This window comes from Hemitrygon akajei, chromosome 27 (genome assembly GCF_048418815.1).
Source record: "Hemitrygon akajei chromosome 27, sHemAka1.3, whole genome shotgun sequence".
Lineage (NCBI taxonomy): Eukaryota > Metazoa > Chordata > Chondrichthyes > Myliobatiformes > Dasyatidae > Hemitrygon > Hemitrygon akajei.
The window spans coordinates 47,441,563-47,695,854 of NC_133150.1; the positions used below are offsets into that span (position 1 = coordinate 47,441,563).

Sequence of the window (254,292 nt, forward strand, 5' to 3'; positions counted from 1 at the left end):
TGTTTTTTTCTTGCAAATGCTGCTTATATGATACGGTGGGCCAGTGTTGCTGCTGCAAGTGTGTTTATCTTTGCACCTGTGCATACAGTCTATGTACTTGTACATATGACAATAAAATTGGCTTTGACCTTAACCTTTTCTAAAGAAAAGCAATGTTCACCTCTCACAAAATAATGCAAAATAGATTTAAACAACTTTAGATATAAAATATCTGTAATGTATTATTTTAATAGAACTATATTTTTATTTCATAATTCTATCATGGCTGATTTATTAACCCTCTCAACTGCATCCTCCTTAACTTAGAAGGTCCCGAGTCCCACAGAAAATGGACCGTGGAGGGACAAGAAAATATAATCTGACTCTTCCAGTTCTTCTTCCATATCTCACTGCAAATGCATATCATAGACAGACAGACAGACATACTTTATTGATCCCGAGGGAAATTGGGTTTCGTTACAGTTGCACCAACCAAGAATAGTGTAGAAATATAGCAATATAAAACCATAAATAATTAAATTATAATAAGTAAATTATTCCAAGTGGAATAAGTCCAGGACCAGCTTATTGGCTCAGGGTGTCTGACACTCCGAGAGAGGAGTTGTTGAGTTTGATGGCCACAGGCAGGAATGACTTCCTATGACGCTCAGTGTTGCATCTCGGTGGAATGAGTCTCTGGCTGAATGTACTCCTGTGCCTAACCAGTACATTATGGAGTGGATGGGAGACATTGTCCAAGATGGCATGCAACTTGGACAGCATCCTCTTTTCAGACACCACCGTTGGAGAGTCCAGTTCCACATCCACAACATCACTGGCCTTACAAATGAGTTTGTTGATTCTGTTGGTGTCTGCTACCCTCAGCCTGCTGCCCCAGCACTGCCACCACAACAGGTCCTGAAGCACACTCCCTGCTTTTATACAATGGCCAAGGGACACACGCCACAGTCTAAAATAGGGTGCCACAGTAATGTAGTGGTTAGTGTGCACTATTGCAGCCTGGGGCATTCTGGAGTTCGTCATTGGGTATATTTAAAGCGGCTGGTTGATACGTTCTTGATTAGTAAGGAGGTCAAAGGTTATGGAGAGAAGACAAGAGAATGGGGTTGAAAGGGATAATAAGTCGGCAGAGCAGACCTGATGGGCTGAATGGCCTAATTCTGCTCATAAGTCTTATGGTCTTAATTCAATCATCAATAAAAGGCATATAGTATTTTATTAGATTATGAAATGCTGGACTTGGCTTCTTTATACTATGTGCAGTGCTTAAATCTGAAAATATAAGCAATTAACAAGGAAGAGCTGTTAGAACTAGAGCAGACCTTTAGCCCCGGGGGTTGTGGGAGAGCCTTGGGCTGTGATCCTAAAGTCATCACTGCCCTCTGGTGGATTTACTACAAAACTGCACATAGTTTAAAGAGCAAAATGGTCAGAATCAGTTTTATTATCACTGACACATGTTGTGAAATTTGTTTTACAGCAGCAGTACTGACAAAAAACAAAACAATTATGAGTTGCAACAAGAATAGAAATAATAAATAAATAGTGCAAAACTCTGATGGAAGAGGCGAGAAAGTTGTTCCTAAAATATTGAGTGTGTGCTTTCAAGCTCCTGAACCTCCTCTCTGATGGCAGGAAAGAGGAAAGGGAATGTCCTGGGTGGAAAATGTGCTACTGCCCCCTTCTTGGAGCATCACCTGTTGAATGTGTCCTCGATGGAGTGGAGTCTAGTGCTTATGATGGAGATGGCTGAGTTTACAACCCTCTGCAGCCTTTTCTGATTTTGTGCATTGGAGCCTCCATACCAGACAGTAACGCTCTCCACCATACATCTGGAGAAATCTTCTAGAGTCTTTGGTGACATACCGAATCTCCTCAAACTCCTAATGAAATACAGTTTAGTTGTTGGCATGCCCTCTAAGTAATTTCATCAAGATGTTGGCTCCAGGACAGATCCTCTGAGATGACACCCAGGAACATGAAATGTTCACGCAACACACTCAAGATGCTGGAGGAACTCAGCAGGCCAGACAGCATCAATGGAAGAGAGTACAGTCAACATTTCAGGCCGAGATCCTTCATCAGGACTGGTGAAGGGTCTCGACCCGAAATGTTGACTCTACTCTTTTCCATAGATGCTGCCTGGCCTGCTGAGTTCCTCCAGCATCTTGTGTGTGTTGCTTGGATTTCCAGCATCTGCAGACTCTCTCTTGTTTGTGACATGAACTGCTGACCCGTCAATGAAGACTAGTATGTGTTCTCCCAATTTCCTCTTCCTGTAAGATGGTGGCATGTTCAGTCACAGTGTCCTCTCCAGGTCGAAGTTCAGAAAAAAGTTCAAAGTAAATTTATTATTAAAGTACATCATGTCATCATATACAACTTTGAGATTTACTTGCTTGTCGGCATATGCAATAAACCCACAGAATAATAACCATAACAGAATTAATGAAAGACCGCCCAACTTGAGCGTTCAACCAGAGGGCAAAAGACAACAAAATGTGAAAGTACAAAGCGAAAGAAATAATAATAATAAATAAATAAGCAATAAATACCGAGAACATGAGATGAAGAGTCCTTGAAACTGAGTCCATAGTTTGTGGGAACGGCTCAGTGATGGGATATGTGAAGTTGAGTGAGATTATCCCCTTTGTTTCAAGACTCTGATGGCTGAGGGGTGGTAATTGCTCCTGAACCTGGTAGTCTGAGTCCTGAGGCTCCTGCACCTTCTTGCTGATCGCAGCAGCGAGAAGAGAGCATGTCCTGGGTGGTGGGGTAACAAAGATTCATCATTTACGTCTTTTTTATGATCATAAAACACTGCTGGATAGTAAGAACATCGAGTACTGCAGGTCTACCCCACAAGCGAGTTGCTGGATAGTGATGGAGCTGGAACTGCTGTGCACTGTGTTGCAGGCTGCTTCAGCCACCCACGGAAGAAGGTGCGGTCAACAATTTGGATCTTATTGTGACCACAAGACCCTGTTGAGTATTGGTAATGTGGAATACTGTGACCCTAATTCACTAGTTCATTGGTGAGACTGATGCCAGGCGAGCTGCATAACCTTGGTTGTTTCTTAGACCAAGCCCTCAAGCCTTGGGGTCACCGTGTACAGCCACCGGTGAAGGAGACGCTGGAGGTAGCTGTATGCCCTGATTCCGTGCTGGGTTGGGTTGTCCCCTCCCATTGTTGCTGCTCTCCAGTATTCGCTCGGTGAAAGACAAGCTGGATTGCATACATCTGTGGCTACACTTACGTGAGATGAGGAACTGCTGCAGGCTTGTTCTTACAGAAATATGGCTCCAGGACAACATCTATGTACCATAGATCTACAGGCCATGATATTCTGGAACTGCTCTCTCTCTCTCTCTCTCTCTCTCTCTCTCTCTCGCTATATATATATAACTGTATGCTTTCTATTAAAGTATTTATATGTGCTATATGTGCTGCGTGCTGTTGGTTCTGCATCTTGCACCTTGGTGCCAGAGTAATGCTGTTTCATTTGGCTATATTCATGTATGTGGTTGAATGATGATTAATCTAGAACTTGAAGTCCCCAGTCAATTCCTTGATCTTACTGACGTAGAGCTCAGGGTTGGTGTGTGACATCACTCAATCAGGTGATCTATCTCACCCCGTACGCCTCCTCGTCACCATCTGAGCTTCTGCTGACAACAGCTGTATCCTCGGCAAATTTATAGGTGGCATTTGTGTCAAGAGTGGAGAGCAGAGCAGTGGTCTGAGGCATGCCAGTGTTGATTGTCAGCGAGGAAAGATGTCATTTCCGATCTCTACTTACCATGATCTCCCGATGAGGATGTCGAAGATCTCGTTGCAGAAGGAGGTACAGAGGCCCATGTTTTGGGGCGTTGATTAATACTGACACGGGAATATTGCAATTCCGACTAAAATCTCAGTGTTCAGCACATCGCAGCCCTGTGTGGGGTAACTCGCTCGGACAACAGTAACATGCGGGAGTGATTCTAATGGTTGTTAATGAGGCAAGTGCCGCAGGCTGACAGAGTAAACGCTAGGGGTTCCGCGAAATGAAATAGCTGTCAAACTAATTGGACGCAGAACAATTTTCTTCATTGCTTCTCCTTTATCATGCTTTCCATCCATTGTGTGCATTCTCTTTATTCTGCGTTTACTGGTAGGAGTCAAATCTTCAAAAGTATAGAAGTATTACAGGCATCATTTGTGTTGTAAGATGTTGGCGGTGGCTGCAGTGAACTGTTTCTGATTTTAGCAGCAGACCTGGCAATCAATCAACGCTGGAGAGATCAGAGCACACCATAGCTCTAACCGCAACACACCAGCAACGCCTGCTGTAACTTCAAAATTAAATTATTTTTCCAGTTCTTTCACTCTTCAGGGTTCCTGAGAAGGCGTATGGTGTGCTGGCCTTCATTAATCGGAGCAGAATTGAGATCAAGAGTCACGAGGTAATGTTGCAGCTCTATAAAACACAAGAGACTCTGCAGATGCTGGAAATGTACAAAGAATGCTGGAGAAACCTAGCAGGTCGGGCAGCCTCTGTGGAGTGGAATAAACAGTCGACAGTTTGACTATGAGATATAGGAGCAGAATTAGACCATTTGGCCCATCGAGTCGGTGCCACCATTTCATCATGGCTGATCTATTTTTTCCTCTCAGCTTCAATCTCCTGCCTTCTCCCTGTATCCCTTCTTACCCTGAGTAATCAAGAAGCTATCACCCTCTGCCTTAGATATACCCAGTGACTTGGCCTCCACAGCCACATGTGGCAATGAGTTCCACAGATTCACCACTCTCTGTCTAAAGAACTTCTCCTCATCTCCATTTTAAATGGAAGCATCTCTACTCTGAGGCTGTGTCCTCTGGTCCCAGACTCCCCCACCGCAGGAAATATCCTCTCCACATCCACTCTGTCAAAGCCTTTCAATATTTGACGGGTTTCAATGTGGTCACCCCTCATTCTTCTGAATTCTAGTGAATACAGGCTCGGAGCCATCAGACTTACTTCATATGACAAGCCTTTTAATCTTGGAATCATTTTCGTGAACCTCCTTTGAACTCTCTCCAATGTCAGCACATCCTTTCTTAGATAGGGGGCCCAAAACTGCTCCCAATATTGTGAGTAAGGTCTCACCAGTGCCTTATAAAGCCTCAATGTTATATCCTTGTCCTCTTGAAATGAATGCTGACATCGCAGTTGCCTTCCTCACCACCAACTCCACCTTTAAATTAACCCTTAGGGAATCCTACATGAGGACTCCCAAGTTTTGGGACAAGATCCTTCGTCAGGACTGGAAACGAAACGTTGACTGTTTATTCCTCTTCATAGATGCAGCCTGAAGGACAGGCAGAGATGGAAGACCTTCATTGTTGTCCTAAACACCAGCGGCGGAATGGGCAGTAAGTTATTCTGGAGAAAATTTACCAGGATGTCGCCTGAATTGGAGAGCATGTCTCACGAGGAGAGGTTGAGCAAGCTGGGGCTTTTCTCTTTGGAACGAAGGAGAATGAGAGGTGACTTGATAGAAGTGTACAAGATGATAAAAGGTATAGATCGAATGGACAGCCAGAGACTTTCCCAGGGCAGTATACGAGAGGGCATGATTTTAAGATTATTGAAGGAAAGTACAGGGGCAGGGGGAATGTCAGAGGTAAGGCGTTTTACACGGAGAGTGGTGAGTGTGTGGAATACACCGTCAGGGTGGTGGTAAAGGCAGATACAAGAGACTCTTAGATAGACACATGGATGATAGAAAACAGAGTCCTTCATGTATCAGGATATTGGGTATAAAAGTTGAGAGGTCACTGTGCTGTCGTACAGGACATTGACGAGGTTGCCTTGAGGCGTTGGGTTGAGTTTCGGTCGCCTTGCTATTGGAAAGATTGATTGACTGATTGATTTAGTGAGACAGCGCGAGTAGGCCCTTCCAGCCCTTCGAGTGACACCGTCCCAGTAACCCATGAAAACCCGATTAACCCTAACCTAATCATGGGACAATTTACAATGACCAATTCACCATCAGAAAGGAGGTACATGAGCCTCAGGGCTCACCCTACCAGATTCAGGAACAGTTATTACCCCTCTTGAACCAAAGGGGATAAATTTTTCTCAACTTCATTTGTCCCTTCATTGAAATCTTCCCACAATCAATATTTATTGCTTATTTATTATTATTTTTTTTTCTTTTTGTATTTGCACATGTAACCCCCCGGGTCGCCTCAGGCTCGCTCAGCTCGTTCTCGTCTAGGGAGAGCAGCCTTCGGCCCTGCCAAACTGGGTAATCAGCTGGTGTGGATGCTGTGTGATGTCCCCGCCTCGCCCAAAAACAGACAGTACACCATATGCGATTAAATGAGTACAATTTATAGAGATTACAATAACTAAGTGATTAATAACGATACAGTATATATGGAGGAAAAGAAAATAAAGAAAAGGCGCCAAACTTATCAAAGTCCAAACCACTTCGTGCACAACAGTTGGAGCTCAATTCCTGGAGTCTTCTGGCCACCATTCGATCCCCTCCGAACTCCTCGACTCGCAGCTCAGGACCACCCGAAGTGGTCAACCAAGCACATCTATCTTCGTCTCCTCTTCTCGGGGTACCTCCTAGCCTCGGACCCCCACTTGGGGTCCATTCCTTGCCCAGTTTACAGCATCGCGTCCTCTCTCTCTCAGCCCCTCGCGCCGATCTCCCCAAAAGCCCACCAACAATAGCTCACAGACTCAGAAGAAAGAACAACATTAATCCCAATTGGTTTACAAAGAAATACAATTCTCGTTATCAGTAAATTTTAACCCAAACAAGCTTCTCTCGCAACAAACAAGCATTCCTACTTTTAACAAAACAAAGAAGCCATTTTGATTACATACACAGTAACAAAGAAAAAGAAGAAACCCCCTTTAAACTCTCCCCCACCAAATAAAAGTCATGTCCTCATGACTATTAAATAACTCGTCACCTTTCCTGCCAACGCACCCTAACCCAAGCACAAACAGTGACATCTCCTCCCCACACAGTAAACCTCACGCCCTGTTCCTCAGGCGCTACATAGGCCAACTATCTGGGAGTTCCCTAACCCTTCTGAGACCTCCGTACCCCCTCACCAAAACCCGTCAGGCTCGGACACAACTGGGGATACCTCGGGCCCGCTACCAACTCCTCTCTCAACCTCTCACTCATGCCCCCCACTGCACACAGCTAACCCTCCCCACTACACCTGACTCGGTGGGAGAAGGGCCAAAGGTCTCTTCCTCAATCGAGGGAAAGTCAGCAAAAGGCAGCATGTACCACACATCCAGCACATTATCCATCGAATCTGTATTCTTCCTCATTTCTACGATTGGTAGCTGCTGTTTGATCTTCTCCAAATGGAAACATGTGGCCTGCACTGTTCCTGCAGTCTCTTCAGCCTCCTGCAATTGAGATATCAACTTCTTCTCTGGCCCCTGCAACTCCCGCCACAGGCTCAGCAGTTCTGACTCACGCATCCTGGCCATCTCAATCTGGGACGCAGTTACTCCAACAGCTTCTTCCACCCCGACCTGAAAAGCAGCAGTTAAAGATTGGTCAGCCTCCAGTTCAGTAGTCACTGCACTTCTCTCCAGCTTTTTCTTCCTCATGACTTCTTCCAGATCAACTTTCTCCAGTCTCTCCGTCTTCATTTCAAACTTGATTCCGTAGAGACAGTCACTCACGAGCTGCGACCTTCGCCAGCCCTGGCACGTGTCCAGAAAACACTTTAACTCTGTAGTTCTCAGCTGCTCCTGCAACGACCTCACTTCATATCCTCCCGAGGCAAATCCAAATACCAGGAGATCATCCACATACACCAAAACTCCAAACTCTTCCACATCCCCCATGGTCTTCCACATGCCCCGCGGGAGGGTTGCAAGGGCTCCGGATATGCCCTGTGGCATCTTTTCGGACCAGAAAACACCTAGGGAACTTATAACGGCCGTCTTCTCCTTGTTGGCCTCACTCATTGGGATCTGGCAACATCCACTCCTCAGATCCAGCACCTTAAACCACTTCGCACCACTCAGACAGGCCATCACCTCTTCGGCCCTCGGAGCCGTATTCTGGTCACTGACAGTGCGCCTCTTCAGCGCAATATAATCCACACACACGCTGCCTACGTCTTCCATGGCTTCAGGGGCCAGTCGCCGCAACCTCTCTCTCACCGAGGTGTCTTCAGCAGTCAACTCCCCTCCCTTGTGGTATTTCACAGCGTCCACTAAGAGGGTCTCACCCTCAGATACTTCCCTCAGGCCGTACCACCACCGGCTCTTGTTTGAATTCGGTATCGGCCCAATGCTGCGACACACGTCCGCACAAGCAGCTCGAAACTCTGGGTGCATCGACAATGTCTCCAAACAACACTCACCCCCCTCCTCCGGGCAGGCCCCCAAGCACACCAGCAGGGTATTGGTTCTCTCCAGAACCGAAACGCTGCCCGTCTCAACAGTGTCCAGACACATCAGCATCAATGATTCACGAACCTCAGTCACCTCCACATTTGCCTCTAAGAACTCCATTTTCACTGACCAACAACCATTGTCTGGATAATCACCGGCACTGGTACCCCAAATCTCCAGTGCCGTCAATGTCGTCAAGGGTAAATGCTTCCAATAACGGTTATAAAACAAACTGTACAGCAACTTAACCGGCGCCCCGGTGTCGAGGATGGCTTTAACTTGGCTTCCATCCATCCGTAACAACACCTGAGTGCGTGGTCCCTCTAAGCCTTCAGGAATAGCGTCTGTTCCTTTCGGGAGTTCCTTGGTACATTGCTGGGAACGTGCTCCCCCAGAGACCCCAAGCCGCTCCCCCACTGGGCCTCCTCTAAGTTTCCCGACACCTCTCGGATCAACTGAACAACTGAGGGAGGGGCTGATCCCCTTGACAGATCCTCCTGGCACCGCAAGCAATTTATCTGCTCCCCTAGCCAAAAGGGATACCCTAAAAACTTTCCACCAATCTCCTGCCACGGATATGATAAGCCCCCCAGCTGCGACATTTGACTTCCAGTCGAACCACACGCATTTTCCCACACTTTCACATAACTGACAGCTGTCACCCCGAGGTAATTGTACCCGACAGTTCTAACAACGCCACCAGCCGGCCTACTCAAACTTCCAACCAATTCCTGTCGCTTTCCCTCAGCCAAGCACTGCCACTCACCCAACAACTGAGAGGTCTGCTCCGCCCACGTCTCCGCCCCTTTAGGGCTGGACATTATTCCAACAACCGGGCAGAGCCTACCACTGCTGAAACATCCCAACCTGTCACTCCTCACTCTCCAAACAGTACGGACAACCCATGGTCCCACCACCATTTCGTCAGCGCTAGTCTGAACTCAAACAACGACCTCCGGGCTACCAACAGCAGCCACCCCACCCAACACACACGCAGTGATAACCAGCAATCGCACACCCACAAAGGCACACTAGCTCTTCGCCGCAGACATAATTTAAAGAAGGCGATCACACAGCTTCCGCAGAAATCAATCCCGGACGAGCTCCCACAATGTAATCCCCTGGGTCGCCTCAGGCTCGCTCAGCTCGTTCTCGTCTAGGGGAAGCAGCCTTCGGCCCCGCTAAACTGGGTAATCAGCTGGTGTGGATGTTGTGTGATGTCCTCGCCTCACCCAAAAACAGACAGTACACCATATGCAATTAAATGAGTACAATTTATAGAGATTACTAAAACTAAGTGATTAATAACGATACAGTATAGATGAAGGAAAAGAAAAGAAAAGGCGCCAAACTTATCAAAGTCCAAACCACTTCGTGCACAACCGTTGGAGCTCAATTACTGAAGTCTTCTGGCCACCATTCGATCCCCTCTGAACTCCTCGACTCGCAGCTTAGGACCATCCGAAGTGGTCAACCAAGCACATCTAGCTTCATCTCCTCTCCTCGGGGTTCCTCCTGGCCTTGGACCCCCGCTTGGGGTCCATTCCTCGCCCAGCTTACAGCATCGTGTCCTCTCTCTCTCACCCCCTCGCGCCGATCTCCCCAAAAGCCCGCCAACAATAGCTTACAGACTCAGAAGAAAGAACAACATTAATCCCAATTGGTTTACAAAGGAATGCAATTGTCTTTATCAGTAAATTTTAACCCAAACAAGCTTCCAGCACTCTCTCGCAACAAAGAAGCATTCCTACTTTTAACAAAACAAAGAAGCCATTTTGATTACATACACAGTAACAAAGAAAAAGAAGAAACCCCCTTTACACACAGTTTGTTGTCTTCTGCACTTTGGTTGAATGTGTAAGTTGGTGTGATCTTCCCCTGATTCTGTTATGATTATTATTCTATGGATTTATTGAGTATGCCCACAAGAAGTTGACTCTCAGGGTGGTATATGGTGACATATATATACTTTGATAATAAATTTACTTTGAACTTTGAACCTATCTGGTACTTCTTTAACTGTGGGAGGAAACCATGGCATCTGGAGAAATCCAACGCATTCCACGGGAGGACATACAAGACTCCTTACACAACGGTGCCGTAATCGAACTCCAAGCTCTCAAATATCCCGAGCTGGAATAGTGTCGCGTGGACTGCTATGCTGCTATTATTAAACTAGAAGGAGTACCGGAAAGATTTAAAAGGATGTTGCCAGGAATCAAAGGAACAAATTACTAGGGGAAGATGGATGTAATGTGTCTTTACTCCTTGGATCATAGGAGACTAAGGGGTGATCTTATAGAGATGTATAATATCATGAGGGACATGGATAGAGTGAGTGCACACAGTGTGTTTCCCAGGGTTAGGGGAGCCAGAACTAACAGCATGGATTCAAACTGAGAGAGGAAAGAATTGAGAGGAAATTAAGGTGCAGCTCTTACAGAAAAAGTATTATCTGCAGTAGGTGACATGAGGAAGTGGTTGAGACAGTATCTGCAGTAGAGGAAATGAGGAAGTGGTTGAGGCAGCCATAATAACCTTTAAAAGTCAATTGGATAGGTACATGGATTGGAAAAGTTCAGGTGATTATAGGCCAAACACCGGCATATGGGTTGAGCTTTGTCGCCATGGTAACATAGCGGTTAGCACGACACTATATCAACTCAGAGTTTGGATTTCAATTCCAATGCCATCTGTAAGAAGGTTCTACGTTCTTCCCATGAGCGTGTGGGGTTACTCCGGGTGCTTGGCTTTCCTTCCACAATCCAAAGGCGTACCGGTTAGTAAGTTAATTAGTCACTATAAATTGCCTATGAGTAGGCTCAGGTTAAATCGGTGGGTTGCTGGGCGACGTGGCTCACTGGGCCGAAATGTCCTATTCCGTGCTGTATCTCTAAGTGAATAAGCCGTGGTGGCATGGACGAGGGTCACCGGAGGGCCTGTTTCTATGCCGTTTGGTCCATGACTCCATCGCCCTTTGCTCCCCTTAGCACAAGTTATCTAATTTTTTATATATATTTCTCATGGAAATTTTTAGCTGTTTTACTGCTGCCACAAAACAAGTTTCATGGCATATGTCAGTGATAACAAACCTGGTTCTCATCATTACCTTTCGATTATTTCCTTCTGTGTGGAGCGGAGTGCGATACTGTGCATTCAACATCCCATCCATTGAAAGCACCCAAGTTATTTCTGGGCTTTCAAAGATTTGACTCCCACAGTAAAATCAGAATAAAGAGAACACAGACAATAGAGGGAATACATTATATTGGAGAAAGCGCTGAAGAAAGTTGCTCAACCATAAATCGTTTCCAAGTGATTAAGTACTGTTCCCTCTAAGCCACGTGGGTGTGTGGCCAAGCAGTAACTGAAATGCTCCTGCGTACATAGACTTTGTTGCTGTTTCATATATTGTTAGTATAATTTTGAAATTATGCTAAATAATTTTGAAATCTATGATAATATAATTGTAGTTATATTATCTTTGTAATTAATTATGTGTTAATGAATATAATCCATAAATTTTCTAAACAATAAATGTACCACAACCTTTACTTTGAAACATTTTAGAGCTTCAACATGTTTACATTGTCAGTGTTTCAAATTACAACACTGTTACAAATTGTAACAATAAACACAGAATGGAAGTTGGCAGCTCATTGTTAATAAATGGCCGGCCCACTGAATGCCGACACAGTCAAATGAGAAAATGTTTATGAAACGTGGAAGATTTTCTTTGTTGACTGTATTTCATTATACCCTTCAATTAATAAAGATGACCTGCTTCTTCTTCACACACAGACACAGACACACACACACACACTCACACACACACTCACACACACTCGCACACACACTCACACAAAATGCTGGAGGAACTCAGCAGGTCAGGCAGCATCTATGGAGAGGAATAAACACAAGAGATTCTGCAGATGCTGGAAATCCAGAGCAACGCACACACACACACACACAAACACTCACACACACACACTCACACACACAAACACACTCACCCACACATACACACACAAACACTCAAACACAAACACACACACACACTCACACTCACACTCACGGGGTTTTTCTACCGTCGATGCTGTCCTCACCCGCATCGCCCCCGTTTCCCAAACATCTGCCCTCACACCATCTTCTCACCACCTTAACAGGGATAGAGTTCCTCTATCCTTACCTGCCATGCCACACACCTCCACCTCCATCACCAAATTCTCTGCAATTTCTGCCATTTCCAACAGGATCCTACCACCAAACACATCTTTACCTCCTGCCCATCCCTCCTCCCTCTGCTTTCCACAGGGATTGCTCTCTCCGTGATTCCCTTGGCTATTCATCTCTCCCTCCTGGCAAGAGGCCTGCTACACCTGCTCATTCACCTCCTCCCTCAGCTCCATTCAGGGGGCCAAGCAGTCGTTCCAGGTGAGGCAACACTTCACCTGCGAATCTGTTTGGGTCGTCTACTGCATCGGGTGCTCCTGACGTGGCCTCCTCTATATTGATGAGACCTGACATAGATGCAGGGACTGTTTTCTCGAGCACTTTCGCTCCATCTGTAAAAGGCAGGACACCCCAGTGGCCAACCATTTCATTTCGAATCCCCAAACCCTTTCTGTTGTGTCGGCCGTGGACTCCTGTCCGGCCACGATAAGACCACTCTCAGGTAGGGGGAAGAACACCTCATGGTCCATCTGGGTAGAGTCCAACCTGATGGTGTGAACATTGATTTCTCTAGCTTCCAGTAATTTTTCCACCTTCCCCTTCCTTCTTCTTCCATTCCTCATTCTGACCCCTCTCTCAACTCTCCTCTTCTCCTCACTTGCTCCCGGTGCCCTCCTCCTTGCCTTTCTCCTATGGTCTACACTCCTCTCCTATCAGATTCCTTCTTCTCCAGACCATTTACCTTTTCTACCAATCACCACCCAGCTTTTTATTTCCTCCCTCCCCCTCTGCACCCAACCTGTCTTCACCTATCACCTTCCAGCTCTCCTCCTTCCCCTCCCTCCCCCTCACCTTTTTATTCTAGCTTCCTTCCCCTTTCTTTCCCGTCCTGATGAAGGGATTCAGCTGGAAATGTGGACTCTTTAATTCCTTTTCACATTCGCCGCCGGAACTGCTGAATTCCTCCAGCATTTTGGTGTGTTGCTCTCTTTCAGGAGCCTGATGGCTGTCGGGTAATAACTGTTCCGGAACCTGGTGGTGTGGAACCTAAGGCTCCTGTTCGATGGTAGTAGCGGTGAGAGATCACGTCCTGGATGGGTGGGGGGGGGGGGGGCGGTGGGTGAGTGATCTGTCAAGGACTGTGTGGGGCTGCCTGTGCATCAGCCTCCTCATGTTGACCGAAGTCACACACAGGCATTCTCCAATGCAGGAATCCATCCAAACATCCCGGTAATGTGTACCTCGGATCACTCTCCTCAACCCCCTGAGGATCCACCAACAGACAACCCCTTGGTAGAACATCGTACTCAACTCCAGTGCTCACATTACTACGCTGATGTTTTTCAGTCCTGAAGAAGAGTTTTGGCCCAAAATGTCATCTGAACATTTCCCTCCATAGATGCTGCCCGGCCCACTGAGTTCCTCTTCCATTTTGTGAGTGTTGTGGATTTCCAGCATCTGTGAGATCTCTGGTGTGTGTGATTCCTTTCTTTTCACTGTTTAATTTTTAACTAATGGTAATTTCATGTCTACATGATGCTGCTTTAAAGAACATAGAAGAGTACAGCACAGTGCAGGCACTTCGGCCCACAGTGTTATGCCAGCCTCTTAACCTACTCCAAGGGAAATTTAACCATTCCCTCCATTTTTCTACTGTCCATGTGCCTCTGTAATGCCCTGGGAAAGGGTTCACTGCTAATGTAATGGTTTCTCTGAAAGCTGCAGTGTTTGGGTTATGACTTGAGATAAAGGGGGTTTTGGAATGTGCGCTGGGCAGTGAGGGGAGATGTTTTTCTTTCTTATGTGCCCGAGAGAAGGGATTTCGTGGGGTTTGGTTCGGAGAAGATGGAGAGAGAAGATGCCAGAACAGGGAAGATATACACTGCAGGACTGAACGGACTTGGAATGGGTCAGGAGTCGACGACGCCTGGGCGGAAATCAATGGAAAATGAACAAACGGGAAAACTCTGTTCGTATTAGACAGTTTCATGAAAATGGACCCTTTTTCTTTTTGTTTTCTTTACTAACCCTATAGTCAAATTAAGAATTATCAAGCTCAATCGTTTAATTGCGTATTGTGTACTGTCTGTTATTTCGGGGTACTGATTTGTAACAGGGGACACATCACGCAGCATCCACACAAACAAGATTTCTCAAGTTTGGCCGGGCAGAGGGGTTATCACCCCCTAGATTAACGCCGCTGGCCAAACCTGAGGTTTACACCTACAGAAGAGTCTCTTCATTGTCCCTAAGGTATCTGTCTCCACCACCACTCCTGGCAGGGTGTTCTACACACCCACCACTCTTAATTCTGATATCCCCTATACTTTCCACCAATCACCTTAAAATTCTGTCCTGTTGCTTTAGCAATTGCTGCTCTGGGGAAAAAAAGTCTCTAGCTGTCCCACTCAATCAATGCCTCTTATCATCTGAGAAACCTTTATCAAGTTACCTCTCATTCTCCCTCGCTCACTCAACCTATCCTCATAAGACATGCTCTCTAATTCAGGGCAGCATCCTGGCAAGTCTCCTCTGCACCTTCCACACCCTTCCTATAAGGAGGTGCCCCGAACCGAACAGAATACTCCAGGTAAAACCTGTGTTCTGTCTGTTGTTTGTACAGATGTGCCTGTAATGCTGCTGCAAGCAAGTTTTCATTGTACCTCTACCTTGTCACACTTGACAATAAAAACAACCATGCTGTTTGTTGAATCAGACCAGAGGAAAGGAACTGAGTAGGGTGAGGGGGCAGAAAAGGAAGGAGCACTCAACAGGACGGGCAGCAGCCGAAAGGAGGGAATTGGCAGCTCTAATGGGAATCATCATCACCATCATTATCATGTATGACTTGGGTGATCATGGTCTCACCATGATTGTTCTTGGCAAATCTTTCTACAGAAGTGGTTTGCCATTGCCTTCTTCTGGACAGTGTCTTTACAAGACGGGTGATCCCAGTCATTATCAATACTCTTCAGAGATTGTCTGCCTGGTGTCAGTGGTCACATAACCAGGACTTGTGATCTGCACCAGCTGCTCATACGACCATCCACCACCTGCTCCCATGGCTTCACATGACCCTGATCTGGGGGCTAAGCAGGTGCTACACCTTACCCAAGAGTGACCTGCAGGTTAACGGATGGAAGGACTGCCCTACACCTCCCCTGGTAGAAAAGTATCTCCATCCACCTGCAAGAGGACCACAACCTTGCCATTGGGTTGGGAGGCTTGCATGCCTCGAGACCCGGAGGGCTACGCTGGCTGGAGTCAGGGATTTATGTGTTGGCTCTTGGTAGGGTCAAACTGGTCAAAGGGTAGAGGATAGACTAAGAGTTGGTCCACCGGTCCGCCAGGGTCTGGGGTTCAGCTCAGGGCTAACAACCCAGACTGGTAAAATAGAATTGTTGTGAAGAATCCTTCTATGTCTGAGTGTGACGGTATTCCTCAGTCTCCACCTGGAACTTGCATGGCTGACAGTAGTGAGAACCAAGAGGAAGCTACTGACATGATGAAGGAAGCCCTGAACACTACCAGAGAAGGAGGACCTTCATTGCTGCCCTAAATGCCAGTGGCATAATGGGCAGTAAGAAAGTATCTCCACCCAGCCACCCAATGAGGACGACTGCTACTAAAATCTACAGTCACAGCATGGGTACTTCAGTAAGCAGTGTTGTTTTTAAGATGATTTAAAAGGATCAATCCAGAAGACTGCATTACTAACTGCAGACCACCAACACAGCGAGTGCAATTTCCTTTTAGAAAGCTTGGCTACTGGACTGAGCTGCAGCTAAGACTGAATCACAGGTCGCTGAGGCCCCAAAACCCTAACCACACAAACAATTGTACTTTTCATGTCTTTATTGAGCACCTTGTTTAATCAATCGCAGTCCAGGCTGGAAAAAGTGTGTGAGCCCTTGTATTGAATAACTGGTAGAACCTCCTTTAGCAGTAATAATCTCCACCAAACATTTCCTGTCGCTGCTGATCAGACTTGCACAATGATGAGGAGGAATTTTGGATCATTCCTTCATACAAAACTGTTTCAGTTCATCAATATTTCTGGGATACTTTACATGAACAGTCCTTTTCAGGTCATGCCACGGCATCTCAATTAGGCTACGATCTGGACTCTGACTTACCCATTCCAAACCACGAATTTTCTTCTTTTTAAACCATTCTGCTGTTGATTTGCTCTTGTCTTTTGGATCATTGCCTTGTTACATCATCCTATTTCTATTACGCTTCAGGTGATGGATCACTGCTCTGACATTCTCCCGTAAAATGTCATTGTTTCCTCAACGACTGCAAGCTGTCCAGGCCCCGAGGCAGCAAAGCAGCCCCAAACCATGATGCCCCTTCCACCATGCTTCACAGTTGGGATGAGGTTTTGGTGCTGGTGTTGCAGTGCCCTTTTACCTCCAAACATTGCAATGTGCATTTCTGCCAAGAAGTTCAACTTTTGTCCCATCTGTCCACAGAACGTTGTCCCAGAAGCATTGTGGAACATCCAGGTGGTCTTTTGCAAAAGAGACGTGCAGCAATGTTTTTTTCTGGAGAGCCGTGGTTTCCTCTGTGGTGTCTTTCCATGAACACCATTCTTGAGCAGTGTTTTTCTCATAGTAGACACATGACAGAGACTTTAGCAAGTTCTAGAGTATTCTGCAGGTGTTTTGCTTTTACCCTTGCGTTCTTTTTCACCTCCTTGAGCATTGCACGTTGTGCTCTTTGTGCGAATTTTGCAGGACGCCCACTGCCAGGGAGAGTAGCAACAGTACTGAGTTTCCTCCATTTGTAGACAATTTCTCTTACTGTGGACTGATGAACATCTAGGTCTTTAGAAACACTTCTGTAGCCTTTTCCAGCTTCATGGATCCCTATAATTCTTCTTCTAAGATCTCCTGAAAGTTGTTTGGCTCGAGGCATGGTGCACATAAACAGATCTTTCTTGAGAAGAGCAGGCTCTGTCAGTAACCTGACTTTGTGTGTCTTTTTTATGGGGCAGGGCACCTCTACAACCCACACCTCCAATCTCATCTCAATGATTGAATCACTTGACTCCAAATAGCTTTTGTAGGAGACATTACCCAGAGGTTCAAGTACTTTTTTGAACCTAGTCTGTGATTGTTTCAATGGTTTACTCAGTATTGACAATAAACAGCGACTCCTTTGCTTGCATCTTCAGAAGCAGCTCTAGTTCCATCTTTAATATCTCTATTTTTCCCTTTCAGGGTTCTTTTGACGACCCTGACCTGGAGTTGCACGCTGACTTCGGTTCTTTGTGGGAATGGGACCCGCTCTCGGGGTTTCACGACTGGCCGTTGTTCGGCACGCCAAGGACTCAGCCCCAGAGTTTGGCTCATCTTTGGAGGCCTCAGATCTTGGGGCTCTGGAGACGGGTTAGGAGAAACCCTTTTTTCTCCAAACATACCTTTGCTCATTGCACCCAAAAAGTTTTATTTCAACTTCATCAGTCCACGGGACTTGTTTCTAAAATACATCAGGCTTGTTTAGATGTTACTTTGAACTTTTTGAATAGAGCTTTTCGGCCGTAATGAGCAAAGGTATGTTGGAGAAAAAAGGATGCAGAATTTCATGAAAAGAACACCTCTCCAACTCTTAAGCACAGGGGTGGATCGATTATGCTTTGGGCTTGTGTTGCAGCCAGTGGCACAGGGAACATTTCACTGGTAGAGGGAAGAATGAATTCAATTAAATACCAGCAAATTCTGGAAGCAAACATCACACCGTCTGTAAAAAAGCTGACGATGAAAAGAGGATGGCTTCTACAACAGGATAATGATCCTAAACACACTTCAAAATCCACAATGGACTACCTCAAGAGGCACATGCTGAAGGATTTGCCATAGCCCTCACAGTCCCCCGACCTAAACATCATCGAAAATCTGTGGATAGACCTCAAAAGAGCAGTGCATGCAAGATGGCCCAGGAACCTCACAGAACTAGAAGCCTCTTACAAGGAAGAATGGGTGAAAATCCCCCAAACAAGAATTGAAAGACCCTTAGCTGGCTACAGAAAGCATTTACAAGCTGTGATACTTGCCAAAGGGGGATGTTACTAAGTACTGACCATGCAGGGTGCCCAAACTTTTGCTTTGGGCCCTTTTCTTTTTTTGTTATTTTGAAACTGTAAAAGATGGAAATAAAAAAAATAATCTTACTTAAAATATTAAAGAAATGTGTCATCTTTAATTTTATGCCTTTTGGAAATCAGATAATCTTTTACTCGTTTAGCTATTCACAGTAACAGAAATTTTGACCAAGGGTGCCCAAACTTTTGCATGCCACTGTATATTGTATACATTTCTCTGACATTAAATGTACCTTTGAAACCTTTGAAGAAGTACAATTGTTAGTGTGTTATTAATTTAGGCAGATTGTGTTTGTCTATTATTGTGACTTCAATGAAGATCAGTCCACATTTTATGAGTAATTAATGCAGAAAACCAAAACCAAGTAATTGCAGAGCGTTCAGAAACTTTTCCTTGCAACTGGTATACATACTGTCTACACACACACGCACACACTCACACGCACACACACACACGCACACACGTGCGCAAACACATCTATATGATACCCTCTGCTTGTTGGGTTCAAGCATGGATGTTGCATCCTAGCTGTCTATGTGATACACAAGCAAGTACAGTTTGGCATCAGTGGCATTTCGGGAGTTGTCAGTCAGAGTTGAACTTAATGTAGGACTGCCTTAGGGACTAAAGCTCTGGGATTTCCCTCGCGGTTTACTCTGAAGCCTTCCCCATGAATGGGTACAGCCGCAAGGCAGAGGAGGTTTGAGATCAGAATTTTCTTTCTCCTAGATGAGCTGCCAACCACGGGTGATGAGCCCCATCTGCCCGAAGTAACTGATTTTAAGGAGCTAGAAACCCACTTTTGCCCCTTTTCCTGTCAGTAGAAACAGTTCCACCGGGCTTAGTAGCTAAGCCACATGTGAAGTCCAGGAGCTGGACTTGGTTATCAGAGGCCATTTGAGATGCACGTCATTGGGAGCATTGAATAGGTAGTGGGAGCTTATCCCCAGTACCAATGTCACCTCTAATTTTTTATACAGCTACACAGACCGACCATTGCTCTGAGCAGGAAATTTTTACACAGCCTGAAAACTGTGTGGCACTTCAAAACTTTTTGTGTGATAAAATTTCAACTGCATGGTAACAATAGCTACGTGCACGTGGGCGTTTCAGTTACTGCACAGGCGCGCACTGGGAGCAGCTTAGAGGGACAGTGCCCACTACCTCCCCAGGCTATGACAACCTTAAGGCACCGTACTTAAGGCACACAGGGAACCGTACTCTCTCCGGTCCTGTTCACCCTGTACACATCTGACTTCCAATATAACTCGGAGTCCTGCCATGTGCAGAAGTTCGCTGATGACACGGCCATAGTGGGGTGTGTCAGGAATGGACAGGAGGAGGAGTATAGGAAACTGATACAGGACTTTGTGATATGGTGCAACTCAAACTACCTGCGTCTCAATGTCACCAAGACCAAGGAGATGGAGTACAGTTGGACGAGAAGCTAGACTGGACTGCCAACACAGATGCCTTGTGCAGGAAGGCACAGAGTCGACTGTACTTCCTTAGAAGGTTGGCGTCATTCAATGTCTGCAGTGAGATGCTGATGATGTTCTATAGGTCAGTTGTTGAGAGCGCCCTCTTCTTTGTGGTGGCGTGTTGGGGAGGAAGCATTAAGAAGAAGGACGCCTCACGTCTTAATAAGCTGATAAGGAAGGCGGGCTCTGTCGTGGGCAAAGTACTGGAGAGTTTATCATCGGTAGCTGAGCGAAGGGCGCTGAGTAGGCTACGGTCAATTATGGAAAACCCTGAACATCCTCTACATAGCACCATCCAGAGACAGAGAAGCAGTTTCAGCGACAGGTTACTGTCGATGCAATGCTCCTCAGACAGGATGAAGAGGTCAATACTCCCCAATGCCATTAGGCTTTACAATTCAACTGCCAGGACTTAAGAACTTTTTTTAAAGCTATTATTAATGCTTTTTGAGTTAGTGATTTAGATGCATATCATATTATTACTGAGTTAAGTATTGTATGTAATGAGTTTTTGCTACAACAAGTGTATGGGACATTGGAAAAAAATGTTGAATTTCCCCATGGGGATGAATAAAGTATCTATCTATCTATCTATCTATCTATCTATCTATATACTGTTGGCTGACAACACAACTATCATTGGCACAGTTTCAGATGTTGATGAGGAGGCGTGAAGGAGAGAGAGAAATCAGCTAGTGAGTGGTGTCACAACAACAACCTTGCACATCATCAGTAAGATCAAAGAATTGACTGTGGACTTCAGAAAGGCTAAGACAAGGGAACACGCACCAGTCCTCATCGAGGGATCAGAAGTGGAAAGTGTGAGCCATTTCAAGTTACTGGGCATTAAAATCTCTGAGGTTCTATCCTGGGCCCAACATATTGATGCAATTACAAAGGTGGCATGACAGTGGCTATATTTCATTAGGAGCTTGAGGAGATGTCACTAAAGACACGTAAATTTCTACAGATGTGCAGTGGAGAGCATTCTAACTGGCTGCATCGCCATTTGATATGGGGGGGGGGGTGGTTTCTACTGCAGAGGATCGAAATGAGCTGCAGAGAGTTGTAAACTTAGTCAGCTCCATCATGGGCAATAGCCTCCACAGTGTCCAGGCTATCTTCAAGGATTGATGCCTCAAAAAGGCGGTATCCATCATTAAGGATCCCCATCACCCAGGCCATGCCCGCTTCTCTTTGCTTCCATCAGGAAGGAGGTACAGGAGCCTGAAGACACAAACTCGACAATTCAGGAACGGCTTCTTCCCCTCTGCCATCAGATTACTAAATGGACATTGAAACCATGAACACTACCTCACTACTTTTTTCTCTCTCTTTTTGCACAACTTATTTAATTCAACTTTTAAAAATATATATACTTATTACCACAGTTTACAGTTTTTTGACATTATGTATTGCAATGTACTGCTGCATATTATCAAATTCCATGACATACGCCAGTGATTCTGATTCCGTATGGAATTGTAATTTATCATATATTTTATGCACTGTGTTTTATTTACAGCCACAAAAACAGAATGCTACACAACATACGCCAGAGATAGTAAACCCGATTCTGATTTTTCACAGTCCTTTTGAATCCCAAATCTCCACCAACGGACAATCCTTGGAAGTCTAGTTTGGGAGACCGAGCAGCAGCCCGTCAGCACTGCGCAGGCTTTTGGTAACTGTGAGAATCACTCTTGGTAAATGATCGGATAAATCCTGTGTTTAAAACATCGGCAAAATCCTTACCAGCTCTGATTCACGCTTAAACGAAATATTGACAGTGAGGCTCTATCTCTCACCAGAGACTCATTTATTTACTGAGCTGTCCTGGTAAAGAGAGGCAGTGCAGAACTTGCTGAGTCAGCCGGAGTTAGTGAAGGGGGATGAATTGTGTGGAGTTCCGCTGTGGGACACACTGCCTCATCTTGTTAATTGCACCATTTATCAGCCTGACCGAGTTCACAGAGCATTGTCTGGTTCTGATTGCTTTCACTACATGATCAAGTGCGTGACATTCCCCTGTCAACAACTCTCCCACTGTGCTGGTGGAGATGGAGACTGGGTAGTGTCACTTCAACAAACCCCTGTGGACTCACTGTCAACCACTCTACAACTTATGTTGTTGGCATTATTTATTTACTTAGATTTTTATTATTCTTTAATATCCTTTATTTTTTAAATATTTTTAAAAATATTCTTTTTTTGCACTTGTGCCATTTGTCCTCTTTTGCACAGTAGTTATCAGTCTTTGTGCGTAGTTATCCATTCATCGTATTGTATTTCTTGTTCTACTGTGAATGCCCACAAAAAATGGAGAGAATGAAGAAAAAAAATCAGACGTGCAAGTGGTCCTGGGAGTCCTCACGCGGGATTCCCTGGAGGTTAGTTTGGAAGGTGGGTGGGTGGTGAAGAAGGCAAATACAATGTCAGCATTCATTTCAAGTGGATGAGAATATAAAAGCAGGGGTGTAATGTTCGGGTTTTATAAGGCACTGGAGAGGCCTCACTTGGTGTCACAACCACAGACTCAGCTGCACAGCAGAAATGGCAAATGTACTCGTGAATATGCACACTCCAGCTAATTATTATTTCATCACGGCGGTATTTAATTTCCTTTGTTTCGTTACAGTGCTTGTCAGAACTTGAGCAAAGCACAGCAACATTTCGCTGCCCGCTCGCATTTGGCCTTGACTGAGAAAGTGGACTACCGAGCCGATTGATGCTGAAGACTGGTTTTATAAACGAGAGAAAATCTGAAAATGCTGGAAATCCGAGCAACACACACAAAATGCTAGAGGAACTCAGCAGGCCAGGCAGTACCTATGGAAAAAAGTACAGTCGACGTTTCAGTCCTTCCAAAGGGTCTTGGCCCGAAACATCAACTGTACTTTTTTTCCATAGATGCTGCCTGGCCTGCTGAGTTCCTCCAGCATTTTCTGTGTATTCGTTTTATGGTTCGATATTCCTTTCAGCCGCAGTGTTGGCATCTAGTCTTCTGTTTGAGAGTTTTAGTTAACGGCCCTGTTTGGCTGAGCGTTTATTGTTTTCTTTTCCCTTAGAATATTGTTTGCATTAAAGTCTGCGAACTGTTGACCCACTTCAGTGTCTCTCTCTCTCTCTGCAGTTGGGCCATATCTGAACGAACTGACACTTAGAGTATTATGAGCAGTTTTGAGGGTCCAAAAGAGGTTTACAAAAACGATTCCAGGATTGAAAGGATTATCACATGGGGAGTGTTTGATGGATCTGGGCCTGTACTCACTGGAGTTCAGAGAAATGAGGGGGAGATCGCATTGAAATCTATCAAATGTTTAAAGGACTTGATAAAGTGGACGTGGAGAGGACGCTACCCTCACCCTCGTCTCTTCCATTTTGCACACGTCTGTCATCACCCCTCCACCAGGGATCGGCTTCCTCTTGTCCTCACCACCACCCTGGTAGCCTCTGCATCCAGCACATAATTCTCCGTACCTTCCGCTGTAACTGTTCTCACAACCAATGGACTCACTTTCAATGACTCTTCATCTCATGTCCTCGATATTTATTGCTTAGTTATTTATTATTATTATTTCTTCTTTTTGTATTTACACAGCTTGTTATCTTCTGCCCTCTGGTTGAGTGCCCGGGTTGTGTTATGGTTATTATTTGATAGATTCATTGAGCATGCCCACAAGAAAATGAATCTCAGGGTTGTATAAGGGTATCATGTACAGAATGTACTTTGATAATAAAATTTACTTTGAAATTTGATGTTTGAACTTTCAGTGTGTGAGCTTTCCCCAGGTGCTCCGGTTTCCTCCCTCATTCCAAAGAGTTATGGGTTAGGGTTAGTAAGTTGTGGGTGACACTTGCTGCCCCCATCACAATCCTCGCTCATTTGATTTGATGCAAATGGCACAGTTCACTGTACGTTTCAACGTTACATGTGACAAATAAAGTAAATCTTTCTTCCCTTCTTTCTACTTGCAAAGCTTCATGCTCGCTGTTTGCATCTTTCGATTGTTAAGGACTGAGGTGACAATTCTAGGGCCCAGTCCTGCGCTGGTCCTCCATTTCAGGAAGCACTCTTGCATGTTCCTAATTGCTGACTGCTCCAGCCTGACTTTGATCTGTCCTAATTGATGGCAGTTGACGAAGAAGTGTCATGTCAATGCGGTAATATATTCTCTCACGCGAACCTACCTCGTTAGGATGAGCTGGTGCAGTCAGACATCTGGGTGGTGGGAAACGTAGATGCTGGAAATCCAGAGCAACGTACAGACATAAAATGCTGAAGGAACTCAGCAGGGTGTACAGCGTACTCGCTGGAGTTCAGACGAATGTGGGGAATCTCATTGAAACCTATCCAATACTGAATATGGTGCAGGGAAATATATAGTCATGCACTTTGGTAGAAGGAATAAAGGTGTGGACTATTTTCTGAATGGGGAGAAAATTCAACAATTAGAGGAGCAAAGGGACTTAGGAAACCCCGTGCAGGATTCCCAAAAGTTTACCTTGCAGGTTGAGTTGGTGCTGAGGAAGGCAAATGCGATGTTAGCTTTCACTTTGAGAGGACTAGAACATAAAAGCAAGGATGTGATGCTGAAGATTTATAAGGCACTGGTCAGACCACACTTGGAGTATTGCGAGCAGTTTTGGGCCCTTTATCTAAGAGAGGATGTGTTGCCAATGGAGAGGGTTAGAGGATGTTTTGGGCATGAAAGGTTAATGTATGAGGAGTGTTTAATACCTTGTGCATCTACTCACTGAAGTTTAGAAGAATGAGGGCAATCTCATTAAAATCTATGGAATATTGAAAGACCTACATGGAGTGGATGTGGAGAGGATGTTTCCTGTGGTGGGTGACTCTAAGACCGGTAAGCAGAGCAACAGAATAGGACTTCCCTTTAGAACCAAAAGGAGAAGGAGTTTCTTTGTCAAGGGGTTGGTGAATCTGTGGAATTCATTGCCACACCGTTCCATCTGTGCATCTGTGTTAGGTGGGAGCTGTTGTGTTAATGGTTAGAAACTTAGTGGAGAGTTGGACTTTTGTAAACAAGATAATTAATTTAACAGTCAACTGTTACAGCGCTTATCAAAATTATTCAAACCCAACCCCCCCCCCCCGGAAGTTTTCATGTTTTATTGTTTTACAACATTGAATCACAGTGGATTTAATTTGGCTTTTTTGACACTGATCAACAGAAAAAGACTCTTTCTTGTCAAAGTGAACACAGACCCCCTACAAGGTGATCTAAATCAATTACAAATATAAAACACAAAATAATTGATTGCATAAGTATTCACCCCCCCCCCCCTTTCAAGTCAGTATTGAGAAGATGCACCGTTGGCAGCAGTTACAGCCTTGAGTCTATGTGGGTAAGTCTCTATCAGCTTTGCACATCTGGACACTGCAATTCTGCCCCATTCTTCTTTACAAAACTGCTCAAGCTCTGTCAGATTGCACGGGGATCATGAGTGAACAGCTCTTTTCAGCCCAGCCACAAATTGATTGGATTGAAGTCTGGACTCTGCCTTGGCCACTCCAGGACATAAACTTTAATGTTTTTAAGCTATTCCTGTATAGTTTGGCTTTATGCTTGGGGTCATTGTCTTGCTGGAAAACAAATCTTCTCCCAAGTCGCAGTTCTCTTGCAGACTGCATCAGGTTTTCCTCCAGGATTTCCCTGTACATTGCTGTATTCATTTTACCCTGAACCTTCACAAGCCTTCCAGGGCCTGTTGCAGCAAAGCATCTCTGCAGCATGAAGCAGGCACCACCATGCTTCATGGTAGGGATTGTGCATTTTTGATGATGTGCAGTGTTCGGCTTGCGCCAAACATAGCGTTTAACCTGATGGCTAAAGAGCTCAATTTTGGTTTAATCGGACTTTCTCCTGATCCACGAAGGTCATTCAGGGATCCAAGGACCTTTGGAAGTTCAAAACCAATGAAGTAACTGTGAGGACATACACCTCTGGCAAACCTTCAATGGAGTCATCGTTAGCTTCAGTCATACTAATTTTTCCAGTGATGGCTGCATTGCTCTTGAAGTGGAGATTCTGTAGATGCTGGAAGTCCAGAGTAACACACACAAAATGCTGGAGAGAATCAGCAGGTTTGGTAACATCGATGGAGAAGAATAAACAGACGATGTTTCAGGCCGAGACCCTTCGTCAGGACTTGAACAGAAAGGAAAAGAAAAATTTCAGTCCGTCATATCGACTGTTTATTCCTCTCCATTGGTGCTGCCTGATCTCCTGAGTTCCTCCAGCACTTTGTGTGTGTTCCTCTTGCTTTGTTCTCTGGTTTCCAAACTTGTACTCATCCTTTTGTTTGTCAACCCTGGCTAAACAAAGCCAAATCTCCATTTTCCCTCACCCTCACTCTCAGAGTTCTGGCAACGGATCTCCCACCAGAAGCATTCACCATCTTTCTCTCTCCATAGATGCTGCCTGGCCTGCTAAGTGCTTCCTGCATTTTGTTTTTGTTTCAGATTTCCAGAGTCTGCAAGTTAGTTTTGAAGTTCATTGACTTTCTGTGTTGGTCACTAAAACTCAGCAAAGTTGTCTTTCATTTTGCCTTGCCCTTCCAGAAGTCATAGACAAAGATTTACGAGCATGTTGTCAGGATGCGAGGGCTTGAGTTACAGGAAGAGGCTGGACAAACTATCACCTTATTCTTTAACACAAGAAAGTCTGCTGATGCTGGAAATCCAAAGCAACACACACAAAATGCTGGAGGAATTAAACCCCACCAGAATAGTCCAAAAGTCGCTAGCAATTGAGAAGTGAGTGTGCTTGGCTATGCCCGTACCTCAGGTTTTACCAGCTTCTGAGAAAAAATAAATGAATATTAATAATAATTAAGCAATAGATATCGAGAACATGAGATAAAAAGTCCTTGAAGATTAGTCTATAAGTTGTGGGAACAGTTCAGTGATGGAGAGAAGTTGAGTGAAGTTATCCCCTTTGGTTCAAGAGCCTGATGGTTGAGGGATAATAACTGTTTCTGAACCGGTGATGTGGGTCCTGACGCTCCTGTACCTTCTTCCTGATGGCAGCAGCGAGAAGAGAGCATGGCCTGGGTGGTGGGGGTCCCTGAAGATGGATGCTGCTTTCCAGTGACAAAGTTCCATGTAGATGTGTTCAATGGAGGGGAGGGCTTTACCTGTGATGGACTGGGCTGTATCCACTACTTTTTGTAGGATTTTCCATTCAAGGGCATTGGCATTTCCAAACCAGGCTGTGATGCAGCCAGTCAATACACTCTCCACTGCACATCTATAGAAGTTTGACAGAGTTTTAGGTGACATTCTGATTTTACATAAACTTTTTAAGAAGTAGAGGTGCTGCCACGCTTTCTTCGTAGTGGCACTTATGTGCTGAACCCAGGACAGATCGTCTGAAATGATAACACAAAGGAACTTAAAGTTGCTGACTCTTTCCACTTCTCATCCCCCGATGAGGACTGGCTCATGGACCCCTGGTTTCCTCCTCCTGAGGTCAATGATCATCTCCTTGGTCTTGCTGACTTTGAGTGAGAGGTTATCGTGGTGGCACCACTCAGCCAGGTTTTCAATCTACCTCCCATCTGCTGATCCATCACCACCTCTGATCCGCCCAGTGACAGTGGTGTCGTCAGCAAACCTGAATGTGGCATTGGAGCTGGGCTCAGCCACACAGTCATAGGTGCAAAGTGAGTAGAGCAGGGGACTAAGCACACAGCCCTGCAGTGCACGCATGCGGAGGGAGATTGTGGAGAACTGACCGGGTACAGCACAGTAACAGACCTTTTCGGCCCAACGAGCCTGCGCTGCCCAGTTACGTCCCAGTGACCAATTGACCTACCTACTCCTAATAGTGTAATGCTAGCCGCTACGTTACTGTGCTGCCCCCGCAGCACGGTGAGGAGATCAGCTTTATTTATTACATGTACATCATAGCTTACAATGAAGTGCATCAATTCCATCAAATCAAATCGGCGAGTTTTGTGTTGGGTCGCAATGCTTCCGGCCCTAACATAGCACACGCACAACTCACCAACCCTGACCCGTACGCCTCTGGAATGTGGGAGGAAAGTGGAGCACCCGGAGGAAACGTGCTAAGTCACGGGGAATACATGCAGACTCCTTTCAGACAGCGGTAGGAACTGAACCCCGATCGCTGGTGCTGTAATAGCGCTACCCTAGTCACCATCAATAACTCTCGGAGACGTGAGGCGAGATATAGGCGGGGGGGGGGTGTGTCCAGACAGGTATATGTAGTTCACCACATTCACCCCCCTGGTGCTGTAATAGCGCTACCCTAGCCACCATTCTACCAAGCCACCCTGAACCTTGCAGTGATCTAGTCGGAGAGCACTTGAAATATCCCGCGTGGATCTGGACTCCTCAGCCCAGGAAGGAAGTACTTGTGACAGAGCTGGAGGAACTGTGGTGTAGGTTCACCAAAATGGTTACTGCCGTGGCAGGCTGTCACAAGATGGGTGATTAAGCAGATTGTGCGTATCCTTCCTTGGTTTAGACTGTGTGTGAGGTCAGCTCATTGAAGCACGCAAACATCAAATGGAGTTGACAGTGTGGATGCAAGAAGGATATTTTCCCTGTCTGAGACATTGCTGCCATTAGGTAGGAGGTACAGGAGCCTGAAGACTCACACTCAGTGATTCAGGGACAACTTCTTCCCCTCTGCCACCCGATTTCCGAATGGACTATAAACCCATGAACACTAACTCAGTATTTAGATCTCTATCTGCACGACTTATTTTTCATATTTCTTCAAAGATTCAAAGTACATTTATTATCAAAGTACGTTCACAGCATACAATTCTGAGATTTGTCTTCTCCACGGACAGAAACAAAGAGAACCCATTCAAAGAAAAACATTAAACACAAAATACCAAAAAACCGTAAGACTGAAAAAAAAGTCCACATCCAACCTGGGCAACATTCCCCCTTTCTGCAGCGGAGGGATCCCAGGAGCAATAAGAAGGCAATCTCTCCTCCTCATAGCAGAGCAATCTCACCAGCGATAAAAAGGCAGGTAGCTGGCACTTCAATCTCCCTCGTCACTTGAATCGGTGAATGATGGAAGCTTTAATCGGCAAATTGGAGTCAAACATCGGCTCACAGCCTTCTCGCCACAAGTTTCCCGCACGCTACCTCTTCCTCCTGGAGTCCTCTCGGAGACTGCTGAGCGCTGAGGTACTCGAACAATCTCCAAACTGCAAATCACTGGCTCTGACCGTTCCAGAATTGCATTCAAGATGGAAAGCAAATGTAAAAGACATAAAAGAAGTGAAATAGATGGTTTCATGACCTATCCAGAAGACGGCGACTGAAGGAGCGTTGTGCTTAGGCGCCATCTTGACCGGAAGATGTGTTGTGTTCTGTTGTTCTGCTGAGCATTTTCGGCATACTATGTTGGCCCTGGAATATATGGCAACACTCGCGGGCTGGCCCAGCACGGCCTCGGGTGTGTTGGTTGTTAACGCAAACGACACGCTTGATTGTGTGCTTCGACATACATATGACAGATCTAAATCTAGACACTGGGGTTGACTGAAACCAAAGCCCTCTCTACAGATCCCATAAAGAAGTAAATTATTTGTGGGTTCCCATGGCGACACATTTGATTAGAGGAAGTGTGTGGAGGAGAAGTTGTTCAGTGTGAGAGCAAGTTTATTGAGCTATGGTTTTCTGGTGCAGGATGCAAAGCTGGGCCTCTATTCAGGGAAGGTCAGTCAGGTCACCCTGCTGTGGTATGGAGGTGAAGCGGTTCAGACAATCATGCAACAGTAGGTTGGAGAGTCTCTGATCTAACTTCTGCTGAAGTGTAAAAACGGTGATCTTTACCACTCTGCTGTGGTTTCTGGCTGTCACATTACACAACGCACTGGTGAGGCAGTTTTGGGCCTGATATCTAAGGAAGGATGTGCTGACATTGGAGAGGGTTCAAAGGAGGAAAACGAAAATTACTCCGGGATTGAAAGGCTTGTCATATGCCGTGTATTTGATGGCTCTGGGCCTCTACTTACTGGAATTCAGAAAAATGAGGAGTGACCTCATTGAAACCTACTGAAAATTGAAAGGTCTTGATAGAGTGGACGTGGAGAGGATGTTTCCTATGGTGAGGGAGTTCATGACCAGAGGACACAGCCTCAGAATAGAGGGATGTCAATTTAGAACGGAGATGAGTCTTTTTTTTTTAGCCAGAGAGTGGTGAACCTGTGGAATTCATTGTCACAGGCGGCTGTGGAGGCCAAGTCATTGGGTATACTTAAGGCAGAGGTTGATAGATTCTGGATTAGTCAGGACATAAAGGGACATGGGGAGAAGGCCAGGAGATTGGGGTTGGGAAGGAAACAGATCAGCCATGATGAAATGGCATAGCAGGCACAATGGGCCAAATGGCTTAACTCTGCACCTATATCTTATCATCTTATGGTCTTTATGTACATACAATCATTCTATGTACACAAGTTATCTTATGCATTGATATTTATTGTGTTTTTTATCTTATCGTGCTTTTTTGTGCTATATTGGATCCAGAGTAAAAATTATTTTGTTCTCCTTTACACCAGTGTATTGGGAATGACATTAAACAATCTTGAATCTTAAATCTCCGAAGTAAACGTGAGGGAATGAGAGTCTGCAGTATAACCATGATGCCAGAGTTCCCAGACGGCATTGATAAGCCATCGTGATTCAAATTCAGATTTGTTTATCGCAGGTACAGTACTGCACAAACATCTCAGGCACATGTAATATAGCTAGGGTGGCTCGGACTTTTACACAGTACCGTAGAACTTTTATGTCTTGCACTGTACTGCCGCCGCACATTTTCATGACTTGTGAGTGATGATAAACCTGATTCTGATATGGGTCTCTATCGTGGACTGAGAGTGGGAAGGGGGCAGGGAGAGGGGAGGGAGTGGGAAGCACCAGAGAGACATTCTGTAATGATCAGTAAACTAATTGGAGTCTCAGAGATGTGTGTGTCTGTGCCTGCGCCAACCCCTGCCCCTGCACACCTTCACTGCCCCCTGTCCCTCACCCCTCCCACGGCACTCCACCCTTACCTTTCCAAACATCCTTAGCTCCCTCCAGATTTATAAATTGGCTCTCTGCTTCACATTGACAAATACAGTACTATGCAAAGATCTTAGGCACCCTAGCTATATACGTGGTCATCCAAGCCTCTGGTCCTGCAGTCTTCAGGCATTGACCTCAGGACTTTGGATTGATGGTTCCCCGGATCAGCTGATAACAGGACCCCGAACTCCAGGCTGGAACTCTGAATGATGATTTTTGGTACAACCTGAATTTGTTATTTAGTCACTTCAGCGCTAACTCTATTTCTCAATTACTGTGCGTTCTCCCGTTGAAGAGTGCATTGTCATCCCATGCTGCTGACTCACTCTTCACTTGAAAAATGCTCTCCAACCTCTTGACACACAGACCAGACAGTGGGTGGGTCGAGAGTAGTGAGAGACTGAAATATATTTAACAATATCTCTAACACTGCCTCCATGGGATCCTCCAAATTCACTGGAAAAATAGCAAGCCTACATCTGTGTGCTCCCCAGTGGTGACACCAGAAGAGACAGGAACAGAACCAGGCCTTTGAGCCCATTGAGACTGCTCGACTGTTCAATCATGGTTTTAATTAATTCATTTATTGAGAAACAGTGTGGAATAGGCCCTTCGTGCCCTTTGAACCTCACTGCAAGGCAACCCCCCGAGTTAACACTAGCCTAATCCCAGGATTATGAGAGACATAGATAGAGTAGACAGGGAGTATCTTTTTCCCAGGGTTGAAATGTCTAATACCAGAGGGCATGCATTGAAGGTGGGAGGGGGTGGGTTCAAAGGGGATGTGAGGGGTAAATTTTTTACTCAGAGAGTGGTGGATGTCTGGAATGTGCTGCCTGGTATAATGGTAGAGGCAAATACATTAGAGATTTTAAGAGCTGTTTAGACTGGTTCTTTCAGGTTGTCATAGCCGGGAACAAGCTCCCACTGCCTATTAAATGCTCCCAATGCCGTGCAACTCAAATAGCCTCTGACAACCAAGTCCATCTTGTGGCCTTCACGTGTGGCTTAGCTACTAAGCCTGCCAGAGCCATTTCTACTGACAGGAGAAGGGGCAAAGGCAGGTGACTGGTGCCTTAAAACCAGTCACTTCGGGCTTCACAGCCGTGGTTGGCAGCTCTTCTAGGAGAAGGAAAACTCTGATCTCAAACCTTCGCTGCCTTGCGGCTACACCCACTCATGGGGAAAGCTTCAGAGTAAACCCCCTCCTACTGCAATAACTTCAACCAAACGTTTCCAGTAACTGTTGATCAGTCTTGCACATCGGCTTGGAGGAATTTTAGGCCATTCCTCCTTACTAAACTGCTTCAACTCTGGGATGTTGGTGGGCTTCCTTGCATGAACAGCTTGCTTCAGGTCCTTCTATAGGATTAAGGTCAGGACTTTGACTCAGCCATTCCAAGACACTAATCCTCTTCTTTTTAAACCATTCTGTTGTTGATCTTCTCTTGTGTTTCAGATCATTGTCTTGTTGCATTATCCAACTTCTATTAAGCTTCAGGTGATGGACTGCTACCCTGACATTCTCCTGGAAAATGTATTGACACAATTTTGAATTCATTGTTCCCTCAACAATTGCAAGCTGTCCAGGCCCCGAGGCACCAAGTAGCCCAAACCATGATGCTCCTTCCACCATGCTTCACAGTTGGGATGGTGTTTTGGTGTTGGTGTGCAGTGCCCTTTTTCCTCCAAACATAATGGTGTGCATTTCTGTCAACTTTTGTCTCATTTGTCCACAGAACATTGTCCCAGAAGCACTGTTGAACATCCAGGTGGTCTTTTGCAAACTTGAGACGTGCCGCAATGTTTATTTTTTTGGAGAGCAGTGGTTTCCTCTGTGGGGTCCTTCCATGAACACCATTCTTGTTTGGTGTTTTTCTTTTAGTGGACACATGAACAGAGACTTTAGCAAGTTCTAGAGATTTCTGCAGGTCTTTTGCTGTCACCCTTGGGTTCGTTCTCACCTCCTTCAGCATTGCTTGTTGTGCTCTTGGTGTGACCTTTGCAGGACGCCCACTCCTCTGGAGAGCAGCAACAGTACTGTATTTCCTCCTTTTGTAGACTTTTTTTTAACTGAAGAACCCTCAGGTCTTTAAAAATGCTCTTGTAGCCTTTTCCAGCTTCATGCATCTCTACAAATTTTCTTCTAAGGTCCTGTGAAAGTTGTTTTGACTGAGCGAAGGTGCACAGAGAAAAGATTTTTCTTGAGAAGAGCAGGCTCTGTCAGTAACCTGACTTTGTGTGTCTTTTTTACGAGGCAGGGCACCTTTACAACCCACACCTCCAATCTCATCTCATTGACTGGAACACTTGACTCCAAATAGCTTTTGTAGAAGGTATTACCCCAGAGATTCACATACTTTTTCCAACAAATACATGTATTATTGGATCATTTTTTCCAATAAATAAATGAACAAGTATAATGATTTTTTTCTGTTATTTATTTAATTGGATTCTCTTTATCTAGCTTTAGGGCTTACATGAAGATCTGATCACATTTTAGATCATGCATAGAAATAGAGAAAATTCTACAAGGTTCACAAACTTCCCAGCACCACTGTAGCTCAAACTCTCTAATCCGGGCAACATCCTGGGGAACCTCCTCTGCACTCTCTCCTGAACTTCAGCATCCTTCCTTTAATTGGCTGACCAGAACTGAGTACAATACTCCAGGTAACACACCCAAGTTCTGGAGGAGCCCAGCAGATCAGGCAACGTCTATGGAAGTAAATAAATAGTTGATGTTTCAGGCCGAGATCCTTCTTCAGGACTGGAAGGGAAGGGGGAAGATGCCAGGATAAAAAGGAGGGAGGAGGGGAAGGAGGATAGCTAGGAGGTGATAGGTGAAGCCAGATGGGTGGAAAAGGGCTGAAGAAGAAAGAATCTGATAGGAGAGGAGAGGTGATAGGCAGGTGAGAAGGTATGAGAGATCAGAGTGGGGAATAGAAAACTCCTGGTGTATCCAACAAATGTCTCAACATTTCCCCTCATCCCCCACCCAGTCCCATTTGCCCCCCCCCATTCCCCACTTCACCCAGTTCTACCTATCACCAACCAGCTACTAACTCATCCTCCCCTCACCTTTTTATACCAGCAAACTCACCTCTACATTTTGGGTTCTGGAAAAAGGGTTTTGACCCCAAAACATCCACCATCCTTTGCCCTTGTAGATGCCAATCAATGTTCCTCTTAATCTTTTTACAGCTGCATGGACCAATCTCTGCTCTGAGCAGGAATCTTTACATGGCCTGAAAGCAGTGCCCCACTTTAAATATTTTGTTTTTCTCTGTAATAAGCACACTATGAATATTTAGAACAAAAATTGAAAAATCACATACTTTTTATTTTATTTATCGAAATAAGGGCTATAATAAAATGCATCAACAAAGAAAATTATGTTTTGTGAACTTTTTCGAGCGGTGTCCAATTCCAGCTGTGTGGTAACAAAGGCTATGTGCATGGGAGCATTGCTGTTACTGTGCGGCGGTGCACCAGTGAGTTTAGAGGGAACGGTGCTCCAGATTCCAGCATCGGAAGCCTTTCATGTCTCCAGAGTTGATGTCTTGCTCCATATCATGTTTTGGAATCAAGTGGTGTGACTGTGCACACAGGGCCGACTCTGCGAGGTTGCCAAGATGCAATTTTAAGATTTGACATGGAAGGTCACCCTGGAGCAGATGACGGTACGAGTCAGGGTTCCCTGGGGTTGATGTTGGCAACATTGCCCACAGATTGCCCCTCCCTTCCCCTCACGGGAGAAGCGCATCAATCATCCTGACACTGCTGACAGAGGAGCACATGGAGTCAGCTGCTGGGATTCAGGATGGAGGTAACATTTCAGCATCGCTTCCCTGGCAGGGAGACCAGGCCCGGGCCAGCCACAGTTCAGCAACTTTTGCAGCATTGCTTTAAACATTTTAACCTACTCCAAGATTCTAACCCTTCCCTCCTGCATAGCCCTCCATTTTTCTACCATCCATCTGCCTATCTAAGAGTTTCTTAAATGTCCCTGTTCTATCTGCCTCTGTCACCACCCTTGACAGGGCCTTCCACGTACCCACCACTCTCTGTGGAAAGAAAACCTACTGCAGACGTCCCCCCTGTACTCTCCTCCAGTCACCTCAATGCAACACACACAAAATGCTGGAGGAACTCAGCAGGTCAGGCAGCATCCATGGAAGTGAATAAACAGTCAATGTTTCTGGCCGAGACCCTTCTTCAGGACTGGAAAGGAAGGGGGAAGATGCCAGAATAAAAAGGTAGGGGGGAGGGGGAGGAGGAAAGCTGAAAGGTGTTAGGTGAAGTCCGGTGTTTGGGAAAGGACTGGAGGGGAAGGAATCTGATAGGAGAGGAGAAAGGAAGGAGGAGAGGCACTGGGGAGGTGATAGGCGGGTAAGAAGAGGTAACAGGTCAGAGTGGAGAATAGAAAAAGAGGGGAGGGGGAGGGAATTTTTTTAACTGGAAGGAGAAATCAACATTCATGCCATCAGGTTGGAGGCTACCCAGATGGAGTGTAAGGCATTGCTCCTCCGCCCTGAGGATGGCCTTATTGTGGCACAAGAGGAGGCCATGGATTGAACAGGAATGGGAATGGGAATAGGAATTGAAACGTTTGCCCATCAAGGAGTTCTGCTTAGGCGGATGGAGCGGAGGTGCTCGATGAAGCAGTCCCCCAATTTACGACTGGTCTCACCGATGTCAGAGGGGGCCTCCTCGGGGGCACTGGATACAGCCGATAATCCCTGCAGATTCACAGGTGAAGGGTTGCCTCACCTGGGAGCACTGTTCGGAATAGAGGTGAATGGGCAGGTGTAGAATTTTGGCCACTTGCAGGAGGGAGATTAGTGGGGAGGGACGAATGGACTAAGGAGTGATCCCTGCAGAGAGTGGGAGGTGGGGGGGGGGGGGGTAATGATCTGTTTGGTGGTAGGGTCCCTTTGGAGGTGGCAGAAGTTGCACATAGATTTGTTAATAGTATGCCCTCTCATATTGGCCATTTCCATCCTGGGAAAGGGCACTGTCCGTCCACTCTGCCTATGCTTCTCATCTTAGACATGTCTGTCAAGTCACCTCTCACCCTCCTTCACTCCGAAGAGAAAAGCCCTATCTTGCTCAGCCTCTGCTCACAGAACATGCTCTCTGACAACGGTGTGTGTGGGGAACGTGACCCCTGGGACTCCACATTCTGCAGGCAAAGTTCAAAATCAATTTATTTTCAAAAATACTACCCTGAGATTCAGTTTCTCACGGGCATTCATGGTAGATACAAAAAATCCAACAGGGACTTTTGCCTTTGGCTCAGCAGGCCTGGGCAAGAGCATGTGTGGATGATGCAAGAATCTGGCAAGTTCTGTTTTGGCTCATTCTTCATCTGTCAGGGCTACAAGAATGGGTCATGGACTGTGTTTTGTTCTGTGTGTGGGATGTGGAAGTTCTGGGAAACCGCCAGCCTCCCGGATAAACACATCTGCACCAGGTTCACCGAGCTACAGCTCCCGAGAGAATGCCTTAAGGAACTGGAGCTGCAACCCTATGTTCTTTGGCTCAGAAGGGAAACCGAGGAGATGCTAGACAGGAGCAACGGGGAAATAGTCGACCCTAGGTTATAGGAGGCAGGTGAATGGGTAACTGTCATGAGAGGGAAGGGACGTAGGCGGCTGGCACAGAGTATCCTTGTGTCCATTTCTCTTACTAACAAGTACAACGTTCTGGATACTGTTGTGGAGAAGGGGGGACCTACCAGGGGGAGCCACAGCGACCGGGTCTCTGGCACTGAGTCTGGTGCTCTGGCTCAGAGGGAAGGGCACAGAGGAGGAATGCAGTGGTGATAGGAGATTCTATAGTTAGAGGAGTAGATAAGGAGAATCTGTGGACATGATAGAGAGAACCAGATGGCATGCTGCCTCCCAGGTGCCAGGGTCAAGGACGTATTGGGTCGTGTCTATGACACTCTATAGGGAGAGGGTGAACAGCCAGACATCTTGGTACATATTGGCACCAATGACATGGGTTGGAAAAGGGAGTAGGTCCTAAAGAGAAAAGTTGGAGTACTAGGTAGAAAGCTGAAAAGCGGGACCTCCAGGGTAGTAATCTTTGGATTGCTGCCTGTGCCACGTGCCAGTGAGGGTAAGAATAGGATGATTTGGCAGATGAATGTGTGGCTGAGGAACTAGTTTTAGATTTCTGGATCATTGTGATCTCTTCTGGGGAAGGTATGACCTGTACAAAAGGGACGTGCTACACTTGAACCCGAGAGGGACCAATATCATTGCTGTCAGTGGGATGAGTTGCAATGTAAATGGAGGACAAAATTTAAAACAGTGAAGATACATGACTGACAGTGTTATATTTGAATGCGCGCAGAATACAAAATCAGGTAGATGATCTTGTAGCACAGTTGGAGTTCGGCAGGCATGACGTTGTGGGCATCACAAAGATATGGCTGAAAGATGATTGTAGTTGGGAGCTTAACATCCCAGGGTACACAGTCTATCAAAAGGACTGGCAGGTAGGAGGAGAGGCTCTGCTGGTAAAAAATGAAAACAAAACTTTAGAAAGAGGTGACATAGGATCGGGACCCTTGTGTGTAGAGTTAAGAAACTGCAAGGGTAAGAAGGCCCTGCTGGGAGTTAGTTACAGTAGCCAGGATGTGGGCTACAAATTACAGCAGGAGGTAGAAAACGCATGTCAAAAAGGCAACGTCACGTTAGTCATGGGGGACTTCAATATGCAGATAGATTGGGAAAATCGAGTTGATCTGGATCGCATGAGAGAGAGTCTGTGGAATGCCTGTGAGGTGGCTTTATGGAACAGCTTGTGGCTGAGCCCACTAGGGGATCAGCAATTCTCTTTGGGTGTCGTGTAATGAAACAGATATGATTAGGGAGCTTAAGGTAAAGGTACCCTTAAGACAGTAATCATATATGATAGAATTCACTCTGCTATTTGAGAGAGAGAAGCTGAAGTCAGATGTATTGGTACTATAATGGAGTAAAGGGAATCGGAGAAGCTTGAAAGAGTAACTGGCCAAATTTGATTGGAAGTGGACACCAGCAGGCATGACAGCAGAGCTACAATGGCTGGAGTTTCTGGGAACAATTTGGAAGGCACAGGATAGGTACATTTCAATGAAGAGGAAGTATTCTAAAGGCTCGATGAGGCAACTGTGGCTGACAAGAGAAGTCAAAGCCAACATTAAAGCAAAAGAGAGGGCATATAGTAGAGAAAAATTCGTGGGTAGTTGGAGATTGGTGGAAGGTCAGGTAGTGCCACGGAAGCAGTGAGGCTGTAGAATAACCTGGACAGATTAGGAGAATGGGCAGATGGAATATAGTGTCAGGAAGTGTATGGTCACGCACTTTGGTCAAAAGAATAAAAGCACAGACTGTTTTCTAAATGGGGAGAAAATTCAAAAATTGGAGGTGCAAAGGGAGTCCTTGTGCGGAAATTCCCCGAAGGTTAACTTGCAGGTTGAGTCAGTGATGAGGAAGGCAAGTGCATTCATTTTGAGAGGACTAGAATATAACAGCAAGGTTGTAATGTTGAGGCTTTATAATGAACTGGCGAGGACTCACTTGGAGTATTGTGAGCAGTTTTGGGCCCCTCATTTAAGAAGGGCTGTGACGGCATTGGAGATCATTCATGAGAATGATTCTGGGAATGAAAGGGTTATCATATGCAGACTGATTGAAGGGTCTGGGCCTGTACTCACTGGAACTTAGAAGAATGAGGGGCAATCTGATTGAAACCTATCACATGTTGAAAGGCCTAGATAGTGTGGGTGCGGCCAGGATGATTCCTTTGCTGGGGAGTCTAGGACCAGAGGTCACAGCCTCAAAATCGAGGGATGTCCATTCAGAACAGAGATGAGGAGGAATTTCTTTAGCCAGAGGGTGAATCTGGAGTTCATTGCCATACGGGGCAGTGGAGGACAGGTCACTGAGTACATTTAAGGCGGAGGCAGGTTCTTGATTAGTCAGGGTGTGAAAGGTTATCGGGATAAGGAAGGAGAACAGGGTTGAGAGGGAAATGGATCGATCAGCTGTGATGAATTGGTGGAGCAGACTTGATGGGCTGAATTTCCAAAATCTGCTCCTAAGTCTCATGGTGTTAGAGTCAATTAAAAATAGCCCGCCAAGACAGACACCTAATGTGTTAGAGAGGACAAATTGAGAAAATAGAAAAAAATAATAATGATAAATAAATAAGCAATAAATATTGAGAACATGAGTTGTAGAGTCCTGAGAGTGAGACCCTAGGTTGTGGAATCAGTTCAGTGCTGGCTGAGTGAAATTAACCTCTCAGATTCTGGAGTCTGATGATTAAGGGGGTTGCTGGAATATGGAACAGATTACCACAAACAGCTGGAGGAACTCAACGGCTCAGTGATTGGAACCATGTCTGACTCAGTCAATTTCCCGCTCAGGATGTGAGGATCTTTCAAACATCTCCCCTCCGAGTGAACATTGCAGCTCTCTGGGACACAGAGCCTCACAGTCTGACTCAATGGAACCAGACATCCCCTCATTCCGAGTTTGTGGCCCCAACGAGAGAAAGGGGCAAGAAACAGGACTGTAGCCCCATCACGGAACGCAGTAGGGATTCTGGCCCCTGGGGTACAACCCGACCAGAATCCACCGTGAATAAAACCCGGCATTGTGGGTAGATTTACAGAGGGACTGATGACTCTGTACACTCAGCCAGATAGTGGTAGGGTTTGAGGCAGGGTGGTGGTGTGTTGGCAGAGTAAAGCTGGGGGAGCACAGTCCCAGGAATGGGGGCTGGTGCTCTGAATAATGCAGAGAAACTTCCTCACTCAAGGAAAGAGAGGGAGGGAGAGAGAAAGTGAAATGGAGGGACCAGGAAAGAGATAGGAGAGAGGGGAGGAGGGGGCAAAAAAGGGGGAAGAGGGGGAGAAGGGAAAGATAGGGAGAGATGCGGAAGAGAGTGGGAAGAGGGGGAAGATTGGGAAAGGGAGGCAGAGGGGAAGGAAAGGATAGAGGGTGGGAGACGGAAGGAGGAGGAGGGAGGGGAGGGAGGGAGAAGGAGAGAGGGGAGAGAGGGAAAAGATGGGGAGAGATAGAGGGAGAAGCAGAGGGAGGTAGGGGAGGGAGGGGGAGGGATGGTGGGAGACCGAGGAGGGGGGAGGAAATGGATGGGGAGGGAGAGAGAGGGTTGGGGAGTAGAGAGAGGGATAAGGAGGGAGAGGCAGAGGGAGGAAGGGAAGGAGAGAGACTGAGAGGGAGAGGGAGGGAGAGAAAAGGCGATAAAGAGAGGTAGAGAGAGAAGGAGAGAAGGAGGAATGATTAAAGGCAAAAGGTTTTTGGTGAAAGCTGACAGCAGAAAACAGTGAAACACTCAGCTGGTCAGGCAGTATCCACGGGACAGGAATGCAAAGTTTCAGGCGGAGGAGGCTTGGTTTCAGACTTCCAGCGGGGTTTTCTTTATCTTTAGGCACTCAATGACGCCGTCTCTTTCTTTGTTCCGACCCTTCAGCACGGTCTTTGTGACTGCTACACCAAACGTAATGACCGAATGGCGGGGTGTTGGGCAGTGAATGGTGTGTTGTTCCAAACACTCAGAGCAAAGTTTGCGTTAACTTCTGAAAAGCTGCAGCTCTGGCATGGTCCGACCAGAGGGGTTGCTGACTTTGGAGGCTGACCGAAGGCTTCCTATTCCCCGTCAGCTTGGCAAGGGACCCCTGGGGCACGTGGGAACTCACAGCTTCGGTTTCCTAGCTCTTCGGTAGACTGGACCCAGAGCCTGTAAACGTTGCCAATTTAACTCTCCCGCCAGCTCATACCCCGGCCACCCAACCCAGCCTGCAGCTTTGCCCTTCTCTCGAAAAACACAATGATAATGTGAGATACCAATGAGATTGTGGATGCTGGGAATCTGGAGCGGCATGCAGAAAGCGCTGGTGTACTCAGCGGGTCAGCCAGCATCTGTGGGGTGAAGTAAAAAGCTGATCTTTTGAGAACAGAGATGATGAATTTCTTTACCGAGAGTGGTGAATCTGTGGAATTTGTTCCCACAGGTGGCTGTGGAGGCCAAGTCGCTGGGTATATTTAAGGCAGAGCTTGATAGATTCTTGATTAGTCAGGGCATGAGGGGACACGGGGAGAAGGCAGGATATAGGGCCCGAGAGGGAAATGGATCAGCCACGATGAAATGGCGGAGCAGACTCGATGGGCCAAATGGCCCAATTTAGCGCTTATATCTTATGGTCATATGGAAATAGATACTGCCAAACTTGCTGAATTCTTTCAGCATTGTGTGTTTGTCTCTCTCTCTGTGTATTTGTATGTGGAGTCAGTGGCTTGTGTTTTTTCTGTGCGTTTGTATGTATGCGTCGGGTCTGTATATGTGTGTTTTGTGTGTGTGTGTGTGTGGGGGGGGTCTGTGTATGTGTTTTGTGTGTGTGTGTGAAGTGTGAGTGTGTGGGGTCTGTGTATGTGTGTTTTGTGTGTGGGTGTGTGTGTGTGTAAAGTGTGAATATGTAGGTTCTGTATATGTGCATTGTGTGTGTGTGGGGGGGTTTGTGTATGTGTGTGTGTGAAGTGAGAGTGTGTGGGGTCTGTGTATGTGTATTGTGTGTGTGTGTGAAGTGAGAGTGTGTGGGGTCTGTGTATGTGTATTGTGTGTGTGTGTGAAGTGAGAGTGTGTGGGGTCTGTGTATGTGTGTGTGTGAAGTGTGAATGTGTGGGGTCTGTATATGTGCATTGTGTGTGTGTGTGGGGGGGGGTCTGTGTATGTGTTTTGTGTGTGTGTGTGAAGTGTGAGTGTGTGGGGTCTGTGTATGTGTGTTGTGTGTGTGGGGGGGTCTGTGTATGTGTATTTTGTGTGTGGGTGTGTGTGTGTGTGTAAAGTGTGAATGTGTGGGTTCTGTATATGTGCATTGTGTGTGCGTGTGGGGGGTCTGTGTATGTGTGTGTGTGTGAAGTGTGAGTGTGTGGGGTCTGTGTATGTGTGTTGTGTGTGTGTGCGCGCGCGTGTGTGTGAAGTGTGAATATGTGGGTTCTGTATATGTGCATTGTGTGTGTGGGGGGGTTGTGTATGTGTGTGTGTGAAGTGAGAGTGTGTGGGGTCTGTGTATGTGTATTGTGTGTGTGTGTGAAGTGAGAGTGTGTGGGGTCTGTGTATGTGTATTGTGTGTGTGTGTGTGTGTGAAGTGAGAGTGTGTGGGGTCTGTGTATGTGTGTGTGTGTGTGTGTGAAGTGAGAGTGTGTGGGGTCTGTGAATGTGTGGGGTCTGTATATGTGCATTGTGTGTGGGGGGGGGTTGTGTATGTGTGTGTGTGAAGTGAGTGTGGGGGGTGTCTGTGTATGTGCGTGTGTGAAGTGTGAATGTGTGGGGTCTGTCTGTGTATGTGTGTTTTGTGTGTGTAAAGTGTGAATGTGTGGGTTCTGTATATGTGCATTGTGTGTGTCATTGTGGTTCCTTACGGTTGTTCTAGCCGGGGGAGGGGTGGTAATGGGGATAAGCTCCCACTACCATTAAACGCTCTCAATGATGTGCGTCTCCATAGCCTCTCACAACCAAGTCCAGCTCCCGGCCTTCACCTGTGGCTTAGCTACCGAGCCCGGCGGAACCGTTTCTACTGACAGGAGAACGAGCAAAGACGGATTTCTGGCACCTTAACACCAGTCGCTTCGGGCAGGTGGGGCTGGTCAGCCGTGGTTGGCAGCTCATCTGGGAAAAGGAAAACTCTGATCTGAACTTGGGGAAGGCTTCGGGAGTAAACCCCGAGTGAAAAGTCTGGAACTGGAGTCCCTGAGACAGTTCTACATTGAATTCAACGTTGATGGCAACATTGTGCAAAACTAGGTCGGTCTCTGCCGTTCCTTTGCACTACATGGGCAACAGCTTGTTCTCCATATTGTGCTGCCCTGGCTTGCGTATCTAGACAGCTAGGACGACCCCGACTAAGGGAGCCCTCATTCAGTGTGTGTGTGAGGTCTGTGTAGTAGGCGTGCGCCTGTGTATGTGTGGGGTCTGTGTATGTTTATCGTGCGTGTGTTACAATGAAAATCAGCGCTCTTTGCGACAAAAAATCCTGCCCGCGACCTCGCCTTTAAGCGTCCCTTCGCCCTTTAAGCGAAGACTCTGGTTCGGCAGTGAGGCTTTGACGTCAGCACGTCAATTTCCACTGAAACTCCCGTGGAAGAGAAGTGCAGTGAAACTGACCAAATGGGATCTTTACCGACACACTGACTGGAACAAAAAAAGGCCGTGGTAGTTGAGGAATCGCACCGAGCTGGAGCTTTCGGGCTTGGATTGGATTCTCTTCTTGCTCCGGGACCGCTTGTGTAACTTTGTCCGCACGGTGATCGACACTGTATCGAGTGCGAAGTGTACAAAGTATCGGGCGCCGATTGTAACAATGTTACCGAACGTTGCGACAGGCCGGGAGCCGCAGCAAGACAACCAGATCCCTGAGCCGCTCCCCTGTCCCCCTCCAACCCCGAGAACCGGCGCCCAGACCAAGAGAAACGCCATCACCGACGACTACAAGGTCACAGCGCAGGTTCTGGGACTTGGCATCAATGGCAAAGTTTTGGAATGTTACAACAAGAAAACCGGCGAGAAATTTGCCCTGAAGGTGAGTTCCACAGTGCCGCCAGTAACTCCACCGAGTTGAATCGTAAAGTAACTGATTTGAATAGTCAAGACGTGAACAGTTGATTGTGTTCGTTTAAGTGTTTAATTACTTGGTATAGCATTGCATTGTGTTGGCAGAGATCTGTTTAATTTATCAGGTTGGAATATCCGAGAGAACCAACGGGTGAAATGTTTATCTCATTCCCACCCCATTGTGCAGGGAGAGAATAATTTAATTATCACCTTGTAGTAACCGAGGGGTGAAATGACCCGCATCACCCTCTCCCACCGTGGGCCCGAGACACGGGACACCGGAAGGTGAATCGTCTCCCACATATCCGCATGTTTGTTCACGTTTGTTGTACTCCAGTGCCCCCGGAAATCGGCATCCCCCCCCCCCACCACCCCCTCAGTTCCTAGGGAAAGAATGACTTGCGGGTAACGCGGCTGGCCTCGCCCCCGCCGTGATGTCCCAGCAAGAGTTGTAGTCGGTGTCAATGTCGCGGACGGACCATCCTTCTGTTGTTGATCGTCACACGAGCTTACCTGGTGCACTAAGTTTCGGAGACAGGTGTGTGTTTTCACTGTAACTAACCGATGGGCTGCAGAACAAAGTCGGTGGGCAATCGTCTACAATGGACCAGTTTACTTGAAGCTATCTTACAAATGTAGTTGCTTTAAAAAAAATCATTCTTTTGTACAATCAGTGGCCGCTTTATCAGATACCTCCTGAACTTAATAAAGTGGCTACTGAGTGTATGTTCATGGTCTTCTGCTGCTGTAGCCCATCCACTTTAAGGCTCTACGTGTTGAGTGTTCAAAGATGCTCTTCTACGCACCACTGTTGTAATGTGTGGTTTTTTGAGTTACCCTCACCTTGAGGCCGTCTAGCCATTCTCCTCTGACCTCCCCCATTAGCAAGGCATTTTTGCCCACAGACTGCTGCTCATTGGATAGATATTGCTTTTTGCTCCATTCTCTGTAGACGCTAGAGATTATTGTGTGTGAAAATCCCAGGAGATCAGCAGTTTCTGAAATACTCAAACCACCCCGTCTGGCACCAACAATCATTCCACGGTCAAAGTCTCTTCGATCACATTTCTTCCCCCATTCTGATGTTTGGTCTGAGCAACAACTGAACCTCTTGACCATGTTTGCGTGCTTTTATGCTCTGAGTGGCTGCCACATGATTGGCTAATTAGATATTTGCATTAACGAGCAGGTGCACCTAAGTGTATAGAGACTGTTGGTTCTCTCAGAGATTATGGTGATCAAATTCTTTTTCCTGGTTTTAAATTTGTGCAATGTCTCTGCATGTAATCACACTTGATACTTTTGTACCGTTTTGACTTGAGCTTTCCATGACCGAGTCGCTGGGAAATTAGATCAGTAATTTCCTTTGATTATCCTGGGAGCCCGGCATGCGTTCAAAGATCAAAGTAAATTTGTCAGAGCATGTATATGTTACCAGTGGATTCCAGTTAATTAGGACACAAAAGGACCAGTACATTTTGGCCCAATTAAGCGGCTGCCCCAATTAGCTCAAGTTTCATAGAAATAGTTTAAAAGGTATTTTAAAAAAAGACAGCTTACTGTTTAACTGAGGAACAAATTCTGTATTTAAGTGAAATATAGAACAAATTAGAACACTACCAATACTACTACAGTACTATAAAACTGTACATTAATTCCTCATAATTATCAAAGGAGGTATTCACTGTTGTGCTGTTGTGTTCTTTTGACTGTAAATGAACAAAATCAGCTCAGACACCTCGTGCAGGTCATGGACTGCCTTCATAAAATGCATCTTCCAAATCTTCATTTTCCTTGTAACATTCAAGATAATTGTTGATACCTTCAAATTCTTCGTACTTCCTAACCTGAGTTCATGAAATTGTTTCGTTTTCACTTGCTGCTGTTTCTGGCATCTTCTAGCCTGAGTGCTTGAAACTGCAGGGAGCAAAACAGGTCGGAATTGTCTTGCTGCTTATTTCTTGCCAACTATCAGTGACAAAAATCACTGCTATTTGAGCATAAACATACACAACTGATGCTATTTAAAAGCTGTTCGCTCTGAAGATGGTGTAGTATCTAATGGCTGCACAAGTGCATGTGACTGATGCCTGTTAGAAACTGTTTGGCAGCAGTCTCCAGTCCCAGTTAAGCAGCATAGTGTCTCAAATAAGCAAATGGAATTTCGGCTACTTTCCTGCTTTAAGTGTTGTCCTAAATAAGCAGCTTATCCGATTAACCGATGGCCCAATTCACTGGAATCCATTGTACGACCTTAAGATTCATATTCTTGTGGGCACTCTCAGTGAGCACAACGAAGTACAATGAGGAGCTGCACTCGACAGAGATGAGCAAAAAATAACGTGCAAAAGACAACAAACTGTGCAAATACAAATATAAATAAATAAGCAACAAATAGAGTCAGTTCAGACTCCAGGGGTATCTTGCGGGATTGCTCCAAGGAGCTTTGTGCTGTTTGGGTCGTGATGGTTTTTGGACTGGTCTGGTACCTCCTCTGGGGACCAGGGATCATCGCTAGGACACCACGCATTGAGTTTATCCCTGAGGCACGCACTCTGCGTTGAGGAAGTGGATTCAGCAATTTTACGCCTCAGGTTCTCTTTTGGAAGCCGGATCTCTGTGCCCCCCAAAATACTATGAGTGCAGAGACATTAATTAATACAGTTCAGTGGTGGATTTCCCGATTACAGGAAGGTCCAGTGACTGTGGAATGGCGAGAGTGGGGCTGAAGCCACAGTTCTGACTGGTGACCTTATTACACGGCAGGACTGTGTGGGTGAAACTTGTTTTAATGTCGTACGTCTTTGCTTGTTGTTTGTAGGAGTCATGGTATATTGGCCGTATCAAAATTAAAGTTCAAGAATGAGCTGTTACGTTGGTGTTTGAATGTGGTCAATTTTATCAGAGAACCAGTCCGACTTGTACTAGTCATTTCTGACTGAGTCTGTGCTTCAGCGGGCTGAGAATTTCCAGCGATCCCTGATCTGAAACATTCCCCTCTTTATGGAATGGTCTCCGTGATAATGACACGTATCTTCTACCTCCAGGTTCAAACTTAATTGTCATTCAAAAGTTCAAGTTAAAAGTTATTATCAGAGTACATATAAGTATGTCACCACATACAACCCTGAGATTCATTTTCCTGTGGGCAGACTCAGCAAATCTATAGAATAGTAAGTGTAAACAGGGTCAATGAAAGAACAAGTAGAGCCTAGAAGATAACAAACTGTACAAATGCAAAGATAAGTAAATAGCAATAAATAATGTTAACATGAAATAACAAGGAGTCCTTAAAGCGAGATTGTTGATTGTGGGAACATCTCAATAGATGAGTGTAATTATCCCCTTTTGTTCGAGAACCAGACATATGTGTACAGCTGAATGAAACAGTGTTCCTTCGGGGCCAAGCTGCAAAACGCAGTACAGTCAGCCCTCCTATTCCACGGGGGATTGGTTCCAGGACCCCCCCGTGGATACCAAAATTTGCGGATGCTCAAGTCTCTCATTTAACCCGTCTGAGTGCGGTGGTCTTCAGGACCCAGCGGAACCCCGGACTTTATTTAACATGTCTTTGTGGTGGACATTAGGACCTGGCGGTGCAGTGCTTCTGTTCACGAAAATAATCACGATCACGATTGAAAATAAGGTGGAAGTAATAAAGCGATAGGAAAGAGGTGAAATGCCATTGGTCATTGGAAAAGCGTTAGGCTACAGTCGGTCAACGATCGGAACAATTTTAATGGAGCATGTGAAAGACCCTGCCCCGTTGAAAGCTACAATTATTACTAAGCAACGCAGTGGTTTAATTATTGAAATACGTAAGTTTCTTAAGTGTCTTATATGCATAGAAAGGTAAAATATGTATTATATACTAAGAAAACATTTGACTAACTGATGCTAAATAATACCGGATGTACCTGTTCCGACCTCAAATCCGACTTAAAGACTGACTCAGGAACGGAACTCGTTCATAACCCGGGGACTGCCTGTATTTCTAAGTACAATGTAAATGCTATGTAAATAGTTGTTATACTGTATTGTTTAAGGAATAATGACAAGAAAAAATAGTCTGTACATGCTCAGACAACGAGTGCTGGAGAGAGAACTTCCCGATCCGTGGTTGGTTGAATCCACACATACGGAATCTGCGGATAAGGAGGGCCGACAGTACATACTGTCACACATAACACACAGCACATGTAGTTACAGTAACGCATGCAGCCACAAAAAATATTATTAGCACAAGTCCCTGAGTGGCATGGCTTGAAGACTGATGGGGCATGAAATATTCAAATATAACTAAGTCGTTCTTGAAAGGTTCTGATGGATTTGGGATGTCCTTGTCAGCAGCCCTGTCAATTATGTTTCTGCACGGTGCGGTTCTCTGTTGCCTGGATGTTCCAGACACAGGACCATGAAACTGCTACCACTCCTGAGCAGATTCAGATCCACTCATTTACCACAAGCACGTACAAAGAAATGTATTGTGCACCAAAGTCAGCCATGATGGAATGGCAGAGCAGACTCGATGGGCTGAATGGCCTAATGTCATGGGCGCCACAGTAGTGTAGCAGTTAGTGCGATGCTTTTACATCTGCGGTTGGGTGGGATTGCAACTAGATGTCATGGGTTAAGGGTGAAAGGTGATACGTTTAAAGGGAGCATGAAGGGAAACTTCTTCACTCAGAGGGTTGCGAGAGTGCGGAACGAGCTGCCAGAGCAAGCTCAAGATCAACACTTAAGAGAAGTTTCGATAGGTACATGGATGGTAGGGATTTGGAAGGCTATGGTTCTCGATGTAGGTAGTCTAAATGGCTTGGCACGGACTTGATCATCTGAAGGGCCTGTTTCTGTGCTATACTTTTCTATGACTCTATCTCAGCCCGTTAGAGTTCAATTTGGGTGCTGTCTGTGAGGAATTTGTACCTTCTCCCCATGACCGCATGGGTTTCCTCCGGGTGCTCCGGTTTCCTCCCACAGTCCAAAGATGTACCGATTGGTAGGTTAATTGGGCATTGTAAATTGTTGTGTGGTTAGGCTAATGTTAAATAGATGGTTTGCTGGCTTGTTGGGCTGGTAGGACCTGTTCCGCTGAGGAACATAACAACACAGTGTAACAGCTGCAGAGAAGGTGCAGTGCAGGCTGACAACAAAGTGCAAGATCATAACGAGCTAGATTGAGGTCAAGAGTCCCAATTTATCATACTAAAAAATTGATTTAGTCGTCCCACTTTGCTGCAGTGAAGGAACAGAAAATGTTCCCATTTCGGGAGGCTGTGTGGGTTGGAGGGGAAACATCAGCTGGTGGTGTCTGAAGTTGTCTCTGGGGATTGCAGAGTGTTTCAGCAGAGTTTGAGTAACTCCAGTTTGTGCTGTAGACGGACCACACTGCCGACAGACGGAATGAGCGATGAGCCGAGGGACGTTTCTGTTTGATCAGCGGTGAGGACTGGTCTGGTTCCTTATGCTGGGGCAAGCGTGTCACCTGAAAGGGCAAGGAACCATGGACAGAAGTTTTTTGTGTTGGTTACAACAGGCTTTTCCTCTGTTAATAATATCTTTGAAGCTGGTCGGTCGTACATCCTGGCAAAGTGCTGAACACTGAATGTAGACCTTCCATCCACGATGTTGTGCTGACCTCTCAACCTCCTCCAAGGTTAGTCTAACCCTTCCCCTCCCACATAACCCTCCATTTTTCTATCATCCATGAGCCTGTCTAAGAGTCTCCTCAATGTCCCTCACATATCAGCCCTTTTCACCATCCCTGGCAGGGCATTCCACCGCACTGTTTAAAAAAATTAAAAAATTGTCTGACATTCAACCCCTACTGCCCCCCCCCACCCCCCCAATATTTTCTTTCATCTTAAAAGTATGCTCCCCGGTATTAGCCGTTTCTGCCTTAGGGTGAGAAGACCTGGCTGTCAACTTGATCTGTGCCTCTTAAGCACCCTCTATCAAGTAATAATAACCTGATTTTGGGGTATCGCACGGGCCAGGCAGATGCTGCACCTGTCCTCCCCAAAGTCAGGCATGATAGAATGGCAGAGCAGGCAAGATGGGCTGAATGGCCACATTCTGCTCCTTCAGTACTGTGCAAAAGCCTTAGTCACCCGAGCTATGTGTATGTGCGTAATACTTCTGCACAGTACTGTACGTTTCACAGTCTTACGTCCTTGACCATATTCGCTACCCTCCCCCCATTCCCCAGAGGGCCCTGGGTAGGTCCTTCGAAGAGTGTGAAAGGATTGGTGGGGTGATCGGAGATAGGTGTGTAGTTTGTGAGGGTGTCAGCTGTCGGGTGGAGGTCAAACAGTCCGAAGATGTGGTGGTGCCTGGTGAAATAAAATAGGGATGTGTTAACTTCCCACGGATCTGGCTGAGAGAGACAGGGGAAAAAATGTTAGGAATCTGAAATGAAATAAGAGAATGCTCCGTATTTCAACCCAATGTTCAGAGTTCAGTCGTCTTATGGCCTGAGGGAAGAAGTTGTTTCCCATCCAAACAGTTCTTCTACATCTCTCCCTAAGCAATCTGGTTTGTGTATGCGAATTATAACCAGCTTATTACGACTCACAATGCTAAAATAGTCTAATTCAATTGACGATGTGTTCTAATAGCCAAAAATTCCTACTTTCTTGACTTTATTGATGTTGTTTTATTCAGCCTATCTGGGCACAGAAACAAGTTTGCCTGCACACTGCAGTTACAATTCCAAGATTTCACATTTGTGCTGTTACCTTGGATGCTTTTTGTCATCAACACTTTTTCCAAGCACTGGTTCCAAGGTTCCTCTCTCTGCACGTGCTTGCACTCGGGCAAGAGAGCGAGAAGGGGCTTCCATTGAGAGCTGCCTTTGTTTCTGCCTTTGAAATTTTCCCCGAGCCTGGGTGAATGGTTTGCAGTTGTCGTGCCCCCAGCCTTTCTGCCGTCTGTTCTTGCCTTTTGTTCTCTTATTTGCCTTTCATCCTTGGCTTTGCTGCTTACCTGGTTTGATGGTGCATTGCACTTGCTGTTTGTAGAACAGTACAGGCCAATCAGCCCTCAATGTTGTGCTGAACCAAAAAATTAGTAATTATCTCCTGAGGCTCTGAGCTGGGCCCAACATGTCAATGCAGTTACCAAGAAGGCATGACACTGGCTATGCTTCATTAGGAGTTGGAGGAGAATTGGTATGTCACCAAATTTCTACAGATGTGCTGTGGAGAGCATTCTACTGGTTACATCACGACGTAGTATGGATGGGCCATTGCACAGGGTTAGAAAAGAGCTGAAGAAATTTGTGAAATCAAGTCAGTTCTATCATGGGCACTGGCCTCCCCAGCGCTCGGGACACCGTCGAGGAGTGATGCCTCAAAAGAGCAGCATCCATCATTAAGGACCCCCATCACCCAGGACATACCCTCTTCTCATTGCTAACATCAGGTAGGAGGTACAGGTGCCTGAAGACACACACTCAGCGATTCAGGAACAGCTTCTTCCCCTCTGTCATCCAATTTCTGAATGAACATTGAAGCCATGTACACCATCTCACTATTTTCCCCCTCTCTTTTTGCACTAATTTAATTTATTTTTTTAATTGTAATTTATAGTTTTATTATTATGCATTGAAATGACTGCTGCTGCAAAACAACAAATTTCATGACATTTGCCAGTGATATTAAACCTGATTTTGATTCCAGTGGCCAACTAAACTACACAATTGCCATTTCCCTCACGTTCGTGTGCTTATCTAAACATCTCCTGAAAGACTCGTGTCTCTGCCTCTACCATCCCGGGCACCCACCACTGTCTGTATTTTTTATTAAAAAAAGCACTTGCTCCTCACATCTCCTTCGAACTCACTATAAATGCATGTCCTCTGGTATTAGACATTTCAACCCTGAGAAAAAGATGCCGTCTGGCTGTTCTCATTGTCCTATTAACCTCCAACAGATCTCCCCTCGGTTTCTGCCGCTCTAGGAGAAATCTTGCATAAAACTGGACTGTTGGTCGTTGGGGCTGAATTAGGCCACTCAGCCCATCGACTCTGCTCCACCATTCGATCAGGGCTGATTTATTTTTCATCTCAATCTCATTCTGCCGCCTTCTCCCCATAACCTTTGACACTCTGAATAATCAAGAACCTATCAGACACTACTTTAATGACTCCACCTCCACAGCCGCCTTTGGTCCTAGACTCCCCTACTATAGAAAACTTCCTCCGCACATCCACTCTATCTCGGTCTTTCAATGTTTGGTGGTTTCAATGAGTTTCCCCCCACCCCTAGTTTTCTAAACTTCAGTGAGTACAGGCCCAGGGACATTAAACACTCTTCATATATTAACCCTTTTGTTCTTGTGAACTTCCTTTAGGCTCTCTCCAATGCTAGCACATCCTTCCTTTGATGTACTACTGTGTGAAAGTCTTAGGCAATAGATATACACACCGCGCTGCCTCTGCAAAACAAAATGAGATTTTATGACATATGTGAGTGATGATAAACTTGATTCTGATAATGGATCCCAATTGTCGAATGAGAGGGGGAAGGGGACAGGGAGAGAGCAATCATGGTTGGTAAAAGGGAGAGGGAAGCACCAGAGAGACGTTCTGTAATGATCAATAAACCAATTATTTGGAATCAAATTACTTTGTCTGGTGTCTCAGGGCTGGGTGTGTCTGCACCTGTGCCACACCCTATCCCTGACATTACTCTGTCACCTGTGCCACACCTCTCCCACGGTACTCCACCCTCACCAGTCCCAACATCCAATGCTCCCGCCAAATTTATGAACTCACTCTCCGCTCCTTGTTGACAAATACAGTACTGTGCAAAAGTCTTAGGCACCCTAGCTGTATATGTGCTTTGGGCTTTGTGCTCTCCCCAAGGCCAGCACATCCATCCCCTTTGGATATGGGGCCCGAAACCGCTCACGATCCTCCGAAGTGCAGTCTGATGTCTTGTATAATAGCTGAAAATGAATAGTGTCTGGACGTATTGACTGTGCTAGTGGCGAAGTGGTTCCGAATTATAATTGATAAAAGGTCAGTTTTCAGTCACAGGGATATTTGTTGTGACTGAGAAATTTGCGAGTAAGTAGGTAATTACTGTTCTAGAGAAGAATTTGATAATAAATGGATGTCTAGTGTACTTGAAAATTACTGATGAAGTGGTTTGGATGATTCATGATAATTACTGAGTTGATTTCAGCATTGTATAAATAGAACCTTGCAGTGCAATGCAGGTCATTCGGTCCATGATGCTGTGCTGGGCTTTTCACCAGTCTAAGATGGAGTGTCAGAGGCAGAGGGGAGATCTGACTCGGGTTGAAATGTCAAATTCCAGCTGGAATTAGTTTGTCATTGTCATACTGAATGGTAGAGCAGTTTGTCAGTGTCAGGTGCCTCACTGCTATTTTGTTAGCATAGAGCAGTGCAGTTCAGGCCTCCTGGCCCATGATGTTGTACCGACCTTTTAACCAACTCTAATTTCAATCTAACCCTTCCTCCCTGCAATTGCTCTCCAGTTTTCTTTCATGCATCCACCTCTCTAACAGTGTCTCTAATGTATCTGCCTCTAACACCAGTCCTGATGAATGTACAAGCCCCTTACTGTCGATCTATGCCTCTTGCTTTCTTGTACACCTCTATCTCATCATCTGTCATCCTCCTTCACTCCAGAGAGAGAGAGAAACCCCAGCTTGCTCAGCATCCCAGTAGATCTCCTCCGCGCCCTCTCTAAAGCTTCCACGTCCTTCCTGTAATGAGGTGACCAGAACCGGGCACAGTATTCCAAGTGTGGCCTGACCTGGAGTTTTCTAGAGCTGCAGCATTGCCTCATGAACCCAATCCTCTGATTAACGAAGGCCAGCTCACCCCGCGGGCCCAACCGTTCATACAGATCCGAGCATTACCCGGTACATTGTGCTGGAATAATGGAAAGCAATAACAGTGCAGAATCGAGTGTACAGCTACTAAAAGAGTGCAAGATAATGAAGGAGATTGTGAGGCTAAGTGTCCATCTTATTGTGAAGGAGGGTCTGTACAAGACTCTGATAATAGTGAGGTAGAAGCTGTCCTTGACCCTGGTGGTACGTGCTTTCAACCTGATGAGAGAGGATCTCTGCCGCATTGTTGTGGTTCCTGGCCATCTCAGAAACAAGTGTGAAGAAATGAGAGCCTGCATTGTAACTACAGGTGCCAGAATTGCCCGCATAGATCAGCTGATACATCACTGGCATTTCTGTATCATCTGAATTTGTTAATTAAATCACTTCTGTGTAAACCCTGCCTCTCAGTGACTCTGCAATCTCCTGCTGATGTATTGGCCCCTCACTAAGTGTGATCTCTACCTGCCTCAACCCCTTTTTCTGCCTGTTCCTCATACTCCTTAGCTCTGATCGTTCGAGCATTTATCCATGGTAATGAAGGACCGTGTGGGTGACACGGCAGTGTAGCAGTTAGCGAAATGCTTCACAATGCCAGTAACCTGGGTTGAATTCCGGTTGCTTTCTGTATGGAGTTTGTATGTTGTCCCCATGGCTCTGGGTGTTCCAGTTCCATCCCACATTATGGGTCGGTAGGCAATAGTGACTATCCAAGCAACAGAGGGATGTTGATCATGTGCAAGCAGAAGAGATTTAGTTTAATTTGGCATCACACTTAGCACAGGCATTATGGGCCAAAGGGCCTGTTCGTCTGTTCTACTGTTGATCTTCTATGTGCATCATTGTCAGTATGTGCTGTGTCGTATGACATCATTATGTGTTGCGTCGTATGACATCATTATGTGTTGCGTCGTATGACATCATTATGTGCTGTGTCATATGACATCATTATGTGCTGCGTCGTATGACATCATTATGTGCTGTGTTGTATGACATCATTATGTGCTGCGTCGTATGACATCATTATGTGCTGTGTTGTATGACATCATCAACATGTGCTGCGTCGAATGACGTAAGCTATCATGGTCTTTGATTCTTCTTGGCAAATGTTTCTACAGAAGTGGTTTGCCATTGCCTTCTTCTGGGCAGTGTCTTTACAAGATGGGTGACTCCAGCCATTATAAATCCTCTTCAGAGATTGTCTGCCTGGTGTCAGTGGTCGCATAACCAGGACTTGTGATCTGCACCAACTGCTCATACGACCATCCACCACCTGCTCCCATGGCTTCACATGACCCTGATTGGGGCTAAGCAGGTGCTACACCTTGCCCAAGGGTGACCTGCAGGTTAGCAGAGGGAAGGAGCACCTTACACCTCCTTTGGTAGAGACATATATCCACTCTGCCACCCAATCTATATTTGTCCTGGAATTAAAATGTTCAAGTGCCGGACTCCAGGAGATATGATCACAAATTTATAAAAAAAATTCTTGTGCAAGTATTTTAGCATCAGTGTGACATCAGACAGGAGGTACTGAAGTTCCACACCACACACATTTCAGAACAGCTACTTCCCTGGAAAAATCAAAGAAAGCTGATGCTTGAAATTTGAAACAAAACAGGGCCCTTCCTACCCCAGACGCTCGCTCCCCTTCCCTAGCTCATTGGACAGGAGATACAAAAGTCTTGAAAACATGTGCCACCAGGTTCAAGGACAGCTTCTACCCCACTGTTGCGTGGTCCCCACTACAACAAGATGGACACTTGACCTCACCTGCCTCATTTTGATCTTGCACGTCATTGTCTACCTGTACTGCACTTTCTCTGTAACACCTTACTCTGCATTCTGGCATTTCTTTTCCCCGCACTACCTCAGTGCACTGATGCGATCAAGTGATCTGTATGGATTACCTTTGTCACCTGTACGCCAAAACACGGTAGTGTGCAGTGGAATCCCATGGTTTGTGTCAACAACCACCGCAGTCCAAGAGTGTGCTGGGGGTAGCCATCCTTCTGGTGTCAGTGGAGTATACCCACAGTTTTTCTAACCCTAACCCTAACTCGTACATCTTTGGACTGTGGGAAGAAACCAGAACACCCAGAGGAAGCCCACGTTGTCACGGGGAGAATGTACAAACTCCTTACAGGCAGTGGCGGGAATTGCTGTCGTTGTAGAGCGTTGCACTAACTGCTACATTACTGCGCTGCCCTGATCGAAGGGTGGAGCAGTCTCGATGGGCTGAGTGGCCTAATTTGGCTCCAACATCTTACGGTCTAGTTTTATGCAAGTGCAAGGACTCAGCAAGTCAGGCAACATCTATGGAGGGGAATAACCACCCCGGATGAAGAGGATATCACTGATGGGGTGAGGCCTGGGTTACCATGGTGATTAGCTTGGGGCCAGAGAGAGGAAGGAAACAGAAAAGCTGTAAAATGTGGGGAACGCCCAGAATTCCCAGCGGTCCTCTTGAAGAAGCGAAAAAACTGAGCCAATTTTAAAGACGGGCGACTAGCAGAGGCGCTGGCCAGAGAGAAAGGACATCTGAAGTTGTTGAATTCTTTTACTTCTCTTTTGAGGCCTGTTGTGGGAGCAATGTTACCAGGTGGTTGGGTTATTGTGATCCCCAGGTGGAGGTGTGACTAACTCACACAAAATCCTGTAGGATCTCCGAACTGATGAAGGGTCGTAGGCCGAAACTTATTCTTCTCCATAGATGTCACCTGGCACTTCCAGTTCAAGGTGACTCTACCAAAGGCGTGTGACAGCTTACTGGCTGATCAAAATGTTACTTGTGACATCTTTTCTGAAGGAAATTGCGGTGGGCTGTCACCGCAGACGGTGGGCTGGTTCGGCAGGGTGAGCTGAGCTGGAGTATCGTGAAGCACGGCGTGTTCGAGCTGGGTTTGCAGATGGAGATGGTATCGCTGTCGGAGACGGAGTGAGCGGTTTGGAGAGGAAGAGTTTCAACGCCCGTCCGCCTGACCCAAGCATGAGGTTGGTTTGCTCAAGCGCCGAGCCGATGTGGTGAGATTGAGAACGGCTTCGGGCTGAGCGGACCGGGCGTGTTGCTGCGCCGAGGTCCAGGTCCTCGTGTGAGGAGCAATTCAAACGCTGGTCAAGATGCACTGGAAAGCCTGAGGGCCGGGGACCGGAGGCGAGTGTGGGGCTGATTCTCCTCGCTCTCCCACAGTGCTAATTCATCTCTTGGCCCTGAACTGCTCTGGCCGCTGTGCTACCGAGACAAAGGCTTGGTCCGAATCCGGCTGCTCCGGGGAGCAGGACTAAGGACTCGATCTTCTTCGAATGCTGTCACGTGCTCCTACTGTTTGCAGTTTGTGCGCTTCCCCCCCCCCCCCCCCCTCCACTTTCTCTGTGCAGTCAGTTTTGATTTTTGTTTTTATAAATTGGGTTATTGGGGTTCCTTGCTTTCTGGCAGCCTGTAAGCAGGCAAATTTCAAGGTGATAATAAATGTGCTTTGGATCTTTGAATCTAGCCCCGCTGCATTCCTCCAGTGTTTTGCGTGCATTCCTCTGGATTCCCAGCATCTGCAGAATCTCTTGTGTTTCTGAGGGGTGACTAGAAAGCTCTACTAAATCCTCTTCCACGGTGACATCACCAGAGGGCAAAGGTGCCCTCATTACGTGAAGAATGTCTGATGCCGTGTTTCTGTAATCTATGGCAGAGCTTCTTCCCAGCGGCCGGCCCCCGATGAGATAAGCAGCTGGGAAAACAGTACCACTTCCAGGCAAGTGCACGGGGCTGGCTTTTAAGGGAATGTTTGGCATGGTGTGATGGGTCACAGTGTGTTCTGTAAACAGTGGGATGAGGTCACTTCTGTTTCTGAGATGTCAAATCATAGGAAAAACTATTCTGTTTGGTTTTAGATGTCAAGCCTAATGTTTAACTATCATATTGACTTTCTTTTAATATGTGAATTACTGAGAATGCATTTAGAATGATCTGAGGCTATATTACATCAAATCATTCCATCTGTATGGATCATGGACCTTTTGTCTGTGTTTGAAGCTCTGATCTGGTTACTCATTTTGGAAGTATGCTCACTCGGTGATGAACAATATGTGACCAGACCAGTTTTTTTAGAGAGAGCTATGAATTCATTTGGAAAAAAAAAGTTCAAAGTTCTAAGTAAATTTTATTACCAGAGTACATCTATGTCACTACATACAACCCTGAGACTCAATTTTCTGTGGGCATACTTGGCAAATCTATAGAATAGTAACTATAATAGGATCAATGAAAGATTGATCACAGTGCAAATACAAATTATAAATAAATAGTAAAAAATAATGAGAACATGAGATAATGAGATAAAGAGTCCTTAAAGTCATATCATTGGTTGTGGGACTATCTCAATAGATGGAAATAGTTATCCCCTGATGGTTGAGGGGTAGTAACTGCTCCTGAACCTGGTGGTGTGAGTCCTGAGGCTCCTGTACCTTCTACATGATGGGAGAAGCTAGGAAACGTAGTTTAATTCTGGTGAAGTTGCATTGGCCTATATTTTCACCTGATATCTGCTGTTTTCGGTGAGATAATCTCATGACTCTGACTTTTTAACAGCTTCTGTTGGTGAAATTAGGCTGCATGCAAGTGATTTGATCGGAGTGTTACAGCAAGAATGTGACTATTTAAACATTTAGCACTTGTGTTTAAATTAAGAAAGATTTCCAGCTGAGACAGTTTGTATTATGTGCCAATAGGAGCTTATTTAAAAGGCATTCTTTCTGAAGGTGTCTATTCTGGTTCTAACACTGCTCAATAAAAATCCAAAAGTTTGGAATTCCAGAGGAAAGTGTGCTTCTAGCGATTGTAAACCTGGTTAATCCCAAACAGGAGATTGTAAACCTGGTTAATCCCAAACAGGAGATTGTAAACCTGGTTAATCCCAAACAGGAGATTCTGCAGATGCTGGAAATTCAGAGCAACACACACAAAGTGCTGGAGGTGCACAGCATCTAATTTAAAAAAACTTTTTTGCTACCCGTTAGGCCGCTGGCGTTAAGGTCGGCAATGAAGGTCTTTCATCTCTGGTGGCATTCGGAGCTTCTTTCATTGTGCCGGTAGTTTCTTCCCGGTTTTCACTACCGTCAGCCACGCAGCTCCTGGACGGAGACTAGGGAACACTGTCGTGCATTATAGGAGGATTCTTCATTGCTGTTTCCATAACAGTTTTGTTTGACCAGTTAGGGTCGCTAGCCCTGAGCTGAACCCCCGAAAAGCTGGAGGACCTGTGGACCACTTTTAGTCTGGCCTGTACCTCTGACCTGTTTGGCATGGCTGACCCTACTGAGAGCCAAAGCATAAAGCCCAGACTCCAGCCAGCACAGCTCTCTGTGTCACTGAGCCAGGCAAGTCTCCAGCGAGGCTGGGGTTGTTATTTTAGTAACTCAGAAACCTAAAACGATATGAGGAAAAACAAAGGAGTTCAGAATGAGAGCCTAACTTGTTTTTACTTTGTGATGCACATACTTATGACACAGTAGTGTGATGACATGTGCCATTCACGTACTTTGTACATATATCTATAAGGAATAAACAACAAACAATGCTGCGGATTCCAAAGGATGAAACAATATTTTTACAATATTACTGATATTAAATACGCAATACTCCCCCCAGCTTAACTATAATCTCCAACTCAATACAGAATGCATCTCAACTTGTATACATATGCTATATATACAATATACTATGTATACAACTACAATATAGACATTTGCAGCATAGTAAATTTAAATGGTCCCGTTCAGGCCTTCAGATTTAATCACCGTGAAGGATTCCTTGCTCTTGTGGAATAATGACGTTCCTGACAAGGGAGGCCACCCTGCTCGGCAGCTGGGACTTGTGGCTGAAAAAACAACCTCCCCTTCTGGGGCCTCCTTTGTGAAGGTTGTAGGAATTGACTCTGGAAGTGGTTCTGACAACTCAGGACACCTTTCTTCTCCCTTTCTTAGCTTTGCTCTCTGGATCTACTTCGATCATTGCTTCTCTCACGATCCCTATCACTGTCTCGGTCTTGGACCCCATCCCGCTCACACTCACGTTCCTACTTTTTCTTTCTCATATTCCTTCTCCCTTTCAGGTATTTCTCCTTCTCACTCACGTTCTTTCTGTTTGTCTCTTCTTTACATTTCAATTCCAAGCCTTTCCTTGCCTTCCTTTTTCTGCTCGTTGTGAATATCTCTGAATTTGCTGATTTCTTGATAAATTAGGTCTCATTTATCTTCTTCCATTTCCATAGCACCTGTGTTGTCCTCCCCTTTCTTTTCTTCCTTCTTTCTCGCTTGATCTTGGGAAGGTGGGTTTAGTTCACTGGAGTATTCTCTTATTGATCCTTCTATTGCTCCCTTTACCACCTGACCTCTCCTCTTGGTTTCCTCATCCACAACATCATCAGACAAATCTTCTGTTTACATATCTCCATTAATTCCTTCTCTTTGGCCTTCCAACGGGGCTTTGGTCTTTGCATCTACTTTTACAAGCAGCTTTTTCTCCCCACTTGAACTTCATGCAATAACCATAATGTACGCAGAATGGATTCTGGTTGTTTATACCCATAAAAGCTGAATGCTTGCAACTTTCCTGAAGTTGCTTGACCTCTTTTTCAGCTTGAAACTGAGCCATATTTTGCAAGTAATTGCCTGATTAACATTTGAAATTTTCTCAGAAATGTTGCCTACAAAAACTGTTGTTGGCAAACCACTGCATTCGTCACTTACAAGCATCTTCTGAGCAGCATGGTCCTTCCTTGGTCCAATGTGCCTTCCAACCAGAGACACAGAGGTTGGCAGCGACTTCTGCTTGGCTTCTGTAGGGCAACAGTTCACGGTGCACACCATGGAGACACCTGTGGCGTCGTCCTGCACCGTTTTATTTATATATATATATATATATATATATACACACACACACACACACACACACACACAGTCTCTCCTCTCTCTCTCTCTCTCTCTCTCTCTCTCTCTCTCCCCTCTCTCTCCTCTCTCCTCTCTCCTCTCTCCTCTCTCCTCTCTCCTCTCTCCTCTCTCCTCTCTCCTCTCTCCTCTCTCCTCTCTCCTCTCTCCTCTCTCCTCTCTCCTCTCTCCTCTCTCCTCTCTCCTCTCTCCTCTCTCCTCTCTCCCCGCCCTCCCCTCTCCTCCTCCTCCTCCTCTTTCACCCCATACAAGCCCAATGTGGCTTGTTGGTTTTTGTATTTCACAGTTACAAATATCACAGGAGTTTATCTTTTTTTTTCCCCAGAATAAGTTCTTCATTGGAAGTGCTAGGTGGAAGATGTAAAGTGTTGAAGAACAAGGAAAGAGGGGAGTGGGAGAATGGGAAGGAGGGGGGGCACCAGACACAGGCAGTGGGCAGGTGAGAACAGAAATGGTGAGAGAGGAATGGAACAGAGAAAAAGGGGAGAGCCCAGACGCTATTTGGTGGTGGTCAGTTGTATGTGCTCGTCTGGAGGAGGGGTTGTGGGTGGTGAAATGGAAACTGATCCGAATGCTGAAATGGAGAACTCATTTCTTTCGGGCTGATTAGACAAACTTGGTTATTTATTTCTGGAGTGGCAGAGACGGAGGGGAGATCTGTGAGGTGGTTTAGGTAAGCTGGACAGCCAGAGTCTTTTTCCTTGGGAGAAAGGGTCAAATTCCAGAGGGAGTAAGTTTAACCTTGTCATACGGAGTGGTAGAGCAGCTTGTGAGGGTCAGGTGCCTTCCTGTGACTTTGCAGCACAGTGCGGACCCTTCAGCCCACGGAGTTGTGCCAACCTTTTAACCTGTTCTATGGTGAGTTTAACCCTTCCCTCCCACATAGTCCCCCATGTGCCTATCTAAGAGCCTCTTAAATGCTCCTAATGAATCTACCTCTACCGTAGGTGTAAGGTGCTCCATACAACCACCACTCTGAGTTTTAAAGAAAAACTACCTCTGATATCCCCCCCCCCACACACACTTCCTGACAATCACCTTAAAATCATGGCCCCTTAAGAGCCATTTCTGCCCTATCTATGCCTCTTATCATCTCATCTTGTACACCTCTGTTGATTGTCTCTCATCCTCCTCCACCCCAAAGAGGAAAGCTTTGCTCCTTTGAACTGTGTTCACAATGACTTTGTTCTTCCAGCAATTCCTTCCGTCTAGTTTATTGGGAGCTTTGTGATGAGAAGAGACTTCATCAGCCCTGTTGAGGCTCAGAGTGGGGAATGAAGCCAAGTTGCCATGGTGTGTTGAGAATTGGGATGGGCCGGATGGCAGGGACTCAGCATGGTTGTGAATTCATTCACTGGTAGAATAAACTCTGGGCTGAATTTCTTCCTCCTCTTCTCCTTATTCCGAAAATAATTGAGATTGACAACCAAATTTGAGGGAATGATGCTGTTAAACACCAGGCTTTAGCCAGTGGACCACAGCCTGACATGTTCTAGTTGTCCAAATGGTCCGAAGTACAAAAGTTCAAAGTAAATTTATTACCAAAGTACATGTGTCACCATATGCAAACCAGAGATTCATTTTCTAGTGGGCATACTTAGTAAATACAAGAGCCATAATAGATTCAATGAAGACCACACCCAACAGGATGGACAAGCAACCACTGTACAGAAGACATGAAACCGTGGAATATGAAAGGAAAAAAAAAAGAATTGATTATAAATATATATGCAATTAATACCAATAACATTATAAAGTCTTTTTGAAAGTGTATCCATGGGTTGTGGGAACAGTTCAGTGATGGGGCAAGTGAAGTTATCCCCTCTGGTTCAAAAGCCTGATGATTGAGGGGTGATAACTGTTATTGAACCTGGTGGTGTGAGTCCTGGGGCTCCTGTACCACCTTCCTGATGGCAACAGCAAGAAGAGAGCCTGGGTGGAACCGATCAGAGTGGAGAGCCAATGGATAGCATCTGTTGTAGGCCTGTTGTCATGATGGATGAATTGAAATGGTCCAAGTCTCCCGAGGCAGGAGTTCATTACACAACGGATACATATTCTTCTGGACAATATTTGGTGAGGCATGTCTTTACACCCTTCATACGTATAACCATATTACATCATTGAAACAACAAAGAATGCTTAATCAAAACAGTATATTTAAAATATTGCTGATAGTAAATACACAACAGTGGTCCCCGTGGAGGTAGAATATCAATAGGAAGGATAAACAGTTGACGTTTTGGGCCAAGACTCTTCAAGAGAACTAGAAAGGAAGGGGCACAAAGTCATGCCTTATTCTTGGATAAGTACATGGACAGGAGGGGTGTGGTCCAGGTGCAGGTTGATGGGACTAGGCTTCCCCTTATTCTGAAGCTCTACCTCCTAATTCCTCTAGGGGAAACATTCTCTCAGCACCAACCTTGTTGTTCTCCCGGTGACCCATTCAGTGAGAGAGGTACAGATTGAGTAAATGTATGGATGGACCATCTAGCCTCACTTGTGTGACTGGAAGCAGTTTGGTTGTATACACAGTTCGTGGCAGGGCACTGAGGAGTGCTTTAGAACCAGAGATCTGGGAATCGTACGACATGGGCAATCATGATCTTCCACCTATCTTTAATGTGTGCTTGTGGGGAAGTCCCCCTTCACGCTGTTGTTCTTTCTCTTTTTCCCTATCCATGACCATGATTGTTCTTGGCTAATTTTTACTGCAGGAGTGGTTTGCCATTGCCTTCTTCTGGGCAGTGTCTTTGCAAGATGGGCAACTCTAGCCATTATTAATGACTGGCCCGTTTCAGTGCTGTACTCTCCTAAGAATATCACATTGTTCTTCTAAACCCCAGTGAGCACAGGTCCATGGTGTTAAATCTTTTCTCATGAGCCACCCCCCTATGAATGCACCTGGTGAAGCTTCTCTCAACCATCTCCAATGAATGAGCATCGTTGGATAAGGAGACTGCACTACCCCCGATGTGGCCTCACTCATGCATTGCCCAGTTAATGAAGTCTACCTTGCCTGTCTACTCCAGTGTCGTCGTGGCATGGAAGTAGCCCATTGAGTCCATGCTGGGCAGAGTCGATCCCTATGCCTACTTACGTACACACATGCTGACTTTGTGCTTGGTGTCTAAATCAGCATTCTGTGGTCTGTCTACATCTAAACAACATCCTGTTGATCTATTCTACATAACAGCGTGGGTAACTTGGTGTTTTCCCATGTTATGTACTCCATCTGACAAACTGTTACCCATTTCCTTAACCTATATAGTTTAAAATAAACTTATTATCAAAGCACGTCTATAGTATGCCACCAAGGTCTACCCTGAGATTTCTTTTTGCAGACATTCACAGTTGAACAAAGAAATACAATAGAAACAATGAAAACTACACACAAGACTGACAAACTACCAATGTGCCAAAGAAGACCAACTGCAGATGTTAAAAAGAAACAAAGTATGATAAATAAGTGTGTAAATAATACCGTGAACATCAAAATCTCCTGCACGCTCCTCACATTTTCCACTTCCACCTCTTTGTCACGCCAATGCATTCACACCACAGGTTGCTGAATCTTTGCTAACATTTAAGTTGAGGTATTGTTACAGTTGGGTTATGGTCAAGGTCAGAAAGCAAGGTGTCTCTGCTTTCTGAGGGGAGTGAGGCACTTCCTTCCCCCCCCCCCCCACCCACATTCTAAACAATTCTTATAGGAGCACTGTCGACTGTTTCCGACTAGCTGCATCACTGTCTGCTACGAGAATTACAAGGCAGTTTTCCCTATGCTCTTACTGCTTTTGATATCAATAGCATCAGTTGAACCAGGGCCCTAGAAGGGTGTGATGATGTGCCTCATTGATTGCTGTCTGGAAGCACAAACATCCATTGTTTAATCAACCCCTGCCTCAGTAAGAACCTGGACCCACTATAATTCACCGATCACCACAGTAGTAACCATTACCATCCAGCTCGTGCCCTCTTCTCATTGCTGCCATTAGGCAGGAGGTACAAGAGTCTGAAGACCCACACAACAAGGTTCAACAGCGCTCGCCATCGTGTTTCTGAACTGATGGGAAAAAACTAACACAATTTTTTTCTGCTCCTTCTTGCAGTGGTGTGGTTGATATTTTTATTTATTATTCCATATTGAACATAGGGCAGAGCAGCAAAGTGCAGGCGGTTTGGCCCATGATGTGCCAACTTGTATAAACCTACTCCATGATCAATCTGACCCTTCCATTCCACATCATCCTCACTATCATTGCATGCCATGATCATATGACGTAGGCGATCATGATCTTCCCTTCACCATGATTCTTCTTGACCAATCTTTCTACAGAAATGGTGCCTTCTTCGGGGCAGTGTCTTTACAAGATGGGTGACCCCCAACCATTATCAATACTCTTCAGAAATTGTCTGCCTGGTGTCAGTGGTCGCATAACCAGGACTTGTGATCTGCACCGGCTGCTCATACGACCATCCACCACCTGCTCCCATGGCTTCACATGATTGGGGAACTAAGCAAGTGCTACACCTTGCCCAAGGGTGACCTGCAGGCTAGCGGAGGGAAGGTGCACCTGACACCTCCTTTGGTAGAGACCTATCTTCACCCCTGCCACCCTTCCATTCTACATAGCTCTCCATTTTTCTGTCGTGCGTGTCCTTATCGAGGGGTCTCTTAAATGTCCCTAATTTATTTACCCCTACCACTACCCCTGTAGCACATTCCACACACCCACCACTGTCTGTGTAATACATAGCCCAATGAATACTAATCTTAAAGTATTGGAGCATTATGAGCAGTTTTCGGGCCCCTTATCGAAGAAGGGATGAGCTGAAATTGGAGAGGGTCCAGAGGAGGTTCACTGGAATGATCCTGGGAACGAAAGGGTTAATGTACGAGTAGCATGTAATGGTTCTGGGCCTGTACTCACTGGTGTGTAGAAGAATGGGGGTGGGGTGGATCTCATTGAAGCCTATTGGATATTGAAAGGGCTGGATAGAGTGGATGTGGAGAGGATGTTTCCTGTAGTGGGGGCAGGTTAGGACCAGATGGTGCAACCCACAATGCAAGGACTTCCCCTTCGAACAGGGATGAGGAGGAATTTCTTTACCCCGAGGGTGTTGTATCTTAAGAATTCATTGCCACAGGTGGCTGTGGAGGCCAAGTCTTTGGGTATATTTAAAGCAGTGGTTGGTAGGTTCTTGATTAGTTAGGGTGAAGTAAGGGGGGATCTTATTGAAACGTATAAAATTCTAAAGGGATTGGACAGGCTAGATGCAGGAAGATTGTTTCCAATGTTGAGGAAATCTAGAACGAGGGGTCACAGTTTAAGGATAAAGGGGAAGCCTTTTAGGAGCGAGATGAGGAAAAACTTCTTCACCCAGAGAGTGGTGAATCTGTGGAATTTTCTGCCACAGGAAACAGTTGAGGCCGGTTCATTGCCTATATTTAAGAGGAAGTTAGATATGGCCCTTGTGGCTAAAGGGATCAGGGGGTATGGAGAGAAAGCAGGTGCAGGGTTCTGAGTTGGATGATCAGCCATGATCATACTGAATGGCGGTGCAGGCTCAAAGGGCCGAATGGCCTACTCCTGCACCTATTTTCTATGTTTCTATGAAGGCAGGAGAATGGGGTTGAGAGGGATAATTAATCAGCCATGATGGAATGGTGGAGCTGACTCTGCTCTTGCATCTTATGGTCTCTTGCATTCTAAATGGATGTCCTTTGGTATTTACCATTGCCACACTTGGAGGTGGGTGAAGACTAGCTATCTAGGACTCAAAGTTGTGTGTAATTTATGATTATTTATTCCACATTAACTGTTGGCCACGTCCGTAATGTACACTGCTGCCGCTGCAAGATGCTAGTTTCCCTGGTGCTTAAACCCTGGGCGTGTATGCCCCAGGCAGGACCCTTAAACATGGACGGGCGGAGATGTGGGGTACGGCATTTGGTTCTGGTTGACACGTTACAGGAAGGTTTGTGGAGGCTTTGGGGAGGGTGCAGAGGAGGTTCATCAGGATGCTGCCTGGGTTAGAGAGGGTAAGCTATGAGGAGAGATTGGCTTGTTTCCTCTGGAGTAGCAGAAACTGAGAGGGAGACCTGATAAAAGCTGAAATTTGAACTCCCTGGCCCACTGACACGGCTGACGGACATTTGCCTTGGTGATGGTCTGGAGGATAGACCATCGTCTGCTGGGTGCTGTTGGATGTCATCACTGAGGGATGTTATTCTGTCCCTGGGAGCTTACTGTGCACGAGTTGGCTATCACAGTAACTTCACTTACAAGGTGTTTGGTGTTTTGGGTGATGTTGTGAAAAGGAAAGGTTTGTTACAGGGCATCAAAGCTTATGGACAGAAGGAAGGAGAATGGTGTTGAGGGGGGATAATAAATCAGCCATGATGGAATGGCAGAGCACACTTGATGGGCTGAATGGTCTAATTCTGTCCCAATGTCTTCTGGTTTTATGTACAGAAATACCGGCCTACTGGCCTCTTGATTCAGATTATTTATTATATGTCCACCGAGACGTGCAGTAAAGTCAGCATTGTTGTGTTAGCAACCGATAGGATCTGCTGGGGGCAGTCTGCAAGTGTCGGCACACATTCCAGCATTAACGTAGGATGTTCATCCCATTCAGCAGATCAACACAAGCAACAGTAAAGCAAGCTCCTTCTCCCCACCCAGCTGCCACACGTTCGTTCTCTCGTTTGTCCATTCTCATTCGCTCTCTCGTTTCTTGTCTGTTCTCTTGTTCTCTCCCCCCCCCCCCCCATTTTTTCTCTTGTTCTGTCTCATTCTCTTGTTCTCTCACTCACTCCTCCAATCCCTGGTAGGTTGCCTCTGGGCCTCCAGTTTCCAGAAGACGTCAGGCTTCTGATTTCCCCAGTAGATCTGCAGACCCAAGTCTATGAAGTGTTTCAAGAGGCTTGTCATGAGGCATATCAAGACCCTACTACCCCCCTCACTGGACCCCCCGCAGTTTGCGTACCGTCCCAACCGCTCAACAGACGACGCCATCGCCACCACCCTCCACCTGGCCCTAACCTACCTGGACAAAAAAGACACATACGTTCGGATGCTGTTCATAGACTTCAGTTCAGCATTCAACACAATCGTCCCTCAGAAACTGATTGGAAAGCTGAGCCTACTGGGCCTAAACACCTCCCTCTGCAACTGGATCCTAGACTTCCTGACTGGGAGACCTCAGTCAGTCCAGATCGGGACCAGCATCTCCAACACCATCACACTGAGCACAGGGGCTCCCCAGGGTTGCGTGCTCAGTCCACTGCTGTTCACTCTGCTGACCCAAGACTGTGCTGCAACACACAGCTTGAACCATATCATCAAGTTCGCCGATGTCACGACCGTGGTGGGTCTCATCAGCAAGAACGACAAATCAGCATACAGAGAGGAGGTGCAGCGGCTAACGGACTGGTGCAGAGCCAATAAACTGTCTCTTAATGTGAACAAACAAGAGATGGTTGTTGACTTCAGGAGGGCACGGAGCGACCACTCCCTGCTGAACATCGGCTCCTTGGTAGAGATCGTTAAGAGCACCAAATTTCTTGGTGTTCACCTGGCAGAGAATCTCACCTGGTCCCTCAACACCAGCTCCATAGCAAAGAAAGCCCAGCAGCGTCTCTACTTTCTGCGAAGGCTGAGGAAAGTCCATCTCTCACACCCCCCCCCACCCATCCTCATCACATTCTACAGGGGTTGTATTGAGAGCATCCTGAGCAGCTGCATCACTGCCTGGTTCGGAAATTACACCATCTCGGATCGCAAAACCCTGCAGCGGATAGTGAGGTCAGCTGAGAAGATCATCGGGGTCTCTCTTCCCACCAATACGGACATTTACACTAAACGCTGCATCCGCAAAGCAAACAGCATTATGAAAGACCCCACATACTCCTCATACAAACTCTTCTCCCTCCCGCCGTCTGGGAAAAGGCACCGAAGCATTCGGGCTCTCACGACCAGACTATGTAATAGTTTCTTCCCCCAAGCTATCAGACTCCCCAATACCCAGAGCCTGGACTGACACCTTACTGCCCTATTGTCTTGTTTATTATTTATTGTAATGCCTGCACTGTTTTGTGCACTTTATGCAGTCCTGGGTAGGTCTGTAGTCTAGTGTAGTTTTTTTTTCTGTGTTTTTTATGTAGTTCAGTCTAGTTTTTGTACTGTGTCATGTTACACCATGGTCCTGAAAAACGTTGTCTCATTTTTACTATGTACTGTTCCAGCAGTTATGGTCGAAATGACAATAAAAGTGACTTGGCTTGTAATGTGCCTGTGACCTCTGCCTGGCTGCTGGAGTTGAGATCTGAGCCCCTGGCTGTCCTCTCTGTCTGGCAACGTCACGGAACGGAGCTAGGCTGCACTGTAACTTTCTCTGGTCCAAAAGCCAACTGCAACAGGAAGTGATATTGTTTACAATCACATGAACTCATCACTGTACCGATTCCAAGAATACTGTGGAAATTTTGCCTCTGCTTTCAAAGAAAAAGTTGCCTTTTTTCACATCATTTGTTATCTGTGCATCTCTGCCTCTGTCGCTGCAGCCCACGTTGCTATCATCAGAGTCATTTTCTTTGAAATTGCTTTGCACTGTAGAATAGGATTGATGCTCTGACCACCCTCTCCAGGTGTTGCTGTACAATGCAGAAACCTCTTTCTTTCTGTAAACAAGCCACGGTCCACCAGTCAGCAATGGATCCTCAACTGGGCATTTATCAGTGTAACCTGCGAGTCCGAGTCCTCTGGAGGCTGAGAAAATGGACTGTTTTGGGGTTAGAGGACAGTGTAAGTGTGAGGGTGCTGTTGTTTTGTTGTTTGTTGAGTTCTGCATACAGTGAAATGCGTTGTTTGTGATAATATCTAACATACCAAGGATGTGCTGGTGGGAAACCACAAGTGTCATTACATAATCCAACGGCAACATAGCATGCCCACCTACGTTGGTGCCGGAATGGGTAGTGATACTTGTGCTCTCCCCCCAGCACATCCTTGGTGTGTTAGATGTTATCGCGAATGACACATTCACTGTACGCTGTTTCAGTCTTTGCTTATGTATAACTACTTATTTCAGCCCATCACCCCTACTGGGGCAATGGCAACTTGTCAAGAGTCCCCTGTCCTGGGCCAGTCTTTGACGTTGCCCACCTACGTCATCTTGGCAAAGATCCTCTCTCTCCCCGGGATGAGGTCTTTGGAGCTTCTGTTGGCATCTCTGTAGCACTGGGGGTTTACGGGACGGGCTTATGAGCCCGACCCTTCTCCTTCCGCAGCTGCCCGTGGCAGAGTTTTGGTTATGTATAGACGTGTTGTATTTCTTTAGTTTCCTGTAACTGCCTTCAAGAAGATGAACCTGAAGGTTGATAACACACATGATCTTTTGATCATAAATTTGACTTTGATCTGGGAATCTGTTGTGTGTAAAATTGTTGGTCACTTCAATGAATTGCACACAAAGTGCTGGAGGATTTGGCAGGCCAGGCAGCATCAATGGGAAAAACAGTACAGTCGACGTTTCTGGCCGAGACCCTTCAGCAGGACCTGCATCTTTGCAGCATCTGCAGATTCTCTCTTGCTGGTCATTATCAATGGTCTGCCTTGAAGTTCAAGTGGAATTGATTATCAGATGTTCAAGTTCATGAATTGCACAGATGCAATGGAAAACTTACTTGTAGCAGCAATTTCAAGCTTAATTTCCATTCAGCCTGTTTACACACGTATACAGCTCAATGAAATATTGTTCCTCGGAGCCAAGGTGCACACTACAGAGAGTGCATGTGGTTGAAAAAGCACGTGGTCACAAAGTAATATTAGCACAAGTCCCTGAGTGTGGCCTGAAGATTGATGGTGCATGGGGTATTGTCCTGGAGCCACGTTTCTGCAAGAACAAGCACGCAGCAGTTGCTCATCTTGCTCTGGGTCAGCTGCAGGTGAAAGCAGTCCAGCTTGTTTTCCAGGGAGCGAACACTGGAGAGCAGCACCGACAGGGGAGCCGGCCTGCAGGGACCAGCCCCCGACCCGGCACAGATTCCAGCGTGCTCTGTTCTCTTCCCCCTCTGCCTCCGATGCCTCCTCTCCTGGGCGGCTGTAACGGGTGATGCCACGGCATGAGGCTCTTGTGGACGCTACAGGCAAGGCCTCGTAGCTGCCCCTACCACCCCCCTCCTCCCCGTTGATCACAGGCCACATCACTTCAGAGAAACACCCTTCACAGGAAAAGCATAAATTAAACACAATTGGAAAATAAAAATTAAATCTCATTTTTGTGCCAAGTATGATGGTGTTGCTGAATTGTGGTGATCAGTGCTGTACTGGACGGTTCAAGAACTGGACTGTTGAAGGAAGGTTGCTGGTCCTGAGTCTGGTGATGTAGGTCTTGAGGCCTCTGTGAGAGGACGGCATGTCCCAGATAGACTGGAATTGGTTAATTATTGTCACATGTACAGAAATGTTACTTTCTTGAGACAGCACTTCCTGTAGGCACTGGCAGCAGTGGGAGGAATGTGCTGGTGATGTCGAGGTCACGCAGAGGGAGGAAGGGCCGATCTGTGCCCTCGCCGGTGACTCACTCTGAAGCGGCAGAGAGTGATTGGCAGTGATTTCCCTTGTGTCTCCACTGTGAGGTGGATCACCTGTGGGGGGCCCCTGGCCCGTGCGTCTGCCTGAGCAAAGCCTTTAGAACAGTGACGAGGAAAAATATCTTCAGCCAGAGAGTGGTGCATCTGCGATGGCTGTGGAGGCCAAGTCATTGGGTATATTTAAAGCGCAGGTTGATGGGTTCTTGATTAATAAGGACGCCAACAGGTTAGAGGGAGAAGGAAGGGAAATATGGTTGAGAGGGAAAATAAGTCAGCCACGGTGAAGCATATTCAATGAGCCTAATTCTGCTCCTGTGCCTTGTGGTCTTTGTTGGTTTAGAGTTAGCAGAAGTCCTCGTCACCATGACGAAAGCAGAATCTGTGTTCAAGCGGTCAAACCGTCTCCCAAGTGGGTCACCTCACAATGCTGAGCAGGTTTAACGGGTTTTTGCAGAATGGTTGATGAGTGAGTGAGCAGTGGACTTGGCGTCTCTGCCTCTGTCTCCATTCAGAGTTTTTGGCTGGGTTACCCACCCTGTGATACTGCATCTTATCTGGAGGCTGTTGGATTGCTGAATAATGTCAGGCAGCAGTACAATGTTAACCCTTGCTTCTCCTTTCTGCAACGTCCAGCAGAGGCTGGCCCGGAGTTGTCTGTGAGCACACACCACTCCTATTCCTGTGATTTAGCGGGTCAGAATACACCGGGTTGGCACGGCTCCAGACTGCAGGGCAGGAAATAAACTCAGCCCTCGTGGGATTAGTCAGCTGAGATCACATGATTTGAGAAACAGATTTAAACAGATTCTCTCCAGATAGAGGTTGCCAGTGGAGGAAGAGCCAAATGTTCCAAGTTGACGTTGATCTGATTTCTTTGGTGGTTACATGGCCCATTTCCTCCCCTCCCCCTCTCGAAAACTGTGCCAGCTTATAGCGGCTGGGAGGTGACAGTGAGAAGCATTGTAGGCTGGATTGCGATCCTCGGGATCTCTGCCAAGCAGGTGAGCTGTGGCAATGGTAAGGTAATACGCTCCCACCGTTACCCAGTGCTCTGAGGCAGAAGAGGAAAAAGATGAGAGAATGCAGAGTTAAGTTTAACAGTTACAAAGATAGTACAAACAAGGTGCAAGACCATAGCAAGGTAGATTGTAAAATCAAAAGTCCAACTTATTGTACGAAGGAACTAATCAATAAGCTTATAACGGTGGGTCAGGAGCTGTCTGTGAGCATGGTGGTACGTGATTTCGGGCTTTTGTACTTTCTGCCCGCTGACCCGAGAAGACCTTTTGGCAAGTTGTTCCTTCCTGCTGTTCAGAGCTGCTGTAAGGAATAGCTACTGCATCGTAATTGTCCAGTCATGGTCCCGTGGTACTGACTCGGAATCAGAAATGCTTATCACACGGGCTTTCAAACGTACGGTGAGTTGTGTTGTTTGTGTTAAGAGAGGGGTGTGCTGGGTCCGCGCGCATTCCAGCGCCAGTGTAGTGCTGAGGAAGGGTCTCGGCCCGAAACTCTTTCCCAGCGATGCTGCCAGACCTGCTGACTTCCTCCAGCATTTCGTGTGTGTCGCTTTGGATTTCCAGCATCTCTCGTATTAATGCTTTACCAACATAGCACGCCCACCATACTTGGCAGAGCACAATAACACAGGAATTACCAAGTGACAAGGCAACAACAGCAAACCAAGCCCCTTCCCCCCCTCGGTTCTCCCTCCCATCCCCCACCCCAGGACACACCATCTTCGGCCGTCAGCCTCCACAGGCATTGGGCCTTCAACTTCCCCAGCGATCTACTGGGAATTTTCCAAGGATTTTGCCTTCAACCAGTGTGCTTGAAGCTGGCTCCTTAGCAGATCCTCGCTCCCCTTGCCACGGATGGCAGCCAAATGCTTAATTCCACAGCAGATGGTTTACAAGGAAAGAGTTTATTTGGGGCTGTGAACTGGGCTTGGAGTCATTGAGTGAGTGTGTGTGTGTGTGAGAGAGGGAGAGAGAGAAGGAGGGAGGGAAAGCAGGCCATTTGGCCCATCAAGTCTGTCCTGTACATCACCTATGCTAATCCCATTTTATTCAAACCACCTTCTCCAACTCCCCACCAGCTGGTACCCCTCAGCTACGTATTCAGGGAAGGTTACAGCAAGCGACAAACTACCAACCTACACGTCTTTGGGACAGAGAAGGACACTGGGACACCTGAGTTTGCGGGGAGGCAGCAGCAGACGTGCAGTCACAGGGAGAATGTGTCCTAGTCAATTATCTGTTATGAGGGATCCCCACCATCCAGGCCACACTCTCTTCTCACTGCTGTCATCAAGAAAGAGGGGCAGGAGCCTGAGGCCCCACACCTCCAGGTTCAGGAACAGTTATTTACCTTCAACCATTAGGCTCCCGGACCAGTGTGGATAACTTCACTCACTTCAACTCTGAACTACAATCTGTAGACTTGCTTTCAAGGACTCTACAACTCATGTTCTCAGCATTATTTATTTATTTATATTTTGTCTTTTCCGCGTTGGCAGTTTGTCAGTCTTTGTGTTTAGGTTTTCATTGATTGGAGAGCATGTCTTATGAGAATAGGTTGAGTGAACTTGGCCTTTTCTCCTTGGAGCGAAGAAGGATGAGAGCTGACCTGATTGACGCATCTAAGATGACGAGAGGCATTGATCGTGTGGATAGCCAGAGGCTTTTTCCCAGGGCTGGTGACTAACATGAGGGGGCACAGTTTTGAGGTGCTTGGAAGTAGGTACAAGGGGGATGTCAGAGGTAAGTTTTTCACACAGAGTCGTGGGTGCATGGAATACACTGCCAGCGAAGGTTTTAAGAGCCTCTTAGGTAGGTACATGGAGGGCTATGCATTAGGGAAATTCTAGGCAGTTTCTAAGTAGGTTACATGGTTGGCACAGTATTGTGGCTTGTAGGGCCTGTAATGTGCTGTAGATTTCTATGCTCTATTGTATTCTATTATATATTCTATTGTATGTCTTTGTTCTACTGTGAATGCCTGAAAGAAAATGACCCTCAGGGCAATACATGATAAATTATGCATACTTAGATAACACTTTGAATGGGCAAATTCCACATAGACATTCACTGAAGGTCCGGAATGAATCTGATTCTCTGGTGTGGTGAGGTATCTGGTCTACTGATGTGCACCCTTAAGTCAAGTCAAGTCAAATTTTATTGTCATTTCAACCATAACTGCTGGTACAGTGCATAGTAAAAATGAGACAACGTTTTTCAGGACCATGGTTTACAAGACACAGTAAAAAAAACTAGACTAAACTACGTAATTAAAAAAAACACAGAGAAAGCTACACTGCATAAAGACTACAGACCTACACTGGACTGCATAAAGTGCACAAAGACAGTGCAGGCATTACAATAAATAATAAACAGGACAATAGGGCAAGGTGTCAGTCCAGGCTTCAGGTATTGAGGAGTCTGATAGCTTGGGGGAAGAAACTGTTACATAGTCTGGTCGTGAGAGCCCGAATGCTTCGGAGCCTTTTCCCAGATGGCAGGAGGGAGAAGAGGTTGTATGGAGGGGTGCATGGGGTCCTTCATAATGCTGTTTGCTTTGAGGATGTAGCGTGTAGTGTAAATGTCCGTGATGGCGGGAAGAGAGACCCCAATGATCTTCTCAGCTTTATAGAGTCATAGACCACAGAAGCAGGCTCTTCTGCCCATCTAGTCCATGCTGAACTATTAATCTCATCAACCTGCACCCAGACCATAGTCCCCATGCCCCGCCCATCCTTATCCAAATTTCTCTGAACTGTTGAAATCGACCCCACATCCACCAAACCTCTTAACCCTTGTACAACCGCAATGGAGCAGGGATTTGTTCTAAAGCTCTGACCTGCTCCGGGCTTCGTGTCTATGGAGCCACTTTGGTCTGAATGCTATTTGCTTACTTTTACTGTTTGCACAATTTGTCTTTGTTTCTCTCTGCACAGGGTGTGTTTGATGGTTTTTTAAAATGGGATCGTTTGTGTTCCTTTGTTTTGTGGCTGCCTGTAAGCAGATGAATCTCAAAGTTGTATAATGTACACATACAGTACTTTGATAATAAACGTACTTTGAACTTTGCTGTGATTTTTGAACCATGGCTAAGAGAATCTAGGGTAAACTCCTCCTCACGACGTCCTCCGTTGCGTATGTGTGTGTTTAAATAACGCTGGGATCCACTTGTTGATCTGATCTTGTTCAAACTGGTGTTGGACACTTCAACTCTGCAATACATCTGGGCTGAACCAACGCTCCCACCCGTGTAATCATTTGCAGTATAGATAGGATGGGACATCCTTAATCAGAAGAAGGGCAAGCTCCCAAAGGTTATCACTCTCTACGACTACGTTAACGGACGGGTACTTTTTCCTGAAACTGTATACTTAGGGAGCCGTGAGGATCCCCCTCCTAACCTTGCATATCCACACTTGGCAAGTTCAGGCCAATATCAAGTTCAAGTTTATTGTCATCTGCGTCTACGTGTATACAAACAAACTGAACAACATTCCTCTGGAGCATGGTGTGCCCACCAAACGAGCATCACACACCGCACACAAAACCACAAGTACGTTATTAAAATACTATTCGTAGTGCGCAGCACAGGTAAACAGCTCGTTGTCCTAGTGACGAGACCCCGGTGATGGCAGGGTATTCATTAGTCTCACAACCTGAGGGAAGAAGCTGTTACCCAGTCTGGCAGTCCTAGTCCTGATGCTCCTGTACCTCCTTCCAGATGGAAGTGGGTCAAAGAGATTGTGTCATGGGTGGTAGGGATCGTCTACAATGTTTCAGGCCCTTTGTCTACAAAACGCTCGGTAAATGTCACAAATGGGGTGGGGGGAGGGAGACCCTGGTGATCCTCTTGGTGGTTTTAAATATTCTCCGTTCTACTGGGATCTGGGGCTGAGGCTCTGGTATCTATTAACTGCCTGTGGACAACTCTAACGTGGATCAGGAGTGCAGCAAGAGAAGTGGAGCATCTGTGGACGGGATGAGGACGTGAGGAAAGTGCAGACCTCAATAACCTGCCTCCAGCAAGGGCAATGCAGTAATCAAGGGGTGTGGTGTTACCATCAATGGCCCAATGGATAACCTGTACAGGGCTTTGCCAAGAGGGCGTTTGCAGAAGAATGAGGAGGGATGGAGGATGAGAGGAGACTTGATAGAGGTGTATGAGATTATGGAATGCATAGATAAGTCAGCCATGATGGAATGGCAGAGCAGACTCAATGAGTCCAATGGCTTAATTCTGCTCCTATGTCCAATGGCCTTAAGGTCAACTGTGGGGACTTGCAGAGGTTGAAAGGGTTGAATGGTCTTACTCTTTGATGTTGTCTTGCCAGTTCAGACAAGGTTCTGGTAATTCTCCTGTATCTAACTGTTCCACTACAAAGAATCAGCTTCATCATCACTGGCTTATCTGACCCGAAGTGAGATGCTTTGTGGTAGTAGGACAGTGCAATAAACTACAAAGTAAATAGTGCAGAAAAAACCAAGGTAGTGTTTGGGGTTGACCATGCATCTGTGATATTAACTATACACAAGCCAGGGCTGTTCGATAGGGAGAGCAAGCTGTTGCCCCTGCAGCAGGCTCCCCTCTCCACACTGCTGACGAATCCAAAGGAACGGCAGAGACCGATACAGTTTGGTACCAGCAGCATTTCAGGGCTTGGGAGTCACTGTTGAACTCAATGTGGGACTACCTTAGGGACTCCATCTCTGGATTTGTCCTCAAGGTTTACTCCCGAAGCCTCCCCCGTGCTTGCATATAGCCGCGAGGCAGTGGAGTTTTCCTAATTCTGCCAACCATGGCTGATGAGGCCCGTCTGCCCGAAGTGACTGGTTTTAAGAGATGCCCCTTTGCCTGTCAGTAGAAATGGCTCCACTGGGCTTAGTAGCTAAGCCACGTGTGAAGGCCAGGAGCTGGCTGGATTTGGTTGTCAGAGGCTATTTGTGACGCATGCCATTGGGAGCATTTAATATACCCACTACACCCCTCCCCCCTCTTCCCCACCACTGGCTATGACAACCTTAAGGAACCAGATAGTATTCCTGGATTCAAGAACCATTCAGAAATCTGATGTCGAAGAGGAAGAAGTTGTTCCTGAATCGCTGAGTGGGGAACCTTCAGGCTTTGAAATGCATCACAGCATGGGAAATATATTTTTAAGATAAAAGCACTAATTTGGGGTGGAGATTGAAATACTGTGGGTGGGAGAGGAAAGAGGAAATGAGTGTTATGTTTTTAGTAATCCCGGAATATCTTGGTTTCAGTATTAACAGATGTCGGGGTGTTGGTGAGACTCCTATCATCAAAGGACCAATGTAAACACAAAGCTGTTGTTTTGGGTTCCAGCGATGTCGATGAGATTCTCTTGTTCTCTTCCTCTGTGGGTGAGATCGAAAGCAAATTGGAAACAATTCCTCCCTTTGTTAATGTGGTGGTTGCCAGCTGTGGAAGGATTTAAGGTGGCGTCTTGACATTTGTTCTGATAAGGCAGTGCAAGTAGTGTTTGTCAAAAACTGCAACTGGAAGTGTCAGTCTGTCCGTTGTGGCGTTCTTCAGCATCCCTGTGCGAAACAAAAATCAGAATCAGTTTCAACGACACCAGCATATGTTGTGAATTGTGTTCTGTGGGAGCAGTACATAATTAAAAACAAAACAATAAAACAGAAATGTATGTGTGATGTGTGTAAAATGAATCTGTCACCACATACAATGCTGATTCATTTTCTTAAAGGGTGTTTTCAATAACTCTGTAGAATAATAACCATAACAGAATCAATGAAAGACTGCATTTGGGTGTTCAACCAGTGAGAAAAAGCCGACAAACTGTGCAAATACAAAAAGAAGGAGATAATAATATTAAACAAATAAGCAATAAATATCTAGAGCTTGAGATGAAGAGTCCTTGAAAGTGAGTCCACTGGTTCTGGGAACATCTCAATGATGGAGCCAGGTGAAGTTGAGTGAAGTTATCTCCTTTGTTTTAAGAGGCCAAAGAGCCTTTTTCTGTGCCTGGACAGGTGTATAATGAACAGTGTTTTACCTATACCTGTTACAAATTACACTGGACAACAAATTTTTGCGAAAGTATTGCCTCCTCGGAATTATTTTTTTTATGAGAGACCGCTTGAAGCTGAACACAAATTTAACTTCAGACTAATTGTATCACATAGGAATTTGGAGAAACGAGAGATCAACTATTATTGAATATAATGTGTTTAATTACATAATTGTGCTAAAGCTTTGCAATAGTTCAACTAAGCTAAAAATGTTTTGTTGATGATTTTCGTTTGTACTCAGTGTCTGAGGTTTCTTGCTTAAGTGCCCAACGATAATCAGCCAGTGTTGATGGATTCCAGTTGCCCTGATACTGTTGCTCCAAGACCACAATATCCAAGTGAAACCTTTCACCGTGCTCGTCACTGACAGCACCAGGGTTTGCAGGGAAGAAGTCTAAATGGGAATGCAGAAGATGAATCTTCGTGACACGTTGCACTCCATGCCTCTGTATGTTTGAAGAATGTTGCCAACCAGTTGCATGTAGTTTGATGCTTTGTAATTGCCAAGAAAGTTTTCAGCAACATCCTTCAATGACATCCATGTGATTTTCTCTGGTCCCAGTAAAAGTTCTTTGAAATGCCTGTCGTTGATGACCTGTTTGATTAGTGGACCAACAAAAATGCCTTCCTTAATCTTGGTGTCATTTATTCTGACTTGAATTATGAAGTGAAATAACAAATATAGGCGATTCAAGTCAGAATGGTGTGTGATAGGGAAATTTCAAGGTGATTTTCATGATCAGCAGCCCAAAATCCATGGGTATGCCTAAAAGTATTCAGGCAGCAAAATCTTTGTTCCCCCGTGTTGCCAAAGGTTATAATTCATCCTGGGGTAGTCAGTAAACACCTTAATACTGCACTGGAGGACTCAACCGGTGACTGGGGATTCCATGGAAAATGGAACTTTTCCCCACTACTCACTGCTCTTGAAATGAATACTTTTCTAGCCATGTGGAATTATAAATATTTTCCCCCACAAACTTCTGGGAGTGGGTGGGGTGGCGGGGGCGGTGGACCGCTAGTTTAGAAGCAGGGTTCCCTCTTAATTTTTTTTTAACAGCTGCGCAGACCAACCATTGCTCTGAGCAGGAGATTTTTACAGAGCCTGAAAACTGTGCGACACTTCAATAAAACATATAAAAGAAAATTCGAGCTGCGTGCGCAGGGGCATTTCAGTCACTGCACATCTGCACACCCATACAGCTTGGAGGGAACAGTGGTTAGAACTTCCTTTCATATCTGCATTGATAAAAATACATATTTGTCTCTGTAATTGGAATCAGACTCCTACAGCACAGAAACACGCCTTTGGACCTAACTGGTTCATGCCAACTAAGATGCCCATTCAAGCTAATCCCATTTTCCAGCCCTTGGTACATAACTTTCTAAACCTTCCATATCTACAGTCCCCTTGACTTCTAAGAGTTGTTACTGTACCTGCCTCAGCCTCTTCCTCTGTGAAAGCTCATTCCATGTGTGTAAGAATATTGCCCCTGAAGTTCCTATTAAGTTGTTCCCTTCTCTCTCCTTAACCTTCAACCTTAGCTCTTATTCCCCAACTCTAGGAAAAAGGCTGTGCTCCTCACAGTTTTGTGCCCGTCTTTGTGGCACGGTATAGAAGAGCACTTCAATTCTTGCTACTGTCTGTAAGGAGTTTGTACGTTCTCCCCGTGACTGTGTTCATCTCCTTCCACATTCCAAAAGACGTGGGTTAGGGTTACTAAGTTGTAGGCATGCTATGTTGGTGCTGGAAAAGTGATGACACTTGTGGAAATCCCCCCCCCCCCCCCCCCCCCCCCACCACTCCACTCCTCCAGCACATCCATGAACCGTGTTGGTTGTTGACTGTGCATTTTGGTGTTTGTTACGTGCCCTACCGTATGACATTGTGTTGGAGGCACTTCCTGGCCAGGATTGGACTCAACAGTCACCTCTGGTCATGCAAGGATATCAGTGGTCCCCATTGCTTGCGATAGATGTGCATGCACATTGTATGACGTGGCCAAGACGGGTGACCCCCAGCCATTATCAATACTCTTCAGAGATTGTCTGCCTGGAGTCAATGGTCGCATAACCAGGACTTGTGATCTGCACCGGCTGCTCATACGACCATCCACCACCTGCTCCCGTGGCTTCACATGACGCTGATCGGGGGATAAGCAGTTGCTACACCTTGCCCCAGGGTGACCTGCAGGCTAGCGGAGAGAGGGAGTGCCTCACACCTCCTTAGTTAGAGACTTATCTCCAACTTGCCACCCAGCATTTCGATGTACACGTGACAGATAAAGATAATCTTTAGTCTCTCATCTCTTTAAGATTAAAGGAGACTCCTATGCTGTAAGGTATAAATACTTAGCTTGTCTACCCTCTCCCCTCTCTCCCTATAACTCAATCCCTCACGTCCTGGCGGCATCTTTGTAAGTCTCTCCTGCCCGCTTCCCAGTTGCTGCTTACTCTGATGGCGATCTGTTGGAGATTCACGGATGGATGCGACTGGCCGTGCCAAATGCATTTATTGTACGTCCTCGTAGCAGTGGAGCTGGGTTACTGGTGTGAGACCCTGCCTTCCAGGGTTCGCTTGGTGGACCACAGGCTGAATTGTGTCCATCTGTGGGTACACTAGCTTGAGATGAGGAACTGCTGCGTGCTTGTACTTACAGAAACGTGACTCCAGATCATCATCCCATGCACCATCAATCTACAGGCCGTGACAGATGACTCCGGCTGTATATTGTTTTTGTGACTATGCTTTTCTGCTATCGGAACTGTATCGGCTGTGTGTGGCTGTCTAGCTTGAACTAGTTACGAGGTAACTGTGACTAAACCGAGACCAGATTTGTTTAACAAACAAAGAGAAAATCTGCAGATGCTGGAAATCAAAACAACACACGCGAAATGCTGGAGGAACTCAGCAGGTCAGGCAGCGTCCGTGGGAAAAGAGTAAACACCTGGCGTTTTGGGCCGAGGCCCTTCATTGGGACCTTGACCCAAAACGTCGACCGTTTACTCTTGTCCATAGGTGCTGAGTTTTATGTGTGTTGCCCAGATTTGTTTAAATGTGGCCACATCTGTGGCGAGAAAAACGTTCAACAGGCCAGGTTGAAGACCCTCAGAACAGAAGCGACAGAAGAAACTCACCAGTTCTACCTCTTCCATTATCGATACTTTAGCCCTTATTTTTCACCTCAGATTGGACTGCTGTACTCTATACCCTTCTATTTTGTTCCAGTCACTCTATTTGTTGTATGTACTGTTACCATGGACACTGTTTACTTTGTCATCTTTATGTGAGCAAGGAATTTTATTGTACTGTTGAGTGTTTAAGACCATGTGTCATAGTCAGAGAACACTACAGTAGAAAAGCATGACCCTTTGGCCCATCTAGTCCATGCCAGCTATTAATCTGTCTCGTCCCATCGACCTGCACGCGGACCAGGGCCCTCCATACCCTTCCCCTCCATGCATCTATCCAAAATTTCTCTTAATCTTTGAAATCGAACCTGCATCAACACTTCCACTGGCAGCTCGTTCCACACCCTCACCACCCTCTGAGTGAAGGACTGCTGTGTGCCCTCGTTGTTCCCTGTAAGCATTTCACCTTTCACCCTTAACTTATGACCTCTAGTTTTAGCCTCCCCCAACCTCCGTGGGAAAAGCCTGCTTGCAGTTATCCATCTATACCTTTCATAATTTTGTATACTTTTATCAAGTCTCTCCTCTGCTTCAGGGAATAAAGTCCTAACCCATTCAACCTCAGAGTGTAGGGGAGGGGTGATTTGATAGAGGTATACAAAATTATGAAACTTGTTTGGTTCCATACTCCATCTTCCTCTCCTATCAGATCCCACCATCATTTTGTCACCTCCACCCATCACCTCCCAGCTTCTGTCACCATTCCCACTCTCCCCTCCTCCATCTGCCTATCACCCTTCCTCACTGTGATCCACCCATCACCTCCCAGCTTCTGTCACCATTCCCACTCTCCCCTCCTCCATCTGCCTATCACCCTTCCTCACTGATCCACCCATCCCATCAGAATCAGGTTTATTAACACCGGCATGTGATGTGAAATTTGTTAACCTAGCAGCAGCAGTTCAATGCAATATATAATCTAGCAGAGAGAAAATAAAATTAAAAAAAGGTAAATAAATAATGTATATTGAATAGATTTAAAAAGTGCAAAAACAGAAATACTGTATATTTTTTTTTAAAAGTGAGGTAGTGTCCAAAGATTCAATGTCCATTTAGGAATCGGATGGCAGAGGGGAAGAAGCTGTTCCTGAATCGCTGAGTGTGTGGCTTCGGGCTTCTATACCTCCCACTTGATGGTGACAGTGAGAAAAGGGCATGCCCTGGGTGCTGGAGGTCCTTAACTATGGACTCTGCCTTTTTGAGAACCACTCCCTGAAGGTGCCCTGGATACTTTGTAGGCTGGTGCTCAAGATGGAGCTGACTAGATTTACAACCCTCTGCAGCTTCTTTCGGTCCTGTGCAGTAGCCCTCCCTCCCCCACCCCAATACCAGACAGTGATGCAGCCTGTCAGAATGCTCTCCACAGTACATCTATAGAAGTTTTTGAGTGTATTTGTTTACATGCCAAATCGCCCAGCTTCCGTCACCATTCCCCTCCTCCATCTGCATATCAACCCTCCTCACCTGGATCCAGCCATCACCTCCCAGCCTCTGTCACTTCCCATTCTCCCTTCCTCTGTCTACCCATCACCCTCCCTCACCTGGATCCACCCGTCATTCCATGCTAGGTATCTCTCTAACCTGGTTTGCTGAGTGGTCCCATCCCTCAGCCTTGAGGGGGTTTGCTGGATCATTGAGAGTATAAAGTCAGACTAAGGACCAGGATGGCAGATTGCTTTTTCCTGGCGGACCCTTGCAAGGCCCAAAGGAGCTTTCTGACAATCCCTTCACTTTGTTGTGTTTATTTTACATTTAATTGAGGTTAAAGTGCCCAGCTGCTGTACTGGATTTGAACCTGTGTCTCTGGATTATTTCTCCAGGAGTTTGGATCACCGTCGCAGTGATATAACCGCTGTGCTATTTAAAAAAACACTTTTGAGGCGACTGATCCAAACTGGCCTACCTTCTTCCTGAGCTTATGATCTTGCTTGAGTTCTGATAAATAAAATAAACCATGGTTACTGCAATATCTGTATCGATTTGTAGTTTAGAAATTCTTTCTCTTAAAAGAAAGAACATGGCTGGTTGATGATGGTAATACCATGTGCTGGATTGGTGTGTAAAATTGTTATTTCTCCTGTAGTTTAACTTCTCTGTGCTTGCTTATACTTTTATGCAATCATCACTTGTAACTGTTCAGTGCATTTTCCAGCAATTATGCTTCTATATTTGTTTGAAAGCTTAAGTTTTCTGTAGAAGGTGTTACACCATGGCCTCCAATTGTGCTAAGATGAGGTCTTCCTCAGGGTGGAGGGGCAACACCTCGTATTTCATCTGGGTAGCCTCCAAACCGATGGCACGAGTATTGGTTTCTCCTTCTCACCTGCCTGTCCAGTTTGACTCCTATAACAGAGCCAGCCTTCCTCATATAAAGACCTGAGCTGAGGACAAACTTCTTTAGCCACGGGGTGGTGAATTGGCGGAAGGCATTGGCACAGATGGCCGTGGAGGCCAGGTGATTCGGTGTATCTGAAGCGGAGGTTGGTTGATAGGTTCTTGATTAGTAAGGATGTCAAAGGTTATGGGGGGGGGGGAGGCAGGAGAATGGAGTTGAGAGAAGATAAACCTTCTCCTGAGTCTGATTGCCCTGGCTTCCTCTGTGGCATTTACAGTACATCCCCTTGTGAGTCCCACTGCTGTTTGACACACGCTGTTTGAGTGCTTAGTCAGAGTGGAAAGTTTTTTTAAATTTCTCTGGTAATAGTTATGGGTTTAATGACTCAGCCAATTTTGCTTTGAGTGATTGAAATGAAGGCAAGAGATGGACAAATGTAAGTCGAGCTGCCAGAGGAAGTGGTTGAGGCAGCTACAACACCAAAACGACGGTTGGACAGGTGTGTGGATGGGAGAGTTCAGAGCAGGATGGGCCAAACATGAGCAAATGGGGATGGAACTTAAAAGAAAATTAGATTTATTTTTCACATGGACATTGAAGCAAACAGTGAAATGTATTGTTTGGGTTAATAACCAGGCTTGGGGCGGCCTGCAAATGTCGCCGCACATATTGGCGTCAACATACTGCCCGTTACACCGCTGGCATTTAGGGTAGCAATGAACGTCCTCCATCTCTGGCGGTGTTCAGGGCTTCCTTCATTGTGTTGGTAGCTTCCTCTCGGTTTTCACTACTGTCAGTCACGCAAGTCCCAGGTGGAGACTCTGGAATACCGTCACACTCAGATGTAGAAGGATTCTTCATTGCTGTTTCCATAACAGTTTTGTTTTTGACCATTCAGGGTTGTTATCCCTGAACTGAACCTATGAACCTGGAGGGCTGGTGGGCCGCTCTTAGTCTGACCCCTAACCCTTTGACCTATTTGCCATGGGTGACCTAACCCACTGGTCCCCAACTACCAGGCCGCAAAGCACGTGCTACTGGGCCAAGAAGAAACAATATGATTTGGCGATATGAAACGCTATGAGTCAGCTGCTCCTTTCCTCATTCCCTGTCACGCCCACTGTTGAACTTGAACGCACGCGAGGTCATCAGTTGCCTAAACGCAGTGATACCCTCGCGCCAGGGATCACTGGTTGGCCTGGGGTAACCGGCTGCCTCGCGCGGATGGCGAGAAGTGCCGTTGCTACTGGCCTGGAGCGTGGACAGATGGGCGCCGCCTCTAAACCTGTTTAGCACACTGAATGTTCGTGGGGAACCCGGTGCTAAAATATTCGCAGACGACCTAATTCGGGCTCAGGGTTTCACAAGTAGCAGAGCAGCTACCTTGCTGCGATCTACTGAAAGTCATCCCCCGAGCCAAACTTTTGTTGGCCGCTCTCTCCGGACTGCGACCCCCGCGGCCCCCGTACGGGGACTTCCGGCCCTTACCTTGTCCTCTCACTGGTGTGTTGCAATGATTTTATATGTTCATACGAGGAAAATATGTGCTGTGTGTTTAATATCGAAACAGTACTTAAAATGTTATTATGCTATTGACTTATAAGTGAGTTATAATTGATTTATCGCTATATTCATGCGAGGAAAAGATGTGCTGTGTGTTTAATAATTTGTTAGATTAAACCCTTTTAGAAACGAAATTGAGTGTATTAGCCACTTATAAGTGACTCATAGTTGACTTACCACCAAGATTCCGGTCGTGATTAACATACCCACCACCCCCCCACCCCCCAGTCGGCCGGTCCGCAAGAATATTGTCAAAATTAAGCCGGTCCACGGTGCAAAAATGTTGGTGACCCCTGACCAAACCAAGAGCCAAACCATAAAGCCCTGACCCCAGCCAACACAGCTCTCCGGGTCATTGAGGTACAGAAGCCTCCAAACCACAAGAAGGTTGTGGGTCTCTTGGAGGAGTACCAACATGGCATGTCCACAACTTAATAACCCTAACCGATGTGGAATGTGGGAGGAATCCGGAGCACCGGGTAGGATCCCATTCGGCCATGGGGAGAATGAACAACCTCTTTATGGTGGGAATTGAACCCTGCTCCTCTGTGAACCTCTCTCCTACCATGCTGGCCTAGATAGTGCAAGGGTAAACAATAACATGGCATACCACAACTCAGTGAGTCAGGCATCATTTGTTGGAGGGAAATGGACAGTGGACACCCTTTTTGGGGTCAATGCCCTTCATCTGGACTATTTTGTTTCCTAGATGCTGCCTGATCGGCTGAGTTCCTCCATCTCCCTAGTGTACTTCTCCAGATTTCCAGCATCTGCCAGATCTTGTGTTCGCCACTCTGCAGGCAGATGGGGCTAGCTGAGATAAGGCATCTTGGTCGGCATGGGCCAGCTGGGCCGAACGGCCTGTTTTGGAGCTGTATGGGACTCTATATGAAAGGGCTTTGCCTCTTTTAGTGAGGGTGCAAAGTCCCCACAAGTGCTGAAGTTGAGAATGTGGAGAGTCCAAAGGCCAAAGCTGAAGGCTGATGTCCAGAGCTCAGCGTGTCTGTAGGATGTGGCCCGAAGGTTGGGCCTGAGAGTTCAGACCAGGGTCTGGAGATGGGAGGGAGGATTGAAGTCTGAGAGTCCAAGGCCAAGGACTGAGAGTCTAAGGTGGCCTGTCCTGGGAGTGGGTGAGAGTTGGCGGGTGGGAAACGGGCTTGTTTTGTTCTGTTCTTGTTGCGGCTGCTTGAGTTGTTCTGCTGAATGTTGTAAGCACGCTGTGTTGGTACCGAAGTGTGAGGCCACACTTGTGGGCTGCCCCCAGCACATCCTTGGATATGTTGGTTGTTAACACAAACAATGCATTTCTTTGTGTGTTTCAATGTACAGTTGGCCCTCCTTAATCGCGGGCGATTGGTTCTGGGACCCCCCCCCTCCCCCCGTGGATACCAAAAAACATGGATGCTCTAGTCCTTTATTTAGCCTGACCAGTGCGATGGTCTTTAGGACCCAGCGGAACCCCAGACTTTATTTAACCTGTCTCAGTGTGGTGGTCTTTCGGACCCGGCGCAGCTCTGAATCCGCAGTGTTTCTGTTCACGAAAATAATCACGATCACGATTGAAAATAAAGTGGAAGTAATAAAGCGATTGGAAAGAGGTGAAACGCCATCGGTCATTGGAAAAGCGTTAGGCTACAGTCGGTCAACGATCGGAACAATTTTAATGGAGAATGTGAAAGACCCTGCCCCGATGAAAGCTACAGTTATTACTAAGCAACGCAGTGGTTTAATTATTGAAATGCATACGTTTTTTAAGTGTCTTATATGCATAGAAAGGTAAAATGTATACTATATACTAAGACAAACATTTGACTAACTGATGCTAAATAATACTGGATGTACCTGTTCTGACCTCAAATCCGACTTAAAGACAGACTCAGGAATGGAACTCATTCATAATCCGGGGACTGTCTATACTTTTTAAATCATCCCTAGATTACTGATAGTACCTAATACAATGTAAATGTGTGTAAATAGTTGTTATACTGTATTGTTTCAGGAATAACGATTTTTTAAAAATAGGCTATACATGCTCAAACAATGAGTGCTGGGGAGAAAACTTCTGGGTTTTCCCGATCCGCGCATGCAGAACCCGCGGATAAGGAGGGCCGACTGTATATGTAATAGAAAATCTGACTCTGAATTACTAGTGTCTAGTGGATACTGTCTTACAGACAGTCCATTGCAAACATTACTTTGCAGCCTTTTGGAACATCTGTGCATTAGTAGTCTTATTTTTAATGGAAGATTGTTATCCCGCTGACATAATGAGCACTGTTATAAAATAGCAAGGGACAGAGAAAGGTTTAGGCCATTCAGCCTGTCTTTTGAGTTTGTTCCACCATTCAGTCATGGCTGAATTATTATCCTTCCCATTTTACTGACTTCTCCCCCTACCCTTACTAATTAAGAACCTATCAACCACCACTTTAAATATACCCAACGACTTAGCCTCCACAACAATGAATTGCACATTCACCACCATAAGGCTAAAGAAATTAATCCGAAGATCATGGACTGTTCAGAAATCTGCTGGCAGTGGGGAAGAAAGTGTTCCGGTTGAGTGCTGCTGTACCTTCTCCCTGATGGTAGCAATGAGAGGAGGGTATGTCCCGGTTGGTGAGGGCCCATGGTGATGGATGCTGCCGCCTTGAAGCACCGCTCACTGAGGATGTCCTTGATGCTCAGAGGAGTTTTGCCCGTGATGGAGCTGGCTGAGTTTACAACCCTCTGCAGCCTCTTGTGACCCTGTGTATTGGAGCCTCCAGACTAAATGGTGATGCTACCAGTCAGAACGCGCTCCACGGTACAGCTAGAGAAATTTGCTACAGTGTCTTTGGTGACATTACCAAATCTCCTTAAACTCCTAGAGCTGCTGATGTGTCACCTTCGTGATTGCATCAGTACATTGGGCCCAGAATAGAACCTCCTTGATGTTGACACCCAGGGATGTAAAACTGCTCGCCTTTTCTGCCATTGACCACTCAGTGAGGATTGAAGTGGCTTGCAACCTTTCCCCTACTTGAATCAATTCCTTGGTCTCACTGATACTGAGGACGGGATTGTCGTTGTGACGTCTCTCGACCAGCTAATCTGTCTCACTCCTGTACCCTTCCTTGGGTATCCTTCTTAGCAAGGGGACTGTTCTTTTATTTCTACACATTCTCCGGGTTGCTTATGGCTCCTGAAAACCAAAGTAACTTAACTTTCTGTAACTTGGAGTTGCTGTTGGCTGAAATCACAGAAGTTGTATTAGGTACAGATTAGTATAGATCTTGATTAATTATGATTTTAAGTTAGATAGATAAATCTATACATTCACAACATTTCCACATTTCCGATGCTCCTCAAACCCCTTGCTGACCAGTTCCGGGGGCCAGCTGTCCTAGTATCTCCTTGTGGAACTCGGTATCGAAGTTTGCTTGGTGACAGCTGTGTGATACACCTTCAGGCACTTGGCAACCCAAAAGTGCCATGTCAGTAGTCCATGACGACAGATGAGCACTTGGTCAACAGGACGTGCAGGTCAGGCAGTACCAGCAAGGAGAGAGAGTTAGATACTGGCTGTACTGTCGTTGGAAAGGGAGAAGTTTTAAAGGGCAGAGGATATGTGGAGGAGGAGGGAGGGGAGAAATGTTTGTAAGTCAAATCGTGTGCCACAGGTTAGTCAAAGGCCCAACAATAACATGGGGATTGCCACTCCTGATGCAGAGTCATGGCCCAAAACTTTTACCCTGTTCCTTTCCATAGATGCCGTCTGACCTGTTGAGTTCCTCCAGCATTTTGTGTGTGCAGACAAGGAGAAGTGCAGGGGCTTTAAGTCAAGAAAGCCAATAATCACTCAGGTTTTCTAAAGATGGAGAACATTCTAACTGACTGCATCACCATCTGGTATGGGGAGTGGGGGTTGCTACTGTACAGGATCGAAATAAGCTGCAGAGAGTTGTAAACTTAGTCAGATCCCTCATGGGCATTAGCTTCCATAGTATCCAGGACACCTTCAGGGAGCAATGCATCAAAAAGGTGGCATCCAACATTAAGGCCCCCTATCACCCAGGTTATGCCTTGTTCTCATTGCTACCATCAGGGAGGAGGTACAGGAGTCTGAAGGCACACACTCAGTGATTCAGGATCAGCTTCTTCCCCTCTGCCATCAGATTTCTGAATGGACATTGAACCCATGAACACTGCCTCACTGCTTTTTCTTTTTATTTTTGCACTACTTATTTAATTTCACTATTTAATATATACATAATTACTGAAATTCACGTTTTGTGTTTCTCTTATGTACTGCTGCCACAAAGATAACAAATTTCACCACCTATGCCGGTGATACTAAACCTGATTACGATTCCATTCATCAAGGTCTTGGCTCAAAACGTTGACTGTTTATTCCCCTCTGTAGACCTACTGAGTTCCTCCAGCATTTTGTGTGTGATTTCCAGCACTGGCAGTGTATCTTGAGTTTTACAATCTCAAGATTGTTTAATGTCATTTCCAATACTCAAGTGTGAAGGAGAACAAAATAATTGTTCCTCTGGTTCCGATGCAGCACACGAAAAAAAACACAATAACAACTAAAAGCAAAATAACGTAAGATAGCCTGTATAGATTGATTGTACGTCCATAGTGATGCTAGATACAGGAGTGCTTATACACAAGGTGACTGACAGAAAGATAAAGCGGTGGTGGTTGGGGGCTGTAGCCGATGAGTTAGTGCCTTACTGCTTGGGAAACTGTTTTTGAGCTCTGGTGGTCCTGGTGTGGATGCTTCGTAGCCTCCTCCCTGATGAGAGTGAGACAAACAGGGTGGGTGGGACCCTTTATGAAGTTACTAGCCCTTTCTGTATATATGTTCTCGACAGACAGGCAAACATACTTTATTGATCCCGAGGGAAATTGGGTTTCATTATAGTCGCACCGACCAAGAATAGTGTCGAAATATAGCAATATAAAACCATAAATAATTAAATAATAATAAGTAAATTATTCCAAGTGGAAATAAGTCCAGGACCAGCCTATTGGCTCAGGGTGTCTGACACTCCGAGGGAGGAGTTGTAAAGTTTGATGGCCGCAGGCAGGAATGACTTCCTATGACGCTCAGTGTTGCATCTCAGTGGAATGAGTCTATGGCTGAATGTACTCCTGTGCCTAACCAGTACATTATGGAGTGGATGGGAGACATTGTCCAACATGGTATGCAACTTGGTCGGTAGGTTGGTGCCAGTGATGTATCGGGCAGTTTTGGCTACCAGTTGTAGAGCTTTTCTGTCTGCTGTGGTGCAGTTAGTTATGACGCTCTCTACTGCACATCTGTAGGATGACGTGAGTATGGATGTTAAAGTCCAGCCCTCTTCAGCCTCCTCAAAGCAGAGGCGTTGGTGAGCTTTCCTGACAGCGTAGGATGTGTTCTGGGACAGTGAGAGGTTGTACGAGACGTACACTCCCAGGAGTTTGAAATTGCTCGCAGTTTGCACTGCTGTGGTGCTGATGTAAAGAGGGTGTGAGTGGTGCGAGTTCTTCTGAAGTTGATAACCATCTCCTTTGTCTTGTTGACATCAAGGAACAGCTTATTTTCCTGGCACCAGGCCTCGAGATCCCCCACTATCTCTCTGTAGGCCGTCTCACCGTTGTCGTTGATGAGCCCCATCTCTATGGTGCCATTGGAGACATTGACAGTGTGATTACCCATATGTTTTGGCCGAGCAGCTGGGTGTCCAGCACAGTCCTGGGGGGCACCCATGTTGTGGATGATGGGGAGGGAGGAGTGCTTGTGCATTCTGACCATCTTGAGGTCTGTTGGTTAGGAAGTCCAACACCTGTTATAGTTTGGTTTGGTTGTACTTTGACCTGAAATCTGTTCATATTTTATTACCTTCAGCCCTTAGGAGTAGGATATTATCAGCTTCCTTATCAGACTCCAGTACTGGCGGCCCTTTCGTGTTCCCGCTTATCACCCTCAAACAATAATCTCCAACTTTCACCCTCCGCCTCCTCCCCCCAGACTATCCATCTGCCTGATCCAGATGGCCACCACTCCTCACAACTTGTGTTCTCTGTGTTACTTATTTATTTATTGCGCTTGTTTGTATTTGCACAGCTGGTCATCCTTTGCACGTTGGTTGGTTGTCAGCCTTTGTGTGTAGTTTTTCATTGACTCTATTGTATTTCTTTGCCCTACTCTGAATGCCTGCAAGAAAATGATTCTCGGAGTTGTATATGATGACATATCCATACTTTGATAAATTGACTTTGAACTTAATCAAAGTCAACTTTGAACTTGGAAGGAGACATAACGTAAAGATTTTTACTCCTCATGTAGATGAAAGGTGTAAGTAATAAAGTCAATTTTCCTTGGTCCACCCATCACCTAGCAGACCCTGTCTCAGCCATCCTCTCCGCTCCTCTTTATACCGGCCATCTTCTTTCTTCCGGCCATCTTCTTTCTTCCCTCTTGAGTCCTAATAGAAGGTCTCGACCTGAAACCTCCGTAGTTCTTTCCCGCTCCCACAGCTGCTGCACGACGCACTGAGTTCCTCCAGCAGATTGTGGGTTCATTGAGAGCTGTCCACATAATTGAGTCGTGCCCCGTGGCTTAGTCTCCAGGGATCTCTGATCTCATGAACTTGTGGAACGGGCATGGCTTGGAGATGATCACTGCAGATCTGTCGGGCATGTCGTTAGAGTGAGTGAGAGAGATGTCACAGTCTACGGGGTCAGACGGAACTGGGGAGGGGGGCAGGGATTAGTCAGCAGCAAGATGGTGGATCTAACTGGGACAATTCCTCTGCAGTTTACACCAATAAATCATATCTCATGGTGCAGGGTGTCATTGAACAGAGTTTGATGTTGTATATAAGGGTTGGTGTTGTAGAGACACGCAGGATGGGGCCAGGCCCTTCTGCCCATCATGTTCATGCAGACCCTTTTGCCCATTTACTCTCATTCCACATTAGGACTGTATACTACTGTACCTTCCCAGTTTAACCCCACACTCCAATGATGTACGGTTAGTAGATTGATTGGTCACATGGGTGTAATTGGGTGGTGTGGGGCCGGAGGGGCCTGTTACCAAGCTATGAGTAAATAAAATACAGAAATTTAAAAAAAAAAAAAATCAAAACACTAAAAAAAACCGCACAAAATGCTGGAGGAACTCAGCAGGTCAGGCAGCATCAATGGAGAGGAATAAACAGTCAACGTTTTGGGCTGAGATCCTTCTTCAGAACGGGAAAGGAATGGAGAAAAGTCTAGAATAAAAAGGTAGGGGAGGGGAGGGTGGATAGCTGGAAAGTGATGGGGAGAGGTAAAAGGCTGGAGAAGAAGGAATCTGGTAGGGGAGGAGAGTGGACCACATGAGAAAGGGAAGGAGGAGGTGATCCAGTGGAAGGTGATAGGCAGGAGAGAAGAGGTAAGAGGCTACAGTGAGGAATAGAAGAGGGGAGGGGGAGGGAATATTTTCATCAGAAGGAGAAATCAATATTCATGCCATCAGGTTGGCAGCTACCCAAGTGGAATATAAGGTGTCACACCTCCTCCCTGAGCATGGTGTCATCTGTGTGGCCAGGCATAGCTGAAACACCATCCGTAAATTTGCTGACAATACAAACATTGTTGGTAGAATCTCAGGTGCTGATGAAAGGGCATACAGGAGTGAGATATGCCAACTAGTGGAGTGGTGTTGCAGCAACAACCTGGCACTCAACGTCATTAAGACGGAAGAGCTGAATGTGGACTTCAGGATGGGTAAGATGAAGGAACACATACCAGTCCTCATAGAGGGATCAGAAGTGAAGAGAGTGAGCAGTTTCAAGTTCCTGGGTGTCAAGATCTCTGAGAACCTAACCTGGTCCCAACATATTGATGTAGTTATAAAGAAGGCAAAGCAGCGACTATACTTCATTAGGAGTTTGAAGAGATTTGGTATGTCAATAAATACACTCAAAAACTTCTATAGATGTTCTGTGGAAAGCATTCTGACAGGCTACATCACTGTCTGGTATGGGGGGGTGGGGGGGGGGGCTACTGCACAGGACTGAAAGAAGCTGCAGAGGGATCATAAATTTAGTCAGCTCCATCTTGGGTACTAGCCTACAAAGTACCCAGGACATCTTCAGGGAGTGGTGTCTCAGAAAGGCAGCATCCATTATTAAGGACCTCCAGCACCCAAGGTATGTCCTTTACTCACTGTTACCATCAGGTAGGAGGTACAGAAGCCTGAAGGCACACACTTGGTGATTCAGGAACAGCATCTTCCCCTCTGCCATCCGATTCCTAAATGGACATTGATCCCATGAACACTACCTCACTTTTTTAATAATATTGTTTCTGACTGATAACTGTTTTGTTTTGCAACTCCAGGAACTAACTGAAAGAAAAGAGCAGGAGCCAGGATGCATGCCTACTTATTTTTTTTCCTGAGGCACATGCATGTGGCATGGTGGTGTAATAACGTGTGCCATTCACGTACTTTTTACAAATAACCTGTAATAAATAATGTAAACAAAGAATGCTTAATCAAATAATATATTTACAATATTAAATATTATATGCACTACAATAATGTCGCAACATTCTGAGAGAAATGGAAATGGAGGGAATGTATATCCAGGGAAGGTGTGTCTAGGTTGTCAGAGATATCCCTTTTCTCTTCCCTCCCCACTCTTTGCAACCAAACTAAATTGTTTCTTACTTCCCCATAAACACAAGAGACCATAAGACAAGGGAGCAGATGTAGGCCATCCGGCCCATCGAATCTCCTCCACCATTCCATTGTGGCTGATTTATTCCCTCCCCCAACCCCATTCTCCTGACTTCTCCCCATAACCTTTGACACCCTGACTGATCAAGAACCTATCAACCTCCACTTTAAATCTACTCAATGACTTGGCCTCTCCACAGCCAATTGTGGCAATTAATTCTACAGATTCAGCACCCTCTGACTAAATCAGAACACAATGGGAACACTCATCTCAGTTCTAAAGGAACATCCTCAAGCGAGAACTGTTTCTCTCTGTAGAGATGTTCTAACCTGCCTTATTTTTACTGGATTTTCTGTAGTTTTTCAGTGTCTGGAGTTAATTGATTAGCATTTTGTCTTTATCTTTGCACTCTCAGCTCCAGTTTGCCCTGACCGAGACTCAACAAAATTCATTAGTTCAGAATTGGGTTTGCTATCGCTGACATGCATCGTGAAATTTGTTGTTTTGTAACAGCAGTACAGTGTAGAACAGGAAAGAAATCTATAAGTTACAATAAGAAATTTAAAAAAATGAATATTGCTAAAAAGAAGAGCGAAATGTAGAGCAACAAACACAAAATGCCAGAGGAACTCGGCAGGTCAGACAGCATCTATGGAAAGGAATAAGCAGATGACGTTTCGGGCTGGAGAACTTTCTTCAGAACTGGAGAGAAAGGGGGCAGATGTGAGCATAAAAAGTGGGGGAGAGGGGGAGGAAGACAAACTAGGAGGTGGTAGGTGAAGCCGTGTGGGTTGGGGAGGGGTGAGGTGAAGTGAGAAGCTGGGAGGTGATGATCAGAAAAGGAAAAGGGCGTGAGGAGCTGAAATCTGATGGGAGAGGAGGCTGGCCCATGGGAGAAAGGGAAGGAGGAGAGGCATTGGGGGAGGTGATAGACAGGTGAGAAGGGATGAGAGGACAGAGTGGGGGGGGGGTTGAAGGTAGTGAGGTAATTTTCATGGACTGTTCAGAAATCTGATGGCGGAGGGGAAGAAGCTCTGATGGAATGATCCCACTATCACTTCCAAGGCTAATTGCTTGGTTCCCTGTTACCATGGAAACCAATGAAACTTTTAACTCACACTTCTCCCTTTGATTTCCCTTTTTTTTTTAGAAAACATGATCCTTTTCACCACTGGACTCAGCTATTCAGCTGCGGAAGCTAAGTCACTGGGTATATTTAAGGCAGAGGATGATAGATTCTTGATTGGTCAGCGCATGAAGTGAAATGGGGAGGAGGCAGGAGATTGGGGCTGGAAGGGAAATGGGTCAGCCATGTTGAATTGGCCTAATTCTGCTCCTATACCTTATGGTCTTATGTTCAAAGTAAATTTATTATTGAAGTATGTATATGTCAACATATACCACCCTGAGATTCATTTTCTTGCAGGTATTCACAGCAGAACTAAGAGATACAATAGAATCAATGAAAAGCTACACACAGATTGATAAGTAACCAACGTCAAAGGAGACAAATTTTCCAAATATAACAATAAATAAGTAATACCAATAACATAAACAGTAGAGCTTTAGCAAAGGCACAGAGAAGATTTACTAGGACGCTGCCTGGATTAGAGAGCCTACCTTACGAGGATAGGTTGAGTGTGCCAGGACTTTTCCATTTTGGAGAGGAGGACTAGAGGTGTACAAGATGATAAGAGGCATTGACTGAGTGGACAGCCAGAGACTTTTTCCCAGGTGGAAACGGTTATTATGAGAGGGGCATAATTTTAGGGTGATTGATGGAAATTATGGGGGGGGGTCTGAGGTAGGCTTTTTTTCACAGAGACTGGCGGGTGCGTAGACCACACTGCCAGGGGTGGTGGTAGAGGCAGGGTAAATTAGAGGCATTGAAGAGAATCTCAGATAGGCACATGGATGATAGAAAAATAGAGAGGAATGTGGGAGGGAAGGGTTAGATTGATCTTGGAGTAGGTTAAAGAGTTGGCACAACATTGTGGGCTGAAGGGCCTGTACTATATTCTAACTGTTGAGGTAGAGGGCTTTCGATAAGTCTTAATGAATGGGGGAAATACAAGGGGCTGAATGGCTTGCCTTTTGTACTCATATACTGTATGACAATAACATACACTGACCAATCACCTGACAGCGCGAACATCGGTTTCTCTCACTTCTGGTAACCACTCCCCTCTGTTTCAGGACCCCCACACCCAGCTTTTCATTTTCCTCACTCTGGTGGCCCTCTCACCCATTTCTCATCCCCTTTCCGTCATGGTTTTGTAATAAAAAAATTACTATAAATTATAATAAAAATATTTAAAAATAAAGAGTACAAAATGAGAGCCAAATGGCGAGGTAGCGTGCATAACTTCTTGGACTGTTCATAAATCTGATGGTGGAGGGGAAGAAGCTGTTCCTAAAAATGTTGAGTGTGTGCCTTCAGCCTCCTGTGCCACCTCCTTGATGGTAGTAATGAGGTGAGGGCATGTCCTGGATGGTGAGGGACCTTAAGGATGGATACTGCCTCTCGAGACTTTGAGGAATTTTAGACTTCTGGGCTTTAGTTACTTCAAAGAACTGCTTGATTTCCAATGGGTTATTTCTGGGATGCCTTAAATCAGTGCGGTGGCTGAGGGCCAGCTGGGGCCAGCTGAAGGAAGAGCTCACAGTAATAACACACCACCAGTTTGGAGATGGAAGTTGAGCTGCGATCCATATTCTAAGCTCGGTGTTTCCCAGAATATAAATGAAAGCTGGAAATATTTCTTGTACAGCTTCCTATGCTGTGTATTTGATACGGCCACTGAATGCAAGTACATACCGGCTGGATCAGGAAACATCACAGCCATCAGTGAGCACGTTTACATGTGGCACTGCCACAAGGAAGCAGCATTGATCATCAGGGGCCCCCACCGTCCAGGCCATGCTCTCTTCTTGTTATTACCAGTACAGAGGTGCAGGAGCCTGAGGTCCCACAGCAACAGATTCAGGAGCAGGCATTGGGCTCCTGAACCAGTGTGGATAACTTCACTCATCTCAGCACTAAACAACTGATTCCATAATCTGTACATGCACCTTCAAGAACTCTCCAATCTGTAATTATTATTATTATTATTATTCTTATTTGTCTTTTCCACGTTGGTTATGTTGGGCTTTGTTCACAGATGCATAGAGTTACACTGCATGAAAAGGCCCTTTAGCCCAACTCCTCCATGCTGACCAAGATGTCCAAATTTGTTAATCCATTTGCCTACATTTGGGTCATATCCCACTAAACTGCAAAATGAATTCTGTTGTATTTCTCTATTTACTGGTAGACACCTGCAAGAAAATGAATCTCAGGCTTATATATGGTGACATACGTGTACTTTGATAATAAATTTATTAAATGAATACTGTTGTATGCATTGGCCAACACTTTGATGCTGTCTTCATCTGTAGCACGTATTGGGATGGTTGCCAGAGGGGACTGCCCAATCAGAAACCTTTCTGTAACCATAGGAACAGGACTAGTCCGTTCAGCCTTTCAAGCCTGCTCTGCCATTTCATTGTGGCTGATCCACTTCCCCCTTAACCCCATTCTCCTGCCTTTTCCCTATAAGCCTTTGACGCCCTGACTAATCAAGAACCTATCAGCCTCTGCCTTAAACGCACTCAGTGACCTGGCCTCCACAACTGCCTGTGGCAATGAATTCCACAGATTTACCACCCTCTGCATAAAGCAATTCCTCCTCATCTCCGTTCTAAATGGACGTTCCTCCATTTTGAGGTGGTGCGCTCCGGCCCTAGACTCCCCCAGTAAAGGCAACTCTCCATATCCACCTCTATCAAGGCCCTTTAACATTTGATAGGTTTCAATGAGATCCCACCCCTCCCACCCCATTCTTCTAAATTCCAATGAGTAAAGGCCCAGAGCCTTTCATCGCTGCTCATATGATAAGCCTTTCAAGCCCAGAATCAGTGAGAGGAGCAAGACAATGCCCATATTCATCTGGGGAGAGTAGTGTGGGGGAGGGATCTCTCTGTGATGACAGGTTTTATGTTCTGCAGCCACCAGAGGTGTGTGTTCTGTGTGATCCTAGTATCCTCCCGGTAGCCCACTGACAATGGGAGGAACTTGTCCCTTTGAGGTAGCATGTGTGGCTGCCACTGTAATGCTATAAAAGTGCAGGAGACGCGGGTTCAATTTGTCAATCTCAGTGGGGATGATTGGACTGAAGTTGTAAATTTGCTGCAGGAAGTGGGCACCTCTGCATTGCAGGTAAAGTCTGGACAGGCATGGACAACAGATTCCCTCCAGGAGTGAACCGAAATGGATTTAGTAACGCTCCGGTTGGCCCATGATTACTGTCGGTGAGATTTGGTTTAATTGCACGTTGCTCAGCAGTTTGGATGTAAGTTCCCTGGTTCCTGTGGTGGGATTGGAACGTGCATCTCTGGATTGGTGATATGGGGCTCTGGGCACTAATCCAGCTCCTCAGCCACTGCGCTACCATCCCCTGCTCAGTCCTTCTCCACGGCTCTCTCCCAATACCCGTTCAGTTGTTCATTGTGTTTACCCAATTTCTTCTGTGTCTGAGCCGGAGACGAGCAGAAATACACCCTAAGGATGTACAAAGGTGAATGTCTGCTCTGCTGTAATGCATGAAATACAATCGTGAGCAGCATAACCCCAGAAATGCACAGTGACGACTTCATATGTTTGTACATCTCTACCAGATCACAGCGCTAAGCAGTATTGCACCCATATTCTACTGTCTCAGTACTTTTATATTTGTGTGCTATAGCACTTACTTTTTATTCGCAGTTGTTTTGTAAGTAACACTATTCTTTGCATTTCTGGTTAGATGCTAACTGCATTTCATTTGGCTTTGTATCTGTGCTCTGCACAATGACAATAAAGTTGAATCTAGTCTAGTCTAATATGTCTCTAAGGTGCTCCTTCCCTCCGCTAGCCTGTAGGTCACCCTTGGGCAAGGTGTAGCACCTGCTTATCTCCCCGATCAGGGTCACGTGAAGCCATGGGAGCAGGTGGTGGATGGTCGTATGAGCAGCCGGTGCAGATCACAAGTCCTGGTTATGCGACCACTGACACCAGGCAGACAATCTCTGAAGAGTATTGATAATGGCCAGGGTCACCCATCTTGTAAAGACACTGCCCAGAAGAAGGCAATGGCAAATCACTTCTGTGGAAAAATTTGCCAAGAACAATCATGGTCATGAGACAGTGATCACCCACGTCATACAATACGGCAAATAATGACATCATACAACATGGCACATAATGATGACGTCATACAACATGGCACATAATGATGACGTCATATGACATGGCACATAATGATATTACATATGAAAACTTCCAAGGGGAAATCACAACAGATTTAATTTGGCTTTTTTGACAGTGAGCAACAGAAAAAGCCTCTTTTGTGTCAAAGTGAAAACAAAATTGGTCTAAATTTATTATAATTATTAAACACACAATATTTGATTGCATAATTACTCACCCCCTTCAAGTCAGTATTTAGTAGATGCATCTTTGGCAGCAATTACAGCCTTGAGTCTGTGTGGATAGGTCTCTATCAGCTTTGCACATCTGGACATTGCAATATTTTTCCCCGTTCTTCTGTACAAAACTGTTGAAGCTCTGTCAGATTGCATGGGAATCCTGCATGAACAGTCCTTTTCAAGCCTGGCCACAAATTCCCAATTGGATTGAGGTCTGGACTCTGACCTGGCCACTCCAGGACATTAACTTTGTTGTTTTTTAAGCTATTCCTTTGTAGCTTTGGCTTTATGATTGGGTTTATTGTCTTGCTGGAAAATAAATCTCCTAAGTCGCAGTTCTCTTGCAGACTGCATCAGGTTTTCCTCCAGGATTTCCCTGTATTTTGCTGCATTTATTTTACCTACTACCTTCACAAGCCTTCCAGGACGTGCTGCAGTGAAACATCCCCACAGCGTGATGCAGCCTCCACCATGCTTCACGGTAGGGATGGTGTGCAGTGTTTGGCTTACTTCAAACATAGCATTTAATCTGATGGTCAAAAATCACAATTTTGGATTCATCAGACTATAGAACCTTCTTCCAGCTGAACTCAGAGTCTCCCACATGCCTTCTGGAAAATGCTAGCCTAGCTTTCATGTGTTTTTTTTTCAAACAATGGCTTTCTCCTGCCACTCTCTCATTAAAGTAGAGACTGGTGAAGCACCCGGGCAGCAGTTGTGTACGCGGTCTCTCCCGTCTCAGCCATTGAAGTTTGTAACTCCTCCAGAGGTGTCATGGGTGTCTTGGTGGCCTCCCTCACTAGTTCCGTTCTCACACGGTCACTCAGTTTTAGAGGACGGCCTGCTCTAGGCAGATTTACAGCTGTGCCGTATTTTTTTCCATTTCTTGACTTGATTGACTTAACTGTACTCCAAGGGATATTCAGTGACTTGGAAATTTTCTTGTATCCATCTCCTGACTTGTGCTTTTCAATATGCTTTTTGTGGAGTTGCTTGGAGTGTTCTTTTGTCTTCACGGTCTAGTGTTTGCCAGGATACTGACTCACCAGCAGTTGGACCTTCCAGATACAGGTGGATTTTTTACTACAATCAATTGAAACACCGTGACTGCACACGGTGATCTGTGACTGCTAAAACCAACTGGCTCCACCAGTGATGATTTGGTGTGTCATATTAATGGGAATAAATACTTATGAAATCAATTATTTTGTGTTTTATATTTGTAATTAGATCATTTTGTAGAAATCTATTTTGTCTTTGATACGAAAGAGTCTTTCTCTGTTGATCAGTGTCAAAAAAGCCCAATTAAATCCACTGTGATTCAATGTTGTAAAACAATAAAACATGAAAACTTCCTATATATAAAACCATGTGTGTGTTTGTGTATAAAATTTCTTATTGTAGTTTATTACACTTTTTTATGCCTTGCGCTGTATTGCTACCACAAAACAACAAATTTTACAACCTATGTCAGTGATAATAAATCTGATTCTGATCAGGTTTTCTGTTGCAGTTCCCAACTAAAGCCTTTGAGTCTTTTTCCCCTTGATGTATCCATTCTTGTTTGTTTACTTATCAAATTTACATTAGAACATCAAGTGAAATGCATCATTTGCATTAACGCACAACACGACTCCAGATGTTGTGGGGGCAGCCCAGCATAGGGTGTCGGCAATGCTCAACATAACGGCCCAAACAACAGCAAAGCAAGCCCCTTTCTCACCCTCCCACCCATACAAAGAGGCCACTTTCCGGGCTTCCGTAGGCTTTCAGAGATCAGGCCTCCTACCTCCAGTCTGTGGCCTGTTCTTGCAGACCTGACGCTGGTTATGCCAGCACGTTCATTAGCAGTTCACGTCTCAGGGTGTAACAGTTTCCTGCCGGAATGGCTTGTGTCTTTGTTTGCCTCTGGACCTTTCTTCATCCATCACCATCACTGTGTTCAGTGTACCTGAACGAAAGCTGCTTTAGACAAAAAGCCGTGTAGAGGGGTGAAGGAGCTGACTGAGCAAAGGGTGCAGAACCAATCAAGCATTCAGAGAGCAGGTTTTTTTTGGAGGCGAGGCAAAGGCCTTGCCAAACTGGCTGCAGTGTTTAATATTGGGGATCTTTAAACAGCAGCGTTCTACATAAGAAGTATGAAGCGTGAGGAGCGGTTCCTCTTGTGGAATAAAATGGCAGCACCTTCAGGGATTATGCAATTGATGACTTAGGGGCTCCCAACTTTTTTTATGCCATGGACCAATACCATTAAGCAAATGGTTCGCAGACCCCAGGTCGGGAAGGATGATACAATCTAACTGAAAGGTCTGGTGGGTCAGATGTGACAAAGGGTGGATGGAATCTTGAGTGACAACAGATACTAAACTATGGAGCAACATTCAATCTGCTGGAAAAGCTTAGTCCTGACTGTACTCAGCTCTGAGTCATTCCTGCCCACCTCCTGTGCCAGCTGCAAAACCACCCGTCTGCCTGTACTGGCTCTGAATCACCCTGTCACTGCCTGTACCAGCTCTGAATCACCCCCGTCACTGCCTGTACCAGCTCCGAATCACCCCGTCACTGCCTGTACCAGCTCTGAATCACCCCCGTCACTGCCTGTACCAGCTCTGAATCACCCCCGTCACTGCCTGTACCAGCTCCAAAACCTCCTCTCTGGCTGTACCACCTCTGAATCACCCCGTCACTGCCTGTGCCACCTCTGAATCACCCCGTCACTGCCTGTACCAGCTCCAAAACCTCCTCTCTGGCTGTACTGGCTCTGAATCACCCCCGTCACTGCCTGTACCAGCTCTGAATCACCCCGTCACTGCCTGTACCAGCTCCAAAACCTCCTCTCTGGCTGTACTGGCTCTGAATCACCCCCGTCACTGCCTGTACCAGCTCTGAATCACCCTGTCACTGCCTGTACCAGCTCCAAAACCTCCTCTCTGGCTGTACCAGCTCTGAATCACCCCGTCACTGCCTGTACCAGCTCTGAATCACCCTGTCACTGCCTGTACCAGCTCTGAATCACCCCCGTCACTGCCTGTACCAGCTCCAAAACCTCCTCTGGCTGTACCAGCTCTGAATCACCCTGTCACTGCCTGTACCAGCTCTGAATCACCCTGTCACTGCCTGTACCAGCTCCAAAACCTCCTCTCTGGCTGTACTGGCTCTGAATCACCCCCGTCACTGCCTGTACCAGCTCTGAATCACCCTGTCACTGCCTGTACCAGCTCCAAAACCTCCTCTCTGGCTGTACCAGCTCTGAATCACCCTGTCACTGCCTGTACCAGCTCTGAATCACCCTGTCACTGCCTGTACCAGCTCCAAAACCTCCTCTCTGGCTGTACTGGCTCTGAATCACCCCCGTCACTGCCTGTACCAGCTCTGAATCACCCTGTCACTGCCTGTACCAGCTCCAAAACCTCCTCTCTGGCTGTACCAGCTCTGAATCACCCTGTCACTGCCTGTACCAGCTCTGAATCACCCTGTCACTGCCTGTACCAGCTCCAAAACCTCCTCTCTGGCTGTACTGGCTCTGAATCAGCCCCGTCACTGCCTGTACCAGCTCTGAATCACCCCGTCACTGCCTGTACCAGCTCCAAAACCTCCTCTCTGGCTGTACTGGCTCTGAATCACCCCCGTCACTGCCTGTACCAGCTCTGAATCACCCTGTCACTGCCTGTACCAGCTCCAAAACCTCCTCTCTGGCTGTACTGGCTCTGGGTCACCCCTGTGCGTGTCTTTACCAACCTTGATTCCTCTCTGCTTGTAGTAGCCGTTGGTTGGGTCCAGAGAATCTTTGTGAAATGCCCTCAAGGGAAGTTGCAACAAACAGTTCAGAACAGAATCCCGTGGCAGCGATGTGTAAATGTCCAACAATCTCTGTCCAACATATACACAGTCACTAAGCTGCCACACAGCTTGTGGTGGGGTAGAGCTCCTTTGCTTTGTGGGAGTTTGCACAGTGGTGTGAAAGATTCTCTCCCTCCCTCTCCCCCTTCCCCCCCTCCCCCTTCCCCCCCTTTCCCCCTCCCCTTCCCTCTCCCCACACAACGCTCCACCAGCAACACACCAGTTATTGATGCTTGAACCTCTGGTGTTGTACTTGAACCTTCAAGACTGGATGGTTTGGAGGTCAGGTAGCCGCACACTAGGTGATGGGTCACTTCTGGGTATTTTTGCAAACCTTGTTTCCGATTTATGATATCTTGTTTTAAAATAGGTGAATTTATATTTCAGTTAGTGGAAGGGAAGTTCCAGAAAGCTTCTGAGCTAGTTTTACTGTGGCCTACACAAGTTCAATCTGAGTTCCAAGTTAGCTGACTAGTTAACCCAAAATCATAAACACAGCCTTCTTTTAAACCTGTTTGTCTGCATTTTTGTGCATTTTATTTTTAACCAGAATTAGAAAGTGTAAACTGGAATTGTCCCACAGGATGATTTTTTATTTTTGTATGTTATGATTTCACTGGTGGGACTCAGCAGGTCAGGCATCACCATGGAAACGAGCAAATAGTTAATGGCTGCAGCTGAGACCCTTCCTCAGGACTGGAAAGAACAGGGAAAGATCCTTGGGATTAGTAAGGAAAGACACTTGGTTGGATACACAGGAACCGTTTAGAGGGATATGGGATTAATTTTGGCGGGCTTCTTGATTGACGTGTATGTGTTGGGCTGGTGGACCTATTTCTGTGGTGTGACTGAGACCACCTGATTCATCGTCTATTTTTGTTCACAGAACGATCCCAGTCCCCCATGGATTTCCCTGTAACTGTTTCTTCTAGTCCTCCCCCCCAGCCCCGGGTCTGGTGATTTGACCACTCATCTCTCCTGTCAAGGTGGCCAGTACACCTACCCACCCATGTTATCTGCCGGGTGAGAGGAAATAGGGAGCTTAAGACTTTGTAACAAAATTTGCAGATGATGCAGAGATAGGTGAAGGGGAGGTAGTTTTGATGAAGTAGAGAGGCTACAGAAGGACCGTGAGGTTAAGAGAACGCGCAAAGAAATGGCAGATGGAATATAGTGCCGGGAAATGTATGATCATGCACTTTGGTAGAAAAAAAATAGAAGGGTTGACTATTTTCTAAATGGAGAGACAACACAAAAATCTGAGGTGCAAAGGGATTGGGAAGTCCTTGTGTAGGATCCCCTAAAGGTTAATTTGCAGGTTGAGTCTGTGGCAAGGAAGGCAAATGTGATGTTTGCATTAATTTGAAGAGGACTAGAACATAAAAGCAAGGATGTGATGTTGAGACTTTATAAAGCACTGGTGAGGCCTCACTTGGAGTATCGTGAGCAGATTTGGGCCCCTTATCTTAGAAAGGATGTGCTGATACTGGAGAGGGTTCAAAGGAGGTTCATGAAAATGATTCCAGGATTAAGCAGCTTGTCATATGAAGAGTATTTGATGGCTGTGGGCCTAAATTCACTAGAATACAGAAGAATGAGGGGTGACCTTATTAAAACCTATTGAATTGTGAAAGGCCTTGATAGAGTGGATGTTTCCTGTGGTGGGAGTTAAAACCAGAGGACACAACTTCAGAATAGAGGGGTGTTCTTTGAGAATGGAGATGAGGAGGAATTTCTTTAGTCAGAGAGTAGTGAATATGTGGAACTCTTTGCCACAAGAAACTATGGAGGCCAAATCTTTATGTATATTTAAGGCAGAGGTTGATAGATTCTTGATCGCCATAGGCATGAAGGGGTATGGGAAGAAGGCAGGAGATTGGGGCTGGGAGGAAAAATGATGAAATGGCGGATCAGGCTTAATGGGCCAAATGGCCTAATTCTGCTCCTATATCTTATGGTCTTGTAAAACACTAAAGCGTAATTAGGCCATTCAGCCCATTATGATCAGAATCAGATTTAATATCACTGGTCTATGTTGTGAGATTTGTTTATGGGTTCAATGCCTATTCAGAAATCGGATGGCAGAGGGGAAGAAGCTGTTCCTGAATCACTGAGTGTGTGTCTTCAGGGAGAAGAGGGCACGTCCCATCTCCGAGTCTACCTCTTTCCAGCCCTTGTATTTTGCCTGCCTGCAGTGAAACTTCTCTCAGACTTCAGAACTTTTTTTTCAACCACCTTGATGTACTTGCATACAGGTAGTCCCCGAGCTATGAACGTCCGACTTACAGACAACTCGTACTTATGAACCGAGGAAGGAGAATGCCGTCTGCCATTTTAAGTCAGATCCCGACACCATCCGCCATTTTAAGTTGTTGCCGTTGACACTGTGTTGAGTGTTTAACTATGTATTTGGCTTAAAATTTTCTTAGTAAGATTCACCCTGACCTCGCCCCCCCCCCCGTTCCGGTTGGCTAGTGCCGCAGTGAGATCAGCCACCGGGCTGGAGAACGGAGGTTTCCGAGTTCAATCCAGTGACAGACGGGTTGATGTCGATCCAGTGAGTCCCGAACCATCCGTGCTAGGTTGATATCGAGCTTGCAACTCGACCTCGTAAAAAAAACACTGCCGCCTCCAGTTTAAATTCCCACGCGGAATATTGTGGATGATCAAATACCCAAACCCAGCACAGTCCCCACTTGTCCCATTCAGCCTGTCTCAGTGCGGTAGTCGTTAGGACCCAGTGGACCTCTGGAGCCGGCAGAGGTCGGGACCCGACGCCCGCAGTGCTTCTGTTCCATTGATGGGAAGCGATCGCTATTGAAAATAAAATGGAAATAATAAAGTGTTTGGAAAGAGGTGAAATGCTATCGGTCATTAGAAAAGCGTTAGGCTACAGATGGTCAACGATTGGAACAATTTTAAAGGATAACGGATAAAGTGAGAATAATGGAGAATGTGAAAGGCCCTGCCCCAATGAAAGCTACAATTATTACTAAGCAACGCAGTGGTTTAATTATTGGAATACATATGTTTCTTAAGTGTTTTATATGCATAGAAAGGTAAAATATATACTATATACTAAAACAAACGTTTGACTAACTGACGCTAAATAATACTGGATGTACTTGTTCCGACTTACGTACAAATCCGACTTAAATACGGACTCAGGAACGGAACTCGTACGTAACCCGAGGACTGCCTGTATTGGAATGACCTGTCTGGATGACACACAAAACATTTCAGTGCATTTCCATACATGTAACAATAATAAACCAACACAGATTACCGAGAGTTGACGTTTCAGGCCAGTGGCCATTCCTCATGTTGGATTGAGCTGTAGAATTGTAGTTTCTTGTAGGTTGACTTCCCTATGCTTGCTTGTATTTTTATATAATCACCTATATATGTGCCATTGTTCAGTGAATTTTCCAGTGAATATGCTATAGTTGCTTCTGTATTTTTCTAGAAACTTCTTCGTTTTCAGTAACAGGCCACTGGAACCTGGCTGTTTTATAGATTAATTGTTATCACTGTTTGGTGACTGGGTGGGGATACATTTCTACCCAAGGAGGTGTAAGGCGCTCCTTCCCTCTGCTCGCCTGCAGGTCACCCTTGGGCAAGTTGTAGCACCTGCTTAGCCCCCCGGATAGGGTCACACGAAGCCAGGGGAGATGGTCGTATGAGCAGCCAGTGCATATCACAATGGTTATGTGACCGCTGATGCCAGGCAGACAATCTCTGAAGAGTATTGGTAATGGTGGGGGTCACCCATCTTGTAAAGACACTGCCCAGAAGAAGACAAACTACTTCTGCAGAAAAAAGTTGCCTCGAACAATCGTAGTCATGGAAACACCATGATCGCCTAGGTCATTTGACACGGTACATAGTGATGGTGATGGTGTTATCACTGGAATTTGTGTTATCTCTTGCCTGAAATAGGACCACAACTACTTTTCCTTTGCCTTTCTTTGTTCTCTTAGTGTGTTTCATTTTTCACCTTTTTAACACTTAATAAAACAATAATAAGACATAAGCCTTTGGATAACTAAAGCATCAGGATTCAACAGTCAGATGACGAGCATGCTTGAACGTGCAAGAGGGTAGGGCTGGTAGAGAGGACAGAGGGAATGTCTGTGATAGGATGGAGACTAAGATCGTCCATTTGCTGTTGTTCAAGAGAGGGCCATGAACGCTTGACAGTCGTAGGAGGAGGTTAGTGAAGTGATGGAGAAGAAGATGTAGAGATGTCATGTACTTAAAGTTCAACTTTACAAAGTACATTGCCATATGTTACCCTGAGATTTGTTTTCTTGTGGGCATTCACAGTAAATACAAGGAAGCACAATAGAATCAGTGATAAATTGCACATGGACAAACAGCCAATGTGCAAAAGATTTTAAAAAAAGCAAAATAGTAATGAAGAAGTATCAAGAACATGAGTTGTAGAGTCATTGAAATGGAGTCAGTAGATCGTAGAATCCATTCAGAGTTGACATGAGTGTGGTTATGCATGGTTGTCCAAGAGTCTGATGGTTGAAGGGTAATAAGTGTTCCTGGACCCGATGGTGTGGTCTCCATGGATTGTCACCTTGTTGTGGTGGAGATGCTTGTGTGGAACTGAGATCCCGAGAGCGATGCCGTCTGGAGCTATGCTCCTGGTAGGGTCACCCATGGCGGTAAGGTCGAGGGTGAGGTCCCTGACAAAGAGCAATCCAACCAAGACCTCAACGGTGGAACAGGCGGACGAAGTTACCTCGAACTCAACGGCTGTGAAGGCGGATGAAGACTGCAACAAATCCATCAGCTCCAATCGTCATGGTTTCCATGCCGTTGGAATCAGTTGGTTGATTTGTGAAGTATCGTGTGCTGCTTGGAGTGCAACATCAAATACACGTTAAACAAATACACGCACTGGCATCTTCACTCTGTGATAGATCAAGGGAATGAAGACGATCATCCTCGATCTCGAGGGATAGCCACGACGACGACGGCGGTGTGGTTTCCAGCCTGAGTCTCACACTTTGCTCCACCATAGCTGAGATGCCAGGGTCTTGAATTCCTCTGTTCACTTTCTCTCTCTCTCTCTCTCTCTCTCACTCACTCACTCACTCACTCACTCACTCACTCACTCACTCACTCACACACTCACACACACACACACACACACACACACACACACACACACACACACACACACACACACACACACACACACACACACACACACACACACACACACACACACACACACACACACACACACACACCCCCTCTCTCTGCGTCACTGGTTGTGGCAATATTTCAGTGATGGGGCAAGGGAAGTTGAGTGAAGCTATTGATGGTTGAGGGGTAATAACTGTTCCTGCACCTGGTGGCATGTCCTGATCGGTGTGGGGGGGGGGGGGGGGTGGTGGTCCCTGACGATAGATTCGGATTCCCTGCGACCGTGTTTCATATAGACGTGCTCAACGGCTGGGAGTGCTTTAATCATGATAGACTGGATTATAATTGTAATCTAGGTTAGGGTTTCACTGCAACTTGTTGGTAAAACGATCGAGAACAATTAAGTGAACTTATTTTTAAACCTCACTGGGATAACTTGGTTTTTAACTGTGCAAATTCTTTCCCACTCCAATTACTTATCAGATGTAGAACTGTTTCACTTTCTCATGAATAAACCTCAAACTAATCACATTCATGAGCTGTTAGTAATACTGTATGTCCTTTCATTTAATGAAACCTCAAGCCATTCTATTTTGGGGAGATTTCTGAGCCTTCAGCCAGCCCTGACATACAGGTCAGAGTTTTATTAAGTGTGTGGGAATGGTTGTGATGACTTGAGGTCACTGAGATCTTAAACAGATACATTTCATCGAGCAGCTCTTGGTGTGCGTGGGTTTGAGAGCAGCAGCTGGGGTGTGAGTGACGCAGAGTGTGGTGTTGGAGATGTAAACATCTATCACCCAGCTGAAGGTGGGGTAAAGCTGGGAGATTTTATCCGGGCGTAGGGGTTTGACACATCAATGTGACAGTTCTGGAGATGCCATCAGGGTGGGTGAGACTAGAACTTGAGGTTGTAAGTTCAGGGTGAATCTGAGGGGGAGCTTCTTCACTCAGAGGGTCTGAGAGAGTGGAACAAGCTGCCATTGGAAGTGGAGAATGTTCTAACTTCAAAAATTCAAAGTAAATTTATTATTAAAGTACATAAATGTTACTATATAACATTTGAGGTCCATTTTCTTGCAGGCATACTCAATAAATCCATAATAGAATAATAGCCATAATAGAATCTATGAAAGACTGCCCCAACACAGTAGTATAGTGGTTAGCAAAATGGTTTGCAATGCCAGCAACCCAGATTCAATTCCTGACACTGTCTGAAAGACAGACAGACAGACATACTTTATTGATCCCGAGGGAAATTGGGTTTCGTTACAGTTGCACCAACCAAGAATAGTGTAGAAATATAGAAATATAAAAGCATAAATAATTAAATCATAATAAGTAAATTATTCCAAGTGGAATAAGTCCAGGACCAGCCTATTGGCTCAGGGTGTCTGACACTCCGAGGGAGGAGTTGTAAAGTTTGATGGCCACAGTCAGGAATGACTTCCTATGATGCTCAGTGTTGCATCTCGGTGGAATGAGTCTCTGGCTCATTCCAAGGAGTTTTTGCATTCTCCCTGTGACCATGTAGGTTTCCTCCCACAGTCCAAAGACCTACCAGTTGGTAGGTTAATTGGTCATTGTAAATTGCCTGCGATTAGGCTAGAAATAAATCGTGGATGGGCGGGCCTCTTCCCTGCTGTATCCCAAATAAATAAATGAATGAATGAATGAATGAATGTGGCCATAAATAAACTTGTGCAAAGGACGACAAACTGCAAATACAAAAATAAATAAATTTGATTAATAAATAAGCAATGAGGCGAAGAGTCCTTGAAAGCAAGTCCATAGGTGGTGGGACAGTTCAGTGATGGGGCAAGTGAAATTATCCCCTGTGGTTCAAGAGCCTGATGGGTGAGGGTTAGTAACAGTTCCAGAACCTGGTGGTGTGACGTCCTGAAGCTCCTGTACCATCTTCCCGATAGCAACAGCGAGAAGGGAGCATGACTTGATGTTTACGAAATGTTTTGACAAGTACTCCTATCCACTATGTCAGGAGCCGTGAGGTAATGTTGCAGCTCTAAAAAAAACTCTGGTTAGACCACACTCGGAGCATCGTATTCGGTTTGGGTCACCTCATAGGAAAGATATGGAAAGTTTTCGACAGGATGCAGAGGAGATTTGCCAGGATGCTGCCTGTATTAGAGAGCATGTCTTATAAGAATAGGTTTCGAGCACCAAGATTTTTTTTTCTCTTTGGGTGGGAAGATGAGAGGTAACTTGATAGAGGTGTGTAAGGTGATGAAGTAGAGTGGACAGCCAGTGCCTTTTTATCTACCCCAGGGTGGCAGTGCCTAATACAAGAGGACATAATTTTAAGGTGATTGGGGGAAAGTATAGAGGGGATGTCAGAGGTAGGTTTATTTCCATAGAGAATAGCGTGGAATATGCTTCTGGGGGTGGCGGTAGAGGCAGGTACATGGGGGAGCTTAAAGAGATTCTTTGATAGGCACCTGGCTGAAAGAAAACTGGGAGGGAAGGGATAGGTTGACCTTTGAGTAGGTTTCAAGGTCGGTATAACGTTGTGGGTTGAATGGCCTCAATTATACTGTACTGTTCCATGTACTTAGAGGGTTGCTGGGGAGCTTGGAGGGATAGGGTCCAGGTGCAGGTAGATGGAACGAGGCAGAAGATCAGTTTGATGTGGGCTGGATGTGCCAAAGTGCCTAGTTTCTGTACTGCGGTGCTCTGAGACCATGGGATCTAGGTTTGTCGGTCCCACCAGGCCTGCTCACTGAATGCTCCATGTTCCGATTTTAACTCCGCTGGGAAGGATTCTGAATGTTTTTTACCTTGACGTTGTTCTGGTTTGATTGCCTGCTGACGTGGTCCTCGCTGTGAGGCATCCACTGAGAATATTTGACCTGTTGCAGGTGAAACCCACCTGATTTTTTGAACTGAACCCCCGAACCCGGAGGACCGCTGGAGCCGCTCTTGGTCTGGCCTCTACCCTTTGACCTGTTTGGCTGGGTGACCCTACCAAGAGCCAAAGCATAAAGCCCCGACTCCAGCCAGCTCACAGTGACTCTCCGGGTCATTGAGGCACACAAGCCTCCAAACCCTACGGCAAGCTTGTGGCCCTCTAAGAGGAGAGGGTAGGTAGAGTGCTCAATATAGTGTTACGGTTACGGAGACAGTGAAGTGCAGGTAGACAAAAGAAGTGTAAGGGCTGCGATGACGTAGACTGAGAGTGGGGCAGTGCGGTAGCGTAGTGCTTTACGGTTCAGGGTTCAATTCCCACCGCAGTCTTAAAGAAATTTATACTTTCTCACGTGTCTGTGTGGGTTTCCTCTGGGTGCTCTGGTTTCCTCCCACATTCCATAGACGTACCGGTTAGTGATATGTTGGTGCTGGAAATGTGGTGACCCTTGCAGTTTGCCCCCAGCACATCCTCAGGCTGTATTGGTCGTCAATGCAAACGACACACTTCACAGTACATTTTGATGTTTTGCAGTACGTGTTTAGGGCAGAGTGGAAGTGTAGTGGTTAGCCCAGTGCTTTACAGTACTCGCGACCCAGGTTCAATTCCTGCCACTGCCCGTGACCGTGTGGGTTTCCTCCCACCAACCAAAGACATACCAGTTGGGTAAATTGTGCCCTGATTAGGCTAGGATTAAATTGCAGGATGGCTGGGTGCCACGCTGTATCTCAATAAATAAATATATGCCAAATAAAGCTGCTCTTTAATCTTTATTGTACAAGTGTTCGAGTGCTCCCAATGCCATGAAGACCATAAGATATAGAGGTAGAATTTAACCCATTGAGACTGCCCTAGCCCGCTACTTGTCACTGGCCTCCACGGGCCCCTGTTGATAACTTTGTTCCAATTTAAAGTTCCTCATCCTCCCTCCTCCAACTTTCCAGCCCCACCAGTACACCCGAAGTTCTCCGCTCGTCCACCTCCACCTCCTGCGGCTGGTGCCAGGTGCACAGACCTTTCACCTGGGATTGCATGCCTGTGCGTGCGTTTGCTGATTCATTTCCCATTGCTGTTCCTCTTACAAAGACACTGTTTGCCCAGCCATCTGCTCGCCGGATTACTTACACTCTGCAACGCTCAGAGCTGCTTCCTGAGGCACACAGAGAGTTGGCGTTGTGATCCAGGCCTTCATATGGCTACTAACATTATTGGTAATGCAATGTTTGTCCCTTGTGTTAATTCTTCTTTTATTTCCGTTTAATTAGATTCCTGGTACAACAGAGACTGACTAATTGCCTCATTAAGATGGGAGAGCGAGTCATTTTGTCTTTCTATTAGTGAGGCCTTGGGAATTTTCATACAAATGGTAGGGCATTGTGGAACAGCTGTGCAGATGTGCCACTTGGAAAAAATAGATTAGCGTTAATTGCCATATGTACATCGGAGCATACAGTTGAGTCAAAAACTTCCCAATAATAAGGAAATGAAAGGAAAGTCTTCGCAGGTTGAAGCTGTTGGGGGGGGCGGGGGGAGAGGGTCGGACTTGCAGGAAGATCATCAATGAGCCATTACAAATCTCTGCCCTTGAAACTTCCTCTGGCATGAGTTGAGGTGGAGGAATTCTGAACTGCAGCTATATTATAACAGAAGATTCAAGATTTAAAGTAAATTAAAGTTTCTGTCATTTTCTTGTAGGCATACTCAGCAAATCTATAGAATAATAACTATAACAGGATCAATGAAAGATCAACCAGAGTGCAGAAGACAACAAACTGTGCAAATGCAAAAATAGATAAATAGCAATAAGTAAAAAGAGCACGAGATAAAGGGTCCTTAAAGTGAGATTATTGGTTGTGTGAACATCTCAATGGATGGGCAAGTGAGTGTGTAGTTGTCCCCTTTTGTTTAAGAGCCTGACGGTAGTGGGGTAGTACCTGCTCTTGAAGGGTTGTGTCCCACCCACCGCTGGTCACAATAGATCACCGTTAACACAAGGAATGTTCCCAAATCTCACCGGAGCCTGAGATGGGTCTTTTTACCTCGACTCATTCCTAAAGAGTAAACAAAATCGCCAGTGTTTATGGTGCAGTCTCCCACCCAATTCTTCACCTGGGTCACAACCTGAGGTGGATCTACTTCAGAATGGAGCCACTTGCCAGAGGGTAGTGAATCTGTGGAATTCATTGCTACAGCTGTCTGTGGAGGCCATGTCGTTGGGTTTATTTAAAGCTGAGGTTGAGGGTTACAGGGAGAAAGCAGGAGAATGGGGTTGAGAGGGATGATAAATCAGCCGTGATGGAAGGCTAGAGCAGACTCAGTGGGCCGAATGGCCTGGTTCTGCTCGCACGTCTTATGGCCTTGCTTCGTGCTTTAGGCAGCCTTTTGGGCCAAGCGGACAGTTTAAGCGCAGCTGAAACCCCTTTGCTCGGAGGACGGGTGTGAGTGTGCGTGGCGAGGGTCTTTGATAGCGGCTGCTTTCTTGTGGCCGCGCTCCTTGCGGACGTGCTCAAAGGCGGAGAGAGCTTTGCCTGTGATGGACTGGGCTGCATCCACCACTTCAAAGTTCAAAGTAAATTCATTACCCAAGTATGTATACATCACCATGTACAACCTTGAGATTCATTTTCTGTGGGCATTCACAGTAGAACAAAGAAATACAAGCGAATTGATGAGAAACTGTTCACAAAGACTGGCAACATCTTATACGTAACAGACGGCAATCCGTGCAAATATAAAAAGTCAATAAATAAAGAGGTCCACAACCCCTTATCCGAAATCCTTGAGGCCAGTTGTATTTCAGAATTCAGAATTTTTCGAATTTCAGAAAATTGATAATTATATTGATAATTAACCTGTCTCTGGACCTACGCACATCCTCCCGTATACTTTAAATCATCTCTAGATTACTTATAATACCTAATACAATGTAAATGCTATGTAAATGGTTGTTATGTTTAGGGAATAATGACAAGAAAAAAAAGTCTGTACGTGCTCAAACAACGAGTGCTGGAGAGAGAACTTCTGGGTTTTCTCGATCCGCACTCATTTGCATATACTAGTACAGTTTGTTTATAGAGTAATATACTGATAAATGAAATAGTGGGATAATTATAGACTATAAATACACTAGTACATTTTATTTCCAACAAAAACATTCCCTAAAACGTTCACTTCTTCGTTGTCTAATCCACTCAATCAACACACAATCAAGATCTTCATTTTTTGCCCTGTGCAGTGTTTTCCTATTTTTCATTAGTTTATGGTCATCACTGTCACTATAAAACTTCAGTAACTTCTCTTCCTGTTTCTTTAAATCATATACAGTGGTAGTTCCGACACCATATTCTTCAGTAAGAGGCTGACAGACACACCTCGATCAAGCTTCTGCAATAACTCCACTTTCTGCGTTATTGATAATGATAGATGCTTCCTTCTCCTTTTCTCATTGTTACCCATAGGAGTATCTGCAGCTCTTTTTGACATTTTCACAGTGAAATTAAACACAAAGTCAACAGTGAACACAAAATATTAGCGAACAGCAAATGCACGTGTAACCAGTACGAGCACTGAGCCACAACTGACGTCTGGCGGCCTCTGCTAGTGCTGCCAAGTCACACCTGAGTGACATCAGCGCGCCAAACAAGCCTTGTTACAACTCATTTCACACTCCACGCAAAAAGCTTTGGTTTTTGGAGCTTTTCGGATTTCAGAATTTCGGATAAGGGATTGTGGGCCTGTACTGAGAACATGTGTTACAGTAGCCTTGGAAGAAAGTCCATTGGCCTGACACTCAACACAAGCAGAGTGGAGGTGAGTGGAGTTGTCCACGCTGGTTCAGGAGCCTGACGGTTGCAGGGGTAAAGCTAATGATGTCACAAGGGGTGGGTGTCCACCTTGGTTTGGGCTCGACCTCAACTCGCCTTGGTTCCAGTGCGGCAAGAGTCTATTTCTGCATCGGCTGGTCAGAGCGACATGTATCCTGAGGTCTGTCAGTGCTCGTCTCTGGATAAAATCATTTCTCCGTTCGTCACAGTACTCTCGGACTCCCACTAATAGCTGGTTGGCACAAACCCAAGGGAGCCGCATCCAGATCTTGGCTCCATCAATCCTGCTCTTGGGTTGATTCATGAGGCAATTGACTCACCAGGAGGCAAGGAAGTTAGCTCCATTAGACCCAGTTACACTGGAACACTTTCAATCGGTAATATATTGGTATTGGTTTATTATTGTCACAGGCACCAGGATACAGTGAAAATCTTGTTTATACAGTTCAAGTCATTGCACAGGGTATTGAGCTCGTTCAAGGTGAAAGCAATAATGTTTCAGGAACAGCTTCTTCCACTCTGCCATCAGATTTCCAAATAGACATTGAACCCATGAACACTACCTCACTCTTTTTTTTCCCTTTTAGCACTACTTATTTAACTTAAAAAATATATATGTATACTTTCTGTAGTTTACAGTTTCTAATATTATATTGTAGTACTGCCACATAATAAATTTCATACTGTACTGTGGTAACATTAAATCTGATTCTAACAATGCAGACTAAAGTGTTGTAACTACAGAGTAAGTGAAGTGCAGGTAGACAATAAGATGCAAGATCATGGTGAGATAGATAGTAAGGTCAAGAACCCTTATTGTTCTGGAGAGCCGTGTCATAATTAAGACCATTAAGTTGATTCAGGACAATGTGATGGATTGAACAATGAGGGAACATGCTGTCTGTTCAGTGCCTGCCCATTTGTTTGTCTCGGTGCTCTGCCAAGTCCTCCTGCCTGACAAAGAAACAGGCCCTTCGGCCCAGGTTGTCCATGCTGACCCAGTTTCCTACCGGAGCTGGTTCCATTTGCCCATGTTTGCTGTGTCTCCTTCTAAACCAGGGGTTCCCAGTCTGGTGTGCATGGACCCTTTGCTTAAGGGTATTGGCCTATGGCATAAAAAAGGCTGGGAACCTCTGTTCCAAACCTTTCCCATCCACTTACGTGTCAAAATTTATTTTAAATGTAATTCGCTATGCCAAAGGATGAAAGGTCTCATTTAACAAATTAATTCTAAACATAGAGATTCATAGAATTAGACTTGTACAACACTGAACTGGGCCCTTCCGCCCTACCCATCAATGCTGACCAGCACTTACTCTCCCCAAGCAGTAAGGCCGATCAACACCTCCACCCCTCTGTACTCCCACCAACGATACTTTGTCGTTTCCTGTCAGAGTCACCTTATGTACAGACACTCTTGTGCCTAGCATCACTTTACAATCAATCTACGTATATAAGCAATCTTGTGTATTTATATTTGCTATTTTTTTATCATGTTGTTTATTTTATCCTGCTTTTTTGTGCTACATTGGATCCAGAGTAACAATTATTTTGTTCTCCTTTGTGTACAGGAAATGACATTAACAATCTTGAATCTTGATGTCTGTCTACATTTATTCCATTTGCCCCTTCTCTCACTAAACCTTTCCTCACAATGTACCTGTCCAAATGTCTTTTAAACAAGTGCCTGTGCCTACCACTCCCTGTGGCAGCTTGATCCACGTACCATTCCCCCCTCCCCCTCCAAAGATCTACTGCCCCGTGGCCTGAGCAATGACTCTGTCCTTGCATTCTCTCCTTGTCCTCCATCAGGTCCATTGTTCCTCAGAGCAGCTACCCCTCCTGGTGTCAGCTCTCCTGCCCGATGTCCGTGTCCCTGCTCTCCCTCCGCTGCTGGGGAGCCTGATGAGGTGGAGGGAGGGACAGAGGGAGCTGGCTGGGAGTGGAGAGCTTAAGGAGCCAGGGAGCTGTGAAATTTGTTGCTTTGTGGCAACAGTGCAGATACAGAGCATTGTATAAAATTATTGTATTTTACAACTAAAAGCAAAACAATGTAAAAGAGACACAGTGAGGTAGTGTTCACGGGTTCATTGTCTGTTCTGAAATCTGATGGCCTGGGGGTGGGGGGGAGGAAGCTCTCCCTAAACCGTCGAGAGTGGATCTCCAGAACAAATTTCATGTCACGTGCTGGTGATAATAAACCTGATTCCGATTCTGTACTCCTCCTTGATGGCAATACTGAGAAGAGAGCCCCTCATCAAACGAAGGTTGTGCTAACATTCGAGGAGGTTCAGGAAAGTGATCCCAGGATTGGATGCCTTGTCATAGGAAGAGTGTTTGATGGCTCTGGGCCGTACCCACTAGAATTCAGAAGAATGAGGGGTGACCTCATTGAAATCTATCGTATGTGGGAAGGCCTCGACAGAGAGGATGTGGCGAGGATGTTTCCTATGGTGGCGGAGTCTAAGACCAGAAGGCACAGCCTCATAATAGAAGGTCGTCCTTTTATAACGGAGATGAGGAGGAACTTCTTCAGCCAGAGAGTGGTGAATCTGTAGAATTTGTTGCCAGAGGCGGCTGTGGAGGCCGAGTCATTGGGTTGATTTAAGGTAGAGCTTGCTTGGTCAGGACACGAAGGGGTACAGGGAGAAGGCAGGAGATTCGGACTGAGAGGGAAAATGGATCAGCCATGATGAAATGACTCTACGGGCCAAATCAGAATCAGGTGGAATGTCACCAGAATGTGGCATGAAATTTGTTAGCAGCAGCAGTACAATGTAATACGTGATAGTATAGGAAGAAAACATTAGTAGATCAATTACAGTAAGTATATATATGTGTATGTTAAATAGATTAAAAAAGTGCAAAAACAGAAATAATATACATGCTTCTTAAAAAAAAGTGAGGTAGTGTTCATAGGTTCAATGTCCATTTAGCAATCGTATGTTAGAGGGGGAGAAACTGTTCCTGAATCACTGAGTGTGTGCCTTCAGGCTTCTGTATCTCCTGCCTGATGGTAACACTGAGAAAAGGGCATGCCCTGGGTGCTGGAGGTCCTTAATAATGGACACACTGCCTTTCTGAGAGTCCGCTCCTTGAAGATGTCTTGGATAGTACGGGGGCTAGTACCCGAGATGGAGCAGACTAATTTTACAACTTTCTGTAGCTTATTTCGATCCTGTGCAGTAGCCCCCACCCCTCATACCAGACAGTGATGAAGCCTGTCAGAATGCTCTCCACAGTACGTCTATAGAAGTTTTCGAGCGTTGTAAGTGACAAACCAAATCTCCTCAAACTCCTTATGAAATATAGCCTTCTTTATAGCTGCATCTATATGTTGGGACCAGGTTAGATCCTCAAAGATCCTGACAACTTGAAAATGCTCACTCTCACCACTTCTAATCCCTCTATGAGGACTGGTGTGTGTTCCCTTGTCTTGCCCTTCCTGAAGTCCACAATCAGCTCTTTTGTCTTACTGACATTGAGTGTGAGGTTGTTGCTGTGACACCACTCAACTAGCTGCTATATCTGGCTCCTGTGTGCCTTCTCATCTCCATCTGAGATTCTACCAATGATGGTTATATCATCAGCAATTTTTTAGATGGCATTAGAGCTATGCCTAGCCACATAGTTGAGGGAGTAGAGCAGTGGGGGCCAAGCACACATGAGGTGCGCCAGTGTTGTTCATCAGTGAGGTAGGAAATATTATCACCAATCCGCACAGATTGTGATCTTCTGATTAGGAAGTTGAGGATCCAATTGAAGAGGGAGGTACAGAAGCCCAGGTTCTATAGCTTATCAATCAGGACTGTAGGAATGATGGTGTTAATTGCTGAGCTATTGTCAATGAACAACACCCTGTTTGTATTGTCCAAACACGAGGAAATCTGCAGATGCTGGAAATTCAAACAACACACACAAAATGCTGGTGGAACACAGCAGGCCAAGCACCTGAGTCCTGACGAAGGGTCTCAGCCCGAAACGTCGACAGTGCTTCTCCTTATAGATGCTGCCTGGCCTGCTGTGTTCCACCAGCATTTTGTGTGTGTTTTTGTATTGTCCAGGTGATCTAAGGTGATCCAGTGATATTGCACCTGCTGTTGACCTATTGTGGCAACAGCCAAATTGCAGTGGGTCTAGGCCCTTGCTGAGGCAGAAGTTGATTCTGGCCATGACCAACCTCTGTTTAATCACCGTAAATGTGAGTGCTACCAGGCTATTGTCATTATTCAAGGTCCGATGGTCGAGAGCAGGGATTGAGTGCACAGGCTAAGGTGTGTGGATGAATTTAGACCAGGGGTTCCCATCCTTTTTATAGCATGGACCAATATCATCAATTGAAGGGTCCATGGACCCCAGGTTGGGAATCCCTGATCTAGACAAAGGCTGCAGCAGCTCGTGTTGGGGTCTCTCATCTTTCTCTATGTATCACAATCAAGTTTATTATCACTGATGTGTGTGAAATTTGCGGTGTTACCACATAAAGACGTAAAAATATACTAGTAAATAGTGCAATGAGATGGAATGACTACTCTGAAATCTGATGGCAGAACAGAAGAGACTGTTCCTAAGACATTGTGTGTTTTCAGGCTCCTGTACCTCCTCCCTGCTGGTATCAATGAGAAGTATGTATAGAAAGATTGAATAGGTTGGGACTTTATTCCTTGGTATGCAGAAGATTGAGTGAATATTTGATAGAGGTATACAAAATTATGAGGGGTATAGATAATGCAAGCAGGCTTTTTCCACTGAGGTTGGGTGGGCCTACGACCAGAGGCCATGAGCAAAAGGCGAAAAGTTCCAAGGGGAACATGAGGGGAAACTTCTTCACTCAGAGAGTCATGAGAGAGTGGAATGAAGTGGTGCATGCGAACTCGATTTCAACGTTGAAATGAAGTTTGGATGGTAGAGCCACGAAGGGCTATGGCGCCAATGCCGGTTGATGGCAATAGGCTGTTTAAGTGGTTTGGGCATGGACTAGATGGGCCAAAGGGCCTGTTTCTGTGCTGTACTTTTCTATGGCCAAGTGGTCATGTCTTGGGATGGTGAGAGTCCTTCATGATGGACGTCTCCATTCCTTCAGGCATCACCTTCTGAAGATGGAGGGGAGGGTTGTGTCCGTGATGGAGGGGAGGGTTGTGTCGGTGATGGAGGGGAGGGTTGTGTCCGTGATGGAGGGGAGGGTTGTGTCCGTGATGGAGGGGAGGGTTGTGTCGGTGATGGAGGGGAGGGTTGTGTCCGTGATGGAGGGGAGGGTTGTGTCCGTGATGGAGGGGAGGGTTGTGTCCGTGATGGAGCTGGCTGAGTTTGCAACCCTCTGCAGCCTCTTTCCACCCCGTGCATTGAAGCAGTTTGTGGAAATGCGCACCCGGTTGGCCGTCCAGCGAGTGGCCAGTCCTGCGTGCTCAAGCTTGAACTGTCAAGAGGCACATGGAATGAAGGCTGATTGGCACCTCGTTGGGCTTCAGGCCATGAGCTCTGTTTTAATCTTTACCTCAACTTGCAGCAGTAGGGTTGTCTCACTCCCATCAGGGAAGAGACTATGTAGCATCCACACCAGGACCACCAGAAACAGTGACTTCCCCCAAGTTAGACTGATCAACACCTCCACCCACTGAACCATCTCAGAACCTTCTCTCACTTGCTTTTTCTTCCTTTTCACTCTTCAGCTCTCTCTTCCCCTCTGTCTGTCTCTCTGCCTGTCTCTTTCTTTCTCTCTCTCTCTCTCTGCCACAATGTGGAATGACAAACACCTCCTTAAATAGCTGCATCTTACAGGAAGGAAGAGATTACATAAGTATCAACAATATTTGCTGTTGGCTGCCTACGAGAATTTCGTTTAACAAGACTGCAGTCCATGGAAAGAGCTTGATATTGCGATGAGCTCATCATTAACAAACATTTAACTCTTCTGCGGCTGCCCGTGTTGCGACTGTGCTGGCCAGTTCCCTCGTGGCCCGGGCTGTTCGGGCAGAACAACAGCACTTTAATTCCTGAGGCAGTTTTTAAATGAAGAAACCACAAACCAATGTGAGTGGCGGGGGTGGGGGAGGTGGGTGCATATACAGTCGGCCCTCCTTATCCGCGGATCCCGTATGCGCGGATACAACCAACCGCGGATCAGGAGAACCCGGAAGTTCTCTCTCCAGCACTCGTTGTTTGAGCATGTACAGACTATTCTTTTCTTGTCATTATTCCCTAAACAATACAGTATAACAACTATTTACGTAGTATTTACATTGTATCGGGTATTATAAGTAATCTAGAAATGACTTAAAAGTACAGGAAGACCTCAGGTTATGAACGAGTTCCGTTCCTGATTCCGTCTTTAAGTCGGATTTGAAGTCGGAACAAGTACATCCGGTATTATTTAGCATCAGTCAAACGTTTTTCTTAATATATAGTACATATTTTACCTTTCTATGCATGTAGAACACTTAAGAAACGTACGTATTTCAATAATTAAACCATTGCGTTGCTTAGTAATAATTGTAGCTTTCATCGGGGCAGGGCCTTTCACATGCTCCATTAAAATTGTTCCGATCGTTGACCGACTGTAGCCTAACGCTTTTCCAATGACCGATGGCGTTTCACCTCTTTCCAATCGCTTTATTACTTCCACCTCATTTTCAATCGTGATCGTGATTATTTTTGTGAACAGAAGCACTGCGGATTCAGAGCTGCGCCGGGTCTGAAAGACCATCGCACTGAGACAGGTTAAATAAAGTCCGGGGTTCCGCTGGGTCCTAAAGACCACCGCACTGAGACAGGTTAAATAAAGTCCGGGGTTCCGCTGGGTCCTAAAGACCACCGCACTGAGACAGGTTAAATAAAGTCCGGGGTTCCGCTGGGTCCTAAAGACCATCGCACTGAGACAGTTTAAATAAGGGATTTGAGCATCCGCGATTTTTGGTATCCGCTGGGGGTCTCAGAACCAATTCCTCACGGATAAGGAGGGCCGACTGTACACACCCTCTCAGAGATGGGGGCAGGCCAATTCCCCCTTTGAAACCAGTTAATGAAATGCTGACTGGACTCTTCACAGCTTTCTCCCCACTGTAACCTTTCACCCCCTTGTTATCAAGGACCTAATAACTTCAAACATAAAAAGTCGAAGACTGTGCTTCCACTGCCCTGCGGATTCCACAAACTATGGACCCACTTCTAAGTTCAGAACAACTCAATATTTGTTTATTTATTATTATTTACTTTTGTGTTACACAATTTGTTGCCTTTTGCAGATCGTTTGTCCATCTCTGTTATGTGAGGTTTTTCATTGATACCATTGTGTTTTTCTTGGTATTTACTGTGAATGCCGGCAAGAAGATGAATCTCAGGGTAGTATATGTGTACTTTGATAATAAATATACTTTGAACTGTGTGTGTGTGTGTGTGTGTGTGAGAGAGAGAGAGAGTGCCAAAGATTCAGAGAGGAAAAAAACCTTACCTCTTCAGTTCCTTGAGTAGCTGATCGCTTATTTTTAAACTGTGACCCCTTGTTCTATATTCTCCAGCAGAAGGAAACATCCTGCCCACATCCGCCCAGTCTAAGCCCTTGGCATCTCACATGTTTCAATCAAATCCCTCTTCAGTCTTCTAAACTCCACAAGGTACAAGCCTAACCCTAACCCGGCTCTCATTCCAATACACCTTCCCTGAATTCTCCATGATGCATTTACATGTGGAAATAAGGAAGAAATTTTTGGGATGTTGGGAAGCTTCTTAGATGAATTGCTTGTGGGGCCCTTTGAGGGGAAGGTTGGGAACTTGGCTCCCTTTGTAAAGTCAGAAATAACTAGCCTGGTTGTTATCCTTGATTCAGATTTGAATTTTAAACCCCACATAAAGAAAGTGGCCAGAACTGTATTTCTACGTGTAGAAATATTGCAAAGGTACGTCCGTTCCTGTCAGGTAATGATGCAGAAAAACTAATTCTCATCCTTGAATCGAATAGACTAGATCACTGAAATGTACTTTTCACTGGCCTTCCAAAGCAATCGACTGGCAAACTCCAACTCGTTCAGGTGGCTGCTGCTGGACTTTTAACAAAAGCTGGAAAGAGGGAACATATCGCTCCCATCCTAATTACTCTGCATTGGCTTCCTGTATTGTTTAGAATTGATTTTAAAGTTCTCTTAGGTTGTTTTTAACTCTCAATGGTCTGGGACTGGACTACATCATAGAAACATTTTCATTTCATAATGCTGCTCAAACTCTCAGGCCTTCTTCCACCATCACTTAAATTTAAACTATCTCCCTTAAAAGATAATTGTCAGGTCAGCTTTTTTTAAACTACACTCTTAAACTGTGGAATTCAGTACCTAAAACTATAAGGGATGCAGACAGTTGACACTTTTAGACACCAACTCAAAACCTATTTATTTAACTTTGCTTTTAATTAACATCTTTTTGTCTTTGATTTTCATGTTTACACTTTATCTCATTGGAAAGAATGACATCATTTGTATGAAAGGTGCTCTAAATTGTTACTGTTGAATGTTTATTTTTTTTGTTAATAAAACCCAAGGAATAGGCATAACCGAGTACACTCATTTCTTGATTGCTAGGAGCTTTCCTGCTGTTCCGGTGGGGTTTAGTATTTACATGAAAACTGCTGTGTGGGCCTAATTGTTTGATGTTATTGGGATGACACCAGTTGTAGATATCACTGTCAGGATATTACCTGTTCATGTTCAAAAGTATTTCAGTTTTCTCTTTTAAATCAGCATATTTCTGGTGTTTTTCACTTACTAATTTCAGTAAGTTATGTGTGTTTGGAAACGCTATATCTAGTAAGTAAGTTGTTTTTGCTTATTTATCTTGTAAAATTACATCTGGATTGTCCTATCTAATGGATCAGTTGTAATATAATTGTAGACTCTGACTCTAAATCTGAATCGGGCTTGTATTTATGGTGTCTTTTATGAGTTTGTATTTTAAAGCAAGATTTTGATGAATGACGTTTGCCATTTGATTGTACCTGTGTGAGTAATCAGATTGAGTTAAACTGCTGCAGGATCCTGTAATGTGTTGGATTGTCTCTGGTTTCTCTTGGCATTTTCTGCATATATCATCTTGAATTCGTTGAAATTTTATTATTTTTTGATATTTGATATTTTTGATAATTTTTTTTGTGTTGCCCACCTGGTCCTGCATTGCTGCAAGAAACCCTCCTGTTTCTGTGAACTGGTCTCTGTCCTCTCTCCTGACAGGTCATGGTATGATGTAATAAATAATAACGATATTATATCCACCGGCCTAACTTGTGCCGGAGTTTGCAGATTACCATTTAGGACCCAGGAGGTTTACCATTTTCCAGGAATTTAGGAAGTTTAGTTCTGATAGGATTGTATTTGAGTTCCTGTGGGAAGCCTCCATTTCCCAGCCCTCTGTTGACAGTATCCTCGCAGGAAATACATTTAGGGTGATCAAAGTGGCTTTGCATTTGTCAGAAGCAATGCACTTCACTCTACTTTACACATGACAAATAAATCTAAATCGGCTTTGCACCATTCATTAATTTTTTTTGGTAACTTATAGGAACTTTATGCCTTGCACCGTACTGCTGTCATTTCACTAAGGACGTCACTGGTAATAAACCCAGCTCTGTTTCTAAGGAGTGTCATTCTCTCAGGCAGATTCACCTAGACAAGTCTTGGCTGCAGCTGCCTTTAAAGGCAGGAGCATCAGGATATTGGCGTGTTGGTGTGTGCCTGTAATGGAAAACCGGCAGGCGCCTTTATTTAAGGGAACATGTTTCTCAGATTACAACAATGACACAGGAGATTCTGCAGATGCTGGAAATCCAGAGCAACTCACGCAAAATGCTGGAGGAACTCAGCAGGTCAGGGAGCATCTCCGGAAAGGAATGAACTTGATGCTTTGGGCTGAGACCCTTCATCTGTCTGTCCCTCTCACAGAGGCAGAGACAACACGGACGCATTTCAAGGATGTGTGATTAGCCCTCTGATCTACTCTCTACTCCCACGATTGTGTGGCTCGGCACAGCTCAAATGCCATTTCTCTGTCTCTCTCTCTCAGAGACAGTGTCTCTGTCTTTCCCTGGGACTGAGGCTGCACCTGTCAGCTCAGGTGAGTTGGGAACCCTGCCACAATTGTGTTGTGCTGTCCCACTGGAATTCTCAAGGAATTCTGCTGAGCAGTAATCTGTTTGAAACTTTGGACTGGTGTTTGAGGACAGTTGTCACTCAGACTGCTTTTTCTTTGGTGTTTTCCATCGATAGACAATAGGTGCGGGAGTAGGCCACTCGGCCCTTCAAGCCAGCACCACCATTCACTGTGATCATGGCTGATTATTTAGTAGTATATTAATAGTATATTCTTTACTATAATGCATTGCAATGTACTGCTGCTACAAAGCAGCAAATTTTGCGACACATGCCAGTGATACAAAGCCTGATTCTGATTCTAATTCTGATCAGGACTCGGTAGCTTACCCACCGCACTGTGCGGTTACCGCTGGCGCACAGCGGCTGCGAAGAGTACCAGTGGTAATGCAGTTACTACCCCAGGCTACTCCAGCAGCACCTCCCAAGCCAGAAGACATAGGAGCAGAGTTAGGCCACTGGCCCATCCAGTATGGCCCGCCATTCCGCCAAGATTCAAGATTGTCTGTTGTTGTTGTTCTTCAATACACGAGTGTAAAGGAGAACGGAATGATTGTTAAACATGGCTGAACCTGCCAGCTGACAAGGGCTCCACCTACAGGCTTCTCGTCAGCTTACACACCAACCTGATGTGGAAGTACCTCACTGTCTCAGGGCTCGAGCTGTGGAACTTCCCTCCGCTACAGTAGTGCGAGATAACCTTCACAAGAAAGTCCAAGTAAATTTCTTATTAAAGTATATTCAGTACTGTGTGAAAGTCTTAGGCACATATATATATAGCCAGGGTACCTAAGACTTTTGCACAGTACTGTAGTAATTTTATGTATCGCACCGTACTGCTGCCACAAAAAAAATTTCAAGTCGTAGTGAGTGATGATAAACCTGATTCTGATATGGGTCTTTATTATGGATTGAGAGTGGGAAGGGGGCAGGGAGAGCAGAATAATGTTTGGGGAAAAGGGGAAGGGAGAGGGGAGGGAGCAGGAAACTCCAGAGAGGCATTCTGTAATGATCAATAAACCAGTCATTTGGAATCAAATCACCTTGTCTGGTGTATCAGGGCTGGGTGTGTCTCCACCCATGCCACCAACCCTAATGCCTCCCCCCACACCCTGGGCACTCCTTCTCTGCCACCTGTCCCATACCCAGCTCTCGCCATTCCCAAAATCTTTTGTTTCCACCATATTTGCAAACTTGCTCTCCACTCCACGTTGACAAAATACATTACTGAGCAAAAGTCTTAATATGTGCCTAAGAGTTTTGCACAGTGCTGAATATACCACCTTAAGATTTGTTTTCTTGTGGCCATTTACAAGAAAATACAGAAATAGATTAGAATTTATGAAAAAGTATAAATTATGTGGCCCAACTGCATCTTCTTGAAAGCCATCAACGGTGAAGAATAAATTCTATTGACAGCTTCTGGGTCCTGAAAAACGAGAAAATAAATAATAATATCTCTTGTCCACCTCAGTGAGTGTGAGTTCTGAATGGAATTATAACTCGGAGTGAAAATTAAAATGCTGGAGGAACTCAGCAGGTCGGGCAGTATCTGCAGAGGGAAATGGACAGTCAATGTTTTGGGTTGAGGCCTGTCATCTGGTGTGAAGCATTGAAGGACAATTGTCCACTACAGAATAGAAGGGAATCCTTTTAGGCCAGAGATGAGGAGGCATTCCTTGATCCAGAGGTTGGTGACTCTGTGGAATTCATTGTCCAAGACGGCTGTTCAAAGTGCAAGGTAAACTCATTATCAAAGTATGGATATGTCACCATATACTAGCCTGAGATCCACTTTCTTGCAGGCATTCACAGTAGGACAAAGAAATACAATGGAAATGTACAACAGCTGTGGAGGCCAAGTCATTGGGTATATTTGAAGCAGATGATGATAGGATCTTGACTAGTCTGGACGTCAAAGGTTACGGGGAGAAGGCAGGTGAATGGGGTTGAGAGGGATAATAAATCGGCCATGATGGAATGGCAGAGCAGACTCGATGGGCCAAATGAACTAATTCTGCTCCAGTGTATTATGGTCTTGTAGCCTTGTGATACAGGCAACAGTAGTCTGGGTAACGGGTTTGGAGGAGAATGGGGAGGTCTGGGGAGGTGGTACAGTGCCACGGTCAGGTTACGGGTTTGGAGGAGAATGGGGAGGTCTGGGGAGGTGGTACAGTGCCACGGTCAGGTTACGGGTTTGGAGGAGAATGGGGAGGTGGTACAGTGCCACGGTCAGGTTACGGGTTTGGTGGAGAATGGGGAGGTCTGGGGAGGTGGTACAGTGCCACGGTCAGGTTACGGGTTTGGAGGAGAATGGGGAGGTGGTACAGTGCCACGGTCAGGTTACGGGTTTGGAGGAGAATGGGGAGGTGGTACAGTGCCACGGTCAGGTTACGGGTTTGGAGGAGAATGGGGAGGTCTGGGGAGGTGGTACAGTGCCACGGTCAGGTTACGGGTTTGGAGGAGAATGGGGAGGTCTGGGGAGGTGGTACAGTGCCACGGTCAGGTTACGGGTTTGGAGGAGAATGGGGAGGTCTGGGGAGGTGGTACAGTGCCACGGTCAGGTTACGGGTTTGGAGGAGAATGGGGAGGTCTGGGGAGGTGGTACAGTGCCACGGTCAGGTTACGGGTTTGGAGGAGAATGGGGAGGTCTGGGGAGGTGGTACAGTGCCACGGTCAGGTTACGGGTTTGGAGGAGAATGGGGAGGTGGTACAGTGCCACGGTCAGGTTACGGGTTTGGTGGAGAATGGGGAGGTGGTACAGTGCCACGGTCAGGTTACGGGTTTGGTGGAGAATGGGGAGGTCTGGGGAGGTGGTACAGTGCCACGGTCAGGTTACGGGTTTGGTGGAGAATGGGGAGGTGGTACAGTGCCACGGTCAGGTAACGGGTTTGGAGGAGAATGGGGAGGTGTGGGGAGGTGGTACAGTGCCACGGTCAGGTAACGGGTTTGGTGGAGAATGGGGAGGTCTGGGGAGGTGGTACAGTGCCACGGTCAGGTTACGGGTTTGGTGGAGAATGGGGAGGTCTGGGGAGGTGGTACAGTGCCACGGTCAGGTTACGGGTTTGGTGGAGAATGGGGAGGTCTGGGGAGGTGGTACAGTGCCACGGTCAGGTTACGGGTTTGGAGGAGAATGGGGAGGTCTGGGGAGGTGGTACAGTGCCACGGTCAGGTTACGGGTTTGGAGGAGAATGGGGAGGTCTGGGGAGGTGGTACAGTGCCACGGTCAGGTTACGGGTTTGGTGGAGAATGGGGAGGTCTGGGGAGGTGGTACAGTGCCACGGTCAGGTTACGGGTTTGGTGGAGAATGGGGAGGTCTGGGGAGGTGGTACAGTGCCACGGTCAGGTTACGGGTTTGGTGGAGAATGGGGAGGTCTGGGGAGGTGGTACAGTGCCACGGTCAGGTTACGGGTTTGGTGGAGAATGTTGTAATAGAGCAGCTGTGATGGAATGGCAGAACATTCTTAATGGGCCGACTGGTCTAATTCTGCTCCTATGGGCTTATCGACCTGCTGAGTAGCTCCAGCAGTTTGTTGTTAGCTTTATATTCCAGCAGCTGCAGTCTCTGGGATTGTGATTTTCCTCAATAGCTGTAACAGCAATTGTGGGAAACACTCTTTGGGAAAGAATCCAAGTTCAGAATTAGGTTGATTTCCGCTTGCCTGCATGATGTGAACTTTGTGGTAGTACAGCAAAAACGAAATTACTATAAATTACAAAAATATTTAAATTGTTTCAGAGAGAGGATTTCCCAGATAGTATTCATAGATTTGCAGACCGTTCAGATGGCTGTCAGGAAGAAGCTATTTTTGATTTGTTGTGTGAGAGTCTTCAGCCTCCTGTACCTCCTGATGGTGGTGATGAGAAGGCATGTTCTGGATAGTGAGTGTCCTTACGACGGATGCCACTTCCTCGAGACGCCATCTCCTGAAGATGTCCTCGGTGGTGGGGAGGTTTGAGGTCATGATGCCGCTGGCCGAGTCCACAGCCCTCTACAGCCTCTCGCGATCCTGCGCCTCGGAGCCTCCACGCTGGGCTCTGGTGAACTAGTCAGAATGCCCTGCACCACACTCTGACAGAAATTTACAAGGGTCTTCGATCATGACACCAAATCTCCTCAAGCTCCAAACGACGTTGGGTCATAAGCAGGACTTCAGTGTAATTGCAACAAGGTGTTGGGCCCAGGAGAGATCCGCTGAGATATAACGTTTCAAGCTCAAGGTCTTCTGTCAGAGGTGAGAAAATGTTTTACGCTGCAGAGAGGGAATGGCCATACAGGCTTGGAAAAGTTCACAGTAATTGGGGGAAGTTTGTTAGCATGGGTTGAAGATTGGTTGTCAGCCTGAAGGCAGACTCAGAATTTATCAGGTAATCCATGCAGTCAGGGGAGAACGTACAAACTCTTTCAGACAGCAGCGGGATTTGAACCCATATTTACCTATTTCCCCCCAATCACCCCCATCCCATCTATCGTCTATCTAAGCTTTCTATCTTCTATCTCAGCTATCTATCATCTGTCTTCCATCCCATCTATCTAATCTATCACGCAGAATAAGGCCATAAGATATAGGAGCAGAATTAGGCCATTTGGCTCATCGAAGTCTGCTCCACCATTTCATCATGGCTAATCCATTTTTCTCCTCAGCCCCAATCTCCAGCCTTCTTCCCGTATCTCTTCATGCCAAGACAAATCAAGAATCTTATCAACCTCTGCCTTAAATGTACATAAACACTTGGCCTCCAGAGCAGCCTGTGACGAAGAATTCCACAGATTTACCACCCTCTGGCTAAAGAGATTCCTCCTCCTCTCCATTCTAAAAAGGTCCCCCTCTCTTCTGATTCTGTGTCCTCTGGTCTTAGACTCTGCCACCATAGGAAGCATCTTCTCCACATCCACTCTATCAAGGCCTTTCACCATTCAGTAGGTTTCAATGAGGTCACCCCTCTTTCTTCTAAATTCCAGTGATACAGGCACAGAGTCGTCAAACACTCTTCATATGATGAGCAATCAATAGGCACTTCTGGCCCTTTCTGCCTCCACGCCCAGAAAACAGGAAAGGTTTAGTGAGGAATTGGATTGTTCTGTGAGCTAGCACCAACCCGATGGGCAGAGCAGTCTCCTGCTAAAATGTACGGAGATATGAAATTGAAGTGTATTAAACAGGGTCCCAGAAGAAGAGTCGGTGGGGGTGTGTGGGGGGAGGTTGTGGGAGAGGGACTCTGTAGGAACCCAGGACCCAACTCCATTAGCGGCTGGGCCTGTTCTCTCCACTGCCCCTCCTGGATCTCCCTGCAGTTGACAGTTCCCACTGATCAGTTGTGACAAGTCCATTAAGTTAACTGTGCCTGTCTCAACATAATTTAACAGCGTGGAGGTCCGGGAGGGAGTGTGGGATTAACACCGGCTAAGAATAGCAGTACCGGGGCGTGGGCAGGCTGTATTTTTTTAAACGAGAAAATGAGAACATTACTTCCGCAGTGGGATCATCGTGGACAGATTCTGGAACTTTCCAGCTGTTTACTTTGGTGAATCAGGCAGGAGCTGTGTGAGTTGTCAGAGTTGTGGAGAGTGGAGCAGTGGATAGAGGTGGGAGAGACCGGTAGACCATAAGACCACAGGCCATTAGACTTCTGAACTTCCTTCTGCATCGCATTCAAAGTGTCACTGGTTAATTCGTTCTGTAACTTATACACTTTAGTTTATTTATTTGTGTGTAATCCATCTGTAAATTTCATCCTTACTTTCTTTATAAGTTGCTGTATGTTGTATATACTGCAGTGCTTTATACCCTGTCTGGAGAACCATTGTCTCGTTCGACGTGTATGTACTTAAATGACAATAAGCTTGACTTAATAGAGGAGCAGAACTAGGCCATTTGGCCCATCGGGTCTGTTCCGCCATTTCATCACGGCTGATCTAATTCCCCTCTCAGCCCCAATCTCCCCGTACCCCTTCATGCCCTGACCAATCAAGAATCTAACAACCTCTTCTCTAAATATACCCAACGACTTGGCCTCCATTATCTCCCTGTGCCAATGAATTCCACAGCCTCTCCACTCTCTGGCTAAAGCAATTCCTCCTCAACTCTGTTCTGCCAGGGCATCCCGCTATTCTGCAGCAGTGCCCTCTGGTTTTAGATTCCCACCCCCCCATCCTCTTCGCATCCACTCTGCTGAGGCTTTAGTATCACGTTTTCCAGGATTCTCTCTCCTTATGAATCCATCAGTAGGGACAAAGTCGCCTCGGACTGTACTCACCGGAATTCTGAAGGATGATTTGGAATCTTCTAGAGATAGGTAGGATAGAGGCAGGAAAGTTGTTTCTGCTGGTAGGTGAGACTAGAACTATCGGGCACATAGACTCAAAATAGATTTAGGACAGAGATGAGGAAGAGAGTACTGAATCTGTGGAATTCCCTGTCCAGAGAGGAAGTAGCGGCTCATCATCATTATGTGCCACGTCGTATTATGTGGGCGAATGTGGTCTTTCCATGATTGTTGGCAAGTTTTTCTACAAAAGTGGTTTGCTGTTGCCTTCCTCTTGACAGTGTCCGGACAGGTGACCCCGGCCATGATCAATACTCTCAGAGATTGTCTGCCTCACATCAGTGTCCGGACAGGTGACCCCAGCCATGGTCAATACTCTTCAGAGATTGTCTGCCTGGTGTCAGTGTCTTTACAAGATGGGTGACCCCGGCCATTATCAATACTCTTCAGAGACTGTCTGCCTCACATCAGTGTCTGGACAGGTGACCCCGGCCATTATCAATACTCTTCAGAGATTGTCTGCCTGGTGTCAGTGTCTTTACAAGATGGGTGACCCCAGCCATTATCAATACTCTTCAGAGATTGTCTGCCTCACCTGCAGTGTCTTTACAAGATGGGTGACCCCGGCCATTATCAATACTCTTCAGAGATTGTCTGCCTGGTGTCAGTGTCTTTACAAGATGGGTGACCCCGGCCATTATCAATACTCTTCAGAGATTGTCTGCCTGGCGTCAGTGTCTTTACAAGATGGGTGACCCCGGCCATTATCAATACTCTTCAGAGATTGTCTGCCTGGTGTCAGTGTCTTTACAAGATGGGTGACCCCGGCCATTATCAATACTCTCAGAGACTGTCTGCCTCACATCAGTGTCCGGACAGGTGACCCCGGCCATGGTCAATACTCTTCAGAGATTGTCTGCCTCACATCAGTGTCCGGACAGGTGACCCCGGCCATGGTCAATACTCTTCAGAGATTGTCTGCCTCACATCAGTGTCTGGACAGGTGACCCCGGCCATGGTCAATACTCTTCAGAGATTGTCTGCCTCACATCAGTGTCTTTACAAGATGGGTGACCCCGACCATTATCAATACTCTTCAGAGATTGTCTGCCTGGTGTCAGTGTCTTTACAAGATGGGTGACCCCGGCCATTATCAATACTCTTCAGAGATTGTCTGCCTGGTGTCAGTGTCTTTACAAGACAGGTGACCCCGGCCATTATCAATACTCTTCAGAGATTGTCTGCCTGGTGTCAGTGTCTTTACAAGACAGGTGACCCCGACCATTATCAATACTCTCAGAGATTGCCTGCCTCACATCAGTGTCTTTACAAGATGGGTGACCCCAGCCATTATCAATACTCTTCAGAGATTGTCTGCCTCACATCAGTGTCTTTACAAGATGGGTGACCCCGGCCATTATCAATACTCTCAGAGGTTGTCTGCCTCCCATCAGTGAATTTACAAGATGGGTGACCCCAGCCATTATCAATACTCTTCAGAGATTGTCTGCCTCACATCAGTGTCTTTACAAGACAGGTGACCCCAGCCATTATCAATACTCTTCAGAGATTGTCTGCCTCACATCATTGTCCGGACAGGTGACCCCGGCCTTTATCAATACTCTTCAGAGATTGTCTGCCTCACATCAGTGTCTTTACAAGACGGGTGACCCCGGCCATTATCAATACTCTTCAGAGATTGTCTGCCTGGCGTCAGTGTCTTTACAAGATGGGTGACCCCAGCCATTATCAATACTCTTCAGAGATTGTCTGCCTGGTGTCAGTGTCTTTACAAGATGGGTGACCCCGGCCATTATCAATACTCTTCAGAGATTGTCTGCCTGGTGTCAGTGTCTTTACAAGATGGGTGACCCCGGCCATTATCAATACTCTTCAGAGATTGTCTGCCTGGTGTCAGTGTCTTTACAAGATGGGTGACCCCGGCCATTATCAATACTCTCAGAGACTGTCTGCCTCACATCAGTGTCCGGACAGGTGACCCCGGCCATGGTCAATACTCTTCAGAGATTGTCTGCCTCACATCAGTGTCTGGACAGGTGACCCCGGCCATGGTCAATACTCTTCAGAGATTGTCTGCCTCACATCAGTGTCTTTACAAGATGGGTGACCCCGGCCATTATCAATACTCTTCAGAGACTGTCTGCCTCACATCAGTGTCTGGACAGGTGACCCCGGCCATTATCAATACTCTTCAGAGATTGTCTGCCTCACATCAGTGTCTTTAGAAGATGGGTGACCCCGGCCATTATCAATACTCTTCAGAGATTGTCTGCCTGGTGTCAGTGTCTTTACAAGATGGGTGACCCCGGCCATTATCAATACTCTTCAGAGATTGTCTGCCTGGTGTCAGTGTCTTTACAAGACAGGTGACCCCGGCCATTATCAATACTCTCAGAGATTGCCTGCCTCACATCAGTGTCTTTACAAGATGGGTGACCCCAGCCATTATCAATACTCTTCAGAGATTGTCTGCCTCACATCAGTGTCTTTACAAGATGGGTGACCCCGGCCATTATCAATACTCTCAGAGGTTGTCTGCCTCCCATCAGTGAATTTACAAGATGGGTGACCCCAGCCATTATCAATACTCTTCAGAGATTGTCTGCCTCACATCAGTATCTTTACAAGATGGGTGACCCCGGCCATTATCAATACTCTCAGAGATTGTCTGCCTCACATCAGTGTCTTTACAAGACAGGTGACCCCAGCCATTATCAATACTCTTCAGAGATTGTCTGCCTCACATCAGTGTCTTTACAAGACGGGTGACCCCAGCCATTATCAATACTCTCAGAGATTGTCTGCCTCACATCAGTGTCTTTACAAGACAGGTGACCCCAGCCATTATCAATACTCTCAGAGATTGTCTGCCTCACATCATTGTCCGGACAGGTGACCCCGGCCTTTATCAATACTCTTCAGAGATTGTCTGCCTGGTGTCAGTGTCTTTACAAGACAGGTGACCCCGGCCATTATCAATACTCTTCAGAGATTATCTGCCTCACATCAGTGTCTTTACAAGACGGGTGACCCCGGCCATTATCAATACTCTTCAGAGATTGTCTGCCTGGCGTCAGTGGTCGCATAACCAGGACTTGTGATCTGTACCATCCACCACCTGCAGTGTCTTTACAAGATGGGTGCCCCCAGCCATTATCAATACTCTTCAGAGATTGTCTGCCTGGTGTCAGTGGTCACATAACCAGGACTTGTGATCTGCACCAGCTGCTCATACGACCATCCACCACCTGCTCCCATGGCTTCACGTGACCCTGATCGGGGGGCTAAGCAGGTGCTACACCTTGCCCAAGGGTGACCTGCAGGTGAGTGGAGGGAAGGAGCGTCTCACACCTCCCTTGGTAGAGACGTATCTCCATCTGTGAATGAGGCCCATATCCCCCGCGGCCTGCACACTCATTTGCCTAAGAGCCTTTTAAGTGACGATGTCATATCCACATCTACCACCATTCCAGGCACAACGAGCAAATCTGTCCTGCACATATCTTTTGAACTTTTTCCCTTCCATCTTAAATGCATCTTCTATTGGATATTTAGACCCTGGGAAAATGACACCAGTTGTCAACTGTGTCAGATCCTCTCAAAATCTGTAAGCTTCCACCCAGAGGAAACCAGGAATTAGATCTATGGCCCCAGGGAGAGGAGGGGACGGTGTTTGTGTTTGTCCACAGCAGGGAATCGGAATGTGAACCAGGTTTATTGTCAGCTGGTGATATCTGGTGCTATTTGTTGTTTTGTTGCTGCAGTCCAGCACAATAATTAAAATTTTACTGTCAGCTACAATTACAAATATTTATATAAAAATAAATACATAGTGCCAAAAGAGAGCAGGAATAGTGAGGTAGCGTTCATGTTTTGTTCGATGATCTGATGTCGGGTGGTGGGGGGGGGCGGGGGGCGGGAAATGAAGCTGTTCCTGAAATGTTGAATGTGTGACCTCAGGCTCCTGCACCACCTCTTTGATGGTAGTAATGAGAAGAGTCCTGGATGGACAGGATCCTTAATAATGGATGCCATTTTTTTTTGAGGGATTGCCTTTTGAAGGTGCCCTTGATGCTGGGCAGGCTGGTGGCCATGGTGGAGCTGGCTGATATTGCAATTCCCTGCAGCTTTACTCAAATCCTGCGCAGTGGCCCCTCCATGCCAAACATTGATGCAACCAGTTAGAATGCTCTCCATGGTACATCTCTAGAAATTTGCAAGTGTCGTTGGTGACATGCCAAATCTCCTCAAACTCTGATAAAGTAGAGCCTTCTTCCTAATTGCATCAATGTATTGGGTGCAGGACAGATCTTCAGAGATGTTGACACCCAGGAACTTGAAGCTGCTCACGCCTCAATGAGGACTGGTTCTCCCAACTTCACTTTCCTGAAGTCCACAGTGAAAGACACGCTGCTTCTCTTGGGCGGGTACAAGATTACTGCTCCTTCCTTGGCGAATTCTCAGTGTGGGATGAGCACACCAATTCCCAGGGACAGAAGAGTCTTACAGAAAGTATTCCGAATACAGCCAAGTCCATCCCAGGCAAAGCCAGCCCCACCATTTACAAGGAGCATTCGTCATCAAAGGCCCGGCCATTATCCAGGCCTTGCTCCCTTCTCGCTAGAACCATCAGGCAGGAGCCTTGGGTCCCGCACCACCGGGTTCAGGAACAGTTATTATGCCTCAACCATCAGGCAGGAGCCTTGGGTCCCGCACCACCGGGTTCAGGAACAGTTATTATGCCTCAACCATCAGGCAGGAGCCTTGGGTCCCCCACCACCGGGTTCAGGAACAGTTATTATGCCTCAACCATCAGGCTCCTGAACCAGTGTGGATAATTTCACTCGCCTCAACTCAACAGATCCCACAACCTACAGACTCACCTGCCAGGCCTGTACTTAGTGTTCTTTATTTGCCCAATTTGTCTTCTTTTGCAGATTGGTTGCGTCACAGCCTTCGTTTATGTGAAGTTTTTTTTTGTAAATTCTAATCTATTTCTTCATTTTCCTGTAAATGCAAGAAAATGGATCTCAGGGTGGTATGTGGTAATGTGCGTATTAGTAAGGGAGTCAAAGGTCACACTGCACTGGCTTCCTGTATCTTCTAGAATTGATTTTAAAGGTCTCTGACTTGTTTTAAAAGCTCTCAGTAGTCTGGGCCGGAGGTACATCACAAAAACGGTTTTGCTGATTGAGCTCTCACGTCTTCTTCCACCCTCTCTTAAATTTAAATAATCTTTCTCAAAAGATAATTGGTAGGTCAGTTTTCTATGCTGCTGGACTGTGGAACCTAAAACTAGAAGGGATACTATACTAAACTCCAGCTCAGAACCTATTCATTTAACCTCGCTTTTAGCCAACATCTTTAATTCGTGTTTGTTCTATTTTTTATTTTCATGCTTGCACTTTATCCTATTGTAAAGCACTTTGAATTACATCTGTATGAAAAATGCTCTGTAAATGGTTATTTCAAAGATTAAGAGTACATTGATTGTCCGAATATGTCTGCATTATACAGCTTTGAAATTGGTCCTCCCACAGACAGCCATGAAACTTGTTCAAAGTAAAACATCAAACCCTCAGTGCGCAAAAAAAAGAGCAAATTGCACAAATGGCAAAAAATATGAGTGAGAAATGGAGAATATAAAACACCAGACTACCGAAGTCATTGAAAGAGTCCGAGGATATTCAGTTCAGCTCCGTTCAGTTCTATTCAGTGCCCTGTCGTTCGTTATCTGCAGGCCGCCCGATCAAAGTCACACAAACTAGCAACAAAGGGAGTGACCAGAAGCCAGGAACACATCATTACATGAAGCGCAGAGTCCAGTCCACAAACCGTGTTGATTAAACCTTGCCCAAGACCCAGGACTCCAGCAGCGTCGAGTGAGAGAAGCCGTTCGTACACAGGCAGCACCTTCCTCTGGGAGCAGTGAGGGAGGGAGAGACCAGTCACACGCAGGTAGATGGCGCTGAACACCCACCCACCTTCCGCTGTCATCCTCATTGATTTCAATCCTCCTCGACGCTTTAATTGACATTGATTAACAATTATCATTAGTTTTTTTTAACCGTTTTGCACGATTTGCCTTCTTTTGTACATCAGATGTTTGTTGGTCTATGTTGTGTGTAGTTTATCATGGATTCTATTGTGTTTCTTTGTTTTGTTCATGCTTGCAAGAAGATAATCTCAAGGTTGTGTATGGTTTACATACTTTAGAACTTTGAGGATGCATTAGAGGTTGACAAAATCTGTCATGTAATCAGCCTTCCACTCTCTCAGCGTTCTTTCCGCATCGTACTTTCTGCATCTTGGTGTCAGCAGCATTTATAACTCGTGGTTGAGGACTGCTGCCTGGTTGCAGGGTGCCTGCAGAGATGCCATTGAACCTCTCTGCCCACTCACTGCGAACTCAGCATTGGTCTGGGTGCAGGCCTGGTGTACGGCCAGCAGGTGGTGCCATGCACCAGGGTGGAAACGGCACAGCTTGTCAGGTTGTGCTACCTGTCGGGGCCACAAGGGGGTGGCAGTGTCCACGGCCTATCCTGGGAGAAACAGGAGCTTAAAACCCGAGTTGACTGTGTTTAAATGTGGGCATCAAGTGTTGAGATCCTTAGGATCAGAGTGGGTCAGGTCACAGTCCGCCTATGTGTACATCTACACATAAGCCTACATATGCACTAGCAGCATGAGATATAAGAGTAGAACTAGGCTGTTTGGCCCAAAACATTTGCCCCATTGATTTATTTTCCATCTCAACTTTCTTCTGCTGTTTTCTCCCCATAACGCTTGATACTGTCATTAATCAATAAACAATCAGCCTCCGCTTTAAACATACCCAATGACTTGGCCTCCACTAGGTCTGTGGCAATGAATTCCACAGATTCACCACCCTGTGGCTAAAGAAATTCCTCCTCATCTCTGTTCTAAAGTGACATCTTTATATTCTGAGGCTGTGTCCTCTGGTCCTAGACTCACCCACTATAGGAAACATCCTCTCTCTGTCCACTCTATCTAGGCCTTGGTTTCAATGAGTTCCACACTGAATTCTAGTGAGTACATGATCAGAACCATCAAACACCCCTCAGCCTTTCATTTCCAGAGTAATTCTTGTGAGCCTGCTCCGGACCCTCTCCAATTCCAGCACGTTCTTTCTTGGATGTGAAACCCGAAACTGCTGGCAGTACTCTAGGTGTAGTCTGACCAATACCCCATAAAGCCTCAACATCACATTCTTGCTCTTCTATTCTAGTCTTCTTAAAATGAATGCATTTGGTTTCTTAACCACCGACATAACTTACAAGTGAACCTTTAGGGAATCCTACATGAGGACTCCCAAGTCCCTTTGCACCTCTGATCATTGAATTTTCTCCCTGTTAGGAAACTAGTCTGTGCCTTCATTCCTTCTGCCAAAGTGCACGACCAGACATTTCCAGATGCTGCACAAGCAGCATTTACAAAAAATATATAAATTAAACATAAATTATACACCATCTTTACAAGAAAGAGCACAATTAGAGCCAAAGAAAAGAATGACCATTATATTGCAAAGTGGTTATAGATTTGCCATGTGGTGGGGATTGGGGTTGTGCTGGTTGGGTCAGGAACGGGACGGAATGGTTGAGGGGAAGCAGCTGCTCTTGGATCTGGTGGTTGTGGGACTTCAGGCCGATGGTGAGAAGATGGCGTGGTTGGAACTTTGATGATGGATGCTACCTATCTGAGGTGGCACCTCCTGCAGATACTCTGGTGGGGTGGGATATGCACTTGATGTGTCTGTCTCGACAACCCGTGTATCACCTCGACTGTGATGCAACATTAAGTTAAAGTTAAAGTCTGTCCCGAGCCGTATAGGCCCATCAGGCTGGTGCTTATGCCGGAGAGTACAAGAACCGCCCTGCAGTCTATCGCGAGGTTAACCCCCAGCATTTTGCCAGTACCATTTTCAGCTGGGTGGACTGGAGCAGTGTGTGGTTAAGTGCCTTGCTCAAGGACACAACACGCTGCCTTGGCTGGGGCTTGAACTCACAACCTTCAGATTGCTAGTCCAACGCCTTAACCACTTGGCCACACAATGCAACATTGAGGACACTTTTTAAACCACATCGTTTGTTTGTTAGTGTTTGGTGACAAGCTCAACCTTAATCAAGTAAAGAGGCTGGTGAACATTCCTTATGATTGCATGTACTGGGCCTATCATACCGCCCAGTAAGTTAGAACTGTTGGCTGTCTCCAGCACGGAACCCCCTTCAGCTGGTCAGGCAGCATCGACGGAAGTGAAGCAGTGGTCCCATTTACAGTCGAGACTGTGCATCAGGATTGACGAAATGTAACGTAGCTTCACCTTCCGCCACCCCCACCTCAGATGCTGCTCAACCTGTTGAGTTCTGCCAAATTTGGGTTTCTGCTCCGGATTCCTACATCTTCAGTGCTTTGTTTATGACTGTGTAAATAAGTACAGGTCTTCCCCAAGTTACGAGCGCCCGACTGAGAGGCACCCGTCAAACGGATGTGCTCCCATCCTATTATTGAAATCAAAAGTGCGATGTACGTACATGCATTCATTCCTAAGATCAGCAAATTAGCTTCCCCTCTTTCTCCACTTTCAGCCACACAGTCCTGTGAAAAGGTCCTAGGCATATACAGTATATATAGCTAGAGTGCCCAAGGTTTTTCCACAGTGCTGTATTTGTCAACGCGGAGTGGAGAGTGAGTTTGTAAATCTGGCGGGAGCAAAGGATGTTGGGAATGGCGAGGGTGTCTGTGTGTGATAGGAGGAGTTGAAAATGACCTGAGGGCAGTCTTGGGGTCTAGGTCCAGATATCGAACCATCATCAGCGAGTCCGGGGGTCGATAGCCAGAGATGGGGGAAGTTGGAGGCTCAATTTCTAAGAGTCTGAGGCCACGGACTAGAGGCTTGGAGACGGCCTGTGCTGGGGTTGGTGGCCTGATTGGGTGAGATCTGGCACTTTTTTAGCAGTTGCTGTTTTTGTTGTTCTGCCACGCGGGCGCGGGAATGTGTGGGGACACTTGCACGCTCGTAAATTGAGTTGGTTGTTAGCACAAGCCACGCACCTCATTCGCGTCAGTGATAAACAAGTCAGCCCAAGTCCGATCAGCAACTTTGAACTTTGTGTCTGCATTACCAGTTGTCGTTGATAAGATGGTGAGTGAGCGTCGAGCTCACGGCGTTCCCTGGTTTTCCAACAGCTGACTGTGTCAGTAAAGGTGCAGTGGGCTGATGATGTTGACCTCGAGCAACCCTCCCCCTCTGGTGTGTACACCTCCCATGCCTCTCATGTCTGGTCACTGGCCCATGCCCTTGCCAAGGAAGGGACATCCAGAAGAGGAAGTAAGCAATAATTCTGATTTTTGCACGTCCCATTGAGAGCCTGCAAAATGGGAAATGATTTCTAAAATTTCATCGTGCTGGCTAATTAATGCCGGGCCCTGCCCTGCCTGTCAGCAACATCGGGCAAGAACAGAGGGATGGTTCCTGTTTGGAGCCAGGGAACTCTGCATCACCTCAACACCCTGAGGCTCCACAGAGACGCAGGGAGGCCCCGGTGTCAGCAGTCTCTGTCTGTGCTGAATACTTTCTGGGAAGTGTTACAACATTACATCTCTTTTTTCAGTAGGACTATTTGCTCGAGGAATAATTACATAATGCATTGAGAAGGGATTTTGGGAATCCATGTTGATGTTACCTCCTCTTCAGAATTATTCCTCCGACCGTGATGGTGGTGAGTAGTTTCAGGTCACCGGTGATCTCACCTGGACGGTACACACCGGCTTTGTGGCAAAGAAAGCACAACAGCGTCTCTTCCACCTCGGGTGGCTGAATAAGTTCCGCATGAGCCCCAAGTCGTCAAGACCCTCTACAGGCCACCATTGAGAGCATCCTGATTGGCTGGATCACCACCCGGTACGGGAACTGCACCAACCTTGATTGCTGGGGACTGCAGAGAGCAGTACGGACAGCCCAGCACATCTGTGGACCTGAACTTCCCTCCACTGAGGACATTTAAGGCGGCAGGTGCAGAAAGAAGGCCTGGAAGATCATCGGGGACACCAGTCACCCCAACCATAAACTGTTTCAGCTGCTTCTGTCTGGCAAACGGTACCGCAACGTTAAAGCCAGGACCAACAGGCTACGGGACAGCTTCTTTCTACAAGCCATTAGACTTCACATATCTGCACATTGCAACAGAGTCATAAGGCAGAGATTTTTACCTCCTCACGTTGTGGGACGGATGTCAGATTTAAATAAATTCAGAATTAAATTCAAATTCAAATGATGGCATTCCTGGAGCCCAGTGTGAGGGTATATGCTTGTCGAATGGAGACGAGGCATCGTTTGCAAACTTGTTTGACAATCAAAGGCACCTCAACCTCCTGGGATCGAAGGTCACCGTCCGGCTGCAACCATGTTGAGGTCACAGCCATGAAATCTCGCCCATGCCTCTGCTTCCTCAGACATCCCTCTTGGTCCTTACCAACTTTTATCGATGTACCGTAGAAAGCATCCTCTCCGGATATATCGTTACAGCGACCGCTCTGCCTACGACTGCAAGCAACGGCGCATCAGAGAAACCAGCCCTCCCCACCAGGGTCTCCGTCTGTACACTACTTCTCAAAGTAAATTTATTATCAAAGTACACGTGCGTCACCATATACTTGCCCGAGATTCATCTTCCTGCAGGCATATTCAGCAAATCTACAGAACAGTGACTATGACGTGAAAGATCAACCAGAGTGCAGAAGATGACAAACTCTGCAAGTGCAAATGGAAATAAAAAGGAATAAATAACGAGAACATGGGATAATGAGATAAAAAGAGTCAAAGTGAGATCACTGGTTGTGGGAACATCTTAATAGATGAGTGTAGTAATCCCCTTTTGCTCAAGAGCATGAGGTTTGAGGGGTAGTAACTGCTCTTGAATCTGGTGGTGGTGAGTCCTGAGGCCCTTGTACCTTGGTACAGCATCTAGCATGATCAAAGACCCCCACCCACCCCAGACATTCTCACTTCCACCACCCCCCTCCCATCAGGCAGAAGATAAAAAAGCCCCAGGGCTCAAGGACAGCTTCTACCCCGTTATCAGGAGGGTATCTAATGTTACCTAGTGCGATTAGATGGATTTGACCTTACAATCTCCCTTGTTATGACCTAGCACGGCAAATTTTTACCCGAGCTGCACTTTCTCCGTAGCTGTGATGCATTATTCTGCGCTGTTTTTGTTCTACCTCAGTGCACTGTGTAATGATTTGATCTGTGCGAGCAGTTTGCAAGATGAGCTTTTCACTTTATCTCATGAGAGAGACAGAGGGAGAAGGGGAGAGAGTTGTTATAAGGCTCGAATGTCCCCCTAGTATGGTAAGGTAGACTCCTGTCCTCGCAATCTGCCTCGTTATAAGCTTGCACTACACCGTCTCTGTAGTCGTTACACTTTATTCTGCATTCTGTTATTGTTTTACTCTGTTCAACTCAGTGTAGCCTGTAATAATCTGATCTGTATGAACAAGAGGACGTCAAGATTGAACTCAGACTGCAGCGCCCCCTGCTGTAATAGAGTTGCATTAACTGCTATGCGACCATGTACCGGTACTTTATCCACTTCCTCTGGCTCCAGGCATAAATTCCCTTGGTCCTTGATCAGTGCTGCCCTTTCCCGAATGAAGCTCTTCTTTTTAGAGTCAGGATCGTAATACATAAAATATACTCGTTTATTATGTGCTGTGTTGTATGATGTGGGCGATCATGGTCTTCTCATGACCATGATTGTTCTTGACAAATTTTTCCACAGAAGAGGTTTGCCATTGTTTTCTTGCAGTGTCTTTACAAGATGGGTGACCCCAGCAATTATCAATACTCTTCAGAGATTGTCTGCCTGGTATCAGTGGTCGCATAACCAGGACTTGTGATCTGCACCAGCTGCTCATACGACCATCCACCACCTGCTCCCGTGGCTTCACATGACCCTGATTGGGGGCTAAGCAGGTGCTACAACTTGCCCCAGGGTGACCTGCAGGCTAGCAGAGGGAAGGAGCGCCTTACACCTCCTTTGGTAGAGACATATCTCCATCCTACCACCCAAAATATACTATAAACTGTAATAAGAATTATATTTTAAAAATTAAATGAGTGCAAAAAGAGAGGTACTGCTCATGGGTCCATTGTCCAATCAGAAATCTGATCGTGGAGGGGAATAATCTGTTCCTAAAATGTTGATTGAGTCCTCTTCAATGATTCCTTGGGGTGTGCTCCCGAAGCCTTTCCCATGAGTTTTGAGATCCGAGTCTTCCTTCTCCTAGATGAGCTGCCAACCACAGCTGATGAGCCCCATCTGCCCCAAACAAATGGTTTTAAGACGCCCATTTTAACTTCACTTCCCATTCCCACTCCAGTCTGTCCCTCCATGGCCTGCTCCACTGTCGGGATGAGGCCACACTTAGGCTGGAGGAACAACGCCTTACATTCCATCTGGGTAGCTTCCAACCTGATGGCATGAAATCCATTTCTCAAATTTCCAGTGATGCCTCAAAAGTGTTGTCACCCAGGGACCTGAAGCTGCTTACCGTTCCCCCGTTGACCAGTCAGTGTGGACTGGTCCGTGTTCTTCTGACCTCCCTGTCTTGACGTCCACAATCAAGGCCTTGGCTCTGCTGATGCTGAGGGCAATGTTGATACGGCCAACCTTTAGTCACTCCTGCACACCACCCCCTCCCCATCAACAGTGGTGCCATCAAATGTAGTTACAGGTGGTGTTGGCATCATGCCTGGCCACACAATTACGGGTATAGAGATGGCAGAGTGCACGGTTCTGGTGTGCTCCCAAGCTGATGGTCAGTGAAGAGGAGGAGAGGTTCCTGTTCTGCTCTGATTGTGGTCTCCCAGTGAGGAAGTCGAGGTTTCTGATGCAGAGGGAACATCCTCTCGTTTATTTGCAGTCCATTTGTGTCTGTGTCACTGTATGATCTTGGGTCTTCATCTGGACATTGCACTGAGGCCAAACGCTAGAAATCTGAAATAAAGTTAGAAAATTGTGGAAATACTCAGCAGGTCAGTCAGAAACTGTGGAGAAACAAAGAGGTAGAGTTTCAGGTCAAATCCACTCTGGTAGATGATGGGGAGTCTAGGACCAGAGGGCACAGCCTCAGAATGCAAGGACATCCCTTTAGAACGGAGATGAGGAGGGATTTCTTTAGCCAGAGAGTGGTTAATCTGTGGAATTCGTTACCACAGGCAGCTGTGGAGGCCAAGTCATTGGTATATTTAAAGCAGACCTTGATTAGGTTCTTGATTTGTCTGACATCAAAGGTAATGGGGAGAAGGCAGGAGAATGGGGCTGACACTAGACACTAGAATACCACAGCACAGTATAGGCCCTTCGGCCCTCAATGTTGTGCTGACCCATGTATTCCTTTTTAAAAAAAGTACTAAACCCACACTACTCTACTACTCTATTTTTCTTTCATCCATGCGCCTGTCCAAGAGGCTCTTAAATAACCCTAATGTTTTTGCCTCCACCACCATCCCTGGCAAGTCATTCCAAGAACCCACAACCCTCTGTGTGAAAAAATACTTACCCCTGATGTCTCCCCTAAATTTCCTTCCCTTAACTTTGTACATATGCCCTCTGGTGTTTGCTATTGGTGCCCTGGGAAACAGCTGCTGGCTATCCTATGCCTCTCATAATCTTGTAGACTTCTATCAAGTCCCCTCTCATTCTTCTACGCTGCAAAGAGAGAAGTCCCAGCTCTGCTAACCTTGCCTCAGAAGAGGGATAATGAATCAGCCATGATGGAATGGTGTAGCAGATATGATAGGAAAAATTGCCTCCTCCTGCTCCCGTGTCTTATGAAATAGCTGAGGTCTGGGTCTTGGAACTTGCCAATGAATTTTGAGGGGGATGTATTTTATGACTGTTTTCACCCCTCCCGATTGCCTGTTTGATTTGTCGCCTGCGTCCTTTGCAACTCGAGGAGTTTGCTTTCCCAGAGTTCACCGGTACAAATGTGCTGCGAGCTTCTTTGCGTTTGCAAAGGGTCACGTGATTGGCACCTCCTTTCTTGACATTTGTGGTTGCATTGTGAAAGCAGACAAAGAGGGCCCAGAGAGAGGAAGTGGGAAAGCAGGATAGCACAAATGTCAGTCCCAGTTTACGACGTAAACAGCTGGCTTCTCACTGCCGCCATTGGACAGGGTACGGCAAGCATGGATCTCTCAGCACTAGGCTCAGGAACAGTTATGCCACAGCTGTCAGGCCTCCGAACCAGCACGGATAACTTCACTCACCACTACTCTGAACTGATTCTGTGACCTACAAACCCATTTTCAAAGAATTTGTAGTTGGTATTCTCAGTATATTTTTTATTTGCATAGTTCGTCATGGAGCTACAGCACCGTGATAAGGCTAGGATTAAATCGGGAGATGCTGGGCCGTGTGGGTCGAAGGGCCCATTCCATGCTGCATCTCAATAAATAAATAAGCTTCCCTTGGGTGGCTGAGACAGGCAGCCCCGTGGTATGAGGGCTTAGTCCACCCAGTGGATCACCAGTGAACCGGACTCACTGTATTCAACATTACCAATGTCCAACAGGGTCTGGCGATCACAGCAAAAATGCTCAAGATGGTCACTCGCTCCGCTTGCTGGGCCGCGCACCACCTCGGCACAAGAGCACACAGCAATTCCAGATAACAACACAACAACGGGACGCGATAAGCCCGGCTACATCATGATCGAGCGACTCGCTGATGGGGTTAGACCTGCAGTACTTGATTTTCGCAATGTCCAGCTGCGTCTTACAATTGTGAGAACGATCACACCTTTGGTTGGGCCTGGAGTGGCTGCTGGGCCCTAGCATGCCGCCATCTTACCAGAAGAATTGTGTTACGCGCCAGGGAGCACAGTCCTAACCTACTGAACCTTTCACAATAACTCTGATCCTCAAGTCCTGGCAACATCCTTGTGCACTTTCAATCATTTTCTCTTTTTTTGCACGTTGCTTGTTTGTCCGTCTCTGTTATCTATTGTTTTTCACAGATTCTATTGTATTTCTTTAAATGTGTTCAAGAAAATGTATTTTAAGGTGGAATATACTTTGACCATAAATTTTCTTTGAACTTTGAAATGCCAATATTTAATCTGCAGGAACAGCAATTTCTTCCCACATCCCAAAGATATGCAATTTGATTGGTTGTTTGGCCTCAGTATATTCCACCAGGACTAATGAAGGGTCTGGTTGACTCTTTATTCTTTTCCAATGATCAGGGGTTCCCATCCTGGGGTCCACAGCCCCTCGGTTAAAGGTTGGGATGCCTTTTGCCGTAGGTGCTGCCTGACTCGCTGAGTTCCTCCAGCACTTGGTGTGTGTTACTCTGATTCTGGGTCATATCGTGTCGAGGGCCCATTGAAGAGATTTATAACCGTGGGATAGAAGCTGTCCTGCTGGTACATGTTCTCGAGTTTTTCTATCTTATGCTGGATGGGGGGGGTGGGGGGTAGAAGAGAGATCGTCTGGTGTGGGAGGGACCCTTGATTATGTTGGCTGTTCTCCTACAGCAGCAAGAAGTGAGTGGCAACGGTGTGCGGGGCGGCCAGCTCCCCGCAGGTTCAAGGATGCACCAGACCAACTCTGGCGAATGGGAAGTCTCCAGTTCGTTGTAAGGACACGATCTGTTTGAACTTGTCGATGGTCAGCATTTTCTGATGTTGTAAATTTGGAAAAAGCCTTGTTCAGCGTACCTGACCGTGGCCTTTAATCATTTAAACAGGAAGTGACTCTGTAATCATGGTTCTGTGAAGGGGAATCTTCAATGTGTTTCTGGAAAAGCTCGTACTGGAATATGATTGAGCAACGTCTCGCTCGGGTGACTGACTTAAGGTCTCATGTCTTTCTCTGTAGCCAAGCCATGTATGACAGTGCATGCGGCTCAGTCTAACAGGGAGTCCCAACGCACATGGGGAGGTTTTGCAATTCCGCACTGATATTTGCTGTCGTGCAGGAGAGAGAACTCATGACCTTGTGTAATCAAGGGACCACCCTCCTCCTCCTCTTTCCTGGAGCCACAGCCTCCAGGTGCTGCCATGCCAGGGTGGAGCAGTCTAACAGCTTTCGATTTCAGAGGATTTTCTGCTGGAGAGGGAGCAGTGGGCAGAGTCAGGGTGGTATTTGGTGACATATTTGTACTTAGATTAAAAAAAAACTTACTTTGAACTTTAATCTTTGCTGTTGCCTCTCTGTTTTAGGTGGTTTTTATTACTAAACAGTGGCATTTGTTCAGAGAGAAATACAGCAGGGATTCAGCCTTTCAGCCCACAAAGGCTGTGCTAACCATCAGCCATCCATTGACACTAGTCTGACATTAATCTTGCTCTTAATTTTCCCCATATTCCCATCATTTGTAGGTTGACCGAGCTAGGGCTTTTCTCTTTGGAGCGATGGAGGATGAGAGGTGTATAAGATGATAAGAGGCATAGATTGAGTGGACAGCCAGAGACTCCCCTCCGCCCCCCCCCCCCCCCCCCCCCCCCCCGGGCAGGGATGGCTAATGGGAGAGGGCGTAAATTAAAGGTGATTGGAGAAGAGCGTAGGAGGGATGTCAGAGATAGGTTTTATTAACACAGAGTGGTTAGTGTGTGCAGTGTGCTGCCAGTGGTGACAGAGGCAGTTATGTAAGGGACATTTAAAAGACTTTGAGACATCTGGTGGATTCAGGAAGTAGTCTGACGATTGCAGTCTAATTGTTGATTATTTCAATCTAATTATTGATTATTGTAGTCTGCCTATCTAATTAATAACTGTTCCAATTGTAGCAGTTTGTTTACTGCATTGAACGGGCAGTATTCTGGAGGGTGCAAGAGTAATGTAATTAGTCTCTGAGTGACAATGAAGGCATGGCAGTGCCTCTACTTTCTTTGACGTTTGCATAGATTCGGCAAGTCATCCAAAACTTGGACAGACTTCTTTTGATGCACGGCGGAGAGCGTCCTGATTGGTTGCATCATAGCCATGAATGCCCGGGAACTGAAAAGTGCACAGGAAGTAGTGGATACAGGCCAGAAAATCACAGGAAAAGCCTTCCCTACCATTTGAGCCGCAAGCAAGCAGCATCCATCACCAAGAAACCCCACCATCGGGCCCGTACAAAATGCTGGAGGAACTCAGGCTGAGTTCATTTCCATAGCTGCTGCTGGGCCTGCTGAGTTCCTCCAGCATTTAGTGTGTGATGCTCTGGATCTCCAGCGCCTGCAGAATCTCTTGTGTTTATCATTCAAGCCGTGCTCTCGTCTCACTACTACCATCAGGCAGGAGGTACAGGAGCCCTAGTTTTCATGCCACCAGGTTCAGGAGCAATTATTACCCTTCAGCTATCAGGCTCCTAAAGCAGGGTGGATAACTTTACTCACTTCCACAACACATGGATTCATTTTCAAAGAGTTTTTACAACTCATGTTCTTGGTGTCAGCTTTATTCGCACCGTTTGTTTCTTTCTGCACAGTAGTTGCTTGTCGTTTTATGTTGATTCTATCGTATTTCTTTGTTCTACTGTGAATGCCTGCAAGAAATTGAATCTCGGGTGAGCATATGGCTGCATATACGTATTTTGATAATAAATTTATTTTGACTTTGACACTTTGGGCCAAGAACAAAATACTGGAAATATAAGACGGTGAAAACATTCTATGATCAGATAACTGCTGAGGAGAGAGAAGAAGTGGCTATTTCTGAACAGTGTGCAGTCTTTCATCTGAATCCTAAAGCTCATTTTCTGTTGAATTAACATTACTAATATTTTAAATGAATCTGTTACCAATGGTGTCTTGAGTTCAAGTTGATTTGTCATTTAGCCATACTTGAAAACCCATAAAAACAGGCAAATGAATCAATGTCTCTCTGGGCTCAAGATGCAAAACTCAGTAGCGACAGCCGCAAACAGTACAAGACACACATAGCACATATAGGCAGAGTAGCATAGTGGTTGACACAGCGCTTTACAGTAGCTGAGACTCAAGTTCAATTCCTGCCACCACTGATAAGGAGTTTGCACATTTTCCCCTGGACCGGGTGCTCCGGTTTCCTCCCACACTCCAAAGATGTGCCAGTTGGTAGGTGAACTGCTCATTGTAAATCGTCTCCTGATGAGGCTAGGATTGAATTGGGGAGGAGGGGTTGCTGGGTGGCATGGCTCAAATGGTGCTACTGAGTGTTGTATCTCAGCGAATAAATATAAGCTAGCAAGTAGACATGTTGTGTGTGGATCAGCAAATTGGGACATGACGCCAAGATTGGGGACAGAAAGAAAATTTATCACAGCGTGCAGCAGGATCTGGAAAAATGGCAGATGGAATTTAATGCCGATGAGTGTGAGGCTTTGCACTTCAGGAAGACCAGCCAGGGTAGGTCTTAGACCGTGAACGGTAGGGCACTGAGGCGTGTGGTGGAACAAAGGGATCTGGAAATGCAGGTCCATAATTCGTTGAAAGTAACATCACAGGTAGACAGGGTCATTCAAGAAAGCTTTTGGCACGTTGGCCTTCCTGTATTGACTACAGGAGTTAGGATGTCATGTTGAAGCTGTATAAGACGTTGGTGAGGCATAATTTGCAGTCTTGTGTGCAGCTTTGGTCACCTACAAACAGGAAAGGTGGAAGCTGGATTGAAAGAGTACAGAGAAAGTTTACAAGGATGTTGCCAGGTTTGGAAAACCTGAGTTATAAGGAAAGATTGAATTTATTCCCTAGGACATAGAAGATTGAGGGGAGATTTGATAGAAGTGTACAAAATTCTGAGGGGTAGAGACAGGGTAAGTACAAACAGGCTTTTTCCAGAGTTTGGGTGGGACTACAACTGGAGGTCATAGGTTAAGGGTGAAAGGTGAAATGCTTAAGGGAACATGAGGAGAAACTTCTTCACTCAGAGGGTGGAACGAGCTGCCAGGGCAAGCGATGGGTGCGATTTCGGTTTCAATGTTTAAGAGAAGTTCGGATAGGTACACGGATGGGAGGGGTATAGAAGGCTATGGTCCGGGTACAGGTCGATGGGGCTAGTCAGTTTAAATGGTTTTGGCATGAACTGGATGGGCCGAAGGTCCTATAGACAATAGGTGCAGAAGTAGACCATTCGGCCCTTCGAGCCTGCACCGCCATTCTGAGATCATGGCTGATCATCCACTATCAATACCCAGTTCCTGCCTTGTCCCCATATCCCTTGATTCCCCTATCCATAAGATACCTATCTAGCTCCTTCTTGAAAGCATCCAGAGAATTGGCCTCCACTACCTTCCGAGGCAGTGCATTCCAGACCCCCACAACTCTCTGGGAGAAAAGAAGTTTTTCCTTAACTCCGTCCTAAATGACCTACCCCTTATTCTCAAACCATGTCCTCTGGTACTGGACTCTCCCAGCATCTGGAACATATTTCCTGCCTCTATCTTGTCCAATCCCTTAATAATCTTATATGTTTCAATCAATCTTATATGTTTCTATGGCTCTGAACATACAGTCACACAATAAAAAATGCTATGTACTGTGGCCCAAGTTACCGAGTGACATGTAAGTCGGTATTTGATGACTTGCTGTTCAAGTTACTGGCAGTCTCAAGTGAGGCTCTTTGATGGGAATCATGTAGATAATGTGGGGTCACCTTCATACCAAGGCTCCTACTGTGGTTTTTGGCATTGCACAGTCAGCAGATTGTGAACCACAGATCTTGACTGTGGTGGTCGCTCCGCTGACTTACAGGAGGCAGTTTACAATGTGACTTCCTGGTGAACGGGTAGGGTTTAGATGGTGCTACTGATTATTCAGAAGACCTTCAGTTACATCCCCTCAGAGTGGAATTGTTGTATCAACTGTGTCAGCTGACTATTTTGGTAATGCATTTCTGTCATAAATATTGCTGAGATAAGAGAGATGCTTTTTTTTTAAAAAAAAACAGCTGTTCTCTTTGTGTTATGTGACAGAAAATAAACTTCTTCCCCATCTGCACATTTTCTTACAAAGTGAGTCTATTCAGCCCATCGAGTCCATGTCGGCTTTCAGAAGTCTCCCTGTCACCCAATTCTCCCTTGCACCCTCGTCAACACTAATTCTCCCATTTCCACAAGGGGCAAGTTTCTGCCCCCACGTCTTTAGGATGCGGGAGGAAATTGGAGCACCTGGAGGAAGCTGGACACTCCCAGCGAGAATAGACAAACTGCACCGCACAGCCCAAGCCAGAGGTCAGGATAGGCTGGCTGCCTGGGTCTGTGAGGTAGTGGAGTGTGACCTACTGAGTGAAACTCCAGTGGTCGCTCATGGCTAGTTTCTTATGTCTCGAGAAACTTAACCAGCTGTTTCCAGAGGTGACTCACTCCCTTTATTGCATCATGGAGCTTATTGCCGTCTCGACAACTTTGTTTTTTTGTGACGTTGCCTGGACCGATAGCCTGTCTCTAGCAATACCTATGGGTGGCCCATCTCAGGACCTCCTGACGCAGTCTGCCTAGTAAACCTACCCTCCATCCATCAACTGTGTCTCCGAACCCAAGCTTTCTACAGCCTCTCAAACATTGCTGAAAGATTCTCCTGCCCCCGGCCTCCTCTTCTTATTCATCTGCCAGGGGTGTTGCCATCTAATACCCTGGAACAATGTCTTTGGCCACCCCGTGCCAAGCTGTGGGAGGACAGAAATGAAACCCAGTTGCGAGCACTGTGAAGCATTAGACAAAGTGCTACACTACCATACCACCCCATGAAAGAAAATATCTTTTTATTTCATGAAATCCTTGTTATGTGTATTCCTTGCTAAGCAGCTGTCAGTACAGAAGTCTTTGGCACATATATACGTAGCTAGGGTGCCCAAAACTTTTGCACAGTACTGTAGTAATTTTATATATTACACTGTACCGCTGCCACAAAAAGAACAAATTTCATGACATACGTGAGAGATGATAAACCTGATTCTGATATGGGTCTCTATTGTGGACTGAGAGTGGGAAGGGGGCAGGGAGAGTGGAATCATGGTTGGGGAAAGGGGAAGGGAGAGGGGAGGGAGCGGGAAGCACCGGAGAGACATTCTGTAATGATCAATAAACCAATTGTTTGGAATCAAATGACCTTACCTGGTGTCTCAGGGCTGGGTGTGTCTGCACACACGCCACCCTCTGTCCCTGGCACTCCCTTCTCTGCCACCCGTCCCACAGCCCTCCTGCGGCGCTCTACCCTCGCCGTTCCCAACACACTTCGCTCCCGCCGGATTTACAGACTCGCTTCTCCGCTCGACATTGACAAATACAGTACTGTGCAACGGTAAGGTCCCACTTTCATCAATCTGATAACATCAGAATTAACTGGCCACTTTATTAGGTACACCTGCTCGTTAATGCAAATATATAATCAGCCAATCATGTGGCAGCAACTCAGTGCATAAAAGTCTGCAGACATGGCCAAGAGGTTCAGTTGTTGTTCAGACTAAACATCAGAATGGGGAAGAAATGTGATCGAAGTGACTTTGTTCGTGCCAGACGGGGTGGTCTGAGTATCTCAGAAACTGCTGATCTCCTGGAATTTTCATGCAGAGGAGTTTCTAGAGTTTTTAGAGGATGCTGCGAAAATCAAACAACATCCAGTGAGTAACACACAAAATGTTGGAGGAACTCAGCAGGCCAGTCGATGTTTCCAGCTGAAACCCTTTGGCAAGGCTGGAGCAAAAAATGTTAAGGAGCAGATTTAAAAGGTGATGGGGAGGGGAGAGGGAACCACCAGGTGATAGGTGAAACCTGGAAAGGGGGGGGGGGTGGAAATGAAGTAAAGAGCTGGGAAGTTGATTGTTGAAATGAGGTGAGAGAGGGAAAAGAGGATGGGAAATGGAGAAGTGGGGGGGCATTACTGGATGTTTGAGAAATCGATGCTATCAGGTTGGAGGCTACCCAAATAGAATATAAGGTGTTGTTCCTCCAACCTGAGTGTAGCTTCATCACAACAGTGGAGGAGGCCATGGATGGGTGTGTCGGAATGGGAATGGGAAGTGGAATTAAAATGGGTGGCCACTGGGAGATCCCGCTTGTTCTGGCAGACGGAACATAGATGCTTGGTGAAACTATTTCCCAATGTAGGTCGGGTCTCACTGAGTGAGTGGTAGTTCTGTGGGTGAAAACGGCTTGTTAATCAGAGAGATGAGAGGAGAAAGGCCAGACTGGCTGAAGCTGATAGGGAGGTGACAGTAACTCAAACAACTGCTCATTACAATAGTGGTGAGCAAGGAAGCATCTCTGAACACACAAAACATCAAACCTTGAATTGGATGGGCTACAGCAGCAGAAGACCATGAACATACATTCAGTGGCCACTTTATTATGGTATAGGAGGTACGCAATATAGTAGCTACTGATAGGGCATATTCTGGAGTAATGGTATATAGCAATGGTATACAGCAAAAATTAATTTCTTCAGTCCTGAAGGTGGATTGTAGAGTGAATTTAAAATGCAGCACTGAACAATGTGTGTCCTTGAGCTGCATTTTGGGGTCAAATGCAAACAAAGAAACACTCCATTTGATCGCAGAAGTCTGCACACGGTGGTGTTAGGAAGTTTGTGAACTCTGTGGAATTTTTTCTATTTCTGCATAAATCTGACCCAAATATAATCGGATCTTCCATGTGTCCTAAAACTAGTTTAAAAAAAACACAATTAAATAAATAACACAAAAACATTAAATTTGTTCATTTACTTATTGAGAAAAATGATCCAATATTACATGCATTTGTTGGAAAATGTATGTGCACTTTTGTTTTCAGTAACTGGTGTGACCCCCTTGTACAGCAATAACTTCAACCAAACGTTTCCAGTAACTGTTGAACTGTCCTGCACATCAGTTTGGAGGAATTTCAGGACATTCCTTCTTACTAAACTGCTTCAATTCTGCGATGTTGGTGGGCTTTCTTGCATGAACTGCTTGCTTCAGGTCCTTCCACAACATTTCTATAGGATTAAGGTCAGGACATTGACTTGGCCATTTGAAAAATGAATTTTCATTTTCTAAAACCACTCTGTTGTTGATTTACTCTTGTCGTTAAGATCATTGTCTTGTTACATTGTCCAACTTCTATTAAGCTTCAGGTGACAGACTCCTACCCTGGCATTCTCCTGTAAAATGTCTTGATACAATTTTGAATTCATTATTCCCCCAGTGATTGCAAGCTGTGCAGGCCCCGGGGCAGCAAAGCAGCCCCAAGCTATGATGCTGCTTCCATCACGCTTCACAGTGGGATGAGGTTTTGGTGTTGGTGTGCAGTGTCCTTTCTCCTCCAAACATTGCAATGTGCATTTCTGCCAAGAAGTTCAACTTTTGCTTCATCTGTCCACAGAATATTGTCCCAGACTGTTGTAGAACATCCAGGTGGTCTTTTGCAAACTTGACAAGCGCGGTTTTGTTTTTTTTGGAGGGCAGTGGTGTCCTTACGTGAACGCCATTCTTGTTCAGTGTTTTTCTTATAGTGGACACTTTAGCAGGTTCTAGAGATTTCTGCAGGTCTTTTGCTGTTACCCTTGGGTTCTTTTTCACCTGCTTCAGCCTCACACATGGTGCTTTTGGTGTGATCTTTGCAGGATGCCCACTCCTAGGGAGAGTAGCAGCAGTACTGAGTTTCCTCCACTTGTAGACAGTTTCTCTTACTGTGGACTGGTGAACACTCGGGTCTTTAGAAATGCTCTTGTAGCTTTTTCCAGCTTTATACATCTCTACAATTAACATAGAACACAGAACAATACAGCATTGTACAGGCCCTTTGGCCCACAATGTTGTGCTGACCCTTAAACCCTGCCTCCCATATAACCCTCCACCTTAAATTCCTCCATATACCTGTCTAGTAGTCTCTTAAACTTCACTAGTGTATCTGCCTCCACCACTGACTCAGGCAGTGCATTCCACGCACCAACCACTCTCTGAGTAAAAAACCTTCCTCTATTATCCCCCTTGAATTTCACACCCCTTACCTTAAAGCCATGGCCTCTTGCACTGAGCAGTGATGCCCTGGGAAAGAGGCACTGGCTGTCCACTCTATCTATTCCTCTTAGTAGCTTGTATACCTCTATCATGTCTCCTCTCATCCTCCTTCTCTCCAGAGAGTGAAGTCCTAGCTCTCTTAATCTCTGATCATAATGCACACTCTCTAAACCAGGCAACATCCTGGTGAATCTCCTCTGTACCCTTTCCAATGCTTCCACATCCTTCCTATAGTGAGGTGACCAGAACTGGACACAGTACTCCAAGTGTGGCCTAACCAAAGTTTTATCGAGCTGCATCATTACCCCGCGACTCTTAAACTCTATCCCTCGAATTCTTCTAAGGTCCCTTGAAAGTTGTTTTGATCGAGGCATGATGCCCGTAAACAGATCTTCCCTGAGAAGGGCAAGGTCTGTCAGTAACCTGGCTTTGTGTGTCTTTTTTATACAGCAGGGCACCTCTATAATCCACATCTCAAAATCCAATCTCATTGATGGAACACCTGACTCCAAATAGCTTTTGTAGAAGACATTACCCCAGAGGTTCACGTACGTTTTCCAACAAATACATGTAATATTGGATAATTTTCTCAAAAAAGAAATGAACGTAAAATGTTTTTTTGGTGTTATTTACTTAATTGGGTTCTCTTTATCTAGTTTTAAGTCTTATGCGAAGATCTGAGCACATTGTAGGTCATATTTGTGCAGAAATAGAGAAAACTCTACAGGGTTCGCCAACTTTCTAGCACCGTATGCATGAATGCGCCCCAGAGTCGGTGGGAATTAACATTCATTTTGGATGTCTGTAAGAAGGAGGTGTGTGAAACCTATATGTAATTCAAAGGAAGCATTGTAGATACATGTAACTGTAGAATTGTCCTGCTGTTACCTTTGATCTTTAGCATACAAAAATATCATGTAATATTGGATCAGGCAGGCCTCTTCTTTCAAGAGTGTCTTGACTATGATACCTGCTGCTTGTTCTGCTGAATAAAGACTTCTGTATCTACCAGCTTCAGTGTCTCTCAGTCATAGCAGCCACTGAATGTATTTCTGCGAGGTGGAGGAGTAATTATTGAGTAGGACCCCAATAAAGTGGAAATACTGCAAATACTCAGCAGGTCAGGCAGCATCTGTGGTCAGAGAGACTCAGAATTAACTTTTTGTGTGAAGACACTCCTTCAGAGGTTGGAGAAGATGGAGATAAGGTCAGGTATACAGAGAAAACATTGAAATACATTCAGTGCGGAGAGGAAACAAGCCCTAGGCATTACATCTTACTTAGGGTAATGTTTTGCAGCTCCACTGGCTGGGGTTCAATTCCCACCACTGTGTATAAGGATTTTCCCCATGACCTCTGGGGTTTCCTCCAGCTGCTCTGGTTTCCCCCCATATTCCAAAGGTGTACGGGGTGGGGTAAGTGAGTTGTGGGTACGTTATGATGGCACTGAAAGCTTGGCGACAGTTGTGGCTACATTCCACATGTGGTTGGCACTCTAGTGAAACGCTTGGTGGTGTCAGTGATCGGGTTCAGTTGCCGTTATTGTATGTTCCCTTGTGAGCTTGCGGGCTTCTTCCCGATTCTCCTTTCCCCTTCCCCATTCCAAAGACGTACGGGTCAGGGTCAGTACGTTGTAGGCGTGCCGCGTTGGCCTTGGAAGCGTGGTGACTCTTGCGGGCTGCCCCCAGCACATCCTCGAACTGTGTTTGTTGTTGACAAGGGGCGTCACAATTCCCCGGTGTTTTGATGTACGTCTGCCAAACAAAACTAGCCTTTTACATAGAGGACAATACTTCCCTGTATGCAGTGAGGTAACTGCCCGAGTGGCTGTAATGGAAATTGAAGTCACCAATTCCTGAATCTGACTCCCGAGAGTGACTCAGCAGGCCAGGCAGCATCTATGGGAAAGAGTAAACAGTCGATGTTTTTGGCTGAGACCTTCATCAGGACTTGGGAGGGGAGGGCTGTTATCTGTTATGCCTGAACTAAAAGGTGGGGGGAAAGAGTCCTGAAGAAGGGTCTCGGCCCGAAACCATAGGGAGAGAGTGCAGAGGAGATTTACTGCGATGTTGCCTGGATTGGAGGGTATACCTTATGAGAATAGGTTGAGTGAAATTGGCCTTTTCTCCTTGGAGTGATGGAGGATGAGAGGTGTACAAGATGATGAGGGGCATTGATTGTGTGGATAGCCAGAGGCTTTTTCCCAGGGCTGAAATAGCTAACAAGTGGGGGTGTATTTTTAAGGTGCTTGGAAGTAGGTACAGAGGGGATGTCAGGGGGTACGTTTTTCACACAGAGAGTGGTGGGTGCGTGGAATGTACTGCCGGCGGTGGTGGAAGTGGATACAATAGGGTCTTTTAAGAGACTGTTAGATAGGTACATGGAGCTTAGAAAAATAGAGGGCTATGCGCTAGGGAAATTCTAGGCAGATTCTAGAGTAGGTTACATGGTTGGCACAGCATTGTGGGCCGAAGGGCCTGTAATGTGCTCTATGCCCTATGTTCTGTACTTTTTCCCATCAATGCTGTGTGCTCCGCTGAGTTCCTCCAGCGTTTGGTGTGTGCTGCTCTGGATTTCCGGCCTCTGCAGTTTTTCTCGTGCCAGGGTGCGTGGCAGAACCTGAGGGGAATGGATAGGACAAATGGAAAGGGGACCTGGTAGGGCTCAGGGGGAAGGGCAGCATCTGAAACCAGGAGGTGCATGTCAATGTGCCAGGATGAGACACTGAACTAGGATAGATAGGTTTGAAGAGCCAATGTCGATCCCATCCTTCTCAATGAGATGAAGGCATCGTCAAAGTGTGAGGAGTTTACACAATAGCATTGTGGTCTGGTCCCTCAGTCGAGATTATTACTGCATCTTATTTTACTAGAAAGCCACAGGAACTGTGGAGATAATTCAGTATCAGGTTTGATATCACTGGCGTATGTCGTGAAATTTGTCACTATGCGGTAGCAGTACATTGCAGTAATTCTATCTGAGCCGTGTTGTATGACGTCGCCGCTCATGATCTTTCTGTGACTGCGATTGTTCTTGCCCAGTTTTTCTACAGAAGTGGTTTGCCATCGCCTTCTTCTGGGCAGTGTCTTTACAAGACGGGTGAGACCAGCCGTTATAATGCTCCTCAGAGATTGTCTGCCTGGCGTCAGTGGTCGCGTAACCAGGACATGAAGCCATAATGGCTTTGCATGACCCTGATCAGGGGACCTAAGCAGGTGCTACACCTTGCCCCAGGGTGACCCGCAGGCTAGCGGAGGGAAGGAGGGTCTTACACCTCCTTTGGTAGAGATGAGCTGTACCTCTGCCCCGCCAGCCTGATATTGAAGTCCATAATAAAAACTGTAAGTTACAACAAGAAGTACATATAAATATTTAAAAAGTTAAATGAAATAAATAGAGTAAAAAGAGAAAAGAAAGTAGTGAGGTAGTGTTCGTGGATTCATTGTCCATTCACAAATCAGATGGTAGAAGCTGTTCCTGAATCATTGAGTGTGTGAATCAGGCTCCTGTACCTCCTCCCTGATGGTAACAATGGGAAGAGAGGGTATGTCTTGGGATGGGCATCCTTTTTGACGCATGGCTCCCTGAAGATGTCCTGGATGCTTGGGGAGGCTAGAGCTGACTGAGATCACAACTCTCGGCAGCTTTTTTCAGTCCTGTGCAGTGCCTGCCCCCACCCCCCCATTCCAGATGGTGACGCAGCCAGTTAGAATGCTCTCCACAGTACATCTGTAAAAATTTGTAAGTGCCTTTGGTGACATACCAAATCTCCTCAAGCTCCTAATGAGTCGTGCTCCCTGTAACTGCATCCAGGAATCGGCAGCAAGCATGGACCCATTCTTGTGACAACAAAACCTTTGTGGTACAATGTATATTTTTAATTTGATTCCCACTGTGGTCAGACTCTTGGACAGATCCACTTATATGATATAATGGACTCTTCGAATTCATTCAACCCTGTTACATGTATGTCACCAAATGAAACCACCTTTCTTCAGAGACTAAGGTGCACAACACAGTGCATATAACTCAAACACAACACATAAAATAATATTACCAAATAAGTTGCATTTACAGCCCAAGTTAAAAAGGAAACGGTGTAACTCTCCTCTCCTATCAGGTTCGTCTTCTCCAGCCCTTGACCTTTCCCACCCACCTGGATTCACCTGTCACCTTCCAGTTGGTCTTCTCCCCTTTTTATTCTGGAATCTTCCCCCTTCCTTCTCAGTACTGAAGACGTGTCTTGGCCTGAAAGGTTGACTGTTCTTTTCCATAGATGCAGCCTGATCTGCTGACACCCTCCAGCATGTTGTGTGTGTTGCTTTGGATTTCCAGCACCTGCAAACTTTCTCCAGTTTATCTTGCAATGCTACTATCACTTCACGTGATGGGACGTTGGTGGTGACACACGAGCTGTTATAATCTTGCACTTTATCATTTACCCGCACCGCATTCTCTCAGTAACTCTTACACTTTCTTCAGCATTGTTATGGTGTCGCTTAGTTCATCGCACTCTATTTGATCGTTATGAACAGTATGCAAGACAATTTGTCAATAATAAACCAGTTCCAATACCGGCTGTCCCTAGTGAGGCCAGCATTTATTGTTCATCCTTAACTAACCGTGAGAGGTCCGGGAACACTTTATTAGGTACTTCCTCCACTGAGCAAAGCAGCCACTGAGTGTATCTTCATGGTCCTCTAAGGTAGAGACATGTTCAGCACAACTTTGTGGGCCAAAGGGCCTGTGTTGTGCTGTAGGTTTTCTATGTTTCTATGTCTTCTGCACATCACAGCTGTAACGTTTGGTTACTGTCCCCTTCCTGTCCTTTTGAACCGGTTTGTCCATTCTCCTCTGACCTCTCTCATAAACAAGGTGCTTTTGCCCACAGAACAACTCACTGGATGTTTTTTTCGTTTTTCGCACCATTCTGTGTAAGGTCTAGAGCAGGGGTTCCCAACCTGGGATCCAGAGACCCCTTGCTTAATGGTATTGGTCCTTGGCATAAAAAAGGTTGGGGACCACTGCTCGACAGACTGTTGTGCGTGAAAATCCCAGGAGATCAGCAGTTTCTGAGATACTCAAACCACCCTGTCTGGCACCAGCAATCATTCCACAGTCAAAGTCACTTAGATCACATTTCTTCCCCAGTCTGATGTTTGGTCTGAAAAACAACTGAACCTCTTGACCCAGTCCGCATGCTTTTATGCATTGAGTTGCTGCCATGTGATTGGCTGGTCAGATACTTGCATTAACGAGCAGGCGGACAGGTGTACCTAATAAAGTGGCCACTGAGTGCATCTCCAAATTCGAAAAGCTCGCTGGTGTCATGCCCTCTCCCTTCTAGTTCTTTTCTGGTTAAAGTAGGTTGTGTTCGAAATACTCAGTAAATCAGGCAGGATCTTCGGAGTTAATGAGTTGGAAATGAGCTAACCTTTTAGCTCAATGACTTTTCATCAGTGCGGGGGGGGTGGGGGGGGCTGTTTTTCTCCCCTTCCGCAGGCGCTGCTGTACCTGCTAAACCTTCCCAGCACCACCACCTTTTAGTTAAAGGTCCCAGCATCTGCAGGGTTTTTTCCTTGGGTTTGCAGGGGTCTCAGGGTTTGAGCGGTGAAACTTTGGAAATGACTGCTGTGCACCGTGTAACCGGCATGCCAACCTGCCGTAGAGCGCGCTCAGCCGATGGACTAATTTTCAGACGGGCGGACTGCGAACACACGCGAGCAGACACAAATCAGAAGAGGAGGAGGAGGCGAGTGACACAATTTTGAAGTTGCTAGTTTGTTGTTTGGGAACTTGGCTTGGGTTCAGATGCAACCCAAATGGCCCCTTATCAAGATCAGGCAGAGTGCCATTCAGACGGAATCAACACCTTAGTGGTTTGGGTGTTAAACCTCGACCACTGTCTTGCCTCCTTTGCTAAGCATCGTGAGCTGGCTGTCGCTTCAGACTGCTGCCACTGCAGAGACTGCTTTGGCTGTGAAGTCTTCGCTCTCCATTCGTGCTCCAAGTTCAAAGTGTTGTTATTGTCGTCACTGTGTACAACCCTGCGATTCATTTTCTCGCGGGCTTTCACAGTAGAACAGAGTAGTGCAGTCGAGTCAATAAATAACAGCACGTAAAACCAAAGTCTGATAAACAACCAATGTGTAAAAGAAGACTAACAGTGCAGAAATAAAAAATACTAAGAGCATGAGCTGTCGAGTCCAGAGGCTGTGGAATCGGTTCAGCATTGGGGTGAGTGAAGTTATCCACTCCGACTCAGGAGCCTGATGCTTGAAGGGTAATAACTGTTCCTGAACCTGGTGGTGTGAGTCCTGAGGCTCCGCTATTTCCTGCCTGACGGCAGCAGTGAGAAAAGAGCATGTCCTAGCTGGTGGAGGTCCTTGCTGATGGAAACACGAGGAAATCTGCAGATGCTGGAAGTTCAAGCAACACACACAAAACGCTGGTGGAACGCAGCAGGCCAGGCAGCATCTATAGGAAGAAGCACTGTCGACGTTTCGGGCCGAGACCCTTTGTCAGGATGGAAGCTGCTTCTTGTGATAGTGCCCCTTGTAGATGTGCTCAGTGGTGGGGAAGGCTTTGGACCGTGATGGACTGTGTGTGTCTACCACTTTTTGTAAGCTTTTTCGTTCCTGGGCATTGGTGTTTCCATGCCAGGCTGTGATGTAACCAGTCAGGATGCTCTCCACTGTGCCTGGGACAAGTGCCAACTTCCCTGTGGTATATCACGTCACGTGTAAGAACGTGAATGGACGGAGCTATGAGCATGCGCAGAACTGACAGAACAATCTAGAAGCATGGCAGTGTAAAACGTGGTTGCTGTTTGCTGTTGTAAATAAAAGTTCTAGTTATGTTCTTCCAGAATGTTTCTTTATGAGTAACCCACGGTACGTATAAAGAACACAAAATTTCCTCCACACCTTTGCAGTGCTGTGAATTGAGACACTTTGTCACTGTGGCTCTGTAAAACAGTCACACATGAAATTCCATTCTTTTCACAACCTGGAACTTCTGTCAGCTGAATGGTGCTTCTGTGGTTTGGCCAAGTGAGCTGTTCTAACGTGGGTTCCTGCGTGTTGAAATTTCTGCACGTGTTGACTAACGTGAAATCTAAAATAAAAGCAGGAAGCTTGAAAGTGAAGTACTCCAGGATCTCTGCAGTGTGTGTGTGTGTGTCATCCTGAATGATCATTCTCAATCGCCCTGGTGAAAGAATCTCAACTGCTCACCTACCTTCATTATAGCAAGATCACAGAATGGTTACAGCAGGGAAGGATGCCATTTGGCCCATTAAGCCTGTACTGTCTCTGTATAATCCTAACAGATATCCACATGTAACGATGTGGCGAAAGCCTTTTAAAAAGAAAAACAATTTCAGAGAAATATATTGCATAATTTCTTCAAAGCTTGGATAAATAGTGTGATATAATAGATTCAGCTTTGTTAATTTATCACACGTAGATTGAGCATACAGTGAAATGCTTCATTAACACCCAATACCAGGCTAGAGATTGTAACCAGTGTTCATGGAACTAAGATTACAATTAGGGATGTAAGAGCATAGACACTCAAAAAGTATTCAGAGGAGTGAGATTATTCAGAGCCTTTTAGAATTGATCCTAAAGGACACGGGTAGCCAGTGTAATGATGCCAGTACCAGTGAAATGCGCTCAGACTTTCTTTTTGGGTTAAGATTCTTGCACCTTGAGCAAGCTGCTTCCGATTTGTATCCGTCTTAGGCAGTCATGAAAAGGTTGGATTACTGTAGTCTAATTGGCTGATAACAGATTGTTCAATTTTTCTGCATATTGAGATGTTATAAGAAGTCAAACTCTTTCAATGTTCCTTAACTGCAAGAGCGCAGTTTGAATCGTATGGCTAATATGTGATTTGAAGTTTAGCTCAGAGTCAATAGTAATGCTTCATCTTCATCGGCCTGACTTGTTCAAAATGCAATTCCCCTTCCTCCCACCCACTCATTCACACACAGACAGGCCTCAACTCCAGGATAGGCCTCCTCCGGAACTCCAGCCTTCAGTCGGCTCAGAGACTTGCAGATATCAGGCCTCCAATGTAAGGACGATCAGCCAGCCGGTCGTTCTCTCTCTTCCCAGAGCCCTGCACCGCTTTACATTCATTACATTCAGATATTTACACGGCTCACTGTTGAACACTACATTGGAATCTGCATCGGCTCCTCATGTTGGTCGTAAATTTCACATGTTGGAAGTCAGGAGTACATTTATTATCAAAGTGTGTATGCAGTATACAACCTAGAGATTTGTCATCACAAATCATAGAAACACCATAGAACCTGCTTAAAGAAATCCCCCCCCCCCCCCCCCAACCTCCTAACAAAGACCATCAGACACACAAGGTGTGTGTGGGAGGAAAAAACAAATTGTGTAAATAATGAAGACAGGACATTAGCCGCAGAGTCCCCAGGAGTGAGCCCGCAGCCTGGGAGCCGCTAAGGCAAGTGAAGCCGTTTTAGGAGCCCGACGTGCTGCCAGAGTCAGTTCAATGCTGCGCAGATGGCCGGGCATCTCCCGCATCTGTTGCGGTGGCGGTGTCGCGGTTAGCGTCATGATTTACCGTGGCCATGATCGTGGCTCCCATTCCCTCCGGTGTCTGTAAGGGGTCTGAATGCTTCCCCCCACCCTGCGACCTCGTGGCTTTCCTCTCTGTGCTCCGGTTTACTTCCACGTTCCAAAGACGTAGCGTGTGGTGAACTACATATACCTGTCTGGACACGCCCCCCTGCTGACTGCTCCTGTGGCTCCTCCCACAGACCCCGGTATGAAGGTGATTGAGGCCTGAGCCCGGCCCTCAGTCTCCAGGATGTAGTATGGTGGTCAACTACTGCTTGTTCTTTCTTCCAGTCAATAAAAGCCAATATCTCGCCTTCACGTCTCAGAGAGAGTTATTGATGGTGCATCATAGCGGTGAAGGTCTGTGAGTTGTGGGCATGATATGTTGGCTTCAGGAACGTGGTGACGTTTGCAGGCTGCTGCCAGCCATGTTGGTCATTGATACAAAGCAACACATTTCACTGTATATGTCCCAGATAAAGCTAATCCGTATTCCATGTCCCAACCAGTAAGTGTGTAGTAAATCACCTCACCTTCCGTATGCTGCTGTCAGTCAGTAGAATTGGTCTAATCCAGCGGTTCCCATCCTTCTTTATGCCATGGACCCCTACCGTTAACTGAGGGCTCTGTAGACCTCAGGCTGGGAAACCCTGGTCTAATGGGCCAAATGGCCAAATTCTTCTCCTGTATCTTATGGTCTAATGTAGTGGTCACCAACCTTTTTAAGCCCAAGATCGCCTACCTCGGCCATAGTCAAAGGCGAGATCGACCCCCAGATCGATTAGTTACACGCATGCGCACCGGGGCAGGAAAGACCGGAAGTAAAACCCCACAACCCGGAAGTAGAAACAATGTATAAACACCAGGGGTACCCACCATTTTTTGCACTACGGACCGGTTTAATATTGACAATATTCTTGCGGACCGGCTGACAGGGGTGGGGGGGGGGGGCTGTTAAACATAACTGGAATAAACCGATACTTGAAGCAGGTTCCTTATGTCCAGATTATTCCGCAATTTAGTTTTCGCGTCTCTCGGCATTTAGCTTCTGTCCCGCGCTGTTCACGTTTTTTCTGCTGAAAAAGCTCAGTGGGTTTGTCTTTAAGTGCGGGGTGCTTGGACTCAAGGTACCGAAGCAATTTTGAGGGCTTCATTGCCTCATTAGTCTCCGGGCCCGAACTCCAGCCTCCCACCCGCCAGATGCCTTGGCCAGGTGCCACTGGTCGTGGGTGGTGTGAGCGGACAAGGTCAGGGCCAGAGGTCCCCGTACCGGAGCCGCGGCGGTTCCAGTCTGGAGCGAGCGGCCAACCGAGCGGGGAGTGCGACAGGGTGCCCGCCTGCCCCCCCTTGTAGGATCTATCGGCCGACAAAAGTTTGCTTCAGTAGATCGCAGCGTGGTAGCTGCTTTGATACTTACGGAACCGTGAGCCCGAATTAGGTCGTCTGCGAATATTTTAGTACCGGATTTCCCACGAACATTGTGTGCTGAACAGGTTTAGAGGCGGCGCCCATTTGTCCGCGCTCCAGGCCAGTAGCAACGGCACTTCGAGGTGAACCAGTGATCCCTGGCGCGAGAGTATCACTGCATTTTGGCAACTGATGACCTCGCGTATGTTCAAGTTCAACAGTGGGCGTGACAGGGAATGAGAAACGGTGCAGCTGACTCATATTGTTTCCTCGTGGTTGGGGACCACTGAATGACACTGTGTAAACATAAAGTACACTGCAGATGCTGTGGTCAAATCAACACGTACAAACAAGCTGGATGAACTCAGCAGTCAGCAGGTTAACTGCTCATTTCAATGGATGCTGCCCGACCTGCTGAGTTCATCCAGCTTGCTTGTATGTGTTGAATTACACTGTGTAGTGCGGGGGAGCTACACGCATGCGCACTGGGCAGAAAGAACGGAACTAAAACCCCGCAACCCGGAAACAATCTCTCAACAGTATTTGTGTACCTATTTGTGATTTTTTTCGGGATCTACTGGGAAGGTCTCAAAGATCGACCAGTCGATGGCGATCGGCGGGTTGGCGACCACTGGTCTAATGGATCTGTCTGTCTGCTCCGTCTCTGTGCTTAGTGATTTTCCGTGCCTCCTGCACCTAACAAAGTGGCCAGTGAGTCTGTGCTCACGGTCTTCTGCTGCTGCAGCCCGTCCACTTCGAGGTTTGACGTGTTGTGCATTCAGAGATGCTCTTCTGCACATCGCTATTGTAACACGTGGATATTTGTCACCTTCCTGTCAGCTTGAACCAGTCTGGCCGTTGTCTCTCTCATTGACGTGGTGTTTTTGCCCTCAGAACTGCCACTCACTGGATTTTTTTTTTTGTTTTCACACACATTCTCTGTAAACTCTAGAAACTGTTTTGCATAAAAATCCCAAGAGATCATACTCAAACCACCAACAGATACTCTGGCACCAACAATCATTCCACTGTCAAGCTCACTTAGATCACACTTCTTCTCCCTTTCTGATGGGTCTGAGCAACAGCTGAACCTCTTGACCATGTCTGCATGCTTTTATACATTGAGTTGCTGCCTCATGATTGGCTGATTAGATGTTTGCATTAACAAGCAGGTGTACAGACGTTCCTAATAAAGTGGACATTGATTTTATCGCTGCCCTATCCCCATTCAGCTTACTTTTTTCCATTATGAATTGCCCCAACACCACCAGTCTCTCTGCCTCCCTTGTGCCTGCAGGGTGCTGCCTTCCTGTGCCCCGGTGTGGAGGCCTTCTTCCAAATTTAACACTACCTCCTCTTCCTCTCTCCTCAGATGCTGCAGGACTGTTCGAAGGCCCGGCGGGAGATGGATCTCCACTGGCGAGCGTCCGGCTGCAATCACATAGTCCGCATTGTGGATGTCTACGAGAACTTGTACCAGGGGAGGAAGTGCCTTCTTATCGTCATGGAATGGTGAGTCCCTGCACAGTGATGCGTCGTACCACCCCACTGGCACCTTGTGAAGGGGAGCAAAGTCATCTTGTCCGTGCTGGCCGAGATGTCCATCTACACTAGTCCCATCTCGGTGGGTGAGTGTTTCGGAGACAATAGGAAGGATGTGGAAGCTTTAGGGAGAATGCAGTGAAGATTTACTGGGATGCTGCCTGGATTAGAGAGCAGATCCTATGAGGAAGTGAGGGCTTTTCTCTTTGGAGTGAAGGCGGATGAGATGTGAATTGGTATGACATGTGCAAGTTGATAGCAGGCATAATTAGAGTGGACAGCCAGCAGCTTTCTCCCAGGGTGGAAATGGTTATAACGAGGAAGCATTAAGTGTTTAATATCTGAGGGGGGCTTCTTCTGCTGGAAGTGTGAAATGAGCTTCCAGCGGAAGTGACGGACTTGGGTTTGATTTCAACATGAGACATTTGGGTAAATACATGAATGGAAGGTTATGGAGGGCTATGGTCTGGGTGCAGGTTGGTGGGATAGTTCAGCATGGTCTAGATGGGCTGAAGAGCCTGCTTCTGTGCTGTAGTGTTGTAAGTCTCTGTGACTGCACTGTGCCCAGACAGATGAGTTATTCTTCAGATTTGTGTTGGGCTTCATTAGAACAGCCGAGGAACTCACAGACAGAAATGTCATTGTGAGGGATCCCAGTCTGCTCTGAAAACACTACTTTCCGTAGAGGAGTCTTTGAATCCTCTGTATGTCTCTTTCTTTTGCCTGTGACGCTGCTGGGTGTTTAGGGCAGTAATGAAGGTCTTCCCTCTCTGGTGACGTTCACGGCTTCCTTCATGGTGTCAGCAGCTTCCTCTCCGTTTACTGTCAGTCATGCAAGTCCCGGCTGGAGACTCAGGAATACCGTTGCCACAGATATTGAAGGATTCTTCGGTGTTGTTTCCATAACAGTTTTGCTTGACCAGTCAGGGTCATTAGCTCTGAGCTGAACCTGAAGGACCAGTGGACCTCTCTTAGTCTGACCTCTACCCTTTGACTTGTTTGTGGCATGTGATGCTATCAAGAGTTAAGGCCTAAAGCCCTGACTCCAGCCAACTGGGCTCTCTGGGTCATTGAGGCATGCAAGCCTCCAAACTGAACGACAAGGTTCTAGTCCTCTCATGAGAGAGAGAGAGAGAGATGTTGCAACTCTGAAACCTTTCAGCCGCAATGCTACAACAATGGCAGGTCCACCACAGCGGCCCTGGATTCCCTTACTTGGAGACCTTCCATTTGTCCTAGCATCACACGTTCAAAATGCTTGAGGAACTCAGCAGGCTGGGCATCATTATGGAAAAGAGTACAGTCGACGTTTCGGGCCGAGACCCTTCAGCAGGACTGGAGTGAAAAAAGATGAGGAGTCAGATAAGAAGGTAGGGGGAGGGGAGAAAGAGACACAAGGTGATAGATGAAACCGGAAGGGGGAGGAATGAAGTAAAGAGCAGGGAAGTTGATTGGTGAGAGATGCAGGGCTGCAAAAGAGGCAGTCTGATACGAGAGGACAGAAGGCCATCTGTCCCGTTGAACCTGCTCCGGCATTCAGTAAGATCATGGCTGATCCGGCCATGGACTCACGTCCAGCTACCTGACTTTTCCCCAAAACCCTTAATTCCCTCACTATGCAAAAATCTATCCAACCTTGTCTTAAGTATATTTTCTGATGTAGTCTCCATTACTTCATTGGGCAGAGAATTCCAGAGATTCGCCACCTTCTGGGAAAAGCAGGTTGTAACGTTCTCGCTCGGGTGTAACGGACCCGAATTAAACGTCGAGGTAAACCGTAGTCAATGAAAACAAGGTCGCAGTAAGATTAACCATTTACTGTTCACTCTTCACATTAATGTATGGTAAAAACTGTTGATAAAACAATACAAGATTGGTACAGTGTTTGTTTCCTTCTAAATATCACATTTACATCGTGAATACTTACAAAGGTAAAACTACAATAACTACATTACATTAAAGTGCAGCATACAGTCAGAATCTACCTGCTCCATTGACTGCTTTAAATACACTTCAACACAAACTATCCCGACTCTTTAACTAACGAAAACATAAACCTTATCGACCGTCGTTACTTTTAACAGAATCAGCGTTAACATTTTAATTCAACATATCGATTATCTCATGACTTACAGCGTTGCTTTCACTGTGTCTCTGGTGCGTAGAGAACAACCTTACTCGTGCTGAACTGCCACATGTGAGCGCCCCCCACCCTTGCATTTATCCAAACCGGTATTTTCCCACAAGACGCGACGAAACCGGATGTGACGTCATCGCAGCCGCGATATATTACAGACAAATTTATTTACTTAAACAATCCTAACTTTAACTAAAAAATGCTAACAAACGAATTACTAAGCAAAAATATTATAAACTAAATAACTGCCATAAAGGCAGCACACAGGTCCTCCTCATCTCTGTCCTCAATCTGCTCCCTTGAATTTTGAGGCTATGTCCCCTAGTTCTAGTCTCACTTATCAGTGAAAATAACTTTCCTGCCTCTATCCTACCTTCTTATCTGCCTCTAACTTATCTATCCCTTTCAAAATTTTGTATGTTTCTATAAGATCCCCTCTCATTCTTCTGAACTCCAGAGAGTATAGTCCCAGGTGACTCAATCTCTCCTCATAGGTTAACCCCTTCATCTCTGGAATCAACCTGGTAAACCTCCTCTGCACTGCCTCCAAAGCCAGTATATCCTTCCTGAAGTAAGGAGACCAGAACTGCACACAGTACTCCAGGTGCAGCCTCACCAATACCCTGTACAGTTGCAACATAGCCTCTCTGCTCTTAAATTCAATCCCTCTAGCAATGAAGGCCAACATCGCAATTGCGTTCTTGATAGCCTGCTGCACCTGCAAACCAACCTTTGTGAGCAGCACCAGAGGGAGGTGATGGGCAGGTAAGGAGATAGGGTCCTCATCTGTCTACCACCCTCTCCACAACAAAACCTGCCTGTTTTCTCACCCTCTGCCGAGGAAAGTCTTTGCCTCGAAGCATAAACCTGCTGAGTGTTCTCATTTAGTGACATTATCTCATCTCTGAAAGTTGGATTTACTCACTGGCCATCAAACACCATCTCCATCGTACTCTGAGCATCGAATAATGGTTCTTCAGAACGTTTTGGATTACTCCATTGACCTGCCTGGCCTACTGGCTGGTATGATGAAATGCCAAGTGCATCACTTTGGAAGGCAGAATTCGGGGTGGTGGTATCATTTTTGGCAGTGGGGAGGGACAGAGGGATATTGGGGTCCCCGTCCATAGAACCCTCAAAGTTGATAGGGTTGCTAAGAAGACATATGATGTGTTGCAAACACGAGAAATTCTGCAGACACTGGAAATCCAGAGCAACATACGCAAAATGCTGGAGGAACTCAGCAGGCCAGGCAGCATCTCAGGAAAAGAGTAAACAGTTGATGTTACGGGCTGAGACCTTTCATCGGGACCCTTTATTAGTCGGGGGAATTGAGTTTAAAACCCCCGAGGTAATGTTGCAGCTCTATAAAACTCAGGTCAGAGCACACTTGGAATATTGTTGATTTCTGGTTGCCTCATTATAAGAAGGATGTGGAAGCCTTCGAGGGGGTGCAGAGGAGATTAACCAGATGCTACCTGGATTAGAGAGCATGGCTCATGAGGAAAGATCAAGTGAATTAGGACTTTTCCCTCTGGAGCAAAGGAGGATGAGAGGTGACTTGTTGCCGTTGCACAGGACGATAAAATGGCACAGATCAAGTGGACAACCAGAGACTTTCTCAGGGCAGAAATGGCTAATTCAAGGGGGTATTGTATAGAGATTCAGATTGGGTAAAAGCACAAAGTCCTTTTCCCAGGACTGGGGAATCGAGAACTGGGGCACGTTTAAGATGAGAGGGGAGAGATTTAATAGGAACCCGAGGGGCAACTTTTTCACGCAGAGGATGTTCGGCATATGGAATGAGCAGCCAGGAGAAGTCTTTGAGGCTGATACATTAACAACATTTAAAAGGCACTTGGACAGTGGATGGGAAAGATTCAGAGGGATATCGTCAAATGCAGACAATGCAAGCAGTTTAGGTCAGAATCTTGGATGACATTTCTAAGTTGGGCAGAAGGGCCAGTTTTGCGAACTTTGAAATATATGTACTTTGATAATAAATTTACTTTGAACTAGCATTATGAAGAGGACTAGGATGTGATACTGAGGTTTTGTAAGGTATTGGTCAGACTGCACTTGGATTATTGGGAGCAGTTTTGGGCCCCTCATCTAAGAAAGGATGTGCTGCATTGGAGAGGGTCCAGAGATGGCTCATGACAGTAACAGTGGGAATGACAGGAGTGTTTGAAGCTCAGGGCCTGTACTCACGGGAGTTAGAAGAATAAGGGGAGATCTTATTGGAACTTATTGAATACAGATTTCCCCTCTATCCGAAAGTAGAGCGTTCCTATGAAACCTTTCGTAAGCCGAAATGGCGTAAAGCGAAGAAGCAATTACCATTAATTTATATGGGAAAATTTTTTGAGCGTTCCCAGACCCAAAAATTAACCTACGAAATCATACCAAATAGCACACAAAGCCTAAAGTAACACAAACATATAGTAAAAGCAGGAATGATACGATAAATACACACCCTATAAAAAGTAGAAATATGTATGTACAGTGTAGTTTCACTTACCGGGATCGGGAAGACAGCGAGCACACTGGAAGGTTGAGAGGTGATGATAATGGTGTGTTAGACTGAGGAACATGAAGTATTTTCTTATCAACGCCTTTAAGTGCCCTCAGATTTTCTGAATGGTACACTAGTAGAGGCCCAAGGACACCATCGCCAGTGGCGTTAATAATAGGCATTAGGGTAAACCTGTCCTTCGATGCCTTGCGGCCTTAGCCTGCTTTCCTTCAATGGAAATAAATGTCTTGCTCAGCAATTTTTTTCCAATAAATTGCAGTTTCATCACAGTTAAACACTTGCTTATACGAATAACCACCTTCTGTAATTACTTTCTTCAGTTCTGCGGGGAACTTTTCGGTAGCTTCAGTATCAGCCGAAGCAATCTCTCCAGTAACCTCTAACCTATGAAACTGCCCTCTCCTCAAAGCCCAATCAAACCATGCCTACCTTTAAATTCCACTTTCGCAACACTTCCATCACCATCGTCTAGTACTTTCTGTTTCAGCTTATTAAAAAGATAGATAGATAGATAGATAGATACTTTATTCATCCCCATGGGGAAATTCAACTTTTTTCCAATGTCCCATACACTTGTTGTAGCAAAAACTCATTACATACAATACTTAACTCAGTAAAAAAAAATATGATATACATCTAAATCACTATCTCAAAAAGCATTAATAATAGCTTTTAAAAAGTTCTTAAGTCCTGGCGGTAGAATTGTAAAGCCTAATGGCATTGGGGAGTATTGACCTCTTCATCCTGTCTGAGGAGCATTGCATCGATAGTAACCTGTCGCTGAAACTGCTTCTCTGTCTCTGGATGGTGCTATGTAGAGGATGTTCAGAGTTATCCATAAAAGACTGACTGATTTCTCCTTAAGTACAAGATATCGGAATGCCATGCTTTGTGCACCCATCAATCCACTCAAGCAATAACCTTTCCATTTTATCCATTACTGGATACCAACTAAAAGAGACCACTTTGCTACGAGCAGGACCAATAGTAACATCGGCAGCTTTCAAGATTCTTTCTCTCTGTGTGTAAATAGTACAAATGGTGGATGCAGGCAAGTTCAACGCATGCACAATGTCTTTATTTCGATCGAAATGCTTAATTACATTCAGTTTTACGCTAAGCATAATACCCTTACGAGCTCTCTTGGGCTTTTCTGATACCTTAGGACTCATCTTGCTAAAGGATGCACAAAATAAATCGAGATAAAGCACAGGTGCTCACAGACACAGTTCAAAGCTATGGCAGCTTGATGCTGAGTGTAGTTCCTTGGAAAGGAGCTTGGCGGCACCTCTCCCGCTGTTCGGGGTGCGCACTGCCTCTATAATGGCTTGCTGCAAAACAAACGTTGAACACTGTTTTCGCTTTTCGCCTTTTTTCATAAAAGCGAAAATCCTCTTCGGATTTCTTTCGGTTAGCGAAAACAGGTACTAATGTAGGTCTTTCATAAAAGTGAAGTGGCGTAAAGTGAACTTTCAAAAAGCAGGGGGCACCTGTATTGAAATCCTAGATAGAGTGGATGTTGTTAGGATGTTTCCTATAGTAGTTGAGCTTAGGACCAGAGGGCACAGCCTCAGAATAGAGGGACATCCATTGTGAACAGAGACGAGAAGGAATTTCTTTAGCCAGAGGGTGGTGAATCTGTGGAATTGATTGCCACGGATGGCTGTGGAGGCCGAGTCATTGGGTATATTTAAAGTGGAGGTTGATAGGCTCTTGATTAGAGAGGGCATCAAAGGTTATGGGGAGAAGGCAGAAGAATGATGTAGTCCATCTGGTCCAGCTGACTTATCTACGTCCAGACCTTTTAGCTTCCAATGCACTTTCTCCTTAGTAAAAGCAAAGTGCACTCAATTCTGCCCCGACACTCTCAAATTTTTGGCATATACTGGTGTCTTCCACAGTCTTCTGCAAAGAAATACAATAGAATTTATGAAAAACTATATAAAAAAACGACTGACAAGCAAATAATGTGCAAAAGAAGACAAAATGCATAAATGCAAAAAACCCCAAAGAATAATAAATAGGTGAATTAATAATTTTGAGAATATGAGTTGTAGATTCCTTGAAAGTGGGTCTATAGGTTATGAAGTCAGTTCAGAGTCCAAAGTAAATTTATTATCAAAGTATGTGTTGTCACTATATACAACCCTGAGATTCATTTTCTTGTGGGTGTACTCAACAAATCTAAAGAATAATAACAATATCATAATGAGCGAAGGATCACCCATCCTAGGCATTCAAACAGGTATGGAAGACAACAAACTGTGCAAATGCAAAAAGAAGAACCAGTATTATAAATTAATAAGCAATAAATATCAAGAACATGAGATTCATTGAAAGTGAGTCCATTGGTTGTGGGAGCATTTCAACAACGGGGTGAGTGAAGTTGCCCCTTTTGGTTCAAGAGCATGATGAATGTTGCTGAACCCGGTGGTATGGGACCTAAGGTACTTCCTGCCTGATAGCCATAGAGAGAAAGGAGCATCACCAGGGTGGTGGGGATCATTGAAGATGGATGCTGCTTTCTTGTGGCAGCACTCTAGTGGTGGGGAGGGTTTGTATGTGATGGACTGGGCTGTTTCCGCTAACTTTCTGTAGACTTTACCGTTCCTGGGCATCGGTGTGGTTTCCACATCCGCAACTAGGGGACCCATAATACCAAGTCAACCTTTGTCTCTGAGAGACTGTTCTGAATCAGAGAGGACAATGTCTTTCTGCTTGAATTTGGAAAGGTAGGTGATTTGTGCTGCCCGCATTGTGTGGGTTATCAGATAACTCAAGTCTTGGGGTGAAGCTTGTGCGTCAATGTTAGAGTGCGATGTTTTTATCTGAGACAAGAACTGAGTTGAGGTGAGGCAGCATAAATGTGAGCTCTCTGCTGACGCCAATTCAGAGAAGAAAATGAGAAAGCATTTTTCACTCTTCGACTTTGCAAGACAGCGTGGTGCTCACAGATCAGTCAGCATTGTTCTGCGGAACAGGAATGAGTAATCAGCAGTCATTCTGAGCATCTCCTCTTGTGGGTTTTTCAGCCGAAACCAGAGAGACAACACCTGAACCTGGCAGAACCTGTGCTGATGCAATTGGGATCTGACCGCATGTAATTCTGCCACTCGCTTGTTTTCCGACACCTTCCAACTGCTTTTGGTATGTGAGCTCTTTGGCAAGGCCACTGTTTCAGAACATGGAACCGTACAGCAGAGCGCGGGCCCTGCGGCCCACAACGCTGTGCTGGCCTTACTCCACGATCAATCTCACCCTGCCCTCCTACATAGCCCATTGATAGCCCCTCATTTTTCTTTCATCCCTGTGCTTATCCCACAGTTTCTTAAATGTCCCCAATGTACCTGCCTCTGGCAGTGCATTCCATGCACCTACCACTCTCTATGTAAAATACACTACCTCTGACATTCCCTAATCTGTCATCTTGTACGTGTCCATTGTCAAACACCCATCCTCCTTTGTTCCAAAGAGAAAAGCCATATTTCACTCAAACTTTCCTCATGAGACATACCAGGCAGCATCTTCGTATGTGACCTCTACACCCTCTCTAAAACTTCCACATCCATCCTATAATGAGGTGGCCAGAACAAGGCACAATATTCCAAGTGTGCTCTAGCCTGTGTTTTACAGAGCTGCAACATTACCTCAGGATGACCTTTGTTACACGTGTCTCTTTGACGGGAGTGGAGCATTATCATCGATCTGTGAGCCTGGAGCCATGTGTGGTCCAGGGACAGGTAGCCAGCAATCTTACAAGAGTGAACTCTGCTCAGCTGTTCATGAATTGGTAGTAAGGTTTAAACAACCTGAGATCAAACTTCTGGTTAATCTGTAGCATCTTTCTTCATCTTCTATTCATCTTAATTTTTTTTTCCCTCCCTTCTTGCTTTCCTTGTCATGGTAGGTGTGACCTAGCACAGGTAGGGGCTTGTCATTATGGTATGGGTAGGGTGTGAGGAGTACAGGTGCGAGATTGGTCACCTGGTTGAGTGGCGCCGCAACAACAATCTCTCGCTCAGCATCAGTAAAACTAAGGACCAGATGGTTGACTTCAGGATGGGAAAGGTAGGCGAGCTTGCGCCATTCTGTATTGGGGGATCGCCAGTGGAGAGGCAGCAGCTTCAACGTTCAAAGTAAAGTTATTACCTGATACCTCCTTGTGCAATTGGAGCCTGGATTTCCTCACTTGCAGACACCAGTCAGTTCAGATTGGCAGCAATATCTCCTCCACAATCTCCATCAGCACTGGTGCACCACATAGCTGTGTGCTCAAACCCCACTCAATCACTTTACACTGATGACTGTGTGGCTAAGCACAGCTCGAGCGTCATATTGGCTGATGTCAGCTGAATCAAAGGCAGGGATGAATGAGCATATAGGAGTGATGCACTATCAATAACTCCAAAAGACTGGAAGTAGAGTAAATATTGAAAGGCAACACGAGTGAATCTGCAGATGCTGGAAATAAATAAAAACATAAAAAATAAATAAAAAAATATTGAAAGGCTTTTATTAGCAGTAAAACGGAGCACGTCCATGCCGGATGACTGTGGGAGGAGCAGAGACACAATCACCTTTATACAGGGGTCTGTGGGAGGAGCCACAGGAGCAGTCAGCAGAAGGGCGTGTCAGACAGATATACATGGTTTACCACAAGGAGGGAGATTGAAAACCTGGCTGGGTGGTGCCACAACGACAATTTCTCACTCAAAGTCAGCAAGACCAAGGAGATGATTATAGATTTTGGGTAAAGTAAACCAGAGGTGCATGAGCCAGTCCTCATCGAGGATCAGAGGTGGAGAGGATTAGCAACTTTAAATTCTTAGCTGTTACTGTTTCAGAGGATCTAACCTGGTCCCAGGACGAGTGCAATTACAAGGAAGGCCTCTGCTTCCTTAGGAGATGGCATGACGTCTAAAACTTTAACAAACTTATACAGACGTCTAGTGGAAATTATATTCACTGGCTGCATCACAGCCTGGTATGGAAAACCAATGCCTTTGAACAAGAAATCCTACGAAAAGTAGTGCGTGCTACCCAGTCCATCATGGGTAAAGCTCTTTCAACCATTGAGCACGTCTACAGGAAATACTATTGAAGGAAAGCAACGTCCATCATTAGGGTCCTCCACCAGGCAGTTCATACTCCCTTCTCAGTGCTACCATCAGAAAGAAGGTACAAGAGCCTCAGGACTTGCACCACCAGGTTCAGGAGTATTTATTGCCCCTCAGTCATCAGGCTCTTGAACCAAAGGGGATAACTTCACTCAACTTCACTTGCCCCATCATTGAAATGTTCCCACAACTAATGGGCTGACTGTCAAGGACTCTTCACCTCATGTTCTTGATATTTATTGCATATTTATTTATATTATTGTTTCTTTGTTTTGTATTTGCACAGTTTGTTGTCTTGTGCACTTTGGTTGAACACCACAGTTGGGCAGTCTTTCATTGATTCTGTTATGGTTATGATTTACAGATTTGTTGAGTATGGTCACAAGAAAGTGAATCTCAAGGTTGTATATGGTGGCATATATGTACTTTAATAAAAAAATTACCTTGTACTTTATCAGGATATATTTGTGTCACCATGACGTTCATTTTCCTGCAGGTATACACAGTAAACAAAGAGTTCTATATATAAGAAAATCAGTGAAGAACTTACACACAAAGATTGACAAATAGCTAATGTGCAAAAGAAGACAAACAGTGCAAATACAAATATAATAATAATAATAAGTAAGTAATACTGAGAACAAGTTGTTGAGTCCTTGAAAGTGAGTGGAATTAGTCAGAGGTTATTCATGTTGGTTCAAGAGTCTGATGGTTGAAGGGTAATTACCATTCCTGAACCTGTTGGCGTGAGGCCTGAGGCTCCTGTACCTCCTGCCCAATGGCAGCAGCGAGAAGAGAGCATGACCTGGGTGGCGGAGGCAATTCCTGGGTGTTAACATATAGGATGACCTGTTGGGATATGAGGAGTGAAAGAGGCCAATTTGTGCACAGCACCATCCCACAAATGACAGCACATCTCTTCCAACAACATTGGCTGTGAGATGGACTTTACCAAGGCATGGTGTTTTAAATAGCTCCCTGAGATCTTTCATGAGCAAATGTAATTAGATATAAATAGTTAATGTTTAATTTACTGTATATGCTCTGTTGTCTGAACCTATTTGCCTGTGATGCAGCTGACAAGCAATTTTTCTACATCATAATAATATTTAACAATAATATGTATTATGTAATTATTTAAGATGATGGTGAGGGTGATTTTGGAGTATTGTGTATGGTTTTGGTCACCTTGTTATAGGAAAGATGTTATTAAACTAGAAACAATGCAGGAAAGATTTACTGGGATATTGCCTGGACTTGGGTGCCTGAGTTACAAGGAGTGGGTACGTAGACTTGGACTTTATTCTCTGGAACAGAGGAGATTGAAAGGTGATCTGATGGAAGTATATAAGGTCATAGAGATTTAGATTCATAGAACACTAGAGCATGAAAACAAGCCCTGAACTATCAATCTGCCTAGTCCCGTCGACCTGCCTGCATGTACCTGTCCAGATTTCCCTTGACTGTTGAAATCGAACCTTCATCCATCACTTTCACCGGCAGCTCGTTCCACGCTCTCACCACCCTCTGAGTGAAGAGGTTTCCCCTCATGTTCTCCCTATGTATTTCACCTTTCACCCTTAACCCATGACCTCTAGTTGCAGTCTCACTCAACCTTAGTGGAAAAAGCCTGCTTGCATTTACCCGATCTATACCCCTCATAATTTTGTGCACCCCTACCAAATCTCCCCTCATTCCCCTACATTCCAGGGAATAAATCCCCGTTGCCTGTTAGGAGATTATCCGTTCCCCCGTGACTGTGTGGGTTTCCTGCCGGTGATCTGGTTTCCTCCCACGTTCCAAGTAGATAGATAGATAGATAGATACTTTATTCATCCCCATGAGGAAATTCAACTTTTTTTTCCAATGTCCCATACACTTGTTGTAGCAAAACTAATTACATACAATACTTAACTCAGTAAAAAATATGATATGCATCTAAATCACTATCTCAAAAAGCATTAATAATAGCTTTTAAAAAGTTCTTAAGTCCTGGCGGTTGAATTGTAAAGCCTAATGGCATTGGGGAGTATTGATCTCTTCATCCTGTCTGAGGAGCGTTAATTGGTCATTGTAAATTATCCTGTGATTAGGTTAAGTAGGTGGGTTACTAGACCATACAGCTTGTTGGGCTGGGAGGGCCTGTTCCGTGCTGTATCTCTAAGTCAATAAATTTCCTCTGTCATTTTTCAGCCCATTTTTCCATCTGGTCCAGATCCCACTGCAAGCTTTGACAGCATTTCTCACTGACCACTACAAAGTAAATTTATTATCAAAGGACTTGTATGCCACCATATACAACCATGAAATTCATTTTCTTGTGGGCATACTCAGCAAATCTATAGAATAATGACCATAGCAAAGTCAATGAAAGACCGCCCAACTTGGGTGTTCAACCAGAATGCAGGAGACAACAATCTGTTCAAATACAAAAAAGAAAGAAATAATGATAAATAAGCAATAAATATCGAGGACATGAGATGAAAAATCCTTGACAGTGAGTCCATTAGTTGTGCAACATTTCAGTGATGGGGCAAGTGAAGTTGACTGAAGTTAGCCCCTTCGGTTCAAGAGCCTGATAGTTGAGGGGTAGTAACTGTTCCTTAACCTGGTGGTTGGTGTTGGTCCTGAGGCTCCTGTACCACTTTCCTGATGCTGGCTGCAGGAAGATACAGGCTCTTTGTCACCTGCAAATTTGCTTGTGCAGTTTACTATTTAATCATCCAGATTGTTGATTTAGATAACGAGGCTCGTGAGGGGCGCGGGCAAAGTGAAAGCAAATAGTCTTTTTGTCAGAGGGTAAATGTTAAAAACAAGGGTACAGGTTTAAGATCAGAGGCAAGAAATTTAAAAGGGGCAACTTCTTCATGCAGAGAGTGGTGCGTATTTGAAATGAGTGGTTGACATGGTCAATTAGCAACATTTAGGATAGCCCATTGGTAGGGGAAGTTTAGAGGGCTATGGCCAAGCATAAGCAGGTGGGCCTAACGCACTGACCCGCACAGTTAGCATGAGCAAGGTGGGCTGAAAGACCTGTATTCACTCTACGACTCTGATCAGTATCTCCCTGTACTTGTGCATGTAGTAATAAATTTGACACAACTTGATTAGACAATTGTTTGGACTCTGGTCTGATTTCCTTCCCTTCTAGTTCCGTCTGTACTTCACTGGACTGGGGAACTGTGGGCTCGGTCTTTTATACCTCACACCTTTCTGAGATCTTGGCCAGCTGCACCTCTGCTGACATTATTATTTCAGTTAATGTCCAGTGTCTGCATATTTCTTTAACGTGTGCATAGTGAATAACCAACAGTAAAATTGCAATGAAATATGGCGGTTGGATTTGTGTAGCTTTACTTGCATGATGTGGACTGCATGAAGAAGTCTTTGTGCGAGACCTTTTAAAGTGGAAAAGACATTGCAGTGGGGCAGCTGAACTCTCTCAACCTCAGAAGTCTGGCTCCAGTGAATCAGAATCAAGTTTCATATCATTGGGATATGTCTTGAAATTTGTTGTTTTGCACCAGCAGTACAGTGCAATACATATAAAAACTAAATTACAATAAGAAATAAAAACACAAAATGCTGGCAGAACTCAGCAGGCCAGACAGCATCTATGGGAGGAGGTAGTGACGACGTTTCGGGCCGAAACCGTTCATCAGGAGCCCGAAATGTCGTCACTACCTCCTCCCATAGATGCTGTCTGGCCTGCTGAGTTCTGCCAGCATTTTGTGTTTTTATTTATTTCCAGCATCTGCAGATTCACTCGTGTTTAATAAGAAATGTTTAAGACCATAGACAAAGGGGCCAGAATTAGGCTATTTGGCCCATTGAGTCAGCTCCACTATTCCATCTTGTCTTATTTATTATCCCTCTCAATCCCATTCTCCTGCCTTCTTTCCATAATCTTTGATGTCCTGATTAATCAAGAACCTATCAATCTCCGCCTTAAATGTACCCAATAACTTGGCCTACACAGCCATCTGTGGCAATGAATTCCACAGATTCACCACACTCCGGCTAAAGAAATTCCTCCTCGTCTCTGTTCTCAATGGATGTCCCTCAGTTCTGAGGCAGTGACCTCTGGTAGTAGATTCCCCACTACAGGAAGCATCCTCTCCACATCCACTTTATCCAGTTCTTTCAATATTTGATAGGTCATACTTTTAAACTCCAGCAAGTATAGGCCCAAAGTCATCTTCTCATATGTAAACTCTTTTGTTCCCAGAAGCATTCTTGTGAACCTCCTCTGAACCCTCTCCAATGTCAGCAAATTCTTTCTAAGACGGGCAATAAACTGCTCACGATACTGTACTCCGAGTTTGGTCTGCTCAATGCCTTATAAAGCCTCAGCATTACATCCTTGCTTTTGTATTCTAGTCCTCTTGAAATGAATGCTAACATTGTATTTGCCTTCCTCACCACCAACTCAACCTGCAAGTTAACCTTCAGGGAATCCTACACGAGGACCCCCAAGTCACTCTGCATGTCTGATTTTTGTATTTTCTTTCCATTTAGAATATAGACCACTTTTATTTCTTCTACCAAAGTGCATGACCATACAGTTCTTGACATTGTATTCCATCTGCCAATTTTTTGCCTATTCTCCCAATATCTAAGTCCTTCTGCAGACTCCCTGCTTCCTCAGCACTACCTGCCCCTCCACCTACCTTTGTATCATCTGCAAACTTGACCACAAAGCCATCAAGTCATTCATCCAAATCATTGATATGCATTGTAAAAAGAAGCAGTCCCAACACAGACCCCTGTGGAACTCTGCTAGTCACCAGCACCCAGCCAGAAAGTCCCCCTTTATTCCCACTCTGTCTCCTGCCAGTCAGCCAATACTCTGTCCTTGCTAGCATCCTTCCTGTAATACCATGGGCTCTGGTTAAGCAGCCGCATGTGCGGCACCTTTTAAAGACCTTCTGAAAGTCCAAATAAACATCCTAACTGTTATTTCCTCAAAGAATTCCAGCAGATTTGTCAGGCAAGATTTCACCTTAAAAAAACCATGCTGACCTTTATCTATCTTATCACAAAGTACACTGCAGATGCTGTGGTCAAATCAACACATACAGCACGCTGGAGGAACTCAGCAGATCGGGCAGCATCCGTGGAAACGAGCAGTCAACGTCTCCACGGATCTATCTTATCACGTGCCTCCAAGGACCATGAAACCTCATACTTAATAATAAACTCCAACTTCTTTCCAACCACTGAGGTCAGACTAACTGGTCTATAATTTCCTTTCTTCTGCCTCTCTCCCTTCTTAAAACATGGAGTGACGTGCAATTTTCCAGTCCTCAGGCACAATTCCAGAATCTAGTGATTCTTGTAAGATCATTACTAATGCCTCCACAATCTCTTAAGCTGCCTCTTTCAGGACTCTGAGGTGTAGCCCATCTGGCCCAGATGAGTTACTTACCTTCAGACCTTTCAGTTTCCCAAGCACTTTGTCCTTAGATATAGCAATGACACTCACTTCTGCCCCCTGACACCCTGGCATTTCTGTCATTCTGCTGGTGTCTTCTACGGTGAAGACCGATGTAAAATCCTCACTAAGTTCTTCTGCCATTTTTCTGTCCCCCAATTCTGAGCCTTGTGTTCAGTCATCAGATTTTTAATCTGCCGATGTGCTAGATCGATTGTGGATAAATCAACTACATTTCACATTTTTCAGTTAAGAGCTGGGTAAATGGGTTACCCAATTTTGAATTCTCAGCAAAGTGTGTTCTGGTAATGTTCTAGCCTTGAGATCGTAGCCGTGTCATCACAATTCACATGTGCTTTCTTAGGTGTCCAAAAGTACAGTTAAACCCTCCTAATCTACCAAAAATTCCTTCTGAGGCTATTATTAACAGGCTGTTTTGTTTGTGTATGTGTGTGAATGATGCCAAGAACCAAATTTACTCTATTTTGTTATTTGACCTCTTTGCTCTTTGAACATAGATTTCTCAGTCTCTGTTTGATCTATGAAACCACAGACTAAAAACCTCCAGAGAGCAAATTTTGTCCCGAATTTGATGCTTGAGGACATTTCTTCAAAGTGACCCATCTGTGAAGATCATTGAATCAGTGGGTAAATAGTGGTTTTCCGCTGTTTTGAAATCTTGAAGTTTACAACCATAATCTGATAAATGCAACTAGCATGAAAGAAAGTAGAACAAAGATGAGATTGCGGTATTGTTTACAAGAACTATTCGAGCAAGCTGTGTAGGAAGCAGTTACAAGAAAGTGATCCTATCATTAGTGTCTTAATTGGTGTCACCTTCTGCACTGCAATGTTTAACAGGTTAATACAGAGGTACAGGATCAAAGCTGTTGAATCAGACGTCATCTGGGGTTGGCTATGGGCTATGTTTGTGTCTTTATCTGTCATCTATCAGCCCAATAACTAATGCCAAGCTCTTGATATTAGGAAGTGGGATAAGGTACTTTAGCAGTGCCTTTCAGTTGACCAAAGACAGAAGCATCTCTGTGCTGAAGGCTGCATACGTCATGGCTAGAGAAGACTTGTTTTGGGGCAAGCTATTGCATCCTGTCACTCAAGGAGTTATTTGAACTTACAATAGTTGTGGAGAAAGTTTGCTCTATGGTGGGTCGCTTGATCTAATGTTTCTCTAAGCGTGTGGCATAGGACAGTACGAGTCATGGGACTGTGTGGACAATGTAAGATACCTATTTCTTTTACTTCTGACTGATCCTTTTGCAATGGTGCTGGTGGGAGGCTAGGGGTTGGTGGGAGGGGAGGAGCAAGGTGGGAGGGGTCGCTGCACAATTCACAATTGGGGGCAGCGTCATGAGAAATCTGCTCCTCCTACCCAATCTATATCGATTTCTGAGGGGGAGAGAGGATTAAGAGAAATGATGCAATTTACCCATTTTCATTATGAGGCACCTCTGAAAATCAAACACGTTTATGGCCCTTGTGAGATTCAAAAACAATTAACAAGTGTCAGGCGGTGGGCTCTCAATAGGTCTGAGGGTTGTGTTTGCAAAGTTCCCCCAGCTTTGTGGTGTTTCAGAGTCATTCACACAAATGGTCTGTGCTTCTCCTGCCTGCCGTACTAATCTTACTTGGTAAGCTGTAGGTGTGTTGCGAGGGGAATGGGGAGTTGGTGTAGGGAGATCTAGGATTATTCTACCTTCAACCCTGGGGTCTCTACCACTGAAACTCAAGTTTGTTGTCATGAGCAAAAATCCACGTGTGCGCAGGAGTAATGAAAAACAGCAGCCCCACAGGCACGTGGGGTCAGATGAGAAGCATTCACAAAAAATGTTTCTTTAATTTTAGATAATAAGAAGTTGTTATAGATTGAGTGGATAGCCAGAGTTATTTTTTCTCCCGGGGTGGAAATGGACAATGCCAGGGACCTTAATTTTAAGGTGATTGGAGGGAAGTATGGGGGGGGGGGGGGGGTGATGTCAGAGGTAGTGTTTTTTTTACTCAGAGAGTGGTCGGTGTGTGAAGTGGACTGACAGAGTGGTGTGGACTACAGCCCCGTGTACTCTACCTCACTTTTTATTTCTGCTTTCTTTTTGCACTGCTTATTTAATTTAATTATATAAATATTTTTTATATATATATATATATATATATATCGGCATGGAGGTATATTACACCTATACCAAAGGAGGTGTAAGGTGCTCCTTCCCTCCGCTAGCCTGCAGGTCACCCTTGGGCAAGGTGTAGCACCTGCTTAGCTCCCCGATCAGGGTCACGTGAAGCCGTGGGAGCAGGTGGTGGATGGTCGTACGAGCGGCAGGCCGACAGTCTCTGAAGAGTGTTGATAATGGCTGTGGTCTCTCACCTTGTAAAGACACTGCCCAGAAGAAGGCAATGGCAAACCAGTTCGGGTAGAAGAATTTGCCAAGATCAATCACAGTCAAGTCCACGATCACCCACGTCATACGACACAGCAAATAGTGATAATGATTATCACATGTACCAAGATACAACGAAAAGCTTGTCTTGCATATTGTTCGTACAGATCAAATCAGGACATAGATCAAACCACTTCTGTCGAAAAATTTGCCAAGAACAATCATGGGCTCGAGCTAACAGCTTTGAAATCGTATCAGTTGCGAGTGTTTTTGTTCGAAAAGCAGTGATTTTGTCACGGATCGTTGGTGAGAACCAAGCAGTAAGACAATTCAAAACTGTTTTGCTCACTGCGGTTTCAAGCACTCAGGCCTGGAAAAGCCAGCAATTGTGAAACGATTTCACTATTTCAAGTTAGGAACTAGGAAGAATTTGAAGTATTGGCAATCATCTTGAATCGTTACCTGTGGTCCCCACCAAACACTCAGCTCTCACCTGTAGTTCCAGGTAGTTGTTTGCATGTAACAGTGCCCACACACTGGTGCGCTGCTTCACCAGGGGGGCTAAAAAACCACTATGGGTACCCTGTGGGTCTCAAACCCAGGTGAGATAGGGACGTGCTTGTCCTAGCACATGAAATCTGCTCTGGTGGACTGGGCGGATGAGATCCAATGGTCAGGAAGATGGTTCTGCAACGCTACGTGGAGAGGGAAGGGCGCATCAAGATGCAGAGGAAGTCATGGTCATCCACGGCAACCAGGGAAGGTCCCAGCTGTGACGCCTACTCGTACCACTGGACGTGGATTTCTGAGGTCGAGGGAGCAGAACTGCCCCAGTGCCATGGCTTCTCCACTTGAATATCTCTGGCACTTAATAATAAGATTTTAAGACATAGGAGCAGAATTAGGCCATTCAGCCCATCGAGCCTGCTCTGCCATTCCATCAAGGCTGATCCCAGACCCCACTCAAAATGTTCATGAGAGGTGATATGTCAAAGGCTGGGGATTGGTGACAACAGATGTGATTATTAGCAAGGAGTAATTCTTGACTTGACCCTTTGCATAATGTTTCCAGTCTGATGTGCCAGGCATGGTGGTAAAGGCTGATACAGTGGGGACCTGTAAGAGACTCTGAGATGAAAACCTGGAACGTTTTGGGCACGAGATTCTACAGATGCTGGAGGAACTCAGCAGGTCAGGCAGCATCTGAAGGGTATTGGCCCAACACATCATCTGTTTATATCCTCTCCTTACCTTTGGAGGGTCATGGGCTGTGTAAGAGGGAAGAGTTAGATTGATCGCGGGCAGCACGCACAAATTGATGGAGGAACTCAGTAAGTCAGGCAGCATCTAAGCAGGCAGTCGATGTTTTGGGCTGAGACCCTTAATCAGAGATTGATCGTGGGGCAGTCTTACATAGGCCATTGCACGTTGTGGGCCGTAGGGTCCATCCTGAGCTGTGCTGTTCTCCGTTGCCCTGATAAAGGTCTTTGTGTGAGCCCTTGTTGTGAAGAACCACCCCTCTCAGGATGTCCCACAAGGCACTTTCTGGTGAAAGGAGGGGCTTTGGCACATGCTGGATGTTGCATTATGAAAAATGAGCCAGGCCGTGTGAGCACAGGAAGATCCCACAGAGAACTGAAGCTGGCATCACTTTCCACTTTGCAGCTCAGACGCTAATGCCCCAAAACCCCTCTCTGGGCCCACGTTTGGAGGGATGTGCACAAACCTAGCGCATTCATTTGGGGAGCAGTTTCTGCAGAAGGCCAATCTGCAATGCGGCACGCTGCACCTTCTCATCTCAGTCCCACAGAGGCCGTCACCTTGTGTTGTTTCGTTCTGATTAGGCAATGCCAGACTGCATCTGGAAACGAGTGTGGTATGTCACCAAACTGCGTAGATGCAGCAGCAGACCCGTGATAGGCTCCTCCCATAAACAGCAGACCCCGCCCTCTGACGCATCAATCGCCGCTTCAAAATGTCACGGAGTGTTGCAAAGTAAGTCAGCTTTAATCATCTCGGCACTGGCAGACTGCATCAAAATTCAATCTCCCCACCAAGGTTAGACAAAATTTTGCTGTCAGCTTCAAAATTTGTGTCATCTTTAATCACACCCCGATTCTCGGTTTTAATTTTACTCACCGAGCTTTGCGCCAGCAGAAAAGTTAACTTTCTTCACAAACACAAGAGGTTCTGCCGATGCTGGAGCCCCAGAACAACACACTCACAAAACTCAGCAAGTCAGATTGCAATGATGGAGAAGAATGAACAGTCAAAGTTTCGGTGCCGAGACCCTTCGTCCAGACTCCTCCCAAATTGTCGACTGTTGGTTTCCCTCCATAGATGCTGAGTTCCTCCAGCGTTTTGTGTGTGTTGCTCTGGATTTCCAGCATCTGCAGAATTTTGTGTTTTGCTTCAGGACGATTTTGGTTGCCAGATCCCCCGACTTCCCTGACCAGAGGGGGGACAGGGCTCAGTGAGTGTGATTACAGTGATGTGTGCCATTGACCAACTCTGTTATACCACTTTGCCCTCTCAATGATCCTGTTTCAGAGGGAGAGCTTGCCACTGGCGGTCTTGGGTTCTCACACTATACAGGAGGCCATTTGGCTCACTGGTTCAGGCTCGGAGTCAGATTTATTTATCACATAGACTGTACATTGAAACATACATGTGCTGTTTGCTTCAGTGACCAACACAACCTACGTATGTGCTGGGGACAGCCCGCAAGCTTCTCCACATGTTTTGGTGGACAACCTAGCATGCCTGCCATGTTCAGCAGAACAACACAATGCTGGAGGAACTCAGCAGGCCAGGCAGCATCTATGGAAAAGAGTACAGTTGATGTTTCGGGGAGAGACTCTTCAGCCGGACCCATCAGGATCAATCAGATCCTCTTTCATTCTTCTAAACTCCAGTCAGTACAGGCCCAGAGCCATCAAACACTCCTCGTACGTTAGTTCCTCCAGCAGATCTCCTGGTGCTCCAGATTCAAGTATCTGCAGTCCCTTATGTCCCAGTAGTCACTGGATTCTTCCTCAACACAACCTTGCAAAATGTTAGGATCGGCCATTCTCGTTTGTATGACGACTAACAGCAGGACACCGTATCTTGTTCCCAGGACGTGGCCTACAAAGGCAGCACACACAAAATGCTGGAGGGACTTGGCACATCAGGTAATAGAGAGTCGACATTCTGGGCCCAGATGAAACCGTGTCTGGAGTAGGCAGGTGTCCGACATTCGCAACCTTCTGAATGACGGGGATTCTCCCATGTCAGCAGTCTCTGGATAGCCCCTTGACCTCCAGTGGGGAACCTCCCCCCACCCCCAGCAGTGAGCCTTCCATTCTTCCTCAGTATGCTTCCTTCCGTGGGATCTGCTGTGGTAGTAACGCTGGGGTGCATCTACACCACCTCTCATCTCGCAGGGCACTCTGTCACCCTGTCACTAGGGGAATACAGGTTCTGTGAACAGCTACACAGAAGGAAGCAGTTGTCTGTGTTGCCTGCCCGGATTCCTGGATCCTGCTGGCATCTCAGTGGCGGTGGGTGTCATCACCTGACGTGTCCCATCCCCAGGCCTGAGATGGTGCTTGCGTTCCACAACCTGTTTTGCTGAGGGCCACTCCAACCGTGGTGATGGACATCCATCTCTAGTGGTGGATCTCCACTTCCATCTCTCATCACCAGGAATGTGCTACCAACAGCAGCAGCAAGGAGTGGCCCAACTGGAAATCTTCCACCATACACAGAGCTCGACCTGATGAGTGCCTCTGGGAAACATCTCTATCTGTCCTAAAGGAAACCTTTGCTGCGGTTACCAAACCTGCTTTCATATTGTGTTGTTATAGCAAAGAAGGGTTCATACTAGCTCTCTGTGAAGTGATCCCTTCCGTCCCATCTCCTGCTCCCATCACTGGTGAAGCCCTCCCTGCCATTGAGCACATCTACACAGAGCGCTGTCGCAGGAAAGCAGCATCCATCATCACGGGCACCCACCACCCAGGACATGCTCTCTTCTTGCTGCTGTCATCAGGAAGAAGGCACAGGAGCCTCAGGATGCACACCACCATGTTCAGGAATAGTTACTACCCCTCAACCATCATTCTCTTGAGCCAGTGGGGCAACTTCACTCAACTTCTCTTGCCCCATCACTGAACAATTTCCACAACCTGTGAACTCACTTTCAATCATTCTTCATCTCATGCTCTTGTGATATTTTTTGCTTATTTATTTATTTTAATTATTATTTCTTTTCTCCCCATCTTTTAGCATTTGCACAGTTTGGCACATTAGTTGCTTGTCTGTCCTGTTGGGTGCAGTCTTTCACTGATTCTGTCACGGTTCTTGGATTTACAGAGTATAAGGCCATAAGGTGTAGAAGCAGAGTTAGGCCTTTCGACCCATCGAGTCTGCTCCGCCATTTCATCATGACTGATCCAGTTTCTCTCTCAGCCCCAATCTCCTCCCTTCTCCCGTATCCCTTCATGCCCTGACTAATCAAGAATCAACTAAGCCCACAAGAAAATAAGTTTCAGGGTTGTATATGTGACATATATGTAATTTGATAATAAATTTACTTTGAACTTTGCTTAGCATAGATGCCAATCCTGGATTCTGCGGGCTCTAGGTCGTCACCACCACTGTCAGTGTAGAAAAATTCCTGCACTTTTCAATGTTAAATTGTGTGCCCTGGTCCCTGATCCTGCAGCTGATGGTAATCGCTGGAAAGATTTTTGAACTCTTGTCATGAGGTGAACACATCGTCCATCTGTAGAGCTGGAAGCTAGCTGGTATCTAGAGGCAGCAGATTTTCCTTTAGGGCGGAGAGAGCAAGACCAGGTTTTTAAACTCTGCTGTTTTCTTGGGGTGAGAATGAGGCTGCTGTCAGTTCCAACCAATCACAGAGGATCAATGCTCTTCCAAAAAACCACAAGGACACCCTTACCACCTGTAGCTTTCCTTTGTTTGTCAATAAATGCACGACTCAGACACCTGGGCATTGGCACGTGCTGGAGTGGAGTAGGGAAAATGAGGCAGCAGTCCGAAACTCCACTGAAAGAGAACAGGGAAACCACACCGCCCACACACACTCGCTGCCTGCTGAAGGTGTCAAAGGGTTGCATGCGTCAATAACAATCTGGTTACCAAATGCCATACTTTCTGTTCAATATACCCTGCTAGCTCAAAGGAACAGTCCCTGCACCTTTCAAAATGCCCAGTCTTGATTTAAAAAAAATTTTTGCCAACCGTAGTTGGCCGATGACTGCTGTGTATCACATGATGACAGTCTGTATCTCATTGTACCACTGGTGTTGCTGTGGTTTACCGTTGACGCAGAGCAATGTGGATCCTTGTGCAGTTTCTGTACTGGGAAATAATCCAGAGACCCGGGCTAATACATGGGGACCCAAACTCAAATCCCTCTGTGATTTCTGAAGCTTGCCATTGATAATGATCTGTAAATCTAAAGGCCCATATTTCAAGGTTCAGCAACAGCTGCTTCCCCACTGCCGCTGGTTTCTTCAATCACAGCCCAAGATAGAAACACCAGTGCGTTTGAATGGAAAGTAGTAGATATGGCCCAGTCCGTCAGGGGTAGAGCCCTCGTCGCCATAGAACACATCCATACAAAACGCTGCTGTAAGAAGGTTGCATCCATCAGCATGGACCCTACCACCTATCACTCCTCAAAGGTGCCACCTGGAAGAAGGTACAGGAGCCTCAGAACTCCCACCACCAGGTTCAGAAATTACCCCTCAGCCACCACTGTGTAGAATCAAAGGATCAGGCGATCCACTTGGCCCATCGTTGAAATGACCCCACAACCTATGGGCTCGCTTTCAATGACTCTTCGTCTCATGTTTTTTGATATTTATTGCTTATTTATTTATTATTATTATTTCTTTCTTTGTGTGTTCGAACAGCTTGTTGTCTTTTGCCAGCTGGTTAAACGCCGCAGTTGGTGTGGTCTTTTATTGATTCTGTTATGGTTATTATATTATTTTGATTTATTGAGTATGCCTGCAAGACAATGAATCTCAGGGTTGTATATGGTGACGTGTGTGTACTTTGATAATGAATTTACTTTGAACTTTGACCTGAAAATCCCGAACACTACCTCAAACGTTATAATTCTCTCTCTCGCAAGAGGGTAGAAATGGCAGAGGGGAAGAAGCTGTTCCTGAATTGTTGAGTGTGTGTCTTCAGGCTCCTGTGCTTCCTCCCTGATGGTAGCATGTCCTGGGTGATGGGGCTTCTAAATGATGGATGCTGCCCTTTTGAGGCATCACTCCTTGACAGTGTAAGGATGCTGGGGAGGCTTGTGCCCATGCTGGAGCTGACTGAGTTCCCAATTCCCTGCAGCTTACTTTGATCCTGTGCATTAGCCCAACCCCCCCCCCCCCCCCATACCAGACGTTCATGCAGCCAGTTAGAACGCTCTCCACAGTACATCTGCAGAAATTTGACTGACTTTTTGTGAAATTTGTTGTTTGCCTGAGCCTTGCAGCAGCATGCATAAAATTAGAATAAGAATATATAGAAAATAAATCATGCAAAAAGAGAGCAAAATAGTGAGGTCGTGTTTGGGGGTTCATGAACAGTTGAGGAATCTGATGGCAGAGGATAAAAAGGAATCTCCATCTGCCCTCTCCATGCCATTAAAAAAATTTCAAACACCTCCCCCCATTCCTCCGTTCCAAGGAGAACAATCCTGGTTTCTCCTGTCTGTCTTCAGATCTAAAATCCCTCATCCCTGGAAGAAGTTTGGAAAATTGCATCTATGCTCTATTTTCTTTCTTTATTTCTTTTATCTAGTGAGATATAACACAGAGTTGGCCCTTCGAGCCGCACGGCCCAGCAAACCCCCAATTTAAACTTAGCCTCATCACAAGACAGTTTACCAATTAACCTATCAACTGGCGCTTCTTTGGGATGTGGGAGGAAACCAGAGCACCTGGAGGAAACCATGGGGGTCACGTGGAGAACATACAACTTTCTTAAAAGCAGCTGCGGGAATTGAACCCAGGTTGCAGGTACAGTATAGCGTGCTCACCACTATGCTACCGTGCCGCCCCAAAGCAAAGATGTCTTTTACGCATTTTGTAGTATCTTACAGGAAGGGGTCAATAACTTTACTGGATGTTTTTTATAGACCGCCCAATAGTAACAGGGATATCGAAGAGCAGGTAGGGAAACAGATCCTGGAAAGGTGTAATAATAACAGAGTTGTGATGGGAGATTTTAATTTCCCAAATATCGATTGGCATCTCCCTAGAGCGAGGGGTTTAGATGGGGTAGAGTTTGTTAGGTGTGTTCAGGAAGGTTTCTTGACACAGTATGTAGATAAGTCTACAAGAGGAGAGGCTGTACTTGATTTGGTATTGGGAAATTAACCTGGTCAGGTGTCAGATCTCTCAGTGGGAGAGCATTTTGGAGATAGTGATCATAATTCTATCTCCTTTACAATGGCATTGGAGAGAGATAGGAACAGACAAGTTAAAAAAACATTTAATTGGAGTAAGGGGAATTATGAGGCTATTAGGCAGGAAATTGGAGGCTTAAATTGGAAACAGATGTTCTCAGGGAAAAGTACAGAAGAAATGTGGCAAATATTCAGGGGATGTTTGTGTAGAGTTCTGTATCGGTACGTTCCAATGAGACAGGAAGTTATGGTAGGGTACAGGAACCGTGGTGTACAAAGGCTGTAATAAATCTAGTCAAGAAGAAAAGAAAAGCTTACAAAAGGTTCAGAGAGCTAGGTAATGTTAGACATCTAGAAGATTATAAGGCTAACAGGAAGGAGCTTAAGAAGGAAATTAGGAGAGCCAGAAGGGGCCATGAGAAGGTCTTAGTGGGCAGATTTAAGGAAAACCCCAAGGCATTCTACAAGTACGTGAAGAGCAGGGGGATAAGATGTGAAAGAATAGAACCTATCAAATGTGACAGTGGGAAAGTGTGCATGGAACTGAAGGAAATAGCAGAGGTACTTAATGAATACTTTACTTCAGTATTCACTATGGAAACGGATCTTAGTGACTGGAGTGATGACTTGCAGCAGACTGAAAAGCTTGATCATGTAGATATTAAAAAAGAGGATGTGCTGGAGCTTTTGGAAAGCATCAAGTTGGATAAGTCGCTGGGACCGGATGAAATGTACCCCAGGCTACTGTGGGAGGTGAGGGAGGAGATTGCTGAGCCTCTGACGATGATCTTTGCATCATCAATGGGGACAGGAGAGGTTCTGGAAAATTAGTGGGTTGCAGATGTTGTTCCTTTATTCAAGAAAGGGAGTAGAAATAGCCCAGGAATTTATAGACCAGTGAGTCTTACCTCAGTCGTAGGTAAGTTGATGTAGAAGATCCTGAGAGGCAGGATTTATGCACATTTGGAGAGGTATAATATGATTAGGAGTAGTCAGCATGGCTTTGTCAAGGGCAGGTCGTGCCTTACGAGCCTGATTGAATTTCTTGAGGATGTGACTAAACACATTGATGAGGGACGATGTAGTGTATATGGATTTCAGCAAGGCATTTGATAAGGTACCCCATGCAAGGCTTACTGAGAAAATAAGGAGGCATGGGATCCAAGGGAACATTGCTTTGTGGATCCAGAACTGACTTGCCCACAGAAGGCAAAGTGTGGTTGTAGACGGGTCATATCCTGCATGGAAGTTAGTCACCAGTGGAGTGCCTCAGGGATCTGTTCTGGGACCCTTATTCTTCGTGATTTTTATAAATGACCTGGATGAAGAAGTGGAGGGATGGGGTTAGTAAGTTTGCTGATAACACAGGTTGGAGGTGTTGTGGATAGTGTGGTGGGCTGTCAGAGGTTACAGCAGGAAATTGATAGGACGTAAAACTGGGCTGAGAAGTGGCAGATGGAGTTCAACCCAGATAAATGTGAAGTAAGTGGTTCATTCTGGTAGGTCAAATATGATGGCAGAATGTAGAATGGTAAGACTCTTGGCTGTGTGGAAGATCAGAGGGATCTTGGGGTCTGAGTCCATAGGACACTCAAAGCAGCTGTGCAGGTTGACTCTGTGGTTAAGAAGCTGTATGGTGTATTGGCCTTCATCAATCGTGAAATTGAATTTAGGAGCTGAGAAGTAATGTTGCAGCTATATAGGACCCTGGTCAGACCCCACTTGGAGTACTGTGCTCATTTCTGGTTGCCTCACTACAGGAAGGATATGGAAGCCATAGAAAGGGTGCAGAGAAAATTTACAAGGATGTTGCCTGGATTGGGGAGCATTCCTTATGTGACTAGGTTGAGTGAACTCGGCCTTTTCTCCTTGCAGCGAAAGAGGATGAGAGGTGACCTGATAGAGGTGTACAAGATGATGAGAGGCATTGATCATGTGGATCGTCAGAGGCTTTTTCCCAGGGCTGAAATGGTTGCCACAAGAGGACACAGGTTTAAGGTGCTGGAGGGTCGGTACAGAGGAGATGTCAGGGGTAAGATGTCACCACTCACAGAGAGTGGTGAGTGCGTGGAATGGGCTGTTGGCAACGGTGGTGGAGGCAGATACAATAGGGTCTTTTAAGAGACTTTTAGATAGGTACATGGAGCTTAGTAAAATAGAGGGCTATAGGTAAACCTAGTAATTCCTAAGGTAGGGACATGTTTGGCACAACTTTTTAGGCCGAAGAGCCTGTATTGTGCTGTAGGTTTCTATGTTATTGGGATTGAAATAGGTTTATTATTGTCACGTATACTGATGTACAGTGAAAAGCTTGATTTGCATACTGCTCATACAGATCAGATCATTACTCAGTGCACTGAGCTTAGGTAATGTTGAAAGAATGAAGTGTAATAGCTACCGAAAATTGCAGTGCAAGCGATCGATAATGTGCAAGATCATAACGAGGTAGACTGAGTTCAGTGCATTGCACAAGAGGTCTGTTCAAGATTCTGGTAACGTTTAGGATTGAAGCTGTACTTGAGCCTGGTGGTACGTGGTTTCAATCTTTTGTGTCTTCTAGCTGTTGGGAGAGGGCAGAAGAGAAAATGTGCATGTCTCTACTCATGCTGGCTTCTTCGCTGTGCAGAGTCCACAGAAGGGAGGCTAGTTCCTGTGATGTGCTGAGCTGTGTCCACAACTCTGCGGTTTCTTGCGGTCACTGGCAGAGCAATTGCCAATGCAAGGTAACAGGTATTCAGTATGAGTTCCAACACGTCCATCTGTGGCCTCCTCTCGGCACAAGAGGAGGCAACCCTCAGGGTGGAGGAGCAACACCTAACATTCTGCCTGGGGAGCCTCCAACCTGATGGGATGAATATCCATTTCTCCCTCCGGTAAAAGCAATTTTCTCTCCGTCCACTCCCCTCTTCCTCTATTCCCCAATCTGATCTTTTATCTCTTCTCACATGCCCATCACTTCCCCATGGGTCCCCTCCTCCTTCCCATTCTCCTATGGTCCACTCTCCTCTCTGATCAGATTCCTCCTTCTCCAGCCTTTTACCTTTCCCACCCTCCTGGCTTAACCTTTCACCTTCTAGTCTCCCTCCCTCCCGCCCCCCCCCCCCCCCCACCTTCTTATTCTGACATCTTCCCCATTTCTTCTCAGTCCTGAAGAAGGGTCTTGGCCCAAAACGTCGACTGTTCATTCATTTCCATAGATGCTGCCTGACCTGCTGAGTTCCTCCGATGTGTTGCTTCAGAATAAAGTGTTGCAGTCACAGAGTAAGTACAGTGCAAGCAGACAACAAAGTGCAAGGTCATAATTTGACTGAGCCACTTTATCGGTCCCTTGTCACATTGCTAGGAGATGCGTAATCCAAAGTGATAAATTGGTTTATTATTGTCACATGTACCAAGCTACAGTGACATGCCTTGTTTTGAATGCCAACGGTTCATTGAGGTCATACACGGGAAGAGCAGCACAGAGTGCTGAATAAAGGGTTACAACTGCAGAGAAAGTGCAGTGCAGGCTGGCGATCAGGTGCAAGGTCACGGCAAGGTAGATGGTGAGGTGAAGAATCTATTTTATCATGTCCTTGATCCTGGATGATAAATACCTAACAGGCCCGTTAGTTGTGAAGATAGAGTCGGTATCTGGTCTTCATGAGTGACCCCTGATCGGCTGCTGTCTCTGCTTTAGCTTGCAAAGTATTTTTTTGCTGTTTAGTGTGTCGGAAGGTGTGAATCTGCTGTTCTATTATAAATGCACATCTGATTCACTGCAGAATTGGTTTCGTGCAGGAAACTAACTCTCACCCCTTCTAAACCTTATAAAAAAGAGCCAAAGTTGTTTTCTGTAATTTTTAAACTTCTCTTTATTCTTTCTTTTAATTTTCTTTATCTTTTGAAAATCCAGTTTCTCCTCCTGCATTGAGCACCTTGTTGGACTGAGTTCATCCACGAAGCAGAAAGCTAAAGGTAGATTGATTGATTATGAGATAGGGTTCAGAACAGGCCCTTACAGCCCTTCGAGCCACACTGCCAGTAGCTCCAACCTAATCACAGAACAACTTACAATGGCCAATTGACAGAAACATAGAAAACCCACAGCACAATACAGGCCCTTCGGCCCACGAAGCTGTGCCGAACCTTAGAAATTATCTAGGGTAATTTAGCAGCTCTACCAACTGGAACGTCTTTGGACTGTGGGAGGAAACCAGAGTGTCTGGATGAAACCCACACGGTCACAGGCAAAACGTACAAACTCCTTACAGGCAGTGGCGGGAATTGAACCCAGGTAGCCGGTGCTGTAAAGTGTTGTGCTAACTACTACGCTACCGAGCTGCAGTATGAAGTAAGTTCAGCGAATTGTGGGAACACTCAACAAGTCAGACAGCATCTGTGGGGAGAGAAACAGTTAACAAAGTTCAAAGTAAACTTATTATCAAAGTGCATATATGTACAACCCGGAGATTCCTTTTCTTGAGTACATACTCAATGATTGTTGACCTTTAACTGAAACCAATTTCTATTGGTGGGTCATCAACATGAAACATTGAGTATGTTCTCTCCCCCACGTGACCGGCATGCTGAATGTTCTCAGCAATTTTTGAGTTTGCTTCAGGGTTTGGCCTCTTAGTGGTTCTCCCTCATTCCTTGTATACTGTTAACATTCTGATCAGTGAATCTGTCTGGAAAACTCTGCGGCTTTTTTTCTATCCTGGAGTTCTCTGGAAGGCAAGTTCCTCTTGCCCAGAGGTCCCCATTCCTGCTGCTGTCTGCAAGGCTGCCAATTTGAGATTTCAGCTTCAAGTTCAAGCCTATTGTCATCTGACCATACATACCTACAACTAATTGAAATAACATGCCTTCAGACCACGGTGCGTCCACAGAACATAAGTCACACACAGCACGTAAAACAAAATATTACCATAAATAAATTAGTAAAATATAATTCAAAGCGCGTGTAGTGCACAGAACAGGTAAACAGTAAACAGCTCACTGTCTTGGTGACGAGACCTCGGTGGTGGCAGGGTATTCATTAGTCTCACAGCCTGAGGGAAGAATCTGTTCTGCAGTCTGGCAGTCCTAATCCTGATGCTCCTGTACCTGCTTCCTGACAGTAGTGGGTCAAAGAGATTGTGGGATGGGTGGCAAGGATCCTCACCAATGTTTGTGAGGATCTCTTTCAAAAAGCAGTCGAGTTAGATATTCTGCTTTGGCAATGGAGTGCATCCCTCCAGACCTCAAGCAGTGAGGAACCTTTCTGAACAAGAGGAAATGTTTATGCAACACACATGATGCCTGAAGAACTCATCAGGTCAGGCAGCATTGATAGATGGAAATGTGCTGCCAATATTTTGGATTGAGACTCTTCATCTGGATTGAAAGACAGAGGGGAGATGGTGTAAAGAGGTGACGGAACGTGATGAAACAAGAACTGGGAGGCTTTGGGTTCAACATCTCCCTGAGCAGCGCCACTGTTCCATTATGCTTCAAGGCCGCTACCATCGTCCCCGTGCCGAAGAAGTCTTCAGTGTCCTGCGTAAATGACTACCGTCCCGTTGCACTCACATCCATCATCATGAAGTGTTTCGAGAGGCTCGTCATGAGACATATCAAGACCCTGCTGCCCCCCTCACTGGACCCCCTGCAGTTTGCGTACCATCCCAACCGCTCAACAGATGACGCCATTGCCACCACCCTCCACCTGGCCCTAACCCACCTGGACAAAAAAGACACGTATGTTCGAATGCTGTTCATAGACTTCAGTTCAGCATTCAACACGATCATCCCTCAGAAACTGATTGGAAAGCTGAGCCTACTGGGCCTGAACACCTCCCTCTGCAACTGGATCCTAGACTTCCTGACTGGGAGACCTCAGTCAGTCTGGATCAGGAGCAGCATCTCCAACACCATCACACTGAGCACGGGGGCTCCCCAGGGTTGCGTGCTCAGTCCACTGCTGTTCACTCTGCTGATCCACGACTGTGCTGCAACACACAGCTCGAACCACATCATCAAGTTCACCGATGACACCACCGTGGTGGGTCTCATCAGCAAGAACGACGAGTCAGCTTACAGAGAGGAGGTGCAGCGGCTAACGGACTGGTGCAGAGCCAACAACCTGTCTCTGAGTGTGAACAAAACAAAAGAGATGGTTGTTGACTTCAGGAATGCACGGAGCGACCACTCCCCGCTGAACATCGACAGCTCCTCGGTAGAGATCGTTAAGAGCACCAAATTTCTTGGTGTTCACCTGGCGGAGAATCTCACCTGGTCCCTCAACACCAGCTCCATAGCAAAGAAAGCCCAGCAGCGTCTCTACTTTCTGCGAAGGCTGAGGAAAGTCCATCTCCACCCCCCCCCCCCCCACCCATCCTCATCACATTCTACAGGGGTTGTATTGAGAGTATCCTGAGCAGCTGCATCACTGCCTGGTTCGGAAATTGCACCATCTCGGATCGCAAGGCCCTGCAGCGGATAGTGAGGTCAGCTGAGAAGATCATCGGGGTCTCTCTTCCCGCCATCACGGACATTTACACTACACGCTGCATCCGAAAAGGAAACAGCATTATGAAGGACCCCATGCACCCCCATATAATCCCTTCTCCCTCCCGCCGTCTGGGAAAAGGCTCCGAAGCATTTGGGTTCTCACGACCAGACTATGTAACAGTTTCTTCCCCCAAGCTATCAGACTCCTCAATACCCAGAGCCTGGATTGACACCTTGCCCTATTGTCCTGTTTATTATTTATTGTAATGCCTGCATTGTTTTTGTGCACTTTATGCAGTCCTGTGTAGGTCTGTAGTCTAGTGTAGCTTTCTCTGTGTTGTTTTTTTTTACGTATTTCAGTCTAGTTTTTGTATTGTGTCATGTAACACCATGGTCCTGAAAAACGTTGTCTCATTTTCACTATGTACTGTACCAGCAGTTATGGTCGAAATGACAATAATAGTGACTTGACTTGACTTGATCTGGGTGAGAGTGGGAATAGTGACAGAGGTGATGGGTGGAGCCAGGTGAGGGAAGATGATGGGCAGATGGAGGAGAGGAGAGTGGGAACAGGGATGGAGGTGATTGGTGGAAATGACAAAGGGCTGCTGATGGTCAGATCTGATTGGAGAGAAAGGTGGATAATGGAACCATAAGGGAAGTTGGGAGGACAGATGGGAACAGTGGGGGGAGTGGACCCAGTGGGAGGAGTGTGTGGGTGATGGACAGATGGGAACAGTGGGGGGGAGGGGACCCAGTGGGAGGAGTGTGTGGGTGATGGACAGATGGGAACAGTCGGGGGGGGGGGGGTACCCAGTGGGAGGAGTGTGTGAGAGAGGGGAGAGAGCCAGGTGATGGGAACTGGGATGAAATTGGGAAGAACTGGGTAGATGAGCAGACTGCGTCAGTAGCATCTCAGCAAGTCAGGCAGCCCCCTCTCTAAAGAGGGTAAAACATTTAATGTTTCAGGCTGAGACCCTTCATCAAGAGTGTGAGTCCTGATGGATGGTCTCAGTCTAAAATGTCAACAGTTTCTCAATGTTGCCTCCCTACTGAGTCCTCCAACGTCTTCTGTGCATTGCTCAAGATTTCCAGCATCTGTAGAATCTCTAGTGTTTATGATCTGCAGCGTCTTGTGTCTCTAGGAAATGTTGAATTAAATTAATTCCTGCTGTATCCCACTGAGGTCAAAGTCCCACTGTGATCACTTGAATTGGCCACATCTTCACTGCACATTCCTTCTCTAATTTACCGTTTTTTAAATTTTAAATGATTGATCCCTTTAGCTGAGTAGTGGAGCTTGTTTCTAATATTCAATCAAATTTGGTTTTGCTTCATGACTTTGCATCCTGTTATTCCCCATATAACCTTTCGGTGATGGTTTCCAATGAAGGGACTCAGTTTGAAATGATAGCTGTTTATTCCTCTCCGTAGACGCTGCCTGACCTGCTGAGTTCTCCCGGCATTTTGTGTGTGTTGCTCAAGATTCCCAGCATCTGCAGAATCCCAAATTCAAATGGCTCAGTTTAATGTATATAGTATACAACCTGAAATTCTTACTCTTCACAGACATCCATCAAACAAGAAACCCCATAGAATGAATAATAGAAACATCAGAACCCTGAAGCCCCTCCTCCCCTTCACTCCCTGCCATGCAAACAATAGCAAAAGCCCCCCAAAAAGTCCTTGATCTGGGGTCCATCAAAAACTACTGTGCATAACCCAGTACTTTGATATCTCAAACAAGAGAAAATCTGCAGATGCTGGAAATCCGAGCAACACACACGAAATGCTGGAGGAACTCAGAAGGCCAGGCAGCATCTATTGAAAAGAATACAGTTGACATTTCAGGCCAAGACTTTTCATCAAGACTGGAGAAAAAAAAGATGAGGAGTTGAGAGTAAGAAGGCAGGTTGAAGGAAGGAAGAAACACAAGGTGATAGGTGAAACTTTGGGGTTAGGGGTGTATACAGCAGGGAAGTGGGTTGGTTAAAGAGATACAGGGCTGGAGAAGGGGAGTCTGATAGGAGAATTCAGAAGACAATGGAAGAAGGGGAAGGGGGTGGAGCACCAGAGGGAGGTGATGGGCAGGTAAGGAGATAAGGTGAGAGAGGGAAATGGGGATGGGGAAGCTGGGTGTGGGGGAAGTTATCAGAAGTTTGAGAAATCGGTGTTCGTGCCATCAGGTTGGAGGCTACCCAGACAGAGTATAAGGTGTTGCTCCTCCAGCCTCATCACAACAGTAGAGGAGGCCTTGGACTGACATGCCGGAATGGGAATGGAAAGTGGAATTAAAGTAGCTGGCCGCTGGGAGATCCCGCTTTATCTGGCAGGTGGAGCATAAGCCAATCACCGTCTGGGTCTCCCCTTCTTACTCTGACTCCTCATCTGTTGTTCTCCTCAGTCCCTGCCCGAAATGTCGACTGTATTTTTTTCCACAGACGCTGCCTGGCCTGCTGTGTTCCTCCAGCGTTTTGCGTGTGTAACTTTGGTATCACAGACAGGCGCTCTCTCTCTCTCTCCATCGAGGGAGAGAGAGGTCACTCCTGGAGCAATAAGCGTGGAGACCAGCAACGTTGGTCCGATGTTACAATCTTGAGCTTATTATGGTGCTTTGTGTCGTTACAGTATGGAAGGAGGTGAACTCTTCAGCAGAATCCAGGACAGAGGAGATCAGGCGTTCACGGAGCGAGGTAAGCACTCGGCCTTCCTACAGAACTGACGACGGGAATGCACTGCAGCAACCTCCCAGTCCCCTGCTAAAAGAGAAATGTCTCTCCTTGTGTTGCAGAGGCCTCTGAGATCATGAAGAGCATTGGGGAGGCTGTCCTGCACCTGCACTCGGTGAACATTGCTCATCGAGATGTGAAGGTAAGCAACCTGGAGAAGAAACAACCTACAGGGAGAACTCAGAGGGTCAAGCAGCGTCTGTGGAGGGAAAAGAATTGCTGGTATATTTTTGGGTTGAGACCCTGCATCAGGGCTGAATTCTGGGTGGGTGGGAAGGAGGCAGGAACTGGGCTTGACTTGCTGCTGTTTAGTTGTTTGTTTGTTTGTTTGTTTACTTATTGAGGTACAGTGTAGAGCAGGCCCCTCCGGCCCTTTGAGCTACGCTGTCCAGCAAACCCTCGATTTAACCCTTGTCTAGTCACAGGACGATTTACCTACCAACCAGTACATCTTTGGACTGTGGGAGGAAACCGGAGTACCCGGAGGAAACCCATTTGGTCACGGGGTGAATGTACAAACTCCTTACAGGCAGTAGCAGGAAGTGAGCCCGGGTTGCTGGTATCCTCCTCCACAGATGCTGCTCGACCTGCTCAGTCGTCTGAGCGTAGGGGTTGCTGATCAGAGCGATGAAATGATTTGAGCTTTTTATTCCGTCTTTCTTGCGTCTAATCTGTTTTGTTTTTACACCCCTTCTGATGAGGCTCAATGACACCACACTTGTCCACATTTGCCCCCTGTGCCTGCTCCTGCTACCTGGTGATATCCCTACAGAAACATTTTACTTTCTCCTCGCTTTTGCCTTTTCTTCCTAACTGTATAGCGTTAGTAATGTTTGGTTTCTTGAGTGTTGGCCAATAAGATTGTTAGGCATAGGAGCAGAATTCGGCTATTTGGCTTATCCATTGTCCCTCTCAACCCCATTCTCCAGCCTTTGCTGCCCTAACTATTCAAGAACCTATCAACCTCTGTTTTAACTATACCCAGTGCCATCTGTGGCAACGAATTCCACAGATTCACCACCATCTGGCTGAAGAAATTCCACCTGATCTCTGTTCTGAAGGGATGCCCTTGTACTCTGAGGCTCTGCCTTCTGTTCCGAGACTCCCCCACTATTGGAAACATCCTCTCCATGTTCACTGTCTCTAAGCCTTTCAATATTTGATCCTGCCTCATTCTCCTAAACTCCAGTGAGTACAAGCCCAGAGCCATCAAACGCTCATAATACATTAACCCTTTCATTTCCGGGATCATCTAAGTATGACTGAATTGACTTTATTTCTTAGATCCTTCGCATACATGAAGTGTAAATATCTTTACATCTCCATCTAAATGTGCAATGTGCAATCACAGTAATTTATAATAAATAGAACAGTCAATGTAATATAGATTACACTTAAATCAGCGTGAATTCATCAGTCTGATGGCCTGGTGGAAGAAGCTGTCTTGGAGCCTGTTGTTCCTGGCTTTTATGATGCAGTTCAGTTTCCCGGATGGTAGCAGCTGAAATAGATTGTGGTTGGGATGGCTTGGGTCCCCAGTGATCCTACAGGCCCTTTTTACAAGCCTGGCCTTGTAAATGTCCTGAATCGTGGGAAGTTCACAACTACAGATGCACTGGGCTGTCTGCACCACTCTCTGCAGAGTCCTGCGATTAAGGGAGATACAGTTCCCATACCAGGCAGTGATGCAGCCAGTCAGGATGCTCTCAATTGTGCTCCTGTAGAAAGTTCTTAGGATTTGGGGGTCCATACCAAACTTCCTCAGCCATCTGAGGTGAAAGAGGCGCTGTTATGCCTTTTTCACCACACATCTGGTGTGTACAGACCACATGAGGCCCTCGGTGATGTGGATGCCGAGGAACTTGAAGCTGTTTACCCTCTCAACCCCAGATCCATTAACATCAATAGGAGTTAGCCTGTCTCTATTCCTCCTGTAATCCTCAACCAGCTCCTTTGGTTTTGCAGGAGAGGTTGTTTTCTTGACACCACTGTATCAGAGAGACGACTTCTTCCCTGGAGGTCACCTCGTTATTGCTTGAGATAAGGCCAATCAATGTAATATCTGACCATCCACTCTGGTTAAACCTGCCTACACATGCTGATTTTTCTCTTCTGTCCATTAAATAATTCTCAATACATGCTGCAGTATCACCTCTAATCTCCTGGGCCTAGATCTTGTATGTGGCAGCTTAGCAAATACATTGAACTATTTCAACCTGGAATTCAGTAAACCACAAGCAAAGTTGTTGCCTGAGACTGCTGTCATTGCTCCCTGCCTGATAATTGACCACCTCAATCACTGGTTCGTATCTCTGCTAAAATCTGCTTTAGTAGCAAACCCTTCCGGTTTAACGTGGTGCTGGGGAAACACAGTGACGCCTTACTGGCAGCAATCAAAACTACTACATCCACGACATTTCTCATGTCCTCAGTTTTCTCTGCAACTTCCGATTCCCGGGCCCTGACTGCCTCATCTTTGTACTGGATGTTCAGTTCCTATACAGTTCTACCCCCCCTCCCCACCAGGAAGGCCTCAAAGCCCTTCACTTCTTTCTTGACAAAAGAACCGACCAATCCCCCTCCTCTGTCTGGCAGAACTGGTCCTCACCCTGAACAATTTTTTCCTTGGACTCCTCCCGCTTTCTCCAAACCCAAGGGTAGCCTTGGGTACTTGCATGGGCCCAAGTTATGTCTGCCTCTTCGTGGGCTATAGAGAACAGTCTATGTTCGGAGCCTTCCCCGGTTATACTCCCCAGCTCTTCCTCCACTCCGTTTATGACTGCATTGGTGCCGCTTCATGCTCCCATGCTGAGCTTATCAACTTTCCCTCTAACTTCCACCCAGCCCTTAAATTCACTTGGTCCATCTCTGACACCTCTCTTCCCTTTCCTGATCTCTCTGTTTCCATCTCTGGAGACAAACCGTCAACCCCCATCTTTTGTAAACCTCCGCTGACACTACCACCCCGCAGCCCCCCAGTAAACGCCTACAAATATGCACATCACTAGGTTGTATACAGTATACATACTTTGATTTAAAATAAAATTAAGTTTGAATGTCGAGATAATGTTCTTTCACTGTACTTTTTTCATTTTACACAGTAACTGACTTCCATGATCAATTTACCATTTAGTTCTTCATCTTAATATATTGCTTTTATTTTGAACTTTCACTGTTGAGCTAATTTTGTCCCAGATTATTGAACAGTTTCGAAACCCCCATGGAATGTGGAAATGTAATTTCTTTTCCTTTCGAAACTGACCTTGTGTTGCACATCACATTTGACTTTAAGCTGTGTCAAGTGATGCTGTGTTAGACATCATGTTGCAAGATTCCAGCAATTGTGAAACACTTTCGATTAACGGCCAGTTTCAGGGTCGCTTTCAAGGACTCTACAACTAGTGTTCTCAATAAAATTTATTTTTGTATTTGCACAGATCGTCTTTCTTTTGCACATTGTCTTCTCTCAGTCTTTGTATGCAATTTTAATCGTTAATTCTGTTGCATTTCTGTGTTCTAGTGTGAATGCCCACAAGAAAATGAATCTTGGGATAGTCTACAGTGACGTGTGTGTACTGTGCAGAAGTCTTTGGCACATATGTATAGCTAGGGTGCCTAAGGCATTTGCACAATACTACATTTGTCAACATGGAGGGGAGAGGGTGTTTGTAAATTTGGTGGGAGCAAAGAAAGCTGGGAATGGTGAGGGTGGAGCACCACGGGAGGGGTGTGGACAGGTGGCAGAGAAGGTGTGCAAGGGGCAGCGGGGATAGTGCTGGTGCAGACACACCCAGCCCTGAGAAACTAAGCAAGGTTATTTGATTCCAAACAATTGGTTTATTGATCATTACAGAATGTCTCTCCGGTGCTTCCCGCTCCCTCCCCTCTCCCTTCCCCTTTTCCCACAATGATTCCCCCTCTCTCTGCCCCCTTCCCACTCTCAGTCCACAATAGAGACCCATATCAGGATCAGGTTTATCATCACTCACATATGCAATGAAATTTGTTTCTTTTTGTAGCCTCAGTACATTGCAATATATAAAATTCCTAACACGATAAAATCTGCAGATGTTGGAAATCTAAGGCAAAATCCAAGGAGGAACTCAGCAGGTCAGGCAGCATCTATAGAAACAGTCGACATTTTGGTCCAAGACCCTTCCTCAGGACTGGAAAAAAAGATGTGAAGTCAAAGCAAGAGGTGGAAGGAGGGGAGAAAGGAGCACAAGGTGACCAGTGATAGGTGAAACCAGGAGAGGGGAGGGGTGAAGTAAAGAGCTGGGAAATTGATTGCTGGAGGAGATAACAGGGAATCTAATAGGAGAAGGTAGAAGATCAGGGATGAAAAGGAAGGAGAAGGAGCACGAGAGGGAGGTGATGGGCAGATAGCAAGATAGAAGAGAGAGGGAAGCAGGAATGCAGAATGGTGAAGGGGTGGGGGGAAATTACCAGAAGTTCGAGAAATAGATGTTCATGCCGTCAGTTGGAAGCTACCCAGAAGGAATATAAGGCTTTGCTTCTCCAACCCAAGTGTGGCCTCACCGCGGCAGTAGAGGAGGACATGGACTGACTAAAATTACTACAGTACGGCACAAAAGTCTTAGGCACCCTAGCTATCTATCTATATATAAAATATGTGTGCCTAAGGCATTTTGCACGGTACTGTATATGTAGTTATATCTCTCTAGTATTGATTCCTTTTGAGAGTGTTTCCTGACAATAAACAACAGAGGGGGAAGAAAGAAAGGTTGAGAGTATTCCTTTATATTGTTGGAAGCTATTTAATGAAATGTCATGAAACAGGGTCTTGATCCATAATGTTGATTTCTCCTTTGCCTCACAGATCCTGCTTGACCTGCTGGGCTCCTCGAGCAGCCTGTTATTTTTTGTGGGAAATGAAAATTCTGAATCATAAACTGCAAATCTTCTCTAAAATCTAATTCTAAGTTGACAGTGAGTGGCCACTTTATTAGGTACACCTGTACCCCTGCTCGTTAATGTAAATATCTAATCAGCCAATCCTGTGGCAGCAACTCAATGCATAGAAGCATGTAGACACGGTCAGGAGGTTCAGCTGTTTTTCAGTCTGAACATCAGAACGGGGAAGAAATGTGATCTAATTGACTTTGACCGTTGAATGATTATTGGTGCCAGACAGGGTGGTTTGAGTAACTGCTGATCTCCTGGGATTTTCATGCACAACTGTCTCTAGAGTTTACAGAGAATGTTGTGAAAACCAAACAAACATCCAGTGAGCAGCAGTTCTGTTGGCAAACATGCCGTATTAATGAGTGAGGTCTGAGGAGAACGGCCAGACTGGTTCAAGCTGACAGGAAGGCGACAGTAGCTCAAATAACCAAGTGTTATAACAGCGGCGTGCAGAAGCGCATCTCTGAACACACAACACAGCGAACCTTGAAATGGATGGGCAACTGCAGCAGAATGCCATGGACATACACTCAGTGGCCACACACAAAATGCTGGAGGAACTCAGCAGGTCAGGCAGCGTCTATGGAAAAGAGTAAACAGTTGATGTTTCAGGCCGAGACCCTTCACCAGGACTCAGTGGCCACTTTATTAGGTACAGGAGGTATTTGATTAAGTGGCCAGTGAGTGTAGGAGGTAATCATGCCAGTATTACGGGAGCCAAATAAAAATGATGTCCTTTGTTACAAAGAGGGTTTTGCTACAGTTTCATAGATTCATAGAGTTAATCTGCAGAGAGAGGCCCTTCAGCCCAACTCATCCATACTGACCAAGATGACCATCTGTGTTAATCCCATTTTCCTGCATTTGGGTCACATTCCCCTAAACCTTTCCCATCTCTGTACTTGTTTAAATGTCCCAAAAATTGCATCTGAGATCACCTTTTAACTCTTCTCCTTCTCACCTTAAACCTGTGCCCTCTAGTACTAGACTCTCCTTTCCTGGACAAAATGTCTGTGACAATATATCATATCTGTTACTAAGGGTTTTGTTGGAGAACAGGATCCAGCTTTCATACTCTTCTGGGTTCAAAGTTCAAAATAAAATTATTGTCAATATACATACATGTGGCCATATACTACCCTGACATTCATTGCATCAACAACAAACTCCTCACAAAGACAGAGAAGCAAACAACATGCAAACTCTTATGACATAGAACTGGGGTTCCCAACCTTTGGTTTACAGACCCCTTGCTTGATCGTGTTGCTCTATGGTTGGGAACCTCTGCTGCTAACTACTATGCTACTCTGCCACCCCTGGTAAATGCCTGTGAGGAAAAGAAGGCCTTCAGCCCATCGAGTATGTGCTGGCTCTCAGTCCAATCCCATAAATACTGTTATATTTCTTAATTTATTGGGATACAGTGTGGCCCTTTGAGCTGCTGCTGCTAGCAATCTCGCGATTGAACCCTAGCCTAATCATGGGCAATTTACAATGGTCAATTAACCTACCAACTGGTACATCTTTGGTCTTCAGAAGAAAACTGGAGCATCAGGAGGAAACCCACAAGTCATGGGGAGAGCGTACAAACTCCTTACAGGCAGTCACAGGCATTGAACCCTGATCACCTGTGTTGTGCTACCCACTAGGCTACCATGCCGCCCCTGGTAAATGCCTGCAAGAAAATGAATCTCAAGGTAGTAGATGGTGAGATATACATACTTTGATAATAAACTTTTGAGAACATTGAAAGGATGTTCAGGGAGAAAGATGCCTCCATAAGTATTCCTAAATTGAGGGGAAAGTGGACACATTAATTATTATAATGGAGCAAGTGAGAATTAAGGCTTTCTTGTATATTACCTTTCACAGCTACAGCATAACTGGAGGAAAATAGGAAAACTACAATTTGTACATTTAAAAATAGTGCACTCTTTTCAAATCGAGTTCAAATTACCTGAACTCGATTTCATTCGTTGCCCCCTCCACCTCTCCCACCTGCCACTGGCTGGGTTAGATCACAACCTGTCCAGTGACCACCTCTTTGTAACCAATCGGCAGACTGTGGTTTAGAGTGGCTGGGGAAGCCGATTTTTTTCTAAGATTCAGAGGCATTGCTCTCGGCTCTGGCCTCTATCCCGTCACAAGTGAAAGTGCTTTCTCTGAACTGTCCGAACGCCCACTTCTGGTTTTTTAACCTTCACCTACTCTGGGTTACGAACGGGCCTGTGGTGTGTCCTGATTGCGGTTAGCTTCATTCAGCAACATCAACAACTTGCAACAAGAGACTTGGATTTTAAACTATTTCCATGGTTAAATTAATTTTTTTTCTCTCGTTTCAGCCAGAGAATCTGTTGTACACCTCCAAACGACCCAACGCTGTACTAAAGCTAACAGATTTCGGCTTTGCCAAAGAAACTACTAGCTATAATTCACTAGCCACTCCTTGCTACACCCCTTATTATGTGGGTAAGTTTACCAGTCTGACTTCAGCAGGCAAAACCTTGTAGTGAAACTTATGTGCAGCACAAGTTCACTTTTCGAAACTGTTTCAAAAGTCTTGTTGCAGTTAGTCATTCGAGCATCTCGAGACTGGGTGAATTACTTGTCATGATTTGGAAAATACGTTTTTTTGTACATGTCACTAAGGGCAGAAACACTGTCACTGCTAAAATAAGCATATGGTTCTGTTATTCATCCAGTCAAATTCAACACTGGAAATCAGAGGGAGTTGATTTTGCAAAAGTCAAGCCTTTGTCTTCTGATGGGACAAGGAAAAATGATGATAGTGGAGTTGCTGTTGTGTCATGTTTCTGTTGACGTTGACCGTAAGAACTTTGAACTTTAATGTCCAATAGAGATGATGTTATTTCTAAAAAGAAGTGGAATCCAGATTATACTCTCTTCATCACACCTCTTATTAGACCTTTGTGATCTACCGCTGATGATGTGCTTTGTGATGTGAGGGATGGTGTTCAGCTTGCTGTTCAGTGAGGTTTACTCGTCTTTGCGATGAACTGCAGCTGTGCCAAAAGGCTTCAGGTTCCTGGATCGGCTCCAGTGTTGACTGGCTTTGTGGCTGTGATCTCACTTTCAAGAACTTCAGTTCTGAATGTTACTTGCTTATTTTATTGTTTGCATGGTTTATTTTTCTTCTGCACTTTGGGGTTTTAACGGTCTTTTTTCATGGGTTCTATTGTGTTTTGTGGCTACCTGTAGGGAGACACATCTCATGGTTGTATATAGTATACGTACTTTGATAATAAATGTACTTTGAACTTTAAGCCTCCCAAGGTCAACAGTGTTGAGGAGGGAGGACTAGATGCACACTGGTCATGTGAAATAAGATGCATATATGTTGCAATGGGCAGGTCATCAGAAATAAAAAGGACTGTTGAACACGATGAACTTAACAGTACTAACACAGAGCTGGCCATCTGAAAATAAACAGATTGGGATGAAACACGTGATTGGTTAGCACGATAGTGTAGCAGTTAGCACAACGCTTTACAACGCCAACAATTGGGGTTCAATTCCCACTGTTCTCTACAAGGAATTTGTGCATTTTTTCCGTGACCGAGTGAGTTTCCTCCAGGTGTTCTGGTTTCCAAAGATGTTACATCTATTCCATCTAACAGACCCTTGCCCACACATTTAACCTATCTGTATACCTCTGCAGATTCTCCGTATCCTCTGCATAATTTGCTTTTCCACTCGATTTAGTTTCATCAGCGAACTTAGATAGACTACACTCGTCCCCTCTTGCAGATCGTTAATGTATATCGTGATCAGTTGTGGGCCCAGCCCCAACACCTGCAGCACACTGCTCACCACTGATTGCCAACTAGAGTAACACCCATGTATCCCAGTCGCTGCTTTCTATTAGTTACTACTCTTATATCCATGCTAATACATCACCCCCACCCCCCACAACTCTATGCATCCTTATCTTATGGATAAGGTCTTTTATGCAGCACCTTATCAAACGCCTTCTGGAAATCCAAGTAAATAATGTCCATCTGTTCCCCTCTATCCACTGTGCTCATTGGATAGATGGATAGATTATGAATGTAAACAGAGGGATAATGTTGAAAGGGCAAATACATGAGGTGAGGAGAGTTGAGTTGGTTAAGGAGAACCAGTGTGGTCAATATGATCAAAGATGTTATTTAAGATGGGTCTAGGTCCTCCAAAGAGTTCTGGTTGATGGAGTTGCCCATGTGTTATTTGGGACAGTGATGAAGTCCTTTGAAATGAGGAAATGAGATTTCTGAAATATGTGGTGGATCCTTTGAAACTGCTTGTTAGTCATGGCTGGACTTAGTTATAAATGTCACGATGAATCAGACTGAACGTACAAATGAAACTTCGAGTGCAGTGACTACATGTTGTGCAAGTTAAAGATCATTCTTTAGGTGGAGAGCAAATTTGAACCTAGGAGCCCTGACTGGATGAAGACAAATTACAGGGCAGTGATAAACAGGTTGGAAGGAATAATGGAATATAATGGAAAATAGAGGTTAGGCATATGCTTCACAGAATTTGATTAAAATAAAAGAAGAATGTAGGGAATCTTTAGGAAATTTCTTTATTTATTTAGAGAAGTACACTGCCCAGCAACTCACCTATTTAACACTAGCTTCATCAGAGAGCAATTTACAATGACCAATTAACCAACTAATATTTTGGACTGTGGGAAGAAACCAGAGCACCTGGAGGAGAGCCAGGCATTCATGGCGAGAAGGTGTAGACTCCTTACAAATGGGGCTGGAATTGAACTCCGAGCTCTGACAGCCTGAGCTGTAATAGAGTTGCATTAACTGTGAGCCCTAATGGAGGAAAGCTCAAAATGATTTTAAGAAGCTCAAGGAAGATTGGTGGAGAATTCTCTGTCAGTTTCAGTGAGGTGAACTGTGGAGAGGGGCCAGTAGAGTTTCTCCAGCACTGGAGATTGCAGAAACATTGGGTTGGGCAGCATTTGTGGAAAGAGAAGCAGAACTATCACTTCAGGTCAAAGACCCTTTGTTTGAATTGGGAAAGAGATGAAAGGAATTGTTTTGAAGTTGCAGAGGATGTGGGAGGGGTAGATTGGGCAAAGGGAATCAGTCCATTAGGATTAGCTTGGAGATCCCCGAGTTTACATAGTCTGATCCATCCATAGGTTAAAGAGAGCTGTTAGAGCAATAGATAGATAGATTCTGCAGGTGCAGGAAATCTTGGGCAACACATACAAAATGCTGGAGGGGCTCGGCAGGTGAGGCAGCATCTTTGGAAGGGAATAATGGTCGTCGTTTTGGGCCGAGGCTCTTCGGGACAGACACACTGATGGATGGATGGGATTTGCAGATGATGGAGATTTTGAACAATGTGCACAACTCTGGAGGAACTCAGCAGGAGAGGCAACACTTATGGAGGGAAATAAACACTCGATGTTTCAGACCAGGACCCTTCAGGGTGGATGGATAGGGAGAGAGGTATAGGTAGTACTGCTATCCCACATTCCTGTAACCCAAGTTCATTCCTGACCTCTAGTGTATAGAGAGTCTGCAGGCCTGTATTCTATAAGACCTTGGAGCAGAATTGGGTCATTTGAATCATCAGCTCCGCTACTTGATCATGGCTGATCCATTCCCCTCACAACCCTATTATCCTGACCTTCTTCCCGTAACCTTTCACACCCTGTCTTAACAAGAATCTATCAGCTCCGCTTTAAATACACTCCATGACTTGGCCTCTGCAGCTGCCTCTGGCAATGAATTCCACAGATCCACCACCCTCGGGCTAAAGAAAGTCCTCCTCATCTCTGTTCTAAATGGACATCCCTCTGTTCTGATGCTAGACTCCCAAACTATTGGAAACAGCCTCTCTGCATCCACTCTATCCAGACCTTACAATATTCGATAGGTTTCAATGAGAACCCCTTCATTCTTTTAAATTCCAGTGAGTACAAGTCTAGAGTCATTAAACATTCCTCATATGATTGGCCTTTTAATGTGTTTGGTCACAATTAGTTCCTTCATTGAGGGCAGGGGTCCCAACCTCTGTTTTTATGCCATTAAGCAAGGGGTCCTTGGACCCAGGGTTGCAAACCCCTGGTTGGGAGTCTTGCTGGCCAATTGGCTCAGGAGAGAGAGAACCTTCTGGAGTTGATATTCATTTTAGTGTTTGATGGGAGTGTCCTTTTGGGGAACCTCTGGCAAGATACAACATTGTTTAATGCTGTTTTTGTACACAAGTGCAAAGGAGAACAAAATAATTGTTACTCCGTATCCAAGGCAGCACCAGAAGTACAAAATAAGGAAGAACACAAAAATTTTAAAAACTATAAATAGCTTTTATACAGTGCTGCAATGCTTTGAGAGGTTGGTCATGACTAGACAGAACTCCTGCCTCAGCAAGGACCTGGACCCATTGCATTTTGCCTATCGCCACAATAGGTCCACAGCAGACCTTTTTCAATGGCTCTCCACACGGCTTTAGACCACCTGGACAACACAAACACCTACGTCAGGATGCTGTTCATTGACTATAACTCAACATTTAATACCATCGTTCCCACAACCCTGATTGAGAAGTTGCAGAACCTGAGCCTCTGTACCTCTCTCTGCAATTGGATCCTTGACTTCCTAACCAGAAGACCACAGTCTGTGTGGATTGGTGGTAATATATCCTCCTCACTGACGATCAACACTGGTGTACCTCAGGGGTGTGTCCTTGGTCCTCTGCTCTACTCTATATACACATGACTGTGTGGCCAGGCATAGCTCAAATACCATCTATAAATTTGCTGACGATACAATCATTGTTGGTAGAATCTCAGGAGGTGACGAGAGGGTGTACAGGAGTGAGATATGCCAACTAGTGGAATGGTGTCACAGCAACAACCCAGCACTCAACGTCAGTAAGATGAAAGAGCTGATTGTGGGAGGGTAAGACGAAGGAGCACATACCAATCCTCATAGAGGGATCAGAAGTGGAGAGAGTGAGCAGTTTCAAGTAACATGCACAACACGCTGGAGGAACTCAGCAGGTCAGGCAGCATCCGTGGGCCGAGACCCTTCGTCAGAACTGAAGAGGGAGGGGGCAGGGGCCCTATAAAGAAGGTGGGGGGAGCGTGGGAAGGTGAAGGCTGGTAGGTGCCAGGTGAAAAACCAGTAAGGGGAAAGTGTGTGTTGTGCGTGTTGCTTCGACACCCAGCATCTGCAGAATATTTTGTGTTTACGAGCAGTTTCAAGTTCCTGGGTGTCAAGATCTCGGAGGATCTAACCTGGTCCCAACATATCAATGCAGTTATAAAGAAGGCAAGACAGCATCTATGCTTCATTAAGAGTTTGAAGGGATTTGGTATGCCAACAAATACACACAAAAACCTCTATAGATGTACTGTGAAGAGCATTCTGACAGGCTGCATCACTCTCTGGTATGGGGGGAGGGCTACTGCACAGGACCAAAAGAAGCTGCTGAGGGTTGTAAATTTAGTCAGCTCCATCTTGGATACTAGCCTACGAAGTACCCAGGACACCTTCAAAGAGCGGTGTCTCAGAAAGGCAGCGTACATTATTAAAGACCTCCATTACCCAGGACATGCCCTCTTCTCATTTCTACCATCAGGAAGGAAATACAGAAACCTGAAAGCACACACTCAGCAATTCAGGACCAGCTTCTTCCCCTCTGCCATCCGATTCCTAAATGGGCATTGAACCCTTGGACACTACCTCACTTTTTTAATATATAGTGTTCCTGTTTTTCCACACTATTTTGAATCTATTCAATATACATATACTGTAACTGATATATTTATTATTATTTTATTTTGTTTTTTTCTTCTATATTATGTATTGTATTAAACTGCTGCTGCTAAGTTAACAAATTTCATGTCACATGCCGGTGATAATAAACCTGATTCTGATTGGTTGGATGTCCATAATCTGGTGCTAGGCAGAGAATTGTCGTGCATGAGGTGATTCTGACAAGAAATGATAAAATTTGGGGCAGGACGGTAGTGTAGTGGTTAGCACAACACCTTACAGTACCAGCGAGCCAGGTTCAGTTACTGCCGCTGCCTGTAAGGAGTTTGTATGTTCTCCCCATGACTGTGACTGTTTCCTCTTGGTGCTCACAGTCCAAAGACATACCAGTTGGTGGGTTAATCGGTCATTGTAAATTGCCCCGTAATGAGGCTAATTTTAAATTGGGGGGGGGGGATTGCTGGCCAGTGCGGTTGGAAGGGCCTGTTCTGCACTGTATCTCAATAAATAGTGGTGGTGGGTAGCAGGTGGAAGGATTGATCAGCCTTGCTGCTTGGGGAAGTCTCTGCCTTTGACTCTGCCTGTTCTGTTGTGAATGCTGTGCAGCTTCCACCTTCACGGCAGTGAAGCAGCCAGTCCGTGAACAGGAAATAAAAGTGAGTTTGTCTAAGAATTCAACCTGCTGTATTTGTGGAGCTTTTGGGTGACTGAAATCCCTGACTCGAAACTTTGAAACATGATCTAAGGATTTAAAATTGGTACTGTTACTGGAGCTGGAGAAGCCACTGCATCTCTGTGTGCTGCTATTTTACATAATATGAAAACTGCAAGGAACGCATGAGCTGAACGGCAGAAGGCTAACTTTTCCAAGAACACAAGCAAAATGGGAGTTTTTTTCAGAGTGGTTATCAGTGGGTAGTGGTGTCCCACAAGGTTCAGTTCTAGAGCAAGCTCTGCTCACTGCATAGACGTGGAAACAGATCAAGAGGGAGTGGTATTGAGTCTGCAAGATAAACAGTCCCTTTGAAGACCAAACGCCGATGCAAACTGATATTGATAAGACCTGAAAATCTGCTGAAACTGCATCTCATTCTAGCTGTTCGTCATTCTTTAGTTTTTAATCAGCAGCATGTTCCTGAAATTCAATGTCACATATAGACAATAGAACGTAAATAGTATAGCACCGGAACAGGTCCAGCCTACACTGTTCTGCTGAAGCTAATGATGTCCAGTTTTGCTGATCGTTTCCTGCTTTCACATAGTCCGTACACCTATTCTTCACACCTTCGTGTAATTGTTGATGACACAACCAGGAAAGCTCACCAATCTCTCTACTTCCTCAGGAGGCTGGAGAAATTCGGCATGTCCCCGTCGACTCTTACCGATTTTTAACTGAAGCCCCATCGAAAGCATTCTGCCTGGATGCATAACGGCAAGGTGTGGCAACTGCTGTGCACGTGGCCATGAGAAATTGCACAGAGCTCAGCTCAGCACAGGAGCAAGCCTCCCTTCAATGGACTCTGTCTACACTTCCGTCAGGAGCAGAGTTAAAAGGACTCTCAGAGCTTGCAGGAGGTTCTGCCCATGTTGGACATTCTCTCTTCTCCCCTTTCCCAGCAGGCAGAACATACAAAAGACTAAAAGTTCACATCAGCAGGCTCAAGGACAGCTTCTACCCTGCTGTTATAAGACTATTGAACAGTTCCCTAGTACGATAAGGTGGACTGTCGACTCATCGCCTACTTTGTTATGTACCTCGTTAACTACCTGCACTGCACTTCCTCTGTAACTGTATCACTTTATTCTGCATTCTGTTAATGTTTTCCCTTGTACTGCAGTACTATGCAAATGTCTTGGGTACGTACAGTATATATAGCTAGGGTGTCTAAGACTGTTGCACAGTACTGTGTTTGCCAACATGGAGCAGAGAGCGAGTTTATAAATCTGGCAGGATGTTGGGAATGGTGAGGGTGGAGCGCCTCAGGAGGGGTGTGGGACAGGTGGCAGAGAAGGAGTGCCAGGGGCTGGGTATGGCACGGGCGCAGAGGCACCCATCCCTGAGACACCAGGCAGGGTCATTTGATTCCAGACAATTGGTTTATTGATCATTACAGAATGTGTCTCTGGTGCTTCCCACTCCCCTCCCCTCTCCTTTCCCCTTTTCCTAACCATGATTCCCCTCTCCCTGCCCCCTTCTCACTCTCAGTCCACAATAGAGACCCATATCAGAATCAGGTTTATCATCACTCACATATGTCATGAAATTTGTTATTTTTTTGAGGCAGCAGGGCACTGCAATACATACAATCACTACAGTACTGTGCAGAAGTCTTAGGCACCCTAGCTATATCTAAGTGTCTCAGACCGTATTGTACCTTAATGCACTGTGTATGAAGTGATCTGTATCGATGGTCTGCAAAACAGGGTCCTTCACTGCACCTCAGTACACTTGTCAATAATAAACCAATTTAGATTGTGCAGTATATATCCCAGAAACATGACAAGGAACTGATAATGTGGTTCAGTCAAACTGACTGTTGTTAATATTGGCTGGTCACCAGGGAGAGGTCCCGTTCTACTGAGTGACATCACCTCTGACAGTATGACATTCAACGTCAGAGTTAATTTTATTGTCACCTGCACGAGTTCATATCGCTGGCCGGTGGTGTAGTGGATTCCACACTGGACTTCGAGGCGAGTGCTCCCGGGTTCGAATCCAGCCGGCTCCTTGTACACTTTCCATCCGTGTTGGGCTGAGCGTCGAGCTGGCAACTCGGCCTTGTAAAAAACAGACAGAAATGTTAAAGAAAGGGCAAAGTTGGCACAAGGCACAGAGAGAAAAACAATGACAGGTGCAGTGAAAAGCTTACCAGCAGCATCACAGGCACAGAGCATCAGAAGAAAAATACAAATTAAATTATACGCAGTTTTTTAGGAGAAAGAACACAATTAGAGCAAATAAAAGCCCATTGTTGTGCAAAGTAATGAAACTGATCATAGTGTTGCCAAACTGTAGTGATTAGGGTTGGTTCAAGGACTGAATGGTTGCTGTTCTTGAACCTGGTGGTGTGGGATTTGAAGCTACTGTACTTCCTGTATCTGTGAGAAGATGGCATGGCCCGGATGGTGGGGATTTTGATGATGGACATTGCCTTCTGGAGGCAGAGTCTCCTATGGGTACGGTAGGGAGGGATGCTTTGTGATGTTTTGGGCTGAGAGCACTTCTGTGCAGTTTCTTGTGTTCCTGAATTCACCTCTGACAGTGAAGCACTCAAGGGGATGGTAATGTATAAACTTACGACAGTACCGTGCTTGTCTTCGGCACACTAGCTACATACAAGGGGTGATTGATAAGTTCGTGGCCTAAGGTAGAAGGAGTCAATTTTAGAAAACCAAGCACGTTTATTTTTCAACATAGACCCCTCCTACAAGTGCGCACTTAGTCCATCGGTCGTGGAGCATACGGATCCCTTCTTTGTAGAAGTGGTCCACAGCAGGGGTGATTGATAAGTTCATGGCCTAAGGCTGAAGGAGATGAGTTATACAGCTCTTGTTACATGCACATGCAGTTTAACTCTTTGAGTGAAAATGCAGAAAGTTTGAAGTTAATAACATCTCCTTCTACCTTAGGCCACAAACTTATCAATCACCCATGCCGTGGACCACCTCCGGAGGTCCAAGACACCGACTTCTACAAAGAAGGAAGAAGGGATCCGTATGCTCCACGACCGCCGGACTAAGTGTGTAAATGTAGGAAAAATAAATGTGCAAGGTTTTCTAAAATTGACTCCTTCTACCTTGGGCCACAAACTTATCAATCACCTCTTGTAAAAGTGTGAAGACCTTTGCACGGCACTGAACCTCAATGAACTGTGTATGAAGTGATCTGTATGGATAGTTTGCAAAGCAGGGTTTGTCACTGCATGACAATAGTAATTGACAGCAAATACCCAGCATTCAGCCCAGCAGATGACCATGGGGTCACGAAGCCAAGCATTACCTCAGCACTGTAGCCAGGGCAACGTTCGGGATTAGTTTGGGCTCTGGGTTGGAGGTCAAGTGGACAGGGAAGTGGTTGGGAGAATGACCTTCAGTAATTTTTTTTTCTCTCTTTACAGCTCCAGAGGTTCTCGGTCCTGAGAAGTATGACAAATCCTGTGACATGTGGTCGTTGGGTGTCATCATGTATATTCTGTAAGTTCCACGTAGACATGGCTCCACACCAGTGGACAGCAGCTCTTGAATGAAAGAGGAGCCAGCGAGAAACTTGCTTTATAAAGCAATGTTTCCTTCAGTGCAAAGCTGAAACTTGGGTTGCGTGATAATGCGGCACAAACCCTTTAACGTATCTTTATCAAGTTTATCTACCCACTGCTTCCGAGTGGCAATTTTTCAAACCCAACATCAAGCAGTGAACTAGGGTGTTGCCTCTGAGAGCTGTGAGCTCCCAGATCCGCTCCCATCACACTTCGCACTGTTGGCACCCCACTGCACAGTGTCTTCCCAAACTATGACTAGTTTTTACAAGCTCAAGGGGAAAACAACAAGGAGCCTCTTCAAAGAAGGAACGCCAATCTCGATAGAGGCAACGGATGCTGGAATTGAGAGCAACAAATAATCTGCTGGAGGAAGTCAATGGGTTGAGCAGCATCTGCGGTGGGCAGAGGAACCGCCAACATTGATGCGCCAACATGAATTCCTTCTCCCCACAGATGCTTCTCAAATATTGAAAGAGTGGATGTAGAGAAGCTATTTCCAATAGACCTAGGACCTAGAATCCAAGACCAGTGAGCACAACAGCAGAATTAGAGGGACATCCCTTTAGAATAGAGATGAGGAGGAATTTCTTTAGCCTGAGGATGGGGAATCTGTACAATCCATTGCCACAGATGGCTGTGAAGGCCAAGTCATTGGGGATGTTTAGAGTGGAGGATGATAGGTTCTTGATAAGTAAGGGTGTCAAAAAGTACATGGAGAAGGCAGGTGATTGGGACTGGGAGGAAAATTGGATCAGCCATGATGAAATGGCGGAGCAGACTTGATGGGCTAAATGGCCTAATTCTGCTCCTATATCTTATGGTCTTCTCGAAAGCCTCCACATTCTTCCTGTAATGGGGCAATCAGAACTGAATGCAATGTTACAGATGTGGCCCAACTGGAGTTTTATAAATCTGCAACATAACTCCCCAAATCTTGAACTCATTGTCTAACTGATAAAGGCAATCATAACCATGCCATTCACCCATGACTTTGTGGGCTTTTTCCAGATACTCTGATCTCCTCCTGCATACCAAAGACGTACAGTTCGGGTTAGTGAACTGTGGGAGTGCTACGTTGATGCTGGAAGTGTGGTGACATTTGCCTAGCACAGTCCTCTCCGATTTGATGTGATGCAAATAATGTATGTTTCAAAGTTTTGATGCACACCTGGCAAACAAAGCTAATCTTTTATCTTTAATCTTCACCCCTCCATCATAGTTAAAAGGCAGTCAATTCTGTCTTGAGTTTGCCTTTGATAGTAGCTGTCAAAGCTTGGAATATTTGGCAGGTCAGGCGGCATCCGTGGAGAGGAACGCCAAGTTAATGCTTGGCCAATAACCAAAAGCTGAAAGTACATCTATTATCAAAGTTTGTATATGATATACAACCTTGAGATTCATCTCCTTAGAGGCAGCCACTAAACAAAGAAACCCCCAATAGATCTGATTCATGCAAACAACAAAAGCAAGCAAATGACTAAAGTTCATGAAAGTGAGTCCTCGGCCGGTCATCACCTCAGCTGGCCCAGTAGTTCGTTAGCTGCAGGCCACGGCCCCAATTCAGCACAGAGACGAATAAACCTCATGGAGTCGCGAGCTGAATCAGCTCATTCTGCGCCTCTTTCCTCGCCATTCACTAGCATACAGCTTTCGGCTCTGGGCACTTGGTCTGTGAGTGAATTAATACGTATTTTAAATCTTCTGCACCTATAGAAATGTGCCAGATTATGTCAACTAATCAGAATTTCAATTAGAAACACAGGATGTGCGTCATTAACAGATGATTAAACATTTGCGGTATCTTCAATGCCGTTATATTCCTGAGAATTCATAAGTAAGTGCTGCTTTTGAAATTGTCATCTCGATGGTGTTACCTATCGGTGTTCCATCTCGGGCAGGTGGCAGTGAAAATCACTGACTTTTCTTGCACTCTGACTTTGAAGTTTTGATTTTGCACTTGCACTGAAAAGTTCACAGTTGAATCAAAACTTAACAAGAACGTATGAAAAAGACAACCGCAAAATTACACCGTATCCCTGGAATACAGGGTCACCCACCAGGGTACCTGCTTCCTCCCCCCCACAATTCATATGTCAGATTTGATCTATCACACCCTTGTAAACAAGATGATCAAGGTTCAAGCTGTTAAATTTTATGTGTTGGTTGAAACAGAGAACAGTCTCAATGTCATTTCAGTTTGATAACAGCACTTGCCGTTTCCCATCGTCAGAAACAAAATGTCATTGTGACCTTTGTAGTACTTGAGACCAGTAAAATAGCAGGCAAAATCGCAACACAAGCACTGACTACAAACCTGGTCCCTGCTACACTCTCTCTTGAGCGGTTATTGAGAATATTGAAATTAAAGGCCTGCGATGGTGTGGCATCACCTATGACCCCAGGACATCCCAAAGGGTTTTTCAACAACCAATGACACATTTCTGAAGTCTGTTTTCTCACGGGTGGGGGGAAACAGAAACGAAAACAAAAAGGCTGAACTGCGGTGATTGATTACACTGGACAACATGTTTTTTTCAAAAGTGCTGCTTCCTCACAAATATTTCTTTTGCTTGAAGCTGAACACAAATATAATTTCAGACGACTTATATCATATAAGAATTTGGAGAAACAAGAAATTAACTTTTTTTTAATATAACGCATTCAGTTGCATAACGGTGCAGATACTTTGCGATAGTTCGACTAAGCTAAAACTGTTTTGTTGATGATTTTCATTTGTACTCAGTGTCTGAGGTTTCTCTCTTAGTGTCCAACAATAATCAGCCAGTATTGAGGGATTCCAGTTGCCCTGATACCATTCCTCCATGACTGAATTGTCCTGGTGAGACCTTTCACTGTGCTTGTCACTGACAGCGCCAAGATTAGCAGAGGAGAAATCTAAATGGGAATGCAGAAAGTGAATCTTCAGTGACATGTTGCACTTCATGGTTTTGTATGCTTGAAGCATGTTGTCAGCAACACGGACAGAACGCTGGAGGAGCTCAGCTAGCAAAGCAGCATCTGTGGAAAAGAGTAAACAGTCAATGCTTTACTTTGTTCCATAGACGCTGCCAGGCCAGGCTGAGTTCCTCCAGCGTTTTATGTGTGTTGGTTGGATTTTCTCTCGTTTATGTTGTCAAACAGCTGCAAGTGGTTTGGTGCTCTGTAGTTGGGAAGAAAATTTTTAAGAACATACTTGAATGCCTTCCGTATGATTGTCTCTGGTCTCCCTAGACATTCTTCGAATTGATTTGTGGACCAACAACAATGACTTCCTTAATCTTGCACCAGTTATTCTGACTTGAATTGTGAATTGAATATCAAGTGTAGGCAATTTCAAAAGAAAAGGTGCACCATAAGGAAATTTCAAGGTGATTTTCATGATCAGTTGTGCAAAATCCATAAGATACACCCAAAAGTGCTCAGGAAACAGAATCTTTGTTGTCCAGCGTAATTCATTTATCCGTGTTGTTTGAGAGAGAAGTTCTGCCCAGGGGTCTAAGGTTCCTTCTGTTAGATGCAACTTGGAGACAGTCCCTCCAGCTGATTAACTCCACACACACCATCAACCATCTGTTGCCTCTAATCCTAAACTAGAACATTCAACAGTCCAGCATGATATGGGCTGTGCCAACCCTTTAACATACTCTAATCCTTCCCTCCAAAGTAGACCTCCATTTTCCTTTCAATCATGTGCCTATCTCAGAGTTTCTTAAATGCCTCTACCACCACTCCTGGTAGTGTGTTCTATATACCCAGCTCTCTGTGTAAAGAAAAAACTACCACTGACTTCTCCCCCTGCTCCCCACCATACTTCCTACCTTAAACTTATGTTTCCTCATATTAGCCATTTCCACCCTAGGAAAAGTGTCTGACTGTGGGTTCAATCTGTGTTTCTTATCATTTTATACACCTCTATCAAATGAATCCCACATTCCCATCAAACCCCCCAGATTCCTCAACCTACCTGCATTCTGTAACCAGAGAACGGTGAATCTGTGGAATTTGTTGCCACAGGAAACTGTGGAGGCCGAGTCGTTGGGTGTATTTAAGGTAGAGGTTGGCAGATTCTTGATTGGTTGGGGCATGAAGGGATACGGGGAGAAGGCAGGAGATTGGGAATTAGAGGGAAAATGGATCAGCTGTGATGAAATGGGCCGAAACGGCTTAATTCTGCTCCTTTGATATTATGGTCTAAATTAGAGTGGCCATTTGGCCTACCAACCTGAATGTCTTTGGTACGTGGGAAATCCAGAATATCCAGAGGAAACGGAGAGCGTGCAAATTCCATATAGTTAGCACCAGAGGTTTGAACTTGAGTCTCTGGTGTTGTGAGATGGCAGCCCAACTGTGCCACGGTTGTTGACTTAGCGCAAGGAATCTTTTATTTCTGCTTGGGAGCTGGGTTGACACCTTAAAGTGATTGCGCTTTTGACAATACACCATTCCCTTGGTACAGCACTGAAACATTATTCTCTCATTAAAGCTAGAATCTCTTGAGTATTCATTGAACGTTTGACAGACTCTAAAACACTCACTTTATGCAAATACGTGATAATTTTAACCAGCAATCATTCCTAATGCTAGACTGGTTGCACCTTCTACAGATGCTGTTAACCACTTTCATTATAAGAACACTTTCTACTAAAGAAAGAATGCAAACATTACTGTAATACCCTCACCGTAGGCTTGTAATGAGTTAGCTACTATTATGAACTCAACTATCAGCAACATAACTCTGTGATGTATGGGGATTAACGAAGGAAAGTCTATACCAGTAAATAAATGTCTAGGATGGATATGATTCGGGTAAACACAGAAAAAAACATAAAGTTTGAATATTTCTTCGAAGAAAAATAAGACTAGTATGAATACTGACTTCCCCATGCAAGTTTACTGTTTGCCAGGAAGCAATAATTTAGCTCACACCGGTATAAATGTAGATTGAAATTGTATTGATAAAATATTTTAAGCTATAGCAAACAAAATAAAGAAAAGGGTCTGTTACAAATATGTCAGTCTATAGCGTGCATGTAATCGTTAGAGCTCATTCATTGTCGCATAATCAATCCAGTTTGCTTCATTTTGTTTACTGACGGTACCGAAACGCTTCTGCGTTGAAGAACCAGTCCAAGCAAGCAAAAATAAATAAATGACCACACAATATCCAGGGAAAAAGGTGTTAAACTTCCAATATTGTGTGCTAGCTGATAACTGAAAGTTATCTGCAAATTCTCCATGAGACAATAGGCAGCACAAGGGTTTTCTGACTTCTGTATCTGTCCTTCCAAATTTAGTTCTGGAGTGTTCCAGCATGTTCTTCTATCCTGTTTGTTGTCCATTTCCATTCTTTTTCAAAACTCCTTCAATCCCGTGCTGTCTATAGAAAATGGCTACCTGTTCTTTTCCCGGGCATCTTATTGGCCAAAATGTTACAAGACAAATCCTGCTGGCTTTTTCAACAAGCCTAGCTTTTTAATGAGTTTTAGTTTTATTTTAAACAGCAAAAATGAAATACTCAATTGTTTAATGTAATTAAAAGAACACTTTTTTCTATATATGGATTTGCAGTTTGAGAAGATCAGTAAAAAAATAAAATGACCAACAGCATAACTGTATTAATAAAATAAAGTATGATGTTAAACCAGAGCATTACATTAGTTTTGTTTGTCACGAGTGCTTTGAAACAAACAGTGAAGTGTGTAATTTGTGTCAAGTCAGATCAGTGAGGATTGTGCTGGCCTGTAACTGTCACCACGTTCCCTGCTCCAGTACAGCATGCCCATCACTTACTAATCCTAACCCCTATGGAATGGGGGAATGTGGGAGGAAACTGGAACATCCGGAGGAAACCCAAATAGTAATGGAAAGAACGCACAAACTCCTTACGACAGCATCAGGAATTGAAGCCCAATCATACCACTGTAATAGTGTTAGCTTACTGCTGCATGACAGTGCCAAAGAATTCACCATCCCAGAGGGGACACACTCCTTGAATCAAAATAATGGTGATACTCTAACCGATGGAATCAGTGGACGTTTTAGATGTTTTACTCATTGCTGGAGATGACCTTTGGTTCATTTCGGTTGTTTGGTTGAGAACTGTGTCTGTAACGGCCCTTCTCTCTACCGATACACGCAGGCTATGTGGATATCCTCCATTCTACTCCAACCATGGACTGGCCATCTCTCCTGGAATGAAGAGACGAATCCGAATGGGACAGTATGAGTTTCCAAATCCAGAATGGTCGGAAGTTTCGGAGGAAGGTAGTCCAGTTCTCCTAAGCTGCTTTGCTATACCTGCCTTTTACTTCATGTATGAGTGTGTGTGAAGAAGGGTATACATTTCTACAAGCAAACTTTACTTCTGAAAATAAACTTTGCATACATACACTAATATAATTTAGCAGTATTGTGTTAACTGTTTACTTAAAGGAGAATAAAGTCCAGACTTATTTGTTTTAAATGTCTTCTATTATAATTAAAATCTGTATTCCCCATACTCTAGATTGTGTCATGGTGAGACAGGTTTGTGGTACCACTGCACGTACTTGCATAAAAACAGTTGCATTTTAGTACGATGAATAGATTCACAGAGTCGTGCAGGGAACAGGCCTTCCAGCTCAGCTGATCCCCACATCATCTCGAAGGCTGGTGTGTCTGAAGTTTTCAGCAGGGTTTGGGCAACAAACAGGCACAGGAGGAATTCAACGAGTTGAGCAACGTCTATGGAAGGAAAGGAATTGTCGATGCTTTACGTCGGAATCCGGCCCTCACAGACGCTGCTCACCCCACCGAGTTCCTCCAGCAGATTGTTTGTAGCTCCAGGTTTCAGTGTTTGAGGTCCCTCATTCCTCAGTTTAATACGATCTCCCTGACCTGGGTGTGACTGGTGGGGGGGTTTCCCCTGGGGGACATCACATCACTGGGCCTTTGACGCAACCAGACAGAGAATTCATACAGTGTTCCCACCTTCCAGAAGGCAGAATGTGATTGGCATCATACATGTTGACCAGAAAACCAAATTTGGTCTCTTCTATGTTGGAGAAACCAAATACAGATTGGGTGTCTATTTAACAGAATAGTTCTGTTCGGTCCCCAAAGGTGACTGAATACTGTTGGGAAAGCTGCCAGTGTTCAAATGAATGTACACTTGTGTGTACTTTATAAGTTATGACACCTTTTCTCCATCATTGCAATATTAGGAGCTCTATTTTGAACTAGTTTAGATCTAGATCTTCACACTTTGCCTGAGACTATTGTCAAATTCTCCTTTTTGAACACATTCTGATGTACTCATCGTCATCATTATGTGCCGTGTGGTATGACACGGGCAGTCGTGGTCTTGACCATGATCTTTGCAAATTTTCTACAGACGTGGTTTTTCCATTGCCATTGGCTCGGGGCAGTGTCTTTACAAGATGGGTGACCCCAGCTATTATCAATACTCTTCAGAGATTGCCTGCCCGGCCTCAAGTGGTTGCATAACCAGGACTTGTGATATGCACCAGTTGCTCATACGACCATCCATCACCTCCTCTGATTACTTCACGTGACCTGCAGTCTAGCAGAGGGAAAGAGCGCCTTACACCTCCTTTGGCCGAGCCATATCTCCATCCCACCAGCTAGCAGCAAATTATACATGGTTTTAAACCTTCAGCCGCCTATTACTCATCCAGGGACATTGACCCGCCAAGATTAAAGAGAAATAGTAGCTTAATTTGTCACGTGTACACAGAAGTGTCAAAATCAGTGAAATGCCCCGTTTTCATCAACATCCAATACTGTCCGAGGATGTGCTGGGGGAAGGCCACAGCTGAGACACTGAGATTCAATTGCAATTCTAACTTCCACTGGGTTTGTTTCTGTGAATTTTTCAGCCAAGCAATTGATCAGACATCTCCTGAAGACCGAGCCAACACAACGGATGACCATCATGGAATTCATGAACCATCCCTGGATTAATGTATGTTGTTCATTGCACATGTGGATTGGAATTGAAACTTCCCCTATCAAAATATGACTTCCCTACACTCATTAATTGGTTCTTAAGCTTTCATTTCTTTAGCTTTCTGTTCCATATTTTTCCACCAATTCTTTCCTCTCCAATTTTTAGACCAAAAGACCATTGAACATCGCAGCAGATTTAGAGCATTCAGACTATCAAGTCTGCTCTGCCATTCCATCATGGCTGATTTATTATCCCTCTGAGCCCCATTCTCCTGCCTTTTCCCCGTAATCTTTGACACCCTTATTAATCACTGAGCTATCCACCCTCTGCTGCCCTCAGAGGGGCTGCTGGGTCGCGATGCTGTCAGAGGTGTTATCGAAATTCTGAGATTTATGAATCGGAATGTGGTTCTTATTGGCCTCTTTCAATTCTCTGTTTGTTTCATGTTCTCGCCCATTCTTTCTTATTGTGGATTGGCGGGCAGGGGGTTTGGGTGATCTGTTAGTTTTTGTGTGAAGGAGGGGTTGGGGGTGTTTGGAGTTTGTGAGTTTCTGTTTTCTTTTTCTTTTCATGCGGGGGGGGTGGGTTGATGTCTTTCTTTCAACTACTTATATGGTTTCCTGTACTCTATGGCTATTTGGAGAAGTCAAATCTCAGAGTTGTATTCTGCATACGTACCTTGACAATAAAATGAACCTTTGAATCTTTGAAATATACCCAATGACTTGGCCTCCACACACGTCCATGGCAAAGAATTCCACAGATTCACTACCCTCTGGCTAAAGAAATTCCTCATCTCCGTTCTAAAGGAACATAGTTCTATTCTGATGCTGTGCTCTCTGGCCCTAAACTCCACCACTATAGGAAGCATCTTCACCTCGCCTCTCAATATTCGATTAGCTTCACTCAGGAAATAACTTCAGACTTTCAAAGTGATCTTTGTAGTCTATGGTTTCATCTATTGATGGAAGTTTGTTTTGTTACACTGAATGGGGACTGATTTTGCTGTGTGGTATTTCCAATCTTTAGCAATCGAATCAGGTTCCACAGACACCTCTTCACACCAGCAGAGTCCTGAAGGAAGAGAAGGACCTATGGGAGGAAGTGAAGGTAAAATGGATTCCAGTGTTATTCAAAATCAGAATCATGTTTATTATCACTAACATATGTTGTGAAATTTGTTGTTTTGTGGCAGCAGTACATTGCAAAACATTAAAAATTACAATAAGAAATATATTTAAAAAAATAAGTAGTGCAAACAGGGAGCAAAATAGTGAGATTGTGTTAATGGGTTCATGACCTATTCAAAAATCTGATGGTGGATGGGAAGAGCCTTTCCTAAAATGTTGAAAGTGTAACTTCGGACTCCTGTGCCTCATTTCTGATAGCGTCAATAAGAAGAGTGGATATTCTGGCTATTGGTTTCCATAATGATGGACGTGGACTTTCTTGAGGCATCGCCTTTTGAAGAGGTCCTCAATGCTGGGGAGGCTAGTGCATATGATGGAGCTGGGTCTACATACAACCCTCTGCAGCCAGCTGAGAAAACTGACCGGGGGCAATGCTGGAAATTCTTGTGTGAGGACATTCGTAGAAGTGAGGGTTATGTCTTGTGGGTTCAGGGCATGATTCAAAAGGGATGAGTCAGTTCATGTGTCCTATAAGCAGAAAACAATCCACTCTAGCTTCATCCAAGTACTATCCCCCCAACACTTATTATGAAAGGATAGATAGTAACAGCCATATAACACCTTTTCAGTTCTCCCAGAATACCATGTGCATGTATGAGGTTGGGTGGCAGGGTTGTGGAAGCTGGATCAGCGAAGCTATTTAAAGAGGTACATAACATTTTTGAATGTTCATGGAACTGAGGGCTGTAGGGAATTGGAACAAAAGAAATGAGACCTGGAGCAGATCAGGCAGAATCAGAATCAGGTTTAATATCACCGGCATGTGTCATGAAATTTGTTGACTTTGCAGCAGTGGTACAAAGCAATACGTAATAATAGAACAAATATGAATTACAGTAATTATATATATTAAATAGTTAAATAAGTAGTACGCAAAAAGAAATCAAAAAGTAGTGAGGTAGTGTTCGTGGGTTCAATGCCCATTCAGAAATTGGATGGCGGAGGGGAAGAAGCTGGTCCTGAACCGCTGACTGTGGGCCTTCAGGCTCCTGTACCTCTTCCTTAATGATGGATGCCACCTTTTTGAGTTATAGCTCCTTGATGATGCTGTGGACACTACGGAGGCTAGTGCTCATAATGGAGTTGACTAAGTTTACAACTTTCTTCAGCTTACTTGCGCCCTGTGCAGTAGCTCTCTCCACCCCCCCCCCCCCCCCCCCACACCATGATACCAGACGGTGGGTGATACAGCCAGGTAAATGTTCTCCACAGCACATCTGTAGAAATTTTCAAGTGTTTTTGGAGACATACCAAACCTCCTCAAACTCTTCCTCTGGCAGTGAGTTCCAGCTATCACCCTCTCTCCGTGTAAGAAAAAAAGCTTTCCATTTAAAACCAAATTCCTTCCTCTCACCTTAAACCCATGCCCTCTTGCTTTTGATGCCCCTATCAAGGGCAGACAATTCTGAATATCTACCCTGTTTCTGCCTTATAATTACATTTACCTCTATCAGATCACCCCTCTCTCCTGCTCTCCAGAGAATGCAATGCCAGCCTATCCAATCTCTCCTCATATCTGAAGTTCTCCAACCCAGACGTGTGCACTTGTGCACAACGGTAAGAGAATGTTAGTTGCTTACTGCTTGATTAAATAGCGCAAGCAGGAGACAACTCTTGCGTTTACTTGGGTACGGTCGCAGTCGAACCAATGCTATCGCTTCCCATCTGTTCCTCAGTCCTCCTGACAACTTGCCAATTCTCTCTGCATTTTGCTAGATGTATCTCCTCCATACTCTCTTCCAGCACAACCACATGCTGCCTACAGTGTGGTGACCAGAAATCCCCACAATGTTCCTCGTCTCAGCCATAAATAACCAACCCTGTATCCTGGGGTATATGTGTACGTGTCCAGTGGAGCGTTTTCTTGCAGGAGACTTCTGTGTCCCACTGAGTTGCCAGTAAGAGGTAAAGGCTCTGAAACAAACCATGATCCATCCTCTCTCAGCTCTGACACAGGGACCCAGTCCAGAAGAGGGATTGGTTCAAGACTTAAGATTGTTTAATGTCACTTCCACTACACAAGTGTAAAAGAGAACAAAATAATTATTACTCTGGATCTGATGCAGCACAATAAGATAAAAGAACACAATGTAAATGGTATATATAAATAAATAAGATAGCTTGTAGGTTTGCTGGATGTGTGTCCATAAAGTGACTCTAGGCACAGGAGTGTCTGTATATAAGGTGACTGACAGGAAATGGTAAAGTAGTGGCGGTTGGGGGCTGTGGACAGGAGGGTTAGTGGGTGGAGACATTGATCAGCCATACCGCTTGGGGAAGGTATCAGTTTTGAGGTCTGTTGGTCCTGGTGTGGTTGCTACATAGCCTCCACCCTGATGGGAGTGGGACAAAGTCCACGTGTAGGGTGGGTGGGATGATGAGCAGGGGAGTGGGGACAATGGGCAGGGTGGGGAGAGGCGACGGGCTGGTTGGGGGGGGGGAATAACGTGCACCATTTTCGTCTTGTAGATTCTGACACTACCTACTCTGCCCACAGGAGGAAATGACCAGTGCCTTGGCCACCATGAGAGTTGACTACGAACAAATTAAAATCAAAAAAATAGAGGAGTCTTGCAACCCGCTGCTGATAAAAAGGAGAAAGAAGTTAACTGCGTCCACTGCAGCTGGACATTGAGACTCAGCAACACACAGAGAAGTGGGACAGGGTGGGATGGGCGCCACACTGTTATTTTTAGAGAATTCTTTTTAAATGTCGCATGAAGTTGAGGAGTTTTTAATCAGTGGGCTTTTTGAATTTTATTTTTGAATACTCTCTTTACCTCTCTCGAGCAGAGGTGAACATTCTGCTGTGAGACACATGGGGGTGAGGACATCAGGGGGGGTGGTTTTTAATGAGATGTAAAAGGCCAGAGGTGGGGTTTAGGGGTTGGCGGTCAGCTGGTGAGTCCTGTGAAAAAGACTAGTGTGCTCTTTGAGCCGAGTATTTGTCATTCGGTGTAAAGCATGGTTGAGAGAAATTTCCTTTGTGTCTATTGATTTCTGCAACTTAAGACATAATAAGAACATAATTGGCTATTCAGCCCATCGAGTCTGTTCCACCATTCCATCATGGCTGATTTATCTTTCTTCTCAGCCCCTTTCTTTGCCTTCTCCCTGTAACCTTTGACGCCCTGACTATCAACTTCTACTTTAAATATACCCAATGACCTGGCCTCCACAGCCGTCTGTGGCAATGAATTCCACAGATTCACCACCCTCTAAGTAAAGCAATTCCTCCTCACCTCTGTTCTAAATGGATGCCCTTGTATTCAGCTGCTGTGCCCTCTGGTCCTAGACTCTAGGTCCTACACTATTGGAAACAGCCTCTCTATATCCACTTTTTCTCAGCCTTTCAGTATTCAAGTAGCAACTGTTCTCAAATCTTTATTCACTTACATAGAACATGGAAACTTACAGCACATGACAGGCCCGTCAGCCCACAATGTTGTGCTGACCTTTCAGATGCATGGGATTTGTGTTTTGTGTGTTTACAAGTTTGAAGTCTTCACTAAAATTGAACCTTTCTAAGAATGCTGGAAACTTTCATCGGAGATGTACATTGGTTTTTCTCTGGAAGTTTATTCAAGTACACAAAGCTCATGTAAATGCCCCGGAACTGAACACATTTACAGTATCTTCCAGCTCAGATTCAGATTGGCTGTATGAAGTTTAGCAAAAAAAAAAGAAAATGTCCGATGATCCAGATGTGTCCAGTTGTGCACAATGGTCTGACTGAGCTGTGACTTTTCTTCTCACCCAATCACCCCTACAGGGGCGGAGGTCACTGACACTAGCTGGCCTCTGTCCTGGGCCAATCTCTCAAATTGTCTCCTGGCATGGCCCATCTTTGTCTCCCAGGGATTGAGGTCTTTGGAGCTTCTGTTGGTGTTTCTGTAGCTCTGGGTTTTTACAGGGTGGGGTTGCTAGCCTTTCGCAGTTGGGCTTGGGACCTTCCAGGGTGGAGTTGAAATCATGACTGTGTTATAAACACGAGAGATTCTGCTGGAAATCCAGAGTAACATCACAAGACTCTGGATGAACTCAACGGGTCAGGCAACACCAAAGGAGGGGGATAAACAGCCAATGTTTCGGGCTGAGACCCTCCTTCAGGACTGGGAAAGGGGAAGGAGGACAGCTAGAAGATAATAGGTGAAGCCAGGTGAGTGGGAGAGGTAAAGGGCTGGAGAAGAGGGAAGCTGGGAGAAAGGGGAGGAGGAGTGGCACCAGGAGGAGGCAATAGGAGGGTTAGGAGGTCAGTGTTGGAGAATGGAGGAAGGGAAGGGGGAAGATACTGGATGGAGAAATCAATATTCATGCCATGAGGTTGGAGGCTACCCAGGAGGAATATGAAGTGTTGCTCCTCCACCCTGAGGGTGGCCTTATCATGGCAGAAGAGGACGCCATGGACCAACATGTTGAAATGAGAATGGGATAGGAATTAAAATGGCCACCGGTAAATTCCTCCTTTGGCCATTGGACTATGTTAGCTGTTTACTACTTGACTACACTACTGTCGAATTCCTAAATAGCACAAGTAGAGAAGCGGCCCTTAAGTTTCTTTGGGATTAGGGTCCCAATCCAACATTGTCATCACTCCTGTTAGCCGCCAGTAGACATTTTTCTGTTCCTCACACCTCCCAGCAACCAACTAGTTCTCTCCACTTGATAAGCACTTACAAAAATGTCACACTATAGGACTGGACTAGATTCAGGTTCAGATTCACTTATTTATCACAGGTACATCGAAACATACAGTGAAGTGTGCCGTTTGCGTTGACAACCAACACAGCCTAAGGAGGTGCTGGGGGCAGCCCGCAAATGCCACCACACATTCCAGCACCGACCAAGATGTTCAGCAAAGCAATACAAGGAGAAACAGCAACACAACAAATGTGAAACAATCTCCCTTTCCTCCCTCCCTCCCACACATAGACAGGTCTCCAACCCCAGAACAGGCCACCTCCGGAGGGCTCGTGGACTTTGGGCCTCCGACTTCCCCAGTGGACTCTTAGACTCACAGATTAAGCTGCATTGTGCACTGCTATGCATTCAGATAAAAGTCCATCGAGGCTTACGGTAACTGCTATAGCCTGCAATGTTTCCCCTCTACTGTAAATGTCACTCGCACGCCTTGATCCTGGTAGCCACTGAGGCCCTCTGTTCATTGGGGTCGACGCGATATGCAAGCCAGGGCAGTACAATATGGAGAGCAAGCTATTGCCCACGAGGCAGGCTCCCCTCTCCTCGCAGCAGATCAATCCAAAGGAATAGCAGAACCTGACACAGTTTGGCACCAGTGGTGTCGCAGGGGTTGCCAGTCAGAATTGAAATCAATGCCTCAGGAACTCCAGCTCTTCCACGGGTTTTAGTCCCAGAGCCTTCCCCCATGAGTGGATATATCCACAAGGTAGCAAAGGTTTGAGATCAGAGTTTTCCTTCTCCTAGATGAGCTGCCAACAACAGCTGACGAGCGACTGGTTTTAAGGTGCCATTAATGTACCTTTACCCCTTCTTCTGTCAGTAGAAACAGCTCTGCTGGGCTTAGTAGCTAAACTAAGTAGCTTAGTAACTTAGTAGCTAAACCACACGTGAAGGCCAGGAACTGGACTTGGTTGCCAGAGGCTGTTTGAGAGGCTCGCCATTGGGAGAGTTGTGAGGTTGTGTGTGGCAGCCTCCGCTGGTTATGGCAAACCTTAAGGAACCAGTGCTCGTGATGGAACATATGCTATGCTTCGATGGACGTGTGTCTTTTGCATCTTGTACTTTGGAAGAGACCTGGTCCTGCAGAAAGTGCCCGGAGAGTCTGCTGGGAAGGCAAACAAAAAAGCGAGAATACAACTTAAAAGCAAAATTCTAATTTTGGTGGAATATGGCCCTTAGTTGCTGATTTTCTAAAAATACTTTGTAGTTTTAGCAGATTTAATCTTTGAGATGGAATACCAGTTAAAGTCTTAGTGAATTGACTGAAGTAAAAATAACTGTGGGAAGTTATTTGCTAGTGATGTGTATTTTTGAGATAGCAAACTAAGTAGTTTCTTTTTGCAGACTTTATGATTTTTTTTAAGAACAAAGGAACTTGTATTGGCAGAGTATTTTGGGCAGAGGTTTTCTGTCTTATTGGAGACACACAGAGTTCAAGTTTAATTGTCATTCAACCGTATAGGAATACAGCCAAACGAAACAGTGTTACACCGGGGCCAAGGTACAAAACACAACACCGAAAGTCATACAAAGCACATATAGCACATATAAGAAAACAGTAAATGTACAGTCATACACAGAACAAAAATATATAATATAACCCAGGTCCTTGAGTGTCATGTTCTGTAGGTTGTAGGCAGCACAGTAATGTAGTCGTTAGCACAACCCTTTACAGTACGGGTGACACAGGCTCAATTCCCGCCGCTGCCTGTAAGTAGTTTGTATGTTCTCCCCGTGACTGTGTGGGTTTCCTCCGGGTGCTCTGGTTTCCTCTCACGGTCCAAAGACAGTAGGTTAATTGGTCATTGTAAATCGTTCCTGTGATTAGGGTAGGGTTAAATCCGGGGATTACTTGGTGCTGCCTCTCGAAGGGCCGGAAGGGTCTGTTCCACACTGTGTCTCAATTTTTTTTTAAACTTGATGGTCCTTGGGTATTGTCAGCAGGAACAAGCCCGCAGCAGTCTGCAGAGGCTGGAATATGGAGCAAGGTACAAACCGCTGGAGGAATTTAGTGGGTCGGGCAGCATCTGCGTCACAGTGCAGGAGCTTGATCTGAAACTTCGGCCGTCACTCTGCCTCTGCAGATGCTGCTCAGCCTGCTGAGTTCCTCCAGTGGTTTGAGTATCGCTGTAAGTGGAAAGTCTGGATGAGTATCATCTCTGTGGTCTTGATTCTGCATCATGACCACACCTTATTCTTGTAACTGCTCAAAGGGCAGGGCAGCACTTAAAAAAAACATCATTTTTGAAATGTGTGGTTAGATCATAGAACATTACAGCACAGTACAGGCCCTTCAGCCCACAATGTTGTGTTGAACTTTTAACCTACTCTAAGATCAATCTAGCCCTTCCCTCCCACATAGCCATCCATTTTTCTATCATCCATGTATCTACCTAATGTATCTGCCTCTGCCACCACTCTGGCAGGATGTTCCACACACTCACCACTCTCTGTGTAACAAATCCTACCTCTGACATCCCCCGATACTTTCCTCCAATCACCTTAAAATTTTGCACCCTGGTATGAGGCATTCCTGCCCTGGGAGAAGGTCTCTGGCTGTCCACTTGATCTGTGCCCCTCTAATCTCACCTCTCATCCTCTTGCACTGCAGAGAGAAAAGACCTAGCTCACTCAACCTGTCAACACACACAAAATGCTGGAGGAACTCAGGAGGCCAGGAAGCATCTATGGAAAAGAGTAAACAACTGGTGTTTCAGGCCAAGGCCCTTCATCACGACTGGAAAAAAGGATCAGAAAGGTGGGGGAGGGAAGGAAGAAGTACAAGGTAGTAGGTGATGGGTGAAACCGGGAGGGGGCAGAGGTGAGGTAAAAAGCTGGGAAGCTGATAGGTGAAAGAACCTATCCTCATCAAATATGCCAACCCTGGCAGCATCCTAGTAAAAAAATTAGAAACATCCTACCTCATGATAACAAGAAGGAGGCCTTTGGGCCCATTGGGCTCATGCTGTCTCCCATCAAAGCCATCCCATGTCCCATTTCTCCTCTCCTTACTGCCCTGTATGTCAGAAATATGTTCTCCCTCACACTGGCCCACCAGCTCCCCCTGATCGTAATTAAGGGCTCATTTACAGTTTCCAATTAACCTACCAACCTACACGTCTTTGGGATTTGGGAGGAAACCAGGGCAGCCAGGGGAAACCCACATAGTCACAAGCACCGCCAAAGGCCAGTACTGAACTCAGGTGACTGGAGCCTAACCCAGGTGCCACCCTGTCTCCCACGCTAGAGCTGGGCAGCAAGACCCTAATGTCTGCCACCCTTCTTCAGAAGCACTGACTCATTTCAATAAAATAGCGCAATATAAATATTAATAGATTTGTTTTTAATTACTCCATCGTTTAAATGGTTCATCACAGACTAGATGGGCTGAAGGGTCTATTTCTGTGCTGTACTTTTCTCTGACTTTATTTGGCATCCTGTTCTGGATGCTACGACAATGGTCATTACCACCTCTGAATCTGGAGATATTAAAACCTCATAAACATTTGTCAGTATCTCAGTCCATGATGTTCATGTGGTTTTGCCAGTCCGGTACCACAAGGCCCCAGTTAGTGAGGTGTTCTCCAAAAGACCTTGTGAATGGCAGAAGGTGCTATATCCCCATGGGAGGGGATCACAGTTCCTTTCCAGAAGGTTGTTCCAAGTTCAAAGTAAATTTATTATGTCACTATGTACAATCCTGGGATTCATTGTCTTGTGAGCATTCTCAATAAATCCATTATAGAATAGAAATAATGCCTAAAACTGTTATAACAGTAACAATATTCCAACATAATCAGTTAAACTCCATCCACTTGCTATCCACACTGCTGTTTACCATGGAGTGATGACTGTAGGCAAGTCCATAAGACACGGGAGCAGATTTAGGCCATTTGGGCCATTGAATCCATCATGGCTGATATATTATCCCTTTTAACCCCATTCTCTTGCCTTCTCCACATAACCTCTGACACCCCGACTAATCAAGAACCTATCAACCTCCACTTTAAATACATCCAATGACTTGGCTTCCACAGCCGTCCATGACAAAGAATTCCATAGATTCACCACCTTCTTGCTAAAGGGTTCCTCCTCATCTCCCTTCTAAAGGAGCATCCTTCTATTGATAACATGCCGGCTGGTCCTAGATGCTGTCACTATGGGGAACATCTTTTCCACATCCTCTTGGTCTCGGCCTTCCAATATTTGATAGGTTTCAGTGAGATGCCCCTCATTCATCTAAACTCCAACAAGTACAACTCCAGAGTGATCAAACACTCCTCATACATTAACACTTTCCTTCCCAGGATCATTTCTCGTGAGTACAATTATGTGAGGAGTGAGCCTTGTATCTTGCCCTTGGTTAGACCTCCAAATCAGTACCCAGCAGACTGATATACATTGACCACAGAATTAACCTTGCAAATTGCCTTGAGTCAAAGATGTATTTACTTTTTAAGCGAAGTTCACTGATTTTTCTTGCAGCCACATAGAACTATGCACACAATATTCAGTATGACAGGTATGTTAAAATTAGCTTTAATTAAAAACTGTCCATTTATATCCGTATATTACCTTATAACCCAGCATCTGAAATCAATCATCATCTCCATCCGTTTAAGAATACGGATTTGGGAGTTTGCTGCTTTTTTTTTAAACAAACTAGAGACAGTTTTTCGTAACATGGTACCTCACCTTTAGAGACTTCAGCTACTCCAGAGTTTCATGAGCTTCTGGCCTAGTGTAGACCTTGCAAAGAGCGAAAGCTGTATCAGAGAGCAACTCACATCCTTTCTGTTAAAGAACTGGAATCTGCCAGGCAACAACTGAAACCAAATACTAGAAATCATGACTGGTGAAATAAACTCAGTGGCCATTTTATTCGGTACCTCCCGCACCTAATAAAGTGGTCACCGAGTGTATGTTCATGATCTTCTGCTGCTGTAGCCCATCCACTTCAAGGTTTGCTGTTTTGTGCATTTGGAGATGCTCTTCTGCACACCACAGTTGTAACTAGTTATTATTTGCCTTACTGTCGCCTTCCTGTCAGCTTGAGCCAGTCTGCCCATTCTCTTCTGACCTCTCTCATTAACAAGGCTTCCTTGTCCACGGAATTGCTGCTCACCGAGTGTTTTTTGTTCTTCGCACCATTTTCAGTAAACTCAAGAGACTGCTGGGCGTGAAATTCCCAGGAGATCAGCAGTTTCTGAGATACTCATACCACCCCATCTGGCGCCAACAATCATTCCACAGTCAAAGTCACTTAGATCACATTTCTTCCCCATTCTGATGTTTAGACTAAACAACAACTGAACCTCCTGACCATGGCTGCATGCTTTTATGCATTGAGTTGCTGCCACGTGATTGGCTGCTGAGATATTTGTATTAACAAGCTGGTGTATAGGTGTACCTAATGAAGTGGCCACTGATTGTACATTTGAGATGTCCAGAATGTGGAGAGGGAACACGAGGACTTGACATTGATCTAGTGAAACACCAGGGTGTTAAATGAAGTTCGAGTTGCTTCATAGAAAGTTCTCTGCCAGTGAGTGATTCTTGAGAGCAGGTTGAGATGTGAGGAGTTAGTCTTGCACCTTGTACTTAATTAGACCTGATTTACATTGCCCACAAAATAAAGCCTTGAACCAAATTATCTAGCTATATATTCCTCCTTCCACCTCACTGTGCCAGGATCTTGTGTTCTTCTGTTTCTCTGTCCTACCACTCCGATGAGGTATTTTGTAACTTTTAAGTGTCATGATCTTTGTTAAGTCTCTTGACTACATCTTTCTCCCTCCAGAAGATGTACATCTTTTCAGAGATTAGTTGTAGATGACCTAGGCCTAGCAACCTTTAATGAGGTAGTTGATGCGATGGTGACGGGTAACTCTGCTCCTGTCAAAACCATGTCAGAGTCACAGTCTGTGAGAGGTGGAGGGAGAGCAGTCAGAAGGCTGGTCTAAACGTGATGGGGCTGAGCTGTCCCTGGCGGTTTATACGGGAAGTGTGAGCCATGATCATCAACGCAAGATATTCTGCAGATGCTGGAAATCCAGAGCAACTCGTACAAAATGCTGGAGGAACTCAGCAGGTCAGGCAACTTCCGTGGAGGGGAATAAACAGTCACTGTATTGGCCCGAGACCCTTCATAAGGACTAGAAAGGAAGGGGGAAGAAGCTTCCTTCTCCTCTCCCCTCCTTCTTCTGGATTCCTCCCCTTGCTTTCCAGTTTTGATGAAGGGTCTCGGCCCAAAGCATTGATTGTTTTATCCTCTGCATAAACGTGCTGAGTTTCTCCAGTATTTTGAGTGTGTTGAGCCATGCTTATGCCCACTCTGACCATGTGTGTGTGTGTGTGTGTCACAGCTATTAATTGATAAATTTCAATGGTATTGCTTAAGGTAGACTACAGATTTCAGTGAGGAGTGACCGATTGCTGAGATTGCCGGAGCAGCCCAAGGTGGATCAATTCTGGGTCACGTAAGTCTAGTGTGAACGAGCTGTGCTCGGTGGAATAAAAGATTAAAGAATAGCTTTATTAGTCATATGTACCTGTACATCAAAATCTATGCTTGATGCGTGTTTGCATCAAATCGGCAAGGACTGTGCTGGGTTGCCTGCAGGTGTCACTTCACTACTGGTGCCAACATAGCACGTCCACAGTTCACTAACCCTAACCTGTATTTCATAGAGTCATAGAGCACCACAGCACAGCAACAGGCCCTTCAGCCCATCTTGTCCATGCTGAACTATTATTCTGCCTAGTCCTATTGACCTGCACCTGAAGCATAGCCCTCTGTACCCCTCCCTTCTCCTATATGTTGCAATCAAACCTGCATCCATCGGTTCCTCTCTCACCACCCTCTGAGTGAAGAACTTCCCTCTCATCGTTGGGATGCAGGAGGAAACTGGAGCATCCTGAGGTAACAGGGAGAATGCACAAACTCTGTACAGACATTGGTAGGAATTGAACCCCAATCCTACAACCAGTGCAGTAAAAGCATTTTGCTGACTGCTGTGCTACCATGGAGAAGCAGTTCCCAGCTTTGAACCTTGATGATCAGTCGTTCTCCTGAGGACATCCTCTGTTCATTTCCTCTCCTCAAGTGTAGTAGAAACTTGTCCTCACTAAAGCCTCATATTAATCAGGAAACTGAAGAGAGTACTGAGTGTGAAGCCTGCTGACTGGAGCTTACCATGGCTTCCAGGAGAATTTAGTGTAGGTATCTGCAGTAAATAGGTGCTGCCTTTCACAAATAGAACTCCAGTAAAACTCCAGGAAACAAAGAAACCTCTCACAGCCCTAGAAACTTCAGCTAGGATCCATTCCTCTCCCTTCTCACAGTCTTCCTCAAACTTGCCAAGGGAGGCATTGCACAGAGTAAGTCTCAGGGTGGGACGCAGGGAGAGGCAAGGATGTGGCGGTGACTTGTAAAGGAAAGGATGCTGGAAATTCCCCAGGATTCCCTCCACTCTGAGATAATCTAGACCAATGGTTCACCAAGCACAGTGGGAATGAATGAGAACGCAGAGACCTATATCCATTGAGTAATTAGAATGAAACATCATTGTCTCAATGACTCACTTCAGTTTGCATGCACTGAAACCCTCATCCACACTTGTTCCCTCAGAATTGAGGGTTCTGCACATTTCCTGATTCCATTCTCTGTAAACCCAAGGTTGTCCAAATCCCTGCCGACCTCTGACCCCACCTGCATCACATCCCATTCTCCGCTGCTCCCTGGTCCTCACTGGCAACACCTCCATTTTAAACTTCTTGTATTTACTTCAGATCTCTTCGTGGTCTCCGCCTCTCTGTCTCTGAAATCGCCTTTGGTGTTCTTGGCATTCTTCCACCACCTCCTCTGGCAGCGAGTTCCAGATGTCACCTCTCTGCATGTAAAAACAAGACGTTCCCCACAAAACTCTTTTAAATCTCCTTTCTCGCGCCTTAAACCTAGACTCTCTTGTTTTCTGACATATTTACCATGCCCTAGCTAAGCCCCTAATAACTCTATATACCACTATCAGATCACCCTTCAACCTGCTCTCATCAGGGGAAAACAAGCATGACCCTATCCAGTCTCTCCCCCCTAACTAATGCCTCTAATCCAGGCAACATCCTGGTGAATCTCCTCTGCTGTCTAAACAGCACGACCATATCTACATCCTTCCTATAATGCAGTGACCTGATCTGTACGCAATACTCCACTGCAGCCTAACCAATATTTTGTGAAGTTGACACATAACCTCCTTAACCTTAACGTTCTGTATCTTTGGTACTTACTTACTTGGCCCTTTGCTCCTCTGTGGAGCATAGGCTGTTGACCTCGCATCTCCATCGTCCTCTGTAGTCAATGGTATGGTTGGAGTTCATCAACACTTCTGCAATCTATTGCTTCCACTGTATGGGGGATTGGTCTAGACAGCTTTACCAGAGCCCTGGTGGCCGGCCTTACCTGTTTCTACCTCCCACAATGGGGACGTAGGGTTGGACTTTGAGAGACTTACCTTATGTAATTTGACCTATTAAGGCAAACGTGGCACCTGCCATCTTCACCACCCTGTGTTGCGACTTTCAGGAGACTGAGCACCCCCAAGTACCTCTGATCATCATCATTCAATGACGCTCTGCCAATTTCACTGTACAGGTCGTACAAGTAACGATGTCCAATGCTCTACTTCTTTCATTTTGCAGTCCTCTCCCTCTAGTTCAGATTGTCATCACGGTCAGCAAATTGGGCCAAGGGGTGTGTTTCTGTGCTGTATGACTCTATGCCTCTTGTCTTTGATTCGCTGTATCCTTCCTCGCTGTCCACAATGCTAACTTCAATGCCATCTGCTCACTTAATGGAATTTAACTGGCTGTAGCTTCAGCTGTCTGGAGCACTAGCTCTAGCCTACCCTCCTGACCACCCCTGTCCCTCCTCATCCACTTCCTCATGCCTCAGAAGACCTACCTCTCTGACCTAGCTTTTGGGCACCCATCCTTTAGATTGGCGCGAAATTAGTTTAGTTGCTCACGCTCCTGTCTAGTGCCATTTGGAAACCATTGTTGGGATCCCAGAGAAGTCCATTGAGAGGAGGAGTTAATCTATTATTGAAGTACATATATGTCACCATATACAACCTGAAATTCATTTTCTTGTGGGCATTCCTAATAAGTCCAATAACCATAATCGAGTCAGTTGGAAGACCACACCGACAGAGCAGACATGTGAGCAAAAGACATCAAACTGTGTAAATGAAAGAAGAGAGAAACAATAATAATAAATAAATAAGCAATAAATATAGAGAACATGTGGAAGAGTAATTGAAAGTGAGTCCTTTGGTTGTGGGAACATTTCAATGATGGAGCAAGTGAAGTTGAGTGAAGATATCCCCTTTGGTTTAGGGGCCTGATGACTGAGGGGTAATAACTGTTTCTGAATCTGGTGGTGTGAGTCCTGAGGCTCCCATACCTCCTTCCCGATGGCAGCAGTGAGAAGAGAGCATGACGGGTGTTGGGCTCCCATTGAAGGAATGGTTTTCCAAGAGTACCAGACCAGGCTGAGGATATGAAAAATAAATAACTCTTCATTTTAAGCATTTGTTGCTTTAACAAAGCCATGAAGTTGAAGTGGGAATCTGGAGTGACAAGGCCCAATTAGTACAGGGACAGCGTGTGTGTGTGTGTGTGTGTGTGTGTGTGTGTGTGTGTGTGTGTGTGTGTGTGTGTGTGTGTGTGTGTGTGTGTGTGTGTGTGTGTGTGTGTGTGTGTGTGTGTGTGTGTGTACTCTTGTCAGTGGTGTGTGTGTGTGTGTGTGTGTGTGTGTGTGTGTGTGTGTGTGTGTGTGTGTGTGTGTGTGTGTGTGTGTGTACTCTTGTCAGTGATTATGGCTTAAACAACACACTCAAAATGCTGGAGGAACTCAGCAGGTCAGGCAGCATCTATGGAGATGAATAAACAATCAATGTTTTGGGTCAAGATCCTTCAGGGCTGGAAAGGAAGGGGAAAGACAGAATAAAAAGGTGGGGAGGGGGAGGAGAAAGAGGACAAGCTAGAAGGTGATAAGTTGCATGTTTGAAACCTGGAATTTTGGCTCAGTTCTGTATAGCTGCTGTGGCACTAGTTACAAAGTCCAGTTTGTCTTCTGTTTGAAACATCTCCTTGGATTTTTCATTCTCAGCCATGTGAGATGATCTAATCTTTGTTTATTTGACTGTTCTGAGGGGTTGTGTTATATTCAGTGACCATACCACATTGTAATCAAGAACACCATTTCAGCAATTAAAAAGTATATTTATTATTTATTCAAATTGTTGATTTTGTCTCTATCAAGTGCTGTGTGAAAATGAAACTAAGTTAAAAGGTCAAGTCTTTTGTTGGACCGACGCACAGGTAGCAGTATGCACAGGTGCAACGAAAAACGTACTCGCAGCAGCATCGTACAATCAGCATTCACACGAAAAACAAAATCATAAAGACAACTTTTACAAAAAATGTACAATTAGAACAATAAAATACTTAGCTGAAAATTGAAGAGATTTGGCTGATGCTGGAAATCCAGAGCAACAAACTCAAAATGCTGGAGCAACTCAGCATGGACTATGGACGGGATTAAACAGTCGGCGTTCCGTGCCGAGGTTCTTCATCAGGACTCAAAGACCATTTCAGTGCGAGGTGGGCATAGTGTTGTTAAACTGTAGGGATTAGGGTTGTGCTGGTTGGTTCAAGAACTGAATGGCTGCTGTTTGAAATTTGAGGCTTCTGTACCTCTTGCCTGATGGTAGCTGCAGGGATCTTTAACGATGACTTAGTGGCACCTCCTGTAGATACTGCTGATGGTGGAGAAGGACATGTCCATGATGGGTGATGAATTGATGTTTTGTTAGCTGCTTTCCAGAGGCAGGGGAAATGTAGAGAGAGTCCATGGAAGGGAGGCTGGCTTCCATGATGTGCTGAGCTGTGTCCACAACTCTTTGCAATTGCTTGCAGAGTTGAGAAGAACAATAGCTGTACCAAGCTGTGATACATCCAGATAGGATTCTTTCTATGGTGCATCTATAAAAATTGGTAGGAATTACTGAGGATATGATGAATTTCTTTGGCTTATGAATGAAGTAGAGGTGCTGCTGAGCTATCTTGGCCATGGTGTCTAATTGGCTGCACCAGGACAAACCACTGGTGTTATTTATACCTAGGAACTTGAAGCTCTCAAGTGCCTCTACCTCAGTACTGTTGATACAGACAAGCAGTTATAGAGCAGGTTTCTCATTAGTTTGAGGAATAGCCCAGTGAGCAGAAGTTTAAGAAACATTTTGAACGCACTGATTTGAGCCAAGATGAAGGGCCGCTTGCTGCCTCGGGTTATATCTGAGGGCTGATGGGAAATGATGGCTGCACCAGAGACTGATGGAAGATTTTAAACTCTGCAGCACAGGTGAAGTGTTCAATGCGTAATCAACACACAACTCGCCTACACAGTGACAGCAAATACAGAAACTCATCTAGTAACAGAACGCCAACCTCATTTTGCTTTCTTATAATTAATGAGACCAAGTCATTTTTTAATTTATGATGTACAAGAACGAGGTTGTGATTCCTCTTGCAGGGAGACAGGGGTCTGAGACTGGTTTGAGATCCTAGTCTCTTCAGAGTCCAGGCAAAATGAGAGGGTAGTGATCAGTGAGAATTATTCTGACTGTGAATGGTGGTGTTCCGCAGTGAGAAATATATATAGATATATACATGCATACACACACACAGTGCTGGATGAAAGCGTAGGTGTGTGGGTTAGTAAGTTTGCAGATGATACGAAAATTTGATATGGATAATGTAGAAGCTGGCAAAGGATACAGCATGATTTAGATCAGTTGCAGATTTGGGCGGAGAGATGGCAGATGGAGTTTAACCAGGCCAAATGTGAAGTGTTGCACTTTGAGAGGTCGAATGCAGAGAGGGCGTATGCTGCTAATGGCAAGACACTAAACAGTGTTGATGTGCAGAGGGATGTTGGGGTCCAAGCCCAGAGCTCCCTGGAAGTGGCTGCACAGGGTGATGGGGCAGTTATGAAGATGTGTAGCAGACTTGCCTTTAACAAGTCAAGGGATTCAGTTCAGCAGTTGGAAAGTTATGTTGCAATTTTATAGAAGTCTGGTTAGACCACGTCTGGAGTATTACATTCAGTTCTGGTTGCCCTATCATGTGCCTACCTGTATTTGCCTTCACCAGCACATTGCAAGCACCCTCCACTTTGTGTAAAAAAAAAAGACTTGCCCTGCTCATCTCTTTTGAACTTATCTCCCTCTCACCTTAAATTCATGCCCTTTGACCCTGATGAAAAGAGACTTACTGTCCACTCTATTTATGCCTCTCATAATTTTCTAAACATCCTTTAGCCTCTGCAGCTCCCTAGAAAACAACCAAGTTTGTCCAATCTCTCATCGTGCCCTCTAATCAGGCAGCATCCTGGTAAACCTCTTCTGCACGCTCTCCAAAGACTCCACATCCTTCCCTTAATGGGCCGACCAGAGCTAAAGGCAATACTCCAGGAGCAGCCTGGCCAGTTTGATAAAGCTGCAACGTAATTTCACACAGCAACACACACAAAATGCCGGAGGAACTCAGCAGATCCATGGAAGTGAATAAACAGTCAACATTTTGGATCGAGACCTTTCTTCTGGCCTGGAACGGAAGGGGGAAGATGCCAGAATGATTCATGTTGCATGCTTATACTTAGAGTCCAATACTTATATTCAATGTCTCAATTAATCAAAGCAATAATGCATATGCCTTCCTTACCACCCTATTCTGTCCAACAATATTTTGAATCAATATTCCTGCAGCAAAATGTGTTGTTTAATAATTTATTTCCCTGGATCACAGCCATAGGATAGGATTTGCTACACATCCCGATCACCCTTTCAACTCAGTGGCCTGCTGGTCTTGAGCCATGTATTAACCAGACTGAGCAAAAATGGCAGAGGTCCTCAGCTGACTTGTCAGTCAAGAACAAACCATCCCTTACTGTGTGCCCAACGAAGGTACCCGCATAGTTGCACTCATGGTTTTACGCACTGCAATGTCTGTCTCTTCCACCAAGTGGAATGTGGGAGACAGTTGAAATGCTCCATTCTGATTCCCTGTTGGAACTGGATACCCTGGGACATTGAGAGCCGAGTCCAAAGTTTCTCCTTGTTAAGGCCACTTGTGGACTGATCCTGTGGTGTCTTGTCTGGAACATAGAATGTACAACAGTCCAGCACAGTACAGGCTCTGGCCCCCGATGTTGTTCCGACCTTTTAACCTTCTCTAAGATCAATCTAATCCTTCCCTCCTACGTAGTCCTCCATTTGTCCATGAGTCTGATAAATGCCCCTAATGACCTGCCTCTACCACCACCCCGGTAGCGTGTTCCACGCACCCACCACTCTCTGTGTAAAGTAATCTATTTCTGACATCCCCCCCCCCCCCCATACTTCCCTCCACCTCTCTGGTTCTGCCACCTTGTCATGGTGGGGAGGCTGGTGTGATCCTGAGAATCTAAGAGCAATGTCGTTTGGAGCTTTGCTCCTGGTAGGGTCACCCATGGCGGTAAGGTCAAGGGGGAGAATCCAGACGAAGAGCAGTCCAACCAAGACCTCAATGGTGGAGCAGGTGGTGGTAAATTAGAATCTCCGGAATCTCAGAACTATGAGGACCACCACAACGGCTGTGAAGGTGGAGGAAGCCTGCAGCAGAAGAGGGCCCAATCATCTTGGTCTCTGTGCCATTGGTTTTTGGCCCTGTCTCTGTCAAGGGTCATGTAGTGGCTGCTTGTGCATCAGTCTCTTCATGTTAAAAGACCCAACACATAGGCGTTTCTCCTGGTTTGGTAATCCAATCGACCAACTTAGACAAAGCCCGGTGGCAATCAGGAAGTGGTGACAGGAGCAGGACACTGAAGGCTGGGATCTCCCAGCCACAACCTGGCACACGGGTGGTGGGTGTTAGGTACAATGTCTTGCTCTCGAACTGAGGCAGATGGAGCTTTTTGGCAGCTGCCCCCATGGCTGAGCAGCCCTATTCAGGACCCACCCTGCTCACACTACATGGGAAGGGGCTAGAAACGCTACCCTAAAAACAGCCTGTCTCCTTACTCCTAACTGGGTTACCATGTCCAGGAGGGATCACCAAACTGCAGTCTGAAACAAAAGCATAAGAATTTTGCAGACACCTACGGAGAGCAAGACCAGCGACTGTCTTGAAAGATGTACTGCTATCATCTCAAGAGAGCTGAGAAGTTTTCAATCTGACGTTGCCGCCCTCTTTGAAATGCGATTAGCCAAGGAGGGGCAATTGAAGGATAAGAAGGGAGGGCACACCTTTTTTCTGGAAGAGGAAATCAGCAGATGAACCCAGAATCCACAGAGTTGTTTTCACCATAAAGAACAGCATCATCAGTCACCTCTCCGAATTGCTAGTTAACATCAATGAACACCTCATGGCCACGCAGCTTCAGCTCGCTAACAACCAAATGGCTACAGCTGTGAGTGCCTATGCTCCAACCCTAGACTCTCGACTCACCAGACAATGTTAAGGAGACCTTCTACACTGACCTAGATCACATACTATCAGATATTCCCATGGAAGATAAGGTCATTCCTGGAGACTTCAGTATTAGAGTTGGCTGGGATAAAAGGCACAATTGAGAAGGAAGGTGTTGGCAATATCAACTCCAGTGGAGCGCTCTTATTCTCCAAGTGTGCTGAACATGACCTGACCATCACCAACACTCTGTTCTGCCAGAAAAATAAAGTGAAAACTTCATGGATGCATCCCCGTTCAGAGACTTGGCATCTTATAGATTATGTCATTTTTCAGAGGAGTGATCACAAAGACGTAAAGAATACAAGAACCAAGATCAGTGCTTATGATGGCTGGACAGACCATCAGCTTAATCACTCACAGATGACTATCAAAGCCATGCAGAGGAGTGCAAAAGTAGATGAGCTGCCCGAGGTTCAGCATCCAGAGCCTAAAAGACACAACGTAGATACATCATCTCCAGGGTGCCCTTTCTGAAAGACTCCCAAAGCAGGAGGACATTGGACCACACTGAAGACCACCATCCTTGATACTTGTAAAAACATCATTGGATACAAGACCGGGAAAAACAAAGATTGGTTTGATGAACATGACAATAAAATAGAAGAGCTAATCAACAACGAAAGGAAAGCTTTCTGTCCCTGGCAGAAGGACATCAACTGCAAGGCAAAAAGAGAAGCCTTCTCCAAAGCTAAAGGCATAGTCTGGCGTAGAATATAGGAAATAAAGAATTAGTGGTGGACCAAGAAGGTCCTAGAAATACAGCAGCTTGCTGACTCTGGTGATATCAGGGGTTTCTTTATTGCCATCAAGGCAGTGTATGGCCCAAACCATGGTGGCCTAAACCCCCTTCATTCTAAAGATGGACAAAGACGGCTAAAGGAGAATGATGTCATCAATTCTCAATGGACAAAACTCTTTCATTGCAACCATTCTTCAGGCCAAGACCTCCCACAAGGATTCCAGATTCTCTATCGCACAGATTGGGGCTCTTTAACCTTAACAGGTTCAGTGTTGGTCTTGGTATCCCAAACTTCAGAAATCAAGGTGTCAACTACTTCCATCACGGATCTCCAATATGCAGACAGCAATGCCATTGTAGCTCACTCTGTGGAGGATCTGCAGTGTATAATGGATGCTTTTGGAAGAGCATACAAGCTCCTGGAACTTCATCTAAACATCAAGAAAACCCAAGTCCTGCACCAACCTGCTCCGGATTAAGCTTCTAAACCTCTAACCATCCAAGTAGACAACATCCCCCTGGAGAACTCCAATCATTTCCCATATCTTGGCATCCTTCTTTCTTCAAGAGCCAACATTGACCTTGAAATAAAGCGCAGAACAGGCTGTGTGAGTGGAACTTTTGCCAGGCTTAGAAAGGGGATTTTTGAAGTTTGGGATATCAAGACCAACACTAAGCTTCTGGTTATAAGGTTGTAGTCCTCCCCTCCTTGCTCTTTGGAGAGTTATGGACAACATACAGTAGGCCTAGAAACTTACCATCAAAGGTGCCTCTGAAAGATACTGAGAGTTAGCTGAAGAACAGGCATACTAACTCCAGCATCCTGGAGGAAGATAACATTAACCCTATAGCCACAATCATGACTCAATACCAATTGCAATGCGTCAGCAACATCATCCGTATGCCTGACTCCTGCCTCCCTAAACAACTCCTGTTCTGCCAACTCAAGGATGCAAAGCACACTCCTGGAGGGCAGAAAAAATGGTACAAGGACAATATCAAGACCCACCTGAAGAAGTGCCATATCAACGAATGGATGGGAGAAATTATCACAGGACAGGGAAAGCTGGAGAAGGACTGTCTATGAGGGGACTGCACAGCTTGAAGAATACCTCCTCCCTGCCGCTGAGACTAAGCGGCTTCAACATAAAGAGAGTCTGGGGAAGGCCCAGCCAGCTACGTCCACCACTATTTCAATGGCCTACACCTGCCAACATTGCAAGAGGATTTGTGGATGATGGATCAGCCTCTTCAGTCATCTCAAGACCCACAAATGACCAGATCAACCACCATTCTCGACTAAGAGTGATCGCTGATGATGATGAGGATGAAACTTTCCTCCAATCATCTTAAACTAATGCCCTCTCATATTAGCCCGGGGAAAAGTCGCTGGCTGTCCACTCTGTCTATACCTCTTATCATCTTGTTTACCTTTATCTAGTCGCCTCTCATCCTCCTTCACTCCAAAAGAGAAAGTCCCTAGTTCACTCAACCTATCCTCATAGGACATAGTCTCTAATCCAGGCAGCGTTTTGATAAATCGCCTCTGAGCCCTCTCTAAAGCATCCACACTAGGAATGGGGTGATGTTTTAGTGGTGAGATAATTCCTTTCATTCAACACTGATGATTTCCCAGGGGTTTTGGTTCTGGATTCACTGATACAGCGTTAGTACCAGATCTACCTCTTTCCCACTCCAGAGACCCTCGTTACCTCTGCAATATTGCAATATCTGGGCTCCTTGCACTTACAGACGAAGAGTTCAATTTGACATGACAGCTTATCTAAATCCCCAATGTAACCTCTACTGATAACTGCTCAACTAACAGTCAATCACATGACCCAGAACCTAACTAGTTAACGGCCTTAAAGCCACAGTCATCCTTTGACAACTGACAGTAAACACACTACAACATTGCTGCATCAAATGAATTTACAGCCTAAGGAGATGTTGACATTTTGGTTTTCTTCTGCTTTGGGCAGATGCCGGCCAGTCAGAATGAATAGAAGTTCTTCACTGTAATGCACATCATTTGAATGAAAGTTTGCCTGTGTTTTATGGATTCATTGTACTATGAGGCTGATCATACAAACCACATCCTTTAGAAGAAATATCTTAATAGGCAAGGCATGCCCCAGTCAAACTAGGGGCACAGAGGCTCCATTTAACGGTAACTTCTGGTTACATCAGTTTAAGAACAGAAATTGTAAACCTCTTTGTGAGCTTGATGTGGGATTCGTTATGTGTGAGTTTCCTTCTGTCTTCACAGTGCTGGAGACAAACAGGCACACATGCACCCACACGCAGAAACACACACACATGCACCCACACACACAATGCACACATACAGTAAGTACACACTCATGCACCCACACACACATGCACCCACACACACAATGCACACATACAGTAAGTACACACTCATGCACCCACACACACATGCACCCACACACACAATGCACACATACAGTAAGTACACACTCATGCACCCACACACACATGCACCCACACACACAATGCACACATACAGTAAGTACACACTCATGCACCCACACACACATGCACCCACACACACAATGCACACATACAGTAAGTACACACTCATGCACACACACACACATGCACCCACACACACAATGCACACATACAGTAAGTACACACTCATGCACCCACACACACAATGCACACATACAGTAAGTACACACTCATGCACCCACACACACAATGCACACATACAGTAAGTACACACTCATGCACCCACACACACAATGCACACATACAGTAAGTACACACTCATGCACACACACACACATGCACCCACACACACAATGCACACATACAGTAAGTACACACTCATGCACCCACACACACAATGCACACATACAGTAAGTACACACTCATGCACCCACACACTCATGCACCCACACACACAATGCACACATACAGTAAGTACACACTCATGCACCCACAGAATGCAGGCAGAAGCAGAATCATGTTTATTATCACTGGCATGCATCAGGAATTTTGCTTTGTAGCAGCAGTACATTGCAGTATGTAATGATCTATTTCTTTTAAAACTGTAAGTTACAATCATAAATATATATTTAAAAATAAATTAAATAATTTGTGCAAAAAGGGAGCAAAAAAGAAGAAAGAAATGAACGAGGTAGTGTTCATGGGTTCAATGTCCATTCAGAAATCCGATGATGGGGGAAGAAGCTGTTCCTGAATCACTGAGTGTGTGCCTTCAGGCTTCTGTACCTCCTACCTGATGGTAGCAATGAGCAAAGAGCATGTCTTAGGTAAAGAGGATCCTTAACAATGGATGCCTTCTTTTGAATCAGAACTCAAGCCACACAGAACAGACACACAAGCACACACAGGAATGCACAGATTACACACACACTCTCTCACATACACACACACATTCTCACATACACAGACACACACACACTCATACACAAACACACACATACACTCTGTCTCTCACACACCGCACACACACACACACACACATCTTTAAAAAGATTTTGGATGTAACCACTTCCATTAATTTCTCATTCACATACTGTCTGTAAAACACATTGCAACAACTCCCACAAGCAGGACAGCACCTTCCAGATCCTCGACCACCACAGGGACAGACACTGGACAAGGGTAGCAGGTAGAGAGATACACCTCTGCTTCCCATTTCCACTCCATTCAGACATCATCTTGACACGGAAGTACATCACTGCTCCTTCTCCGTCATTGGGTCTGCAAGACCTTGCTTCCTACCTGCACTGTGGGAGCATCTTCACCACGTGGTCAAGGAGGTGACTCAGTCCCTCTTTCTCAATGGCCTCCCTTCGAGAGGTTAGTAGTGAATGAGATGAGATGAAAGACTTTGCTCTTGCTCAACTCCTTACCCTCATCTCTTTATACCAGCTGTCCCCCCACCTCTCCATCCAGACAGAAGGTCTCCACCCCCATTGTTGATTGTCCATCTCCCTCCACAGATGCTCCCTGACCTTTTTTTCCTGCTCCAGATTCCAGCATCAGCAATTTCTTCTGCTGTACAGCTCTACAGTCATAGAGTGACACAGCACTACAGCACAGAAACTGGCACTAGTCTATGCCAAACTGTTATTCTGCCTAGTCCCATCAATTTGCACCTGGACCATAGTCCTCCTTACAGACAGACAGACAGACATACTTTATTGATCCTGAGGGAAACTGGGTTTCGTTACAGTTGCACCATCCAATAATAGAGTAGAAATATAGCAAAATAAAACCAGAAATAATTAAATGATAATAAGTAAATTATGCCAAGTGGAAATAAGTCCAGGACCAGCCTATTGGCTCAGGGTATCTGACACTCCAAGGGAGGAGTTGTAAAGTTTGATGGCCGCAGGCAGGAATGACTTCCTATGACACTCAGTGTTGCATCTCGGTGGAATGAGTCTCTGGCTGAATGTACTCCTGTGCCTAACCAGTACATTATGGAGTGGATGGGAGACATTGTCCAAGATTGCATGCAACTTGGACAGCAACCTCTTTTCAGACACCACTGTCAGAGAGTCCAGTTCCACACCCACAACATCACTGGCCTTACGAATGAGTTTGTTGATTCTGTTGGTGTCTGCTACCCTCAGCCTGCTGCCCCAGCACACAACAGCAAACATGATAGCACTGGCCACCACAGCCTCGTAGAACATCCTCAGCATCGTCTGGCAGATGTTAAAGGACCTCAGTCTCCTCAGGAAGTAGAGATGGCTCTGCCCCTTATAGACAGCCTCAGTGTTCTTTGACCAGTCCAGTTTATTGTCAATTTGTATCCCCAGGTACTTATAATCCTCCACCATGTCCACACTGACCCTTTGGATGGGAACAGGGGTCACTGGTGCCTTGGCCCTCCTCAGGTCCACCACCAGCTCCTTAGTCTTTTTCACATTAAGCTGCAGATGATTCTGCTCACACCATGTGACAAAATTTCCCACCGTAGCCCCGTACTCAGCCTCATCTCCCTTGCTGATGCATCCAACTATGGCAGAGTCATCAGAAAACTTATATTACCCCTCCAATCCATGCACTTACCCAAACATCACATAAATATTACAAACAGAAAATTACTGCATGAGTTAGTTTCTGCCAAGAGTGAAATGATGCAGATGCTGAAAACATGAAACAAAATGCTGGATCTCGCCTGTGGAGATGGAAGCTGAAGTAATGCTTATAAACATAGGAGATTCTGCAGATGCTGGAAGCCTAGAGCAACACAACCAAAATGCTGGAGGACATCAACAGGTCAGACAGCATCGACAGAACCCAGCAGGTCAGACAGCATCTACGGAGGGGCATGAACAGTCAGCATTTCAGGCTAAGATCCTTCATCAGGACTGGAAAGGAAGTGGGGGGAGAATCCACAATATAGAAGGAGGAGGAAGGGAAAGGCGTCTGTTGGTTGGAACTGCTAATAAGATTGGTCAAGAGGACGGTCTGTTCTGCACTACATGTTCTCTGCCTCAGAATCAGAATATTAGAATATCACTGGCATATGTCGTAAAATTTGTTGCTTTGTGGCAGCAGTACATTGTAATACATAACATTAAAAACTATAAGTTATAATAAGAAATAAATATGTAATGCCCTGGTAAAGATTTTACTGCTAATGTTGTAGGGTATTTCATGTAACGGTTTTCTGTAGAAGCCGTGTGTTCTGCTGGTAGTGTTTGGGTTACTGTCAAAGATAAGGGATGCTTGGGAATGTTGCATCATCCAATCAGGAGGGTGGGACCGGGAGAAAGTTCTCAAGAACGCTGGGGGAGAGGTTTTATGACAGACACTGAGGTGGGTCGAGGTCTTCATCGGCAAGAGATGGACAGAAGAAGCTTGAGAGAACTGACCATAGGATTTGATCCGGCGGAGATGTGTGATCCAGTGGAGCCTAAGAGGGAGATTTCTGCCGGGGATCAGCACAGTGAATACATCAGACACATCGGTGTTTGGAAGATTTGAGCTCCAACCTGTACACCGTTGACTGTTTAATTGTATTGGGCACTTTTTGTAGTTTTTTTCTTTCCTTTCTTTAATAACTCTTTGGTTAAGTTAACATTCATAAATACACTTACTTTATAATTGTGTTCAGTGTATGATCTGTTATCTGCGATTGCATGGGGGAGTAAATCACACAGTATTCACACAAATTGGGGTTTGGGTGGGTGAGACATCCCAAGCTCACGGGTTTGGCGAGACCAAAGTCATATTTACCCCTAGACTACAGAGTCTGAGAGGGGTTTTCTCAGTGCTGAACCTGGTGGCTATTAGCAAGGGGCATCTCTAGAGAAGCTTGGTAAAAGGGGGTTTTGTATATATATATAAATTAGAAAGTGGTGCAAAAAGAGAGAGAGAAAACACAGTGAGGTAACGTACATGGGTTAATTGGCCATTCAGATGGTGGAAGGGAAGCTGCTCCAGTCCCCTGTACCTCCTGGGTGATGGGGGTCGTTAATGATGGATGCCGCCTTTCTGAGGCATCACCTTTTGAAGATGTTCTCGATGCTGGGGAGGCTCGAGCCCACGATGGAGGTGGCTGAGTTTACAACTTTCTGCAGCTTT

The 254,292-nt window shown here is 45.6% G+C and overlaps 1 protein-coding gene across 2 annotated transcripts; it reads left to right on the plus strand.

The window, feature by feature from the left end:
- The first annotated feature begins 43,403 nt into the window (after positions 1-43,403).
- Positions 43,404-242,672, plus strand: LOC140717362 (MAP kinase-activated protein kinase 2). Of its 2 annotated transcripts, none has more exons than XM_073030875.1 (10): positions 43,404-43,862; positions 167,201-167,340; positions 201,513-201,577; positions 201,676-201,755; positions 208,882-209,008; positions 218,406-218,481; positions 224,686-224,810; positions 226,424-226,509; positions 227,524-227,604; positions 230,182-242,672. In XM_073030875.1, exons 1-10 carry the CDS (start codon positions 43,644-43,646, stop codon positions 230,317-230,319), a joined length of 1,137 nt encoding a protein of 378 aa, XP_072886976.1. In that variant the 5' UTR covers positions 43,404-43,643; the 3' UTR covers positions 230,320-242,672. The 2 variants fall into 2 exon arrangements, with proteins under 2 accessions (XP_072886976.1, XP_072886977.1); XM_073030876.1 differs by lacking the exon at positions 43,404-43,862 and adding an exon at positions 72,151-72,301.
- Positions 242,673-254,292: the final 11,620 nt, after the last annotated feature.

What these genes read in the sequence shown, in the direction of transcription:
- LOC140717362 (XM_073030875.1), top strand. Translation starts at nt 43,644, where the DNA reads ATGTTACCGAACGTTGCGACAGGCCGGGAGCCGCAGCAAGACAACCAG. An exon ending in GTCGGAAGTTTCGGAGGAAG is followed by an intron (nt 224,811 to 226,423) that starts GTAGTCCAGTTC and finishes TGAATTTTTCAG; the next exon opens with CCAAGCAATTGATCAGACAT. An exon ending in TGAACCATCCCTGGATTAAT is followed by an intron (nt 226,510 to 227,523) that starts GTATGTTGTTCA and finishes TCCAATCTTTAG; the next exon opens with CAATCGAATCAGGTTCCACA.